A 275,579-nucleotide genomic window follows, 5' to 3' on the forward strand; every position below is an offset into this window, starting at 1 on the left:
AGGATTCCCCTCCTGACACCTGCCTCTAGAAGTCAGATGATCACTCTAGCCTGCCCATTTATACTTCCCTGTAGCTAATGAAGAGAGACATATCCAGAGGTAACTCACTTCAGGGGATGAGTTGAAGGCAAAAGGAACTGGGGTGTTGTTAAGCATTTCTGAAAAACCATATGGTCAAGTTGGAAGACAGTGAAGAAGTGATGCCCATGGCTGCTTTGGTTGCTCAGGTTGTACCAGGTGTTTAACGATGGATGTAATTTGTAGTATTTTGGTATATGTTAAGAAACAGCTCTTGAGCACTGAAAAAGGGCTCAGCACAGGTCCAAATTTTGGGCCTGTGTTACAAATGGTCAAAAGTGGATCATGTTCTGTCTGCTTCAGTGTAACAGTGCCATCCTGGTGTCACAGAGTTTGAGTGATTGAAAAGTTGTCATAGCTGAAAAAAATGATCTCTTTGTTGTGGATCAATTGGTATGATGTAGGTATGAATGGAGTTATGTTTGACAGAATTATTTCTGCAAATAGAATTTTCACATTATAACTTTTTTCCTTTTAAAGACAAGGTCTAGGTTCCTTTACTTTCTCTTTTCCTTGAAAACTTCTGGAAGCTTTTAGCATCTCACCTACCTTGATCTGTCTGACAGTTACATATGTCTGTACATCTAGACAAAAATACTTCTAGTGTAATTTAGTCCTTTGCTCTCCACCTGTGAGAGGAACATCCAAAGACCTTTTGAAGGACAGCACAGTGTGAAACCCAGCTGGAGGGATGATTATCAATTACAGGTAAGCATTTAAACTGGTTGTTTTCCAGGAAGTTTCAGAAAATATGATGCTTTGCTATCAAACACGTCCTCTTAGAAGCAAGTAGGTTATTAATCTGCAGGAGTAGCTGTCAGACACTCCCTGGGCTGGAGGCCAGGGAAAGGACAGAAAGTGAATGAACTCCTCCTCTTTGAAATTTTTCAGTAGCACACAGTCACACACCTTGGGCAACTCCTGATGTTGGGTACAGAGTTTTCTGAGGAAAGAAAAATTCATTTACTTCTAGGGTTAAACTGTACTTGAGCCTTCTGTTGAGCTCATCTGATGCAAACTCACCATGTGCAAACTTAGCACGACATAGAGTCATAGAATAGGGTGGGCTGAGAGGGACCTTAAGGATCAACTGGTTCCAATCCCCCTGCCATTGGAGAGGATGTCATCCTCTAGGTCAGGTCAGTCAGAGCCCCATCCAGCCTGTCTTGAACACTGCCAAGCATCCAGATGGGGCATCCAGGCCTCCCAGGGCAACCTGTTCCAGTGCTTCACGACCTTCTGAGTAAAGAATTTCTTCCTAATACCTAATTTAAGCCTGCTCAATTTTAGTTTAAAACCATTACTGCTTGACCTGTCACTATCTGCCTGTATGAAAAGTCCCACCATGCTTTTTATGAGTCCTACCAGCTTTTTAAGGTACTAAAAGGCTGCAGTGAGGTCTCCCCCAAGGTCTTTTCCATGCTGAACAACCCCAGGTCTCTCAGGTTTTTCTCCCCTCTTTTTAATTTTTTTTTTTAAATTATGATTTTTATTTTTGACTTTACTGACCTTTTTCCAATGAATGTAAACAAGGAGAGAAACATTAAATGTGAATGAAAGCAAAGGTTTGCCACCAGAATAATGTTATTTTACCTCTTTTTACAAATATTTGTAATACTTCTGGGTTTAATTGGTTTTTTAAGATGTCAGTTTTGATATGAAATAAACAGTTTTTCATTAACAGTTGCTGACCACCTGGCTGGAAATCTTTCCAAAGGCCTAGTCACAAGCCATATCTACTGACTGAGAGCTCGAGTGCCTCATCATGTGCCTCTATGGTACTGAGAGCTAACAAAGATCATTGGAACAATTACTTCCAGGGGCCTTCTGTGTCCGTGGCTTGTCCATGGACTTCACTTTCCTGGAAATCTCTTGTCTGAAATCATAACAGCCACATCCTCTTTTCACAGAGCTTTCCTCATGTACCTCTGTGCATGGTTTCAGATTCATTATCTGCTTCTGTTCTGTCAGTTTAATGTTCGCTGATGAGAGGCAATAAAACTGAACAAGACAAAGATGCTGCAGCTAATTAGTCTTGAGGTTAAAATCCTTCAGGGCTTTGAATCCTCTTCCAAACTCAGTCAAATTTACCTTTATCTGCTGAATTTCTGCTGGGCTTTTTGGAGGTACAGACTGAACAAAAGTACCTCAAACAGGTAGAACAAGAATTCAGCTTGAGATTCCCAAGTAACATAGAGTGTGGGAGCTGGGAAGCAGAGTCCCACTCCAAGCAAATGTTTGCCTTCTGGTTTGAAGATCTTATCTAGTGTTTCTAATTTACTGAGGTAATCAGGAGGCCCTTCTCTTCTCAGGATTCAGTCCAGGTGATGTCATGAAACCTAGGACTAGTACTAAGTCCACAAGTAAAGAGAAGTGTAGTTGAGTGACAATACCATTTTAAAAGTGTTCTGGAATATTAAGGAAGTATCTTTGAGAAATGGGAACTTTCCTGCCCTTCAACGAAAGCTTCTTACCCTTGCAAAATAAATACAAGTACCTAAAATTCACCAATGATAACCTTGGCCTTCTCAGGTGAATATTTTGGTCCCAAAAATAAATGTTACTTTCCACCTCCTTCCTGTGACCCTGAAATAGTGTGGCTGGCTTATGGTGCAGAAGGAACTGCTAGAAAGAAGATAGTTTGGAATAGGAAGGAGGGCACAGCCCTCATGATCAAAGAAGAACACCTGATGCTCTGGGAAACAGTGAAAGCTGTAACCTAAATACAGTTCATGAGCTGTGGCACAGAACAGAAGGACTCAGCTACAGATCTTTGTCTCCATGTAAAGTCACGTACGGAGCAGCCAGGCATCACCTCAAACACCCTGCGATCCCAAGTAATGGTAATTAATAAACCTTAACTCTTTCCATTCTGTTTTTATTTTCTGATGCTTATCTTGCTAGCGTTTCCCCAAATCGTCTCAGCCCACTCCTCATTTCTCTCCTTTTCCATATTTTCATGCTGCCAGCGGACAGTTTCCTGTCCCAGCCCTGTGGAGAGCGGGGCCCACAGCGGGGCCCCTCAGGCGCCTCACGGCCGGGCCCTGTGGGGAGCCCGGGCCCTCAGAATGGCGCCTGTCTCCCGTCAGGTGTCCTGGCACAGCCAGCCTGTCCTGTCGGGCACCTTTTGGCATTGACTGCGGGAGCCAGCCCTGCTCAGGGCCTCAGCAGCTGGAAGTGGTGCCAGCAGCAGCAGGAGCATTGAGGTGGAAGAGAAGCACAGGATGATGTGTCCTCCTGTCAGGTGGGTCCTTTCCCGGTACACGGGAGCCATGCTGCCCTCTCTCGGCACAGTGATTCTGTCACCCCTCTTCTGCCACCCCTTACCTCACTCTTTTGGGATCCCCATTGCAAAGCTGTCCAGGCTTTCTGTAGAGCCAGGAGGGGGTTTATTTTCACCAAAGTATAAAATGTAACCAAAGAATTATAAAATGTTGCCATGTTCTTAGTGGTGGGCCTTGCTATTACCTGCTTGTCTGCTTTTCTATCAGCATTCCTGATACTGGGTGCCTGTTCTCCTGAGCCATGGTATGGATTGATGTATGGATGCCATCTAGGCATCCACAAGTCACATTTTCATTAATAAACAACACAGAGCCATAGTCTGGTTTTCACTACTGTTAAATTGTTGGTATGGCCCTGTCAGACAAACCCCAAATCCTGGGTGGGACCGAGGGCCAGTGGGTGCTCAAAGGCAGAGACATGGGTGCTGTTTTAGGAGATTGTGTGGGGAAAGATGAGAGATTTCAGTGGTGTGAGTTGTAAGCTGTGCTGAGCAGGCAGCCCCAGGAGGCTCCAGGTGTGTTTCTGTGTCCACATGAGCACTGCCACCTCTGCCACACGGTGCCATTCCCTCCAGCAGCTGCGTTCAGGCTCTCCTGATGACCACAGCTGTCTGTGAGGGGAGCGCCAGGAGATCACAGGAACTGTGTCATTGTGACCAGGTATTGACCAAAATTAACTGATCTGCAGTGTGAGAGGTAGCTGCTCTGCTTTCTGAATGCAGCCCCAACAGCAACAGCTGGGCTACCTCAGCTTGGAGCCTCAGATGTCCAACATGGCGCTTCCAGGCGTTAGCTGTGCCAGCTGGGATGGCCGCCAGGCTGGGCAGGCCTCCTCCTTCCCCTGCCACTGCCTGCACTGGGTGTTCCTGGCAGCAAGAACTACTCACATGCTCCAGAAGGAAGCTGAGCTGCAGCAGTGGGCAGGTGAAAGAAACATCCAGAGGCTGAGCAATTCTGTTCAGCCCCTCAGCAAAAGACCAGCCCCTGGGGAGGTGCTGCCTGACAAACTTAAGGAGGGCAGCTTTCTCTTTGACATTAGTGGAGTTACTTATAGAGAGATCAAGAGGAGAATGTGCCCCTAATTAATCAGAAATCACTGTCAGTGAGTCACTATGTCAAAAGGATTTTGGCCGATTATCCTCCACTTTTCAGAAGTGTCCTACTTCTACATAGGGAAGAACTTTTCTGGAAGCTGCTTAAACAAATTAAAAGTAATCAACAGCTCTGAGAAAATTGCTTATATGTTTGTGTCAATTTAATAGAGAAATGTACACTCAGATTTAAATGCCTTACTGATTTTTGTATATATATATTATTTTTACAGAAGAGAAAAGGAGGAAGAGGACAAAACATTCAGAGAAAACCTCAGCTCAAGTTTGATTTTGAGTAGAGCAAGATGCTATGAGGAGCTGTATGGTCGAGAAGTGTACGAGGATGTGGAAGAACCAGATTGTACCCATGCCACTGCAGATATTTTAGGTAAATATAAATAGCATAATTACAGAATGCCCATGGAATTCACTTGCTCCATGGCTCTAGCAGACACACAAAAAGGTGTTAATATCTGTGCAGACATTTTGCCTGGGTGATTCTGCTTTCCATGGCGAGACTAGAGATAGTACACTTAACAGAAGTTCAGGCATTCACAATAAGCAGTGGGGAAAGAGTTTCTACTGACAGTAGCCAAGCTCAAGAGGATGGTTTCAACTGTCATTTGTTAATTACTGAATTGTATTCTAAATCCACTTTCTAGGCATTTACAGCCTAGTCTGCAGGGGACTTGAGTTGACTTTGGCATCAAGTTGGGAATAGCATCTCTCCTTGACCAAAACCAATTCCATGTAACTCTAGCCATAGGTGCAATACCCTTTGTTATAAGTACAGCAACTAATTTTTCAGTAAGGCCTAGAAAAATTAAATTTTTCTTTGTGTTGATTTGTCTGAAAGGGATTTGTAACTGGTTTCAGAAAAATCCAGTAAAAGGATGTGACCCTCAGACTGTGCCATAATTTTTATCCATCTCATTATGGTGCCAATTGTCTTACAGTGTGATGGGACTGAAAACAAGGAGAGTCTGATGCCAGAATCACTTTATGAAGTTTTTTCTTTTGCTTTGTTTGGTGAAGAATTATGGCTGGTGAAAGCACTTGATAGGTCAAGGATGTTTATGGTTCTTCCTTTCTGATGATTCTGCCTTATGCCCCACAGCTGACCCAGAAGAAGTATTTGAAGTGGGACTAAACCACTTTCTGTACCACTTAAATTTAAGGCTCATTGATTGTAGCTGCTCTTAGCTATGCCTTGCATCTCCAGCTGTGGTGCAAGGGGATACAAACCTATTAGGAACCAGACTGGCATGTATTTTGTGTGCTGGCAACTGTCAAAGTGGGCAGCTAGTCCCCATCAGCACCATCAGTGCTTTCTGTGTGACCCACAAACACATATATGTATTTATAGACATGTGCACACACAGGTACTTAGGAATATTAAAGTTTTTATGTTCCCTCCTTACCTTTCTGGTGGTACCACAATCCTTAAGAACATTCTCCTACCCTACCCCTGTAGTTAAGCAATGTCAGTGAGGAGAGGAACAAAGCCCTCCTGAGTGTAATACAAGTGTGGCGTTAAGAAACCTTGTGTGTCAAGCCAGATACTCCTGTGCCTCTGTAAACCTGTCACTTTGGTCCAAATTCACAGTAGTATTCAATACCTAAATATTTTTATTGGTATTTGGAGTCTTTAGCCTCCCATTAACTTCCTAAACCAGGGATGATAGCATTCCTCTACCAGACAGGGGTACCTGCATTAAAGAATTTATCAGATTCCAAAGACACAGAGGCTACAGACTGATTTCCCTGGTCTCACCTGTCTGCTAATCTGTTTACACTGCAATGTCATTCCTGGTTTGTATTGCCTTCCATCAAGGTACATCCTGTTAAACACCAAGTTCTCCCTAGCTGGCTGCCAAAGTGCCACACTGATTGCTTCAGTGGCAGCCGAGCCACAGCCCCAGTGGGCTACAGCTGTGCAAAGCGGGTGAGCAGCATTGAAAGCAATGAGAGCTGGAGTGCCCAGGGGCACTGACCAATCACCAAAGGGAACAGAGGGCACACAGGTTCAATGCATGAGCATGAGGGTACAAAAGGCTGGGCTAAAGAGCAAGGAGAGCAGATGTTTGTGGTCCTCTGAAGTGGCATGATGGTCTCCTGTATGGGCAGCTACCTGAAGCCTTCTGAAATGGTAAGGTGTTACTCTGTATGGGTTGGAGCTTTTGGAAATGGTATGGCAATACTCTGTGTATTGTGGCATATGCTGTGACAAACTGCTGATACTGTAGGTGAAAGTATGGCTTGCTATGGTTCTCCCTTCTCCCTGCCTTGTTCTTTCTGCTGTGTTTTTTGTTGGAATTGTGTAATGCATCACTCGGGTACCACCTGTAACCTGGGAAGGGCCAAGCATGTGATTGTGAGTTGATGAGCTCTCTGTCTCAGTCATGCTTACTTCTTGTCACACAAAGACACATGAATATCAGGGTGCATATGTATTCAGTCTTGGCTGAGGCCATGCTGATGTGATACTGATATGTATTTTGTGATGCTAGTGCACCTCAGCTCAATCATTCGGAAAGGAAGCTGTGCTAAGAATTCTCTGTCAAAGGTGGCTGTGCAGATCAAACATTTTGAGGACAGGGCAAGTAATACTAAGAGTTGGGGTTTGGGGGTGTTTTGTTTGTTGGGTTTTTTTTTTTGTTGTTTTTTTTTGGTTTTTTTTGTTTTTTTTTTTTTTGTTTGGTAGCAAGCAGATATTTTTTGCTGTATCTTTGAATTTCTGTTGCCATAAAAGACAAAAAAGTACCATGGCTATGTAGCTAACTGTGTTAATACACTATGACCCACTTAAGAAAAAAAAAGAGGGTATGTATGGAAGAGACTGTATGTGATACGTCTTTGGGAGTGCTTAAGGGCATCAGGGCAAACTCCAGTCTCTTCCTTTGAAGAACTGTAAGGGTGCAGGTGTTAAAGTTTGTGGTCCATATATATTTAAGGAAAGAAAAAGGACTTTATTTAGGTAGCAGTTATCCAATCTGATGTTTATGGAAAGAGAGATTGCTTTCAAAGAGATGAAGATGTTAAGTTCCAATGTGGCTGAGCAGATAGATTTTTATGGAGCACTCTTCAGGGCTGAATGCAGAAAGAAATTCCTTTTTCTGAAGAGTCATTTCTAGCCTGGTGTCTGAACTAAAGACCACTGAAGCTACTAGGTAGGTTTTCAACTTAAGTAGCACTTAAACTGCAACCTTAATTCTCAGTTGTGAGTGTGGACATCTTTTGATTCATACAGAACTCTTTGTGTTTTGCCATACTACAAAAAATATATAATATTTTTTTAAAGGGCACCAGCAAAAGTGCTAGAAGACAGCCAGTACAGTTTTAATACTTCTGTTGGCACCAATTCTTTTTGTCCCTTAAGTAGCAGGCTCCTGCTGTGGTTCTGCTCTTCCACATAGTTCTGATTTTAATAACAGGAGGAGGTATGTAGAGAACATAACATTTTCTGAAGGGGACCAGTCCATGCCTCAGCATTACAAATGTAGCAAATTAACAGCCTTCTCCAAGAACTGCTCCCTTGTCTGATGGCAGCCCAAAGTGCTTTATTTGCTACAAAACCATAGTTTATGAGCAATGTGCTGGTCAGATGTTACATGTACATTCATTTCAGTGATGGCAGTAGCAATGGAGACATTTTCCAAGCTTTACACAGACCTTTTCTTTCCATTTATTTTTTTTGAAAAATGAATTATCGGTTCATCTCAAGTACTTATTTGTTCCTCATCTAACTGTCCCCTGCCCCCTCCATGGCCGTTAAGCTGTATGAAGTCTCTCCAACAAGACTTAGAAGCATGTGATATCCTCTTGGATTCATGTTTCATGTGGAATCTCAAGCTGAGAGAGGCCTCAGAATAGAGCCCTTACTGACAGGGGGGTGGCAAGGCAGTCAGGATTGTGTAGGCGTGCAGAAGTGAGGGACCAGGCCTTTCCAATATGTTTTTAATGAAACTAATAAATACAGCCATTGAATGAATAGAGCTGATTGATATGGGGAGTTCCTGGTTCTCCCCTTCCATCTGCAGTCTTTTCAGTAGCAGAACAGAATAAAGACGTTTAAAAGGAAATTGGGACATGTATTTTCAAAGAAACATTATACAAAATTGAAGCAAAATCCTGGATAAAAGAAAAATTGTTCTTTTGCTATAAAAAGCCTAGTAAGGTTTTTTCCATGTTCTTTCCACAGAAAAGAGTCAAATCCTCTCTCGCAGTTTCCAGTGAGCCAATGGAAGGTTCAGTAATGGAATAGCTAAAAAAAATTCAAAGTAGAAATTGTTTTTCATTATCATTTTCCTGACACGGAAAAACTTGCTGGGATAAATCAGCTGTCCCATTGCCTTAAAAAAATTAAAAAGGGGAAAAAAGAGAAAATGAGCTTTTGAGCTTTGAAATGTCTTGATGATAAATAGGGGCATTTCCAAAGGAAAATGCAGCCCTTGTCTAATTATGGAAAGGGGTCTATGGCCACACAGCTCTGATCTCATTGCAGCATGCGGGATCAGGCAGTGAATTGTCTGCACTGGGTAGGATGTGGGTAGTCATGTCTTTGGGTAAAAGAATGCCTCCATCTCCACATATCTTCCCCCCATTAGCATCTTAACTCTGTATCCAGTTCTAAAAGGTGGGAACAGGGATGATGGATGACATTGAGGATAACTAAACTGAAATCACAGCAGTATATTCTGAAGCAGGGAGCTAAGCAGAGGAGTTGCTTAAAAATAGGTACATGGCTAAAAATAAGTAATATCAATGTCTGCATACCACAAGCTTAAAAATAATAACAGGTGAAGGCAGAGTGTATGACCATGGAAGGAGAACTTGATGTAATAGGTCCTCCTCAAGAATGAGGGAGTGTTAAAATACAAGGGAATATTGTAACACTATAATATCTGGAGTGAGGACATGTTAGGGCCTGGAGAGAAGGGTAGGAAGAGGACTCTGCAGCTGCTGGACCCTTCTACGTTGATAAGATTTTAGTAGATGAATAAAACCAGATAGTAACATATTTATCTATTAATGGCTGACCAGAAACAACTGAAGTTAGGAGTAAATAAAAGGGACCACAGCATTGCTGAGCAACCTCCTCTGTGTAAGCAGCATGCCAAAGAGTAGCTTTCAAGTATTCATAAAGGAAGAATTTTCTAATGAAAAGTAAAAAATCAAATGGAGAAGTTAGTGAATAAGCTATGGAACTGCAAATAAGGACAGTCAAAGCCTTAGGTTGCACAAGGAAGTTTTTTCTGAGTAACTCGTAGTGATCACAAATAGCATCCAGTAGGTTTTAAACTCCAGATGAAACTCTAATGAGGGCTTCTCTACTTTCCCATGACATACCCTCACTTTATGTGGAAATATTTTCTAAGATCTTCTTTCTCCTAGTGCTTTTTCTCTTCCTCAGACACAGCTATTATGAAAATAATCCAGCTGTTTTCTTGCTACCGTGGGTATCTGCAGAAGACTCCCACATCACTCTGTGGGTGATAGTCCAGAATGCCTCGATTGAGCATCCTTAAGCTGCTTAATCTTATACCTTGCACATCCTGAAATGAAGGAATTAAATCTGGGAGGTGTAGAAGGCTACTCCACAAAGTTTAAGGTCAAATATTGGACCAGTTCTTTGTAGGAACAGATGTCCAAATGTCATGGAAAAGTTAAAAAAAAAAAAAGGCAAACCCTGTTTATTCATAGTCACACCAGAGATGATTTGCATTTGAAAAATTGTGGCATGGACCTGATGGACAGTGGCTAATATTCTAGTTCCATAACTAAGTTAGTCTTGCTGGCTCTCCACTGAATCCCACCAATATCCACATTAAACTGCTGTAGTTCAGAACAGATATTCTGCAACTCTGACTTCTCATTCTGCATCCTAAATAAATAGGTGCATGGTGTGCATCACATGAAGTGGACAGCAAAGCTGATTTCCAACCAGTCAATGAGAAAAGTGTATTTCAGGGTTAAACTCAGTGATGTCAATGTAAGATTTCTCTTAACAGTGAGAGTGGATCAGAGTCCACTCTGTTGTGAATGCTTGTGCTATTGATAGACTATTCTAGGATGATGAAGTTTTTTTAAAGAGCAGGAAAAGGAGTCAGGAAGAAAAGAGTAGTAGTAGCTTGAAAGAACACTTGATTCATTAACCCCCCCTTCCCCCGTTCTTACTTCTTCTCTTTGTTCCAGTGAACCATCTATTTAATCAGGGAGTGTTCATCAGATGAGTGGTTTTTGCAAACATAGGCACTTAGTTCACTGCTTGTCAGAAATTTGGCTATCAAATCCTTGATAGTCTTCAAGATTTATTCCTCCTATGGACAAACAAGCTGGAAACCTTGTGATAAAAGGAATCTTTGTGAGTAACCCATATAAAAACATGAGATTATCTTTAAGGAAGTGACTAGATTCCTTTGAAGTATTGCAAGTGAAATACACCTGAAGTGAATCCTCCAGTTAATGAATTGCATTTCTAGAATTTTGTTCCGTGGAACTCAGATCCAAAAAGCACCACTACAGCCAATGCTAGGGCTATTTTTGTGCTGATCAGAATCATTGCATGGGCTTTACAGGCAACACACATGGGCTCTAAATGTCTGATTAAAATATGAGTGTTCTATTCAAATATTTTTAAAATATTGGCAATATTTTCCACATTTGCAACATGTTTGTGATCATGGCAAAAATGCTGCCACATTTAAAATTAGGTGGGTATTCAAAAGATGTCCCAGAGACTTGGGAAGGATAAAGTTTTTCATGGCAGTTTTATTTCTTCTTTTCTTTCAATTGCAGTTTTTGCAGCTTCTTGGTACTTATTTGTGGTTTTCAGAAAGTGATGTAATTCATTTATAGAAGATAAACAATTAATTTAAAAGCTGGGTTCAGTCTTATGTGTACTTAGTCCTCAGGCCTCCAGAGAACTTTTATGTTTCAGAAATAAAAATTCCTGTTAAAAAGTTGGGAATATGCTGCTATTTTTATGACTTATTCCCCCACCATATAATTCAAATAATTTTCTCCTTTGCCCACCCACCATGTTTTGGATAGAAAACTTTGCACAGTTGCATTACATATGACAGGGAAAAAAGAATAGAGGAAATGTTCATTAAAAAAAAATAAAAGAAAGAAAAAAGGGAAAAAAAATGTACAACCACACAAGTATGGAACTGGAGAAGAGAAGACGTAATCTCCAATTCCAGAAAAACTTCCTGTTGCTAAAGAGGTGATTAATTGTGCTTGAAGATAAGCACACGCTTGTGTGTCTTGCAAATTTGGGTTTTAGGAGGAAATTGTGTGCTGAGTAAAACATCCTGATCTTATTTCTTGAAAGGTCTTCTTGTTTTTGAGATCGACTGTTCTGTCTGATGGGAGAATTGATAATCACAGGGCAAAATCGATCAAGGCTCTGGAGCAACTGATTACCAGCAAGTCAGCTGAAGCATATCCTGCACTGAGGACTAATTGATGGAGTTTTCCAGTTGCTAAGGGAGCTGCTGGAGAAGACTGAAACCCAGCATGTGTATTTCAGACTCTATCAGTACTGGGGCAGAAATTGGGAACAGATCCTTGATCTTTATGGCCATCCATACCTGCAAATGTCGGGGTGCTAGAAAAAATATTTATGGACAGATTATTATTTACATTCTGGTACCTTTGTATAGCTGGGTAGTAGAGCTTTTATGTAAAATTAAGGGGGGGGAAAAAAAGGGCACTGAATTATAAAGTGGTATTAATAGCTTTTCTGTAAATGTGACTCTGACCTCAAGTATTAGGAGCTCCAGAGTGAAAGAATAGCATTGTTAAAAGATAACAGGGCAGAGAGGCTGAAATTCAGATACCGAATTGCTTTGCAGACATTAGGCATGCAAAAATACAAGGCAAAAACTTGTTAGGATGGGTAAGACAGTCTGATACATAAAGACATTTGCCTCCAGGTAAATCAGTAGTTCTCCTGTAATCAATACATTGGTGTAAATTGATCCTGGAGCAAGATAGGACTCTAAGATAACTTCTCAAATAACTTCCCCTAATAGTGGAAGGATTGTCAGCTCACCACTGCAGCACAAGAGGATTAAAGGAGAATGCTTGAGAACTAATTAACAAGTTACCAGCTGAGAGGGTCTCATTATTTTGAAATGTAAATACTTCTGTTGATTAAATCTGGATCATTAACTCTGGTCTTTGATAGAGGAAGTTCCATCAGAAGTGAAAAATGAGGATGCAAGGAACTTTGTGGTATTATTGAAATATCTGATCCTTTGGGAAGTGTCCCAAGAATGTCCAGAGAGCTGAACATATTGGCTTTAATATTTGAACTATCCTGTGTTACTGGAGCTGTGAGAGGCTCCTGCTCTCTTCAGACTATGCACAAAGAAAGACATGACTTATGCTGACCAGCAGCTACCAAGCAGTTTAATGACAAAACAAATTCCTGTTTGGCAGGATCTTGGTAATGTTTCATGTAAATGTAAGCTCTAGCATAAACACACAAATTTCTGGTCAGATCCTTACCATAGATTTTTGTCTACTTCAGATGCTTGAAGTTCCTGTTCATGAAATCAAATTTCTGCACATGTAAAAGGATATATTTTGGATTTAAACACCTTCCCAATTGACTTTCATAATTAATTTCAACACCTACTGAAAGGCACAGTTTTTTGTATTCTAACTGTATCCTGATTATAGAGCAGGGTAGAGGAAAAACATTGAAGTGAGCAAAACAACCATGAGTAACAAAGCTGTCTTTTCAAAACTTCTGGTGCTGTGCATTTCTAGATCTGAGATATGTGTTCAACTTCCAAACAGCCCTATGTCAGGGAGCCAAGACCATAGTATTTTGATTTTGCAATCCACTTTTCCTCGGTCTTCTTTCTGAGCACAGCAGGAGACTCCCCAGACCTATTATTACCAAAAATCACAGTGAACTTCCATCTGCCTTGGGGGGCTGTTATATGAAATACAGTTACCTATGTATATGGGATGAACTGAAGCATTGCACAGCTCTGCAGCTCAGTCACCCCATCAATTACTATACTCTGGGTACTGCAACTTAATGCAAATAGTGAGCAGTGTTTTTCTTGAAGTTTGTGGAGAAGGCTTTGGGTAAGCTGACCAAACTTGCAATTATGGATTTATCTCCAGCTCCACTATTACTAATTATTGCTCATGTTCTGGATTTATCATGTGACTAGCAGTTGTTTTCACTGCAAAGTAAAATACAATGAAAATAGCACAAAGTAGGCATACAAGATGATTTTTATCTGGGAGTTAGTTAATACCTCTCAAGTAGAGTATTATCCAAAATGTCTTATACCCTCTCAAACAACAATACTCTAGAAAAAAAGCAAATATTGGCACTCCCATAATGTTTGCCCAGCAATCAATGAGTGGTATATACATCATTCAGGACATCTTTGTTGCAAGTTGCTATTAGGAAAATGGAGAACTGAGGTTCTCCAGTTAGGATATATAATAAATGCCAACACAGAAGATGTCCACTCAGTGAATCCTTCTTAAGTTATGCATTTATCTTATTCTCAGTCAGTACTACTCCTATTCCAGTTGACTACCTCCTAGTATTCATACCTTCCATTTTAATGTTATCTCACACATGTGAAATAAATAGATGTGTGACACCCTAGGTCCACAAAGCATCTGCTGCTTCTGACTCCAAAAATGATCAGTACCAGTTTTATCACAGGATATAGTCCTGCATCTGGGGAGATATTGGAAATATGCTGCCATGGAATGTTTCCTCCTATTCCTTTTAATTGCATGGTGTTCTGATATAGACTTCATATTCTTTGATTACATTACATCCATCTTCCTGTAAAGACTTGTTTCCTTCTCGCTGCTTGACTGAGAGTAGGATTTGTCTTCCTATGTACCAAAATGTTGAGATTTGAAAATAAAGGGCTGGAGTCTTGAGTAAGTTCTCCTTTACCGCTTTATGCTGCTGGGTAGGCAAGGGAGTCAACAGCGCTCTTCAGACAGTGAGGGCTGGGTTTCCAGTTCTTTTATGTCTCTGGGGAACACAAAGCAGTCATGCTAGGGCTGCAAACCCCTCATGTTCAGTGAATGAAACCTGGTTCCAGTTGTTTGTGTTTGCAGTGCATGGGGTTTAGAACCTCCTACAGGAGAGATTCAGCAACCACTTTAAGCAGCTCCATCAAGGGCAAATTGTTTGTCTATTTCCTGTATGCTGTTTTCTGATTTTATTAGCATCCAGAAATGTCTCAATAGCCAGCATTTTTCCATTAAAACCTGTATAATTTTTCACTGCTTCTCTCAGGACAAATACTTGCTGTGGAAAGATTAATCTGACTGGCTTTTCTTTTTTTAAGGATTGTAGCCTTTTCCTTTCCTTCTTTTCTTATAGCTTTGTTATTGTTTTTAGTATCTGAGTCACAAAAAGATGTTACACAAAGGGTATTTACAGTATAATGAGGTTCAATGGTATTGAGGTTCATTAGCCTCACATTTAAGACTATTAGAGCAGAGAGGCTGTAGTGAAGCATTGTGTTTGTCATTTGCACAATGTTTCTGAAGAGCAAACAGCACACATTCTCTGGACACTTACTGCCTTCCTTGCTATCCTTGGAGCTCATCCTTGTTGGCAATAGTGTCCGGTGCTGCAGAATGGAGATTGATGGAACCACTCAGCACAGTGTCACAAGTGCACATCACCTCTGCTCTGACCATTGCCAAAGTCACCAGGGCATGAGTCAGAAAGGAATTAAGCAAAAGATGTTGTCGGTACCATAGTGACCACCCAGTTGCTAAGGATGTGATTAGCACTCCGATTGCAGGAATGGGAGAATTAATTGCTGTGTCCTCATTCCATTTCTCTAGGGGAATACCTGTTTGCCAGTTCTACAAGACAAAAACCCCTCTGCCTCTTGATTTTACGGCATCTGAAGCCAGCACCTGGTTGACCCTGAACATTGCCATTATGAAACTGGAATATATAACTGTTATCCTAAGTACAGTACATGCAATGCCAACAATTGTCCTTTTACTCCATTTTTATTTGCTGCATTTCTCCTTCTCATGCACAACATTCACTTACATTCATTCCCCTCTGGAAGTTTGATAGCTTTTTTTTTTTCCCTCTAAGTCTGAAATGCAGCTATTAAGCTGAAGAAGGCTCAGGGAAATGAACTAAAATGTCTAGTGGGAAGAAAAATGGCACTGTAAGGAAGGGATAAAAAAAAGCTCAGTGTAATAGAGATTGATCACTCAATCTGTCCATGCCCTCAAATAAAACTGAGTGAATTTAACATGTTAGGTTACAGTTAAGAAGCTGAGTTGTTTAGGTGGATAAAATATAGTTTCAGATTATCATGGGGATCCATTAATTTATTTTTGCATATGTGAGTTATTTAGGCAGTCCCTTTATGTGAGTGAAAATATGTTTATTTTCCTGCTCCCTGCTGGTGTGTGTTCTATTAATATCAGACTAGTTGCAATAGATGGATACACAAGAAACTATTTGGTGTTGAGTTTGTTTTTCATGTTGCTTTTTCTCTTATTTTTTTCCTTCAGGCAGCTACTTTTATAAACCAGTTCAAAAACCTCCAGGCACTTTTCATACAAGTTTTCCTCCATTTTTAAAACAGGGCTTAACCCCACAAAAACAATCCACAAGGAAGCAGTAGCCTGTGTAAAGTCTGAGATGTTTTCTATCCCTTTCAAACAAGGTGAAGGTGATGGTGCCCAAGCAAAGCATTGGGTACTCAGAAGTGCCTGCACTTCCAACTGCTTCTATTTGATTAAAATAAAGGGGGAAAAAGGTAGAAGCTATCAAAAGAGATGCTAAAATGAATGAAAAAAGGAATGGTGTTGTGAGATACACAACACATATCCTCACTAAGAAGATTCCTGATAGCTGCTGCCACAGTTGTTGCCCCTTTCTTCATGGCAGAAGGTAATGGGACATTGATAATTTATTTTCCTTTTTATGCTCCCCGTAGCCTCTTGGAGTTGCCTTTTTTTTCCTCTGCCCTTCCTATAGCTCTGTTTGGATTTTTAGTAAATTATGGACACTCCAAGAAGGGATCTGGTGCCATGTCATGCTTGGTGCTGTATGTACAGAATACAATGAGGACACCAAAGAACTTATTATCTAATGAACTGAGGCACAACAGGTTTACAAAGGAAATCAGTGAAGAAAATGGATGTGAAGTGTTCCCAGCTGAGGGAGGTCACTGACAGATGAGAGCTCAAAGTCCAGGAGCTAGAGCCAGAAACCTGACTTTCAGATCTGACTCAGCTGTTCTTGCTTATGTTAAAATGAGGGGGGAATTAAGGCAACCATACTTGAGGAAAATTCCCTCCCTGTGATGGGGGCAAGGGGGTTGTACTGTCACTTCCAGGCAGTTATCTGTGGGCTCCTGAAGTCACATTGTGCTATTCCTGCTGCCTGTAGCAAAGCAGGATGGCAATGAAAATGAAATCTGCTTCACATGCTCCACCAGCATGACCCAGTTAGCTTGCAGCAGACATCAATCAGGATGTTTGCCTCTGGCTGTGACTGAGCAATAAACCTGCTCTAGCGTCCCTGGCTTGGCTCTTGCTTTGCCCCCCATATGTCTCCCATTTGCAATGTGTCACTCTCCTTGTGCTGCACACTGTCTAGGTTGCAAGGTGTGTGCTATCTATAGGGAAGAGGAACTATCTTTGTTTTTAAATGTCACTATACCTTTTATAGCATGGCCCTGACCTCTTGGTATTGGTCTTAAGAGCTACAGAAATAGAAATTAATACATAAATTTTCCCACCTAACAATAAAGAAAGGGAGGGCTGCTCATGACCCTGCGGCTCCAAGGGTTGACCCTGAGGTTGTCACTCCACAATGGAACACCCATTTTTAATGTAACCTCATCTGCTTTCTTCTTTTGGGAGAGCGCTTTTGTCTCTTTGTTTTTTCTTGATCATATATTTTGGTTCACATACAACCCATCTATGTCCTTGCCCCTGCCAATGGGAGGACAGTAATTTTGAAAGGGCATTAACAGTCTTACAGTTTTGTCCATGCTTCAGATAGATCAATGAAAGTGCCAGCTCTTCCAAAGATACCACTGGATCATAAGCAAATGTTACATAAAGGAGAAGAGCTACACTGGCTTAGGCAAACAGATAGGAAGACATGAACAAACTTTCTGGAGAGGAAATCTAAAAAGACAAGTCACAGGGAGCTACAGATAGGAAGAATGCATAGACAAGAAAGCAGGAAATTAAGAACAACTATATTGGTGTCAGTCCTACTTTCCTGAAGTCCAAGGGAGATGTGTCAGCATCTACAAATAAGAGCAAGATCAAGACATAAGAACTTTTCCCCTCACTGCCTGCTGCTTGCATTGGATGTGCTGATATTATCTGCTTTCTCAGTCACTTCATTCAGCTAAGGAAATAATCATGGTAAAATGTGTCATATGCCTTCCCCAGGAACAAGTTCACAACATCTGAGTTTTTTTGATCTAGGACATAATTTTCCTCTGGTGTTACTAGTGAAATCGGTGGTATAACCTTATGAGTCATCTTGTAGAGCAGAAGTTTTTGAACGTGTTCTGCTTCCTAATGCTGCGTAACTTTTAATAAGTCTTTTTCAAAGTCCTCAGGCCCTAGGAAGCCAATTTATAATACATCCTTTTTTAAATGCATGTGCCAGAAACCCACACTTTCAGCATGTCAAGAACAGGAGCCTGACGTTGATTTCTTAAACCTAAAATTAGAACTGAAGTTTTCAAGAGATTTGAAATCTAAAGAGCTTCAACCCATTATCAAGATATTACATATTTGGTCTTTTTAAAAAAGAGAAAATAACAAAAGACAGGGCTTGTAATGCAGGATTCATATTCTACCATATGTGAAGTGTTATACAGCATTTTTCACTGATTTCTTTTTAGAGTGATAGTCATGATTCTAGTCATTAGAAGACTGGACCAGAATCCAGGAGTTTTCAGCATCTCTTATTGTTGACCAGAGCTCATGGCTGCAGTTTCACCTTCTATAAAGTGAGATGTGGGAAGGGAGGATAAAAAATGTAAGGGGAAGGAAGGAAATTATGATGACCAGTCTTAGAAAGCAGGTTGAGATCTCCTGATGAAAACATGGCAGAAAAGTTATTGTGGGGCTTCATAATCGTACTGAACTAGAATGTGTACTAAACAACCTCCCTGGGAAAAGAATTTGTTCTCATATTTATGTAGGGAAGTAAGAATAATCATTATAGGACTCCATAGTCCTAATGTATTGACAGGGAAATTGCTGCTCTGTTTTATGACTCTGTCTTCCAACCAACCCTCTGCCACAGAAGTCAGTGCCCAGTTACATGAGTTAGCTGGAGAAACTTCTGTTACTGCTCCAAAGATGCAAAAAATAAACCTGTACCTGACTTTTGGAGACCAAACTCTATCTGTGCTAGAAAAATTACTTCCTTGGCAACTATTTATACTAATACAGCAAGTTCCTTCTGTGCAGGCAGATCCCAGGAGGCAAAAGCATTCAGCATTCGATAAGTTGGATAGCAGTGTCATGAATGAGCCTTGCTGGTTTTTGGTTTGTTTGGGTTTTGTTATGTTTTGGCTTGTTTTTGGGTTTTTGTTTTGGTTTGTTTGTTTTGGGGTTTTTTTTTGTGTGATTTTGTTTTTAAATTTTGTTTTCTTGGTGGGGTTTTTTGTGACTAGGAATCTCCTAAGCAACAAAATGGATAGGAGGAAAAATAGTAACTAGGCTAATAACAAAAAGGGAAATCCTCGCATGAGTCATTGTAGGAAAGGGAATCAGCAGTCCCTTTGAGCCTTGTGACACAGAAAAAGTTGTTCAAATTATCATCCTGTCATCTGATGAAGATATGGGGTATGTGTTTAACGGTTCTTCCTTATTGTTTATTCCCGCCTTGCCTTCTGTTTGCTTTTTATGAAGCTGTAGTTTAACATTTGACGAGTGAGACAGTCTTTTCAGCAGGAGCTAAACTTGTAAAAACTGGGTTTTATTTCCAGATTGCCTTTACATTGCCCATCATTTCTACAAGTTTGCTCTTTCTTTTCAAACCACAAATGGGAGCAGAATCTGACTCTTCAGTCATTTCCATAAGGGCAGCTCTTGTGTAGCTTATAGCTTCCTCATTTCTCACAGGCCTCATGTCAGATCTGTCTGAAGGATGTGGTTCCTTAGGGCTGATGCTTGCTTCATCTCTAAGCATTTATCTTGATGCTCTAAGCATATTCCTACAAAACTGAAACTTGCTACAGTGTTTTTCTACAGCATGCAATGGTCAGCTCTGAGTTAACTCTTCCACAGGAAGCCACAGTGCAATGCATGAGTTCTTTCAGTTTGTCCAACTTCCCAAGGGATCAAAGACCTCTCAGAATAACCTTTGGCTGAACTCAGGTATGTCCAAAAACATACACCAATTTATGAAGGTGCCACCCTTACTCTAAATGCCCTGCAGGCTCGCTCCTGTTTTTGAGGACTTTCAGCACATACATTACTTTAGTCAACCTGCAGTGTAAGTCATATGTTGATCTTGGCTCCTCTTCTGTATGACATTTTGCACAGTTTCTCAGTATTGGAGCTTCTTTTCTCATCATCCCCTTGTGGCTTTGTTAAGGCCTTTTCATGTTGGTAATGCAATTACCAGCTATGTCTAATAATCCTCATCATTTTTACAGAAAACAATAATACAACCAAGCAGCAGAATTAATGAAGTCTAGTTTTCTCAGAAATTGTGTCCCTGCCCACACACAGTCTGTAACCCACTTCTCTTCAGTTTCCATCAGAAGTGTGCCAAAAGGCAACCCGCAATTTCCTCTGCTCTTCTCTTGAAGAGTGCCCCCCCCCCCCCCCCAGCTCTTTTCAAATGGGTCCTAATTACTGACCTCAGGGTGCACCCCTTTCCCTCTTAAAGGCACAAACATGGGGCTTGTGCTTCATGCAGCCACCTTTTCTTATGCAGCTTGCAAGAACTTCTTGCTTTTGTGACCTCTTTCACATTGCCAGTTTGGCTGAAAGCAGCCAGCTGGTTCACGAGTTATTAAGGAGAGGCTGAGAGTTAGACAGTATGATCTCTCAGGCCTTATTTCTTGAGGAAAAGAGGATAAAAACAGAAGGTGATTAGAGTCTAAGTGTTTATGTCTATGGCCCTGTGCTTTTAGAGGCATCTTTATAACCACAGACCTGGTGATTTTGTTGAGTAGTTATTATGTGAACTCCTGCATATTATCTAATCATTACATTTTATCATCATCCACTAAGGACAATATAAATGTTTTAGTATAATGGTTGATTTGTCTAGTTGGCTGTGAGAGACTGGGAATTGCACTAACCAAGACAACAATTCCCTTCTCTTTAAAATGGCTTGGAAGTTTCCAGGGACCTTGTCTGACTCCTGATTCCCCTCCCTTACTGTTCCCCGTCCTCTAAATTGGCACATGTTGCCAAAAGTGCTGCTGCCCAAGGAGTGGATGGCATGGCTTCCTGTAGGGCTGTCAACACAGTTCTTTTAATCAGTCAGGGATTTGTTGTTGAATGAAAGAAATCTCCCTCGGACATCTTTCAAGTGAATGGTTTTCACAGAATTCCCTACCCAATTTACCGTGGGAAAGTGGGTAAAAAAGGGTTTAGAAATCAAGCTGTGGACTCAAGTATGTTAGGATTTTTAGGGTCAGATCCAGCATTGCTAAGGCCAGGAGAAGTCTGACTACGGACTCAATGAGTGCAGGATTAAGCCCATTGCCACTCAGCTACCATGGTGACAGAAACCTTAGAAATTTCTTAGACACTGTTGGCGTGCTGGACAAATTTCAAGCTTAAATTTGGAATAGTACAGCAAGTTTAACATTGCCTTTTAAGTTATAGTCAGCTGTCTTGTGTTCTTGAACATATTAAACAATACTTATTTACAATATTTACATCTTGGAGGTACATTGTTGTTCTACAAATTATCTTCCTTTGCATGTAAAAAAAAAAATGACTACTCAACAAAGAGGATGATTTCTTCTTAAGTAGCTTCTGCTTCCACTCCTGGTATAGAAAACACTGTTCTTTAGTGAAGAGTCCTCTGAGACACTTTGGATTTCTATGAGGTCAAAACTCCTCACCAGCTCACTGCAGCCTCCTCCTGACACAGCATCATAGTAAATGCTCCTGCTGGGTTTCTCTCAAGTATTTGTGTGTTTTAAGCTGAGAAGGAGGTGGAGTCAGTAATTTCAAAGAATAATATGGCACCATGTCAATGTTTGGGTTTAGTCCTTTAAGTAAAACCTGCTGCACTGCATAGAAATCTAAGGTCTTTCAAAAAACAAGTGATCTTTAAGTAGGGTGTATTTCACCGGAATACCTGTTAAACATTCTATTAAATACTTTTCATGTGTTTTCTTTAGAAAAGCAGAATACAAAATTTGCACTACATTACTGAAAATACTTTGTGGAAGAACTGTGATAGGCAGAAAATGTTGATTTGCTCTAGGATGCTATGTATTTTCAGAGCAGATCCGAGCTTGGAAACAATTTCTTTTCCTTTGAAACCCTTTTCCATTTTAAAGTTTTGTGTCTCAGTTTAATCCATTGTCCATGTTGCCAGGTACCTTATGTAAGTGGGATCTCTTTCCCTTCTGTTCACATGTGCTTTGTTGAGTAGTTTCACTTTCTACTAAGAGTAACACTTCCAGTAGCCATGTGGGCTTCACTGTGTTGGCCTCACTGGAGGTACTGAAGTCCCATAAAAAGAATATTTTTGCTGTTTAAATAGAACCCAAAAATAGTTCTGCAGTTGGTGTTGTTATATTTGATGTACAGGATGGTAAAATAAATGGTGTCTATCCCCGAAACTTTAGACCATGGGAAAGTGCCATGTTAGCTGATTCAGAAAATAAATAACTTGTTCTTTTCTTGTGAGTTTTCCCTCAACATAGATCCTCTAAGAAAACCTTCACCTGGGCTGAAGAATAACATCAGTGGGACTGACAAGACTGCCCAATTTGAGTGATCTTGCACCACTAGGTGTGGGGTTAGAATAATCATTGTCTCAACGGCTAGCTTAGTTAGAGAACTCAAATGGAGTTCCTGATTTTTCTTTGGCAGATAGTTGAAGAACTCAATCTTATGATATTATAAAGCCTACAGTAGATAAATATCAGATTGCTAGTAGGCTGGACAAAACCTATGTATTACTACTGAAAAAAGCCTTCATGACCCATCTTATCCATGCAGTCTAATGGAAGTGATAATTCCTGTAACTTATTCATTTTTAATCCATGGGACACTGTGTCACAAGATAATCAACAGGTGAAGACAGTGGCTGTCCTGGATCTTTGGAAGTCCATGAAATCCACAGAAGTAACTAAGACAAGCAAACCTTGCTGAATGAACAAAACAAGTATAGAGATGAAAACTGTGTCTGCTGAACAGAGTCAGATGCATTGGAAAAGGTTGAAAACTGAAGAGCAAATGTACAACTCCACAGTTTGAAGGAGAACACAGAGGAGGAAAGCTTGAGACTTTGACTCAAGTAGACAACCACATCCAGGAATGTACCCCAAAGAGCAATCCTAGGAGATAGTCTTACATTTTCCATTTCTAACTTCTTTGATTCCACACATTTCCTTGTCCTTTAAATAGAACAGGACTCCTATCAATTTCTTGATCTGTTCTGCTGGCACGCACAATGACAGTCCTATGTGCAGATGAAGCCATAAGGGTTTTACTGACATTTTTTCCCTAAAAAAATGTGTCCAAACTGCTTTTGGATTCACTGCTCCTCCACCTTGTCATTCTGCTACTTCCCGTTTCTTTGCTGATTACCTTGTATGACTTCTCTCTCACTTGCAAGATATATGCTTTACTTTATAAAGTTTCTTGTGCTCTAAAAAAACCCTCAGTCAAGCAGTTATCAGAGTGGGAAGGTCTTGCCTTCCTCCAACTGGCATAGCCATCATGTTAACTTTCAGTATGGATTATTGTTATGGAACTTGTATTACCTTGGCTGTTTGCCCAGCATGTCCTTGATAACTCAAAAAGTCACAAAAAGTGAGTTATACTCTGGTCCTACTCAATAAGACACAGGATCATCATGATGGAGATGGCCTTAGTGTTCAAGAATCCTTTAAATTTGGCACTCTATATGACAAAATGGTTTAGATTGCTTTCCATGAATAACTGCTATTAAACTGTATTCTTCATCATGCTCTTCAAGACTGGTATTGATTGTCAGTTGCTTGGATGCTAAGAATATCCTTGGATAATATTTTGGGAGTTTAAGGCTCTAACAAGTTTCTGAAATGAATGGGATTTTCTGGATAGCAGACAAAATACATCATGATAGATTTTTCCATGCACAAGTGGCTTACTACCTGTCTTGAGATGGGAGCAATGCCAAGTAATGCGTTTTGGCTATGCAGTCTTATGCAATCATGTCCCCAGTAGAATTATATTCTTCTGGTGTGGGATGGTTTGTTATCCCTGTGTGTGACCCTTTAATGATATTTCCTAGTCAAGTGTTTGATACAGAGCTGGCTTTCCCAGATTTCCACATCTAGATAATGATGTGTTTTCACAATCATACTGTGATTGGTTCAGAGCAATGCCACAAGTAACTGGTGAAGCAAACACCAACAAATTCACAAGCAGTTCCAGTATCACAAGTGGTCAACAACAAGGGGATATTGTTAATCCAAGTGAAACTCATTTTTCAAGTGGAAGCTAAAGCATAAGCCCCCACAAAACCTGAGTAAAAAATCTCTTTCATTTGTTTTTAACTGGGTAGTTCAGGGGAAAAAAAACTCACAAGATGCAAATCTAAAGACTTTGCAGAAACAGTGACTGAAATGAGAAGATAAAATTTGGAGTAAAGTGGCCTTTTCATAGATTCATACATTTATCTTTTGTGTTTAGAAACTAGGAACACAGGCATAAACCACAAACATTTTTTTTTTGTGTGTTAGGTGCTGGCAGTGGATGGTGAATACTTGCTGCAGTCAGTTGATTGACCTGCCCTGGCACAAGCAGTAAATGACATAAAGGCAGTCTCAGGATGGGAACTTCTGTTATCTGTCTCTGGCAAATAGACTTTTACACCTAATTATCACAGAGTGTGTTACCTACTTGTGTGTTCCTTGCTGTCTGGTTATTGCTTGTGCTCAGTATCTCCTTCATTAATTTTACCCTTCTTCCGCCCTATGCCTCACTAATCAGAGATAAGTAACATTCATCAGTAATCCTTTTCCTCCTCAGAACTCTCCCAGGTAAAGCTGTATGGGCGTTTGAGAACAGGAAGAGTTTGCGCTTTAAGAACAAGGACTGTCTTTTCTAGACACTCATGTATAAGAAGCTGAAGCTAGGAAAATGGCATGATTAGTGTGTCTGTGAGCTATCCATTTCCTCATTCCCATAGCTAAAGCCATTGTACTTACATCTATGTCATCACAAGAAATATCCAACATTTCCACAAATGCTATCCCTCCTCTAGGGATTTTCCTTTGCAGTTGATTCTATGCAATCTTAACCACCTCTCCCTAAATTACGTTGCCTTCATTTGAGGCATTCCCACACAGCAGAGTGCAGCTGTGATGGAATGTGCCTTAGGTTAGAGTACTGAGGTGAATGAAAAGGTGTGATGATGACATTGCACTTACTCTTTCTTCTGGCCACTTCTGAATAGTGCACTCATATTATTTGCCAGCTTGCAGAAAGTAAATGAGTTTTATGAATGCCTACCATGCACATAAACAGACCCTGTGAGATTTGGCAGGCAGGAGCAAGTGATGACAGGTTGTTATCAAATTATTCCTTTATATTTTATACCAACAAGGATCATAAAGATTTGTTGGGAGACAGATACAAGAAATATAAAATGTGTTCTAGACAACATCATTAAGAGTACCCAAGTTTACTAATCCTGATGCCCAATCATAACCCCTGGTAACTTTATCTTATTATTTGTCCCCTCTCAGCTTAGTGGTAATGAAAACAAAGCAGCCTTGGCCAGCCATTTATGAGGAAGGAAATTGTTAAAACAGCATGTCTCAATAAAGCAACGGGCTCTGCTGTTGTTTTTGTGTATGATACAACTGGACATCCCGGACATTCCCAGTCAAGGAAACCCAGCCAGAAGAGGACACGGGCAATGAGATAAAGCTTATCAGAACCATGTGTACATACAGATTGTTGCCTAAACGGAGCCCCAAACCAGCTCAGTATACTTTGATTTTCAATCAGACCCTGACCTTTCTGTCTGAAGTACGCCCCCAGACTACGTTTGGAAAATTGTCTGGAACACACTGAGAACTTTTGTGTTTCTGAGCAGGTTTGTTCTGGTTAAGACTCCTCCCAATTTTCATACACAGTGTAAGATATTTAAGTCTGAGAGTTTTTAACTTGGAATAGAATCTGCATGAAAGGATGATATTTGGAACATAAGCAGCTTATCAGGAAGTAACAACTTGAATTGCAAATGCTTCCCCAGAAGGTGATTTGCCAGAGGTGTTTTCGACCATCTTCTCAAAACTGTAGGTTTTTGCTCTTCTATCATGTGATGCTCTAAGAAATGAGGCTACACACATTCATTTAATAATATAGCTCCCTTGTGATATGTTCACTTTCCTTAATGAGGGCAGTGTTGCTAACTTGTTAGAGCCTGAGGACTGTATCAAATTAACATAGCATGGAGGAAAAATTAGCAGAGAGAGGAGCTCCTTGTGTGAAATGGAATGAGATCACTGATGGTCCTTTTGTCAATCTTTATTTTTGTACTACAGACAAAATGTTAACAAGAATAATATAGAACACTATTACTCATAACTGGGATGCCCTTGTTTTTTTTCAATAACCTGAATGACCAAAAGTAATTAAACTTTCACAGTACTGATTATATAATAAAGCAGGCACAATACAGGTGCTTAACTGTGAGAAAGAAAGGGAAGGAGCATGGATCTTGGTAAAGTCATTGGGGAGAAATGACAGTGAATAGATGGATTTTCTAGTTTTTCATGACAACCTTTTGTTTTGCATGTGTTTTCATGAGTGAATCTACAGTCCCACTATAGTCTCAGTAGAATAATGCTGTGCTTCTGCTAATATACAAGAAACCAGAATGCAGCTCTTTCCATACTTCATCATAAAGCAAAACTCTCAAGGGCCAGAGAAGGCAACAAAGAAATGCAGGAGAGAGAAAGCTAGGATTCATGAAGTAAGGGGAGTTTCAGTAGAGACATCCACACTACATTTTTCTTTAAAATTTTCCTTTAAAAAACATGGTTGGTAAAATACACTGGCTCTGCAGTGATTTTTGTCAGCTATATGTGTTGCTCTTGTACAAGCTCAACAGATACACAGAGAAGTCAGCAAACTGGGAGGGTATGTGAAATATAGAGCCCGTGTAAGATTTTAAACATCAGTTTGCTGCATCTTTTGCCTTTCAGTGATTGTGCCTTGCTTGTGCAATGATAGTTCCTAAGAGGGGCTGTGAGCACTCCTGTGGAATGTCTGTTCTGCAGTGGCACTGGGAGCAAGGTGCTGCTTCCACACAATGTTCATTTGGGGTTTCCCTGTGCAAAGGGGGTGAGCCATTGCTAACAGATGTAAGGAGCTGTACACCCAGGCATAATCAGCAGACATTCTTTTAGGTAATGATCATTGCCAAATATATATTTTTTAATTTTTTTTTTTTCTGGCAAAGGCTTCCCCTCCACTTCTATAATTATTGAATGCTGGCAATGCTGGAGGTAAAATCCCCCTGTATTCTCTTGCCTCAGTGCGTGTTCAGGGATACCTTCCCATGCCTGATGGATGTTATTACAACAAGACCTAGTGAGGGACAGAGCCATTCCACAAAAGCCTGCTAGTTAACTTTAGGACACACCTGGTTGTATCTTTCAGTGATAAGCATTTCTATCAAAAGATACAATCAGCAAAACTAGCTCACTTCCTCTCTGGCTCTAGGCATAGAAGCTGTGCAATATCTCTGAATCCAGAAAAGAAGCCCTGACTGGCAGCATTTTTCTACCAGTGTAATCATGGGTTAGGTTTGGAAAGCGTTTGGTGGCAACCCAGGCCGGGGTTGGCTTTGGCAAGGTCAGCATGTGGGCATGGTTTCCCAGAGGGCACTGCCATCTGCTGCTGGTGGCACCAGGGAGCTTCACTGCAGCTCACCAGCAAATGGCTATGAACACTTGTGGTCAAGCCTCACTTGCTTAAAGATGGCTCACAGTCATGGGCCAGATGGACTTGTTTGGTTTCTTACAGTTCCAAAGACAGATTATACAAATATAAAGACTTACAAGTCACATCCTAAACTAAAAAGAAGTTTAGGGAATGCAGCTTCTGTGGGGAGAGGTGCTAATTAGTGACACCTGCTCCAGTGCCCAGCAACAGACAGGTCTTACTGTAAATGAGTGGTGGGTCTGGAAGGACAATGCTCTGGGGAACCCGCAGGAGTTAGGCAGATTTAGTTACACCAGTTGGTAATAATCTGTGGATGATGAACGCAGGAGTAAGACTTGTCAACTGTTAATACACACAAAATGACTAGAGGATGTGCTTTGGAAATATGACTGCAAGGTTGTATTTTTTAAAATTTTTTTTAAATGGTATAATGGTGAAGTGATACATATCCTTCTCTTGGCAACATTGGAAGAGAATTGGACAATATTCTCTTCCCTAAAGTTGGAAATTTTATTGAAAAATCTCTGGTTAGCACACTTTCCATTTTCAAGCACAATCTTGACATTTGCTAAGAAAATAATTTCTTTTTTTTTTTTCCTATTCCCTGGATTCTTCATTTTCTATCACAACAACCCCCCCCCCCCCCAATCTGTTATCTGTAGTAGCCAAGCCTGGTGGATTTCTGGAATGTAGGACTCCTGGATTCAAAAGCAGACTACAGGTTAAAATAGGCCTCCCCTATTTCAGTGAATGCCCTGCACCCTCTGGTGTTGGCTGTAACAACACAGAAGCTCTTACCTTGGCATTCCCTTTTGACTAGCTCAATTGGAGAGTCCCTACTCAATGGGCTGAAATATTTCCTTTCCTCTGCACTCCACTGAACTTCCAGTTTTGCATGAGGATCCCAGGAAAATCCCTGAAGGTTGCAGGCTCTCTCAAATGATGGAGAGCAGACAACAGAACCCACTTCTCTACAGTCAGCCCCAAAGGATTAAGGTGGTTGGTAAGAAAGAAACCTCTTTGTAAATAGACTTTTTTTATGTACAATCTTTAATGAAATCCCTTAGGAGTCAAAATCAAGGACGATAATTGTCACCATCAGTCAATTTTGGAAGTTGAAAATGCAATAAAAAATTCTCTGGTCTGCTCTGTAGGAATAGCACCCCATCCTTATCTTTCTTTTCCCTTTTGCTTTCAAATTTTTGGAGGATCTGGGCACCTTCTATCTTCAGTAATCTGACTGTGTCTAAGTGACAGGGCCACACCTCTTCTCTGTCCCTATGTGCTTGCACCAATTCAACTCTTCAGCTTGCTTCAGACTGTTGTAGATGGTTTCCTGATCATGGCCTTTCACCACCTTTTGAGGCCCTGTATTTTCTAGTGAATCCCAATGTGGCAGACTAGGGAAGGAAAGTGGAGGACAAGGAAGCCATCCAGTTTTCTGTAGTGGGATTTGTGGACTTCTAAGTCTCACAGCTATCCTGCTAAGACCAGCAACACACAGAGGAGTCAGCGGGTTCAGGCAGTACGGAATATTGTGACAGATCTGGACTGTGGCTGACAGAAGGGCTACACAAGCCCAGGTGAGCCTCTAAAAACATGCTCCAAAGAACCAGGGAGTAATAGTGCTCTGTCCCCATGGGTAGTTGTCATGAGTTGATTTTTTAAGGTTATTTAAAGACTAAGCAGAGCCAGCAAGTGAAGCTTGGGGAATTGCCACAGCTCTTTATCTTTTCCTTCTCCCGAAAAACATAGCTATCAAACCACAAGTCCTTTTATTTTATGGGATGAGCCTTTATTGAAATACTTGACATTTAATTCCTTTGCTGATGTAACTTTTTATTTTTGAGAGGACATTATATTTTTCATGTGAGTCTCTTGCTGGGTTCTCTAACCTGTTTTTAAGAAACAGACCATGTAAGTACAATACCCAGACAAAGGCTCAGGCCCAAGCTGCTGGAGGTCAGCACCACATCTCCATTTGTGAAGTACTTCTTATCAACATAGTCTATGATCATTGTCACAGCCAGCATAGTCTCCTCACACGTGGGCTGGATTTGGTCAGCGGGGAGAACGAATCCATGAGTGCCCGTGTCTCGCAGTTCAAATGTGTAGGAGAGTGGAATGCCAATCGTGTGCGCCCAGTCCCGAGAGGAGCCTGAGTTACTGTCTGTGAATTTAAAAATAGAGAGGAGATATTTGTATTAAGCATGGTTCTTTAAAATTACTTCTTGTTAGAGTTAATACAAGTTTATACCAGAATCCCTGAACTAAGCAGTAACCATATATCACTGTGACATGGAGAACAGTTTTTAGGTGCTGTAATTCTTAGCTATACTAAATGTATATGGAGTTTCCTAAGTGACACAGTTCTTCATAAGATGGCACTGTACAGTAACAAGAGATGAGTTTCAGGGATTCTGTGTTTTTAGCATTTTACTATGACTAGTGTGGGGTACGAGGTGGATTGGACATTTATCTTGTTTTGTACTTAATTTTCTACATGGATACTGACTAGAATTTATACATATATATATGTTTTAAAGCATAATTTTGGTCAAATCTGAAAAATTTCTGGCTTCTCCCTATATCTCTGTTCATCTTCCTTGTGGATTGTTTTTCTTACCTGTTCAGTGTAAGTACAAACCCTGGCAAAATGCAGCCCTAGGCACAGGCAAGTTGCATTACACTTACACTGCATTGCTCATGCAGTCTGTGCCTCTGGGACTGGCGCTTGGGGACTGGCAGAGACAGCCAATGGAATATGCAAACCACACGGGTTCTGGAGCCAGCTGCTTACTGTTCTCACTGACTAGCATGACTTATTGCTTACTGGGAAAATATTGGGTTTACCAGGCAGTCTCTAGGGCCCTCAATCCTCTTGTTAAGGCTGTCAACTTTTGTAAAGGCTGTCAACTCATATTAGCTATGATGTGTTTGTGATGTGGCCATCCAGTCTACTAGGAACAGGGCTGAAACAGATATACTTCACACAGAATTGTAAGCAGCTGCCATGTGATCATGTCTGATGAAGTAACTGTAGACCTGATTGGGATTTTAATTTTTGCTTGATTCCAGTGAAGACAAATAGGAGTTTTGCTGCTGACTTCAGCAAGGTGAGGATGATCTATCACCAATCTCCTTCTGTCCCCTGTGATGGATCTGTGAGGAATCCATGTAGGAATTAGCTTCTGATCAATGCTTCGTCCGTTCCTACAGTCAGCTTTATAATTTAGAGTTATCTTGTATTCAAATGACTGCTGCTGACATGTTGCACCGAACCAGCCCTTTAAATATTACTCAAAGTAGAAATTCAGCAAAACAGCACTTGCTGATGCATGTGACACAATTCTTTGAAACACAGAGCAGTCAAAGGGAAACATAAAAAAACTTACATAAAATTAAAGCAGTTGATCCTACTCTGTAGCTGGTCCCATACTTTCCTTTCAATGCAGCAGCTGCTTCCTTTGCAACTTGCATCTGGAAATTCAAAATAGGAACAGCCTTGGCATCAGTGGCACTACCTTTGGCAATTAGTTTGAGTGGACCAAAATTTTTGTCTATTTCATCTTTGCATTTACATATGATCAGCTTTAAGTTTTGATATTACTTCTATCTTTACTCTTGATATTCTTCAAGGAACCCATTAGAAACATTTGAACAAATTGTCCTTGATTCTTTTAATGCAAATTGTGTTAAAATTTTAAAGATGACTCTGCTACTAGATAGAGATCCTATTTGCTTTACTGTAAAGCTACAGCCTGTATTTTGGAGAATTTAGAGTCTATGCTATATAACACACTGGTACTGACTACAGCAGTGATTGAACTCTTACTTGTTTTATTACCATAGACTCTGTATCCAACCATCCTTAGAAACTGATCTATAGACAAAATAAACAACTTCTCCAATGACTCATAAGAAGTCCAAACCCAAATCCCTCATGCTCTTGGGCTAGTGCTGTACTGGAATCTTCATAAAGACACACATAAGAGGACTTAAATCAGAACACTCAGAAACTGAGAGAAGAAATAACCAAGAAATAGGTATTTGGATCCCATTTTTCTGAGCATGTTTGGAATACTCTTTCTGGACACAATCATGATAACCATATGTGTATAATGTGCTAGCATCCTAAAGTGCAAATTCATTCTTGTATCCAGTGAAAGTTGGTGCTCTTCTCCACTTACCTTGCTTTGCATTAACCCTATCTGTAGTAGTTCAGTTTTCCTGATTTAAGATGAAGAATTAGGATTTCTGAGGCAAATAAACCTTACTGATGCTAAACAGAGAAGCAGTAACTCTGTTCAAGCCAAGTCCCTGAACAAGCCCAGCTCCTCTGAAGGAAAGGCAAGGCAAGAGTGCAAGTACAGTTGCACCATGTGCTACTGCCCGTATTTACTCTCTACAAAGGTAGAAGATAAATGTTTTGCCCTACCAGTTCTTCATTGTTACTTGGAGGTTTAGTTGTGGAACCATATGGGGTGAGGATGAGCTGTCCATAGGAGTGAATTGTTAAATAGCACAAAATGTCACTCTTCTTGCTTTTGATAAACTGAGCCACAGCTCTTGTCTCAGGCTCTGATTCTGGTCCAGATCCACAGAAGACATCACTGCTGCAGTTAAAGGACACACCAACACCTGGGGAGGAATACAAACACTGAATCAATGGAGAAATATAGAACACCAGTTCAGAGGGAACTGGGAAATTTACCTTGGAGTGTTAAGGCATGTGTTTATGTGGGCAGGGGACTAGACAGCTCAGTGGGACTTTAGCATTACACTCAGTAGGTAGCAACTAAAATTTGATGCAAGACTAAAATATTTATTGCACATTTTCAGGATGGCTGCAACGAAAACACTCTGACACCACCACAGTGTACCACACTCCAGGGAAGCTTTGGAGGCTCCTTGAAATTCATGGCAAATGTAAATATTGGCTGTTAAGTGACTAACTCTTAACATTCCTGCCTAGAGCCGATGCTTGCTCCTGCAGTGAGTTAGAGGTATAGTTACATAAGAGAAATTTTCTGCTCACAAAAATAAGTGCTAGTGGAAAGTCAATGAGTTAGTACTTTGACAAACCAGGATTTTATTTTTACATATGTCTTGATGACAACAAGGTGAATATTCCTTTGTTATAGGACTAGATTTTACTTCAGAAACTAGTTATTACTCTTGCTTTACTCTTGTGTTCATGATCTGAAATACTTCAAACTTACTGCCCCAGGATGAATTGAAGTTTCGGTTCAGATCAGTGCCATAGCAGGTGCCATTCTCATATGGAGAACGGCTTTTCCTCCACAAACGATCCTGAAGAAAAGTAACTTCTGTTACATAGTAAAAACTCAATGATCCATATGGCCCAGCAATTATATGGTGTAAATATCCCCCTTTTTTTTTTTTGACCTCAGCATTCTAACTAACCCTGGTATTGTAAGAGTACAACTCCGTGTACAAGGCTGATAAAGCTCAGTGACAGAACAATTAATTGGCTACAGCCAGGCTGTCATCAGCCACAAACCTGTGTGCACCCTAAAATAAGCCTCTGACCTTTTTATTTTTATTTAAGTATGCTTTTTCTGTAGTGCTCAACTGCTTCTGTGCAGTGTGGCACTGCTAAGCAAGGCATTGTGAGGGATAAGAGAGTATGTTTCAGATTCAGGAAGATAAATTCTTTTTTGTCAGCTAATCTTGCTACTGCTCCCTGGTTCCCTGCTACACTCCCAGCTCTACAGGTTCTGTGCAGACCTCACTGCACCACCTGCATGAGCTTCCCAGCTGAATTACCTGTGCATCCAAGTGCAGTGTTTGCTATGCCCCACACCTGTCTGGGAGCAAGGTGGGAGAGAGCCCAATCCACATGGTGGTAGCCATGGGCCATCCAAAGGTCCTGCATTAAAAGGTGCTTCAACTGGGCACAGGGGCTTAAAAGCATGGTGAGTGTGGCTGAAGACCAACATTTTGCATTATTCTCCATATCAGAATATTATTTGGGAGGGCACACTTCTTTCATAACTGAATAGCCTGATATTTGACCAATTCTCCTCCTCTGCTGTGCAAAGGTTCTAGGACCCATCTGCTACTTGACATCTTTTATGAAAAATGAATAACTTCCAGACATTCTGAAGTCCACCAACCAAACCTTGAGCTGTTATCAAAGAAGTAATCCCATCCTTAGAAACCTAAAAACAATTGATCTTGTGGTTTTGTCTTCCCAAGTCTTGTGATGTTTGCTAACAATATTTAGTTCATTTCAAGTGATCACTGATTTGCCAAAAGAAACAAAATCTCTGCCATGAGAGGATTTATGTGAATATCACTGTTTTCTGTTTAAGTATAATTGCTATGACCCTATCTAAAAGTAACAAAACATGCTGGGCACATCTAACTTTCAGTCTAGTTCCTGGATTTTCATTACTTACTTCTTCCCAGGAATAGATGTAGCCATCAATATTGAGGACTGGCAAGACATAGAAGTCCAAATTCTGCAGAAATCTGCTTATCTTGGGGTCAGTTTTGTAATTTTGAAGAATCTGAAAAGAAAACATACAGAGCACTGAGCAGAGAATTTGGTGGTAATCACTGCAAAAAGTGAGTTTAGAACTATCATCAGGTGATTACTCACTCCTGGATATCACCATGGTACCCAACATCTACTTGATCCCTAGGTACTTTTTCTATACACATGGAACATTGCTATATCATAGATTAGGATTTCTTTATTTCAGGAGGACTGTGACTTTTTGATAGAGAGGCTTGATCTAACAGCCATTGTGAGAAAAGGAGAGGTTGATACCAAGTTTTGGGAAGCTTTGGAAACATTTAGGTGGAGGAATTGGCACACTAATTAATAATGTCCCATATATCAAAACGTGATTTGGACTTTGGTCTCTACAGATATCTGTACTATATACTAATTTTGCAAATCATATTTTAAGAGAAAAGCTTAATATTTGGTGCCACAATAGAAAAGATAACAGAAGCATCCAAAGTGATATGGTTTGGTTAGTATCTAAATGGAAGAGTAAGGACTCACTTCTTTCACAAACCACTGACAGAAGGCTGGAGAGATCCATTCTCTGGCATGAATCCCACAGTCCATCCAAATTATCTTTTTGGTTTTATTTGATGGTTGGCTGATCTAAGAGAATGTAAATGTGATCATTTAAAAATTGTTACATTACAATAAAATACCTTAATGTAATACAAGAAAGTAAAACATGTGCCATGATATGCCATTGACCCATCTGAGATTATTATTATTATTGTTATTATTATTACTGGCATTTTTATTACAAGCTCTTTTTCCTTATAACCCCATCTTTATAGTATTACAAGGCATAAGTTTTAAAGTGTCTGTTGAGCAGAAGTGTCAATAGAACAGTTAATAGAATAGTTTCTTTCTTTCCTTTTCCATTTGTATTCATTATTCACAGGAGTGGTTGCTCTTAGTTGAAGATTTTTAAATTTTTTGTTTTTAGAAGGGGAGTAACAAAAAGGCAGGGTGTCTAATACTACTCAGTGATAGGAACAGATTAGGCAATAACTAACCCAGATATTAAGACTGTGGTTTTTCCTAATGTGCCCAATAAAAAATCATGGAATACTGCTTGCAGAAAGGCTATCTGCTGTATAAAGTAATAAAAATAACAAACTAAAAGTCTTTATCCTCACACACAGCTGTTGCTAAGCTAGTTTCAGCTTGATTTGTATTTCTAAACAAGGCTTCAGTTAAATTTGTTGTTTTCAGTACATAATAGCAATAGCAAGCTCATAATGATAGTGTCTGTGAAAGCTGGCAAATCTTACCATAACATAGGGGAGTAAAACCATCTCCTGTTATTTCAGTGGATTGGGATGAACGCTATCTTAGGAAACATCTGAATCCTGTCTTCTCCTGAGTACTTTTCTTTTTTTGTTAAGATATGTTTTATTATTAAGGGAAATTTCCTCCCTTACCTGTAGGTAATACATTGTTCGATTCTCAAATGTCTTCCCCAGGATGTGCTGAGTCACCAGCTCACTGTTGTTCTTCTGGATCTGAGTCATCCATTGATAAATCTGAAATAGTTGCAAAGAATTCTTGTCCAAAGTGGGAGTTTCCTTCTCTTTCCCACTTCCATTTCCAGATTAAAGCATTTTCTTTTGTTTAGACAAGCAACATTTTCCTCAGAGTTTATTTCAGTCTGTGATGTCACTTACAGACATGGCAGGTGTTTCACATGCCTGTGTGCATGTCTGTATCTCACTGGGTGTTAAAAGGGGACATTGCTGCAATGCAACACAGATTCTCCATTCTGGATGTCATTCAACATGCCCATCCTATTGGGCATCCTCCTGGTGAGCTCACCAGACATGAAGCCACACCATCAACTCTTCAAAACAGTATTACAATCTCTTCTCTATCAGCACTGATTTTCCACATCTGGGTCAGCAGTAGTCATCCACAATGGGTAGCTCAAGCAAAACCTACATGAGGGTTGACTTTGTTCTCTCATTTTTATTATGCAGCTAGGAGAAAGAATTGCCACCACGCACTGCTTTTGTCCAGGTTTGCCAACTGGTGTGTGAAACATGGCACCAAGGAGTCATCACTGCCCACTCCTAAGACATTGTTTTCTCCTGAAGTGTCAAAACCCTGCCCTTAAATTACTTCCTTATACAGATATCCCACTGTTCACCTCTTCTTCCCCACTGGGATTCCAGACACCACAATAGTCATTGCGCTTCACAATTGCCTCAGCACCAAACAATCTGGGACTTATATGAATAAATGCTAAATAATAAAGAATAACAGGGCAGAAAGGTAGTAAACCAGCCAAATGAAACACAGAATGTTATCTGCAAAACACTGCAGCTGCTTCGCACAGAGCATTTATATTTTGTTCAGTTAAGAATTGCAGATTTAATACAAATTAATGGCAAATCCATATTCAATTAAACCAGGCTAGGATTCTAGTCAAAGAGTAAGGACCGATTCTTTAAAGAAGAAAGTTAGAAAGAGGTCCCCTGACTTTAGCTGAGCTTTCTGCAAACACAGAATTGCCTTCTGTGGCATTTACAGAACAGAAAACAACAAAGTACACAAGCAGAATTAGGCTTTTTCTTTACCTCTTCCATTGGATGGTATTCAGTGTAGACATAACCTCCTGAGACCTGTCTGTGGCTGCTCCTCTCCCTTGGCATGCTCTGATCCACAAGTTTCTGCACATCAGGTATTAGGACTCTGAAGGATGGAAAAAGGGAAGATAGAAGAGAAAACAATTCTGAACAGTTGCTGCAGAACTGTCATGGTGGGTTCATTGCTTACATCAGAAAATGAAAGGATTTAACTCTTCTGTTGTGATTTGCCTGGCAAGATCATCACCATCAGCATTATAGGTGCTTTCATGTAAAGCAAAGTTCCAAGTACTGAGATTTTCACAGGGTTTTAACAATAATTATTTTTACCAGATTGTTAAAGTTCCAATTTTCTACCAAGAAAAAAAGGTCAAGATTTATTTTCTTCACCACTTCTATTTTTGAGCAAAATTCCAAAAATACCACCTTTGGGAAAAGGAAGTGAAAGAGAAAAATTTAAGATTTTATGCTGTTTTATTGAGACATTTTGAATTTGCAAAGTTTCCACAGAAATATTCATTGCAATTTGCAAAAATCAGAACAAACTCCTTATTTCCTTCAAATAGCTTTTTTTTGCTTTTTTTTTGCTTTTTTAGCTACAAAAACAGCTCAGAAACTAGTATAAACAAAGCCATGATTCCATGATTCAGGGAGTCAATAAAACCTTTTCCTTGGCTTTAGTGGACTTTGGATGAGAGGCCATTCTCACTGCAATCTGCCCCTTGTAACTGCTGCAAATCTGTGCTCATTGTAAACCATTGTGATAAGACAATGGCAAAGGTAGCTCCAACCCTGTTCATCTCGAATGCTGGAAATGCTAACAGGCTTTTCTGCTGACAGTCGCACTTATAAGCATTTCTGGGAAGCGCATGTAAGAAACTTTTTAAACTTTCACTCTGAGCTTTGATGTTTATTCACATCTAAACTTCAAACTAAAATTCAGACAGTGAAAATTTCCATGAAGTGAAACCACACACACAAAATACCTTATCAGTGCTCTGGAGAATTCAAACCACAGAGTCTGGCACAGTTGGAATATTGATGTCCTTATTATAGTTTGTCATTTATGTCTCTATCATTATATACCTGACTGCCATCCTACCTTCCCTGCATGCCAGCTGCCTTCTAAAGGGTGGTTCCTGCTTTGAATTTGTTATAGGAACTTTGACTCTGTTATTGTTGTACTCATCTCAGCCTCTTTGCAATACACACCCAAAATTTTCATCATGACTAATAATTACTACTCTTTCTTTAAAACTCTATATAAGGTAGATACAGTTCTGGCCAAGGGAAAAAAAGTTGAGAGGCTAATTTCAGTTTAGTATTTAAATTTCCACTAGAATTGGTTGAAACCATTAAAAAATGAAGAGTCTTGACATAAAAAAAGTGGTTAAATATCTTCTGGAACGTTGTCTAAGTATCGAATAGCTAGATAATTTTTACTGGCTCCAACCTTGTATCTCTTCATCTCTGGTTGGCAGGGCATCACACTTACTAAAGGAACTTGTCAGGCAAGATGCAGGATGTCAAGATCAGCTTTAACTCAAAACAGCTTTGAAGTGACACCAATCCTTCTTAAACTCATCTTTGATTGGTAAATGTCAGTGTATGTCCATAGGCCATTTGTCATCAGCCCTGAATGACTACAGGGTTATTTATATTAAATACAGCTAAATTAAATTAGATACTGGTTACTTGAAAAAGTCAGTTCCAAAAGGGAACAGGACTGTGTGAGGAATAGCTCTTATTTAATCCCATTTTCCTTTATAAACACTGTTTGTATCTGGATTAGATCTTCTGGTTGTAAGTAAGGGAAGACGTGGCTGCATAGGTGTGATAAAACATTGTGGGACATTTGCAGGTTGTGGGTCCCAGTTGGGGGCATAGTGCCCACCTGCCACTGGGATCTTTGTCCCAAGCTGGGATGTGTCTCTTTGGGTGGATGGTGCCAGGAAATTTGCACCAGCCTGGTGAAGGGGATAGGGGTAGAAAAATGAAGCTTTTGAAGAAAGTGGCTGTATACTCACTTCAAAAGATCTCTTCTCCAAACTAGAGGAGTAACAAGAGACAGGAAAGGGAAAAGGGGAGCTAGACACTGTTTCCCTGCAGTGGCACCAATTAAACCTTTGGGCTCTCCGGAAGTGGAAGGAACTTCCATTCAGATATCCATGCTTTCCAAGAGCAAAGCATGCTCTTAAAAGTAGTGGTTACACTAAGTTTGGCCTCTTGAGTTCAGACTAAAAAATTGTCATATATCTGAGTGCCATCCTCTCAGAGGCCACTGAGAAGGCCACAGCAGGAGACAAGAGAGATTGGGCTGTCTCAGGTTCCAGCTCCAGATTCACAGTCCAGGCTAGGTGGAAGATAAATACATGGGGCAGAGGGGAATGGGCTTCTGAAGGTTCAATACAGCATCTCTGTGTTTGGCTGGTCAAGGTAAGTTGGAGGCATTTGGAACAAAGGTTGGGTCCTATTGCCAGTACTATCTGACTGTTTATCAGATGGGGCTTGGTCCTGTTCTGATAACAAGGAAGATTATTAAAGCCAGCCTTCCCCATCAAGGTATTAGAGATTGTACCTGTAAGAGATCATATGCTGAGCTAAGCTGTCTTTCATCTCCTGCACCAGAGGGGCTGGGACCCTTATGTGCAGGTCCTCCCCAGCCCTAATGTCTTCAGGCAGCAGGGGTTTCCACAAGTCCAGCTGTGCAGAGAAGAAAGAAATGCACAAATGAAGCTCTGTTTTCAGAATGAGAACTATATTAGAGTAGTTGCATATCAACAAATGAAAAAATATTTCCTTCAAATTGTCCTGGTAACTCTCCAGTCATCTGTTCATAGAGCACAGAGCACAGGCTTAGTGCCTTTATTGACTCAGGCACCACTGATAAAGAGCAGCATTTTCACACAGCCATGCAAAGAAACTAACGTTTTTCATATAAATTCCTTCAGGTAGTAGAAGGGCAATTCCACACTACATTAAAAAAAAAAGTTAAATAAAGCTTTTTCTAGTTTACTTTAACCTTCACTCCTATCAAAAGCTACATGCATATCTGTTTTACAGCCCAAGACTCCACTTTGCTTTTTGGGCACATGTAGTTATTTTTACCTACCATGAAAGTACTGCAAAGAAGTTGAAGATGCTGGACTTGCTGAATTGTTTCTGGTACAATATGCAAAACCTGATCCCTGGAAATTCAGTAGAGAAACAAGATTAATTTTAAGGTCTGTTCAAGTATCCATTATTTCAGAAGTCAAAAGAACATAATTTGTTATGTAGAAGGAAGACAGAGCATGTAACAGTGCTTTTAAGCATTTAACAAAACTCTAAATTATGAATTTGTGGAATGTTTCGGCTGCAAACAGGACTAAGTGATGTGACTTTTCTGTTGCTAGAGCATTAGCCACTCTGCTTCCTTGCCAGTGGCAGTGCTTTCTTCACCATACCAGCTTTGCAGAAGCCAACTGCTTGCAGGAGCCCTCATGTGTGTTTCTGCCTTTGCAGGACCAGGGCCAGAATAAAGGCATTGGTAATACATGATAAAATGTTTATTTGATAAGATGTCACTTTTTTCCCCTCACATTCGGGATTTATTCAATTATTCCAGATTAACTTTGTGCTTGGCCAGTCTATTTCAGCATGCAGAAACTTTTGATAGTCATGATAAATGAACATTGATAAGAACTTGAGATGTCTACAAACTGCTTTTCATGAGAATAGTCAATTTATTCCAGAATAGCAAATATTGTCTCCAGAACTGCATATTCTTGGTCAATTCACAAGAAGTAAAAAATTTCTAGTACAGAATCTATCATTTCATATTTCTAGAAAAGACTCACAGAATCCAGTGTCTATGTTTTCATAAGATCCCGTGAAATTTTCATCTACTACAGGCTATATCTGATGAAAATATTGAAAGTTTACAAAGAACAAGTTAAAATGGATGGAAAAATGCAGAAAAGGCAAATCAATATGTTCTGTTAAAAATGCCCTTGGAAGGTTTTTTTTTATAATATTTTTTCAGTGTTCCTTCAGATCAGCTTTCCAGGATTGACAGTAAGTGTAATGTTTCTAGTGAAAGGGCTTCAGAGTGAGGAGTGGATGTTGATACTACATTGCATTACTCAAAGGTGGAAGTCCAGGTATCCACTACTGATGAGAACAGAATAGAATGGGGAATATTAGAAACTTTCCTATTTGCTAGCAACCAGAAACTGCTTCACAGTCTCTTGTAGTGACTTCAATGGAGTCTTTACCAGACAAGAATAAAAAATGAACATTTTACATTTTAAAGCTTTTGTAGCAGAAATTCTTATTGCAAAAGTAAGCCGTGGTCATTATAGTCATCAACGTAATATGTTCTTATCATCTGAACTGCAACTGCCATCTTTTGTGCTTCCATGCAGGAATGTACAATTATCAGCTTAATATACATACAAATAGAATTCACTATTCATTCTCTTTATCCCCAGAGAAACAGAGGGATTTGTGGGTTTTTTTACATCTCTCTTGAACATATCACCTTTTCTGAGTAAGAACTTGATAGTTAAAACAGGCAGTTTACTACTGCTTTATGAGATGCCAATAGCCCCATATCTGTGGGGGAAAATGATTACACTAGTATTGCTCACAGGAATGGTGCAACAGTCATGTTGTACAGATTGGTACAACAGTCATGATGTCTTTAATAAACCTTGTAGATGCAGGATAAACATCTTTGCTAGCAGAATAAACATCTCAGCTGCAGTTCAGAGTTTATTCTCTCTAAATGCCTAGGCTTGCTATGTTCTTTGTCTATCAGGAAGGGAAACAATATTCTGTAATATCTTTCTATCCTCATTGACATTATGTCTTAATTACACCAAATCAGAGAAATTCCAGACAGTCAGATTGCTGCCAGATGGCCAGCTCTTATTTACTGATAAACCTTTCACAATAGCCAGTGTGGAGACAAACCATTTTTAATAGTAAATTAAGATTAGAAAGCATATATTTGTTTATGATTATCAACTGAGTTTCTTAGTGGAGAAGTGCAAAGTCAGCCTATGTGACCCCATGAGAACTACAGTTTTTAAAATTCTACAATTAAGCTTGCTTAACAAATTAAAGGACTGTTCTCAGCACAAGCTGTATGTCCTTGGATGCTCATAGATTGGATGTTTCATTTCATTGTTAAACAGAGCAGAGGACAATGAAAATGGGCTTTACTAATAATTTGGTGTTTGTGCAGGTGCTGCCCACCCAAAGTCACACTGACCATTCAGTACCTGTTTTTAAATTCCATGCAAGTACTAGACAGGTTCAATTCTGGACAATAATTAGAAACAGAAATGAAAAATACATTACCAGGGATCTGCTGAATTCTATTCACTGAAATCAGGCTCTAACTGCATCTCTGATACAAATCTAAAGACTAAATATTATCCAAGGGAATAATACATTTGAAGTAGTGACTCCATATGCTCTGCTAGGAGATTTTCCAGGAGAGCTGCTGAATGGATACACTATGAGGGAACTTACTTGCTGTAGGTATTGCTTGATTTTCTGTTCTTTTCATGACTATATTCTAGGAATATAATTCATCTAGAGACCTTCAGCACCAGACTACTTTCTCTGTTTGCTTTAGAAAATTCCATGTATAAATTTATATGGGAATAGGTGGCCTCCATGTTACGTTCATGCCCACCCTACAAATCCCAGCTGCCACCATGGCTGCTACCTAGCTCCTTGAAAGTTGAGGGGGAATAAAACCAAAACAGTTTAGATAGGCAAACAGAATAATTTTACATCACTCATTTTCTGAAGTGCAACTGAGAATGAAAAATAAAGCATAACTAAAGATTTCATACTTTTCAAAACATTAATCAATAATAAAAAAATGTGATAATCTCATTAGCTGAACACCTTGGAGTGAAGGTTATCTGGAATAACTCCCTTAGCTTTTTTTTTTGTACTTGTTACAGATTTCCAACAGGTCATCATTATCTTTTTCATATAACCTAATCTGTCTTTTATTAATAGATATAATTTTGCTCAGTCATACCCCTTGCTTTATACTCAGAAAAGGCATTTTACTCCTGCAGCATCTGGTTTCAAAGTTCATTATGAAAGAGGCTAAGCCAAATGCATTTCAACTAATGGAAACAGGGCATCCTGAGATGCATTTGAGGACCATTCTGTGGCTCCTACAGCTGTAGCTATGTCTCTTTCAGCTTGGATTAAATTCACTCATTCTTCATTTCCCGTCTTCATGTTTTCTTTCCCACTCTTACCAAGCTTACAGCTTAGTAACCCTGTGTCCAGTTTTCCAGCTCATAATTGTTATTATTATTCTTACAGAGTTTCTGGGACTTCCACTGCATTCACAATTCTTCATGAAACCTGTTCACACTCACCTGTCATATTGCAATTTCAAGCTGAATTTTCCAGGAATTAGTATCCCCAGAGAAAAGATGATCCCAAGAGAAAGCCACATCTTTGTGCAAAGAATTCAGCACTGACAGTGCAGCCTAAAAAGGAGGAAGATAGATCTGGACTGAACATGTGATTTATATAATTATAATATACAACTAGACTTATCCTGTAAGGCAACCTGCGTTTATGAATCATTAGCTTCACTTGTAAATAGTTCTAGATGAATCATTAACTTCATTTGTAAAGTGTTCTACTTTTTCTTAATTCTTAAAAATCTCTTCCACACCCCAAAACACAAACACAATTAGCAACATTCTTACTGAAACACTTTTTCTAAGAACTAAGAACATTTTTCTTCATGTCACCTTTCTATCTTTGAAAATGTTTTGTGACAGAATTGGTAGAATTTAGAGAAAGTGTTACCTGCAAGATCTACAGCAAATCATGATGGTTAGCTTATAACAATCATAGAGATAGGGAAGAACAGGTAGTAAAACAAGCTCTCTCCTTACTCCCTTTCTTTTTATGTTTGTGCCTTTAAGTGCAGTTCTAATCACTTACCTAACTTAAAGGAGGACCTGAAAGAACAACCAATGCTCCATAAAAGGAAATATTGGGACATCAGAGCCTCATCTAAACCACTCTCAGTTGGCCCAGATCAGTCTCTAGCCACAGACTTACAACTCTACACTGTCATAAAAAGTGGTTTTGTTATATACTTTTAAAAAGTGGGCTGGTTACTATCTGAAATATTTAATTTCTTATTTAGTTCACATGGCAAGTGTTAGCATTTGTAGAATGTAGTTAGACATATAGCACAGTTCTTCAGAAAGAAATTGTTTCCCTCATCCTCTCTCTTGGATTAAAACTATCTTGTGGTGATTTGATGAAGAAAACTTCACAGATTTGGGATGCAGAGATTCCAGTAAGTCAGTTTTTGTATACATATAATGGACAGGATACCATCCATTTATTGCTGTAACTGTGGGATATTTATAGATTCTTCTCATCAAAGTACACAGTCCTCTTACATTTTTACAAAGGCTGTTATCAAGGAAACAAGCAGCAGAACTGTCCCAGTATAAAAGAGGAACAGCTAAGCTAAAAAGTATTTTCTCACAAAACCAGGATGCAGGCAGGAGAAGAATATGCTCTTCTTCATAAATCACACCAGACCCTTTCTGTTTTATTGCAACCTTCTCAACAGCCTGGGCCTGAAAATGCTGAGTATTCTCTCCATGTAGATATCCAGCTCACAATGACTTCCAGAAGAGCTGAAAGAAGTCAAGTTTACAGGATTAGATGCAGCTTCATTTGTGAGGAGTCAGCAAAATAAATTAATGTTGGAAGTTCATGGTAACACTCAGGACAGATAACCTTTGCTTTGAGGCACTGCTATGAGGCAGTCTAATGATTTTAAGACTTCTGTAGTGTTGTCTGTGCCCTTTTAATAGACTTGGCTTTGAACTGGGGTTCAGTCCTTTGACAGGGACTCAGAATCTAGGGGGAAAAAAATGGAGGCATAAAGAGAAATGGAGAAAATTATGATAAGTGCTACAATTCAACTCCAGCCCAAAGTTTCCACCTTCACGTTGAAAGCAGAAGCTATTTATTCTGTGGTGAAAACATCACTCCTATGATGCCAAATAGTTATGAAGATAGATAGGCATATAGATAAGGCAGACAGAGAGACATAGATAGATAGGTAGAGTCATTTTGCTTAATGAATATAGAATTCAGAAGAAATGACAGTTGCTTGCTAGGTCTTTGATTTGGATTCTTTTGAAGTCTAGTTGATTTTAATGGCCTTTGGATGAAAGTCCTGTGCAAATAATTATGGACATTTCTCTGATTTAAGAAATGGACTTATTTTGGGGGATTTCAGCAGAAGATTTGTTTGTAAAAGACAATACTTCATTTTCTACTTGCGTTGAGCTGGCAAGCAGCACTTCTGGATTCGAAATAAAAGCCATTAGAGACATTATTCTGCCACCAATGCAAAAAAAATCTTGGGATGAACAGTAAACTTCAACAAGCCTATTGCCCTCTTGGGCATAAATAATGTGTCTCTCAGTAATAAAGTCTGTTCTTTGGTCAGGTTCTTACTGGCAGCTGCTTATCTTTATAGCAAATGTGGGAGGCAGCTTAATCCATTTATTCCCTCCTTGAAAATAGTGGGCAAAAAGGCATGGGACTTTCTGGGGAGAGGAAGGGTCATAAATATGTGGCACAAACATGCCACATGAAACCATGTGGTGTCCTTTTTTCTAAACAAGTTTACTTTGCACATCTTCCTTACATTCTTCTCAGAGCTTCAGAGCATATTTTTTCAGCGTCAGTTTAGCCTCTCAACCGCCCTGTTAGACAAGAAAATATTATTTCCACTACTTAAAAGATTAAGAAAAAAAGGGGGAAAAAAGTGACTCCCCAAGGTGACATAGGAACATTGCTGCAGAGCCAGGAATAGAATTCGGATCTCCTGACTCCCTGTCTGGTGCTTCCTTAAAAATATATGACCATCTGCTCTGCTGCTGGAAGTATAGATGCTATATGCTGACTCCAACAAGCTGGCTGCTAAGCCTGTTAGTTTATCCTCTTTTTATCCCATACTGATATCATCTCCAGCTAAGCTTTTGGCCTGGAGTCAAAGTGATTTCCAGTGTTTGAATGATTCGACCTGCTTGTTATTGTTTTAACCTTGCACCACACATATGCTCAGCTATTTGTGACTTATCTGCATACAGTCTGTGTAGCAACAGCCACAAGCTAGAACTGTTTTGTTTAAAGATTGCATACTGAAGCACACCACATGTTTTAAACAACTATCATATAGCAGGGAGTTTGATCCTGGTAGCTTCCTGCACCCAGATTTCCTACTGAGCTGCGTGTTACTTTCAAGGACAAAGAGCTTGCTAAAAAGATGACAAAATGTACGCACATGTGTCTCTGCAAACATCAGTTCTTCATGTTAAGGTTTCCCACTTCACAGCTAAATCCCACACTGAAACCAAAAACCTAACTAAACTAGATAGAATTCAACATGATCAACATTTTTTAAATCATCACTGGGATTCAGAGAAAATCGTGCTCCATTTAATTTTCTTCTCTCTCTCATTGCTGCAGAAAACTCACTGTATGTGTCCAAAACAGAATCATCACTCAGTGGGGTCAAAACAGTAGCAGACAAATGTGCTTTAAATCCTAGACTTGTGCTCCACTGAAGAGGGGGGTAGATAATTCATCTATTTTACTAAAATATCCTCTGCTTATCACTGTAATTTTACTTGGGGGAAGAACGCAATGAATTGACAGTTCTGTTTCCCATTGTCTTGTCAGAGGAGATAGGATGCTCTACAGGTACTGTCTTTTTCTGTAGCATTTATATAGTCAGCAATATGTTGTGTGGTCTGCAATGTGAATCATTGTTCCCCTCAGTATTCCAAGCCTTCAGCTTCCACAGCTCTGTTATAGAAAGGTTTTATTGAAAGTCTTTGGACTCCATTGTGATTTGACAGTGCTAAGTGTTCTCAAACCTCATTAGTTCCAGCAACAATCTTAGGATAAATGGGAATGAATATACTGTAAACTACGCTTACAACAATTTTGTTCTAGTCATCTTGCTGATATTCCCTTGCTCTCTCTATGTCTCAGCTATTATAGTGAAAACACCCCATTAACCTTACATTTGGGATTTAAAATAATCACAAACCAGGAAGAATTCCAGCCAACATACACTAGATTAGAATGACATTACTAGTAAATCTTAAAATTAGTTCTATCAAGCTAACTTAAATGTCCTGCAGATCATCAAGTGACACAGGATGCATAAGCTTTATCTTAGTGGAACTAATTTGACTATTGGCACATGATCTAGCAATTGCAAGAAATACACATTTACAGACGCTTTCAAGGATGTCTCAATAGATTGTACAGCATTTGTGTACATGCATACTCACATATTTGAGCACAACCATAAAAACCTGTGTGTTGTGTCAGTGTGGGAAATTACACCTGCCTTTTCTCCACAAGTCCTATGATGCAGCTTTTAGACAGCTCTCCTATCAGAGAGGAGCTTCAAGTACCCATTCAGCAAGCAGCTCCTTACTGAAATGGATGACACCAAAGTGACAAAACTTGTACTGGTCTAATTAGCCTGGCAGACCAACTTCCTCATTTTCCTTAACCAGGAAAGAAAAATGTTAGTACTGAATTGTCTTTCCTTAACAATAGGTGGTCTGAATGTTTTTTTTTACTTCATCCTTTAGACAACAGAATAACACTGCTTAAGGATCTTGAGCTCTAGCATGCAGTCTGAATTCAAAATGATTGCCATGTGTTACTCAAAAGTAAAAACTCTTTTAGTTCTGATCTAGGGGTTAAGGGTGATCATGTTTACAAGGAGTTGTGCACAAAACCCTGTAATCCTTATGTAAACAAAATTCCTACAGGAAATTATTCTGCACAAGGACCGTACAATTAAACTTTAAGAAGTATTAGCAGTGGTTTTCAGGTGCAATGGTAAATTGCTAAACCCCAAGTCCACACATACAAGGCTGGCTGCAGAATATTGTTCTTGCAGTTTGATCAAAGATTCAGTTTGCTCAAAGATTTTAGTGTGCTTGGATCAACTGTCAGGAAAAGAAGTTTGTTTTTTTTTTAACTCACCTTCTTCAGTCCTAAAAACTTTGCTTTATAAGAATACCTTCTGATGACATGATTAGATCTCATGATTTCAAAGGTATTGCTCTAGGAGGAAAGAATTTGCCAAAGTGTTTGATCCTGTGTTGTTGTTCTGAGTGGGCAAGAATTAGGCAAAAATCCTGTATTTTGTGAAGATACAAAACTTCTTGTAAAGCTTTAGGTGTCAAAGTTATGCACTGTTTGTTTTAATTAGGCCTTTTTACTGAAGATATCATGCAACATTAAAAACCTGGCTTGTATTTTTAAATAAAACAATTATCTTTGTAGGTAAATAAATTAGTATTATATTATTCCTACTAGCAGAACTGTAAAGGACAGCACATAAGTCTCCATTATTGCTTAATGGTTAAACAACAAGCTTACTGTGCTGTATCCTAGAATAGCCAGGATTTTTTTTAATGAGTTCTGTTACAAGCACTAAAATACGTTATGATTAGATGTGAATATGCTTGCATATGATTTCTTAAACACAAACAATACACACTGTATAGTAAGTAATTAGCTTTTGCAGCTATAAAACATGTTCATATTAACCTTTGTCCTTCATTCTATCAACAATGACAGACACACTGAGCTTTCTGTGCAATGCCAGCATCATGGAGTGTAAATGTATTTTTTGCGGCCATGTAGTTATGTATGTGTGCCCATGAAAGGGGAGTAATGCTCCAGACCCTTCCAACCACTGTGAGAAATTGTTAAAATGCTTATGATATCCTTGAAGAATCTCAGGGATCATTAATGAGGTCAATAGTACCTGACAGAAGACCTCAAAGTGGATCTTGCCTGAGTCAAACAAGTCCATTCTGCATAACTTACAGTAGAATTTCCAGCATAGTTTTGCAAATGAGCCTTAAAGAATTTGTAATCCACGTTTGAGGTGTGTATGTATGGGTGTGATATGCAGTAGAAACAGCTTGTATTTTGGTGAGTGATAGTGTTAAAAATAGTTGCTGCCAATATTATCTGAGTAAGGGACTGGGTAGTGTAGCTTTAAAGTGCTTGTGTGACATGACTGGGTAGGTTTGCAGTAAGGCTGTTGACGTGGTCGCAAGCTTTGGGATTCTTCAGCAAAGGCAGCCAAGACTTTCTCCACTCTCATGTCTGAACTGTTCCTACTCTTTGTACAAGGAGTAGATCTGAAATATCAGCCAACTGTGCCTGGGAGAGCTTATAAATCCAAACAACTAAACATGGGGGCATCCCCAATATACAGACATGGAACACAGACACCTGGAACTGTGTCTCTGCTGCCAAACAAGGCATTCCTTGGAGTCATGCACTAATGAGATGGGCGCAGAACAGCAGGAATCTGGGTGTGCCCCAAGGACCTTCTCAGGGCCTTTCCTGTGAGAAGACAGATAAGCAGTGGCAAGCAGGGAGCTGAAGTCAGATTCCCTAGGTCTCTGACTACTACCTTAAAGTCAGATCATTTTATCTCTGTTCAGAGAGAGTGGTTTTGTGATACCTTCACTGTTCTCTTTTTCCCCCTTCAAATATTGAGTTATTAGGTTTAGCAAATTAATATCAAGCCTACAGTAGAAATTTTGGAAAGTTCTTTCTTTTTTCTGCATCAGCAGAAACCGAAACCACCGTCCTCAGTATTATCTTTTGGGGGGATTACTGCCTTCTGAGAAGAAACTGTTCTTGCTGCCATCAGGGAGGCATTCACCATTTTGTACTGCTCCTTGAGCACAGACTGATACAGAGCAAATCTCCAAACGCACTTTTTTTTTTTTGTCTGCTTTATGTTTCATATCTCCATCACGTTCCTTACATTTATACAGAAGTGACCCAGACTGAAGATTCATTTAGAAGTTGGCATGTCCCTGGGACAAATCCCTCATTGGCAAAATGAAGCATATTCTAAGGCAAGAAGTACAAATGCATCATCTTTGACCTCTTCCTGCCCCATACAATGCAGTGTGTAAGGGGTGTAGTTTTCTTTTGTATTTTCTGGAGAGTTTTGTGTGTTGAGGAACTGCTGTTCTGATAAAGCTGATATCTAACTGCTGAGCAATCACAAAGGGACCATACAGTATTGGTTTTCAATATATGTCTTTTTAAAGACTAAATAGTCTTTTATCATGTGAATGACATTTCAAATGTGGGCTCCTCCACAACAGGCCATTGTATATTTCCTGAATCACATCTCATCTGTGTCAGCACAAATCAAGACTTTAGTGACAATTGTTGCTATTTACACCAGTGTCTGTGCAGTCAGAGGCCAATTCACCAGCTGCTCCCTACTGCAGAATGAGAAAACTGTGTTCACTTAACACTTGAAGTTTTTTGCTTTAAAGCAAAAGAGATAATGTAGAGCCACTCCCTCAGCTGGTGTATATTTGCTGTAGCGCACTGACTTTAATCAAACCAGCTGAGGAGCCACTCCCCCTTTCCCCACAGTCCCCACAAATTTCCCCACCTTTCTAAACTGTGATTGAATACAGGTGACATCTTATGTGCAGCAAAATCTGTACCATGAAAATCAAACGGGGAAATACAGATTTCAGAAGTGTCATTTCTGGATTGAACTGATAAGAATAAACTATGGCACCCCCTCAAGAATCAGAAATGTTCAGTAAAAAATGCCCCTGTCTGTAAGCATGGATAGAGTCCCTTACCTATAGCAGTGCAAAGTGAAAATAAATTCTCCTGTTTATAAAAAAAAAAAAAATCATCTTGCTTCATAAAGCAAGAGTTTATCTAGGTTTTAATAGGTGCCATGGCAACAATGTTATCAAGTACTCATAGGAGCATTTTTTGAGAGAGGAAATAGGATGAAACAAAAACCTCACTGGTTATCTGTGGACCCAAGGACCTGCTGCAGACAAATACAAATTCTCCTCCTTATTATTTCTGGGTGGCTATTTACAATTGCCACCACATTCATATATTTTCACTTTGTTGCCCAGAAATACTGAAAAAAGGGGAAAACCTGCTACAACGAGGACTGATTTTAAACATAGTTCAGAATTCCATAGTATTTACATCAGTTAAAAGAGATGAAGAACTACTAAAGCCACTGTAGTTACTATAGCAAAAAACCCAATACCACAAGATTTACATGTTCAGTAAAACCTACACTTAACTACCATAGTCCCTTTAAAATTATGCATGTCACAACCATCAGATAACTATGGCTCTGGTTTTGTTCTAAAATAACTAATTTCAGCACATTTCACCTAGGAGTGAATGTTCCACCTTTTTTGAGCTCTGCAAAACACCTGCAGTTCTATTTTAATTCCAATATTCTCATGTCAGTAATGGGATATTGAAACTGGAACCTCGTTCATGCAAGCTTTCATGCACTGATATTTGTGTGCAAAGAGAATAGCTCAATATTAACAAATGGCAATATACAATAATACTTACTGCAATGACCAGAAACGGAGGGAGGGGGAGGGAGGGAGGAGCCAATTAGAGGGAAGTCTTAGTACTTTCTTCACTTTTGCAATTAACCAGAGCCACATCTTTAGCTCTCTGCCTACAAAGCATTACTCAACCTCTTGTCTATGCAGAAACTGTTGCACTACCTGAGAAAGTCTTTAAATCAAGACCCAGTTTATTTAGATTCTGATTTCTTAACAAAAATCACACTCTTGCAATGAACTTTTAGTTCCTTTTCTCCAGTCACTTATTAATATGTTTATCATTTTGAGACCAAGGTGGAAATTTTAAAGAGAGTTCCTGTATGTTTGTTATGAAATACGTAGCCAGAATATTTAATACCCTGAGAAGGCTGGAGTTAGGGTTCAAAAGTAGTTTTAAACATGAAGAAATCCAAACTGGAGAGGACTACAGATCATCAGGGCCTGCAAATCCAGCTGTTTGTGGAGGAAATTTGTTTTTCCAAACACTCACTGTTCTTGTTTTACATTACTTCATAAAATTTGTTTCATTTTTGTTCAGATCATACTAGTTTATTTTTTGTTAATGCAAGAACCTTTGTGACCTTTGCAGCCCACATCTTCTGCCTGTTTCTTTCATTTTAGATCTGTTCACACATCCTGCAATGCTTAACATGGATCCTTGGGCCTGTGAAACTTGCTATATAACTTACATTCGTAAATCTTTCTCTCAATGTTTTCTTTTTAATTGTGTGATATATGAAAATGATGCAACCTTGTCACCCTTTTGCATGTATAGCCTTCTGATGATGTGGAGATTTCACAGGATGAACAGTATATGCATTATTCTCAAGGAAAAAAATACCAGATAATCCAGCTTTATCGTGGCATTTTACTGTTTTAGAATAAGACAAGATTTAGGAATGAAATAATGTCTAACAGCAAGCAGCATGTAAAAACCAGAAATCATAAAAGGCAGTATCTGTTTCTTTGAGATTGGCAGGACCAATAACGAAGTCCAATATTTCATAGCTCAGAATGAAGGAATGACATGCTTTTACTTTTCTGACTTCTTTGTGGCCCAGGAATAAAATATAGTGCCTTCCTATGAGAGTCTGGTTGAATAGATGGTTGCTTAGTGCAGCCGAGTCCCTTGTCCTTAAGTCATAGATATATAATTACTCTAAGCCCTATACTTTCTTTAACAAGCCTTCAATTCATTGAAAATCTTCTCCTGCTTCAGCAATCTAGTTTACTTAATGAATTACTTATTTTCATTTCCCATGGATTTGAGAACCTTGGCTTGCTACAGATGCAATACACCCTTGAAATACCTTCAGTCAGTCAAACATCACAGCAAATGTCTGGTTCCATCCATTCATAAGATACACCCATGGGCTGTATGAAATAAATCCATATGCAGCTTCCTTGTTTCTCACTCCTCATTGAGAAACAATTTCCAGCCACTGCACTTAAAAAGTGTTCCAAGTGTGAATAAAAGTTAGAAACACGTTCCTGAATCTGCAGGCAGACTGTAAAAATTGTTGGAAAAGACGCAGCTTACATCTCCAGTTAGCCTCACTGACAGGTCAGCTAAAATCATCCATTTTGTACCTGCTTGGCCTAAAAAGGGGATTTTGCACCTTTCACACCAAGCACTCCATGCAGTGACAAACCCCATAATTACAGATGCAAAATAATTATTGTTGATCTTCATTGTGAGTCTCCCACTAATTTTAATAATGATTCAGGAGAGGAGAATGGTATTCTAAATATAGATTGTAATGCACAAAACAGGGGATTAGATCTTCCTTACTACATGAATTGGACACCTGAAAAACCTGGATTTATTTTCAGCAGACTACCTTTTTAGCATATGTAAAGATCCAAGAAACCCACAGCTCTGAAGTCTCTGGCAGCAGCTTCATACAGCTTGGAACTCTGAATCAGTGTAGATAACATAAATTATTGAGAGAGCATAGAGCAAGAAACTTCAGTAAGCAAGGTGATCCATATGGAATAGTACTACACTTCCACCCTGCTTGTGTAAGTTTCTACCTACTCACAGGGAGTTTAAGAAAGAATATATAGTAATTAACTAATTTAATAACATGCTGTACCATTTTGTGCCCACTGCTGGTTAGCTCTGTCCAGGCTGCTGGCACCCCTGCCTGTGTTCTGTCCCTGAATTTTCACACCTATAACTGAGGACCTGACTGAAAAGGTCAGAGCAGCTGGAGGAAGCAGCTCCCCAGCCCACCCAAGAGCCATGGCTGACACCACAGCATTGGTTTGCAGGTTTCCAGCTTGAACAGCACCGAGTACCATCTCAAACACAGCTCCGGGTGCTACCTGGCCCCCCAGCACAGAATATTTTAGACACCCTTCAGTGCAGGCTGGGACCATGAGTCCAGCTCAGAACAACAGAATAGCACTGACCAGCCTGCTTCACTGTCAGTGCTTCCTTAAAGCAGAAGGTCCAAAAAAGGGAGCATAACAAACTCCTCATTGAGTCAAGCAAATGACCCCTGCTCTGGCTCTTAAGTTTTACAATTGCCTCAAATCTGTTTTTCTGCATGTGCTGCATTTCAGAGACTGAAATGCCGAACAGCTCTCTGCTTTTTATGCTGGAGAGAGGCAACCATGCTGCTTTGGTTACACTGCTTCCTTCATAAATATGCACTATATTCTATCTACATGTTCCACAAAAAAGTTGGGCAGTGAAGTTTTCTAAGCATATTGTTTCTTTCCACATTATCTCATTACCATAATGCCTTTTTAATATCATCATCGTAGTACCTTAACCATGTGTCCGCGCTACTTCAGAAAGACAAAGAACACAGTGCTTGTAGCTTAGCAAGTGAAGCAAGGGCTCCACGGTTAGGTAGCACACTGGCACTGTAGCAAGTATGGCTGTTTCCCTGCTTCCCTTCATCCCATGGGCCTGTGACTGTGCTACAGCAAAATAGTGAATGAAGATCTGATTACAGGGCAGAAACCAGCAAGCTGTTAGCAACCTGAGCAACTCCAGCAGAACAAAATGTGTTTTGTCAGTTCCATGTTATCAAGAACAGAAAAGGTGTATCAGTTCTCTCTGCTCCTTCCTATCAAAGGTCCAAAGCTGCTTTGCAGCTCTGGAACTGCCAACATCATCAATTGCACCAATACATAACAGGTCTGTGGAGATGCATGGCAGGGTATAATGAACAAATCTGAGTATTGCAACACCTCTATGAATAGTGGTGGAGCTGCTTATATCAGAAACAGACAGAAGGAGTCAGCTTATAAAGACACAGTAGATCTATGTTCTTGCACTGAGAAGCATCAAAATCTATTACAGTAGCAGTGAAGCAAAGGGCTCAAAAGAAAAAGCATAAAGGCAAACAGGACCATTACTGGCCTAAAGTTCTGAAAACTGAGCAAGATTGATTTTTTCAGAAGTTTCCACATGACTGGATCTTTTAATATACCACTTAGGCTTAGTTATTTACTGATTTACCATATCTAGTTCTGCACAAAGAACTACATAGTTGAGAGGAAATCCTCCTAGTGCCTAGCTGTGAGCTAGGTAGCAACAGCACTTGAAACAGTTAAACTTGTATCTTTTCCCAAGCCCAGCTCTAGAGAAGAGAGAAATTTAACTAGGGGCATGCAGGAGGGGAAGCAAAGTACAGATTAATCTAAGACATTGTAACAGCAATAGATGTCAGGGTGCTTTCTGGATCAATCATTTCCTTCCATTAAAGAAAATCAGCTGCCACCTCACAAAAGAGAGCCCCTACTATCAGCAGGCAGTATTCATTTCACAACCATTTCTTACTCAGTAATATGGGTGGAGCAGGTAGTTGTATATAAAACTATTTATCTCTTCTGTTAAAATCCTTACAGAAATTACACAAGAAAAAGAGAAATCAGGAGACCCGAAACTCTTAGTTTATTTTAATTATTATCCTGCACAGTTGCTTCAGGAAAAGAGGAAGGATCTTCTGAATAAATTTTTCTTTTCAAAAACTCAACTGCATCTTCATTTTTCATTTCCTGAAACTTCTTGTTCTGGATCTGCAAGAAAGTAAAAGGACAGGGTACATTATTTCTATTGTCCAAACTACCCTGTCCTACAAACCAAGTGCTCAGCAATGAGAAGGCCACAGGAAGTTGTATTCTGAAAACAAGTTCACTTGAATCATTGTGTCTATAAAAATCAGAGAAATATGCCGAAGACACATAGGTTTCTCAGGTACAAAGCAATTTGTGGCTTGAATTTTTTTTTTTCCTTAACTAATAATTTACTGATAATGGTGTAGTAGCTTGTCTTTTAGAGTTCCTCTCTCTTTTCTCCCTAGTGACAGCACCACTATCCTCTAACTAGAAATTATACACAATTACCATTGTGGAGATAGCCCACCATTCCTGGTGAACCTTCATGCTTTGTAGAACAAGGCCTGATCTACCAAACATACTCATCACTGTGCTGCTAACAGAAACAGAGATAGTGGCAGGGCTCTTCTTACCAGAATCACATGATAGCCCAGTTTATTTAGATGCCTCTTCTTCATTGCCAGCTTCCCCTGGGGGTGTGTTGTACCCAGACAGAAGGCAGACACAGGAGCAAACAGAAAAGCCAACCTGCAACCAAGGAAAGTAGGGAAGACTTCACTGTACAAATGCAAAATAATAATTTATGAGACAACGATTCCATGATGTCCATTAGCACTGCAGAATATACATGTGTCATTCCGGTAGGCAAAAGTATCAGGACTGCACAAATTTCATTATCTTCTTCTTTCTTCAGGTTTAAGTAATTTAGACTCTTTTCTTCCATGAGCTTCACACAAGCACCAGCATCTACCCAAATACCTACAGCAGAATTAGGCACTTAGATCTCCACTTCTCCCACAATGAGAAGGAAATAGATCATTCAACATTCTCCATTAATTTGACAGGTTCTGCATTTACTTTGATCCTTTGTTAATGACATTCATAATCAGTCACTTCCTGCCATAATAATTTGGAAGGCTGAGGAAAGCTGAATGCCTTGGAACACTGAGTTTCTGTTACACAATTCACTAGCTCTCCTTTAATCAAAAAGCAAACTGTACAAAATACATTGCTGTGCAGTGATCCAGCACATAAATGTTAAGCATTACCCAATTCTGCTTAAGCATTACTTAAATGATATATGTCCTGCTTCAGTTACTGAGAGGTCAGTCTGCTACACAAGATTAAATTGATCATCTAAAAGGTGGATATCATGATCCTTTTTATTCAAATTATATTTCAGTAGCTGAATTAACTGACATATCACTGAGATGCAAATTTTTGAGACTTGAGAGAATAACTGAATGTTTAATTGGACAAACACTTTAAAAAAATTGCTACCTGCATTCATTACAGGAGTATCAGATCACTGTGATGTTTCCTGCCTCTTTCTCTGAAATGTTAAGTGTTAGCCTCTGTTAGAAGAAGGTATCGAGCTGGATGAATTGTTGCTCTGCACTGGCATGGCAACTTTTGGATATTCTGGTGAGCACAAATAACAACTGAGCCACCTACTTTACTTCTGCAAATCAGTGAACCAAAGAAGTAATTGGACAGGATACATGCAAATAAAAAGCATGCTAGAAAAAATATGCAGTAAAAAAAATACCACCTCTGAACACGTGAGTCAGGATGATCATCTGTTGCAGTTATGGGGAGCACCTTCTTTCTGTCTGAATCCATTCTGATTTCAAAATCTGAAAACAAAACAACAAAACATTTAACTCTGCAAGAGGTTAAAATTAATGTTGTCATTTGAACCCATTAATTGTTCAAATTGTTCTCAAATGAACAGCTCATTTGAAAAAGTTAATAGACACCATCACTGGTCTACTGGTCTGTTTCTAATTGCTCATCTCTAATAATTGAATTATTACTGATAGCTTTCCCTCCCAACAATGAATATAAAGCTATGGCTTACCCATCTCAAGAAAAAAAAAATTTGTTTCTGGAAACTGCAGATTTGACCTTACAGAGTGAAATCATTATTTAAAGGAACTACTCTTGATTGCAGTCTGTCATGCCTACTCAGATTTTCCCGCAATCCAATTCCTCATTAGAAATATTTAGGAATACAAAACCAAAAGAAGTCATATCCCATTTTAGAAATGAAAGTAGAGCCTACATCTTAGCCAGAACTCCAGAGAAGAAACAAGAGAACAAAAGAGAAGAGCAAATAAGGCAGCTGCTGTTTGGCTTTCTTTCTAACATAATTTGGTACTAACATGTCAACTCTGTCAAAGCTGGCCACATTGGATTTATGTACAATTAACATCTGCTTGCTGATGCCTAAAAAAAAAGTCTAAAGCAGCTTTGTAAACAAGAGAAATCATAAAAGTTTTAGTAAATTGACTTAAAAACTTTAATAGAAGCATCCTTAGAAGTAGATTCATCAATCAATGACATAATTTGTTAAATTACTGTGTCTTCAAAGTGTTAAACTTTTAATCACTTGCACCCTATTCAAATTTATTTCCATCTCATCATTTTGAGGATTATTAATCTGTATTAAAATAATATGACATTAATATCACTTTATACCAATATGATATCTGTATGGCAGCCGAACATTCTGCAGAAACATGTTCTCATCTCCCAGAAGTTCTATCAGTGCCTCCTGAGCCTTTTTGAGATTAAGAGATACTAATGAGGACATATTCTCAGTCAGCACAAAGGCAGGCTTTGTGAAAGAAGGGCTGTCAAGTTCCATACACGTTTTCACACAGCGAAGCATCATTGTGTTTTGTTCCTTAAGATCATCTGAAAAAGGATACAAAAAATATTACATGCAATATATTATCCCACAGAATTTTTCATTTCATTATCATCTATAGTCTAGCATAGCAAAATCCACTTGGCTACTCTAATAGCTGTACAAAATTGTAATGTGGAAACTAAATTCTCCTACAAACCACTGTAGCTCAGAGCATTCCAAATCCCACTTTTACTCATGACTCGGGTACTAAAGTTAGTTTGCAATGGTTAAGACTGCCTTTGTTTAAGTGCACACCTACTGTTAAACTGTTGCCACCATGGGGCCAAGACAATAAGCCTGATTCCCTAGAGCAGATCCAGATCACTCAGATCACCATCACTACATTAGCTTGTCTTGAGGACTTCAAATTTAATATTAATCATGCTTGTGTTCTTTAATTTCTAATCTGCTGATACAATTACAACAAATTACATACACAGGCAGACATCCTGTTTAAAAGAAGAACATGACAAAGTAAGGTCTGACCTGGCAGTATAAGTTCATCCTTGCTGTCCTTTTGCAGCAGCTCATCAAGGGCATGCTGGGGAAGATATCCTAAGATGCCAAGTGAATACACTGCCTTCAGCAGCTCTGTGTTGGAAATCTGAGGCAGGCACTTGTTCAAGCAGCGATGAAGAATCTCAAAAAACCTTTTCCAAAAGAAGAAGAAAAGTATCTAAGTACACAAATAAGGCTACATAAAGTACATTTTTCTAACAAAAATACAACTTAGGAATCTTTATTATCTTGTATAATTGTATTTTGTGTTATCTAACATTAGTATTTGATTCTTATTTTGAGGATACAGCTACCTATCAACAGATTTAGTAACCTGGTCAATCTAGAACCTGTTTAGTCTTTTAGTTAAAGAAAAAAAATCATATTTAGAAAAAATACAAAAAGACACAGCAATTAACCTTACAGATGAATGAAACAGGATTATGAGCTCTTTCACAAATAAAATTAAATACTAGATGCCATGCATTACTCTGTAATGACTATCTAACATATTATCAGGCACTCTAAATGAAAACTTACAGATGCTTTTGGACTCTGGGAACATGGTTGAGTCGTGAATACACTCGAAGAACAGTCAAAAGGTTTTTCAAGTTAAGGAAATCAGGGTCTTCTGTCACCTTCTCAGCAAAAATATCCAGCAACTCAGTAGGCTGAAAGCCAAGTGCCTCACAGGCAGAGAGAAAAAGGATAATCTAAAATAAAAGATAGTTTTATAAGTCAAAAACCCAGTGAAGTTGATCCTACCTGTTGATTTCATAGAAGACATTTTTAATGAAATCAAATTTTTCAAAACTTTTGTTTCTTTACTTATCAATAAATAGAACAGCATTTAAAAAATGCAACAGCTTCATCAGATTGGTATTCATAAACATTTGTTCTCCAAAGATCAAGCACAAACATAAAAAAAGGTAAGATGGAAGCATCAAATACTCTATTAGTACTGCTATAAATTATTTGGTCTCAAAAAATTTACCTGTCTTTTGTCCCAAAGGTAGGCAGTAGAATTAACATAGTCTGCTAATGCTGAAAACAGTTTCACATTACGGTACTGGAGAGTGTGACAAACTTCCAGAATGAGAATTAACTGCCGAAATGGAACATCATGGATGTTTTCTGTAACAGAAGATCAAAGAAGGACAAATGATAAAAAGCAATGGGAGCTGTAGGTTGGAGAGACTGAGACATTGTAGGAACAGTTTGGTTAAGGGATGGAGGAAGGGAAATATATGATAAGACACTGTGGAAGACTGTGACTAGCTAGGCAAAACTCAAATGAGCTAAAACATATTAAGAAACTGAGAGACAGAAGAAACCAAACTAAGCCAGAATCAAGCTACAATACATCAATCAGCTAAGGGGACAAATTAACAAAATAAGTAAGAAGATTGTGTTCCCAGGATGTCTTCTATTCCGGGATTTTTGATTTTCAGCATGCATCAAAAAAATGCTGCAGAAAGTCATTGCTCCCTCTGTGTATGCCACCTGGCCTATGTGCTGAGTGCGGTGGAAGTCCTATGGGAGAAGGCAGGATGTGCAATTAAACATTGTGTCCTAACATATATGAATGACCAGGACAAATAAAGACTGTACAAGCAGCCTCAATGCTTCTGGGTCATTTCTATTAAGAATGCTGTTTTGCTACCTTTGTGCTTTTTGAGACACAAATTCTTATGTATTTTAAGCATGAATCAAAACATACTGAGCGCATATGCTTAAGCAATGTACTGGAAAGCTATAGAGAGAGGTGAAGGCATTAGCTTTCATTTAATATTTTTGTGGGATACAGCATGAGGCTATTAAGCAGTACTCAGTAATTAAATCCAGTAATCAAGGAAACACTATTTTTCCTTTAGTTTACCAACTAATTACACTAAGTCCCCAATCCATCCTGTAAGCTGCCAATTTCCAATTCAGATTTGTTATAAAATTTTATTTGAAATCTCTTTTCCTTGCTAAAATGAAATTCTTTTTCTTAAATCCTGTGTACAGAAAAAATTAAAGAAAAATGTGTAATCCAGATAAATGTTAAGAAGGGCAGAGATGACAAGAGCTATTTGCTTTCATTATTGATCAGTAATTTTCTGTTCTGCTGCTTGTCAAATGGCTCCACATAACTAAAATATCCTGTAAAACAAAGACGTTTCCTGAGTTTTAAAGGAAATCAGAAAAGGGAGATGAGACAATAATTAGGAAGAATTCGGTATAAGGAAGGGAAATTTAATTAACATATTTTTTTCTTACCCTGGATCTTTTTACTGCAGGGATTCAGGATTGGAAGGGAACAATAATTCATTGCAGCAAGAGCCAAAAACATACGCAGCGCATTCGGAAAAGTCAAACCATCTATTTCTCTCAGAACTGCCATCTAAAGTGAACCAGAGTTTATTAAATCCTTCATTCTTCAGGTATATTATCATTGCTTTCTGGTGAAGACATTATCACCAAAACTTTCCCAAAGTCCTTAGTTCAGATTTATAGGAAAGAAAAAGAAGCAAAAACCAGTAAAAACATATAATAACTACTGGCAATTTCTTAATACACAATTATAGCAGGTCAAGTGCTCCAGAAATGTGTCACTACACAAGTTCACAGCAATTTGCCTTTATAAGGTTATTTTAAAAGAAAAAAGCCTCATTAAAGGTAATTTCCAAATACGGTGAATACACATCTTCTACCAACTTTTAAGAAAGAAGCAGAAATAAATTAGACAGAGTTAACTTAAAAGTTCATAGCAGTCCAATTATGGTTTTGCATGTGCATGAAAACTGTAAGCCTCCAAAGTGATTTAATAGTATGTGAGTGGCCTGTATTTTACATAAACACCAAGCTACGAATGTGGACTGAGGCAGAGAGTCAGCTCTGATGCCAGAAAGGAGATTTCATTTATCAAAGCCATCATTAGCTTGATATAAATGACAGTAAAAATGAAACTACAAGTTATATTGACTGTTAAAATACAATATTTTCACTCACTGTATACATATCAGAGGTTAAATACAAAATGCATCTCTAAGAAATTGCCCTGTAAAAAAATAGCACCCTGTGGGCTCAGAATATTAAGTGCTCCCTGTAGTTAACAAGTGCAAATGTTATTCTCCTCTCAGTTTTATAATGTTTCATGAATGCTATTAAAACCTCTGACGTCAGAACCCTACAGTTATGTGATGAAAACACCAGTAGGCCCTGTTTGAAAGAAGGTTTCCAAAAGGGTTTTTAAATCAGGGGACAAAACCCAGTAACCCTGCCATAATACCTACAGCCTGCTCCCAGCCATTGTACTTCCCAGGGGACCTACCACATACACAGGAAAGCAAGACCATGAGCTTGGGGAGTTCTGGCATTTCACTGCCACCAGTCCTCCTGCCCTGTACAGTTACTGGACACAGCCCCATCACAGACCAGTTTTCTGTCACCTCATCTTCAGCCACAGGCTGGGCAAGGGAACCAGGAAAGAGCCTGTGAGCGCTTCCAATGAAACACCATGTGGCCAACCCAAAGAGGCGAGGGCATTGCTGTTTCACTGCCTCAATTTGTTTTATTACCAGCCTCCAAATATAAGTTCCTCCTACAGATATAGCTGGACTCTGATGCATATAGCAAATACAGTTGCCTTTCCATTACATTTTCAGTGTCTGCAAAGAACCATACACAATTTATCAACTACACAAGAGCAGAGGCTTTGTGGGAGTAAAAATGAGCCTCCAACTAACTTTACCTCTAATTTCTTTTTCAGAAAAACTGGAGCATCTTTTCCCAGGCATTTCATCAGGTTTTGCAGAATAAAGATGTCTCTGATGCTTGAAATGCGCTGCTCCACTAGTAACCTGATGGAGAAACACACACAAGAGCTCTCCTCATTTCAGCACAAACAGGTAAGTACCCCCATTCTTCTTCACTGATGTAGGCCCCAGGTGAAAGCTATAATTCCTTGCTCTTCTCCTACCTTCCTTTTTTCGAAATGCTGACAAGTCTACATGACACAGCTGCGACACAGATATTTTACACATGGAAACAATTATAAATGCTTTCTTAGTGTTAATCCTGATAGATGAATTGTTGTTGCTGATACACTTAACAGCAGGGACACCAGAGCAGACTGCACAAGCGACAGTGCAAATATGAGTGCTGTTAAGCCTCAAGGAATTAACAATCTTCTGCAGAAAATTGTGCATTTTTATCTTTAAATCATCGATGCGCAGGCAAGTTCTGAAACAGACAGGAAACTCAGGAATGGACACAGACAACAACTGGATGCAAGTGAGGAACAAAACCAAACAAACAGTGCTGTGGGCTGAACAGGAGATAACACAGAGACTGTCTGCACAAGATGAAGGTGCACCCCCCAGCACCTCCTCTTCTGGCTCAGTGGGTGGTACTGTAATTGTTAGGTCTGAACCACCCTTAAATATACCTGCACAGGTAAACATACCTACAAAAATATTAAGTGTCACTTTCTAAGGCAGTGCACTGCCCTGAAACTCATCCCTGCAAATGGGCCAGAGCTCCAGACATCAGGACAGAAAAGTGTAGATGGCACTCCTGCTTTCCACCAACTTTTAAGAACTGTGTACCTGTGCTTCCAGGAGAACTGGTTTTTGGGTATCACATCCACTTTCTCAAAGCAGAATGTAATACAGGGCCAAAAGTACTAATCCATGGCAAGTTTTGTGATAGCCTCAGTAAAATCAATCTCATGGGAAAAGAGCATTTTTGGTTGCACACATAAATCACACAGGCCCAGAAAAAAAGCCAAAGAAGTTATTCTGATAAATCACTACACAGAGGGCTTGCTGGACACAACTAGTCTTCATCTAAGTTTTCAACTACTAAACTGCAAGAAAATATTCCCAGGCTGCTAAACAATGCTTTTCATCATGAAAAATCAGACAGGTCCCTAAGTAAGATGGTCTCATTATCTCCCATCTGCATACAGATGAAAAAGGGATAGATATGTGAAGGGACTTGATCAACATCAGAAAAAAACTGCACTAGTGGAGCTGCAGTCAGAACACAATCCCCTGCGACCAGTCTAGCACCCTTTACCACTGGAAAGCCCTCCTCCTTGAAACTGCAAAGACAGTGCCAAAATTCACTGTCCAACACAGCTCTAATGTCATGGGATCATTTAAATCCTAAAACCACAGAACATATTTTATGTGCAGACATACCCTGGATGATTTCTAACAGACAAGCATTTCAACAACATTTAAATATGAAGGACACGTGAAAGATATATTTTTCTCACTGTAATCCAGCTTGAAGAGCGCTCACATTCTTGTCTTTATCCATTCCTGCTAAAGTAGTTGCCAAAACTGAGATACATCGATTATCAAGTTGATTGAGCTTCTCCTGTTAAAAGTTTAGACAATGTCGCATTACTTCAAACCAGCAAAAGTTTCAGAAAAGAAAAACTGACCACTTTTACTCTGTAACTGCCATTTTCTTTTTCCCCCTGAAAAGTCAGTTTACAATCTTTATTTCTGCAGAACCCACAAGGTCTCACATCAGTCAAACTTAGTTGATTTGGAAGAGGTAATGATTTTTGAGATTTCTGCTCTCTTTTAAATCCGAAATCAGGCAGCGGTTTCAAAAGTTAAGGAAATTAGCAGCACACACAAATGAATTATGGGAACTGTTTCCATGGAACATCAGACTAAACCAGGGATGTAACCCAACTCTCTTTGATGCTGCACAGCTTCCCAGAATTACCTGCTGGTCATTAATCCCAAACTGAGGAGCGGGGTTTTCACACGTACCTGGCACACCCTCACCAGGGTCTGGAGCAGGAGCGTGTTCTGCGGCACGCCGAGGTTTACCAGGGCGTGCAGGCTGAACACCAGGTCCCCGCGCGTCATCCTGCGCGCGTCGCGCAGCAGCTGCTGGCACAGCTTCACGAAAGCCGGGTGCTCAAAGATCAGCTGCTTCTCGTAGCGCTGCTGCTCTTCCGACAGGTTCTTGTAGAGCCTCCAGGCCATGGTCAGAGAGTTTGTGTAGTGCTTGATGGAAACAGCTGCCTCTGCAGCCAGGTCCAGCGCGTCGCAAGGACAGGAGCACTTCTGGAGGCTGGCAAAGAACGGGTCACTATGATCCACTGCATGCTTCGCTTTGAAGGTCCCAGAATCATCCAACTTTTCAACTTCCAAGGAGCTCTGGGAAGCCTTCTCGCTCACCAAAGCCTCTGCACCTGTGCTATAAACATCTGTCTTTTGAGATACAAATCGAAGAGATGATCCATGCAGAGAAGGCAAAATATTTAAAAGTAATTTCCTGAAGTTCACATTTCCTAAGGGATCCCTGTATCTGCCAATCCATAAAACGTGTTTCCTTGTTGTGGTTGAAGATTTGAGAGTGAGCATGGAACTGTACCTATGCACACATCTGACAGTATTTAACAAATAACTTATTTTATTATTCATTTCTGCTAATGCCTCATGGACAGATTTGAAACGCCAACTCAAAGTAAGGGATCCGAGGATCCGATGACATTCTACCAGTGGAAACAGTCTTGGAGAAACTGCACAAGATCACACATCTGTAGAAACAATTGAAAATTATGGATTAGTTACCAGACCTTCAACTCCCACAGTTTCAATTGCCAAATCTGCACACTTTTACAGGAAGGGAGAAGATTTGGTAAAAGACCCCCGGAAAATGATTTGCAGAGAGGCTTTTATTTGGTCTCCTACATTTCAGTCAAACATCTCAGCACAAGGACAACTCTTGCTTCCTCCTTGCTGCACTACCTGCCAGCTCTGCCAGGAAGCAGAGTCTTTTCCCAAAGGACCTTTCCCCAGGCACACGCGTCTCCCGACGGGGCTCTGGAGGGTCCCTGCAAGGCTTCAGCAGCGGGTAACGGGATCCCACCCGCCAGCCTGTCCCAGTCCGCCTGCCATCCCACGGGACAGCCGCCTTCCCGGCACAGCCGCGGGCGCTCGCTCTCCCGGTGCCGGGGAGAAGCCGCTGGCTTTCGGGATCACTTCCCGCTGGCCCTGGGAGCGCTGCCCAGCAGGGCGGGACAGTACACGAGTACAGAGGTCTTTCGGCGGCTCCGCAGCGGCTCGGAGCACGCCGGAGTAACGGCGGGGCTGGCGCCGGGCAGGGCCGGTCTCCCGCGGCCGCGGTTACCTCGCACACGCACCGCCGTGACACCGGGCCCGGCGCGCCGCCAACTCCCGGCAGGCCGCGCGGGACGGACGGCACGGGCCGAGGGACAAACTGCCACGGCGCGCGGCGCGTTGCTGAGCAACGCCAAAGCGACCGTTGGAGGGCGGCGCGCGCATGGCCAAGTTCGTGGTGGCGGGTGAGGGGAGAGCCGGGAGCCGGGCAGGGCCGCACCGGCGGCGGCGGCACCTTGTACCCGGACCCGGGCAGGGCAGCTCCGGCGGCAGCACTTTGTATCGGGAGCTGGGCGGGGAAGCAGCGGCATCAGTACTTTGTACCGGGAGCCGGGCGGGGACGCACCGGCAGCAGTACTTTGTACCGGGAGCCGGGCGGGGCAGCTCCGGCAGCGGCACCTTGTACCGGGAGCCGGGCAGGGCAGCTCTCCGTGCTTGCAGCAGTGGCCCCTGTCTGCGGGCTCACCCCCGTGCTCCTTTGCGGCTCTCCGGGAGCCGTGTCCGCACGGAGTGCAGCCTCAGGCGGTCCCGGGTCAGCGCTCCCCCTCATCCCGCCGGTCAGGCGTCAGCGTCTCTGCTGCTGTGCCCCCAGGAGTGGCCTCCTCGGCCCCTTGGACGCTGGCTCGGGAGTCTTTTTCAGCTGCAGAATTACTCTTCCTTAGCTGGCTCACAATAAACAATGTTTAGTCTTTTAAGCCCTTATCAGTGAATGGCAAAACCATCCAATTGTGCTGTTGTTGCTATGTTTACAGGTAAGGCAAACTGCCCTTACTATGCCAAAGCTGAACTCCTGGCTGACTATCTCCAGACTAACTTACCCAGCTTCAGGGTTCACAAGATTACTCAGCACCCTGACAAGTGGGAGGTAAGAGATTGTAAGTCAAGTCGCTGGTAGGTGCTCCAGTGCTCTACAAACCAAGAAATATACTTATCTGCAGTATGTTTCTTCTTCTCCTGTATTAGTGGTTTGCTGTGTAGATAGAGGTGCTGCAGAAGCATCTCTGGCTGTGAGAGCCAGCCAGAGGAAAGGTTACAATGTTTTCAGCAATTGACATCTCTGAGTTTTACTATAGAAAATGGGCACAAAGTGTGGACCAGCCTCAACTGTATTATGTCAATAAAAAGTTCAAGGTGTTTTTGCTTGCTTGCTTGGTTTTCTGGGGTATTTTTTAAAGTATAAATGGGTGTTCAGCCTGTAAATCTTTTGCTCACTGTGATTACATATACCTTCAGAGTTCTTACTTGTCAAGAGCCTTTGTGGCATTCAAGGGCTTTGAATTACAGTGGAAGTAAGAAGTTAAATATCACATATTTTTTTACAGTGTGGATGGGCCTGAGTACTTATGTCATAGACATGCTGCCTATAAGGCTCTGAAAAAAACTGCAGCCTTACTCCATGAAATAGCCAGTACTGTGGTGTTTATTACTTTGTGTATTTTGCTTTACACCTCCACCAAGTAATTCAAGCAGTTAAGTGAAAAGCAATTAACCTGTTCACCTTACTTACCTTCCGTGGCTGACTAAGAATCCTCAGATTACTCTCTGCTTCACAACATTGCTGTCTTCTGTACCACTAAGACAACTAAGTGAAATCCAGACCTTGAGGTGAGCTATCCCACTGTATCACCATACCTTGCTTTGTGTTATTCCTGCATTTTCTACCCACTGGTAATTAAATTCTGAAGCACTTTGTAATTATATATTGAGAGGAAATAGTAAGAAATGCTCGTAGTTTTAATGTTTAAATGTTACCAAATGTGACGTATTAAAACATCTGGTGGGGATGTCATCAGCAGTGGCTTCATGACGTTTGTGAAACAAATGGATGGGAACACAGACAGTCTCCTATCATTTGGAGAGAACTGTTGGACCGTGGAGGGAAGGGTCAGCTTCTGGGAGGACTTAATGATTTTCTGGAATATGCTCAGGTAATAAGCTGCCTTTAATACTGTAAGCCCATGTTTTACAAAATTGTTGTTCCTTTTACCTCCTTCAAATGTAAAATAAAGCAATTGTTAATGTTACCTTGATGGGTTTGGACTGCCATTTGCTTAGAGATCATCCTTTTTGTTCTTAGAAGTATTATGGCATCACTTCAATGATGCTGAGTGAGGAAATGTTAGCCATTGCTGAGGAGAACCTGCAGGCACATCTTGAAATTGTAAAAGAGGATGAAGAGATTAAAAGTCTTATCAAGCCTATGCAGATCTGGATTACCAGGTGAGAGTGAAGAGAGTATCTGTGAACTTTTACTCTGTTCAGGAGAATACACTTTTTCCTATCACATATAACAGGTGTAACCATCTGAAGTTAATCACAAATCCCTGTAATTTCATGAATTGACTTGGTTCTGCACCCTCACTATTAGTATTTAACTTAGCAATTAGTATATGGCTTAGAAATAATTTATGGTTTTGTTATGTTCTACACCAGTTCAAAATGAGGGGTATGAACAGGCATCATTTAGCCCTCAGATCAGTTTAGGGAAAAGCAAGTACTTACAAAATAAGCTAGAAATTTTATAGTGCAACTATCTTGCATTAAATGTTGTTGGAAATATTAGAGTAGGTAAAGAGTAGGTCTTTACTTATAGAAATTCCTGTATATTCCTGTAATTTCTAGTGGTCCTAATAGAGCACCTTAAAAATTGTGGTTCTATAAAGACATAAATTTTAAGTGGTGGCGTTGACTGAAATGCACAGGATGGAGAAGCCTTCAAATGAAAGGCTTCAGAAATGAAAGGAGGACCCAACTCTTAATTCTTAACCTGTTAAAATGACAAAAAGAGCAGTAAAGGATACAAGCTAATGGTATCTTTAAGTGTAATCTAGTACAAAATAAACACCTTTGTGTTTATGTAATACTTCCAAACAAGCAGTGGTTCATTGTTAACTGTAACTTTTCTACATCCTCTCTTACCAGTGCATCAGTTCCAATCTGTTATCATCTGATCCCGCTGTTGGCAAATGGAGAAGTGTTTGGGATGACCACAGAAATCAGTATCCATTTGCTTGACACTGAGCAGTTTAAGGAAATGCTTCGTAGTATTGTAATGGAAGCTGAAGACATGGCATTCCCACTTCTCCGCAGTATTTCAGAGCACACAAAAACAGATCAGGCTTTTATTGATGCTGATATTATCATTGTTCTTGATGATGTCCTCTTAAACCTTGAAGTCCAATCCCTTGAGAACTACATCAGAGAAGTGAGTGAGATCTGCCAAGTGTATGCTCCCTTGATTGAGAAGAATGCCAAGAGTGAGGTCAAAGTCATTTCATCAGGAAAAACCTTTGCAAACCTTAAGGCAACAATGTTAAGGATATATGGCCCATCCATTAGGCCTGAAAATATAATTGCCATTTCAACATCCTGGGAAAGTGCAGCTAAAGCCATGCTGGCCAGGAAGCTGAATATGAATACAGCAGGTGAATGTTTATGTAGCATTTGGGGAATTCAGTGCACCTTCAAGAGTAGATATTTAATTCCAGAACAGTTGATGTGCATGCAGAAATGCACAGTGGTGCACCCACTGAATTTCTTGGCTGTACAGAATGCTGGAGTCTTTGCTTGCTCTGAGATGCAGCCCTGCCACTCTGGTGTGTATTTCATACTGCAAATATGCTAAGGAAGACAATTGTTTTGCAGATTGGGAGCTAGGACTTCAGGATTGCATTTGCACTCTGTAGTGCATTGTTGTTTTGGAGCTGTGAATAAACATGACAACATACTGCTGTGCAGATAATGAGAGTAAAGTAGAAGTGTGTTCTAGTATTATTTTGAGGTTAATTAACTTTCATTTTCAGGTCAATTGTTATAGCTTCGTTTTATTTGCACAGTTCTGCACTGCATAGCAAAGGGGTGCTCTGACAGTCTGCTCAGCATCAAGATTCTGTAAGTGTTGCATAGCTAGAACTGGTCATTGATGACAAGTCTAGATATTTTGGAGCCTAATAAAATAAAAAAGCAAGTTAAGAGACTGAATAGTTTATCAGCAGGTTATTTGAGAAATCTTTTTGCACCAAAGCAGGTAGGTTTTTTAATGATAGTTTTTACTGATCTTATATTTATTTTTAGAGGATTTTAGAAGGAACATAACTGTATGTTTGCTATATGATTTGTTACTGTTTTAAGAGTTAAATATTTTCTAGATTTTGTCTATTATTTACAGTAACATGATATAAATTAAAGCTTCTTTTTCAGCTTGTGATGAGGTTTCATATGTTAGGGATAACTTGGTTGCATTTTTTAGATCAAATAATTTCTGCTAGCAAGGCAGGGCACAGATTTAAATAATTCATTTTGAAAAGGATTTATGAAGCCCATTTTTCTGAAAGTATTTGTCTTTTCACTTTCCTTTGTTACAGGAGTTAAAGATGTGATTGTTTGGGGCAATATTACTGGGTCTAACTACATTGATTTGTCACATGCAAAACTTTATGGATATGACTGTGCTATTCGGGGTCCTCCTAATTTTCAACGTCCTTTGTTGAGTATGATTTATGATAGGTACAGTACAGATTTATTTCTTTCAAGTAAAATTAAAGAACTGCTTTTAATCCATGCTTATCTGGATTGTCTAATAAAACATCAATACATGTTTTTGTTTTCAAGATTTGTCTTTACTGATTGGCACTGTACATAAAGGAAAACACAAATTGAGGTACTCCATCTGCAAAAGAAGTTGGGTAGCTCCTAGTGCTGTGCTGTTGCACTCTCCTGCTAACTCTGTCTATAATTATATTTTTCCTACATTTTAAATGGGTTTCTCTTATATCATGAGCAGTTTATAAGAAGTGATGGATGTCCAGGTAGTGATTTAGATGTCTAGTTTGCATGAAGGAACTTTGAAATAGTATTAAACAGATTTCTGAACCTGAATTACATGGAATAGGCTTGAGCATACTAATGTTGTCAGTTTCCCAAAACAGATGATTTGGTAATATATGTGAAAAGGATACCTAGCAGCTAGATAGCTCCCTGTGAGCAGCTAGATAGCTCCCTGTGGAAAGAACAGTAGCAGAGAAAGGGTGGGTGCAGTGAGAGGGCAGCAGATGTTACATACACCCAAGCCTGGCTATCTGGAGCTCCCACCCTAGTCTAGACTTAGCATTTACTGGAGAGCAGACATTTCTATGTTCTAGGCTTGTACTGAGCCTCACACAGGCAGACTGGTTAGTAGCTAGGTTTTTACAGAAGATAGTAATATATAAATTACATATAAAATATTAAATTACTTATAAAATATAAATTACAATAATAATAAGTTAAGACTTGAGTAAATAACCTAACTTTCACAGGACTTGTAACTTTTTAAGCTACTTTTTGTTAGACTTTTTTTCTCTGTCTGTAAAAATGCCTTGCTTTCAGCAGTGATGTTTGAGTAAGTTTTGACTATTTTCTTTAGTTTAGTTCTTTTTTCTCTAGGAAACTACTCTTCCTGCAGTCATCTTAGTTTGTCATGCTTTGTCTCTCCATGTTGTGTTGGTAGTGAATGGATCCATTCAGAGCTCGTGTCGGCACAGAGCACGCTGAGTTCCCGGGTGTCCCGTGGCACAGGAATGTTACCTGCGCATGCCGTAGCCACAGTGCTGCGGTACTGGTACCATGGCTCTCCTTCTGAGGAGATCATTTCTGTGGGAATACTTAGTGAAGGTAAAGCTAGCTGTGCTTCACATGTTCTCTTGTAGCTTTGCCCTGCATACAATAGCTTTTCCCCATCTATAATGTTATTTTTAATCAATATTTTTCATTTAATAAAATCTTGTAAAACAAATCATGTGAGGCTAAGAGTTTGTTTCATCATGAGAACTTCCAAATCTAACAGAGCTTGTGATAATGCTCACTTTTTAGAGGCATTTCTTGGGTTAATGTTGTCTTTTTGCAGATGATCTCTTAGTCTTTTCGTTTAAATGCTTTTCTGATGTGTTTTGTGCAAGAGCTCTTTATAATTCTTAGAGCCTAGCCTATGAAAGTGTGTTCTTCTTGTGTAGTTATGTAAACCAATTAATGGAATATTTCACAGCAGCCATTTAACCCTTATGAAATCAATAATTTTCCCCCTTTTTTAAGATGTAGAACTGATACACAATTGTGTTATTACAACACAGGAAAGACACCTGTTGGAGATGGTCCAGAGGAGGGCCTCACAAAATGATCAGGGGTGAATGCCTCTCTTATGAAAACAGGCTGAGAGAGTTGAGATTGTCCAGCCTAGAATAGAAAAGGCTCTGGAGAAGAAAAGGTTCTGGAGAGACCTTATAGCGCCTTCCAGTGCTTAAAAGTTCTTATAAGGAAGATGGAGACAAATGTTTTAGCAGGGCCTGTTGCAATAGGACAAGGGACAATGGATTTAAAGTGAAGGAGGGTCAATTTAGATTAGATATAATTAAGTTTTTTACCATGAATGTGATAAGACACTGTAACAAGCTAACCAGAGAGGTGGGAGACGCCTCAACCCTGGAAACATTCAAGGTCAAGCTGGATGGGGCTCAGATACATTTGAAGATGTCCCTGTCCATGGCAGAAGGGTTGATCTAGAGACCTTTAAAGGTCCCTTGCAGCCCAAACCCATCTGATGCTATGGTTCATGCACATCTAACTAAAGTACAAAGTTACAGTAAAAGGGACATTCTTTTTTGAACTGTAGATTGGAGAAGATAGTCTCTGTTTATAATGAGATCTTACAGTTGTAGACATTTGCAAGTCTGTGGATTTAGTGTTGACACTGGTGAGGATGTAATCAGAAATAACATGTTTTGTCCTTTTTTCCCCCTCTTCTTCAGGTCAGTTTTGCATTCCTGAAGGAATTATCTTCTCTATGCCAGTGAGGCTCCAGAATGGTACCTGGGAAGCCATGACAGAATTAGAAATTAATGAAACGACCCAAAAAGTTCTAGGGCGCTTAGCCCACGAGCTGGTTCAGGTGAGGGTTACTTGAGTCTCGTGTATGCACATTCTGCCACCTATGGGCACGTTGTGATACAACTTTGAGCACAGACCTTTAAGTGTTAGATGTACAAACTGCACACGTGCACTTAGGCATTGTAAAGAGCAGGTATTTATAAGTGTAAGGTAGTGTTTGTGTATTGAAATGAACAGACAACTGTTCTGCCCAAAAAGAGATGATAAAATGAGTTTACCTATGTACGTGTAGAATTTGCACTCCAAAGTTCTGTAGGCTTTGTGCAAAACAGAAATATTGCCTTTCATTTAATGTTTCTACATTCTATGTTGATTTTTTATATGGTATTCAGAGTATTTCTATGCTAGAAGACATATCTTTTGGCATTTTATGGCTGTGACTTTGCATGAATGAAGACCAGACCTTACTAGAATTAGTACTAGAATTAGGAATTTTTCAGAAAATACAAAATCATTGAGTACTATTTTCATAATGAACTTCTTGTCACTTAGTGAGACAGAAAGAATTTATTTGTACTATTGAAATATTTAAAAAGAATGGTCCCAAACTCTACATTCCAGCTTTAATCAGGTTTTGTGATCTTCAAACGACTAATGTGTAAGAATTATTTTGTTTTAACGTATTTTAAGTTTGTGCTAGAAATTGGAGCAGATTAAAAGAATGGGTGATATTAAAATATGCTTTTTCTTCCATTTAGGAAAAGCTCGTTGCACTAAAGGAAATAAACGAAATGCATCCATATGAAGCAGAGTAAAAACTCCACATCTTCTCCCAAGTGTTTCTCTGCTGCTTTTCCTATTATTTTGCTTTTCAAGTTCTGTCCTCATTCGTGAAAATAAGAACAAATGAACACTAAAGGATATTTTAATTTTGTTTTTTCACTTTTTCTCTATTTTCAGGTTGTGAAATTCCTGCACTTTTCCAGTGTTCTCACCATTTCTTTCTAATTTTCATTCCTACAGACCTTTTCCCTACTTTGTTTTCTTTCTCCCTTCCTTCAGATTCTTTCCAGTGCTTTTATATCAGCCTATTCCTTACTATGAGCTGTTCTTTGCCATTAAGGAAGGGCTGAAGAATGGGGAAACTATTCTGAGTTAGATACCCAGAGCCTCTACTGAGCACAAAGCCTTTTGGTTATCCATGTTTGGTTTTTGGGAAAGGACTAAAGACACAGTAAGATATTCTTGATGAATGCAGAATTTAATTATTTGGCTAACCATGGCCTTGTTTAGCCCAGACAGGGAATTCCCAATGAGATAAGAGTGTCGTTCCTTGTCTGCTCTCTAACTGTATGGCACTGCTGTTCTGTAGAGCTGTCCTGTTCCTCTTGTGTCAGCGTTCAGTGCTAAGCAGAGTCCTTCCCACTGCTAGCAGCAATGTGCTTAGTTGTGGCCTTCTCCTGTGACATCAGTATCAGGTGTTCAAGTATTCCCAAAGTGCCCTGCTTTATCTCCTTGCATGTGGAAGTATTTTAGGAGGCTAGCAAAAATAGCTCATGTTTTGCCTTTTTTTCAACAGAAATGGAAACCTTACCTACTGGGTCACTTTAGCTAGAGTTTTCTGGAGGAGAAAATGCTGGAAATTCTCACATTAAATAAGGTTTCCATTGCCCAAAAGAGCAAACTACAAAGAAAGTCTAAGCATTGCTGTAGCTTTTGCAGTATTTTCCTCATTAAAAAAAAATCCGTGAAATCTCTAGGTGGAAAAAAATTTCAAAACCAGCACGAATGTAACATTTTTAACCTGTAGACCAAAGTAAAATTTCTACTGATCTTAATGAATCTAAGATTTAATTTGCATCTAACCACGTGTTTCTTCAGACCAATAAACTATTGCAAAAACATAGTTTAATGCCTAAAATGTTCATATGAAAATTCTGACCACTGTCACATACAGAGTAGAAGTTTTGTAATTCCAAATATTTTTTTTTCAGAGGTACAGAAATACAGTATTTTTGTAATAAAATATCTTCTTAGGAAAAATTGATTTTTAAACAAAAAATATGTTTATACATCTCCTTAGTGACAAGTTCATCTTTGTTTCCATGTTTTTCTTATTTATTTAATGAGTTTCAAGAGAATACTCATGTGTTTTAAGTCAAACATAATTAAATTCTTGTTTAAACAGAATTGTTGAGGAACCACTTTTACTTGCATCTTTGGTGTCTTAAATGATGAAGATTGTGTTAATGACATTCCTGTACTTGATAATTTTTTATCAGATATGTTTAAAACAAAACAGAAAGCTTCCTGTTCTTTGAATCAGTTACATATATTTGCAATAAATTCATTACTTCTATTCAAATGGAGGTTCAAGCTCTGAATAGGGTCAGACTTCCTATCTGAGGAAACGAAGATAATTTACTGGCTGATTAGGACAGGACTGGGAGGGATGTCTCACTGGTCTTAGAAAGAAGAGCTCAGAAAGCTGGGGTATCACAAGGGGTCTGGAAAAATCTGGGGTTCTCTACAAAGTGTATATGGGAAAAGCAACATTTAGAGGAATTGAGATATTATTGTAAGTATCTTCATGGAAGAGTTCACATGGAAATTGTAGAGGTAGGTGTTGTAAAAAGTCTTGAAGAGAAGGGTTAGGAACCATTCATTTCATGGGAAGTAGTCGCCAGGGAATTAGTTTCCACTAGTGTATGCACAGAAGATTGGCTGAGTTTCTGAGGAGCATCTGGAGGCAGATGTCTCAGGAGAAAATAGCAGGGAGGGATGCTACCACTAGTCTCTACAAACTGCCTGGTTTTTCTGTAATTCAATTTCCAAGATAGAAAAGTTAGCTTCTCTAATGTGTATTTACATTTGGGCTTTTTCTATATGAATAGGCTTTAGTAATCTTGCTCTTTGAATTCCTTTATTCTGCCAGTGGAGATAGTTCAAACAACCTGCAGGTCAAGCACCAGCACTGCACAGCTGTTAATGAGAGGGAAAATAACTCTTCCTGCAATATATAAGTAGACCTATCTGACTTCTGAGTCACCAGCTGAAAACCTCTCTTCTCAGAAACTGGGAGCAGAAAGAAAAAGCTGCTTGGGATGTCTCCCGTATCCTAAATTATTCTGACTGGATTTGCCTAGTGGTGTGCAGGGAAATTCAGGTCTTTCCTCATGGAAGCATTAGTGAATGGAAAAGCTTTTTTTCCTAGCTTTTGTTTAGGAGAAAAAGAAAGAAAAAAATAATAGGAAAGCTAAAATATGGTAACATATTCAAAGTTGGTTACAGCTGTAAAACAGCAATTGACTTAGTCATCAGTAAGTTTGGGTTTTCTATAAGTAATAAGCAATTTCTGGGACACATTTTTTCCCAAGTCCCTAAGTCATGTTATGTATGCTGGATATTCATGGTATTGATGACTCCTACTACCTAGCTGTTATGGTAACCATTGAAAAATTTATGAAAAGGGCTTTAAGTTGTATGTGTCTTACAAATGTTATATATAGATTCCTCATAAACCCTAGCATTTGGGTGTACTGAAGAGCTTTGTGGTTAGTCTGAACAATTCTAGTTCTAGGACATTACCACTAGGGCTTACTATTTTTCTTCTTTGTGTAGCTGCCCCAACTCTTTGTTACAGCACACTGTGCTTTCTACCTTACTGTGTCAGCTTCTACCTCATTTTCAGTCTCTATAGCAACAGTTTCTCAGCAACTGAGAGATGCTTGGTAAAGGCCTCTCAATTTAGAAATATTGCACTCCAGCCATAAAAAAAAAAAAGCTTTGAAACAAAGATCAAAGAAGTTTTATCTTTAATAATTCAGGATATTTATTACTAATTAATTAGTGTTCTCTGTTTTGACTGCTTAGACAATTACCTGATACTTTGATCTGGGCCTTTGCTAGGCATTTGTTGTGAGCAGCTTTAATTTAAAAGCAAAACCTTTAGAACTGTGTCTTGAAGTCAACTTTTAAGTGCTGTAAAACTACTGGACTTCTCTGGCGGTGTCATCTGACTTCTGGACCTTCAGTAAGTAATGAGAAGAAGGTAAGTGCAGCTACTGTATTTAAGAGGAGAAAATAATTTTGGCCTTTGAATAAAACATAGAATGTCTTCACCCTTCACAGGGAACAAAAGTAACTGTAGGTTCTTTTATGCATATTTAAAATGCTGATCATATGTTGTCTGATTTCAAAAGAAAAGTCTCTGTGATAAAGTGGATTGATCTGCTGGGGGGTTTCTGCCTTACTTCATGTGGCTCGTCTTCCTCTGTACTTTAATTTAATTATGTAGCATGCTTCAAAATGCATTTTATTTGCTAAAGTGCATATTCTGAGAACCTGTATGTCAAACAAAGTACATATAAGTAATCAAGTGTAACTTTTCTTTCACATTCCACTAAGAGTCAAGAAAAAGGCTATCCTTGTTCTGCACATAAGAGTCTTCATGTTAATGGGACCAGGACTGTTAACTGTAACAATTTCCTTCCTGAGTATTTGTACATAATTTTTTTGTTGTTTGTTTGTTTTCTTAAGTGTTTTTCACTATTAAAGCACACAAGTAACTGAAATATAACACATTGGCTGAAATAGTGTATCAATGGGCAAAGTTACTTCAGGTTTCATGGGCAGCAGATACTGCTTCTGCTTTCACATTGTGTTCGTGTGCTAACACTGCAGTAGATTCTCTTTGTTTCACCCAGGCACTCTACTGCAGTCAAGATCTGGACTGTCCAAAGAGTTTTGTATATGAAAATGTAGACTGTACATACATTAATAATGTTTTCTGTAACTTTTTGGAAGGAGGGTTCATAGATATGATGTAATTTGGTAAAACACAGAAACACATGGTTGACTTTGAGACTATGAATACCCTAGTACAAGACTATAGAGTTTTTTTCCATATGGATAATTTAAATGTTAGACATTGTGTTGTACTGGACAGAGATCTGGTCATCTTACAGTAAGTATCAAGCGCTCATGTATTATGCATGCTGTATAACTCAGTAAGTCAGTGGATGTGTTCTTATTTGAGTGAGCAAATTCTAATGAGTTCTAATTTAAGTGAGTTTAACCTGAATATTTTTACATTCATCCGTACATTCATTGTCCACTTTCTTTATTTTATGTACCTCTGGTACAGAGAAAATAAAGGAGGTAAGCTATGCATTTGTAAGTCTACCTTCTAGATTGCTACATGTAGCTTTCACCAAACACTTATGTTTAATTCATTGCTCTGTGTCTTCTGATTTCACTGATTTCCGTACATGAACTTTTCTGTCAAGTTATGCAGAGACTCCTACTACTGCAGCTATTTTAGGAACAGTTGTATCATATTTTCATATATATTGCATATGAATATATATCTATAGGCAAACTTATGTGCCTGTGTGAATGCTGGGCAGTGCTGTTGTTTTGCAGAACCTGTAGTAAGAATGAAAAAAATGCCATTATGCTTATTTTCCACTATTATATTTTCTAAGAAGGACTACAGTAAAAACTGTGCCATTGTAGTCTTGAATGAAAAAGACTATTAAAACAAATCTGTATCTCAGTATTTTAAGCATCTAAATTCAGGTTATGGCTGAAATTTAGGGACTGAAACACAAAGTTGCAGGTTTCACCAATTAAAATGGTGAGGAGCATATTTATGGTAGACTAAATAATTTTAGATCATTGAATATTTATGCTTCATAAATGTCCAGTATTCTGTCATGTTTATGAAAAATGATCAACGATTCTAACTGAAAAAATGTAAGAAGTGAACATTTGTTTAAGTTCAGATTTAACACCAAATTTATTATTTAAGTTTTAAATAATTTCCAACTATTTAATTTTTATTTATTTTAGCAAACTTTCCCTTTGTTCTCCACAATAAACCATATAGATGGCCTTTGGAATCTTGTGTGACTTAGATCCATTATACCTAGTGTTTTGCAATTGCAGTGTTAGCTGAAAGATAGTTACTACTAGTTAATTCATACTTACATTTCTGTGATTGGAAATACAATGCAGTATAGAGCATTAGTGAAATAAATCCTGAGGGGAGACATTCAGTTTCCACTATTACAGGGACATAACTACTTTTGCTTTCACAGTTGTTAATGTAAGTAGGTACATGGTTAAGCTTTGTTTTCCCCTTCCATAGCAGCTCAATAAGAAACAATGGTAGCTCAGCCTAAAACTTTCGTTTTGCTTGAAAATTTTAGAAAATACTTTTAAGTAATTGCAATCAGTGAATCTGAGGAAGAGTCTGGTGTAGATATGCCCTCTGTGACCTGAAATTGTACACTGAACCATGTAGTAATCCTGCATGTAAACACTGAGCTCTTAATAGTGAAAGATCTCATTTCCTGTACTTAAAACTGTTTTGAGGATTGGTTTTGCCCTGCTACAGTTTTGCAGTTACTTGAATTACTCCTATTTTATGCTGAGCAGAGAGCTTGCCATTTGCTGGCATTTCTCTGCATGTGGCACCGGAACTATTTTGTTTAATGTAATTCTGTTTAATTTAATTTCTGAAATGCATCCAGTTAATTGTTCAGATTAAAAGGTTTAATTTGAATGGTTCAATATGTCTCTGTCTAGAATATGTGGTTTTACACTTTGGTTTGTTTTGTTATAGAATGCCTAATGCCATCTGTTAATTTCAAATGGATCCAGACTTGCAGGGTAAGGATTTTTCTTATTTTTCCCCAACTTTTCTCAAAAGGCATTTCTGTGTCTTTTTGAACAGAAACTACTGAATTTTAATGAAATCATGCCACCTTGAGAATCTCTGTGCTTTAGCCCGTAAATGACAAATTACAGAGCTGTGATGTCCTACCTTTATTGTTGGATGTGTCCGGGCACCTTCCTTGCCACTATCACATTGGCTTATGGAATGGTCAGGCACACAGGGCCATGATCCCTAATTTATAATAAATGCTAAGGTGCTTTGCATACTTTGAGATAGGCATGAAGATGGCCATACACTCCCTTTTTGAGTGCAAAATTTCAGCGGACACCTCATCTGCCACAGAGCACCTCAAAATGCAAAATAGCAGGTAATCAGCTGAAGATGTCAGGAATCAGCCCACTTCTTGATGTGCAGGAGCTCCTTTGTCAGCTTCTCTACAAAGGGCATTTATATTTCTTGAGGTGAAATTTGACCCACAGCAGAATGATTACATGCTGGTTTTCTGTCCAGAGGGGAAGCCCCTTTCCTACGAGAAATGAAAGATTTTAATGTCCCTAAATAGCCTCTCATCAGTAATAATTCTAAAATGATTTGCTATTTTACTTATGTGTCCCCACAATTAATTCTGGAACTGTGCTTGACAGGCACAGAATGCCCTGCTTTGAGGCCACATTTTGTTTGTAAGGGTGGACTAGAATTAAGTAGCAGATGGCTACTAAAACAGATTCTCTTCAATTTGAAAATCATCTTGTGCATGGAAGGTGTTTGAGTTGAATCATGTGTATATTTCCAACATTTGTATTTGAGAATAAGCATTTGGAACTTAATCCATAGCCTAATGAAAACTGTGGGAGTTCTTCTGTTTCTTTCAAATAGACTTTGGATCAGTTTATTGAGGAAAGAGATCTGATGATGCGTGGAAGTCAAAACTCATTTTTTACATTCTATGACATGCTACACTGCATCGCCAAATAATATCACAAAACATAGTATGACAAGAGCAGGACTAAACAGATGGTATAGCAGTTATTGGCATCTTTCTATAGCTTAGGCAGCATCTGGGAACCAGAAGAGCCCATAATTTGCTGACTATTAATATTAATCTGTGGTATTTCTTGGAAACCATTGCACACAGATTGGCACCTTTCCACACTGAACAGGTGAAGTATTTTGTGAGTTATTTCTACTCATTTATATATATTTATTGCTTATCTTTAGCCTTAATCAACTGTGTGTAACTCTCTCTGAAGTACAGGGAGAAAAGAGTCTCTGAGGACAGAAGGATAACTGATAAATCCCTTTCTAGTTTCTGAAGTTTAGTGAACAAGCCTTGTTTTTTGGTCTTGAAGTTCTAGGTATATCGGGTATAGGTCATGGTCAGCATCTCTGACTTTCCACTCAGAACAACATCCTTTCTTGATGTGAAATAAATAAGCTGAAATCATATAAGGGTATGGGATTTAGTCAAGCAGATTTAGTGGGTTTGCTAAACAGAGATGTCAAAAGTAATTTGCTCTGGTAAAGGGCTTGTCTTCTTCTGCAAGAGTCCCAAATGTTGATCTTGACAGAAGATTTGTTTGGTGCTTGAAACAATATGCATCCAAAACAATAACCCTGTTGTGCAAACTGTTCCTTGAAGAAGAGCATCTCTGATCAAAAAACCAATTTGTTTGAAGAAATATTATTTCATTATGATCTTGGCTAAAAGTTTGTGCAGTGCATAACCCTCATAGGCCTTGTTCTGATATATGAATAAAGTTGATTCCCAAAGAAACAGATGTGCTCTCTATGTTAAATTCTGATTTTACAAGAGATGGTGTTACTGTTTACAAGAAGACTGTTCACCCCACAAAATTATTTTTAAAAAAAGAAAATGTTTTCTATTTGTTTTCTTTTTCCCCCCCAAATATTCCTTCAGAGTGTTGATCAACTTGAAACTCTAAATTTTGTTGTTTTGATTTTTAGTTAGTTTTGAATGAACCACTCCATTGTAATGTGTGTTTGCTTTCTTTCACAGAGGCCTTCAATGATGTTGAGAGCTCCGTATACAGAACAGCCCTAAAACTACGCTCAGTACAAAGTCTTTGCCAGTGTTAGTAGCCAAAGAGAACCCTATGCTTTTACAGGGAGGAGAATCTGTATCAAATTTGCATTGCTGTCACCATGAGTTATTATGCTACTTTGCTCTCTCATTTTCCACCTTGGAGTTTCAGAATGGATTATGAACACTTAAGATCTAGATAGTGCTTCATATACAAATTGATTTTTTTTTCTTTTTGAATGTCAATGGACATACATTAATGAAATTCTAAAATTATGAGAGAATCAAAGTATTTTTACAATCTGCAGCAATACTATGTAGATACCACTGACAATTATTAATCTATCTGTGTATTATTATGGTCATGAAAAGTCAAATTCTAATGTGTTTCTTAGGAGCTGATTTATTGGAAATAATCATGGCTTATTGAAAACGCATTGACTGGACTATAAGAATTAATGAGAACAAAATAGAACACGATAGACCAGAAAACTCCTGGTTAGTATTCATTCTCCCTGTCTTTGAAATTAGGGAGAATTCAGTGCAAGCAACAGTGTTGCACGAAAGAGTTGTGCAACAAAGCCCTGGTCACCTAGCTCACTTTGAAATTACTGGATGTAAATTCCATATTGAGCTAAACTTCATGGAAATCTTGAATTTTTTATTTGTGCTGAAAATGCACAACATTGGAAATGAGGTCTTCAGGGTAACATATAGAAGGTGACTAGTTTGTTGGCCTTGGACATATTTTTCATTTGGGGATGATTTTCTATGAATACATTTAGTCTGGTCTCAGTCCTGATGGGGTTTATCTACCTGATGCTCTGTGTCAATGTGGAAGTACCGCAGGTACTGGTTTTCTTTTTATGTGGTTACTGTTTTAGGCTTCATTTTACAGACCTGTCTTAGCTAGGGATTTCTGATGAAAAATAGTCATGCTTCCATTCATGAAAAGGCAGGGGCCCTCATTAATTTCTTCCTTCATTTTCCCACAGTGGATTTGATTGACGTTTCTCTGATTCAGCACATCCTATCAAGTGAACAAAGCCAGAGGGAAGAGTGGATTTCTCTGAACATGCAGCAAATCTCTACAATGCTGATGAAGTTGTTCCAAAGGGCAAGGTTAGAAAAACCAGGCCAGGTAGATCCAAGAGGTGCTGAATTTACATTGGGCCTGCTGATTGCCATGTATGACAGGTGAGAAGAAGAAGAAGAAATGTAGCTCCATTGTGCAGTACCGTAGAATCAAATAATGTCCTTTTGACAGGACCCTAAAGATCATATAGCTCCCACCCAAAGTATTGCTAGACTGTCTGTTTCTACCACTCTCACACCATTTCTGTGTGAAATCTTCCCATTCTGATTGGTTTTGCTTTGTATAAAAACTAGGAGTAGTTCAGCAGTAGGAATATAAGACAGAAAACTGCGTCAGAAACATGGTGCTCAAATGCTCCCAAAACTATCTGGAAATCCAGACTTTTACCAGTCCATGCTGGCTTTTTCTCTGAACAGCTTTACAGAGTAGCTTTTCTTCTGACTTCCAAGATATTTTGGTACACTCCTAAAAATGAATCCGTATTTGCCTCTGGAGAACAGTACCCATGCACAGGTCAGGAATTTGCCAGTCACTTTTTGTTAATCATTTTCCTCAAGCTTAAAAAGTTAATCTACCAATTATGAAACAAAATTGATGCCTCATAACTAAGCTGGGCAGCTCAGTGAATAGCAAAGTTTCTGAAAATAATAAGGAAACACCTCACAGAGTGTATTTTTATGTATTGTTTGTAAATAATGAGTTAATTCACTAAAGGCAGGATTAGTTTGGGATTGTATCAGATTTAAAAGACAGACTAAGTTCATGTATAAGTTATTTACCACAGGTGAAATTTTTCCCTTCTACATCACAGCAAAGTTTTTACTGAAAGTAAATGAGATATAAGTGGTCTGCAGGACTTTTTCTTGAATCATTATTCATTACTCATATGATCACTACTTCTTACAATCCCACTTTATCAATTTTTTTTGTAAAAAATCAGTTAAGGCTAAGAATAAATGCTGTATTAAGAAACAAAGCTAGAAACATCAAGAGTATTTTGCAATTTTTGTGTGCTGTAGGGATATTATTTAGAAGAATCTTCTTAACAGTACTATCTTAGTCTTTTAGTCTGTTTTCTTAGAACTGTCTTGGAGTATCCTTTTATTTTTGCTGCTATTTATTTTTTTAAAAGGAATTCCACAAGTTTCTTGACATGTATATAAGACAGAAAAAGCTTCTTGTAATTTTCTAATCATGCTTTCTCTATAGAGCGCTTTTCTCCACTATTAGCACTGGAAGGTATTTAATAGGAGGAGCACATAGGAATTTTCCATGTTTTTGTGGTATTTACTTAATAAGCTTACATAAACATCTTAAGGGTGTTTGATTGTGTACTTCAGCTTTAGTCTTGGACTTTTTTCTTTGAAATTTCTGGAAAAACAACAATTTCCCATGCAGTTCATACTTTAGAGTCTGTATTGCACCTTTACACTGTGTGGGTTTATCTTGAAGACACTTATGTAATGATATTTTGAATCTTTGCAAAAGTAATATCTTAAATATAGATTTCCTGATTTGTGGTTTCTGATTAATGTCTGCATTGTCTACACAAAAAATTAGTGTTTTTCATTAGGTGCCCATGTCAAAAAATTTGGTTCTAAATCAATCTACATTATTATTATCTAACGGTCAAGACTAAATGTCCTGCTCCTGCATAGATCCTTTTGATTAAATTGATTTTCAGTGAAATTAAATGTAATCAGCCCAAGAGAAGCTTAGTGCAGATCTGAGGCCACAGTGGAGCTGCTTGATGATATATGCAAAATTTAGATTGTATCCTTTATTCAGTACTGTATTTGGGAAGGCTTCCCACAATAAAAAGAGCAGATTTTTTTTAGGACATACATTGTAAATGTAAAATTATATTTTACTTGGAATGTGAAGTCTCTGAAAGAGATGTTTTCTTTTTGTTTTATGATTGCATGTTATCTTGGAACAGTTAACTCTGCAGTTATTTTCAGTGACAAAGGTTCTAGACATAAAATATTACTGAAATGTTATTTTGGTTACATTTATACATATAAAAGGATACATGTTTTGAAGTTTTCTTCCTACATAGTAGTATTCCATTCTTTAGATTTTTCAGTCTTTATAGTCTCTGTGAATGAGAATAGTGTAACTTATTTCATTTTCCTAGATCTGGAACAGGGTATGTCAGAACTAGATCTGCTGCAGCTGCCCTAATTTCCCTTTCAGGAGATACTCTACTGGCTAAATACAGAGGTGGGAAATGTATGATTTTATACACTATCTGAAATACTGAATACTGAGGAAAACTTCCATTGTAATTTTTTAAATTTTAAAATAAAAGCTCTGCCATGAAAAAAGTAAATTATATTGACTGCTTAGTTGTAGAGAAAGCATTATTCTGATTCAGCCTTTCCAATCACTATCTGTAGCCATCTTTGCAATAGAGAGCCTCAGAAGAGGTTGTAGTGACATTTAAGTAGAGCTTCTATTTGCCTAGCAGAAAATAACAGAAACCCCATGGTTTTAAATTAGCAATTCACAATTTAAATAGAGCACTTCTTGTATAAACATATTTAAATATTTTTCCTAATGTTGTAAGAATGAGTTCATTGCTTTTTTCCTTGCTTTCCTTCTCTTTTCCTCACTGTAGGGAGAACTATGGTCACAGCAGTCACTGAGAGCCTGTTAGGTACAAAATATAGTGAAACTTTCTGGAAGGGTTTCTTTGTTAGACTGCAATTACCATAGCAGTTTGAAGATAGCTTGAAGACAGTTCAGGCTCTGCCAGGCTTCCAGGGTTTTTTTCCTTGTTTTCAGCTTTCTTCCAGTTTTATGCTGTCCCTGATGGGAAGGAGACCTTGATTACCCGAAGTGCCCTGAGAAGCCTTCTAACAGACTTAAATCAGGTAATGTCAGTGCAGTCTGTTACTCAACAGATTTTGTAGGAGTGTGCTGATCTAGCAGAAGAAAACCCCTCATGGTTGATACCTTTTATGTTTGATTACCTTATGGGACTGAAGTTAATAGGACACTGTGGACATAGGGAGCTATCTTGCAAAGTAGGTAAGAGAATCAAATTCTGTCCTTTTTTCCAAATAACCACTTTCATTAGTGAATGCCTCTGTGCATTCCTGTTGCCTGAGCTTACAGATCCTGGAAACAGCTGGATACAACTGTTCCTAAAGCAACTCCAAACTTCAGATGTCTGTACTCACTAGAATAGCTTGCAGTTGCAGCAAGTTGCCTTAGCATACAGGTATTTCCAGCTGAAATGGTGCTGAAAATGGGATCTGAAAATGACCTCTGGGATTTAAACTCAGTGTCCTTCAGGAGTATAGTGTGGAAATATAGTATGTTTATCCATTACAGTAAGTGAGTTGGAAACAAATCATTGTGACACACCCTGTTCTGTGAAACTGCATACTGATGGCATAAATATGAACGGGCTTTCCTCAGAATAGTGTGTAAAATGGCATTGCTATAGATACTTCACCATCTGTGTGCTGTCACCATCGCAGCAGAGCATGATGGGAACATCTGTTTTTTATTGAGGTGTTTCTGAGCCTTTCTTCTTGATGTAGATCCCAGCCATTGTAGGAGAAGGCTGCACTCTGTCTTGTGTGGAAATTGCGATTCATGACTGTTTCCATGGGGTGAGTGAAATTCTGATGTCCTGGGAAATTATTCTGAATGTTGCTGATTGATTAAAACTTCAAGTGTATCACCACATAACATCCCTAAGTATCTACTTTTAAGAAGCAGGGCTGATCATCAGTCTCACAGTATGGGAGGATTTGTATAGATAGAAAAGATGCTCAGTAAGATACTACTGAGGACTCTCGCATTTATTCCACAACCTTTAGAACCCAGTAACATTTTACATGAATGGAAAATTTATGCCAGCAAAATCCAATATCAGAGCTTTTATTAGAGATTGTAGATGCACCACCAGTTTTTTTCAAGTGAATGTATGAGCTTGAGACATGTATTTTTTCTAGGTTCTGAATGCAGCTATTGTGGAAGAAAAATTCCTGTCTTGGCTGAGATCAGAGCCTGCTGTTCTCCTGTGGCTCCCTACTTGTTACAGATTATCAGTCACGGAAATGGTTTCTCACCAAGCTAGGTGCAGAGTCTGCAAAGTTTTCCCCATTACAGGCATCAGGTGTGTCAGTGGTCTTTAGCATCCACACAATTAGTTCTTACCATTGTTTGCATACCTTACAGGCTGTAACTGATGTACTAAGTAACAAGCTTTGGATGTAATCTAATTTAACCAGGAAAAGAAGGATAGAGAGAACCACTGTAGTCTAATGCTCAAGCCTTCATCCTACTTCTCTTTAGCTCACTAGCACAAACATCAAAACTGGCCACAGGTAAACTGGCAGTCCAAAGGTAAAGTCAATTAAACCTGTGTATCTCATTTCTTAGTTACTTTTCCTGTAATCAATTGTATTAACTGGCTTGTTAAGTTTTCCATCTTAGCATCTTTGTCATCTAATTAATGTTATATAATGGCAGAGTGGTGTAAAAAGAACACTATCCATTACCATCTGACCAGAATGCTCAGAAAAGCATTTTACTATTACTGTATTCTCGCTAATTGTAAGCTTGCAGGTTTAGTTTCTTGCAATTTTAGTTTTTTGTTTATGCATCCTATGTCATTATTACAGTTCCATGGAAGCAACAAATAGAGCTAAGTTGGTATGTAAGAAGCATGTGAAGCTGTAACTGCATTATGAAAAATGGGAAATGGTGCTAGAACGACAGTTTCTTCCATGGACTGTATTTCAATGCAGCAAACAAATAAGATCAAAACCACTGGTGGGTTTGGAGAAAAGTCCCCAATCATTTGGGAAAAATAACTTGAATTCAGAAAATGCTGAGGAAAGTCATTATTCTAACAAAGATGTTTATTTGAATTTCAGAGCCTAGGGATCTGGGTTTCCAGTAATCAAGCTTACTTACACCAAGTTCTTATTTGTGAGGAGGTAAAGAAATCCTTTTATTTTCCCTCACAGGTATCGCTGTTTAAAGTGCCTCAATTTTGACCTTTGCCAAGCTTGCTTTTTCACTGGCCGTCTCTGCAAACCACATAAGAGATCACATCCTGTTGTGGAACACTGTGTGCAGGTAGAGTCCTATTGTACTGATTCATTTCCCTGTTGAGGTTCTTCATGGAGGCAAATAGGCAGTGGATTCTTGAACTACAAGCATTTCAAAGTTATGTGTGTATTAGCCATAATGGCCATGACATATTAGCATTATTAGTTTGGGAACAGGGAGATAGGGAAAGGACAAAAGAAGGCTTCTAACTTTAGAATGAGTACTCTGTTCTGAAGTAACTGAATAGAGCTATGAATATCCAAGTGCAAGTCTTCATCTTAAGAAGTTTTATGGCAAATTTTCTGTTAGCAGATAATCCTTAAACCTATGAAAATTCCCCTCAATGTCCCAATGTTCCTTCATCCCAATCCCAATGCAGACTCATCCAGAAATTCATTAATCCTAAAGTTATACAAACTCCTGCATGAAATGTCTTTCTTTGTCTCTCTTTTCTGAATGTCTTCATTTCCACTTTACTGTAAACATTTCTGACTCATTTGTCTCTGTCAGTTAGGGATACAGCACAAAGAGGCAACACGTGCCCAACTAAGATCACATGCCTGGACTCTGTTACAGGGGCAACTTGTGCTATCATCACACTAGTGGCAAAGTACACCACTGGGAATTTGTATTTGGAAGACCAGCTTCTCCTTTGAGGAGGAGATTCCAGATCTTGCACACAGCAGCAGATGGGCTTTTTGTGGATCTGTATAACTGTATCCTTCTGTTCCAGTAAATGAGCTGAAAAGTATTTAGGAAAGTTTCCCTAGAAACCTGTACTTCCTGTTCTTCCCAATCCTCTGCAGTTAATGTGAAAGATACCTGGGTAGCCAGTGTTTGCACTAAAACTAAAGACTGTTAGACTGCTCTTGTAATCACCCTTTGTCTGGGGTAGCATTAAACCCTTGCCACTTCATTGCTCTCTTTCTGAAAACAAAACCCTATTGCTAACATTGTGAGAAATTATATCTGGATGTTCAATATCTGCATTAAAAATAACAGTTCAATCCTTCAAATATTCTTCCTCATACTCCATCTGTGAGAAAGTAGGGAAATCAAAAGTTAACTAAACTCCTCATGAAGAGATTTCTAAGTAGAGACCTTAAAATTAGTGTGGATTGAGAGTTAATGGGAATGTGTGTTTGTAGAAGCACCTGAAGGAAGGACGGGAGATAAACCAAGGCAGGAGATGTTGCAGCCTGGATTGCAGCCACATTGTTGCTGCAGAATTGCAATTGAATCGCTGAATTTAGATTTCCTTTATGAAGCCCTACTCTAACACAAATTCTGTAAATATTACTTTATAGGCCAAATATTACAACACCGGCCAAAATTGATACCAAAGTTTAAAAGATAAGCTACTCACTATGACAGATACCATTTTTGTATCTGTTGTATGGGACATAAAATAATCAGCAGTAAGTTGCCATCCCCATACCTTCCACTCTTAGCGGACGCCGTCTTGTCTGGGTAAGTTTTCACACTGTCTTTATCAGAGATTGAGCTGCTGAGTGGGTGTTTCTATCGTAAGGAAATACGATCAGTTTTTCCTTACCGTGCTGACACCTTGTGGTAATGTTACTACCACGTTGAGAAGCACTAGGAGGCATGCAGTGTGTTTTCTTTGTTTTCCTGTTCAGCCTGTCAGGGCTCACCCCATGTTCTGCAGCAGTCACCTGGGGCAGAACTGGTTGGTGCCCTCCAATAATACAGCTACTGAGCTTAGTTGTTATACATGAGCCTGACACTCCTGTGATAAATGGATGTGTATTTTACTGTATTCTGTGTGAGGAGGATGTGAGCCATGGAAGACTATATCTACAAATGCTTTCTACAAGTATAAAAGTATTTCTTCCTTTGATACTAGTCAGCAGAATTATTGTTGTGACTGTGAGCTTAATCATTGTAAGTGTTTAGGCATTTCCAGGCTGCCTGACTTTGATCCAGTCAGTATTTTGCCTAAAAGAATTGGAGCTGCTCTTGCCTGTGGTCCTGCAAGCATTACCCACCTCAGCTCCCCTTCTAGGGCTCAGATAGCAGCTATGAGCCTCATCAGATGATGAACAGATGGACCTTTGCTTTGGAATTGTCTGTTTCTGGGCAGCATCTGTTTGAAAAGTCACTTTCTTCTTTATTATCCCTTGTTCCAATAGATGTCTGCAAAGGCAAATGCAAAGTACTTTCTGCGCACCATCAGGAACAACCTGTTCCAAGAGCGCTGCAGAAGAAAAGAGGCTCAGAGAAGGACAGCTCTGGAGTCAGTGGAGGAGAGGCCCTTCCCTGCTCCCAAAAAGACTTTGTGAGTTTTGATGTCAGATGAATTTATAATCTCTGAATGTCAGGCTGTGGGATATTGCTTGATTATGTCCTTTGAGTAAGGGATCTTGTTATGACAGATACCATGTCATGATTTTTCTATTAAAAAGGGAAAGAATAACTGAGAAGTTGCTGCACATTGTTCTGTAGCTTAACCTAATGATCAATTGTCTTATAAAATATAACAGGCTTGTATTGTGCTTCCCTCCTTCCTTATGTTGTATTTTTCACTCTGTTCCATTTCTTATACTCAGTCTAGGGCCAAGCATTGCAAATATTTACTACCTTTACAACTGCATGGGTTCTTAAGCACCTCCTCTGTGACAAATCCATTGGAAATTAACTGTGAATACTTCCCACACATGACCCACAGTGCATTTACTGGCAGGCATTCTACTCAAGTCCCTCTAAATTGCAGACCTATGGAATCGCTCACAATAGCGCATAGATGATCTCACCATTCCTCTTCTTTCAGACCAGTTGATTTGTGTGCTTTGGTTAATATTTAAAGTCATTACTGTATTTCCACTCATAACAGTGGTTAATAATGAGCATTGAAGGTTATGTTGTTTCCCAATAACTTCTCCTTCCTTGCTATGAGATTTTGATTGATACTTCAGTATAGAAACTGAAGGGAATTATTATAGAAACATACAAAGGGTGAGATTCCTTCCTATTTGTTTAAAGATCTAGCAACTGTCTTGCATCTCGTGTTCTCCCAGTGAGGCTACAGTGAGGCTGAAATAGGGAAAAAATGGTCAGTCCTCTCTAAAATAATTAATTTCATCTTTATGTGAAGGAGGAGAAAAATCTATTTATTAATCTGGATTGTGCTACTCTGGTAGGTTTTCTGTTAGAAAACAATTTTTTATATACTATAAGACCAATGGATGATAGTTACAGTGATCCTCAGGGAGAATATTATTTCAGTGTTTGTTTTAAGAATGTGGTGAAATGCAAAACATCTTTTGTTGCTAATACTTCCTCTCCTGTATTCAGCAACAAAACAATATTTAATCATTTTGAATGGAATTTAATCTTTCTGGAATCAATTGAGATTTCTCTTAAATTCTGTGGGGGTTTGCTTACCTACTGCTTGGGTAGCAATGAGACAAAGAAGAATTTGAGGCTTCTGGTTACAGGTGTCACTGGGGGGCTGATAAATATCTAGGCTTTTCCTAGCATATGATGGACTCAACAGCAGGATACTTTGTTATTTTTTTTTAGTTGAATTTCCTAATATATTTAACTCTTGGCTAAATGGAGCAAAAAACAAAGCAGCAAATTGCACTGAGAATAAATGGGTGGAAAGAACAACCTGTTGTTGAGATTCTGTTGGGAGAGTGGAATTTGTTTTCAGGAATTTCATTCTTTTAAACAAAATATGCCAGCGGGCATAGCTAAACTTTACTTCTTGCTTAGTCAATAGCACATCTGTCTGTCTATTTAGACTGCATTCATTTTCTGCATTTGGGTCTTCCTGGGTAGAAAAACAATGAGTCCTGATCCCTTCCTTACTCATTACTTCTCTGTTGGTATACAGTCCTCCTGTGGAATTCAGTGCTTCATCACTACCTGGTCCTGAAAATATGTCTTTCCCCATGGACAGTTGTGTCCCAGAGTCACCCAGGTTCATACTTGAAAACAGGACTGTAATGCAGAAGAGCGAGAATAACAAGATGACACCAGAGCAAGGCAAGACAATAGCTCAGGTGAGCAAAACACGAAGCAATAATAGTGCTAAAGCTGTGAAGGAGAGCTAGCAAGTTAATTATCTAATTGCCTTCTAATTTCAGTGAAAATGTAATGGGCGGCTTCACCTTTCTGTTAATTCCTCACTTACAGTGAAAAATGTGGAATTGGAAAGCTTAGTGAGGTTTGAATTTGTTGTCTTCCCAAGATTAGTGACTAACTCCTTGACTTTCATGACCTTCAGAAGCACCTGTAAGAATATTTGCTTTGGGGTTTTTTGAGATGTCGTAGAGTAGCATGCTAAAGTCTAGATGAGTCTGGAGTCCTCTCGCTATTCTGACAGTAAGAAAGGCCATCATGTCTTCTGACTGCAAGCAAATGTCAAAGAAGAATGCCTGAATTCTTATCAGACTCAGGCCATTTTTGTTACCATGGAAATAGCAAGAGGACAGAATGGGCCCTCTTAGGATAAACTCAGAGCAGTGTCCACTCCAACTAAAATAGCTAATGCACAAAAGGTCTCTATTAATCTATTCCCAGCTTTCCTCCAAAGAAACAATGTTAAAAGAGTGGGTAGGACAGTGTAGCTAAAAAAAAGTACATACCAATTTTTTGTTTCTATATTTTTTGAGAGGTTGGTAGCTGTGCACTTACTCAGAATACAGGCAAAACTGGGTTGTGTTCAAACCAGTTTGTGTCATCCACTCATCTTGTTCTTCCCAGGAGTCAATGGGTGCAGTAACACAATACTAGCCTGTGTGTATCAGGTCACTCCTTTGGCTGCTAATCCTGTGCTGCCCTTTGGAAGACCTGTCTTTTAGAATTCTGCTGCCCAGTTCAAGGTACAGTGCCAGCCAGCAGATATCTACACGAGATGTTGTGGGCAGACGTTTCTTAAACATAGAATTTTGACGGTTGGCATTTGTCATTTTAGAAAACAGCAGGACAGGACTTGCATCCCTGTGCTGGGATTCTGTCAGATGCTTTGCTCTCTTGTTTATTTTCTCTCTGGGCTGAGAATTCCTCCTGAGCAGTCTTATACTGATTTCTGAGATCTTATAGTGCAGATGATTTCCACTTTGATTGAAAAGATGTGGACAGTAAGTCCAATGATCGCTTTTAATAGAATCTGTGAGTGTGGAGGTCCTGGGTGATCCAGCTCTTAGTCTCGTAATTTCCTGGCAGCCCTGATTCCTGCCCAACTTATATCATGGCTCAAAAGTAACCTAGCTGGAAAGTGTTTGTCTCCCTGACTTCTGGGCTACTGTTCTCTGCATGGTCCAGAGAATGCTACTTCCATTTAAAGAGCAGGAGTTTCTCTTTTCTCTTCTACATACAGTCTCTTTCAACAACTTCTTGTCTCAAAGCAGCTGTGGAACTTGAGAGAGATTGTTCCCAAATCAGAATATTTGATTTTGCAGAAATCAGGAATATGGATTTTGTTCTATTTTCAAACAAATTCTCATACACTTAAATTTGTCATAGAACAAAGAATTTGTTCTATAGAATAAATTTTCCATCCATTTGAAATACTTTAATGCATCAGTTGATTACAATACAATAATTAAAAAGGTTAACTAGTAAATCTGTAGATCCACCAGATCCAAAATTTGCCATGCACTCCTATAATAAAACTTGCATATAAAAATGAAATGCTATTGCTGATAAAGTTATGAACAGAGATTCCTTTTTTTTTAGGCAATAGCCTCTTTTGAAGCAGATGTGTTAAAAATGCATGAATCCATTAAAAGCATTCACAGCGATAGCAGGTAGGTAAATGCTGTAGTAAATTCACTGAAGACTGGTGGGCATTGCTGCTCCAGCTGGAGGGCTAGAAGACAGATGACTTTTCCATACTCTGGAGATTTTTAGGCTTAAAAAATCCTATCAAATGAGGATGAATAATGAAACCTCAGCAACAAAAATTTTAGATGAAGATCACTGGAGAAACAATGGCAAAACAAAACATTTTTGTTTCATCAGTGTTTCTGCAATTGCTAGTTTACATTTCTAAAAGGAATTTTTAGACAAAAAGATTCATCCAGATAAAAATGTCAGAATAGCATACTTTTTCAAATTTTTCTCTGAATAAGGCTTAATCAAAACAAATTTCATAATTTGCATGAAGCTTTTAAATCAAAGTAGAATTTATTTCTAAAAAATATGCTGTACAACAAATAGAGATTAATAGGATGAATACAATACTATAGGTATGGAAGTTCCTTCTGATAATCAAATCTTTGACACTGTAAAATATTAATTCCTAAATTAAAAATCTCTTGGGAGCCTTGTTTGCTTGGGTGGCATGGCAGGGGGGAAGTTGGTGTGTGAGCTATGATGCTTACCTTTGACTTGCATTTTTGCCTTCCCCCTGTTCATTTTTGTAGTTGTATATAAATGTGCTCTATATAACCATGCCTGTGACCACTGAAAATGATGGAATTACAGTGAAGTGTAGAATTCAATCCTGAATCTATTCTCTTTATTTCCTTCAGTATGTTCAGTTCTCTCTGTTCCTGTTCTGTTTCATTCCAAGTACAATTCCTGCTCCAAGTTCACAAAAGAGCACTCCAAGATTAGAGCTAAACAATTTCAATTTCATTGTGGGTCTGTTCTCACTTGGGAAAATAAAGAGATATGGCAAAGATCTTCAGCTTTCCTTTAGATTAGGAATCGCTGAGAGGATATTTGGGATGCCTGCTCCTATAATGCTGCTCTGACCCAGAGCTTATCATAGAACTGGGTAAATGAATCACATTACTCATGGGAAACTCCTTATTCTTGTCTGTCTTCCAGCATTCACCTGCCTGTTTTCAGAACTAGACTCTGAGTTAGTCAAAGGATGACAGCATTTTACAGTGAGGACCCCTTAAATGTTGTTATAAGGGACCACTGTAGTATTAATTTTAATTTTAAATGGTCTGACTTGCTGTCCCATTCAGAAAAATCTTACATAATTCAAGTGATGGGGCTGTTGTCTCTAAGCCAAAGCATTACCACAGAAAGTGGATCAGGTGAACTTCTGAATGTAACTAAACATGCCAGATAACTATTTCAGATCTGTGTTGGTTCATTACTGTAGTGTTAACAAACTTTACTGTCTGCACCTCAGCTGTGAGGAAAGCAAAACTATTTCTACCCTGACTTCTTAGAGAAATCACAACTAGAACAGAATTATGGGTGGTTTTTCTGTCATAGTGTGCTCTGAGTAGGTAATTTCTAAATCTCTGTTGTACATAGGAGGGTGGCACTTCTGATTGCAAAAATTAGAGTGTTTTTTCAAAATGGCCTGTGCTTGAAAGCTACTGGAATCATTGAAGAAACTGCAGAGAATACCACCAGCAAGAAGAAATTCTATCAAAGGGGCAGAACCTGCTTTTACTTCATTGTTGCCCATGCATGTAATGGGAATCTTCTGCAGGTCAGGGAGTTGCTATAAGTAGTTTGCTTCTATGCAGAGAAACTGCTATTGTTTCTCCTGTTGCAGCCACCTTTGTGGGAAAGGTAAAACCCCAAGATGCAAGGTTCAGATGTGGCCACAGTTCTACTCAGCTCCCATATTTCCTCATTTGGAATACTCATGTTCTTGCTAATTCCATGGATACAGTCCAGCTTCTGAAATATTGGCCTCTAACACCAAAGCTGACAAAATTTTCCTGAACTAGTAAAGGGGATAAAGTTTGTGCTAAAGTGTTTGCTCATTTCCATGAATGTATATATTTGTGTATGTCTGGTCTAGCAAAAATCCCACCCTCCTGTATCTCTGGTAGGCATATGAAAAAGAAGTTCAACAAATGGAAGGACAAAATGCAATTTCTTCATAACTGCCAGGAAGAAAAAAGCTGCAAAATAGAGGCAAAACTGCAAAGCCTGATTGTAAGCCATGAAAACCTGCAAATGACGCTGCAGCACATGAAGGAAGAAGTAAAGGTATAGTGATATATATATCAAGAATTGTCACAGCTATGAGCCATTACTGGACACTAACAACTGCTTTTCCTGTAGACCAGCACTCTTAATACCATTTCATACACCTTCCAATTGTATTTTCAGTCATCTTAGGCTCTTCTCTTCAGAGAAAGCAGATAAGGTCTTGGCAGTATGTATGCTCTTGTCATTCTGTGCATATCTGGCAACTAGCACAGATTTTCATATTAGCACATTTAAATACTACTGCAATGAAAATAATGAATATTCCAGTAAGAGTTTCCAACAGAAGTGTTAGATACTTCATTGCAGTCTGTTCTTTAGAGAAGAGTCAAAGTGCTGGCATTGAATAAATATAATGTCATTCCTAATTGCTGTCTTTTACTGGGATGTAATACAGACATCTTATAGAAAATATTTTATTTGTTTTCAATTATAGTGATTCTTATCATTATAATTATTTCTGAGATTCTTAAAAGGCTCTTGTTTCACAGAAAATGTTTACATACTTTCCTCCTACAGCTTTTTTGTAGCATTTTCTGCAATACTATTTTAGTACTACTGGCAAACTGAAATACCAATTATTTTTACAATTTATTTTCTGTGTTTTGTCTATTGTAGACCATGTTGCAGTCATCAGAACATCCTTTTGCACAGTGTCATAATACAATGCCAAGAAATCCACATGTTCTGTTGGAAAGGAGAATGCAGAGTGAATTAAATCCTGTCCAAATAAGGCCTATTTTCAGAACATGTGCAGAATGGAAATCTTTGAATCCCCCAAACTCTGTGAATAGAAGGCAGCTTTTACAGACACCTGAGGTTCCTGCTGCAGTGGACTTCACATTCTCAGATGACCCACTGGAGTCAGTGTCCCTGCAGAGTGACAAACCCTTTATGGGACAGCATAAACAAGCAAAAGAGAAACAAACATATCTGCCTAAACTGACAGAAAACTCTCTTGGTGGAATGGGGAATACAGTTCTTATTCCCACTGCAATGCAGATACCACCTGATGAGAAGGAAGTGAGAAAGGAATTGGAACTACTAATGATGAAACTGAAGGACACGTTGTCTCTCCAAACTCAACCAGGTATAAGTTCTCCAGTCATCTTGTCACTGTGTTTTCTTACCTTCATCCCATTTATTCCATAATATTGTTCATAGTCATGTAACCCTCAGAGGAAACTCAGAATCTTCCTTTAGCCTATGTAGTATTATTCTATATAGTAAGGTAGAGCATATTCCAAATATAGCCCCTAATTTCAGACTGATTTGAAATTGGATGAGTCAAAGCTCCTAAGAGATAATGAGTCTTGGCAGTCAATTAAGGAGCAAACTTAAACTGGTGAGGGCATGAGAGGTTTTTGCTCTTGCCACTTCTGTGACCTGTAACTATAACTCTAGTCCTAGGAGACTTCCAGCAGTACAAAATCCCTTCGTAATCAAAGGTCTTACACAACAGAGCTTTGTTCAACATTCAGGATGCCTCACTTTTGATAATGAGGATGTAACATGGAATATGACAGAAAAAGCTGGTGCTTCTACAGAGTTATGTTAGATATTCATTAAGAGTTTTCTAGTGCTCTATCAGCATCCAAAAGCTTCAAAAGACTTAAAATTTATTCTGCTTTTCAGCCCAACAAACTGCTTTGCACCAGGAGTTCTTCTCTACAGCTGAGCATGTTTGCAGATCCTTTTCTGACCTCATCAACCAAGTAATTTCACCAGCTTTTAAGTGATGGAAACTACCATTCACCTTACAACTTCACTGAACTACTTAAAGGTAATTGATCCTGTGTCTCTTAAAAGAGACTCTTTAAAGTGTCTCAGATGTTGCCTGTAATAACACAGCATGACAGGTTTCTGCATTTAGAGCCTTCACCTGGAGGATTCTGGAGACTATATTCCTTTTCTGTTGGTGATTTCCAGCTGCTGTGCTGTGACTTCCTCAGCAGTGCAAATGATTGCCCATATCTCTCTCTTTAGCTGTTGATATCCCATGGTCGAGTTACTTCCTTGGAATGGTGCTCTATTTCTTGTTGATGCCAGCAACAAGGAAAATACTTTTTCCTGTAGTGTACAGAAAGATTTTAAAGACCTGAGAAATTGCAATTATTCAGTACCACTTCAGAGAGAAAAAAATGTAGTCAGTTATTTACTATGGTTCTTTGGCAGGAGGTGCATAAAAATAGTAAATAACTATGTTTGTTGTATATGCTCAAAAACAGTTATGGTTCAAGAAAATTTGCATACCTTTAAGGATTTTAATTATGTCACTGAAACGATACCAGCTTGCCAAGAAAGAAAATACCCCAAGTTTTTACAGGATTTTTTTCTGTGATGACAAAGAAAATAAATTTCATTTGGGTAAAAACAAAATATTTTTGGAAGCTCTGGGACAAAAATTGGAAAATTTTCTGAAGCTTTGTTTCATATATAATCAAAGAGTGTTTAGGCTGATGTGATTGAAAAGGCTAATGAAAAGCATAGGGCTTAAGAAAAGCTGCTTAGCAGAACTCTACACAGATTTTCCACATAGATTTTCCTTGTGTTGTATTTTTCAGAATGAGTTATAATCATCAAGATAAAGGGGCTGCCTGACTCATTAAAGAGGCTAGAAATCTTCTTTTCTGTTGGTAGCAGCTCAGCCATTTTCTTGAAAGACCTTACACTGTGGTAGTGAGATTAATGAACATTCCTCATTCTTTCTGCTAGTTTTGGTCAAAGGAGGCCTGAATTACATGTACTGCAAACACTTGAGAATTTACAGCAAGAAATAATGGTATGCTATTGGAAGCTAACAAGTGGTTTGTCTGTAGCAAAGGTAGTGTAAAGAGGGTGAAAATTAAAAAAAAAGAAACTTATTGAGGGAGGAGGGAGGACTCAGAGAACAAATAGTGATGAGGTAAATAGAAAGTGGATATACGCATATCATAACATAAATAATATACCGTGAGATAGAAGCTCATCGCTTTTGCAATACGCCAGTGCCCAGAGACACACACAACAATCCAAGGAACCTACTTGTTGATTATGGTCAGCTTCTGATGAGGCTTTAAATCTCCTTCTAGTGTGTGCATCTGAATTCAACTTGGTTGGAAACAGTAGCAACTGACAAATGCTGGTTTGGTGTGAAGCACCATTAAACAGACCTGGAGCACAAATTCTTACAAATAGATACTCCTGAACTACCGTGAATTGTTTTTTCATGTCATTATGTAAAGACTTAAAGAATTGTTTTCCATGCTAAGAAGCAGTTGTTTAGCTCACAGATCCCTGTAAGATGAAGGGGACAAAATCACAAGGTCTTTATTTTGCTGTTATTCAGTTCAGATGACAGTGAAGGAATTTCAGTCAGACATGTTCATCCCATCCTTCTTCTGACACACTCTCACTGAAAAACAGTAAGCCAGGAACAATATCTGTAAAAACAATCCTAGTTCACACAAAGATCTGCCATGAATTTGATAAGGAACAGTGGTAGGAGGTAATATCCTGTCTTTAAGCACAGTGACATTTTTAAATGTTCCTGTATAGCAGATCTACTTTCATCTCAAACTGAGAGCTCTTGGTTTTTTTTTTTTTTAATATAGACACTCTTTTATCGCTTGCACTCTATCACTTGCAGGTTTACATGTAGTCAGTTGCATCCCCTTTTTTATTTCAGCACAATTAATAACACAGATTGCCTCTTTACATCAGCAATTTCCAAATGTTCTCCATAGTGTGATTATCCTAGAGATTGATCTGTTTTGTCAGTCATGCCTCCACATCCTTTCCTGCCCATTGCCTCAAAGGCTGAATTTTGCTACAGCCTATTCATTAAGAAGCTTACTGAAGCAGAGAAGTATTGTGAATTCATTTAAGCTAAACATTGTCTTGGCCCATAGTGGTATTTCTGTCTGAAGAGAGGAAGAAAGCTGACATGAGCCATTTTCTAAAGGATCCTGTTGTTGCAGGTGGGACCTATCTAAAGTGGAATCACTAAGAGGTGCCCAAAGGGCCTGGAAATGCATCTCAGTTAAACAGGACCTGTTCAGATAATCTGTCTGCTTTCACATTTGCTAGAGCTTGGGAGTGTACGGCAAGAGGTAACATCTGCTCTACTCCAATACCAATCCTCCTGGGCTGAGCATCCAGCCCTTCACACTCTTTGTCAGGTGCTGGTCTTGGTAGCTGTAGGGACTGAGTGAAGACTCTCTTCTATTGATACAGATTTGCAACAATAAGGCTTTTAGAGACAATAATATAATTAATGAACACCATCAGTAGAGGGGAGAGCAGATCTGTTGTAATAATGCTGCTGCCCTCCCACATGGCAGCAAAGCACTCTCATAGGCTGTGGCTGCAACTGGGGGTCTGTTGTTGAGTACAATAAACTGTGTGTTCCTGTGTTTATCCTGCTTTAGTGTTCTCTCAAACATTGAAATGGTTTGCTGCATGCTTAACTTGAAGCACAAATTCAGTGCCATTGAAGCTGCTAGCCTTCATACAGTTTTTTATTTTCTTCCTTAAGTCAGGATTTCCTCAATGGGACTGTGATTAAGCCTTATTTGTTCATGCCAGTAACCATTTCAATATTTCTTTACGTTTTGTGACTCGAACTTATTTCTGCAAGTTGAAGAACAACCAGGAAGCCCATTTTTCTGTGGGCATTTTGGAAAAAAAAAGAAAAAACAAACAAACCACCAAATATTGCTACATGCTCAAGAAAAGAAACATTGAATGAACAACTAAATGTAATAGCTCTGGAAAGATGAAATTCATGGTTTCATCCAGCCAATCTGGCAATGGAAATAATTTATACCATAAAAGCAATCAAATGTTACCGGCCATAAATTGTTTTGCATTAGTTTAATCTCAAATTGCCTGCTAGGGTCATCAATAGGAGTCAGGAGAAGCTGGTTTTTCTACAAAGAACTTATAAACTAAAAAAGAAGCAAATGCAAGTTAAGTATGAGAATTTTTGTGATTAAACGTTTTAAGTGTGAAAGCAGAGGAGCTGATAAAATCTGTTAACCCTTTTACTGCAAAACTGAAAACATTCTTGGAAGGTATTTTTCATGTAGAAATATGTACCATTTTTCTTCAGTAAGATGGTGTCTCTTGTAGTCTCTGAGCAGGAGTTGCTCTGTACAAGTGTACAGCTCTGCATACAACCAAACATCACCATCGCTTCTCTAATCCTGTCTTGTAGTCAGTGGAGGTTTTTTGACAACTTCCTTCTCTGCTTGTCTATGTTTTATTGAAGAATCAGTTATTTCCTATTTTGGCACCCAAAAGACATTAGTTTGAACAGATCACATGTATTACAAGAAGCCCGATATACACACAGATTCAAGTAGGCAACTGCTTATAAATCATGCAGTTTAGTAAGGAGACTTAATTCATAGGTGATTAAGAAAACCCATAAGTCCAAATTAATCAGAGATGTCGTGCTTGAGGTTACATGCCTTTTTCCACCACATGAATTGACATCAATGGGGATTAAAATACAAAAAATAAATAGAAATAGTTTAAAATTATCCACAAATCAAAATCTTAGACTAAATGTGATATTTCCTCTTTTTTCCTAGCTTTCCAATGACTCTTCCAAGTAATATAGATCTACTCTTATGTATATGGATACTTATTAAATCTTCAAATGAGTCTTTCTTCTTCAGAACTGGTGACCTCTGAATATGAGAAAACATCCCTGAAAAGTGACATAAAAATGCATATAAGTAAATAATTTCCAAACAGCAAAGAGCAGCTGAATACTCAGTTTCCCACACCTTACATTTCCTCCGCATTTAGCTTCTGCTGGTCGTACTTTATCAGCATTGCCCCCAAGCCTCTTGCCCTGATGATAGCCATATCCCTCCCTTTGCATGTTGCCTTTCAGTGTCATGTCACTTTGATCTTTTCCCAGTATGGGCCTTTTCCTGTGGTCTTCCTATAAAACTCTTCTACTTGTAATTAGCAGAATCAAAGTGCTTAAGTCTGCTCAGAATCCTACTACCACACTGGCCTGTTATCAACCTCTCTGCGCAGTGGGTGAGATCCCTCACACTGCCTAGCAGCACATTTGATATTTCCTTGAGGAACTATGGGGTGTTTTCTTTGCAATGATCTCTAAAAGGCAGCTGGTTGCTTTTCTTTCTTTTAAACATATTTGTCTTCTGAAAAAGTAACTGATTAACACAATACCTGCTTATTTAGCAGACCTCAATTGTTCAATAGCATTTGCCCCACTACCCCACCCTGACACCCTGCAGAGTTGGGCCAGGTGCAAAGGGTGATCTGAGCCTAACCGTCTGCACCTGTGAGGGAGCTGGGCACAGCTGAGGTCACTGAGTGGTAAGGGGCAGTGGGACTGCTGGGTGAAAAGAGAAAGGAGAAAAAAAGGAAAGCAAGAAAGGAGAAAAGAAGCAGAGGGTTTGTATCTGTAGTCTTCAGATGTCTCTATGGAGGATGTCCAATGTGGCTTCTTGAGGAGGCTCTCCTTGTACAGCTGCTCTTCAGGAAGATTGCTGTGAGTACAAAAGCTATGTTTTCTTGGTGGTTTTAAAGTCTTATTTTGGTTAGAGTTGTTGTAACTGTGATGTAACTACAGCGTTGTCATAGATTGGAAATGCATTTATGAAACCTGCTTTTTCATGGTGTTTTTAGGGAAAAGGTATGAGTTACTAAAGATAGCTTGGTCAGGTATCTGAAAAACTTTGCCTACTTCTCTCTACTTACAGCTGATTAAGAATTCTCTGCAGAATATCTAGGGAAGTTGAAATGCTGCTGGGTAAAGTATGATTTTAGGTTGATTGAGACAGTTTGTCAGATTACTCATATTCAACTGTTCTGATTTTGTAGTCTTTTTCATGGGTTGTGTAGAGTTTAAGAGTATCTTCAGACTGTGAATACAGTCTGAAGATAAAAGCCTGGACGGACTAGACTGATCCAGAAAACAGTGTTTGAATCTGTAAGTCTGGAACTGGGCTACTTCTCCCACTTCTTGGTGCACACTAGAAGAGAATTGTTTCCCAGGAGGATCAAGTATGGGTAACTTGATGATGAAAGTGCCTCTAAGATGTGACAAAGTAGGGGTTTTTTCTCCTTAGAAAGTTTGTGATTCTCAATCTTCACAAGTAGGGATTTATCCATTAGTTCTGAAATGTAAGGCTCATAATAACATCTTAACATCAGTATTTCTGTGCCAAGTTCAGATATCTGTCTTGCTTTTCCAATTCATTGATATGTTTAAGGAAAAACAGAGAATGCAGGTTGCTCCTCATTACTGATTTATGATCCTGTTTGCAATTAAAACAACAAAACAAACCCCAAATGTATTGAAATTTTAACTATTTAGGAGGAGTAAGATAAAAAACTTGAGTATGAAGCAATAAAGTTACCAATTGTTGCAAAAGTAACAGAATAAAACAAGAAAATTTTGCTTTATTTTTGGAATTCTGGAACAAGCCTACTGAAAGCTATTTATACCTGCTCATGTAGATGTGAAGTACACGAGGTAATTTAAGTGCTGTTAGTGCTGCTCCTGGGGCTGAGGAAACAGGCTTGTACTTCTATGCATAAGTGCAAATTCTAGTCCTCATCATTTGCTATGGCATTTCTAGCTGCAATTATTACCAATTGATTTCTACTTGCACTGGTGAAATAAGGCAGTTGGACCACAGGTTACAAAGATTAAAACAGCTGGCTTTGTTAAGAAACTGTGAGACTTGGATGAGAAGTTAGATAGCTCCTCTAAAAAAAAAATAGGCTGTCACTGCTATAAGCTGCCTGCGACAAACTGATGTTGATCAGCTGTACAGAGAAACCAGATTAACTGATAACAATTCACAAAACAGAGGGTGTGAATACTTAGTAGTGCTTAAAATCCCTTTGTATAAGAGATAAATTCTGACTATTCTTATCATAAACCCCTTAATTTGATTCTTCAAAATACATCAGACTGTTACTCTTTAATCTTGACTAGAACAAAAGCTCTTTGTATAGGAAAATCACAGTGTGATATAGATATGTAGAACCAGATGTAAGCAAAAGGCTAAGTGGGAGTTTAGACAGTGATATTCAAAGCTGCAATCCCAAACAAAAAATAATCTAGTGCTTTAACCTGAAGGATTATCTCAGTTTTTGACAATACTACCACTGTGTGTGTCTAAAGCTGGATTCTATTTGCACCCAGAAGCACGTCAGTCTAGTAAGGACTGAGCAACTTGTTGCCTGTGTGATGTCCAAGACCACTTGGAAACCAGAAGTAGGCTCTGTGCTGCATGCCAACACAGTAAAGATCCAGTCAGAGCTCAGATTCTTTGCAGAGCAGGATAGGATCCAGTCCTTGCTTTTAAATTGCAGGTAGTGGTTGTTTGACTCATAGATTAGAAATTGACCCTGTGGGTGTGAGTTTTTCAGTCTGAGGGGATTGATTCAAGTTCAACTCCTATCTCAAAGTTCAGGATACTGCCTGTAGGTAATAGAGTAAGGACCTCTCAGTCCTTCCTATCCCAGATTCTAGCTTTCAATACTCAAAAATGTTTAAGGTTTGTGGGCAAGAGTGGGATGGTCCAGTGGTGTATTGTCCCTGAGGTGCAAGAACCCTGAGTTCAGGTCCAATTTTTAGAGACACTCTAATGGGTACTTGCTCAGAGAGGCTCTTCATTATTCCATGAACATTCCCCCTAAGCATCTTAATAACTAAGACACTGCCCTAGGAAGTGGAGACAAGGGTCTCAATCCATTGAAGTGTAAAGGCAGTTCTGCCTCTCACTGTGGGCTCGTGCACTACACTGTTGGTGATGGAAACAGCACTTCTACCTCTCCATCAAATTATAGCACCTACCTCTATCTGAAAGTGGTTATTCTCCAGGGAAGGATATATCTGTTGGTAGCAGGATCAGAACTGAAGCCTTGGAAGAGACTGAGATTTAGGAAAAGCTATACTGTGTCTCCCTTTTGGGAATGAGGATGGTAGTTGACAGGCATATGGAGAGGGGCCTGGGAACCTGGAGACAAGGAATTGCAGCACTTAGTGTCACAGGTAGTGATGTTCTTCCTGGAGCTGTAGTTGTGTCTGAAAGCCTGCATGAATCTAAACCTGAGATCTGTTTCCATTGTTTGTTGGGTGAAGTTACTGGTATGAAAATGAAAAATAGTGACTGGCTGCTAGATGGCAAGTAGACACACCTTTACCCTTCTGCTAAAAGGCTGCCACTCTCCCCAACAGCCCAGTGCAGTGCATTCCTCTCAGAATGGGGAATCCAGACCTAGCCTGTTCGTAGCACAACTGTGGTAAAAATGCTGCTATGGAAGAATATATTGGTATATTCAGTTGCTGAGCTGCCTTCTTTGTTTGAACCCTCCTGTATCACACTTTCTGCTGCTTTTCCTACCCTATCAAACTGAAACTTAAAAGCTGTTGTTAGAGGTCAGATTGTTTGGAGGTAAAATTTTTACTGAGATCACATTGAACATAAACACAGCTCTACACTTCACTGGGAGGAGTAGGGGGTTTTTGCACGCACTGTCCTCTGTTTCTGTGTTATTACCACATAGCACAATAGGCCTCAATCTCTTTTCTTTCCACTAGACTCTAATTATTGCCCATGAGATGCATATTAAAGGAGTAGTGACCTTGGTTTCTCCCTGTGAACTGAGAACGTAGAGTAGCCGTCTTGGGGCTTCTGACAGCTTCTGACAGCTGCCTTCTCCCCAGCCCATGGGTTCTGGAGAGCACACAGTCCACATAGATATCCCAGAAGAGCTGAGCCAAGTCCCAGAACAAAGCCCCATGTTTCAAGTTCTCTGAGGATTTCAGAAAGATCATGAAGTCCCAAAAGCCACTGACAGAGTCAGAAATGCGAGGCTTCCTCATCTCCAGTAAAACAGCTGAGGAGGATTCCCAGCACTGGGGGTCTGCCCGCCCAAGAGCCAGTGGATCAACTTGACTGTGGCAGAGGAAAGGTGTCACACAGAACACTGCCATGAGTAGGAGAGAGCAGGTGAATCTCATGGTGCAGTGGATTCTTCCTCTGCTTCCAAGATCCATTATGTCACTGAAATATAAGAAAACCAAGAAAAGCTGAAAAAGTCTCACTCTTAGTTGCAGGAATAAAATCCTGTTGCTTTACATGATACGCAAGGCACTTAAATACTGTTTCTCTGCTCTTTAAAGATTTGTGTATGCTTTTTGTATGTACATAAATACTAGAGGAGTGACAATGCTCTGTGCAGCAGAAGCATGTGTAAAAATTTTTAATCATCTTCAGATCTGAATGATGAACTGTCTTATCTGGAAGTACTTAATACTGAAAGTTTTTTTGCCATTTTTGCTTTACAGATCCCAAATATTTTTCAGTAAAAATCCATTCCTTTTTACATAATTTAAGCTTTTAGCCAGTCTTGCTTTTCTCAACATTTTATGAGCCCTTTAAAGTAGTCTTCAGAATCACAAGGATCAGTGGACAGCAGGTGGAAAAATGTTGTTGAAAATGTGTTTTAATGGTTCTAATTATTGCAGGTTTCAGATTCATCCACTGACCAGGAGTGGTTTAGGTGCCAAAGGACAGGACAGTTCTGAGAAGAGGGTATAGCAAAGCCATCACATAGCAGCTGTACTGTACAACATGTACCCATGCATATAGAATCATAGAACAGTTCAGGTTGCAAGGGACCTTTAAAGGTCTCTAGTCCAACCCTTCTGCCATTGGCAGGAACATCTTCAACCACATCAGATTGCCCAGAGTCCTGTCCAACATGACTTTGAACTGTTTTCAGGAATAGGGCATCTTCCACTTCTCTGAACAGCCTGTTCCAGTGTCTCACCACCCTCATTGTAGAAGATTTTTTTTTCTTTATATCTAATCTAAATTGGTCCTCCTTCAGTTTGAAGCCATCACTCTTTGTCCTCTTGCAGCAGGCCCTGCTAAAAAGCCTGTCCCCATCTTTCCTATAGGCCTTCTTTAAGTACTGGAAGGCTGCAACAAGGTCTCCCTGGAGCCTGCTCTTCTCCAGCCCCAGCTTTCTCAGGCTGTCTTTTCCGGAGAGCTGCTTCACCTTCCTCATCATTTTTGTGGCTCTTCTCTGGACTTGCTCTAACAAGTCCATGTCTTTCCTGTGCTGAGATGTCTTTGTATATATTTAAAAGTATAAATGTGTATTGCAGATCACTGAGAATTAACTGTTAAAACTCTGAAATTTGCTAAGTAGTATCAATAATGGATAGGTAGAAATTCTGAGAATGATTGTTTTGTGGACAGAAAGGCCCAGTTGTCTCCATCAGATTTCATTTCTACTACATACTTCTCTGTTACATTTTCTAACAATCTTCTAGCTTTTCTGATATTGAACAAGTTTGAGGGGTTGTTTTTTAGTGTAGCTCATGACATATGGAGAACTTCCCATTTGTGGAAATCAGCTATCTCTGAGATCAGCATTTAGGACAAAATTCTGCTTAATGCATGTGCTGATCTGCTGAGTATTCATGCTTGAATGTTTTCAGTTTGGTTGTTGGGGATGAGAAGCCACTTCTCTTAATGAGCTCGATAAGCAATTGGCTTTTTGTGTAGAAAGTCTCTTCTATGAGTGATCCTGAAGAAGTGTTCCTTTGCTATGTGAAGAAAAATGCCAAAGGCAGGATATTGATGTGCAGAGGAATTGTACGTGAAAAGTAGCCTGTGTGTGAGACTAGGGAAGAGTAGTCTGCTTTGTGGAGTATATTTCTTTATAGAGCTAAAGGACTCTTCAGAGACTTCAGTCCTAGAAATGTTATTCTTACCTAGCCCCCTGTCTGGCTACCTGGTCAGGTTCTGGGAACGTTTTTGAGGTATTCAGACCATTCAGACTTTGTTCCCCAGCTGCCTACAGCCACTTTTCATTCCAAGTTCGGGTGTTGTGAGAAGAGCTGGCAATGTTCAGCCCTGGAGCTGAACATTGCATTTAAGGAACAAAAGAGGGACAGCATGCTCTTCCCACACTGCACTGCCTAGTGGATGTCACTTATGACAGTGGTGGTAGTAATAGGGCTGTCCTCCTGCTGCTTCCAAGATCCCCAAGAAACATCATTCTTCTGTACCCTACTCCACAAGGCAGGCTTTGATTACTTTCTCAGAAGCAAGGCAAAAACATCCTGTGAGTCACTACTTTATTCTTATTTGTGCATCAGAGCCCTTCCATTGGGCACAGACACCTGTGTGCCATGCAGTATGCACGTATGTCTGTTTACCGAGACTTTTTCAAGGGACATAGTTAACTTTATCAAGTTTCTGGTTTTCAGAGCAGTTTAGCAGTCTCAAATATGACCATGAGGGTGAGGAGACAGACATGGGACAGTGGGTGGGGAGCCCCAAAAAATTGTTCAAGCAAAGGAATAATAGTAAAAGAAGCTAATAATACTAAAATCCTTTAAATGATGGTTCTGTGACTTTGACAGAGCCCATCTCACTTGCACAGGTTAAAAATGGAACTGGTTGCTTTGTATTTTCTGCTCTCCCGCACCTATTCTAAACTTTATATGTTACAAAACTGGCTAAGACAAGGGTTCTGGATTTGTCAAAACAAGGGGACAGTCCTGGGCAAGGAGTTCATAGGGCATTAATATGAGAATTGGTGCCCTTGAAAATGTGATGTGCATGGCATTAGTAAGGGTCACTAGCAAAGGCTTATGGTCCTTATGGTCAAATTGGTCCTTATGGTCAAATTGGTCAAACTCAGGCAGCACTGTGCTGTTAGTCTTCCACAAGGTTCAAGATTTTGGTTTTTTAGATAATTGAGAGCTGGAAGGGATGCCCAGGAAATTGGAGATTTCATTAATCTCTTACCTGTGCATGTGGTGAATGCTTCCATGCAATTCCTCCTTACACCCTCCAATCTCTTGTTATTTCTGTCCATTCATTGAAGTTTGTGTGTGTGTGAGTGCTATTTACACTTCCTAGTTCTGACTTTTCCCACCCTCCCCCCTATCCTTGCTTCCCCTTGCAGTGTAGTCTCCTGCTCCACTCCCCGTCATGGATAATGCCTTACAATAATAATTTAACAGTTAATCAATTAATGTGTTACTATCATCTGACTTGGAGCTCTCGTTACGGCAGTCCCTCGGCCGTGCAGCCGCCGCAGCCGATCCCGGGCCGGGTGCCCGCTCCGGTGCAGCATCCCCGGGCGGTCCCGCGCGGCTCCCGAGGCTCCGGGCAGCGCCCGACTCCGCCGCCGCTCCCGTCCCGCTCCGCGCCCGCCCGCCCCGCGCCGCCCCCGGCTCTCAGCGCTTACCTCGGGCAGGCTCCGGCCAGGGCAGGGCTCTCCGAGACCGCTGCCGCCGCCGCCGCGCTCCTTAAGAAGCCGGAGCGGGCAGCCCCGCTTAGTTTTTACGTCAGGGCTCGAGAGCAGCCCCCACCCCCGGGCCCGGCCGCTGCTCCCGGGCACCCGGAGCTCCCGCTTTCTCTGAGCGGAGCTGTCCTTGCTGCAAGTCCGCTCCGCTTCTCCGTCCCGCCTGTTCTCCTCTGTTTGCGGACCCCGGTTCTCCCGGGGCAGCCTGGTGGCCGTGCTGCCTCTGGCCGAGGGGAAGGGGTGCACAGCGGGGTGGAAGAGTAACAGACCTGGCAAAGCTGCGGCCCTCCCCTTGCTGCACCGGCGGAGGGCAGGAGGGGAAGAGTAGAAAGCAAATCTGCCCTTGGAGTTCATATTGCCCAGAGCTGGCTCAGACCTCAGGTATCTTGCTTTATGTACTTGGCTGTTTCAGATCCTTCCATCCCAGAGCAGGAATCTGTGCGGCACAACTAGAGCTATTTGCTGGCTAGGGCTCAGCTCACATGGTGCAGCTCATATAAGTTGAAGCAGAGAGCCAGAGAAGAGCCACAGAAGGGCTCCAATTAAAGGCATTAGTTGAAGTAGTTGGGTTGTGCTGCCCACTGCAGCTCAATTTACACAACTTTATCTTAAGAGCTAACTTGGAGGGCTGTACGTTCTCCAGCAGAAGGGGATGGTCTGGCTCCATTTTCCCTTCTAAGAACTATAATGTGGTCTGTTGTTGTTGCATTTTCCCTCTGTGAAGTTCTCAGCTGGATTTTGACTTCTGTGTAGCAACTGGAAAACCTCTATGTGTTAGAGAAATGGGTTAAGCTAGTAGGGAAGCAAAAGGAAAGCACTGATGAAAAGGCTGTCTCCTGTTATGTGCAGCATGGAGAAAAAAGCCTGAGCACAACTCTGCAACTGACAAGTCTGCCTGTGCTCACTGTGCCTGCTGTGATCCCCTCGCATACAGAAAACATACCACTCAAAGAGCTGGAGCTCTGTGACCGTGCTGACAACCAGTGGTGGGCAGAACTTGCTTAACACCAGCTATTTGAAGCGAGAGGCAGGTGAGAACATTCTTTTTTCTTTGTTCTGTAGTTTCTAGGCCAAATCGTGTAGCACCTTGCTGCATGTCTGAAGCCAGTGCAGCTCCACCAGTCCATACAGCTGGGCAGCAAATTATTTGTTTTTCCAAGGCTTCCACTGGCAGCTCACTTTTATCTCTGCATGTGGAATCACAATCCCTTCCCCAGAAGGGATTCAATAGCATAAGGCTTATCTTTGTTGAAGACAGTGGGGCTGCGCTGGTCACCTCAGCTGGAAAGTTGGCTTGAGACTCTGATTTCTCTGATGTTCATCAATACCTTTATAGTTTGCATTCTTTCTGTGCATCCAGTCCATGTAAATGGAGAAGGAACTTCGTTTACAAACCCTTGGTCTTGCAACATGCCTATGACAATAAACACTGCTTTTCTTTTGATGTTTTATCTCCTCAATAAGCAATCCCTGTCCAAGTGTATTTTGTGTAAGTAATGCTACTGTTTAACAAAAGTGGAAGGAACTTTTTGGGGATGAGAGAACATTGGCTAGAACCCTTGTAAATAGCTGTACTGTAGGACTTTGGCCAACTTGCAAGTGTTCCATTTATTTGGCTAGAAGTGTGAGTTTGGGAATGGTGGGAATCGTGGTCCTCAGCTGCTGAAACAGACTTCAGGATGAAATGAAGAGTGTAATACCTTGCAAGGGACCCTTGCAACATGGTGGAGGAAGCCTCTCTTATGTAGGATCTCCAATATTTCTTCTCTGTGCTATGGAATACAGGCTATTCCAGTAGACTTTCTTCTGGGTTCTAGAGCTGAAATGATCCTTAAAGATCAGGTTTTGGTTTTATTTGTTTCTTTTTAAAATCTGCTCTGTACCTGATTCTGGACCCATGTGTAATTTGGAGACCCCTTGGCAAGTGGGTAGCCAGTGTACTTCTCCTTGCCCCTCTGTATTTGGGGGTTGAACAAGGCAAAGGAGAGAAGGAAAGTGTGCAGGTAAGATCTGGGTGTTGCGATGGCAGTTCCTGAGTAGAAAAAGCTCTGGGGCTGCTTGTGTTCATGGTTGGCCTGGCTGCCCAGGCCAGAGCTGAGCAAGATTAAAACACCACAGAAGTGGTTTTTGCTGCTGTTTCTGTATCTGTGGTGTGTTGTTAAGGGTAGAGCCAAATGGAAAGGAAATGATAAAATGTTTCTTGTGAGTTGATAAATTTCTGTCAACCTGCAACCTTTGTGGAATCACTGTTAAGAAGTGAGTTTGAGTCCCCTTCTGGGGTGCACTTTATCTGGTTTTGGATCAAGAACAGCATTGGTTTCATTCCACTCAGAATCCTGGCAGACCCAAGGGTATTGAACCAGGGGCTCTCACAGAAATGAGAGTTGCTGCTCAAGGGAAATGCTGCTACAGATAAAATAGTTGCCTCCACAAATACTTCCTGAGCCTACTACATTCTGCTCCCTCTGAACCAGAGCACTTACATTCTATTTCTGGGAAAGAGGTTTTTGATAATTAGATTGATCACCTCAGCCTCCTAGTGGAGAAGAAATGTACCAGGATTGGCCATCTCATTCAGTTCCACACACTCCCTCAGTCAAGCTTTCTGTGTCCTTCTTAAGCTATGAATAATCTTTCTTTCATTGCAGCATATGATGTAGTTCCCTGGCAGCCAGTGTTCATATCTTCTGTGGGCCTCCATATCTTATGAATATAATTCACATGAGCTGTAGATCATATCCAGAGTCATTTACAGAAGGATATTTTTATCAAGAAAAGTTGATTATTTACTCACAGATGAGACCGAGATTATTTACTCATAGATGAGACAGAGGTTTCAGATCATGTAACACTACAAAAAGGATGCTATTTCTACCAGAAAAAAACGCATAAAAATATAAAAATAAAACAAAAATTATCAGGATAAAGGGATAAGTAAGAAAAGTAGGAGGCCATTTCACTGGTATTTGCATTTTGAATAGAGCAAAGGTATAACTAACTAAATACAGAGTTGCTTTCTTCCTGCATTTGCTCCTGGCAAAACTTCTGGTGGTTTAAAATTAATTTTTAAGTTAATAGGCAGTGGCTTATGGTTGCTTGAGCTAAGTAAGCATTTACACATAAAAAAAGAGATTCAGCACTGAGGTTGAGAGACAGTAACATGTGATGGGATGCACAGCTTGCCTGTTACTTTCAGGTGTGGCTGCTTATGGAAGTAGTATTAAGCTTTTTAAACTGTCCCACATGATGAAAGACACCTGTTTTAGGCTTACTAAAAAAAAACCTTTACAGACATATTCTTAGCTGAAAGTTTGGGTTTTGCTGAGTTGGGTTCCAAATTATTCCAGCTTTGTGTGAAACTTGGCTAAGTGATGGCAAAGGCAAAATTTGTGATTCTCAGAGTGGGGGATACCCAAAGGTCTGTTAGCTTTAAATTCATAGTACCTGGAAGAGGCTTGATTTTTCTTCTAAATCCACAAAGGAAGAGTGTGGAATCCTACTTCCATTTTTAACTTTTCCAGTTCTCCTCTTTTAAGCAGAAGATTAAACTGTCCTTAAAACTGGCTCCCTGACTTGCAAGAGCTTCTTGGAAATGAAATTAAATACTTGATCCAAAGTCTGCAGCTATATTTTGCTAATTTTTAAAATTATATGTAGAGAGCTTTGACTATTTAAACCTGTTGATTTTGTTTTTTTTTTTAACTTTTGATATCAAGTTGTCTTCTTTTTTTTCTTTTGGTGGATTGAATCTCTATTCCAAAGTGTTTGATGACCCCACACTGCTCTAAACAACCTTCTAGGTCTATTCTCTGTTGAAATGGCCAGCAGGAAAGTCACTGGGTGTGATGCAACACTTAAGCAGTTCTAACCAGTGGAAATATATAGTTACCTAAACATACAGGTCTTCAGTGCTGTACACTATTGCTGGTGACCTGAAACATTTCCATGGAGCTGAGAGACAAGACATGGGACAGGCGGGAGCCCAGGGTATTTCTGTGCCAGGAGCTGGAGCCCTGTGGACACCCTGGCATGTCTCTGGCCTATACTGAGAAGTGGCCTTCTGCTAGAAGGTTTGAGGAACTGCAGCTCCCCACTAGACTAGATTTGTCTTGCTGTAATCATGTCTGTGCCTACCAGCTGTTGGTGTGAGAGGCTCTGTCTCCAGTGCCATATTCATAGTGTTTCCCCAAGAGTAAATTTAGGCGACATGTCAGAAGTGTGAGCTGGTTTCATTGTTGAAGCCACTTATTTAAATGAATGTGTGGAAGAGGTAACACTTCTCCTGGCAAATGTATTTAACACAAGCTTTGAAAAGACGTGTGGAGCAGGTATTTTTACAAGTGTAAGCTAAGCAATGTTGGTTAAAAAATTAATATATATTTTTGAAAACATAATCTGATGATATGTGACACTATAAATGCAAATGACCTTTATAAAGGATGTGACCACATTTTTCTCTAGACTTAAGCATTCCAAGAAAATAAGAAAGAACCCCGAACTGATAGCATAGTACATTAAATATTAATCCGTGTCTTTTGGGCAAGTTGTCTCACATTAACCATTCAGTTAGAGAGCTTTTGATTAATTTTAATGGCATTCTGAGTATTTATAGCCAGACAACTATTAGTTTTTTAATTAAGGGATTCATTGCCATTTGGGTGCTGGACTGATATCAACATGTTCCAGAATAAAGTTGTTGGTTTTTCCTGACTCAGCCCTCTTGCTTCCTTATGTTCCCACAGACAATGGGGAAACCCTTCTCACCTTCAGCACTCCAGGCAGACAGGAGAGTCACCCTGGCTATGTCACAGCTAGAAGAGCAGTTCAGTGAAACATGTTTTCATAAAACTGCCACTAACATCCAAGAAAGCAAGGCTGTTACAGGATCAGTTTCTCCCAGGGAGAAAAGCACTTCCACTGTGCATTCTTTCCTGAGGCTGAGCAGGATTGCAATGTGGAAGCTCCTACGTTTTCTCTTTCTCCGAGAGTGTTTCTTTCCTTGGGAGAAAAGGGTGTTGGAGCATGCTTGCCTCAGGGCAGCTCCTGGGCTATGCCAGTGGGCCACCAAGGAGGGGTCCAGCCCTGCCACTGTCACACTCATCCCACAGCACAGACACTCCCCTGGCAGCCAGGACCCCTTGCAGGGAGCCTGCATGTTCCCACTCAAAGTTGTCTGGGGATAATAGTCTTCAAGAAGAAATTGGAGAAGGGGATAGCAAATTATTTAGGGCCAAGAAATAGGTCACAGGAGATTCTGGAGAGGAATGAGGATATTCTGTCTCATGTGAAAGGGAACTGGGGGCTCTTTGGTTCTCCTTGGTTGCCTGCTCATTCTCAGATTCTTTGCTGGACCATCTGCTTTGCTCTGTGTTTTGCTGGTAGCTCCTACTAGGGTTCTTTGGCACTTATGAGGAACTTCCAACTCTTCCAACCACAGATGTGAAGCCTTATAAGTACACTACTGCTGTTGTCAGAGGAGAAAGTTGGGGGTTTTTAATGTGCAAGATCTGTCACGAATAATTTATTGGCTGACAAATCTGCCTTCTTGATTTTCCTGAATGAAGTAGTACAAGTTCTGTCATTTAGAACAAATGAATAAAACCCATACATTATCAGTAAGGAACCATGTGATAGAGGCAGATAGAACACTGTTTTTTTTTTTTAAATTAAGTATATAGTTTATTTATTTTTTAACAGGTCAGGCCACTCAGCCTTTGAAACTCCCATTTTTATTTCACAAATGTACCCTTTGAAACCTATTCCCAAAGGAGATGTTACAAAGGTGATACTAGAGTGAATTTTTATGTAGTGAGTTTAATTTGGAACTTCTGTAAAAGATTATAGTTTAATTTAACAAGGTCCTTTATTTTATTTATTACTGCTGAGAGACAGCTGAAAAGTTGTATATTTCATGAAGATTTTAATTTTTTTGAATACCTGGGGAGGGGGTTTGTCTCAAACTTATCAGCTAACCAGCTCTGCCTAAAACCAGTGCTCCCTGGCCTGGGTGTAAATGTCACCTTTGTGCACAACAGTTCCTGCCATAGAGATCATGTGTTTGAAGTGAAAGTGCCCAGCCAAATCAGAGGAAGGAAAACTGAAACAAAAATGTAATGAGACCTGAATCTTTTACCTACCTGCCCAGCCCTCTGGTCCAACAGCACACAGAGAGGGTTCTGTAATGTAAGGCAATTGTTTCTTTCCTTCTGCAAATGAGGCAATTTTCAGTCTTACGTTCAGGACCTCCTCATTACACAAAGCAGGAGTTAAAATCTTTAATTTCCTGAAGCTTTTCAGTGAATGCTGGAGGGCACTAGAATAGTTCTGTTTCTTGGAACTGCTTTCTCATGGCACAGAAATCCTGGTCAAGCATTCATTGTCTGTCAACTATGTTATTGTTAACAATATCTGTAAGAGTAACTTCATAATGGAGCAGGCCTTGAAATAGCAATACAGAGTTCAGATGTACATGAAAGGAAATAGGGGAGAAGTGACTGACTCCAAAGGAGACAGGCTTGCTTGTGTACCTTGCCTCCATCTGATTTCATTGTTGTGCCGCTCTCAGAGTGGGGCATGTTGACAAGGGAAAAGGTATGGGGAGGAAATGGATGGTCAGAATACGTAAAATCTCAACAAAAATATATTAATGGAGTATGGAGGTTTAGACTGTGGTCCTTGTACTTACTTTTAGAAGTAACATGAGCCTTCTCTTTGAAAGAACAGATTGAGACTGCTTAACAAAACCACGAGCACTGCTACTGCAAGTTCTGTCCATTTATTCTCTAATTATACAGTTATTAGTGTGCTTTGGAGCAAACCAGAGGGCTAGAAATCATGTTTTGGGAGGAGGTCCTTGGTAGGGAGATGAACATCTCTGTTTACATAAGCTCAAGAGAGGAGTGGAAGCATCTTTGTGTGACTGCACTAAGGCTGAAAGTCAGGCTTTGCTATAGACAGGTGGAGCTTTAGGCGTCCCCAGTGCTGCAGCCACACAGCTGGGACCACTGCAAAACAGGGCTGTGCTGTGCTGGTAGGGTCTGGGCACTTCCTTCAGCTTGACAGCACAAGGTGTTGTTCAGTACAGCTCCCATCAAGGGTCCTTAGGACCTTGTCAAAGCTGCAGGCTCACAGGAACATCAGCTGGTGCTGCTGGTGCCATTTTCTTCTGTAACTCTCAGGTGGATTTGAGATATTTAGACATTTTCCTTCATGAGAATAAACTGATCACCATCTCAGCTGGAGATAGGAAACCAGTCAAAAGCAGTTTGCCTGTGCTGTTTTGTGGCTGGACAGTGTCCAGGTTAGAGTGCAGGGAAGCAGCACATGTTAATGGTGGGGACATTTTCTTTCTGCACAAGAGGCAAAGCGATGTTATAACCCACAGTATATTACTGGTGTGTAATGTAAGGGGTGTGTCGTGCTCGTGCCTCTGTCACCAGTTAAATACAGCTGCAAGAACCAGCCCTTCTCTCAGCTGCTCTGTGTAGTGCAGATGCAAACACTGCTTCACAGTCTCCAAAGGAAACTCAAAGCCTCCAGCAGCTGGACTGATGGCTGAGGAAATCTGTGAATGTATGATATACAGTGGAGCAGTGTTGTGCTCATGAAGTCTGACAACTGAACTTAGACCATGTAAAAAATACATTTAAGTTCCTCCATGCTCTGAGCTACCAGCTTTGATGGGGGGAATTCTTATACTGGCTCACAAAGTGCCACACTAAAGCATGGCCTGTTACAGTATTAGTGGTAAAGATGAGGGCTATCCCCATGACTTATTACAAAACCAAGCTTTTTTAGAAGAACATTTTAATAAGAAAAAATCAGCTGACACTTGATTATGGGTTTTCTACAAATTAGAGCATTCATAATTACACTGCCCTCAGCAGTTTGTGGTTGCTCAGAAATAACACATCAAGTGGCTGGGGATGCTGGTCTGATGTGGAGTCCTTGTACTTATCTAGGGGTTATGTCACCTCTTGTGTTACCTGTTCCCACTAAATAACTTATTTCACAAACCTACAAGAATGTGCTTGCTGAGTTGTGAACAATAAATCACTGAACTGAATTAGAGTGTGTGTAGCTTTAAGATAATGTTTTTGTGACCTTTTGCTTTCAATTGTACTGGTTTGAGCATCTCTGCTGTTAAAATTCTCATGTACTTATTTAATTTAAGCTTTCCATGGACACTTAGTCTCTGTGATATTACTGATGGATGATTTATGTTAACTTTTCAGCTCTTGTAGGTAGGAATCCATAGGAAGTATATTTGGAACAAAAGAGGCTTTTTTGGGTTTGTACAATGTGGCTTGGTGTTGTGTTGGTTTTGTTCATGATAGTAAGTGCCCCAGCAAGATCAATCTTCAGTGTTTGTGCTGGAACTGAGAATTTTTTCTTGTGAAATCAAAAGCAGGTATGCATCTGTCTCTATATTGCTTTTCTATTCATATGCTGCAAAAGACAACTCCTGTTTTAAGGAATGTCTATTCTAATTATAGCTAAAATGCATGTTTATATTGAGTTTATGGATAAATCCTATATTTAAATGACAGGAAATAGATGTGGACAATAGTGGATCCATTAGTGAGAGTGTTCCCTCACTCTATCATTCTAAATGAGAAAGATGTTTTCATACAGGGTCTTGGGAGATACTAACACAAACGTGTATTTTGTTTCCCTGTCTGGAGCTGGAGAAAGCAAAACAATATCAGTAGTTATCTGGTAACTGTGGCATGCATGCATTTAACTTTCCCAGGCTGGCTTCACTAGAGTTAGTCTAAAAAAAGAAAAGGGAGATGGAGTTTCATACAGTATTCCATTAAAGTGATGGCCATAGTTTCTGGTTGTTATGATCTAATTATTTAAAGAATACTTCAAGGGCCTTATTTTGGACTTCTTGTAATTATATAATTCAGATTTTTGAGCTGGAAAAGGCTTCCCTCCACTAACAAAAACCTCCAGGTGTCACTGAACTCAGTGTAGCCAGCAGCTGGGACTGAAGCAGGCTGGGCCCATCCTGGGTGCAGGGGCGCTGGTTCCATGCACGGCAGAGAGGCTGCGTGCAACGTCCTCCCACAGACACAGCCTCACTGTGAGATTTGACACAGTTTGAGATCTTTCATAAAAGAAAACTCCATTCAGTTTCCACTACTACAAAGGTGATGATTCTTTGAACACAGAAATTAAATTAAACTGAGAGAATAAATAAGAAAAAAAACAACTGAAAATTAAAAACTACTCCATTCCATGTTCATGACATTTTTAATACTCATCTTGCTAAGATGCAGAACAAGGACTATTGAATTTCCATTCATTAGCAGCCAACAGGATATGAATGAGTATTAACTTCAAACAAAAACTTGATTTATAACAACATCGAGTTGTGCACTTAAAAAAATAATTACAAAACATTTTTAAAAGGAAGAGTAACAGTGGAAGCAGTAATGAATATAAAACATGACTGATTAGGCTTAAAACATAACTTCAAGTATTCTATGGCATTTCCTCAGACATTTGTCTCATCTGTTTGTGCAATATCCATCTTTGCATAGTAAAGAAAAATTGGTTAGACTCCAGCCTTAAGTAATCTGTTTCTTGACCATGCACCTATACAGCTGTTAATTGGCCTGGCAGACTTCTCTTTTAGGAGTATCAGATCAAATCAGTGAGATCATGCAGCAGACTGGAATGAGCTATACAGTTACCACAGCTTCTTGTCCAGCTGAATAGGTAAATAATGGAGCAAATGTAGAGTGGATGAAATGGAGGCAGAGTCAACCTGGTCTTCGTTTGGTGATGCTTTGCGATGAACAAGTTACTGCTAAATGGATATGCACTTCCCAAAGCACAGCGAGGGCATGTACAAAATCAACACCTATCAAATCCAGCTTTTTAACTGTCTACCAGCACAGGAAGCACTTCAGCCTGTACCTACTCTGAGCTGTATTGTCACTTGTGTTGTGTGCACACAGGGCAGAAAGTGTGTTCTTCCCATACACACAATGGCTGAGGACTGGAGCATAAATTCAGTCAAGAAATCCTAATTGCTATGAAACTGCTGGTGTAAATAAAAAAGTTACTCCAGCACTGAACATATATACATAGTAGTTGGGGACCACTGTGGTCTGATTTAAAACATCACATCACACACTAACAATGTTGTTTGTGAAATGCTTCTCTAAGGTTTATTACACAGGTAGTTTATGTATATCCAGTTGACTTTACTTATTATAATTTTTGATAGCACTGGTGGTTCTGTTGTGGGTTATGCTTGCTTTGGAAACAGAACCTGAAAAAAGTTAGATGTTGTGTTCCCAATCACAGCATTTTTAGAGAAACATAATACAGTTGCAAGTATTTTTGGTTTGTCATCAGAGAAATGTCACTAATTTAACTCTGCTTAAAGCCAAGTAGGAAATTTTCAGAATAAGGTTTATAATTTCTATTAATGTCAACTACCTGTGTGTGCAGCACCTTTAACTTATAATGTAGTAAGTGTAAATGTGATTATGTTAAAGCTGATTGAAAATACTTAGTAACAACTGTGAATCAAAACCAATATATTGAGACTGTTGAATTGAACATTATCATAATAAGAAAAATAACTGAAATGAGGTTTTCTAACTCACAGGAAAATGTCTGCAGCATTTTTTTATGTTTTGGCTCTTAAAGCTAACTTGGGAAATGGATTTCCTCTGAACAAAGATGCAGGAAGTAGTGTAACTGGGCTTCTGTTCTTACTAAACTACAACTTTTAATATATTTTGGATCTAATTCTGATTATCAGACACAGCAATTAAATTTTCAGTTACTTCACTTACCAAATGATTTAAGTCAAGATTAAAAGGATGAGCCAGACTGTCCAGCTCTGTACTTTGAAGGAGCCCTAAACTAGACCTCTTCACAAACTTTTCTCAAGGCAGCTGCAGCCAGGTGGTTCCTAGGGACACAGGACTGCTGCCTGGGACTACTCTGTAAAAATCAGTGTTGGTGCAGAAGGTGTCTCTAAAAGTAATGACAGCACACCTGAAATTACCTGGGATTTTGCACATATTGTGGTGGTGACTGGCTATCAGTAGCCAAGGGTCAAAGTATTAATCTTGCATTAAACTTTGAAAAGTGACATGCATCAAAGAGATACAGGGAGTGAGTTAAAAAGGTCAGTCACTTTTGCAAGCTGCTTCGAGTGGATGGGCAGAAGGCAAGAGAATAATAGCTCATTCCAAGCTTTAACATCTTTTGAGTATTTTAAGGCTTAAATAAGTTTTTATTTTACAGGATCTAGGCAGGAAAAAAAGTAGCTTTTCTTAAAAGAAAAAAAAAGAGCTTGGCACTTCTGTGATTAGTTTGAGCATGTGTTACTTATATCATGGAAAAGTCTGTATAACAGCCAAAAGAAGTAATTCAGACTTATAGTCAATACATAGATATGCATTTATACATTTTAATTGTTTTTGGTTTCAAGCATACAAACTTTAGATCACATCTGTTTGGTGTCAGAACTCCCTGCATCTGCATGCTGTTATCTGCCTTTTTTGAGCAAGCCCAGAACATCTGCTGTACAACATGCTACAGAAAAAAAGGGGAAGAAAAAAAACCCAAAACCAAACCCAACATCAAAAATAGATTTACATAAAGAATAGAACCTTTTTATATGGAAATTCTTTTCTCTTGTATATATATATTTATATATAATCTGTGAAAATGATACATCAAAATCTTATTTCCATATTTACACTTTTTCCTTCTTGGAAGAATTCCATCCATCATTCTCTAGCTTCCATACCCAAGAGGCTCCTGTCCAAGGTGGACAGTGAGCTTGTGGAGCAGGGAACCCTCAAGTCCAGCAGCAGCATGCACTGCGTGGCTGGAAAAGCTGTTGAAGCCTGGCACTGGCTTCCCAGTGGTTTGTATTTATTGGGCTGCAGATTCTGCTTAGGGTCAGCTTGCTAACTTGGTTGTTTGTATGTGAGCCATGCAGGTTACCCTTTCAAAATTAGCTCCTCATGCCACTGGAGTTTGATAAGAAAAAGGAAGTCATGCGAACTCAAGTGAAGTTAGAGTGCCAGCAGGCTGGGAAAGAATCTTTTGCAACTCCGTTATTTTGGAACAGTTCTCTTATTGCACTTGGTCTGTGTGTCTCCTTCTTAATTTGAGAAAAGGAAAAATACACCTGATTTTTTGAAGCAGTTTGCTTGTACCACTTGTCAGTTAATGTTAACAAGAGAAAGGTGAATAGAGGAAGTATTTCCAACTTATCTCAACATCCCAACTTTGTGTTTATAGTTACTGTTCTCATGTTCTTCCGTACTGATTTAGTTCCTGTGTAGCTACAGCAAAGACATCATACCCAAAATCCAGTAGTGCAAGAAGCAGCTTTTTGAATGGCATTTCTTCAGATAGGGCCTTGCTGAGTTGGATCGAACCTTCGTTTTTTGACATTTCTTCCAGGTTGCATCAAAAGGAGATGGAAAGAGAAAAGTGCAAGACATTAGTTAGGTATAACAGGAACAAAGCCATTGCTAAGGTCATAGTAAAGTAAAAGGCTCACACTGACAGCTTAACCAGGAACTTTTTCAAGGGGTAATTATTTAAGGAATTTGGTTGCATGATTCCTACAGCACGATACCAAGTACAGGTTTCCTTGTGCAGTTTAAAGATCATGCTGGCACACAGAAATCAAGTATTTCTGTAGTATTTCAAGTGGTGCTCTAAATTTGTACAACTTTTCAGCTCCCAGTAACACATGTGTTCGCTAGGCCAAGAATGCACGTTTACCTAAAGAGAATGAGTCACAAGTGCCAGGAATGGCAACACTTCAGCCAGCAGAGGCTTGAGTTCTCAGAGCAAGTGCCCAGCTCTGGCTACACCAGAATTTAGTTTGTATAATCCAGTGTGACAAAAGTGTGTGTGCCTTTGTGAGCTCTTACCACACTATTGACCATAAGTGCTGTGAATCTTAGTAAGGAGCAAAAGACAGCTGAGACATTGCATTCGAAGGAGACTGGACAGCTTTGTCAGTTGTGTGATTAGAACTGAATGTTAACAGTGGTAGCAAGCTGGGGACATCCAATCTCCTGCGATGTTGATGTCCTATGTCACACAGCAAGACATTAGGAAGCAACAACAAAAGTTGGGTGCGACCTCCCCAGTATCTGGCTTTATGTGGGGCATCAAGCAAGGGGCTCATGCATTTCGTTTTACCATTGGGCATACACACCACTACCACCACCAAACCAACATGCAAAAAATACAGAACAGGAATTCATATATTCCCTAAAGCTACAGACCAACCCCTGGATTTTTAATCTTCTGCAGCCCTGCTAACTTCTACCACTGCTACAATATTTATTCTATACATAAGGTTTAACTGGTGGTTTGGGACTAATGCAAAGGCAACTTCTTTTTGAGAGGACTTCCAGAGGCTGGTAATTCTTGGGAATCCTTGACTTTGGTTTGTGATTGGATTTGTGCAAGATGAGTGCTTAAGAACTGCTAGTTTCTGAAAGAAGATTACTGTATTCATCTTTCAGTCTTTTCCCCTCCAGGATTACTGTACTAATGCTCCTTTGGAATAAGGCTGACATTATGTCAGTATCTCAATTCCTTGTCCTCTAAACTACAGGTAAATTTGAGATAAGGAAAATAATTTTAAGGCCAACTAGCAAAACTGCCAGATAGGAAGCATGAATATTACAGAACTTGGTTAAATGTGAGTTAAAGGCTGCTGTGTATCTGCTTGTCCTACCAGTTTCAATGGGAAAAGGACATGTCTGCTTCTTTTCCCCCATCTCCTTTTAAATACTGTCTAGCATACTTGAATTCAAGTACTACTGATAAACAACTAATTACTCAGTCCTTTTAAATCAACAATGCCGATGAAAAATCCAGGTGACATAACTTGTCCTTGAAGAGGACAAGTCCTTAAAACAGACACTGAATTACATTGTTACCTGAGCTTATTTTAATTAAAGAAGTAGACTTTATAAAGTCTTAGAACATGGTACAGAGGACAGATGCTATGCTAGCTTCCCAGTACAATCTAACAACACTTTTGACTTTTATCTTATCTGCTCTCTTCTAACCTGTTCTTCACTGGTGTAGTGTTCTAGTACAAACCTCATCATGCATTCTGTCCAAACCACATATTTACTTATTTCCTAGTTTTATTCATCAGAAATACAGCCTTTGAAGAACAAGATACTGACCAAACCACTGCCTTTCTTCACTTAGGATATTCTGCTAACAATGTTGTATGAGGGAGAGAAACATGTGAAGAACTAAAATAAGAGCCTGAAATAGGGAACATGAGGTACAGTGTCAATAAGGAAACAGTACACACATGCAAAGCTTTAACAAGAGCTGCCATTGTAGCACTTCAGAGGTGAGCAGGGAGGTGTTACCCTGCAGGAACTGAAATTCTGTTCTGATTACCTGACCTGCTTTAACAACTTCAGCCTGAATTACCAAGCATTATAATACTAAAATGAAGACAATTAGTCTAACTTAAATTGGCAAATAGAACAAGTTTCCCTCTTCCCCAAGAAAATTACAATAAAGTAAAGTAGGTGAGTAGCAGGTTCTGGATATTTCCTCCAGTTCTAGCTTTGAGTTATAGCAGTACAAGATTCCTTCTGCTATGCTTCAGTTAAATGGTAAGGGGGCAGAAGTGTCCTCTAGGGAAGGACACACCCTAAGAATGATGCTGCTTCCTAGTCCTTTGTTGGTTTATGTGGAAGATCTTAGAACATCAAAGTCTTTGCATTTCAAGTTTTAATGCCTCTTTACATAATGAGGGTCATTTCTGTCTGTAATCCAACCAGAAAAAGGGTCTCAAACAAAAAGAAAAGAAAGAAAAGTATAGGTTATTTTTAGTCAAAAAAGCACTCCATGCCATAGAACACCACTGCCTAACATGGTCATGTTTACATTTTAAAAAAACCAGAAAAGAAAAACTCCCTCATTATCAAGAAAAGCTCCTCCCATTATTAAAATGAGGGACTAAAAAAAGCAACTTAAAATAAGTTGACCTGACTGACCTCCCATTTCTTCCAGTAGTTTGGGGAAAATTTAGAAAATACCTCACATTTGATTCTAGCTGCTGTTTGTGCAGTGATGACTGGATTTTGGTCCACAATTCATGCTTGATGGAAATGCTGGTAAGGGACCCAAACCTCTTCCTCATGAAATTGCCACCAGCATTCCACTGCTTTAACTTGTGGAAACCTTTGGGGTCTAAATGCAACAGCCCAGACCAGTTCAACCTCAGCATCGGTTATAGCTGGGTAAGTCTTTGGTTCCTCCATGAATTTTCTGTTAAAGAAACAGAAAACCTTGCAGCTCTTTAGCTAAGAACAATTTCTGGAAATAGAATTGTGCCTACAATCAATTCTCTATCTGTAACTTTTGTATTCTGCTATAACAAGCAGCAGCTCTTCATGTACATTTCCACATCCCTCTTATTAGTATTACCTCTTAGCAGTGTTTTCTTACCAAAACTGCTGTTAAAGTCAGTAACAAAAGCATTCATTGACTTGTATTACTGCAGTAGCTTAGCAGATGTGAGTGAATACATGCTAGGAAAAAAATTGTAGGCCCCTGAGCTACTCTAATGGTAAAAATGTCCTTCCTATGTTAAACACTGCATGTTAAAAGCTTGCACAGACTTGCTGCACCAAAATCAAGTTCTTACTGCTGTACTTAGATTTAAAAGTATGATGCAAGGCTCAACTGAGTAAAATCTACTTCTTAACAAGGTTTCTACCCACAGCCTTTAAGCCACCTGAAATGTCTCATGAGATTCTATATTCTGTAAAATTGTCAGTTAATATTTTCTTTCCTATTCTGTCCACACATTAACTTGATTTAAAATTAACCTTGGATTCATTCTTGAAACTGGAATTTGTTTGTTGAGCTGTTTTTCCTTTTTTCTCTCTGAACTTGCATCAATGTTTCTTTAACACTTCCCCTCCAACCACCACCCCCCACCTCAGTTCATGAACAAAGTTTGCTTAGTTGCAGCTTACGTTTGATATGGACTTGACACCACAGTACCGTATGTTCATATGAACATCTGATAACCTGTGAAACAGAAATCACATCTCCCAGTTTGTAAAGCATAAGCTACCTTCTCTCATAGTTGCAGAGACTAAATATATCACTTGCTTAAAAAAAGGAAAAGTTAAAATCTCTTTATTATCCTCATCTGTCCCTCCAGATCTATCTGAATCCAAATATCGGGGGTCTACATGTGCTAGCCCTCTTTGTGTACAAGCTGAAAAGCCTCTTCTGTTCCCCTCTGGCCCCCAGAAGAAACATGCACTTCAAGCTGTGAGCTAGGCCAGGCCAGTGTCTTTGAGGTTCTGCTACAGAATAAACAGCTGTATCTTGCTCCTGTGACAGGAGGAGCTCAGGAGGCATTTCCAGTGCACATCCTCTATAGGCAGAACAAGCTTCTTCCTTTGGGCAAACAAATGACACCAGGGTGCAAAGCTGATCACTTGTGAGAGCAGTTTGAGAAGTGTGAAACACAAAGAATAAATAATCAGTTACATCCTGTATTGTTTTAGAGAGGGAGGGATTGTCCTACTCCTTTCTTTCATGTAAGTTCTCAAGCTCTGTGTCTGTTGGGAGGCAGGGGCTGCAGTGCTGATAGCAAAGGGCAAAGATGGCCAGGGCACAAGACAGCTTGAAAAGACTCAGAGGAAGAACTGACTAATTATTTTATATTTTCATGACATGTAGTTTGCTGAAAACAAAATATCTTATGCAATACAACCCTATCATCTAGGGATGCACACCCTGTTTCTGCAAAATCTGTGAATTGCTAAGTAATGGGCAAATGTCTCTTACTGTAGAAAACTCATCCAAAAGGGTAAGCAGACTTTTTTTCCCCCAACAGAATCTTGCTCGGTTAATTCCCATAGGCACCCTCCAAACAAGCACTGAGAGAAAAATGAATGTGGCCGAGTCTGAGAACACCAACAGTGACAGCCAAGGTAACAGGGACTAATTGCCTTGTCCAGGAGAAAGGGCAAAGCCTGATTTGCTGCTTTCAGCAGGCCTGAAAGAGATTTTGAAATATTTTCCTTCTATATGCATAGTTAATTAAGGCCAGCTGAAACTTCAAAAATACAAGAGTATAAACCAGAAGTAAAACATTTTCAGGTGACCTCTGAAAGTGAATTACAAGGTAAGACCTAATCACTAGCCTCTACTTTGATAACTGCCTTAATCAATTAGGGAATAATTTTTTCTTCTCAACTTTGACATGAAATATGAATAGAGGCCATAGAAAATTTTCTTTGAATTATTATTATTATTACTAATTATTCTTCTTGAAGAATTATGGCTTATTGTTGTATCATGGCTTAACCTTGATTCATATTATTGAAAAGAAACAGCAACTTTAAATGCCATGAGAAATCATTTCTACTTAATTACTTCCATGATCTGTTAGGTTATAAACACTGTGAGAGAGTTCTCCCTTCTAAAGGGAAAACTTTTTTACCAAATACAGGCCGTGCATCTGGGCAAAATGGACACTACAGAAAGGGTAGGAATTAAGTACCTTTGTACAAGACTCTCTGTTTGCTTTAACAGAGTAGTCAAGTGGAATGACTAATCTGTTTGTCCTTAGAGTTACAAAACACATCAAACTAGAATTGGGAGAGAAATGCTTTCATCTTTCACGAAATAGCTCAAGATTTCAAAATGGTCTCTCTAAACCTGAATTTGTTTTTAAAAAAAAAAAAAACCAAACTAAAAAAAAAGTCAGTAACCACAAACAAGTTAGGTCTACTATTCCAGAGTCAACTACGTCAACACAGTTGCTCCTGAAAACGACTCTGCTCCTTCCACCACTGACCATTTATATGACATCTCTTGTTGTCAAAAAGTTGAGTAGTTTGAAAGTACTACTACATTCAAAATATGACATGTATCTTTTGGGGGCTTTTAACCAATACAATCAGCTTTAATGCTAGGGACAGGAGGTGAAAAAAGACCTTGTTCCTTAAGTGTTAATTTAATTTTCATGAATTCACCTAATTCTTTTATTGTTATTCAACTTTGCACCCTGATAACATTTGCTATTTTCAGATCCATTTCCTTCGCTTGTTTACTGCATGTATAATTTCTTGTTCAAAGCAGTGTGTTAGAGTCTGGGGGTTAAATTGGAACTCTTGTAGCAGGAACTCAAAACTGAGTGATGTAAGCAAGAAATAGAAATGCCAGAGCCACCGAGGAGAAGACATGCGGCATTGCTTACTTAAAGCCCCATCCTGTCCCCCCAAGGACAATTGCTGCTACCAGGATGGCACCAGCGATGGAGCCTATTATAAGATTGGTGGCACTAGGACCTGTGATAAAGGATTAGGGTAAGACAACATAAGAACCAACGACTTCATTCACATTTTGTGAAGCATCTGAAGGGTAGTCAAACAATTCAGGGAATATGGACAGCACACAAGGTGATGCCTCTAGACAGTCTCAACAAGCCCAACTTAGCTTACTTTTCTTTAACAATAGGAACAAACAAAGCTGTTGGTCTCTGCATTGTGCTATGCTGACTTCTACCATAGATAAAAACCTAGTATTAGACAGTGAATTCCATTGTAGCTTACTCCATTATCTGCTTCATGAACAGTCAGCTGAGGACACTAAGATAGTTGTGAATAATTCCTTAACTTAGAGGGAAAAGGATAAATGCTGTATGTTTTAAGACTACAGAAAATGAGAAAGAAAGAAGAAATCAAAAAGCCCTCTCTTTTTTCATGGAGCTCCTGAAAGGTGCAGATATTTTAATTTGAGCTGAGAGCATCCAGGCACCACTTACTCATCAGAATCCAGATACCCTACAGTTACGTCAATGCTAAATATACAATTGTTTGACAAAAGCAAAGGATTATATAATAGGGAACGAAAGTTGAAATAAAAGTTTATTTCCACTAAGCTTTCCAAACATCAAAGCATCTCTTCATCATCCTCAAGAAGCTACTGAACAACAAAGTGGAGAGGGGTGGAGCAGAAAAAAGAGCAACAAAAAGAAGCAGCACAAAATATGTTCGCGCAATTTTCTGAAGAGGCCAAGAGAGCACCTAAAGAAGATATTAATAATTGACCCTTAAGTGCTCTGTTTACACAGGACAGAGATTTGAGTAACATTTGCTCTATACAAAAACTTCCCATTGCAGTCTTTGATGTAAAACATTGCAAAATGAAAACAACTCAACAGTTCTTCTGCAGCATATCACGCACTTTTTGTTCAACCATTTACATATTCAGGAATAGCCTTCAAAAATAGATCTTACCCCTGTCCCACTCTTCCCAAACCAACACTTCTACACAGCAATTGAAATTTTCCTAATTAATTGTTCTGAGCGGAGTTTGGAAAACTGTCACACAGCTAATATAAGGAAGAAAGAGGAGCAGCCAAAGAGCAGCAAAGAAAGAGCAAGGGCAGCTGCAACAACTGAAAGTTTTAAGCTGTTAGGTCGATATTACAAAACCTCCTGCCCAACCCCACACACTGCAATAAGCACTTGCCCTAAGTTTTAAAATTTACTGCAGCCACCTAACTTTATTACTTCCGCTACAACTTTCTCACCTCAGGGCTTCTGGACATTCTGATTAGCTAAAAGAAAACAAAGTTTTAAAAATTGCTTCCTGCAGTTCCTACACAAAGAGTACTCAGGAACATTAATAACATAGTTGGACTGAAGAAAAATTTAATGAGCTTTAGAGACAAACAGTGGACAAATTTGCAACAAAAATCAAAAGGTAATTCTGCACAATTTGGAAGAATGTATCTTATTTGGACTTAACTTTAAGTCACACCTGGCTCAAATTAACAGGCTTGAGCATGGTGGAGGGTGCATGCCATCCTACAGGCATTGTTGTTCCAATTAAGGCTTGCTTGTAACAGCAGCCTAATGAGCCACCATATCTGACTGAGATCTACTGTTTGCTCTGGATTTTATCAAATGATCTCACAGAACAAAGGACTGAAAAGACAGCAAATGATTTATCTGTAATAAAATTGCCTTGAAAATCTATAATAAATAAGCCTTGAGAAGTTCTAAAGCCAATTTCTTCCTAGCCATAGAATGCCATCTTCTCACAAAAGAGGTACAATGATTACTTTATAATAATGTAGTCATAACTTAGATAAAGATGTGCCAAATCAAAACTTTTACATCCCTCTTCTCACTACGTTCCCTGGTTGTTAATGCCCAGGGATGTGTATCCATTTCAAAGAGCACATCTAATCACCAAACATCAGTTTATTCTTTAAATAAAGAAAACCAGTATTGGTTTTATTTACTATAAATATTAAATAATTCAATCAATTTAAACAGAAGATGATAATATACTAAAAAATTAGGCTCAGGTAATAGAAAAGTACAAATATTTAAAAAATCAAGCCTGTAGAATAGGTAATATGACTGAAGAGCAACCACTTATTTATGAGACTGGAGAACTCTAACTGTTGAATCCCAGTTTCAAAATACAAAGATCTAAGAGGATCACTGATGGGTCATTTTAAAACAGACTGTGCACATAAAAGTACTTAAAATGAAAATGAGATTACTTTTATGTGTTATACCTTACTGTAAGGATCTATGCCTTATGTTTTATTAAGCATTACCAAATAAATTGTATTATTAGTACCCCAGAATTTTGCTACCAGTAAAGGGACGTTCATGAAGAAAAATAAAAATCCATATAAACCTCTCTAGTCACTGCACTCAGATGCTTGACAAACCAGAAGTAAGAGGCAGGTCTTAATAACCACCACACTGTGGGATCATTTCCCATCCAGACTATCACAAGAGGCAACACTTTGGTACGTTGTTCTTTCCACCACAGCATTGCCATAACCTGCAGACACAGATTTGTCAGGAGGAATCTCCTGCAGATTCCTGCCTGGCACACCTTCTTTTCCTGCAAGGACACTGCCCCAGCATGGCTCTTGTACCATCCCTGGCCATCTTTTAGGACCCTGATACAAATCCTACTCAAGGTGTTAAAGCAGAACACACCTGAAACTTCAGCAGACTTCAGACTATCCCCAAAATCTTCATCATCATCCAAGAGATTCTACAAGAACGAATACACACCATTTGAAACTCTGCCAGTATTAGAAAAGGCAAGCTTACTGCAGACTGTCCTGCAGGTAACAACAACTCTGGTGATCTGATGTCCTTTCTTGCCTGTTGTTTTGCCAGCCAAATCCTCTGGTTTCAGTTATCAAAGCTAAGTGTCCATTTTAGGTATGAAAATCCATTTTATGGTATGAAATCTGGAAAAGAAACTACTGCACCACTTTGTCCCCCATGATTTCTGAAATAAGTTCATAAATCATTAAGTAATTGAAGTTATTTCAGCACTTTGAACAAGGATTTACAATTTGCAAGTGAAGTGGTGAGGAAGGAGGAAGAAGGACAGGTCCTGGCATGAGGCTGTGATGCTCACACCCTCCCCTGCAGCCACACTGGTAATGGCCAGCAGGGCATTAGGAACACAGAGGGAATTTGCATTCCCTGTGTGCTTTCTATAAACCACCAAAACGTAGCAGTGGCTTGCCTTGAATGCACATTTGTATCTGAAGAAATCAGAGGACAGAAACATTGATGAGATGCAGGAAAAAAGAATGAATAGAAACAAAAACAATGAGTCAGGTAGTGAGTGATAAAAGCAGAGGAGAGATGAAGAAAAACTGGCATTGGTATAGAAGGATACAGGAGCAAGAACAAATGGTCAGGGACACTGGTCAGAGCTGAGTGGCTTGAGACAGCAGGTGAGGGAAGAGACAAACAGAAGAGAACAAGGCAGAATGTAAGCAAAAGGCAAGTGGTCCTCAACTTGCAGGTAAATTTTCTGCTCCAGATTCTGTCCCCCAAATCTCTATAACTTTCACAGTCTTCAGTTTTTGGCAAACAGTTGTAAAAGCTACCAGTGAAACACAGATCTGATCTTTCTCAAGGAAATAACCTCTTACCTTCTTCCTTCTATTTGTTTTCTAATAATTGTCCCCTGAGAATGCAAAGGTCTCTACTCTTCTGAGAATCTTGGATCAGTTTCACGCATGGACAGGTTCCTAGGGCTGCAGAGTCAGACACACACAAAGTGCTGCCTCACTGGACTAGAACTGTGTGTGAATGCCTTTGCACTCAGCCTGACTGAAAATCACAGACTGTCCTGCTAACAAGTCCCCCTTCAGAGAGGTGCCACTGTCACATGCCAGATGTCATATATAGAACTAGAAACATGGAGAAGTTGGAAATCTCAGAGCAGCAAAATGGCAGTCATGTCATCTGTAGTTTGCACAGTGAATGCAGAATGAAAATAGCTTTTACATGGGCCTTTTTATGTATATATATACATGAACACAAATATATATAAATCATAACCATTGTTAAAATTGAGGTACTGGGATAATACTTAGGATTACCATTTTCTAGAACTATGAAAAGACAATAAAAATTGCTCATACATATTCTTTATACATGGATACTACACTCAAGCACTGTGCTATCCTGAGGTAACAGAATCTTAGCAACAGAACCTTCAGAAGCTTTACTGTAAAACTACCTGTCTGTATGACTATCACCAGCTTTCATCTGCCTAGCTTGATCATTAGACTAAAAGCCCTGCATGTAATAAAACAGTTCACATTACTCAATCTATTTTGCAAAATAATCAAGAAATCCCTTTTTTCTTCTCCTTTTCCTTTTTTTCTTTTTTTGGTAATTTGGTGTAATGGAAACATTTAAACATTTAATTTTATGGTGACAATGTAAAAATTCACAAACATATTGTTTTATGCCCCACATTACCCCAGACAGGAGAAGGTTCAACACTGCATGAGCAAACCACATGACACAGACACAGTCAAACACACGACAAATACGTCACCACAGGACAAAGCTAGGGGAACACAGAGGGCTCAGGTGCACAGGGTTACCTCACACACCAAGGCACCAGACAGAGAACTCAAACTGAGAAAAGTGCTTACTCTATTCCCCACCCTGTGCCTCCAAAAATCACCCCCAAGGCCAGAATGGTCCCTGCCACTGCACCTATTAGCCTGTTAGCGGCCATGCTCACTGTGTGGAGGGAAAAGGGAACAATTTTTCAGGAAATCATCACGTATATGTCTGAAATGAAAACATGAAATAATTCCTCAAAGGAATACTTTAGAATATAATCCACTGTTGGATAAACAATTCAAGTCTCCTCACAAACCTTTGTTTACCAAATAGGGTAGCTTTAAAAGTTCTGAAATGAGCTCTATTTGGTTTTCTTTGAATGCTTGCAAATATTTCAATGAGAAGTTTTCCCGTAAATTCCTTTCAGCTTGTGATTGTATTATTGATTCTAAAAAGGAACATCCTCAAGCTACTGCTTATTTAAACCAGCCAAAAAGTAAATAAATTGCCAATAAAAAACTTTCTTTTTGATTACCAGAAACTTACTGTATCCATTATGTAATTAAGAATATGAAAACTGGAAACAATTCCACCTCAGGAAAAAATAAAACCCCTCAACTTTTAAAGTAATTCCTTTACTAATTAGTAATATTTTTCTTTGTTACTGTGTTTATCAATAGGACTCTGTTTATCTATATGACCTAAAACAGGTAACACCTTTTAAATGCAAAAACCTACCCTAGAAACATGCTTCAGGTAACACTCTAGAAATTTTGATATGTTCAGATAATCTCTCAAGACATCGAGGCCTTACTTTTAATCCTTAAGAAGTTCCTTAAGGGAACATTTTTCAGGAAAAAATTCTGTACATCTCCTAGGTTAGAGATTAAAAGTTTGATAGATTCATGGAGTCACAATAGACCACAAGCAAGGAGATTAATTCCCTGTCAAATGGGAACTTAAGGACAAAGATTTTATAGACTCCATGCTGAGTGAAGTGTGTTTTAAAGTATCTGGGGATTTTTTATCCTGTTTCATAAATACACACGCACAAACACACACACACACACACACTTGAGACATAAGTTCTGTATTAAAATAAACAAACAGTACTCTACTAGTCAAATAAAGGCCTAATTCTGCAAATTAAATTGCAAAGAAGAATCTCATGTGTATATGGAGTCCCACTGATTTCAAAACTGGTAACCCATGCTCTAAAAGTAATTCAAAGTCTCTGCAGTAACCAAAAAGTAACAGCAGAACTCTGTCTTCCCCAAACTGCTAAATGCTGTGTACATCTGCTAGTACAGGATACAGTAGGTTGCTGAGTATAGAGTAATTCAAGAATCATTAATTAATAGCAACATAATTAAGGACCACAAATTTTTTATCCTGAAATAGAGAATGGAGCCAAAAAGCAATTGATGGATGATGGAAAAGTCTGAGAAGTGCAGCAGAATAGCAGTCAATTGTCAATTATCACAACAATACATAAATAAATAGCAACACTCCCTAACTACATATATTCTAATTGCAGCAAGAAAAATGCTTGGAGTTTTGGTGTGAAAAAGATTAAACCTATTAGATGAACTTTCACATCATGAGTGTTTCACTTCATTCAATCTTATGGCTAAGGAAAACCAACTATTTTGGTTTCCTTGTCTTAGACTTGTAAACTGGCATATGACATAGGGAGTAATAAGGGATAAAAATTAATGGAAGCTACTCTTGTATATGTTGGGTCATTACAACAAAGGAAACTACTGCTCCACTCTTCTGAAATCTTCTCACAAAGGAATTCCTCTGTAAGCACACAGAGAGATCATAGTGTTCAGTCTCTTAAATTCATTTCTAGGTGATTCAACATCAGTAAATTACTGTAACACTGTAAGAAAAATAATCCATCTTTTGAGATCATTAAGCCACCTTGAACAAAAGCACAGTCTGCCATTTTGCAGAGGACTCCACTGAAAAATGCAGTCTAAACTTTGCCCGTACCTGCTGGCAGAAATCCATGCACATACTATCCACTTAAGGCTTTTTCCCAAAATATTTCAACATTGATGTAATAATTTTCACTAAGGTATCTCCATTCTGACCTAGATGAGGCAATCTGACTTACAGTAATTTATCAAAGATAAGTGTACCTTCTGTGTTACCCTTCCTACAGACCTTTTCACAGAGGAGGGAATCATTTCTTACCTACCAGATTTGGGAATGAACAACGTAAAATTTATATGCTCTCAGTGTCACAGCTGTAAATCCTGCTCTCCTCATCCACACACACAGAGAACTGAACAGCTCTGCAGTGTTGGTCTCCATAATTTTTTTTTAGACTCTCTAAGCAGCATTCCACTGTCAGGAAGGTTTTTAGAGGAAATGGAATGAAAAGTGGCTTGTAAGGCAGAGGACAAACCAGGCAGCTCTACAATGAGCAATGTTGGGACTGGGAGTCCAGGAAGCACCTGTAAAAATTCCTTATACAAATCTGGACTGGTCTACAGAGCCTCCTTCACACCAGTAACTTGTTTCAAGATGATCTCTTCAAACAGATCTTGGCAAAGGTCTACTGGAACCATTCTGCCAAGGGGTAACACAAAAAGGCACACAAGACAGATGTAGAGCCATTCCAGAGGGACATACCAAAATCCTGTCCTTCCTTGAAACCTTGGTACTTTCAGAGTAATTAATTAGAGTCTGAGTCCTCAGGACTACCCTTTGGAACAACTCTTATCTTTTCTCCATCTACCTTGCAAATGGAGCAGAAGAACCTGGAACTGGGGACTTTGTAAATGCATAAAACTGGATGAATATAGTCTGATGTTGAACAGTGCCCTGATGACAGGAAAGACATTTAAAAAAACTGGACAGCACAACTCCCAAGACATCCAAAGATATTCTTTGGCAGAGGAGTCGGAGAGAAACCCAAATACTTTCCTTCCTCTTTGAAAAAACTTTTGGATTATTTCCTCAATACCTCCCCTTTGTATTTGTACTTCATATGTAGTTGAAATACATACCAAGTACATAAGAACAAGCAACAATGATTGTAAGAATAATTAAAATTATCAAAAATCTTAATTTCTTTTTTCTTTCATTGCAATATGATTTCAAGGAATCTGATTTTACCAGGGACATTCCAGTTTTCCCTTTTTTATGCCACAGCTCTCTTAATTAGTTGACTAAGAAAACTGAAAATCACTAGTAAAATATAAATATTCTATTATCATATTAAAAAATAAGAGCTACACTAAGTCAGATTCCAATCACAATGAAAATGATCATTAAAAAACAGAGAATAAGGGACAAAGGAAAAAAACATTACCTGTTGAAATCTTCCCCAAATTTAAGTTAGAAAAGTAAAAGTTTTATCAATTCTCAAAGTAGAAAAATCTACTTCCTCTACATGAAGCAGAATTTACTGTCTGGGTCTAAACACAGCTGTACAATAGTATTTGCTTTTTATATGCAAATTCTGTTACCATCTATCAACAGAAAAACATGAAAAAACATAAAAACTGAAACAAAACACAAACCCTTGGGTCCTTCATCCTTCTTGCCACCAGTATCCCTGACAGGATCATCAATGCTGCAGTCTGTCCCAGCCCAGGAGAAATTACAAATGCAAGTGGCTTCATTACTACAAACCTAGGGGGGAAAGAAAGTGACAGCACTTAATTTCTAACTACATTTTATTAACATGTCACATTGTATTTATTAACATGTAATTAGACATTTAAATCAAGGTACAAAACGTACCTATTGATATATTGTATATATTGCACTGAGTGTTTGGAATGTCATAACACACCTGGAAGTTTGCCTCAACCCTCCTAATACTCTCACACGCTAGGAAAAGCAGAACTGGTTTTATCATCACGGGCACACACCTGCACAGGCTGTGAAAAATGACAGCCATTTAGCTAGACTAGATAGACCTTCAGCAGCCAACTATCTGGACTTTGAGCCTGGAGGCCCAGAAGGGGTACAAACATTTGCCTTTGAAAGGTTAAGGACATGGTCACACTTTCCCACCTCTCATTTACAGCCTGCTCCCATGTAGAACAAAGTCAATATATTCTCATTGGTTTTGTCAGCATTTTTCCTAAGCAGCAATGAGGAATGCTTGTATGGCTTCCAAAAGAGAGGGAATAGTTCTTCCTCAGTTTACATTTACCTGAATGACCTCTAAAAAAGAACTTTGCACTCTAAAATTGGCAGTATATTTATTAGATACAGAAAAATCTATCCAGTGGACAAAACCTAAACCATCAAATCGATAGTAAGAGTTAATAGCTGTAAGCTTCCCATATGAAAAAGAACATGGAATGGTGCTGCTAGAAGAGGTTACTGTGGAAAAGAGCATAACACAGGAAACAGACATAATGGATGAAGTTTTGATTATAGGACTAGAAATGAAGTCAATCCTTAGACAAATAGCTAATGTCTTTTGGACACTGGAACATAATCTGAAAGAAACCCAGGAAACAACCTACCCACACAAATGATTCTAAGTAACGCGTGATTTTTTAATTCAACTTTTATCATGCTCTGCTTTTAAGAAGCACTCACTGGAGAATCTTACCTAAGAACTTGAAGATAAACACATTTTATGGCAGGTTTGATCAACTGAAATACCCTTTTAAAATTAGGAATTGTAATAATCCAAAACAAACAGGTATGATAATTCACTCACCCTTCATGTCACTCTCAAGAAGTACCAAGATGATTTATAATCTCCTAGGTACTTTACTTCCAAATTTTAAAATTTTTATTCTTGATTTTGAACCTAACCCTCTACTTTGAAACAGAGCCAAGTAGAAACAACAAGAAGAAATAATCCATTCTTGTACAAAGTCTAGCCCTTTAGGCACGTATTTGTCTCACTAAATCCCACAGTGGAAAGGTTATATTGGTATTTAAAACAGTGATCTGTTCATCAAAACAGACCAAACACCTTAGACAAATGAACCTGTGGGTAGAATAACAGAACATAATGTGTCTGAATGTAAAATGATATACCTTGGATCTGTTCAAGAACTGTTTGGAACTGTTCAAGAACTCCCTCTCTACTGAGGGCCCACAGTTTGGAATTTTAATTATTTAAGCCATGGGCTATAAATCTATGAACACAAGACCAACTTCATAAAGGTGTTAGTGTGCAGGAAAAAGTGTAATTCAAGATGGCAAGTAGCTTGAAATAAGGGTAGTACATTACAGAAGTCCTTCCAATAACTAATGTCAAACGTCTTTCTGGCTACTTACAAACCCAATCCTTTGGATATAACTGCGGAACTGATTTGAGAACTTTCCTTTCTAAAATTTTTTTTTTATGCATCACAAAATGGCAGTCTTGCCCTGAATCCAACATTTGTAGTTTCAGATTAAAAGGTCTTAGGAAGACTTTCAGGTGTTAGGATCAGGCAGAGCAGAGAGAGCTGGGGAAGCTGAGCTGCCCATTCCCAGTACAGACTCACCCCATGACCAGAGCAGACTTTTCCATTGGAACCAATGGGACAGCTGCTTATGTTCAAGGACTGGATTGGCAGGCACTTTTTGTCCAGACACATCATCTGAGGTCCACATGGAGCTCCATCCTCCACATAACCTAAATCCGTATCATCATCTAAAAGAACATGAGCACCACTGGGAGAAAAGTTTTAAGACAGTATTAGTATTATGACTGGAATCTTTTGAAAATATTAAAAGCATGTTGGTGTAGACACTGAAAGCCCCACACCTTTCTTTTATTCAGACAGGCTGAACAAAACTCTAGAGTTTTTCTGTCTGTCCACAGCAATGACAGTGTTCCAGTTGTCAAAATAAAAATAAGTCTAGATTAGGACCTAAATACTCAAGAAGGGCACCTTAGGCTTTGGGGATTTTTTAAGTCTCTAACAGACCATTTCCTTCTTGTTTCTTTTTCTCCAAGTGCTGTGAAATATTATTGCTAGAAAAAACCCTAAAAAACTAACTTCTCATGTGATTTAAATAAAAACACTAGTGGAATAATGGAATAATGGAAGAATTAAGAACCACTGTTCACTCAGGACTCAACTATCTAAGAGAGTACTCTTAGGGTGACAAAAACTGCTATGTTGCCAATGACTTCAAAATACAAATCCAGTATTGTGGACAGACCCAGCAGTGCAGGAGACTGAAACTCATTTATCTGCTCTTTAACTGAAGATCTAACCCTGCCACAACTCTGCAGTTTCCTCCCTCTCAGCCTTCACTACAGCTGTTTCTTTGAGTATTTAACACTCAAAATCATTCTATTTAAAATATGGGTCTTTGGCAATCACAGACTTTCTCCACCCCCAGAAAAACGTAATGCTGAGTATTAAGTTCTGACTGAAGTTCTGCTATTGGAGGGATCAAGGGAGAGATTCAGGAGTATAATGCACATTTTACTCTCTTTAAATGTGGAATATTGGACTTTTTATGTTTTGGGGATTTTTTTAAAATAGAGAAATATCACTCAGAATAATGATTTTGCTGCAATTACCCTAAAATTCAGACTCTCATATTTATGTGTCTCTGAATTCAATTAGGTTTGACAGAGATAAATCATGTTGGAACACTGCATCATCTTTTACCTGCAGTCCACTATGCGTCCTTGATGATAAAAAGAATTTGGGATAATTTCTCCTTGAACTTGACCAACTCGTGGAACTCTAGTAAGATTAGTACAGAGCAAAAAGCCACAGAAAACATCACTGGAAAACGAAAACAAAAATCAAAATATTACTGACTTAATATGAGGTAAACTTACAAAAAAGAAAGTCTGGCAATGGTGCTGCTGATCACAGTAATATATTACCATAAGCCACATGACAGACTTTCAGAGTGCAAGCCTGGAAATAAAGTATTATTTTATTTAAATGACAGCAGAAACAAGTCATGGTTCACTCCAATGCACCAGGGAATGCTCACATGAGCACAGAATGTATCTGTGCTCTAAGAACAATCCAGTACAAGTAGGAGGAGCCAAACTGTACAAAGCTTTGTCAAGTTAGGCTGAAATGCTTTTCTCTCTCTCTGGCAGCTTACACACCACACATTAATGTCAAGTTTGAAATCTTCATTGCATTTTATTTCCTTTGCAGGACAACAGAACCATAACAATTTTTAGTGTGAAGTTGTGTGTGCCCAAGTTTTGGTAAAGAATCTGCTTTTTTAATGTTATTTTATATCTGCATGTAGTTAAATATATTTTATATAGCATATACAACGTATCTTTTAAATCTTCAATAGAAGGATATTAACTAATACTGATTGTCCTAAGTCACAGAAGCAGCTGAATGAATGCTGGAAATTGACTTTGTTAAAACTGAAAAAAACATAAATAGCCCGTCAGCCAGATCATTGTCCTGCATTTCTCTACCAACAAAGAAATGCTTTTATAGAATTGAGGGGTTTAACATATACATTAGAACACACTAACCTCATCTAAATTAAACAACTCCTTTCCTTATGATCCTATCTGAAAACTAATAATATTAAAAAATCCACTATACAAGCATCAAATAGTAAAAGAAGGAAAATGCTATTCCAAAACTGAAATTTGTATGTACATAACTAAAAATTACAAAACAGAAGTAAATCAGGAGAAATTTAAGTCTATCTACTAATGATCATTTACTTGAAAAATACATTTAATCAAATATTCAGCTAGTAATGATCACATGGAAATTAATCAGGCCTTTCTCTATAGCATCCAAATGTCTAATGGTCCTCTCTGGTCAAAATAAATGTTGGAACAAACTTGACACAGCATAATCTGGTGTCAGTCCCAGAGCAAGTCAACAGAGTGTGTGTATATGTAGCCTAATTTATCCCTGCCACCTGCTGAGGTGTTTTTATGTTATGAACTTGTGACTTTTTGCTGTCTTGTCCCTCAGCTACTCTGAAATAACTGAAGTCACAGTATATTCTTCTGAAAATCTAGAATGCTTTACAAATCTATTGCTGAGTCACTTATAGAATTGTCAGAGTGCAATTTTTTCAAGATGCAAACCTCATGAGGGAAAAGAGATGCAAAATCAGGCAAAACAAGCTGCTGAAACATGCATGAAAAAGTAGAAAAAGTAGATAATATTAAACCATTACCAATCTATTTAAATTACAAATAATCTCTACCAAACTGAACTTACTGTTTGCTGCACTGAATCCATCGGTCTCCATCCTTTCCACAGTTTCCTTTTGTTGTGCCTTCTGTATTTAGCTTTTCATAACAAAATTTGTCAGATCCTGAAGACTCTGTTGATGAAGAAAAAAGAAACGTGCTTTTCACTAGCAACATGACAGCTTTGAAACTTGCATAATTTATTGCAGTCGTTCTCTGTAATTTTTTTAATACAAACCATCAATTTAAATACACATGTATATGCACAGATGGTATTTTCCAGTGACTAAAAGGGAGAGCAGGCTAAACTGAAATACCTATAGATATGTTCAAAATTTGCTCTGAACTTCTAAAAGTAGCCTCCATGGTGTCTGCATTGTATTCTGCATATGAAATTTACCTGTGGTCTAATTTTGTTCACTTCATAACAGTTGCACATAGATTTAATCTCATTGTTTTTCACTGTAATTTTACCTGATCTGCATTTCAGAAGATTTTATATAGGACATTTATGATAAGCATATGTTCTGACATCAAGTCAATGTTGATTTTATTCTATTTTTCAGATGTTCACAGAAAACCAAACTTGAACACAGTGTAATTTTTACTTATTTTTAGGAGTAAAATTCTGAACTAATAGGTTTTAAACCCATAATTATTTACTGATGAGCTTATTTGTTTTTTCTAAAAATGAATCTAAAAAAAAGAAAATAGAAAAGTACAACAATTATATAGAGGAAGATAAAATAATAAGACAGAGTGGTCTCAGTGGCAGTTATGATTAGACAAAATGCACAAGAGCACACTAAATGCCAGAGCACAGGACATCCTGGGAGTCCTACTCTGCTCAATTGTCTCCAAGTCCTTACACAGAACATTCAGCCCCTCTCTGCTACAAGCAAAGCCCATTGCAATTGCAATTCTGTTTAACTCAACACCTCTGGACTTAAATCACACTATGCATATTTCAGTTCACACCAATGTACTAACTTTCCTGACTTGGAGGATAGTATAGGAAGGAGAGGCAAGGTGGAGCAGCTTTGGCATGAACCACTGATGGGATAATGAAACTGGAGACTGTCTTTAAAGAAAAGCCCAAAACATCTGGTTTTGAACTATACCCAAAAAATCCTCAACCCCCTCCCCGCACCAGCAGCATTTGCTGCCCTACCCAGAACTGCAGCCACATCATCACTCCCACTGACAACACTCCCAGATGCAGAATTCCACTTGGCAATCAAGTCATTTTCCCACTGCAGTCTACTCACTCTACTGATCAGAAAACTTTAACTTGTAGTGACAAGAACAAAAAATAAAAACATGAAAAATCCAAAGCAAAGGCAGGAATGAACTAGAAATAAAATACATTTAAGGTAGTTAAAGTCAACCTACTAGATCCCCAGATATATTTGCACTGATTATCTCTTGTCTTGCATTCACCATTATAGCAACGACCCTAAACAAAATACAACATGTTAGGAATGAGAAATGAAAACAACTTCATCTCCTTCCCCTCCCACAACAAATGTCTCATTGCCACCCTTCACATGCATGTTGGGATGTAGATTCCATGAATTTGGGTAGATGAAGTACACATTTTAGCCCAGATTCCCAAAGCCAGTTTGTGTCCAATACCCACTGACATTTAAGCAGTTGCTTTATACGTTTACAGAGCTGGAAAGAACTTATTAACATGCAGTGTAATAAAATATCTATGTATAAAATGTAGAGATACCAAGTGGATTTCACTCAAAGTAGAAATTATTACAATTCATAGAGTGCATAAAACACAAGCAACATTGATGTTTAAAGGATAAAATTTATGAAGAAATATGGAACACGGGATTTTAAAAAATCAATGTCAAAACAAAACAAGAATGTGTTGATTTCTATTTGCTGATGTGCAGAGATTTTAAAACACTCCATACCTGATTAGAATCACAGGCATACCCATCTTGTTTATGAAGATTTGGTGGACACTGAAAAAAATTAAGAATCTTTATTGTCCTGAGTACTGTAATAATACATCAGATTATCACATATGGAATTTTCCTGTTTTTAAGAAAATCGGACAACATATATAAAGGGAGTTGAAAACATAATTAGTGCAATAATCTTCATAGCTACAAATAGAAACGAAAAATTAACATCTTGAGCCACGAAATACAATGTTCAAGTTTAACTTCCTGCATATTCCAAGAAGAAATTAAGGAGGTGAGGCAAAATGAAAGCCAATGTGTTCAGTAAGAGGACATTTGGTAGCTAATACTGGGGCCATGTTTGCAACACTGCCACCCCATGCATTTCAGTTCCACTACAACAGTGAGGGAGCACCTGGTCACAGCCTACCAGTCTATTGCTTACAGAGCTTCAGGGGCTTAATGATCTTAATTGTTATGTTCTCTTGGCATTGGAAATTCTTTTGTACAAACAAATGACTGGGTCCAGAAACCTCAGACTATTAAAGTAAGGACTCACTTTAAACCATTCTTAAGGTTTTTTCCTCATCTAAAAGGGACCCGTGAAAATTTGGAAAGAGAATGCTGCTGCACTGGACTGTGTTAGCCAACACTCTGAGGGCAGCTTGAGAAAGCCCTCCTCTCTCTCATTAAGAATGCTCCATCTACAGAGCAAAAGATTTATGATAAAATATTGGCAATAGCTACCTGTCTATGTGTTGATGTCTCAGATGATAAAATAAAAGGAAGTTATTGTTAATTTATTGGCATTTATAACTACAGCCCATGTCCAAAGAGATTGTGATTTGTCCTGAATCTCATTTCTTCAAGGCTAAGAACTTGATGCAGTAGATGACTGCATCAGTTATGAAGTTCTTATACAAATAGAATAAATATATAAACATTCAATATTGAAAAGGAGTGTATGTCACCTAAAACATCAAAGTTGCTGTGAAAATGGAAAATGTACAGGATGTTGACTATTTAAAAGAAATAAAATTGAAACAACATCTGGTTGCTGTTTACTCCTGTATTTTACATTAGCCAAATGTTTTCAGGACAAATGCGTAAGATCTGCAATTTTAAAATTTTCATACATGTGCACTCTCTTAGAAAACATAACACACTTTATACAAGTCTTACAAGGAGCAGTTTGAGGGATCTGGGGTTGTTTAGCCTGGACAAGAGGAGGTTCAGAGGGGACCTTCTCACCCTCTACCTTCTAATTCCCTGAAAGTAGGTTGTAGAGATATAGAAGTCAGCCTCTTCTGCTCAGGTAACAAATGACAGGATGAGAGGAAATGGCCTTCAGTTGTGCTGGGGAGGTTTAGGCTGGATATTAGGAAAAACTCCTTCACTAAAAGGCTTGTCAAGCATTGGAACAGGCTGCCCAGAAAATCACAGGAAAATCACCATCCCTAGAGGCATGTAAAAGACATGTAGATGTGGCATTTAGGGACGTGGTTTAGTGGTGGAGTTGGCAGTGCTGGGTTCATGGTAGCACTCAATCTAAAAGGTCTTTTCCAATCTAAATTATTCTGTGTTTCTATACTCCTTTAGTTGTAATTTTCTACAATTCTATTTTAAGCCATTTTATTTCATAAAATCTTAGTGTTATTACCTTTGAATACATTCACATTGGCAGTGTATTCTTATTTTTTAAGTTATAGACCAGGCAAAGAATAAAGAAGGATGCCTGACACAAATATTATACACAAAACCCCAATATTTATAAAAACCAAATAAACATAGAGAAGCCATCTTTTGAGTCCACTTAGATTATTGTTTTCCTGAGTTTACAATAGTTCACACACCATTATTACATCATCATTTTGGGCACATGACTGTGCAGTTTGTTAATACAATTTTCCTGTTAAATGCATACCAAAAAAAGATTGCAAACAAACATCAGCAGTGCAAGCAGAGAACATTTCTGTACACATACCTGTCCAGAATCCCCAGTGCAGAACTCTGCAATGTCACACTCATTCACTGCGTATCGACAGTCATAACCTCGTGGGAAAAACTAGAAAATTAAAAACATAGTTCAGCACTAAGAATACACCTACATATGCTGCACCTTTTCCTTCTACCTAAAACACACTCTGAATATAACTCTATAACAGGCTGCACATGACTGCCACAGACAACTGAAAAGAACAACTGATACATGGCAGCAACACTCACAAGACACGATGTATTACAGCACGGTCCATCACTACAATGAGCTCCATTAGAAAGAGAGCACTTCTTACAACAGTCTGCATAGCATTCCTGAAGAAAAAAATAAGCAAAAAGTTTAGTTTTCCATTTTAAACAAATTTTTTTCTTCACAATCTTTCCAACATCAAATTATTACATACCAGCAGACAAAAGATTCAGTTTAGCACTGATGATTTGAAATTATCAGCTGGAAGAAGCCTTTGCAATACTCAAATACTACGGGGAAAACAGTGACATACAATGCTATAGCAATACAGGGATTCACACCTTCTGAGGCCTGTGCCAAACTTATGCTGCTTAGCTCAATAGTATTCAATGCAGGAAAAACCTCCAACCTAAATACAAGTGCAATTAAAATTATTTAAATACTAGAACGAGAACTCAAATCTAGAGGGCAGATTTTTGCAAAAACATAATTGGAGTATTTCTGCAATAGAGAAGAAAACAACAGTTTACTTGTTCTGTCTAAAAACAGGCACCAGTCTCCAAAGTATCAGTAAGGAGTTTCCCACTCCAGATATGCTATCCAGGAAAGCCAAGAGGTAAGCACTTCTCCAGTGCAACTCAAAAACTGCTGGGAAACAGCTGTACCTTGTCATTGGTGTAACAGGAGCTGTTCAGAGGACACTGTCTTTGCACTCATTGTCATATTTTTTAACACAGGCTTTTAACAAAATTGTTCCCAAACAACAGGCAAAACAAATTCATTTCCACAACCTTTCCCCCCTCTCTTACCAATCACTTAATTTACCTTAATAAGTTTTGTAAGAAAGACTTGTGGAGCAATCTGTAACTCTACTCACCATTCGGAAACCACAATCACATTCTTCTCCTGCTTCTACATATCCATTTCCACACTCGGTGGCTTCAAAGAGCTGAAAGAAAAAAGCCCCCACCCCAAAGTAAGAATAAAACTAGTGTTAAGTGACTTCTGTGTCACATTTCTGCAATGCTACACAAAAATGTGCTGTCCCAGACAATGCAGGTGCCATGCCTCAGTGAAGAAAAGGCAGCATAGTTTTCAAATGCTGCTCATCAGAATTTTTCACACATGAAAGGCATAGAGCCAAATCACAGGAATGCTGGTCCTCTTTAGGAGATACTGATCTCAGAAAAGCATGATAAATAGAGAGATACTACAATAATATTTTAGGGGTTGACATTTGGATTTCATTCCTGTTCCATGGACTCCCAGTTTTCTGACAATTCCTTTAGGAAACCAGTCCACAATATCATTCTTGGGATTTGCTCAGGTACTCACACTTGCTCATGCAATGAGCTACTGTCTGTTCCTCTGCAATGTTTGTGCATGAGAAGAATAAGTAGAAATAAATACTGCTAAAAGGAAGTCCTATGTGCCTTATTAGTAAGTTATACACAAGCACATACAAAGACTACTAAACAGCTAATCCTAGAACCAGATACATACAATGCAGATAAATTCTGCAGCTCAGGATGATGCAGATTCTACAGTGGTTTCACACATTGTAATTTTGATTAAAGGTACTTTTCAGTCTTGTCACAGAAATAATTCTTCAAGAGGCTTGTCTGTTTTCAATATAATTCTGCTTTAAAATCATAAGAATATCAGGAATCACCAATTTAATTAGAATATTAGCAGCAGAAACACATCCACTAGAACATGGTTGAAATTAAATTAGAAGTTAACAAGCTAAAATGTGAACAGATTAATCTAAGGGTGAAAGATGTGAGTAAACCTTTCTGCATGGGCTTAGTGGAAGTAAAGCTGTGGAGAGCTAGCAAGATATGAAACACAACATAAAATACAATACAAATTATATATGAACTTGTATGGAATTCTTCTTTGGTAGTTTTGGTTGGGACAGGGAGGGGGAATCATAATGCCAAGTAAAAAAGAAATATAACATTTCACTTTTGTTGTATAAACCATATAGGTAATCAATAGCACCTATAATTTTGGGTGCCAGAAGCAAATCAATAGTGAAGAAATATCCATATGCACTCTTCTTCACCAGTAATGTTGACAGGATTATAAAAAGCATTTAATTTTTTTCCCCCCTGTAAGCTCCTGTCTCTACTACACTTTGGTGCAAACAGCAAGATCTCTTACTCTGAAACTGAAATTCATTTCTCTATCAAACAAGAAAATTACAGAACACAAGCAGGCACACACAAATTTCCTATGGCAATCACGAACCATTTAATGTTCATCTACATGTCAGAGTATAACTCAGGATATAATATTTTAAATGGCATCATGGTGACTGCTTAACAACTCTGTTTTACTTACCAAAGGATTAAACACACAGTTTTCTACCTTACCTCCTGACCTCCAAATAAAAGCATTCTAAACATAGTATGATTATTTTTCCCTCCCAAAGTACTTTAAAGCTGTAAAGCACTGGCACAGATAATATATAAAGATAATTCAACCATTTCCCCATAAGCCTTTTCCTGAAAATAAATCAGATTTTTATCCTGTCAAATTGAGTCAAATTGACAACTTCTTCACATTACTTTGCCTGATAACTGTCACTAAAAACTGAAGCTGTGTTTTTCCATTTCCCTATTTATTCCTTTGTGTAAGAATTCTTGCATTCTTATTCTATAAGCAAAGATTGCTACCCTGGGAAAAGATTCAAAACCACTTGAACAAGCAAAATTTTTTTTAGTTAATTGTGCAAGGTGATGGTCCACCAAAGGGTATAGCATAGTAAACAGAACAGCCTAATAGCCTCATGTGGTATTAAATTCTACAAGGACAGCAGTTTGACACTATGATTCAATAGAATATTAATGCTTTGGATTGCTCTTACTTGGCAAAAAGAGCCACATGGAATATTTTTATACTGCTCAGCTTTACAGGGATGTCAGGCTAACATTGTCTTAGAAAAAATTATGACCTTGGTAAGTTTTTAGGCAAAAAAGCAATGGCAGAAGGAAACAGCTATGAATGATAGCTTGCTAGATGTGTATTTGAAATGAAATGAAGCTAACATGACTGAAGTTGAGAACAACCAAAAGTTACTACTGTCTATATGAAATCAGCTATGGATTTCTATTTCCTAATGTGGTAACTGGCACTCTTTTGAACAACCTCAGACATATAGTCCAAGAATTGAGTATAGGTGCAGCATACACTTCTGGATTTATTTTGCACTACTTCCAGCTTAATAAGTGGTGCATTTATACTGAATTTATCATTATTTGAGTATGAAGAATTATGGAAATCAAGTTGCATTCCTCTCAATATTATTTTCAAATGCTAAAGGGGTTGAACAGCTAATTACAACCTCAAGAAAATACCCACAGAGACATCTGAATAAATTTGAGAAGAGATGATGTCAGTGAAATGATTACATTTTCATTACAATGTGTAGCAGATGTCCTGAGTACCAAGTTATTTATTACCTTTGTTGGCCTGTTAAAAAGACAGGCACCGCCCCCACGAAGTAAAAATTCTTTGTATTCTGCAATGCTGCATTTGGAGAATTTCCTGGAATGGTATACCCTAAAATGGTAAAGAATCAGGTGAGTAAATGCCTTGAAACATCACCAGCTACTGGAAAGGGGCAAAGGGGTCACAACCTTTTTCAAATACTGTAAATCCCAGTTTCTTGCAACCACTGTGTGCAACAGTATAACAGCTCAGTCTTATTCTCAAATAATAAAATCAGAACAAAAGAAAAACTTTAAAACATTTTGCCTTTTTTATATTTCTACTTTATGTACAGTATATAAAACTGTAGGTTTTAAACTTCTTAATAAGGTAAACCCACATTATCATAGTAGCTGCTATTCACCTTTCTATTGCATGCATAATCCAGTATCCTCTCAGGTTTTTTTTAACACCTACAAGATGCTACAGCAAGAAGTTTCACAGCTTAATACAAACTGGTAGAAGAACGATTTCATCCCATTTTCTTCTGTCATATTTGCTAATCTTGTTTCATGTCTCCTTAGTTCTTATACTAGAAGAAAGAGTAATTATTTTTGCATAATGTTACAGACTTCTCTCGTATTTCCTCAACTCAATCTTTTTCCCAGACTATTGAAAATGTAGTTAATTAGTAATTTCTCACTCAGAAATTGTCTGATATGTTTATTAGTCATGTTTTGAGATCTGGGAATGAGATCTATTCACACTATGAAAGATTGGGGTAACCATGCCATAAGGAGGTTTGCCATTCCTCTCCTAACAGCTCACTGCCACTGAGCTATTTCCCCACTGAATTATTCCATACAGAAAACATGTCTCCTGACACTGATGGAGTTAAGTGAAAAGGCTTTAAAGTGCAGCTAATTATTCCCTCATTTCATTAGTCAGTCCTTTATCAGCTTCTACATGACCATCCTGGCTCATGTTTTTGGCTCCTGGTTTTTGTTTACTGTTAACCTTTTTTACAGAGGAGGCTTATTCCACAGCCTCTTCTTCTGATATTTCCATGCAAGACCAATACTTTGATGAGTTCACCACATGAACTATCTATTCTGATCAATGCTTTACCTTGGATTCCAGGAGCAAATTTATGGAATGGTTTTCTGCTGCACTCCCACAGTGGCTGAGAATTACAAGTCTACAGGGAAGCCACAAAGTAACTCTACTGAGGAATCAATTTCCTAATACCACACAAAGAAACTAAGTTCCTTCTGTCTCATTTGTAACTAATTTTCTCCATGATTTTTGCAATCAAGCTTCCACAGTGAGCAAGATTCTGACAGGAAGTGATTTCTAAGACTCAAACCCCTGTATTTCAGAAGTTTTCCTTTTCTACTCAATTGCTTACAGTATAGAGAAAAGAATCATTGGCAGTGTGTGAGGGTGGAGGGCAATGAAATTCCTCCCATATAGATGTGCTTCCCCTTCAGACTTCACTGACCATTTATTTACCTAAGGATTGAGTTCCAACTGTTTCTGGTTTTTGGTTTATTAGCACTAAAACACATGGATAAAACTGAATGCATAAATATTTCTGCCATCGTGTAAACTATGAACTCATTCCAGAGCCCTCAATTACTGATATTTATGACATACCCTGTTTCCTCCATGATGCAACCACCCCAGGATTCAGTGCAGTCACACTCTTCTCAGACAAGACCAAAATACAACAGAAAAGGAGAGAAGTTACAAATATGCTTACAAGAAATATAAAGTACTATAAAAATGGAGCTTGACTAATTATACAAAGATTTGATGGTTGCTTGGCTGTACAAACTCTACCCCTAAAAGGAAACCAGCCCACTTGAAGACATACTAACACCTTAATACAATACTTTCAGATTACCATATCTGCAGGTTCTTAAGACTCAATACAAAATTTCAGACACTACATGAAGCTAAAAATAGTTGGCAAGGTTCTTCCCTCCATGCTCTCAAAACAGGCAGCACAAGGCTGTCTGCAGTACACATAATATTGATGATTTTAAATGTTCACATTTTCTCCTCCCTAAAAATACAGAATACCCTGAAAGAGGATTGTTACTGGACAGGCCAGGCTTTTTCCCTTTAGCACAAAATTATTAACAGTAATATGTCAATCAGCCAATCAAACATTCATCCGAAAAAGTAGTTGAATGAAAATGGATTTACAGTTTACTTACAGCTATAGCATGTAAGTTAACAGTGACCAAATTCATAACATAAAAACAAAAGATCAGCACCTTAAGGTTGGTTAAACAGAAACTGCAAACTGCCCATAAAAATGATCTACCAAAGATAGATGTACTGTAGTTACTACTGGAAGTCCAGAGTTTCTCCATGGAAAATATTTAGAAACCATTTATGTGGTTATTTCTACTCTCCCCAGGTCTTTCATTAATCTTTCTCTATAAAGGGCATCCAAATGAGGACACTAAGCTATCATATCAAAAACCTCTATTTTTCAGTTTAAAAATATTCTGATTTCCAAATTGTATGAACTCTGTTTTACCTGTAAAACAATTATATAGAAAATAGTTTAGCAATTTGCTAGTTTACACAATTTAAAAGCACTGCTTTACAAAACAATATTCCTAGGCATGGTTTCCTAATTCACAGATTTTTGAAGTGATTCACAATAAAGTCAACATTATCATTCACATTTTTAAAGAGGAAACAAAGAGAGCAGGTAGCCAAACTCATTACAAGATGCAAGTGAAAAACCAAACAATTTTCTTTAGCCCTGAAAAGGGGTTTGCAGCAGTTTTTGTACCAACACTCTACACATGTTAAGGTAACACAAATCTGGTCTGACTGTGAAGCAGCAAGGTAACAAGTTGAGCAAATGTCACACTAGACTGGGTTTCAATTCCTTACCATTTCCTCAATTGTAAATCAGGTATTTTTGCATTTCAAGAAGTCAGAGATTGTTCTATTGGACTGACAGATTTCATGATGATAGACAATAAGTTCTAAATTAAATTAATGGTGTTTTTACCAATATACCTTTGAATGTTGATTATGAATCTAACCTTGACACAGGACATCACTGAGGTCATGCAAAATGCCACTAAACTGGCAGCTCTTATTTTGGTGAGGCTGAAATTTCACTACATATATTTCCAAAAGCAGCAATTCTTGTTCTATAGTTACAGCAATTTTAGCATTTCTCTCAAACACAATAAAGGAAGTGTTTGCATTTAGCTAAGGAAGACAAAAGACTCCATGTACATACTCGGTTTCCTGGCAGCTGGCTCCCATTGTATTCCAAGATTCTGAGCAAGACTCTGGGCTAGTTCCTGTGCCATGGGCAAAGGGAGGCCATACTGCATTCCAAGAGAAGCACAATTATAAAAAAACAAAAACCCATTAGTTATTGTAATGAACACTACAGTGGCTCATTCTGCCTTACCACATATCTACTACTTCAATAATTCAGTGCAGTCAATCACAATTCTGTGTGCATATAAAGAAAACAAACTCAAAGTACATAACAGATAAAATATTCCTCTCCTAATCTCAGGCAACCTCTCCCCACTGGTTAATCTAAAGAAAGAAGTTTATTTGATATATATGCAGTACAGTTTTGTAATAGCAGGATTTAACCCACATAAAACCAGGAGAATTTCATTATCAATTTAACACTGCACTGAGGAAAAAAAATAGCAATAATAGAAAAAAAATCAATACACAGGGACAATTTGTTTTCTAATTTCAATGTTAAAAATTTCAGGAAGAATCACAAGACATTGGTACTTCAGAAGATCAAATATCTTACAGTGGTAAGACAAAGAGTATTCAGTGCTGTGTTTCAAATACTCCTTCTGAGATTTTTGGGTCTGAATTTCTGTTAAATATAATAAAAGGCAATTTAAGTTCTCTTTAAGAGAATAATGCAGACAGGAGAAATACTTTCTAAAAAGAAAGGTATTCTGAGCAGTAGTTTGATGATGATCAAGAAGGCTCGCTGTGAGAATCCTAACTTTTTAATATGTAAATTATATTTAAAGCCCTGGATACTGAAACATATGAACTCTTAAGATTATAATGTAGAGATTCTACTTTATTTCACTTTAGTCATGGAAAAAAAAAAATTACCTCATTCACTCCTACTCCTCTGGCCACAGAGCAAACACCTCCAAAGTAACTTAAGCTGCTCCTTTTGTAATGAAATGTCACATTCCTTACAAACAAATAAAAATGAAGAAATTATAACACGTTGACATTGGGCACCAAGAGCTTATTGAAAGAGCATACTCTCACACATACTATGATAGATTGCATGTACATTCATCTATTTCTAGCATAACAAGCAACTGCAAGTTTACAAACAGAATACCAACACTGAAAGAGGTGGTTTTATGTAAGCTTTGACACAAATACTATTTTTCTCTTCTAGAGTCAGAATCAGTCTTAACCCACAAACAAACCAAGCACAGAAAGCTTGAGTGCCAGACTCCTAAGATAATACAGTAATAACATTTCTTTAAAAAGTTCACAATATATTCTAATTTATGATTTGTCGTGAAGGAATTCTCTTCTGAAATGTACCAGTACTGAGGACTTTAAAAATTATTATCTCAATCCAAAGCAATTTAAGTTTTAAGTCCCAATGAAAAGACTGAGAAGTACACCTAAAGGGAAAGTAATTTAATACTGCTCTTTATTTATTTATTGTTAATAAGCTCCAAATAATTTAGTTAAGTAATGTAATCTGGAAGATCTAAATTATTCAATAAAATGCCTATAAATTACTATGAATTACACCTATTTTAACTTCATAGTCATAACAATAAATCTACACAGCCTACAAACAACCTACAGCGATCCTGCATGATGTATAAATGACCTAACCTCTGAAAATTGATGGGTTTTTTTAAAATGACAGGTTACCCCATACAGGTATGTCTTTATTTTTCAGAACATTCTAACAGCCATCAGAACTTTCAGATTGCAGCTTAACTAAATGCTTACAGCCAGGGGCTTTACAACAGACAGGATTGCAGGCACTTTTGGAAATGTTCTATTCACCTCTCCCCAAGCCCCAAGGAGGCTCAGCTGGAGCATGCCATGTTCCACTAGCTTTGGAACATCTCCAAGCATGGGCACTCCATAGTGTCTCTCTGTGCAGCCCGTTCCAGCATCTGACCAACTTCACAGTGAAAGGGGTTTTTTGCCCTATGTTTAAATGGAACTTCTTGTATTTCAGGTTGGATTTGATACCTTTCACCATGAGAAGAGCCTGTTTGCTGGCAAACTCTTCAACAGGTGACACAAAACATGCATGGAAGTCACTAAAAGTGCATGTCAGCAGCACTGAGCCTGTATTATGAAGAACAAAATCAGCATTGTACTGTGATGCCAGTATTAAGAAAATCTGGAGGAAATTATTCATCCCCTATTTTTATCTTCTTCTGCAGAAGATGAACTACAGGCAAAAATACATTCACCATGGAAGACGTTAGTTACTCCATCCTTACAGTATGTCATGCTGCTGGGAGACAGCTTAAGATCTTTCCCTGTGCTGCACAGGGGAGCACACATTTCCTCCTCTTTGCTTACAATGCCATGAAGGAAAATAATCCTTGCTCAAGGCTGAAGTCATGCCTAGTGATGCAAGTGGAATTTCCTCTCAAAATCCTTTGTGTCTCAGAACAATTCATTACAGCTCTAAAGGAGACCTTCCATTAACAAATCATCACTGCAGCCACATGTGTGAATAAATTTACTAACTGGAACACTCTTGTGGCAACGCGTAATGCTGTCAGCTCTGCCCTCTCCTGATCGTAACTGGAAAAGCAGCACATGACACACCTGATTAGCAAAGCTAAGTGTCCTTAAGGGCTCATCTAAAGACACTTCACACATGACACTGTCTCCAGGTTGCAAAGACATTCAAATATCATTATAGATATCTGTCCACATGACCATGGTATATTCTACACCTATTAAAAACAGGTGTTCGATTAAGCTTCCTAAGAAAGGCAGATATTGATTGATACAGAGAATACCAACCAAAAAAAAAAAAAGAAGAGACAAGTAGAGAAAAGCAGCAGACAGGAGCTAACACTGTAAGCCACTGCCAAGGGTACATACGAGAGCAGGTGCACAGCATCAGCGTGCTGCTTGATGTAGTGCTGCCGGTACTTGGAGAAGTCGTGCAGCATCTGCAGAGGATCGGGGTGAATGTTAATGCGGTCTCTGTCCGTCCAGGTCTCCACAGCCACCAGCACCACCCTGGTGTTCAGCTGCTCCTTGTATATCTGAGGGCAGAGACAGGACAGGCACAGGAGTAGAACACTGGGTCAAACATGCACACTTAGCCAGTAAGAGTAAAGCGGAAGGACAAGAGGGATAAAGCAGGAGGAAAACATGGGGAAACCGTTAGCTGGCAATGCCATCATTTCCTAAAACTGATATTCTGATCCACTTAAATTTTATATTTTAGAAGGAAACCCTTGTTGCTCTTTTTTTTTTTTTTTGAGCCACTCCATTTGCTTTAAGATTCTCATGGTAAATAATTTTGCCACTGAGTTTTGCAGAAAACCTGTGCAAAAAATCAGCAAGGAAGAAATATAAAGGTACACTGGGTGATCTCAAAGAAAAAAAACTATCTCCAAGAGTAGCCAAAAACAATTAAAAGTTTTAATTGCAACTTTTAAAGTTGCAATTAAATAATGTCTCAGTTTTTCAATAAATCCAAATTTTAATTAATGCTTGATTTCCATTTATACAGTATGATCACTTAATTCTCACATTGCATGAGTGGAATTAAGGAAAAATATTAATTTTTCTATAAATGTTAATGTTACTGTAGCAATAGACAAGGAAACAACAATCGGGCATTAATAATAACAAAACGGTTGTAAAATATGCATTTTAACATTGTGCATACTTGATTCTGACATAAAACTACTGCTGTCTTTGGCTTCAGTTCAAAAAATGCCAAATTTTAATAACTAAGGTTATGCAGAACTTGTAGGTCTACAAAAGATGTATTCTTTATCTGGCCTGACCAGAAACCCAGTTTTGTATCAGGGCAGAGTTATCCTTATGAAAAAGTCAATGTATAATATTCAGCTTAGAAAAGAAAAAGAGAAATATAAAACCAAGAGATAGGAACCAGCTAAGCCCAGTTCTGTCCAAGACCTTGGAAGGAAAAGAGTATTAGCCTGAATCTCAGGGAGACAGGCTGAGAACATACACAGAAAATGGTTTACAACATGAGCAAACCCAATGAAATTAAACTGCCTGGAATGACATAGGGGTGAATCAATAAAGACTTTATTTCTGTTTGCCTGGAGGAAAACTCTATTTCCTGAAGCAAACAGCAACAAAAAAAAATGGAAGAGGGGCCAGAGAACCTGAAAACCTCTGAAAGCCATTATCCTATTCCCAGCAATAAATCAGTAAGAAATACAGCCCACACCCTATGGACACAAGGGAATAACAAGGCAGAAAATCCTGCTCTTTTTCATGCTTTATTTAAAGAAAAAAACCAGTAAGATGTCATTTTGTAAGATCTCTATGAAGGGACTGAATTCTACACAAGAATGAAGCCTGTGTTTCTGCATACACACAGATAAAAATGGAAAAACCAGACATAATAGAGAAAGAAAAGGTGGATTAAATAACTTTTGTTAAAATGCAGAAGAAAGAGAAAGAAATAATTATCAGATGAGGAAAAAATAAAGATGCCACCTTTTCTTTGGGTATGTCCAATATAAATTGCAGAAATATTACAATTATTTACATTTTATATGCTCTAGTAATTTTTCAGATCATTACAGAAAAATATTCCAAAACACTTCTGGTATTTCATGTATTATAAATATATTCACCTAAATTTTGAATATACATCCAGTACACTTAATATGTAAGAACAAATACTGCACTGTTTTTTCCAAGTCAAACTGTTGACAATGTTTTGGACTGAATCATATCACACAGTTCCACTGGTATCAATAATGTCACATGGAAAAGGGACTCGGAGTCAGCATTTGGTACCCTCTGTATTCATCCCTACAAGAAAATCTACCTGTTTTCACTACATATAGAGCTCTTTAACATGTGTGATCATTATATATGTAGCAAAAAGAGGAAAAAAAAACCTCCCAAATTAATTTTACCACAAATATTACTTTTAATTTATATGCTGTATGCAAACTTGTTTTAAATTTAGCACAGATGCAAGTATGGTATCTGTGTCAGTTCCACCCATGTATAACGTAGTACAGTGGCATTTTGTTTCTTTTTAAGATATACATAGAGACTTATAAAGCAGATTATTTTACTCACACTGGCTTTTTCTTCCAATAGATACATGTATCTCTTCTGAGCTATACTTGCAGTTTCAATCACTTGTAGTTAGATACAAATATAAATTTGATTAAATCTCATTCGTAATTGGTGACAGATAATGAAATCACCCCTGCCAAAGACAAACTCTGAGAGTGGCAAGCTTTAAGAAAAATGCCATAGTTTCTTATACATTCACCCCAGGCTATTCTTCTGCAGAGAAACTAGAAGTGCACTTTAAAGTGTAATTGAAATTTGGTATCTGAAAATGACAACATTTTTAACACAGTGCTAAAGTAGAAGGCAGTAAATCAGTTTTCAGAAGAAATATTGATACTTACAGCATCTACAAGGTTTACCACAGACTTTGCAAAATTGTTTGTGTATGCAGTTGAAGAACGGTGCCTTTTGAACTAAAAGAAGAGAAAGTAGAACACAGTGAGAATTTAAATATTTATTACTAATTCTTTATTTTTACACCATGAAAGTAAAATTAATATTTTAAGAAAGAGTAAGAGGAAAACTCAAAAAACCTTTCAGATCACAGCTTATATCTCACATTCAAGAATCCCTGGAAGATAGAGGAAGCCATACATGTTAAGCAGCCCTTCCCAATTGTAAAAGGAGCATTTAGCCAGAAGAAATACTGTGTTTAGAATCAGAGTTCAAATCTTTGAGAGAAAATTACAGGTAAACATGAACACAAACATGAGCTCAAAATTGAGAGGATGCTTTACCCATTCAAATTGCTTAACCTGATGAGTTACATATCAGACTGCAGTAGCCACATTCTATCACTTTAATTATAAAACATGAAGATGAAGCATTTACCACTTATCCTGTGCACAGCTCTTTGCAAAGGCCTCCTTTTCTACAATAGCACAATACTTTTGTGACATGTAGCAGTAGTTATAGGAAAAGGCAAAATGGAAGGAGGAGCACATGGTAAATGTAAATATGTGTTTGGACATTAAAACAGTTAAGCTGAATATCTTAAATCCTAACCACTTTCTTTTTAATAGACCTAGATGAGCTGTATTACAAGTTCTGCTTCACAATGTGTGTGCATGTCATTACAATGGTTTCATGCCTTTCCTCATCCTGCCTCAAAAGCCCCTTTCTCTTCCAAGTCAAATTTTTTAAAGATGCAGCTATGGTATCTGAACACGAATCCATATGACTTTCAAGAAACTGTAAAATTATAAACCAAGATTACATTACAGAGGATGATTTGCAGATAGAAAAAATAGGTCTTCAAAATTTCACAGAAAATGAACATGAAATTGCTTAGAACAGGGGGAAAAAGCCTTTATCAAAAAACTTACTAATTTCAGCTACTGGTTAAAAGCAACAAGTCTCATTGCCTCACAGTGTTCCATAAAAGTGTCAGTTATTCTCCCTATGAAACACAGTACCTAAAAAGAGGCCTAGGAAGAAGAAACTCTTCTGTGAGCAATTGAGTAGCTACTCTCAGGTATGGTGCTAGTAGGTGCCTAGGATGCACACTGAGAGGAGCACTATACCATGGACTGCTCCCCAGAGAACAATGACAGAGGGGAAGGGGAAAGGGTACCTTTGGCTTTTTGTTTTGAGCCAATCCCAAACCTTTCCAGAAGTGGAAAGATAAAGTAATATGCTTTGAAAAATGTTCTTGGTTTTCATGAAAGAATTAAAATGCTAAAATCAACAGTAATATACCACATAATGTGGTTAAACACAGATTCTAAAAGAAATTAACCTAAACCAGTAAAAAACACAACAACCTAATTTAATGTGTTGAGATATCTTTATTGCTAGAGGAAAGGAAATGCTGTGAAAATACACAGTATTAACCATTAACACAATGATCAAGGAGGTTTAAGATACTTCTTCCAAGGATGACCTTTGCTGCAGGGGAAACATGCCCTCTCCTGGTAAGCAGAAAACCTTGAAAGTCTATTTAGCGAGTTCCTGGACTGGCAAGCTGTGACTCCTAACTGTGAACACTTTCCTAAGTATGTCCATTTTATTCTTTGAAAAGAATCACTATCTGTTTCTAAGTCACTGATGAGTATGAAGCTAAAAATCTTGTGCTACAAGTTCTAACAAATAAAGCTTTCGAGGAGACAACAGTGTCTGCAGTAAGTGTAGTGAGCACCTGCAAGCACATCTGCAGTACAAGAGGCCAGGGGAAAGAGACAGACATAGCAATATTTTCTCTTCATAAGGAACACCAAGCATAGACAAAATAGCCATAATTTCAGTTACGGTGCCCAATTGCTAAATAACCAACAACTGAACACTCTTAAGAGCAGTTTCCTACCAGGTGGCTTTACAAATGAAAACAGCTTAAGAAATTTCTGTCCTGCTTTTTCCACCCATGCAAATTCCCTCCACAGTGCTAAATTAACACAGATAAAATATAGGCTATGTTTGCCCAGACTACTTGTATGATTTATTAGACAGGTGAGGGGAGGGTACATTATCTGTTTATTCAGCATTGGAACAAGTATGAATTACTGCATCCTGTTCTGATATCTTCAATTTCTTGTTCTTAAACATAAACCTTTAGTGTTGACAACAGAGCCCACAACTCCATAAAGCACTGGGAAACTTGCAGCAGGGTGAGAGACATGAAAAGCTCTTTACTTGCAAATAAAATAAGTGAAAACTATTGTATCAGCAAAATTTGATTAAAAAAAAAAAAAAAAAAGTTGTGCTTACAACAAATATCACTTAGTCTGACTTTTTCCAGTCATCCCTCAAGACAAAGGTGAAAAAATTGGGCTTTCCTCCCCGCATGCATGTTGGTTTCTTTAATGACAAACAATTTCTGAATCAAACAAACAACTTACCTTGCACTCCATTATCACTCCTGTTTATAAGTATGGAGTAGCCACAAAGAACAATCAGAGTTTTGTCTACATGTTTTGCTGCATTAAAATTCAGATTAGTAAAACTAAACTCAAAGTAACAAATTCTGACCTCTTTCTATATAACTTCAAAGATGGGATGTAATTTTAGAACATGTAGTATGTTTCTTCTGGACAAAAATGTTTCGTTGTTTTACTTTGTTAGTGATGGGCATATTGATTTATCCATATGATACCAAAGTGCTGCAGATTCATTTTGAATATATAATTGTCCCAGAAATTCTTAGGTAACATTAAGTTTCATTAGGTATTATGGCCTACAGTGTGTCTTATAGTACAAATGTTAATAGCTGTTGATAAATAAAATCCTGGGCCTAAAAATGGTAACAATTTATAGGCTGTACATCAGCCTACAAACTGTCACCAAAAGGAAGATTATCACTGAATTGATATACTTACCATTTTATGGTCATTTACTATCATGAGCTCCAGATACTTCATTTCTTCAAAGACACCACGAGATAACTGATGAATTAAAGAAATTCTTTGAGAAATCATGAAGATGTAGTTCTTTTCAAAAATAACTGCAGCTGATCTTCATTATATATACAAATAAAATATCTATTGTTTAGGGCATGTAAATCACTAAACAACTGGGTGAGAAATGCAAGTAGGGTAAAGGATCGTAGTTGCAGTAACTTAAACGCTGCCTGAGAATCTGAGCCACATCACTAGGAAAGTTCAGGGTGTATCTTTTTGCTCCAGTGCAGACACCACCACTGCTTTCCTCCTCCTTACATTATGAACTATTCACCACAGATTTAATGAGGAAGGAAGTTACTAAAAACATAAGCACCCTCAAAAATATGGCGTGGATTGTACAACTCAGTGAAGAAATTCAGAATAATCTCCTTTAACTCATTTATTCCCCTAACTGATACATACGCATATGAAGATGATGAGGACTGCCCACTTAGGTTCTCCCAGTAACCCAGTTCTGGGTGTCCTCATCTGGATTTTTGATTTAATCATGCTACTTAGTGAGACAAGTGACAATAAAGTCAGATATCTATAAAGTAGCAAGAGTTCATTCAAAATTATTCTTTATTCTCAAGCAGACAAAAAAAGTAAAATTCTAAATTAATTTCCACAACTAAATTTCAATTTAATTGATGCATAACATTGCTGTAACTTTAGAAAGTTTATCACCTTTCTTCCAAATTTTCTATTTTTGAAGAAAAGCCTTGTTATCTCATTTGATAACTGTATTATGGGACAATATTAGGCTTCTGAAAATACTTGTTTCCTAAATCCTATATCCTCTTGACATTAAAAAATACAGAAATTAGTGAGTTTGGTATTATAAATGGTCTTAAGTCAGGGTCACACTTCTACTTACTGCTCTCTTTCTTCTCCTTCTCCTCAGCCACTGCAGCTCAGATAGAAAAGGCCATTCAGAACTAGAGTCGGTATCTGTAAAAATTACAATTTAAGAATTTTTTTAAACTACTTATGTACACTGTCCAAACCAAAAGTAGATTAAGATAACAAAAATTAGAAACACCCTTGCTATTCAAAAGCTCATTTTTAAAAAGATATAAGACATACCAAAACCCAAGTAATTCAGAAATTTTAAAACATGCAAGGAGAGGTGAAGAAATGATAACCTGGGCTTAGAATATACAATTTCTTCTATCTCATTGCCTCAGTAACATTAATATCACTGATTAAATTCAGTGATTTTCAGAGAAAAGCTAAATACAGGTCTGGAGATGAAAGTCTTACAGCTGCCTTTTGAAAAATCTATATCCTGTGGCAATAATTGTGAAAAAAGGCAGGTAAATATCTATTTTTCAAGATTTTCTAAATAATCAGCAATTTCATAAACACTGCTAGCCTAATACTCAAATTTTCCAAGTTATATATACAATTATTTCCAATATTTAAAAACTCATCAGCAAAAACATACCAAGGTCCTGCAACTGCTTGGAGGTTCGTGTTCCATAAGTTCTTTGGATGATATGTGGCCTACTCTTACTTTCCTATAAAGGAAAATATGTGAAATTTTCTTCTACTTAATAACATCAAGTGAAAAATGTGGCACTTCTTTCAGTATTTATAATTGTCCAGTCACTACAACGTGTTGGTTCAGCAGCATTAGTTATTTTTCACATACTATACATATACTGTATAGTATGTGACAAATACAAACTAGAGCGAGACAAGCTTGAGAACTGTGGCACAACATCTGCAATATATCCCACAGACCAAGCAGGATACAAACCTTGAGAACTCTCTGTCCCAATGTTGCAAAATCATTTCACAAAAAATCACTCAGAAGTTAGAAATATACCTAGTTTTACTACTGTCTGTGAAACTCTGTCAGCTGTAATTACAGCTGAAGTTTTAGAAATGGTTGTACACATAAAACATGAAATACAAAAAAAAAAAAAAAGCAAAATAATTGCATAAATGCAGTCCTATATGCTGATCCAGCATAATCTTATATTTGAATATGCTGGATCACAATCATTTAAGCTATACAATGATCACTGACTTAAGACATACAAAGTTTAAGATACCCAGATGTAATTATCTATTTAAATATGCTTTTTGTGGAATCATGGCAGACCAAGAGCAATCTGATGCAGCTATTTAGAGAGGAATGTACAAATGAGTTTTAGAGATCCTTTTAATGAATTTATAAACACTTTACTTCAAGTACTAGAGCAAATTGATAAACGCTTTTTGACAGTCCATAACCATGTGCTATGGGAAACAAAGGATTTGTTTTACTTGTCTGTTCCCAGCATCTAAATGATCGACAGCAAGTAGGAAACAAAGGATTAAAGAAAAGCAGAAAAAATTGTAGGTAAATAATAATTACATAATTGCCACCTTAAACAAATTCAAATCAAGTGTTTTAAAATATTTTTCATTTTCATATGAATGCATGAAACACATCACTTATTGTTTTATTTTAATACTTTTATTTGGTATTCCTTGAACACTCTCCCAAAACAAATAAATTAGACAAAAATAAACTTACTGCAGTGTGGGTCAGATCCATTGGTTCTATCAAGTACAAATAAGTACTGTCTTCAAACATGCCACTAGAACATGGAGAAAAAGAAGTGATATTTAGGATTACAAGGCAATCGGTTTGACTCCAGTATATGAATTTTGATAAGACAAAACCTAACTTGGCTGAAAAACTGACTGAAATATTAAATATATGTTCATTACTACCACCTGTAGCTAAAGCCAAGACTGGAGGATTATTAAGATATCTGGCACTTTTTAATGGATTAACAGTAAATGTAGTGGCAATGCAATGATAAAATACCAAAAGGGGTAAAGACTTGACCTTGGAAAAAGGAAGTCCTACAACACACCCTGAGCATGCAAAATATAATCAACAGCTGAGCTGCCCTTAGCAGGAACTAATGCTAATATCTTGCATTTTTTCCTTGTACAATCTAACAAAAAGATCCATTTTTCTATGACAGAATCATATATGAATACTGAGCATACAAACTGCCAAAATATAATTCTTTTATATGGGAAAATATTTACCAGCACTTACTGTATTCAAAGGTTTCATGAGAAAGCATCAAAACACTAAGTCCAATGATAATAAGAAAAATCTCAAAACATAAAAAATATTTGAGCCTGTAGTGTTTCAGTTCCTTCTTGTAGGAGCGTCAACACTTCTATATTAAGAGACAATATTCAAGAATAATAATTAGTTATAGCCTTGTTTAAAAAATGAGAACATGCACTTACTGAAGTCCATTACAAGTTGAAAGAGCAACTTTGGAATCCTTCACACCTCTGATATTTCCATGGTAGTAACAATGCTCTCCCCCCTAATAATTTTTAAAAACAGACACACACACAAAATTATCCTGATTTAATGTCTGTTGCATAAAACCAATGCCAAAAAAATCAAACAGTAACAATACACATGAACCTCATTTACGTACTTGTCTTTACTGTCTATCAGCAATACGCTCAAGTAAACTAAAAATAAAAAGTTTGACTAAAAACCCTGAAGTATGGTTGTCTCTCAGCCATTGTTTGAAAAATCTACTATTCATCATAAAAATACTTTTAATTCTTGTGTCATGTCATCTGAACTCCAACATACATATTAAACCCATTCTTTATGTAATGATTATAACTCGAGACAGTACAAAAAATGCAAACGCTCTTTGTCTATGACAGCATTATTTCCATTTTGCATTTTATTTAATGAGTTATTCAGATTCTGATTTAAATTCCTTACAGGTTATTGTATATAATTAAATCAAAGTACTTCACAGAAAGTAATCATTCCATGTTTACCCTTCCATCATTGAGAATACATAAAACATGCTTTTTAACAGCTAAATTTGATTTTTTTTTTCTTTAAAGATGATCACCTGAGTAAAGAAATTGCTCTTTGTTCTTCAGTCATTTTTGTAATTAACTACCTCTTTCTAGAAAATACAGTACTTTTCATTGAGATCTCACTTCTCTAGATCCACATCAGGAAACAAAACAACCTTTTACTTGGGCATAAAAAGACACTGCAAAGGACCAGAACACAGTCCTTATTTGACCTCCTACACAAATTGTGCGGGGTTCTGGAGTCTTTTTATTATCTCTAACGAAGGCTTGCACACATTAACGTGTCCTCAGGAGCTCTATTATCGTTTCTAAATGCAGCAGTTCAGAAAACATCCCCTAGGAAGTTTGGATCAAGTTACTGCAGCATGCAAAGGTAGCCCATTTGCTGAGTCTGAAGTTCTAACATAATTTTCCAGTGAGATTCATGATTCAGCAACCGCAGTGCTCAATGCTAGTGCTGCAGCTGACAATTGCATGAGCTAGTCTAAATGCCAGAGGGAATTGTTTTCTTGCATCATTTAGTATTTTGGCCTATTCTGCGGAATATTGAGTCTTAATGGAACATCTTCCTTTGTATGTAACATGAAACTGTTTTTCTTCCTCATGGAAGAAAACAAAACAGCATATCTCAGTAATTACATTGCAATGGAGTTGTTTAATTCTGCCCTAATCAGCCATTTATAATTTTGAGATTCTCTACAGAAAGGGCAAAATAATGAACCAGACACCTAATACTTGGACAAACACAGTCTGGACTTTCTGAAGACATGAACACAACCAGAATGCTTGCTTCCCTCTACTCTAAATACAGATATCATTCATACATAATAAGTTTGCAAGAAATATTCTGGCATTTCTACCAAATACAAAGAAAGTAATTTCCTACAAATGTAGTTTATAACCCTCCTAGGAACCTTCCAGTCCTCATTTTGTTACTACAAACAAACAAAAAGACTGGTCTGGTTCCCTTAGGCCTGAACTACCTTGCAGAACTTCAATCTGGCTTTGGATCAATAGCCTATGGCACTGAATTCAATTTGGGAGCTAGTATGACAAACAAAATTAATTGGATGTCCAGCAATATGCTGATTTTGTAATAACTCCAGAGGTTAGGGTTTCAGTTAAATCTTTCATTTTCTGTTTCATGACTGTATAATCCTTGCAAACAAAAATCACTGAAGACTTTTGGGTTTGTTTAAATGTCTAACGTTACCATTATTTTTTCTCCTCGCACTTTGTCCTAAGGACACAAATAGTTAATAAGACTAATCTGGTGGTGACTCCAACCCCTCCACCTCCTATATTTTACATGATGTAATTGTCCTGGCAGTAATGGATCATCTTCACTACTACCACCTACAAATGCCTACTCCTCACCCCAAAACACAGCTTTTCTTTTTTGCACAATTCCTCTTGTATCTCTGAGATATCCATACACTATGAGATCACAGTTACCTTCTATGTGTGGAAAAACAATTCTGAAGTTTATAAGTCTTGCAAAACATTTTTTCTCCCTCTTTTTTTTAACATTTTATTGGCATTGTTCCCTCAGAATGACAATTTAAGAACACAATACCTTAGAAAATTTTGGTTTTCCATCTTCATAGTGGATCTCCACATAATTGGAAGATAACAAATCACTGTCAAAGAAAGGATAAATAAAGATGAGAAAAATCTGAGTACTCTTTCTATTGCTATGGGTAGGTTTGAGGGTTTTTGTTACCATTTTCAAAGCATTTTTATTTTGCTTGTACTTTAGTTAAGTAAAAAATAAATCAAGCAGTTTATATCTGGTAAATGGTTTGAAGGTACACTGGAAGTGAGAGTGCAGTATAGAAGGGAGAATTTCATTCTGCAATCTAATCCCCTGTATTTTAGCTTTACAATTAGATTAGCACCCTTCTAAATATGCAAAAAAATACCCCTTGGCTTCAGAACTTTCCTTGCTGACAGTATATGTATTTTAGTTCATCACCATTTTCAAAGAGCTTTTCCATTCTATCTTAAAGTGTAAATAGAATGTATGTAAGGCTGAACAAATAAATACACCATTGTTATGAAGACAGGAGTGTATAATCACTTTCACAAGCTGCAAATACTCGGGTTTTTTTCAAAAGCAATAATGTTCCTTGAAAGAAAACACACAATGCAGAACCCAAAAAACACTCCATACTACCCTTTTTCTTACTTTCACTTTTTATTTTCAGACATCTTTCTCATTCTTATTTCCTTTCTAACTCTGGCAAGAAAATTTCAGAAGCATAATAATTTCCCATAATATGTAATTTACAGTTTTGTTGGTTTATTTAAACTAAGCTTAGCCAGCTTGCACACGTCCTGTAATAACCTCAGTGCCCCATTCACATCTCACCCTGTTACAATCAGGGTTGCAGCATAATGCCCAGGGAGAGCAAAGCAATTCAAGACATTAACTGGCCCCACCAAATATGCAAGATAAGCATTTCACTTAATGTGATCCAGAATTCTTAGCATTTTTGAAGCCTCTAATGTACACTTGCAACTAAAAAAAAGAATTTAAAAAGTCATTAAAAGGTCTGATACTGGTACATATATCAAAACAAAAATATCATTGCTACAAATAAAAAACACCATTATGGAAGTCTGGTGTGGCAAAATAGCTCTGATGGGAATTAATGACTAAAAACAACCTATGATAATGGGTATCTCAAACTCAGATTAGGCTATTAGCAATCCTGATAACACTTTAACTCTGGGACTCCTGGCTCCTCAAATCAATTCTTCATGCCATATTTATCAGGCATTACACTCATTAGAGAGCATCCTGCAGAAGTCAGTTACCATGGTTCTCTTAGAAGTTCTTTCTCATGAAACTGGCACAGCACACTCTGGGCCTGCAAAACTAAGGCTAATAGCCGTCAATAATTACTGAAGTCTAATAATTTGCATTAAACATCACTGTGAAGGCATTATTAAATGATTTTTTTTGATTCAGTTGCATAAAATAATTTTAACTTTGTGTCATAGAAAGGTATAAGCTTTCTGCAGAAAATACAAATGCTGTATAAATAGTGTAAGTACTTGACTACAATGCAAATATTTATTTCTTCAACATGGCAAGATTGAAGCTTGTAAAAGGCATACACATACAAAACAATTAGAGTGTTGATAATGTCCTTTCACTCTTTGCATTTTTCATACTTGTTATGAAGCATGAAGCCTACTGTTCCCAGTAGGGGATGGTACAGACAAGGCTACAGGTAACTGACATAAGTAAGAAAACTGAAAACCGTAATTAGAATACAAGTATTTAAAAAATTACTGAGAATGATTAAACACAAGAACTGTGCTAACATGATAGGGCCCTGACCAGATTCCAATTTTTACAGACACTTCTGCTTTAATTCATTTGACCATTTGGTTTCCTCAAACTAATTCCTGGATCAGCACTTATGTACCTGTTGCAAAATCAAGCTCACAGTTTCACACCTTCTTTTTGCCCTCCTTTAGTAACCTTACATGACTGATCTCTGAACTTCTTTCTATGCTATCTAGTGCTATTTGCATCTCGTAAGACTTGCATTAAGTGGTATCCCACTATGTGTACTGACTCACAACTAACTATAGTTTAATTACAGCATTTCTCTCAGATTTATCTTATTTTGTGTGACATAAGAGCTGCTCAAAACTTTAGTCTACCCTTTGCAGCACACTTCCAGAGTTTAGTATTCTTTTCTTGGATTTTGGTTGAGCTTCTATTGTAACCTAGTTGGTTCCTCATCTGCCAACCTTTTCCGTTCTTTAGCGTCTCATTAGTTCCAACTGCCAAAGAATTCTCAGTTGGGTTTTGTCCAAATACCGTGTCCCACATGATAGGATATCTAACATGGAGTACTTATGATGGAAAACTCCAATATGTATATACACAAACACTACAAGTACAAAGCAGGGATGCAGACAGTTTCTCAGTAGACTCCACACTTTTCTCATCTCTGACTTTCCCACATGTATGGGGTCTGTGTGGCAAGGTTTTGGTAGTGGGGGAGCTATGGGAGTGGCTCTCTGAGAAGCTGCTGGGAGCTTCCCCCATGTCCAACAGAGCTGGTGCCAGCCAGCTCCAAGATGGACCTTTGGCATCTGCAGGACACAAGGCACATCAGTGAAATTCTCCATGCTGAACAAATTCCCTCCACAGAAAATTAAGGCCTGCTGTTTGTGATATACTTCCCAAATGCTATGCTATAAACAAAATGCAACTTTGATTTGTGAAGCACCCTTTTGGCAAATGTAACACAGTATCCACCACCTAGAAGGTGGAGTGGAAATTATAAGACTTCTAGATTCCACAAAATTGTTTCTCATGCAAGGCTGGACTAGAGTGTTTATCTCTAGTTTCTGGTCATTATTATGCTTTTAAGCTCGCCACACATAACCACCAAGGTCATGCAAGGGCGTTTTTCTCTTAACATTTCCCTCAGGACAGCAAGAATTTTGAACATTCCATTATAAAAAAAACAGTCAGCTGTTCCTTAAACTGTATGCCTCCCCCTTGGCAAGTACCTGATTTTTGTCAGGTACCTTGTATCACTTTGCTGCATTTCAAGTACCTGCCTACACTAGCAAAACATCCAAAAGAACACCTTGCTTGCAAACATTGAGAAAGACAGGAAGGGTAAGAAAATTTGTTCTACATTTTGCTAAAACTCTGGGAATAACAACAGATGTAAAAATATACATAGAACTGCTACTGCAAATTTCCCCTACGAAACTTCTACCTGTTATTAATGCTGACAAATCTGACAAAAGACAAAGTATTAAAGGGGAAAAAAAAAAAAGAATTCTTAACCAAAATAACTTTCAAACATTTTTTCCTACACAGAAGAGCATTGTAATTTCACCAGGAGGTGTGATGGGGCCCTTTATGTAAGTGGCATCAAAAAGAAAGGCCTAGAATACATTGATTAAGAGCTCATGTAGAAGAGCAATTGACTGAGGAATGAGGCACAAAACTCAGGCATAAAGTAGGGGTCTCCACAGTACAAAATAATTCTTCTTCCTTCATTATCACTTACAGAAGACCTAAATTTACCTCTGAAAGGCAAACCTGAGTCTTATGAAATACATTTTCATCTCATCTACACTGGACTGTTTTGCCACCTTTGATCCATTTTGAGCCATTCACATCTTGCTTAGGGCAGAAATGCATTCAGCACAGCAAATTTGATTTTCAGTATGACAAGCACCAGAAACAATGCAAGCTTTAACTGAAATGAGTGTCAGTCATGATCACATCAGACAAAAGTCTGTTTAGGCACATTAATATGATCCTTTGCAATGCACACACATAGTTGCAACATACTGAATGAACTCATGACAAAATAATTTGTCTGCTGTGTCCTTTTCTACAGTTCCTTCCACTCTGCCTTGTTTATCTCAGATAATTGTTCTTATTGAGCTGTCTTGCTCCCTGACTCTTCTACCTGAGTTACACTGAGAAATGCAAAATAAGCAGCAAAGGGATATGCCATTCCCTGTAGCTGCTGCCTTTGAAGGCACAGACCAGCTGTTAAAGCAAGCAGCAGATGCTTTCTGAAGAACTCACATCCACTTCCCTGGCATGTACTTCGCTGCTGATATTTTCATTAGCAGGAGAGCTGCAGAGTAAAAGTGGCTTACCTCAGCTGGCATCTAACTATCCTGATGAAGAGAATTAATTTGGGTAGGAAAAGGCTATGAAATTACCAAAAGATATCATATACAAGTGAGCAAATTACCTTCCAGCAACCTAGCAGACAGCCTGCAGAAAATCAGAGTTCAGCAAGAATTACCTTTCTTGCATACTTCTTAAATTATCTTTATACTAACCTATTACCAGGCAATACTTTATTAACTATTCTGAAATGTTTCAAGCTCAGTACCAGTGTCTGAGCAACCTAGTTTAGTTGAATTATTTAGCAGAACACCCATCAGATGTTTTTGTCCATTTGACAGATATAGTTTAGTAGCACATAAAGATGGGAAAAACAAAGAGACCTTGCTGCAGTATTGTTTTAAGACAATCAAAGCACGATCATCTAATGCAATGCCCATCTACAGCCTTGTTTATATTAACAGTTTCAATTATATTCACAAACTTTGTTGAACTCACGGTTTTTAGGTGAATTTATTAAATTTCTGTTGTTTATTTAAGGAATGTCATAAATACTCAAAGTTTCCTTCTGAAAAACTGTGACTTTCCCATTTGCTGGGCTGTAGCTTTCCCATTTGCATTTTTAAAAGAATTATGGAAAAATCCCAATAATCAAGTAGTTTCTCAAATAATTCAGTTATTGCCCTACTGTTTTTTAAATTAGGTTAACATTGTAACCTCCTCTGGGACCATTCTCCAGTTTATTCAGTCCTACAGAAACATACACCACAAAGAATAAACACCAATTACACGGTTTAAACAATTAGATAAACTTTTCTCTTATGTTGGCTGCACTTCACAAAAGAAACTAACTTTCCACCACAGTCATCATATTTTAATATCTCAAATTGTTAAGTCATGCGGTCAAATGCAGTGGGGATGTTTTTTTCAGTTCATGTCAAAGATGCCAAATATTTTTTCTATGATATCTTCATGGAAAAGAAATCCATTTTCCTGGAAACAGAGTCTCCTGGAAAGATGGAGCTCTACAGAGAAAAGAAGGAAAAGCTAAAAAATACAGACTGATTTTGGTGATTTCTTTTTCCTCCCCTTCCCCAAGAATCCTAAATCCTTGAGGCAAGTTATCCATAGGAAGGGAGAGAAATTTTTGTCTTTGGGTTTCCCCTCTGTTTCTGTCCATATTAATTAACTAATTTCCTATTCTTAGGTGTGTCTCAGCCCACAGTCCCACTGGGTGAAGGTTCCAGTACAGCCTCAGCCCCCTGTGCTGGAACTACACCATGGCTGTAAACTGCCAGAAAACACAGCCAACTTCCCTCCTCACTAAAAGAGCAGCAAGTAGACATTTTTAATTCACTGTTTTTGGTAGTACTGCTCTTTCATGTGTTTTAGTACTACACCAGAACATAAAGCCTGCTACCTTAAAATAGGACTTAAGGAGTTAGCTGCACAAACTCTTCTCTTTCAGCAGAAAAACAGCAAGTTAAAAGCCTTTTTACATGTTGCTGGAAATGAGATCATTAAAACTAATTTTCTAGCACCTTGCAAACATTTGTTTGCGTAAATAATGCAGCAATATAAGAAACTGGTCAGATATACTAGGATCATTGATTACCCAAATACAACATTACAACACTGCCATTTGAGGACAAAAGTGAACTTACTGAAATAAGTGAACAAAGGTTCTTTATATAAATTGTGTTTTATGACACTGCTGCATGCTACTCATTGCATAGGAAGTTTATTGGGTTTGGGCAGACAATCTTAGTTGAATTGTAAGTCTAACTTTTCCAATGGGAGTGTTACCCCACTACCACATTACAATCATCACATTACAAATACCTTACAATCCTCCATTTTCATACTAAGAGTATTAACTAAAAACATTATTTAATCCATTACAAATTAATGAATTTGAATATCCCATTTTCTTCACTTAATTGTCAAGTTAGAGTATTTGCTGTGAAAAAAGAGCATCTGCAACAAAGAAGGTAGGCAATCACAAAGTTTCCAACAGTGGTAAAGAAAACCAAAAACTAGAACCTGTTTGCATGTAACAACCATCCTTGATTTTAGCTTTAATTACTTATAGAACATTCAAAAAAACCACAGGAACAAAACCAAAATGCACAGAATACATCCAGTGTCGGTGGCACTAACTCACCTTAGACAACTGATGCAAATATATATTCATCATATACAAGGGTATTCCCAATTGTTCTGCCTTTGCTTCTGACTAGACACTAGCACTACCAATATGCCAACTACAACCCAACATAGTAGCAAAATGCTGCTTTTTGCTGAACACATAAAAATAACTGAAACACAAGAATGGGTCTTTTTCAAATCATTGTCTACAGGTATTTACAATTTATGTTACAAATTTTATGACATACAGTTTTAAAGTATTATGTCCAGTCAGAAGCTAGCACAGTTTTTCAAGTCATTTTCTGGAGCAGAACCAGCTAAAGAGTCAAATGTTTATGAGACAAAAACCATTAAAGAAGCTAGGAGAAAACCTAATGTATAAAGAGGTAAGCAGTAGGGATATCAGCAAGGCATCCAAACACCCTGTGCCTTATATATAGGCAGTAAGAACATTCCTGATATCACAAGAGCAGAACTTCTTCAGTTAAGGTGCACAGCAAATTCATTCCCTCTCTCTTTTTGAAGTGATAGGCACTGCATTTTTTGATTGCTGAGAAAGCAGCCACAATTAGAAAAAAAATCTGTCATTTACTTATTTTTAACAACAAATGGTTCATAAGCAAGGACAAACAGCAGGACTGGAGAAGGGGTAACATTGCCAGGATATGGGGAATGTCAATGGGCTTGTGATTTTACTTGGATAATAGCCATCCACCATGCGACTCAGACAGGAAATGCAACGAAACCCAAATCCTAATGAACAGGAGATAAGAGTTCTGGTCTTCGTTATTGTCTCTGTTAGGCCCCTGACCAACAGGCCATGGAAGAAGCCACTCAGGCATGGTCTTGAAGAGGTTCAGCCAGAAATTTAGAACAGATAAGAAGTGGTAAACAACATAATTTGTCTCCTGGGAAGGAACAAACTTATCTCAGGATGTCTGCCCAGACTTGTGGCTATGTGCAAACAAATGTGGATATCATTTTTATGGAACATTCAGGGAATGTGCCAAGAGTAGGAAAGGTGAATCAGGACATAGCCTGTTGGAAAATGGAGAAGATGTGGCCTAAAAAGGAGTCGCTAGTGTAAGCTGCAAGACAGTCAGCTTGTTTGGCATAGCCTGGCACCTGATCACTGCTGTCTGTCCTATGTTAACTCCTACTTGTAGTACTCTCTTTGTGACCTTGCTCTCTATTCTGCATAGGTGTGATCTGCAAGGAAACTTGAGAGTCAGACAACAGCTATAGGGTGATCTGTATCCGGAAACACTAAGGCCTAAGACAGTGACCACAGCAGAGACCTCAAGCCTAGGCATCAGTATTGAATGAACCTAAAGCCTGTGTTAACATTTGTGTCAACAGATGTTAACGCAGGCTTCCCCTGGATCACAAGAGGGCTGGAGTACCTTTCACCAGCAAACTTTCAATTCTCATCAGCTGTGGAAGAACTTTATGAGTCTGTTTTCTTCTTCTCAGTGCTATCAGCATGTTTGCATGGTGCCAGTAAAGGCAATGTTTTTTCTTTGTCACTGTCTGTGTGACCAGCCATACCCTATGTACGCTGCCAGCTTGGGAATACGTGCACACACTCACTACTCGCTGGATGTGCAGACAGGAGCAGTGGAAAGCAGACCAAGAGGAGGAATTCCCTGTAGCTTAGAGGGCACTAAATATTGGTTCCCTTCACAAACATGTCATGATTATCCATTGGAATTACTATGAACAGTCCAACCCTCATAAAACAACACAGCCTTGCAATACACTCTAATTTTTCCAGAGCCTAGAGAACATCCAGTTATATTAAAGCTTTCTTTGTCCTTCAATTGTGACGTTCCCATAAATCATCTTTTGCCAGACACTCAAGACTTCACAGTTTAAGACCAAAAAAAGACCTCATATGAACCTCAAGACCAGAGGACTACTTTTTAAAATTGTTTCTGTAAATTTGTTTCTCCTTTTTTAAGTATGCCTAGTCTCAAGAGAAGGGGCAAATGCACTTTTGAGCATTACATTTTACCTGTCCAGTATTTAGTATGAATTTTATAATTCTACCTTATTCTTAAACTTTCAGCGGCCAAAAACATGTCATTACAATTTTTAGAAAATCATAGTTCCACACCTTCAGCAGTGATATAAAAGCATGTGGGATATACACAACTAAACCACCACTGCCCTGTATTACAAGTCAGTTCTTCTAGACCAAAGAATTATGTAAAATTGTCTGTCTTACAGCAAACAGACTTGAGCTGCACCTTTCAGCACAGCCACACCATTAAGAGTCCCATCTCATTAGGAACTTCATCACTGTAGTGACAAAAACATGATTTCCAGATCACTAAAGATGAGCTATTCATACAAGTATTTACAGTATTTCTGCACACTGACTTGAGCAACTAAAACATCTCATGATAATTCATCAATTAGTTTTTAAAAAAAGCACAAGAAAATCCACACTTTGCAAACACTACCAGTACTAGAATTTCTCCATCTATCACAATTTATTTTACCATGAACAATAAAATTTTAAGGGTATCTACTTTATGGGTGTCAGCAAGCATTACTGATATCTTACATAAAAAATGTTAAATGTTGTTTTGTATTAATAAACTTGGATAACAGCATCTTTTTTCAACAGATCTTGGAATGTTACATGCCCTGACCTTGTACCACAAGATGATAATAAGAGCAGGAGTGAAAGCAACCTCAAATCATGCACTTACTTATTCAGTGTGAGGTCAAGGATGAATTTAGAGCCAAAGGCCTCAATCTGGAAACTTGCCTGGGCCAGATGTACAGCCTGTAAACAGAAACACACAGTTGTCAAAATATTCACTGAGATTTAGATAATATACAACAAATGTGACTGTGAAAAACAAAGTTATGGAAAATATGCTTATTTTGATGAATCTCATGGGCATATGAAAACTTTTGCCCTTGTACCAAATTCTCATTCGAAAGGATTTTCCTTTTTAGAGGGAAGCAAACGGTACCTGAAAAGTGTACTTTGAAATACATACTCATCCCTCACAAAAAGTAAAGAAAAAAAAGTTTCACAGAAATGTCTATATTTTGCCATAAGCAGATGGCTGTGTAACATAAGCAATGTAGTATACTGTTCTTTGAATTTAGTTATTGCAATCATTCCCTTTAAAAGGCTGAAATAATTAAAGCATTTGTAATACACACTTTCAAATATGAAAATCATGGCAAGGCTCCTATTACATATTATGAAAAACTCCTTCAATGTAATCCCTTCACAATTAATGGCTTTGTACTTGGCACTGTAGCTAAATCAGTACAAAGAATACTGATGCTGGTCAACATCAGCTTGTCTTGCATAGGGAGTTAAGTTTAACTTCAGGATATTCAGTTCTTGTCAGATAAATTGTATTCTTTATTTTTCTCTATACTGTAATAACTGTAGCCAAAGACATTTAAAACATGCTTATCCGTTTTCTAGAAAAATGGGGAAATGATAAGAGATGATCCAAGAATTTCTTTTTGTGAAGAGCTGTTCTGGCAGGGTTGAAGAGATTAGATCTGAATTTCACAGTATCTTTCCTGATAATATTCTAATAAAATCATGCTTACTTATACACTAATTTGATACAGTATAAATAATTACACAAAGCTGGAATATTATGTCTAAGCCCATTAGTCAAAAGACAAAAAAAACCCTATTTTTTATTAAACACCACAATTAACCCTCAGGTATGTCACAGAAAATATATCAAGTTCTAGCTAGTTTACAGCATAACTTAAATAGTATGAAGGTTAGCTTTTATGGTTACTTCTGTTCTCTTTTGGAAATTTCTCCACAAAGGATAAGTTTTTTATGTTTCTCTTTCATTCTTGCACTACACAAAGTAGCACTGATTTTAATCTTCCTTCTCAGCAAAGTTATTAATCATCTTTCAGAAAATTCTTCAATATAATTTTTTTAAATTGCTATTGTGACTAAAATCAGCTGTGACATTTCCTGTAATACTTTATCATTCTTTGCTGCCAGAATTATAATTTCCCTTTCAATAGAGTCACAGAGCTTTATTGTTAAGCTTCTTTTTTAAAAACAAAAGTCGTGTACAAAAACTTTAAATACCTTTTAATGCCATTAAACAATCTTAGCTAAAGGCTGTTTTTCTTCATTAAAAAATACAATTACTCTAGATGTGAATTAAAGAAATAATATTCCTAGCTGATATCTAAAATCATAGAAGCAAACCACTACTAAGCTTTCTCTCTGTTCTATTTTTTGGTCAATGTGTATTGCTGTCTCACCAGTTCACCAATTTTCTAACACTGGCCTGGCAGATCTGAGTTTACAGCTGCTCTGAATCAGCAGAGCAAAACAGTTTAAGTATAAACACAAACAGGTGGCATGCTCAGAAAGACTGTGCTGGCATATTCATAAAAATAAAAAAAAAGAGGAAATGTCGGGTTAAATACACGCCTAGTAGGAAAGGCTTTTCAACCCCAAATCCACTTTTTTTTTACAAATGAAATAAAGGAATAAGTATCACAAGGAGCTTTCCAAGCACCTGTTCATGACAAAAACCTTATTATGTTTTCAAAACAAACACATGTATTTTTTTTTTTAAAGTGTGAGAATTTGTTACAGGAAAAGGGCTGCAATTACTTTTGTGCCATAAGGATTCCACTTAAGAGATACAAAAGCTACTGCTTTGAATCTCCTCCACATGTAACATTTACCCAAAAAGATGTGTCCTCATATATATGCCACAAACAACATTTCAACATTAAATATCTGCAAAATTTACAAGAGCATGAACTATTCCATTAAGATAATTCTGAAACATGAGAAGTCTCTCCCTAGGCATCAGCTACTGATTTCAGTGACAGCTAGATGGATGACTAGTCTGACCTGCTACAGCTTTCCTGTTGTCCAGCCAAGACTGTTCAATGCTATCTGTGTATCACCCTTCAAGCTTCTAAGCCATGAACCATCTATTCTTTATCTTTCTGTAATTTCAAAGTATTAAAAGTAGTTTTTATTCCTGGTCTGCAATATCATAAAACCCCTTCATCTTGCAGAATTACATATAGCAGCATTGCTATTTCTGAAAATATTTCTGTGTATAACACTACTTGCTATCTATTAGTGTGACTCACTAGCAGATGCAGCCTGTACACAAAAGCAATTGCTGCAAAGCAGCTGACACTAATTTGATGACCTGCAGCAGGGCATGTTCTCCACCAAACTCAGCTGAAACCATGGCTTACAAAAAGATTTTAAATCCCTGCAGTTTAGCAAAAGCACTGTTTTGAAGTCAGGTGAATGCAATACACTGCTGCTACAGCAAATACAGATTCTCTTAATTCAGTTTAACTATAAATAACCACTCCCAAAAGCCATAAACCAGCTGAAGGTAATGAGACTAAATATCCTATCCTGAAACATTATTTTCCTGCAATAAGTTAGCATAGAAAGCAAATTATAATCAGGTGTTTTAAGCATTACAAGCATCATGTACCACAATGATAGGAGGAAGTATTTCAGAAAAGTATCTGCAATTCTGTTATCCACCTTATAATTTCACTGTATTCTGTCATCAACTACGGTGTAATACAAATACCCGAAGAATAATCTGAAATAGTGTTCTTCTCATTGGCATAGAAATATAAATTCAAACAAGAATATAATGTTAATCAGCACATATTTTGAATATAGATATTTTTGCAGGAAAAATATTAAACATCATCCTCTCGTATGGCTTGCGCACATGCAAATGCTCACACATGCATAAGTATTCTTCATTTACACAAAGAGGAGACCAAGTTCCTTTGTCTGTGTTTGCTTATCATCTAAAAACCTCTACAGAGGTTCCTGCTTTGACAGCTAGAGCCTATTCCAATGGCAAAGCTCCAAAATTATATAAAGTTTTTCTTCAGCAAAGACTTACTGATGATGTATAGCAATGCGGGTTGGAGAAAGGTCTGAGTCTCTCAAATTCTTCCTGTCCTCATACCCAAAAGACCTTTTTTTTCCCCTATTCTGGGAGTTCAAATTACTGGTATAGTCATTGTAATAAGAGATTCTTCATACTAGGGACATTCTAAGAGTGTTATAGATGCTTACGCAAAGTAGTAGCTCTCAGGGTTTTTTCCAAGCTAAAAATTCATATGTGTAAAGAACTCCAGTTTCTTTCAAATCAGTCATTAGGTTACAGTATTTTTCAATATAAAAATGGCTGTAACAGGACTCTCAGTTCTACTGATCTACGTCACAACTTGAATCCTTTCATTGTTTTCATTATCATATGTGAGCATCCTTTGTTGATAATTCACTTTTTTCAGACTTTTGGGAAATTTACAATCATCATCACCAAAAATAAACTACTATATTAATTTTATTTTCTTCACAGTAAAACTATGCCCAATGCAATAATGTGTTATCCCTTCAAAAATACTTTCTGTCACAAGCCTTTGAACAAAAGTAACAGCCTTATTTAACTGACTAATGGTAGCTATGAGTCTTTTGCTATATTCATGCAGATACCATCTCCAAAGGACAAGCTCACTGCTTTTAGCAATCTATTTTTTCATACAATTCTGCTGACTAAAATAATGGCCAAAAGCTACCTCTCTGAGTTTAGAAGCTGAGCAAGAGGTTTCATCACTCTCATTATGGAAATAGAAATGTAAGTCAGATTTAGATGGAATTTACACCATCAAAACAGTTTTTTGCTCTAGACCTCCATTCTAATAATAGCCTTAGTTTTGTCACAAGTCAACATGACTTACTACACATTAGCTCCTAATCCTGCTCTCAGCTTGTTGGCCTATCCTCAGACCCCATACAGAAACCATTCCCTCTTCTAGCATTTGGTTACATTCCACTGTGTGGCACATCCACCGAAACAACCTTCCACTACTCCCTGGAAATAAAGCATTTCATATTGAAACAGAATACATAAATGTCCCAGCAGCACGTGAAAACTGATGTTTAAAACATACAGCATTTCAGAAAATCTCTTGTTGATGATTTGTCTCTGGACTTTAACAATAGAGGAGTTACTTTGATGCACTTGAACCCCAAGCCTCAAAGACTGTTCTTTGAAAGAACAGTCATGGGCATGTGAAAAAAGACCCCTGGAAGCAATGCTACTGTTGTGTATCTAAACCCCAGAGGACAGAACTCACCCTTCTCTCCCACCATGGCAATACTTAGATACCCTTCCGTAGTAACACCGGCCTCCAAAGCCATATCCCCCTTGAGGATTTTTTGGTAAGACTCTACAAAGTAGTGCATCCCTCTCCTGGGCCACTTTCCTGCAGTACTCAGCGTCCTGCAAATGCTAGAAAACCTATAAACTTCATGTATTTCTATTTCAGAACAAGGCATAGCAAGTACAAGTGTTGTGCTACCTAAAACTTAGGAATTAAACCTTTCATAGGTTATTGTGTGAAGCTCATGAAAGAATCCAGAAATACATTTAAAAAAAAGAACTTAAGAAGTTGTAGAAATAACATGACCTGCATTTCAGCTAAGAAACAAAGATCTAAATCTAGCTGAAGTTGGCATAAGGAAAATCTACTTGGAGAAACAAAAGACTGGAAGACCAATTTCAATACTCCTGTTAGTAACTACTGAAGACACAGAGTCAAGATAAGCCTTTTGCATTACTATAAATTCAATATAGAATAGAAAAAAAAAAGTACACACAATCTTCCATTTACAAGTAGTGCAAACTGAAGCTGCACCACAGAGAAAAAGAAAGAAAAGACAAAGCCAGCTGAAATACCACAAAGATTCTTCAACAACAACAAAAAAAAAACCAAACCTGCTCTTCTTTCAATACTGCTTCCTTTTAAATAGAAAAGAGTTGTTTTCCTTCATCTTAAGGATGTTTTCCTCTCAACTTTCACATGCTGCATACAAAAATTACATAGAGGACTGAGACAGCACTGTATCTCAACCTTTAAAGCAAGGCAACATAGCAAAAATTATTGCATCCACCTGGCAGGAGTATGTTCTTTATGTAAATGACAAACACCTGACCTGATCAGAAACACCTGGAGTTCCACCCCATGAAAAATAGCTCAAAATAAATCAAACTTTTTTAGGGAAGGGGGAACATCGTCATACTCAAAAGTACTCTTCCTTATTTTTTCCTCTTTAGGATCTGCAAAACAGCTTTCCTAACACCTCTCTCCTTCCCAAAAATCACATTAACAGCTTATAATTATGCATGAAGACATGGCTCCTTTACAGCTCCTGAAAACTTCTGATTCAGAAACTCTCCAGCAGATACAGTCAGCCTCCATATGAATCCAGTTTGAGTTATTTTCCACTCAAAATTTGCTAAGGTTGCCCTGGGCTCTGTTTCTCCAGCAATCCTATTATCTTCAAACACCTTGCATTGCAGGATTTTTCCTTCTGCTGGCCACTGTAAGGACTTGCTCCTAGCTTTTTGTAACAAGCTGTGCCCCATGCAGTCTTCCTGCTAGCTTCTAAAATCTCGAGCATGTAGCCTGTGAAAATGAACCAAAGCAGTCATCCAGTTCAATAAAGAGATTAACAGTTCCTTCAAAATACTACATCCACCTGCAGAAGCTTAAAAAGACCACAGGTGACTCAGACCTCTTCATCAATTTTATGGATTCCTGTGAGTTTCTTCAGTGTGTTTTTATAAATAGATGTTCATTTTTGAGCATTTTGCACTAAAAATAACTTCAGAACTCAAAACCAGCTACTCTTAATTTGACTATGAGGAAACAGGTACACAGAATTCAGAGTTTTCAAGCATCAAGTATTTAAAATCTGCCTTTTTAAGAGCACAAAGATAAAATAAAGTATATACTCAAACTCTGCCCCCTTGGAGATAGATCACTTTGTCAAAACTGTGGTGAACATTTCTTTCTTTTAGCAGTGATAAAAAGCTTTTTCCAAGAAGGAGGAATGCGAGAGGGTCTTGATGACAAACGCCTTCTCAATATGATGACATTTCACCAAAAGGGGAGAGAGAAAATCAGTACTAAGAAAGTAACTTATTATTTATGGGGGTTTTATTCTCTGCTACACTGTTCCCAGTGTTTAATTTCTACCAACATTTCATGAAGAACATTGCAGACCCTTACTTTTGGGACATGATTTTTAAAAAATATTTTAAACAATTTTACATAATTATATTTCTCCAACTTCTCCAATCTCTTTCTTCCCATATGCACATCATTTCTTCTAGTCTCATCCTCTCCTTATAGTGACTCAGCATTTCTGAGGCATTCAGGCCTAATCCCACAAACTTGCCATATTACATTATTCTGACCACTGTAGAGAAGTTCCACAGAAAGGAGTCTATGGAATATTATCAATAGTTAGGGACTGTTTCCACATCATATGCCTATAAATGGCGTATTAAGGTTGACAAGAAAATAGAGGTTAAAATGTATAGTCCCAAGAACAGTGAAAGAACAACAAAAATATTTTTTCCTCAAAATTTTCCATTCTACACATATAGAATAGAAGGCTGTCTTAACTTTTTTCACGTTATTAAAAAAAATCCTAACTACAGATGTCTTTCTTTACCTAACTATATTTTGTTATTTAATTGTTATTTACCTAACTACTTCTCTTAATTACCAGTAAGAGACATCAAAATCTCACAGGTAGGATTTATTACCATATCTTATATACCTTTATATTACCACATATACCTTTATATTACCATATATACGTCTTTATTACCATATATATCTTTTAATTTTGGGAAGGATAAAAGCCAGTATTGAAAAGAATCCCCCCACTAAGTCAAAGCCAACCCCTGGGGATCTTTCATAATCAATTGCATTGTTTTGTTTATGGGTTGTTGTTTGGGTTTTCTTTTTACAACATCCAGACTTCCCCCTGCCCCGATTAGTGCTCTACAGAGAAGATCATATAATATAATGTGATACCAAGACAATATAATATTAAGGAAATGCACAAGATGCAAGCTGGGGGTGAAGGCGTCAGGTACAATGACCAGAAGCAAGACATACAAAACTCCATCTAGACAATGAACATAATCAACTCTTTCCTTCAATTAAACATAAACAATAAATACAAAACAATCGAAATTTCATGCCAGAAGAATGAAGTCAATATAATGTCACTCTCCATGAAGGCCCAGGACTGAGGAACCCTTCTGTGGGAAAAACTGCAGTATTAGCATTCCCTGTGCTTAAAAGGGACACAGTGAGTAGAAAGAAGATCCACTTTACACAATAGTCAGCAGCAAGCATGCCCAAGGAAATCAATACCAATTCTGTCAGCACTGATTTCTGCAGAGCTTTACTCCAACACGAAGATACAAGGTAGGGCATAGGAAGGAACAGCAACGTTCTCGTGGGCAGTGCTGGGTAAGCACAGAGATTGGTAGACATTGTCCCCAGTGGATTTCAAACCAACATACAGCAACATGGAAGAAGCATTATTCCCAAAAGCAAGTCTGCAAGCACTTTTAAATCCCTTTCTTCCCAAGAGGGGAACAGCAAGACCTTGGTGTTCTAAGTGTATTTAAAAGAGTGGAGTCACTTGAAAGAATATTAGTTGTGAATGTAGTGTTCTCTTAAGTAGCTCCAGTTTCCAACAGAAAGCTTTTCTGTGCCAACCATAACATATTCATGTATTGAGATGCATCCAAAGGCACACACCAGTATCCATGTTCAATAAGCTAGGAAGCAACCTTTCTTCCTATTAAAAAATAAAAATTATACAGGTACCTCAACCGTTTTTTTTAAAGATTATTCAGTGCCTTCTTATTAACTCCACATCTGAAATGGCACATAATCAATATCAGTATAAGGACATACAACACGTATTAAATTCACAGTCTAAAATTTCAATGGGTGGGAACTCCATTATAGCTAAGTCCTTCAGTAATATCATACACACTGACTTGCTCTGTTGTCTCTTCCCTACCTCTTTATATTCAAACCATCTTTACCTTCACTTTACCTTTTACCCTGTAGGAAGAAATTAATTTTTTTAATTAAGATTTATAAAAATGGGACGAAATTAATTTAAAGGGTACTAAGTGATATTGTTTAGACAGGTTTATTTCTTTACAAAGTTATTCCCAAAACCAAAGTTTGTTCAATTCCATATAATTTCAGGAGGAAAAAAACCCCAAACAACTTACTAGGTGCATCCATACAAAATGTAATACTAGATCTTGCCATAAAATATGAAGAACGCAGATACTGTTTGACAAAAAATAGTAACATTTACAGTGGTCTTCACTGGCCATGCAGTGGCAGGAAATGAATGTTGCATTTATTAGGTAGTGCATGGCACACTCAAAGCTAAGTAATTTATGCTGCAAGTTTAGGATTCCAAAGAAGCTCCCTATGCAGGTACTTCTGCAGTCTAGAGCTATTTTGGAAGAAACATTTTGTTGATGGCTGTGTATCAAAAGTGAAGACACCAGAATCTATGCTGATTAGTCAAGTCAACCTCACATAATTCTCATTTGTTTTATCTACAGTTCAGTTTCTGAACCGTTCTGGAATTCAAAATAATTATCTTTAAGTTAACACAAGGGAAATTACATTCTTGTTTAATTACATGTACTCCCTTAATTCCTAAAAATTGTGGTAGGGACCACCATTAAGGCTTGAATATCTACAGACCAAAACAAACACAGTTTCACGTCACATATCACAGTTTTGAAAATTCTGCAGATGAGCCTCTTTTTACCCTACCTTGTCATGTTTCTGCTGGTGCCTTGCCCTGGTATCCAGGATATGGTAAGGGGTCTCAGAGTCTCTGTTGATGTAATAGATTAGTCTTGAAGGCAGTGTGATTTCTTTCTGGATTGCATTGCTGTAGCTGTTATTTTTACTGTTACTGCTGTTACTCTGTTGAAATGTACTCTCTTCATCTGCCAGTACTTCCTCTATACCACTTGCTGTTTCATTCCAGTGCAGGCCTGGGGAAGAAAGATATGCCAGCCATAAATTCCATGGCAGAATGTGTTTATTTCCATGAAAAAGCTACATATTTCCTTGCAGTTTTCTAACATTTTACTAATTACTCAAGCAAACAAAAAGATAGCTTACTCACTGAGCTAGATTTGATTCATTTTTTGCATATAAAATGGTTTCAGAAAGAACATTATTTATTTAATTGCATTAATCTACATTTTCATATGCATAGATTATAAATATTTTAATACTTCTCAACCTTCAGGAGGAAAAAATCCTCAACTTAATGGATATGTAGTTACCCCCTACCTCCTCTTGCATAGCTAAATTCTTTCACCAAAAAAAAAAAAATCTACAAAAAGCTAAGAATACTCCCAGTGTTGCTAACATACACTGAATTCAGAGTCCATGTGCACTGAATGCTAAACTTCCTATTATGTAAAGGTAATTGATTTCTACTTCTTTTAACTTTGACAAGAGCCCTTTACTTCAGTAGCAGCCTTTGAAAAGAAATCCGGTATCTTTCTTCATTAAAATTTCAAGACAGTCAATCAACGCGATGTAACAACACAACAATATTACAAGGTAACGGCAATGTACCAACAATAATAACATGATGCACAAACAGACTGCATTCAGAGCATTCCACATGTCACCTATAGACAACCAAGCGCAAATAAACAACAAAGCACACCCGAAAACCCGACCCCAAGCAGACAAATTAGCGGATCGCCGTCCACATGCACCGTGACACATCCAAAGCCCACCGGAGCTTTTTGTGTCGCATCCCTCACGGGCAGCATCCCTAACACACTGCAGCACCGGCACCGCACGTCCCTCTCCTTTGTGAAAGCAAGCAAGCCAGCGAAACCTTAACTGAGCCCCGGCTTACACACGCCGACACAGACACGTACACAAAGCTGGGAGCGGGAAGGGAGGAAGGAATGGTTGAAGGGAAATGGATGTTGCCGGGGTTTATCGCGGGGGACGACGGCCGAGGGGCCGCAGACACCTCAAGCACCCGCACCCCCGCCATACCCACCGGCGGCCGCTGCAGCCGCGCGGGCCCGGGGGACAGAGGAGCCATGGAGGAGCAGGAGCAGCGAGACGAGGCGGCCGAGGAGCGGCAGGAGCGCGGGGCGGCGGCGGCCGCCGCAGCCAGGCTGCCGCAGGGAGTTGCTGCCGGGCGGCTTCATGGCTCATAGCGCCCCGGGGCGGGGGGGCAGCGCGGCACAGCCCTCACGGCCGGCGGGCTCTGCCCGGGAGGCGCGGGCGGAGCGGCGCGGGCGGGTCCCCGCAGCGGCACCGCCCGTGCGGCTCCTGCCGCCGCCGCCGCCGCCGCGAGGGACACAGCGGCACCTCAGCGCGGGGGCGGGCGGGTCCCTGCAGCGGCACCGCCCGTGCGGCTCCTGCCGCCGCCGTGAGGGACACACCGGCACCGCCTCGACACCTCAGCGCCAGCGCGGGCGGGCGGCGGCGCGCGCGCACCTTCCGCGCCCGCCCCCGGCCGCGCGGCCCCGCGCACGCGCGCTCGCGGCGGGCCGGGCCGGGCGGGGCAGCGGCCGCTGTCCGATGTGCTGCCCGCGGGCACCGGCCGGACGCGGCTACCGCCGCTTCCCCGGCACGCCCGCGCCCCGCCGGTCGCGGGTGCCGCCGCCCGCTGGGCAGCCGAGAGTGAGGTGCTGCCTGCCGGCGGGGTGACCGCCGCCAGCTGCGCGCAGAGCTGCTCCGGGCCGGAGCGGAGGGGCGCGGCCGAACGGGCTGAAGCGGCAGCTGGGAGCGGGTGCGAGGCTGCCCGAGGCGTAGCGCTCAGACCAGTCCCCTGACGTGGGCACAGCTGCAAACAGCTGGGTTTGGGAACTGTTTTAAAGAACTTTCACGCAGGGTGAAATTGCTTTGAAATGCATCAGCCCTGAGCAAAGTTCGGAGGAGTCTCCGGAGCCATTGACCAGCAGCTGAGGCAGCTTTGCTCTCCTGAGAGCAGGGGCAGCGCTGCAAGTGGAGGCATTTCAGAGCAGGCAGTCCCCAGCCACTGCAGAGGGATGCACGAGCAGCCCCTGCTCCACGTGTTGTGCGGAGCTTCGGGCTCCCCCCTCTCCTCCCTCCCAACGCCTCCATCTCACAGCTCTGCTCCTTGCACCCCCCCGGCGTTCTCTTTGGTCCCTGGGCCCCGCTCATCCTCACTGACTGCAGCTAACTAACCCCTGCAATGAAGGGGGGTGGAGGTGAGAACCAAATGCTACCAAAAAAGTGCACAGATATTACAAAGAAAATGAATATATGCACAATAAACTAAGAGGAGGACTGCAGGGAGGTGCATGGTCAGATTCTGACCTGGTGTAAATCCACTCTGCGGTGCTGTGTTCAGCAGCAGGCAGGCTGGACCACAAGCACAAGGACTGGTGCATTTCTGTGCAGTGAATAGCATCTCTCATAGCTCCAGTCCAGCATGCCTGGGGTGAACCACCAAGATGAAGAATAGTTGCAAAGATAAAAATAACTTCAAAGAGATATAAGAAGATGAATCTGCTGTTTTGTATTCATACTGTGACTTCAGGAGTCAGAAAACCTGAGTTCAGAGACAGGTTTAGATATGGATTTCTTAGCAAACATTTTGCCCAGCAGACTTCTAATACCCAAGAACAGATATGCTTTATTTTGGTGCAAGTCTTGCTGCTGAGGAAATAAAGATGTTTCCTTTTTTTTTTTTGGTCTGGATATAGTTTTTTATTTGTCAGTTTATACCTTCTAAGCTGAGTCTGCATACCACATGGATTTCCAGAAAGATAGGTAGTGTTCTGTTTCACATAATTTCTCTACATTCCAGCCTGACTTCATTATCATTGTTAATTTAAAAGTATAAGCAGTTTTACAGATCATTACCATGCAGACTACTTCATAACAGTAGTGTTATTAGTTTTTAAAACAATTAAATCTGAATTATCATGCCAGTTAAATAGATGCTGCTTGTGGAAACTCAAAATCTAGGTGTGTAGCAGCAGACAAACACTTTGAAAAGACAGATCCATGTATTGCCAGGGGTAAAAAAAAAAATATAAAACTGTGGTCTAGGTCTAATGAGAAAGCTATACCCATTTTCTACATAAAATGGTCTTCCTTAAATCTCACATTTCCAGGCATTTTCCATGCAGCCCACCCAGCCCAGCTGTTCCTCATCATTAGATAACACTAGAATATTTCAAACAACAGCAGCTCATGTTTCTCCCCATAAACATATAAACAGAACAAAGGATCAGTTATGTCAATGCATTCAAATCTAAAATAAATACAATTTTAGAAAATAATTTACTAGCAAAGAGAAAAAGAGTAGAATGACCATGCAATTTAAAAAAATCCAGAAACTTTCATTACACACAAGAAACAGTCCAGCAACAATGAACACTGGAAACACCTGCTCTCTGAAACTATTTGGTCCTGAATTTGCCAGCCAGATTTTGAGGGTAGAAAATTATTTCCTTTTTGTACAAAGGTGGTCTAGGGAAAAAAATTTTCTCAAGTTTTTTTAACTCATGTACAAGCCTCCAGCAGAAACAATCACCTGAAGAACCATCTAAAGCATGCATGCTTACTCTCCAAAGCCCTGATGGACATCTAACTCAAGCTGTGCCTCATAAACCTGCTAGAAACCTTCAGATGGTCATATGCAGTTCACAGAGCATAATCAGCTCAAGATGAAGTGTCCTACTACAAATGACAGCTGTTTTTTGTTTGGGTTTTTTGTTTGGTTTTGTTTTTTTAACGTGCTTTCAACTTTGAAAGACGCTATGAAATAATCCCAGATATATTGCACTGCAGATGTCTGAAAACAAAATACCAGAAGCATGTATCATTGCAGCATCTGTATCCAGTGAAAGAAATTGAAACATCTAAGTCAGAAGCACACAGGAAACAGCTGACAGCTGGAGCCTCAAGACTGGCTGGGGAGCAAATGTGTACCATACCAAGGTACACACATACTTTCCATCAGGGGGTTAAATAGACTTTACATCACAACTTCAGATGATTGCCCAGAGGTTTCCAATTCCTTCCTCCTTTTTCAGGGTGGGGGGCAGTGAGCACACAGGATGAAATTTCGTAGTGTCACAATTCAAATAAAAAAGGCTTCAGATGCAAAACTGCTGATTATAATCTTGGCTGTTTATATTGATACTCAGGTGGAAGATGTTGGTCCAGACTCTGCTAACCCAGCCATAAAGATAACAAACTTCTAACACAATCAAATGCCTTTTCTAATGTCACCTGAAAAAAGCCACCATATCACTTGTCCTGGGAAAATCTTTATGTAAAATATGGGTTTAAAGCCTAAATAATACTTACAAAGCCTAAGTAATACTGATCTTTCTGAGTGAGCACAAGACAGTATCTTACTAGGAAACAAAGATAATTTCTAGATTTCAACAGTAGTTTTTTATCTAATATTTTTTTTCGAGGATCAAATAAGCAAGTAGAATATTCCTAGATATTCCCACATAGAAAAACTGGTTTTTGTTTTAACAGGAAGAGGACTATTTCTGTTGCAGATGGAATATGAAGAAGACAAATTCAGCAGATGAAAACATGGGTGACTGATTTATCAAAAAGTCTTTGCAAGGATGCCATAAACACAACTCAAATTTACAACAGTGATGTTCATTAAGAGAGGAGTAAAGCACAAGCATAGTCTGTCACTTTGGCAATAACAGGTGATTCCAGCTGGGCAGCTCCAGACTGAGCCTGGCAATGAAAGGTATAAAAGCCATGGAGTGCAGGCAGCACAAACAGCATGGCAGAAGCAGATATTGCTGAACTCTGTCCCCAGAGAAGAGCAGAAGTCAGGTCTGATTCTGATTTACTCACATTACTGCCACACTAGCAGGCTCAGCTAGGGTCCTGCTTTGCTCTGTGCTGTACACACAGGACAAAATGACAGACCCCTGTAAAGAGAAATTTCCTTTTTATTTGCAATAGCAAATAGCCCAGCCAATGCTGTAAATAACAGAAGAAATCTAACAGCTCTAGGAGGGGTACCAACCATGCTGCAAGTCTAAAAAGTGGTAATTACACGGGGGACTTTGAACAATAGAACCTCATTAGCTGGCAGGTAAGTAATGCACACAACCTGTAATCTGCATGCAAAGAGGGTGATAGCCATTCTCTATTTCTCAACAGGGGGTTAACAGCGAAGACAAAGCTGTACTGAAACTTCATGCCACCCATATTTCCTTACTTTGTATCATATGCAGTGTAAGTATGGGTAATTTATACTGAGAAGAAACCTGGTAATTGCAATGAACAATGCACTGCATTAGCATAACTGGTTTTAATCATTCATATTTGAATACTCACCAATTCTCCACGTTCAGCTATTCTTAAAGAGCTCCACAGTAAGTAGAGTGAAAGGGAATATTGTTGTTAGAATTTTTTGTAATGATATGACCATTTCTTGCTACACATCCCACCACCTAACAATGCAGCAGCAACACAGCATTTAGTCAGAAAAATCAGTACTTTTCATTTATTCTATTTATTTTAGCCTCTTTAAATACTTTTCAGTAACTGAGGGAGCAGGGAAGCATTAAGTGATACAGTAATGTGAGAAACACATAAGACATTTTCAAGAAACAGAGCACTGACTCTAGATTGTTCAGAAGCAGACATCACTTTCCAAACTGTAGATCTAACAGAAATGGGTTTCCATTACCCTTCACTTTTCCATTTTTGTTTCAACCTCATACACTTTAGAGGAAGAGCTTTCTCCTGCTACTTCCTGGTTCCACAGAGCCCAAAAAACAGTTTTCCCATCTATGTACAGTAGTGGAACTATGTACAATATTTGGCACAAAACTATTTTAAACACAGCAATACTATAGAATAAAATACAGTAACAAATGTCACTTTTTCCTCAGAACTGTCACTCATTTATTGAGATCTGTGTGCACATCTTCGTTAATAACTCTGCTCACCAGTGGTACTGCACAAATGAACTCTTTTGTTGAGCACTGTATGTCCCAGCACTCCAGGGTAGAATATACACAGTAATTAGGATATACTTGCCAGCCCTCTCCCCAAAACACTGTGAAATATTAATGTTAGGTCAAGTGAAGAAAGTAAAATGATAAAAGAATATATCTTACCAGTGTTCAGCAGGGAAGGAAAGGGAACACAGATGTGCTGCTAATAGCAAAGGGGTCAGAGAGTTTATTAATTGCAATTCAAATTGCATCCAGGTGAAATTTGAAATAAATTGTTTAATTCTGGATGCAGGAAAAATTATTTTGAATAAATGTGCTAGACTAATTTCAGAATTAATTCACTGTGTCCTCCTGTACAATTAACTAAGCCTTCACAACCGAAGTATTTCACAAGCTGTTTAGTAGGATTCCTCAGCAGCATTTAAGCAAGTGCATGTAAGAAATTGTACACAAGACACTGCAGTGAGAGTTTATATTCTCATACTAAAAACGCCGATTATTCACCATATTGTCCAAATTATTTATGAGAGAGAGAACAGCAGCAGAAACATGTTGGTCAATGAGGCTACCTAGAACACATTTGTCAACTCCTCTGATACACATATACTTAGCAAGTAAAACATATGCCACCAGCAGGCAAAAAAAAGGCTGCTCTTCTAATAAGCAAGCACTTCTAACTCTGGCTGTGACAGCAGCCTGCTTCTTGCTAGCTTGTTTCACTCTTGTGTGGTAAAATGTAAAAATAGTGTCAAGAAAGTAAGATGGGGTGGCAGGGGAAATCTTACTTAGATATGTACTTTGATTTATATATCCTTCAAAAAAAAAATACACGGAGTCTACATCCCAAGCACTTGCCATAGCTGATCAAACATTTCCAAGGGGTAGGTTCTAAAAAAGCTAGATTGCAGCTATTCCAGTGCAGCTTTGGAAAGGGGAGGGATGATGTCATCACTCATTCCCTGACACACTTGTGCAGGGGAGAAGGGGACTGCAAGAGATTTCTGGAATCATCAAGTCCAGCCCCCGGCTATTCCACTGCACAGTTCCTTCCATACACTGCCTTCAAGATTAACTGGGGAGTTTGTCCTTCTGCTACCTCTGGAAGGCTGTTTCAGAAGCTCATGGTTAGAATCACTAAGCAAATCCTCTTCCTTCCCCGACTAAATTCATTCATGCCCAACAGAAACCCATTTTTCCTTGTGCCCCCCTTTTGTTCCTGAGGCAACACTAGCAGTAATAGCTCATTCCCTCTACTGGTAGAAAGGACCAGGCCCTCAATGCTTACTGCATGTAAGCCCAAGTGGTAGGTGAAAATTTCATGAGACTGAAGTTGGAAATACCTTTTAGCACAGAGAGGCCCTGAATAGTAAAGGCTGCATTAGCCTAAGAAGCAGAAGGAATATGGCCATGCCAGTACAACACACACTTGAGCTACTAAACCTCACTGGGAAAAGGAACTTACTATCTATAGCTGCTGCTGCTTGGAAGATGGTTCACTGGGTGTGGACAGCATTTAAAGGCGTTACAGTTGCTTTTCCAATGTTCACCCCAAAATAGAAATATTCTTCCTTCAATAATTGGCAGGTGCTGAGGTGCTGCTCAGGTACACAGTCTTGTGTTCAAGAGAGACACCTGTGCTGCAGCTGCTGCTGTCATCACTGCTGTCGTACTGTGCTGTAAAAGGTGGGTAAAAATGCTGAGAAGTGGCAATGTTCATCACATGAGGAAAATCCTGGTGTTTCCAAAAAATGCAGCTCTACGAAACAGGTGGAAAAAGCCCCAGAAACTGTTATATCCAATTAGGCATCCTGACTTTTCTTTATAGACAAATTTGGATCAGTTTCCCTGCTCTTTCCCTAATTAGGCATAGGGATGAATCAGACATGAAACATGTTACCCTAAAAGATTCCTATTTGATGCTGTATCTAGGTATTGGCACTGATTCCCCTAAAGAGCCTAAAACATTTAACCATCATTTCTCTAGAGAGATGGTCTGAATTTTTAAGAAAAATCAGTGCAAAGTATTATCAAATTGTTGCACTAAATCCTTAGGGTGTCCCCAACACATATGAGTTACTAAAATATATTTTTTATCACAAAAATAACTTGGAATATTGGACATGGATCACAGATTGGTGTGTTATGATCCCCACACCAAAGATCTTCTAAACTAAATTCCTTATAAGTTTTATACACAACCAAAGAAAGTCCTCTTTCAGCTTGTCCCTGCCAGTCATTCTGGACCTATGGATTCCCAAATCTCAGAGATTAGTCAGAGATTTGGTCATTCTCATGACCCATCTCCCTAAGAGAGTATCAACGTAGTTGTTTTGTAACATTGCATTGAAATTATGCACAGATCTCAGTGAATGTTTTGCATAATTTCTGCTATTAATTTCTTGCTTCCTAAGGAAGCTTGAGTAAATTTTCAATCTCTTAAAGCACAGAAAGGATCATGACCCAACAATATTTTACTGCTTCACCAGACTCGAGCTGCTGGTGCCATAATGCAGCAGATAGTTCAGGGGCTTGCTTCTTCTGCTTTGTCATCTTGGTACAAATGCAAATAAGATCCAAAAAGCCTTTCCCCAATGAGTATGAACCCCCTCAGGCTTCATGTTCATTTTCTGGACAAAAATCTCAGCCACGAATCTTTAGAGCACAAAAAAACTGAAGTCCTCACAACCATGAAAGAGGATACTCCTCTTTCACACCCACAGGAGCCACACAGAGCCCTCCCATGTGGATTGTCATGTCAAGAACCCACACCTGGGGGATGTGAAATTATGTCCTTTACCCCGCTGCTTTCATTTTTCCTTTCACCCACATGAACCCATGCTTAGTCACCCTTCAAAGATCTTATTATTTCTCCATAAGCATATGTTCCCCATGGTTTTCTGGAATTGCTTATCCCACTAGTTAACCACAAGTTTAAACACACATTATTATTTGTTGTTACTATGGAAATGTAGCATGTTTTTTAAGACATCCTTGGAAATTAAAGCATCACTATTTTATCCTGCATGGAGTATCTTTGTAGCATACATGACTGGAAAAAGTGCTACTTTTCCTATACCCCCCACTACCAAGAACAGGTTTATTATTCAAAACCTATAGCTCAAAACCAACTTTTTCTATTATTACTTATAATACTGCTTCTTATGAGGAATTAATTAATTTGCTTTTCTCTCTTAAATTCCACCCGTATCTTATGACTAAGAAATGCTCCAACATTAACTACCTTTCACTTTCTCTTCTCTTCATCATATTTTTACCTGTGGACACCAGAAGCCCCCTAAATAAAGAAGAAGGTTGCTTCTTTTCTCAAGGTTGTTTCCTTAAGAAACCAAAGGCTTCAATGTACAATGATGCCAGAACAATTTCTTGGTGCAGATGAGCAAAGGGACGTGGCACAGCTGTCTGTGCACACAGGTGCCAGCTACTGCTTGGAGACAGGCATCACCAAAAGCAGTCCATACCCATAGTTCAGGTTTTGTTGCACCATCTACAGTATCACAGCTAAAGAATTTCACATAAATACTAAGAAAACCATAGGAATGCATTAACTTGCAGCAGAAAATGTTTGCTTACTACAAGCAGCTCCAGAAAATTAGCTGTTCCTACTTGTAGCTGAAAAGGACCAGTTTGCTGATAATCAAAACATTGCAAGCATCAAGTACCTAAACAAAAACCAAAATTAAAAAAAAACTCACTGCTGATGAAATTGGATTTCAGACCAAATAGTATTCCCATATCAAATGCATACACAAAACTTGGATCATAGGGCTGCAAAATAAAGTATTGACTCAGAGAAACTTGAGTTCCTTAATTTTTATTACAGTTCTCATGTGCTGATACTGCATGTGGAGCTTGGATTGCAAAAGAATTTCTTAAATAAATAAACTAATATGCTTCAGCTGGCAGAGCTTGGTGGATTGGAGCATTAAACAGCAGGGGAACACATGCCCAAAGGTACAAAGCAGATTAACTACACAGTCTAAAGGACAGTCTGACCTCTGCTGGCCAAAGGCATTTCAAGGCCCTTCTCACTGGACGGTGTTTTCCTGCTGTTTTTGGGTTTTTAAAAAACATTATTTCAGTCCCATCTCAAAATTTATGGTGCTCTCCAATATAGTTGCATAATCCATGAAACCTCCATTTACCAAAGAGATCCTGCTGAGCACAAAATATCTCTTTTTGCTCATTCTGCTTACAGAGAAATTGACTTTTCTTGTAGAAGAGAAAACTGCTTTTAAACAGCCTTTACCATCCATTGATTCAGGCTCTGTTTAGGCAATACAATAGTATATCACAACATTATACCACCTACAAACTCTAAGAGGGAAATAACAGTAGATGAATGGATGCAGACAAGGAGTATCACTGCAATAAAATAATAAAACAATTCCTAGATCAAAACCAACGTGATCCAATGTATTTCTTTTGCATTATTTTGCTAAGTAACAGTCACAAGAAACTCATGCAATTATTTTTCTGCTTCAGGAAGTCTGGCCTCTCAATAATTCCATTCAAAATGTCAGCCTGTTTAATGCTAGCTAAAGAATAACTTTATTTTCTTCAGCCTAATTGTTTTAAACATGACTTTAGCTATCTACACTGCAGCCCAGCAGCCAGACCAGTGTAAAAGAGCACAGGTTACCTCCTAGGAGATACCATGCCTGAAACCTCTCTCTCTCTGGTTTTCAAGTGAATTTAGTTATTTCTATTTTGAGAACAGCCCTTACAGATATGGGCATATGGTAACAGCCCTCAGTCTGGGCTTAGATAAGATACAAATAGTCTTCCAGTAACATTTAAATGCAGGTTTCTGGAACCCTTTTTGGTCACAGACAAATGTGTTAAGGCAATCAGTTGTAGAGCCAAAACTAGAATCTGTTCTGGAAGCACTAATGTGCTTATCCAGTCAGGGTAGAAAATGTTATTTGGCTGATATGAGCTGTCATGCAGCTGAACTGAGAGCTCAAATTTAAAATATTCATAATCATAATCCTAGCAATTTTATCATCCCTTCCATTCTCCAAGAGAGCAATGAAGAAACAGCCTTACATTTCCAGAGGTAACTGTTTAACAGAGGGAACATCTTTTGTTGCCAAGCCTGAGTCATCCCTACAGACTCATTTCTTGAAGAAGCGTGCACATAGAACTGACAGCTGATCACAAGCCATCCTCCAACTTCCATAAAATCTTATCGGTTTTAAAGCAACCTAGTAAAATTAAGACACAGTAACCTTTTCTTTATAGTGGCAAACATTAATAAAACTCTCTGTTACTGTAGTTATGAAGAGGGAAGACTTTTTTATTCATAAAACTAGGTCACTGAGGAAATAATGTGCTCACATAGCAGGGGTGTGCGGATAGCATATTTGCCAGCTTGTTACCACAGCTTGGCCTGCCCCATTTGCCTCTCAGCTGCTCCCAGTGCAGTTCTGGCACTGGGCCCTGCAGGGCTCCCAGCAGCAGTGGCACAGGCCAGGAGCAATGACCCCGAGCCCAAGAGCTTACCCAGGCACTGCTGTGAGCAGAAATGAGGTCTTGAGGGGCAAGTGAAAAGAGTCAGTGCAGAAGCTTTAGCAGCTGGTATGTTAGAGTATTAAGATGGTAAATAGCAGGTGGTAACAACTTAAATTTCTAAAAAGCACAGATATTGGATAAATAATAATCTTCCTTTGGGGTTTCTTTTGGCTGATGCTGCCATACCAGCCAGACCAGTCAGTATTGCCCATGTAAACTGTGAGCAGGGTGATTCTCCCAGCAGGCCTATTGCCACAGAGGAGCTCCAGACTGACAAGTGCCATCAACCTTCTGGGGACAGGCTTTGGCAGTAAGTTCCTTTTACCCAGGAACTTACTCTGCTAAACTGATTCTTACCAAAAAAAGAATGCCCTGCCAAAGGGCAAGAGTAAATTCCTGGGTAAAAGACTCTGAGGATGCACGGGAAAAAGTGCTAAACACCACACCCAAGACCTGCATGGTTTGGATCTGAAGGCCTTTGCTGGAAATACAAAAAGACAAAGCACACCTTGGGTGATTGGCTCCCTCCCACCAGCCCAGAGGGCTCCCCACCACAACTCACAGGTGGGACATGGGTCAGGCACTGAGCTCCTTCTCTGGCCCATGGCTATGTTCAGGCTCTTCTTTGGAGGAAATCTCACTGCCAGTGAAGATGTCAGTCAGCACCTCTCTGAATTTCCCTGATCCTGGCCAGATCAGGCAGGAGCAGCCCCACAGCAGAATCGCTGTTGTGGCCAGGTCACCTTTCACACTCACTGCCATGCTGAGTGCTGGGGCAGGAGCAGATAGGGCTCAGTAAAAGCAGGAGTTGGGCAAGGACAGCCAGGTCTCAGCAGGTGCTAGGGCAAGTGCTGTTCCTTTTGTCTTTCTCATCCCTTGGCTTCCTGTCATGTCGCTGCTGGAAATGAGGCAGCTGCAAACAAGGACCTTGGATCAGCACTAGGGGTGCTTTCCCTATTTGTACAGCTCTGGAAGGACCTGAGGTCTCTCAGTTACTTTCATGGTGGAATGTCTCAGGTTTCATTGAGCGATTTTCCCATGCTGGGCAAGCAGTTTTTTCTGACCTCTTTCTGGCTCCTTTGCTGCAATGCTTCACTGTCAATTCAATGAAACTGCAAATAATGAGACAAGAAGTGCCAAATGCTCATCTGGTAACCCTCCTACCACATCTTTCACAGGTCTCAGATGGCTGTGTCAGGAGGAGACAGAGATATCCTTTGCTGCCTCTCCTGAAAACTGATTCTGTTTTGATGAAAGCAGTTGTAATGTCTTCCCACTTATCCTGCCAAACCCAAGCTCCACCCAGCATGAATCCTTGGTATGATCTGCATTAGGCTGCCAGCAAGGCCTATTTATTTTCCAACTGACATTTGGAGATAGTAGAGATTTCTTAATTTTATTTCTTTTGATTTTCACAGTAAAGATGTCCTCAAAGAATTTTCATGGAGATCTTTCCATTACGTTCTCCAGCAGACATTCCTGCCCCAATAGGAAAGGCAGCTGACTATCTAGAAGGCTCTTTGCTCAAGGCACATAGTAATTAGCATTTCTTGTGCCAGGAGGGAGAGGATTAGACTCTCTCCAGCCATCTGCTGAATATGCCTTGCCAATGTCAGAAGAGCATTTTGCTATATAAACAGCACAAAGCATATATCCACACACTAATTTTTGAAATTTAGTAATTTTCCATGGAAAATAAAATCTGTTTTTGCACAGTGCAAAGAGGAAAAGTGGAAATACAACACAGCCTAATGAGACACTGAAAGTGATGTTATTGAATTTTAAATTTTAATTTTGGGCACACTGACACTAGTTAAAAATGGCCATGTAATGCAAGTTCTCAGAGATTTCACAAACCACCTTCATGACATCTATACTTGTTCAGTATACTTTCATGATTAACCTTTTGAATAGAATTGGAACAGGCATGTGAAATGTAAAACAGGGACTTCTAAATTTATCTGGAAAAAGTAATGTGGTAGGGCCTTGGAGGAAGAGACACCCACGTTCTCTCAACTCTAAATTGTTACATCGTCCTTCACCAAAATATTTTCAGTTACAGACAAGTTGCACTCTGCAGAAAGGTAATTCCATTTTCTGGTGGATTTTGATATATTCTTGCATTTTATTTCATTACAGTTTGGAGCAAAACAGACCTGTTTTGTTTTCAGTTGCCTGCCAAAGAGGATGGAGCTACATCTCTGGAAGAGCCTATGTCTTTCCTGTCCAGAAGCTGAGCTGCTCAGGATCTGGCAGACATCATTACAGAGACTTCTTCATGCCTGACCACACTCCACTAGCCCAGGATTTGGAATTTATGGATAACAGATACATTGCTATCCTCCAGGTAAATCATGGAGAACTTGGGAGTAAGGACTTCCAAATACTTAGTTGACAGTAATCCACTTAGCTATGCCCCTACAGCTGGACTTTTCTCCTGCCAGGCCTTCAAGCAAAACAAGATCTCAGTGCTTCTCTACCTGCAGCCTCTATTTCAAGGGATAGAAAAAGCAGAAGAGAAAGAAGATTACATGCAGCCTACTGCCAACCCATGTCTTGTGTCAGGGCAGAAAATACTTATCAGTAAATTAAGATTTAAATACCAGTTTCCCGCTTGCTTCAATATACACAGCCTACTAGCCTTATCCTGAAATATGATAAAAACTTACCAAGAGCTGCTAAACAGCCTCAACATCCACTGGTTTTAGAAGCAAAATATCAAATGCACTGCAAAAACTAAACCTGGATGGAGCTTTATGCCTAAAAAGAATGTTTTCTATCTCTAATCTTTGTAATTCCTTTAAAATCAGTACAACAGCTCTGTTAGGCTTCATGAGCCTTGTCACAAGTACAAGCCTTCACATTGGCACATTTTAAAAATAACTAGTGAGTAAGATCCTGCTCTCATTTCTATAAAAACTCCCCTACCGATGATAAAAACTGGTTAATAATTTAACAAAGTAATCCAAGTGTTCTAAAAGTGGCACAGAGCTGTTTATATTTAAAAGAAAATGCTCATTATAGGAGATTAATCTGTGAGAGATGTCTATTATTTAATGCAGAAAACCCTCCCAGAGCAATTTGCATAGACTCCTAACATCACCTACCCATGTGGGTAACCACAGTCTACTGGCTCCCCATGCTCCTACCCTCATGTTCAGAGAATGGCTCTGCAGAGAAAAAGGCTGGCTGCTTTCAGACTGGAATATTATCCACAAGCCTTAGTGTAGTTCAGCCTATGTAATCCAGATCTAAATTCCACAACTTGACCAGGCCCCTACAAAGTAGTAAGAAAAGTTGAGTCCTTCCAATACTGATATATTGATCTATAAATCAGAAAGAATTGGAGGGTTTGTGTTTCTTTTGTGGATTTGGGAAGGTTGCTTAACACCACGTAATGAAGGATCTCCATTTATGTTAAAGTCCATTTTTATTGATACTCATTGCAGGTTCCCTAGGGCCTGATCCTCATAAAAATCAAGCAAATACTTGGACCAGCATCCAGACCATTACAAACTTCTAGCATTAGTCAGCATGCATTTTGATTTGAAACTGAAAGAGGTCAAAACTAGTGAGCACATTTAAAATGTTTCTCTCAAGCATTTTACCTTACATAAACATGCATAATACCAGTTTCTTAGTAAGAAATACTTTCAAAATAAACAGCTAATTGGAAATTATGGAAAATGGAAAAAAAATATTAATAATTGTATTAGTGCCTCTGCACATTCTTCCTGATTCATCTTACAGGTAAAGTATAAAAACATTTAAAATGGTTTTTGACTGATATCTATATCCCAAAATTTAATAATTTAACAGGGTTTTTTGTTTTGGCTTTTCCAATATATTATTTTTTATTTTTCAGACAAGTTCAAATTTTATAGCCAAATCTATGTATATGGAATACTGAACTTCTGGATAGCTGGCAGTGAAGCCTGAAAGAAAAATTACAGTTCCAAGGCATTTTCTAATTTGGCTTATAAATAGATGGTTTTGACATGCCACTCACAAAAACTAAGCTATAGTTAGCTTGTCTGGAGCAGCTGCACAGCTGGGAGGAGAACATGCACTGGCAGCCCGGCTGTGCAGTCCCCTGTGTTGTGATACATACTATCAAAGCACCAGTTAAGAGCACAGGAAGAATTAGCATTTTGGCTCGAGGCAGAGAGATAGGAAGTGGTCTTTCATTCTACACCATCCAACATGTAAGCCACTGAAGAATCACAGGCTAAATAGATCCTTAATTGGAAGCAGCAGGTAAGAAACTACACAAGTCAACTTCTTGGGCTAGGCAGGTAAACTCATGGTGAAATTACTGTGTGCTATAGTTGTAAAGCTTTTCCTCTACTGATAACTGTGCATCAAAATAATTCATATATTGAAGTAACTTGAACAAATATTCTTGGAGTAGGAATAGTGAGCTGGATACCTCAGGGAATGGCACATCATGCTTGGGACCTGACCCAGGCTCCTGGCTGGCGCTGAAGGTCCTTGCGTTGACACCAGGTGATTTCAGCCCCACCACATGAGGAATATTCTGCTATACCTGCAGTGCTCTGGCTCTGAATCAGCACAAAATATTACAGATTTCAGATAAGCTCAGAAGTAGGTCCCCTTGAACTGACGGGAGCTTGCTGAACACAGAAGTTAGCTCCTAGATGATCTGGGCTGTGACTTACTGGATTAATGTCCTATTGCCCTCCCTCAACTGGAACAGATACAGCAACACTAAAGTTTCTTTTGTATTTATTAAATTCACATATTCAAACTGCAAAATTAAGATCCACATCCAAACTTTCCAAAATCTCAGTTGCTTCAATATAATTTGTTTCAAATCCATCCTTCAATTAGATTCTTCCTAGCTGACAAATAAGCCCAGTGCATGCACAAATATGAATGCATAAAACCTTGACATCACATAGTGAATGCCATCATAAAGGCCTTTCATACTACATGCAACATTTTTTTTTAATCAAGAAGAGTGTTTCCAGCCTATTAATACTTCTTCCAACACTAATTTTCAATGTTGTAGACATGTATTTTGCAATTGCAAGAGAAATTCTATGTGCCTTAAGTGACATAATACCAAGAGGCTGAAAAAGAGCACGTATCCTCCTACGGGCTGCTAACAAAAATGACATCTGAGATGCTCCATGATCTTTGCTTGCATCAAGTCCATTAAGTTTTAAGTTTTACTTTAAATAAAAATAAAAACTACCATAACCTTTCCTCAACCTAGCAGCCACACTTAGCATACAAATACCTTCATAATTCATCATTTAGAAAGAAAATTTTTCTTCCTCAAAAGTACAAAGCTGAGACTGTGATACAAATGGTAGTCCTCTTCACTTCTAAGTGTTAAAAACATGAAAAGGAAAGTTAAAATCAAATCAACTTGTGCTTGAATTTTACTACTCAGTCCTTTCAAATCCAGTTAGAGGGTGAGAATTTTGACTGCCAAGACATTGCTAAAAGCACAAAGTAGCCCTTTAAAACTGTGCTGAAGAAAGAGAAATGAGAAAAAGAACTCAAACCCAACACAACTTAAGTATTTCACATAAAATTTAAGAGCGAGTTGCAGACTCATGCTTTCCCCACCTCTTCAGATGTAATTAAAGAATTTACTAAGTTTCACACAAACTGATCATGAGGAGCTCAGATTTACAAGTTACTTTTTGACAAATGTTAATTATTTCCTCCTAAAAAGAGAAATAAGTATTTTAACAAAGAAAAGATACGGCACTCTCATTCTATCTAAGATGGACTAAAAGAACTTAGACTGATGACAGAGACATGCCACAGTATTCACACAAAAAGAAAATGAAAACAAAATTAAAGAGAAATCTAAGCATAAAAGGAGGGACAAATATCACAAGTTCTCACATTGGGAATGTTTGCAACATCATCTGATATCTGACACAAATTTATCAAGGTTTTGTTCACAGCAAATTTAGGAGAGAGCGCAGTGGCAAAATGTGCTAATCTAATGTTACTATTCTAGCTGTTCTACAAGATTTTTAATCTACATACCTATATTTTTACAGAGTTGACATCCCTTATTCTTAATAAAGGAGATAAAGTGACAAAGTGATAAAAACCTGGGTTTTTGCACAATGCCACTAGCTTGCTTTGGAGAAGGCAATGGCAGCACAAGTCAGCTCTTTTAACTCCTGTTCCTCCAGCCCGCCTCATTAAAAGCTATTTAATTATCAGCAGTGGGAAACCAAACAGAAGCTCTTTATGAACACAGGCAAGAAAGTCCATAAAAAAAGAAAGAAGCAAAACAAACAATAAAAAACTTATAGTGTAAAAAAGCTGTAACAAAATAAGCCACAGCAAGTTACCCTGAATGCCATGTTTGTAAAATCTTTATCAAACCAAGTTAATACTGACCCAGTTAGAGCAAAATCTTGGACACAGTGTAAACCAATACAGAAGTCTCAATCAAGAGCAAATGGAGCTAAAAGCAAACAGGAAAAAAAAAGGCATTGAAAGAGCATACATAAGTGTAGAGACTTGTAACAAAATTATAATTGCAGCACATAAGTATGAAGTTTTGGATTTTCAGTCAGCAAACCCATATAACTTCAAATATTCAAGAGAATAAAGGAAACATCTAGTGGGGGGGAACCAAAAACGCAAACACCCCAACTCCTGTAGGATAAAAAGAAGGATCAAGCTTTAGAAAGTTGGCTTAGAGGACTCAATTTGCTACAGAAGCCAGGTAAACCAAGGAAAACCAAACCTCACATGGGCCCTCACTGGCACCTTCACCTTCACCAGTGGGGAGCTGGGCTGCCTGCTTGAAGAAAATCTCCCCTGGAACAGCTGGGCAAGGGTGTCAGTGCCAGCTGTTCCCCATGGCCCCTGTGGACAGTGCCAGCACACCAAGGGACACAGGGCACGAGCACTGGGCCAGCTGCCACCCAGGGAACAAACGTGCAGAGCTTGGGTGGGGAAAGGACAAGACTGAGTGAGCACAAACTGGAACACATCTGTTCAAACACAGAGATAAAACCTTTTTAACAACGAGGGTGTGGGTAGCCAGGTGCTGGAACTGGTTGCCCAGAAAGGCTGTGGAATGTCCTTGCTTGGAAATGCTCAGAATCCGTGGGATGTGGCTGGTCCTGAGCAGCCTGCTCCAGCTGAGCCTGCTGGGAGCAGGGGATTGGAGCAGATGGTCACCAGAGGTGCCTGCAAACCTCAGCCCTTCCTGCACTTCTGGGAGCTATGGGGAGATGGTGGGAACACAAGGCTTGCCAAAATAAGAAGTCAGAATTTTGTTGTTTCACCACACATGCACTAGAATGTGAGTATTACAGGAAAAACTGGTTGAAAATAGTTTAAATTCATTTTTTTCCTGTGAATTAAAAATGGTTGTTTTCCAACATACTGTAGAGCTCAATGAAATAAAGGTAAAGAGGGGAGCTGACCCACTGGCTGCATAAGGAGCTTGAGAAGGATGGGGTGGGCAATAAAACAAGACAGAAGGACAAGTGCCAGACAGAGATCCTTGGCTCCCCTTTACAGCTTCCATGAAAAGGCAAAGGTAGTTATGAAGGCATATGCAATAACTACATAATTACATAAAACCATCTTCGTGATACAGCCAAATGACACTCATCACACCCTACTCTGAGAAAATAAAGATGGAGAACTCTGCATTGCAGATGAATTCTTATTTTAAAATGGTGGAGTGTGAGGGAGGAAAACAGAAATTTGCTAAGCACAGAAAAAGTTAATAGTCGCTGTATAATTGGAAATAAAAATACGTAAAATACTGTTTCATTAGTGCTCTCCTTTGAGCTCTAAAAATAAAAAATATTGTGCTTATCCATGACAAACACACATTTCTATTCACAAAAATATAAATGTATCCATGCATTTTTAAAAATAAACTTAACACTAATGTCTAAAATAATAATACAAAAGATAATTCTTGATAATATTAAACACTTAAGAGTTCTTTACATCCACAGAAAGTGCTGCATGAACAATAACTAATTGTGGTAGGTAAAAATATGCTGACTTTGACTCCATTATTACCCTGACTCCAGATTCAATCAGAACTAGAGTGTGTTGGCAATAACTCAGGAAATGACATTTTGCTAGAACAGATCGAAAAATTAAAGCACTAGATACATTTAGAAATCTATAAAATAACTGTCACCAAAAAGTCAGTATGTTTACTTTTAATTTTATGCAGATTGCAACTAATGCCAATAAAATGAAAAATGTTTCTATCACTATTTGGACAACTGATTTATTACTCATCATTAGGCCTGAATTTTAACAAAGCTCCTTTTGGCATGTGGAGAAAGCTGCTGGTAGCCATGTATTGCCTTACAACTTTTCTCTTTAGCCTTCAAAAGGATGTACATGCACAACCTTTGTTATAAACATTTCCCCCCTCTTACCAGTGGCTGAAAGTACGAAACAAGCAGCAGTAAAGAGAAATATTATCCATACATTAAGCAAATAAAAGTAACATACCAGAAGAGTGAGTGACAGATTCTGAGCTGCACCACTATAGGAGTAGATGGATTTTGACAACTGTTTGCCAAGGTTCAGATAAAATAAACATTAAAAAACCAAAACAAAACAACCCCCCCAAAGCTAAATAGTCATTGATCTAGTTCCAATCTAAAATACATATTTAAGTCTTATGCATCACTTCTACCTCTCTCTTCATCTTAAAATTTCAGTGTAATAAAAAGCAAGACATACACATGCCTTGCATCCACAGCTTCAGCTTCTCTGCTCATTCTTATAGCACAATGTCCAGGCCAGCACAGAATTTAAGCTCTCTGCATGAGCTAGCAAGGATGGATTTTGATTCTGCAACTTTTTTGTGCAATATTAATCATAATTCAGTAAGCTACAACCAACATTTTCAGATGCACCAGTGCCAACATTAATGCAGTATGACACATCAAATATGAGAAGCTGACCAGCTTTAAAACATTAAAGTACAATTATATTTGAGGATGCGTGATACTGAAAAACCTGTTTATGATTCCCAGTATTTGGGAAAAGCTGTATTTCAGTTTTCCTTAAGGGTAGAACACTGACAAAAAAAGAACCTAAGTTTAGAAAGGCTGAAACTGTTAAATCACAAACTTCAATAATGATGTGTTTGTATGTTTCATGAAAAATGCTTCTGCACTTCAATAAATAATTATGACTTCCAGAACCATCAAAGACAATAATTATAATACTAATTACTCCAGTGAATCCCAATCCAACCAAAACTGTGCTATTAATTCCATCATAACTCTCAAACACACCGATTTGGACTGGATCTCCCTTCTACACTCTATAAGCCTTTTATTTTTATGAAAAATATTTCCCATGAAAGAGCAAGCACCTGACTTAAACTTTGGTTATAATATCATGCTTGTAACTCCATGTTTAGATGGCTGAACAATTATTTCTTCAGTTAAATCACTATTTGATAGCACAGTATTAACTTCATTCAGCCAACTACATAATACATGGATATTTTCAAGTATGGACTGAAAACTGCAAATCATGTCCTGAAATTTTATGACTTACTAAAGCCTCAGGAAACCACATGCCTCTGCTTCTCAGCCATTTACTGATCTGACACATCTCTGTGTGTTGCTCCTGTAAAAAAATCACACTGGTTTAAACAGGCACTGCTACAAACAGCAAATGACTAACAAATTTATAGAACAAGGTATTATACTGTGCAAGGCATTCCAGTAATCTGTTTACCATACTCCTAAAAGCATTGTTGCACACAGTTTTGAAGAGAGTTCTGCCTGCCTTTATTTGGTCTATGATTACAGATGCCAAACTGTTTTGCATAAAGTAGAAAGCTGCTTAAGACTATATTATTTCTAGCCCCTGCTGTCATATAGTAAGTGCACATTCTCAAAAAACTCTTAATGAGTAAGTGCTGCAGGCATCTGGCTTGCCATGTGGTTGGGGCTTCTTGGTTTCACGCTGCCAAAATGAAGTTAGACATTTTAAATGTATCTGTCATCTTTTCAATGCCATCCTAGGGTGTCATTGCTTCAGCTGGCAGAGAATAGGATGAATCTTGGCTTCACTGAGTCAAGATATCACACCATTGTGAACAGTTGTTTAAATTATGACTGTCTGCCTTCATAGTAGTAGCTTATTCCATAGCATTCTGTTTGTGTTCTTTCCACAACAAATTATAGCAAATAGCTTCAAGGTAAACTCCAAGAATAAATAAACTCCAAAAGCACATATTCAGTCTTTATTTTATTAAAACAAGATTTGTTCTGCTGAAGGAATGAATGAATTTATAACTGCAAAACAAACAAGGAACAAAACCTTTGCTTCTGGGCATGCTCAGAACTATGCTATTACAAATTTTTCTGAAAAATATTATCAGGAATGCTGTAATTCAGTAGATAAAACATTAAAGGCAAAAATTCAGTGATTTTAGTTACATTAGTGAAAGTGATACATTTTGCTTTTCCTATCTGTCCCCAAAACAGCAAAAGCTGAAAACCCCTTATTTCCAGTATGAGTTCAGATTACTTTGTTCTCAGGCAGAGTGACCCCAAGGGAAGAAGAAAGGAAGACTGGCAAAAGAATCAAGAATCATCATCCCACTCCTGTTTCACACTATTCAGTGAGGTAAAGCAGACTCCCAAGCACAGGAGCACCTGTGCCACCCTGCCCTCTGCACTTCAGACTGGGACAACATCCTCTTGTCACCTGTCACTGATTTATTCCAAACAGAACGTACTGCCCTGAAATTTAGCTCTTTACAACATAAAAAAAGAAATCCAAATACATGACTCAGAAAAACAATGGAAACAACAAATCTGAAATAAAATGAGCAGAAGATACAGAGAAAGAACATCCAGCAACACCACTGAACCAGCCTGTAGTATTGCTGTATCCTTACAAACCCACATTGTGTCAAATGACCACAGACAAAAGAGATAGAGAAGCAGATAAAAAATTACAACATCAAGCAAAATTATTGCAAAATACATAATCAATAACAACATGAAAACCACAAAACACATTCTCATTTGGGCACAAATTCAGCATGAAACTTAAAACACAATTTCAGATGAAGCCATAGGCTCATTATAAACAGAAATAACCTCATTTATCTGAGTCCCAGAGAGGGGTACTTTCATAACACAATTACCAGAACATTGGATACAAACCTGTCAGAAATAAGAAGAGAGCAAAAAAATCCTATCAGAAAATTAACTGAAGAACTGCAAGGTGCAAGTGTCAGATATCTGAAGTTTTGGGGGATTACTATTTTATGTTTGGTTAGCACCTGGCACAGTATGAGAGAGTCACACTCATGATTCACAATCCTAATGAATAATAAAAATCTATCTGCTTACAATAAGACTGTTTTGAAAGGTTTAATGAGTACTTTATGTGGGGAGAGACTTTTTAAAAATTATGAAATGTATAATAAAAACTACAAACAGGTCAAAATTGCAAATATACTGAAGAAGAAAAGGTAACATTTTTCTCAACTATTAAAAAAGGTACTGGTTCTAACTGCTGCCAATTTAATTCAAAAGCATGACTTTATTCCTCTCTACTCCAGCTCTTTTCTTGCTTCTCTATGTTAAGACATGCAAAAATACTGACAAAACCTCTTTGCCTCTTTGTCCACTGATATTAAAAGAAACCAGTCTCCCCCCACAACCAAAAAAAAAACCATAAAAGGGAAAAAGAAACACATACAAAACCAGAAACAATATCACCCAAAAACAACCAACCCACCCATCAATTTTGGAGACAAAGTATTTCAGTTCTCAAGTTTGCCATTGCTGTAGACTTCACAACCGTGTTTTGAAGTATTGGTCACGCTGCTAATGAAACAATGTTCTATTCCATAAGGGCAGAAACTCCATTACTTATCTAACAGGAAAGTGCTTGCCTATTTCTCAAGACCCCAGAATTTTCTCCTTCTTGCACATGATATTAAGTATCTTTGCAATATTTTGTTTTGCAAATATGTTCATAATTCTCATTCCAAAGCAGTTTCTGCTTTTGCTTCTCATATCACAGCATTTCCTCTTTTTCCTAGTGGTCATCGAACATGCACAGAAGAGGCACAGATTAACATCCAAGCCTACAGTAAACCTTATTTTGACAATGTCAACCACATAAATGTTTCCAGACTTGTACCTCAAGTCATAATTCTTCTAATAAATTTTTATGTACTTTTTTTCATTTTTCTTTTTTTTTAAGGAAAATATATAGCTACTTACACTCTTATTTGAATATAACTTTTTCTTCTAAAAATCTCACCCTGATAAGAGGGTCTATTACCAAAAACAAAAGACATTACAGTCTAAAAATATTAGTAATTTTATAGTCCTCAACACATCTTTATTACTCAAGATTTCAAGGAAAAGTTGTGCACCGGAATAAGACAAATGTACAATGAATGAGTATGGAGAACAGTATTTTGACTCTAAACAATTACACGTTAGTGTTCTTAAAGTACAATGTGCATTAAAACTTATTCACACACAGAATAATTCATGCTCTTCACATGTGAAATACTGTGAAAAATAAGATGGAAGAAGTTAGATAGGAAAACATTCTTGTATCATAAAAATATGTTAGAGTGGGACTTATCTATAGTTAAAGCTTTGCTTTAAAACAAACTTTATTTAAAAATCTTCTTTTGCTTTATCTAAAAATTAGCTTTCTATAAAAACCATTCCTTTAAAACTTTGCTTTAAAAACTTCAGTTTTATGTTAGACAAAATATTAAATTATACAGGCACAATTAGTTGAGGGCTATAAAAATTTATATTACAGCCCTTCATTTTCCAGTGACTTGCAATACAGTCATAAGATTCTGTGTCTACTGACAACCATAGGAAAATTCGTCCAAAGAAATCAACTTTTATATAAAAAATAAAATAAATTAAAACAAAACAAATAAAAAAAAATCTGTCCGACCATATTTGACTTGTAAAGGAACTTACTTTCCAGTTGACACATGCACATCTTTTATTTATCTTAGGAAATATGTATATACATTAAAAACATCCTCAAAACATCCTCAAAATATTCTCTGAACATGTGGCTCATGATGACAGCTTTTATATTTCCTTCAGATACTGTATATTAAAACAAACCATTTCCAGGTCCACCTTTATCTCAGCCCAAATCTGTGACCCTTGACACTTCAGAAAGAAGTGAATGAAGAATCAAGAAGGGTTTTATTTTCTGGGGGGGAACATGCACAGATCTTTTCTATGCCAGAGACGGCAAGGCCTGCTCTTTTCCACGTTTTTCTTGTGTTCTGAAAAATGTACTGTACCACTAGAGAATTTATGAAGACCTTCAATGTAAAATAGATTATATAATATATCAAATTGAAGATTTGAAAACCAAAGCCTGGATTATGATGATGTTTAACTGCGTGCTTAATTTACTGGAAATTAACCATTAATCTTAGGTTTTAAAGCACAGAAACATCCGTGAGACTCGCTTTATGTATCCTAACCACATCAAATAAACTGTCATCATAACAACTATCAAAAAAAGAAAAAAAACCAAGCAACTAAGCTAAAACACCATGGGTTTGGGGGTTTTTTGCCATAAAACCATAGTAGATGGAACATCAGGGGCCTAACTTGAATCTCTGTGGAATATAATTTTTATTCAACCAGGTTTTTTAACCAAATATTTGAACTCTAATACATTTAGATGGATGCTGTGTTAGGTTTATTTAAATATTTTACTGAAAATTTAGAAAGAAAGTTTGCACTCTAGTCCATAAAAATTTAACCAACACTACACCAAATAAAGCCAGAAAAGCACAGAACCCCAAACTCAAGGCTGACGTTCTGAAACAACTTGCTGCTATTTGGTTTTTTTTGCATTATAACTTTTCCATCCCCCCTCACTAAGGAATGTGAAATTCACCTACAAACTTAATCAACAAGTTATTAAAAACAAACAAAGAAGCCCCCAAACATAACCCTGTATTTCTTTTAAAATTCAAGATTTCACCTCAGCTACCACCACTTAAACAGTTCCCTAAGGAGACATATTTCCTTACCAGCATGGTCCATTATTGCTTGATGAGAGCCCACAGTGACTTTCAGTTAAAAAAAAGAAAAAAAAGCTTTGGACACGATTTCAGGAACAAAGAAGTCAATACAAAAATGTGTAAAATTATATTTCATTTCAAGAAAGCATTGAATTGATCTGAATTGTATCATACTGTATTAATTTTAATGCCATTCCACAGGCAAGTATATATTATGTGTTGAATTAGGTGCACGTATACACAAACACAAAATACATACACAGAATTCAGCCCTGATTGATGTGTCTTCATTAAATTTCTAGCATAGCAAGTGAGTCATCTTCTGCACTTTAGAATTACGTGAAAAATTTTAAATAGGCACAATTAATTAACACAGCTTCTAGATTACCTTATTATAGTGCACTGTTACGCACTGATAATACCATAATAACAATATGATACCATTCAAGGTCATTTTGCTGATGTACAGGTGAAGACTAGTAAATATAAGTGCTTTTAAATCAAATCCACAACTTCTGCAGCTTTACACAGTAGAACAGTGCAATACATTGTCCCCATATTCCAGGAACAAGAGCTGAGTTTACAGTTGTATTTATTTCACATTAGACTGGCTCTGCAATTTCTGGAGCTCTAGCATTTCAACTGCATTGTCTATGGCCTTCTTTTTTCCTCCTTCCTTCTTCCAGGTGCTGGCTATAAAAAAAAAAAAAGAAAAAAAAAGTTCTTTTGGTAGCTAGCTCTCACCTGGTAGTACAAGACAGTTTCGAAGTAATGGTACAGCAGAGGTTCTTCTAGAGGGCCGGTTCACAGTGCCAGGATGACCCCGATCTCCACTTACTTCCCAGCTCCTGACTTTGGAGGAAGCTTGCTCTGGTTTCTTGGGAAAAGATTCTGATGTGACTTTCTGCCTTTTTTCAGGAATCCCTGTTACAACTGTTGAGTTCAGAAAGGCCCTTTTTGGTTTCCTCCTCACCTTTAATTTTTTAGCATCAGGCTTTTCCTTCTTAGGGTGCTTTCCCACTGTAGTTTTCCTTGTCTGGTACCTATGGATGGAGAAAGCAGATTTCTGGGCACAAGGCTGAAGTTGTCTTCTCATCCCCTCTTTCTGCTGTTTTTTAGTTCTGGACGTTTGTTTGCCTGTGGTTACTCTGTTTCCTCTCCTCTCAAGAGTACATCTGACAGACTTAGATCCTGCAGCCTTTCTGGAAAAAACTGGTTCTTTGTTAGTGCCTTCTTTTCTCTTCCATATTGCTTTTGGAGTCTCCCTCTCTGACCACTCACTCCTGATGGAGGTCAGAGGAGTTTTGGTAATTCTATTAAATGGGATTAATCTATAATCTCCTTCTATCACAGAGTTCAAAGGTGAAATGATTAGGTGTTTAAAAGAGTTCTCAGATACAAGACAATCTGTTTTTTCTGTGGCAACAGATGGTCCATCTGCCTTTTGACTTGAGGCTGTCTCATTCCTTTTATCTCGATCTGGTAGGAAAGATGCTGAAGAAGAACTACAGAAGTCTGACCAATTGAGTGACTTTGATGGTGTGCTTTCTCTCTGTGTATCAGCTAGTTTCTTCATGTTTGTATCAAAGCTGAGACTTCTGAAAAGCTGTCGAACATGAGAGGGCTTTTTGGCCTTTTCTCCAACTGTACTCTTAGGAGGCGTTTTCAGAATTCGATTTGTCAGTGGGTCATAATATTTGAGAGAACACTGTTTGTATTTATATCTTACAGAGTCCTTGCTATCTGTGGAGTGATGATTCTTCCTCATTTTGGGAATATCTATAGGTTTACCTTTGCACTGTTTTACTTCTGGGCACGAGAGTACATACACCACTGTCTTGGGCTGTACAGGACTCATGATCTTGCTATAGGACTCTGGAAGTTTAAGGGCACATAGTCTAGTTTTCATGTTTGGAGTTTTTTCATTCTCCAGACATGCAATGCTTGCTTTCTGATCAGCTGGATCAGATTCCCTTCTAGACATTTTCCTTTTTGCCACAGGGTAGTTCAGCAGACTTGTTTGGGTGCCATGGCTGACTTTAACCACCTGACACCTTGAAGCCAGGCGCCATGTCCTTTTCCTAGGCATTTTTACAATTTGTGGGTTGCATAGTGTATCTGAGGCCAAAGACGGGTTATCAAAATCAGAGCCACCACTTAAAGCATCATTAAATTCTGGCAGTGCCTTAACTGGTGCATTTTCTGTTCTATTACCCTCAATAATATTGATCTTTTTTTCATCCTTCTGCTTTTTTTTCTTCATTCTCTTCCCTGTACAATTGGCTGAGGATTCACTGTTAAAGTAGCAGCGAAAACGACCTTCCCTGAAATCACGCACAAGTTCTTCAATTTTTATATCATCTTCATACATTATTTGAGACCAAGTTTTTCCCACAAAAGAAGGAGGCACGTGAGGCAGGGCTGGAAGAACTGGTTCTTCGGTATGAACTACGACATCCTTTTTCACTGCTTCTATTTTCTCTAACGACTCAGTTTTTAAAACAGATGAGAGCTGTGTTCCATAGTCCTTATCTTGCAAACATACTTGGACCTCTTTCAGGAATTCTATATCTTTTATAGCTGCCTTGGGTAAATCTGTTCCTACCTGGATTGGTGCATCACAGTCAAAACTCATTTCAGAGCCCTCTAAATTAGTATGGTCCAGAAGTGATGAAAAAGGTACGCTGGGATTATTCTCTTTTTTGAAATAAATTTCTTCAGATGTAGTTTCATGGCAGTATTTCACAATTACATCTTCAATAGTCTCATCCACTGAACTTTCATCACCTCTGTTTGTCTTTATGTTTTTGCATCTTGCTAGTTGTGGGGATGTCCCAAGATCTAAGGAGCTGCTGATACCCACAGTATCCCTGAGATGGAGATCAGACACCAAAGTTTCATCCTGAGTTCGTAAACTATCTCGCTTTGAGAGAGATTGACCTGAGGTAATAAAGGAAGAATTGCTGTGGCTATGTGTAGGATTCTGATGAGAAACTGAAGGGCATTTTGGGTGAACCAGTGCTGGAGCAGGATTCAAGCGTGGGTTCAATAACACATCCCTACTGCAGACCTCCACTGCTCTTTCATCACATCCTCTTCGCAGAAACAGATTTGATGCTGCCAAATCCCTAACATTTCTTCCTGTTTTAGGATTAACAGAGGAACTGTGGCTTGTAGGACTGAGAGAAAACTGCTGAGGTACAGGGCTCACAGCTGTAGACTGACCTTCATGGCTATGACCTGCGATTCGAGCACGTTTCAGATTTACCCATTTCTTATCACTACAAATGCCAGCAGACTGCTGGGATTTCCCTGGAACACATTCCTGGCCTCTTTGAAGTTTTTGAAAACCTGCTTCTGCAACAAAAGTTTTCTTTGTGCCCTCCCGAGACAGGCATGGAACAGAAGAGCCTATTTCACGAATGGACTCCTGGTCTTTGCTGGAAATCTCCTGTTTCTCACTATTCCTCTTTTTCTGCATCTCTTCTGAGGACGGGCAAGAAATCCTAGGGGCCTCCAGCGTGACGGGGGATGGCATGTCATCATAGGTTGGTCTAAAGGGGAGGGAAGAGAAAAGCAGCTAAGATAAATACTGTAAATATGCTAAAAATGTTTCAAACAACAGCAGTGTGGGGGTTTTTTAAGAGTCATTACCTACACTGTATCACTTCTAATGAATAAACTGAAATTACTATTTCTGTTGTTCTATCTATCTCAGAGATATTCAATTTTTTAAAATTATGGAGGGGGAAATGCTCCACAACGCTAAAGATAACAATTTGGGCATTAGTCTAGCACCCTCTTTATGCAATCATCAATTAAGAATGGCCAAACATAGATTACAATGATTTCATAAATACAGCACAGCAGAAAAAGTAAAGATATTTCCTTTGTTTGAAGTGATAAGCCTATAAAGAGGTGATTTCACTGATCATACAATCATTACTTAAAATTGAGCTTGTAAAGAAATGGAACATAATAATAGGACACAGTATAAAACCATTGTTGAGTATAAATGCCCTTTAACCTACAAAACACGGCTGCCTGATAGGAACTCTGCACATGTGGCCAAGGAATTCCATGTTTACTGTTTCTCACAGACATACCACAGCTTCTGACTCACTCCTGCAAGAAGCCAAGTTAGGATAGTTCAGTCTTGCAGTGACAACAGATTTTTATATATTCTGTAACTGGCAGTTCTGTCTTTAAGACTGCCTCAAACACAAGGGTTTGTGTCTTCCAGAATTAACACAGGTGACAGATATGGACTATTTTTCCTATGCAACACAGAAACCCACAAGGCTTTATGTGGAGCAGCCAGGCAAATTTAATGGAAACAATTTTTAAAATACGTAAATATAACTGAAGAAGAGAATATTGTGTTTCACTCAAAAATTATAACCATCTTGTGAGACCCAAACGGATGCTTACTTTAATACATGGCAGACATCAGCTAACAGAAGTATTGTGAACAAATTTTATAGTACAGTAATTTCCTTGGTTATATAACTAAGACTACATACAGTTAAGGGATATAGGACTGAGTAAGCAAGAGAAATCTCATATAATGAAACATTTAAAAAGAACTATTACTATATGAATGCAAAGTAATCAAATACATCAGATGATCAAACAATGCTTATCATCTGAAATGCTGCTTTGCCCTTGCATGGTCACCTAAGCTCTGAAATAGGACCTAAAGGGAATGCCAGATGCAACAGAATTAATCTTTTAACTTCCTAACTTCAGGGCTCTTCCATCTTTGTGTGAAACATCTTTGCATCCTGGCACCTGGACCTTGCTGAAAGACTGAGTATAAAATTAGATAGATTTTCATATGGAGAAACTATAGCAAACTCCTAGGTCTCTAGCTCAGTTAACAGCCTACAAGCACTTCTCAAAAATTACTCTTAAGCAAATGTCCCTGGGGGACGAGAACCTAACAACAGTTTTATATAGTTAATAACTTTTGACAGTTTTGCTACAAATTATCCCCTTAAGTAGAATGAAGATTTACTTTCTAAAATGCTCAATACTATTTCCTTAGGTAAAAAAATTACATACCAAGTGTTTGGAGGAAGGAATGATTTGGTGGTTTGTGGGTGTTTGGTTTTGTTTTGTTTTTTTACTGGGGGAGAACAACAATATCCTTTGAAATTCAGTATAAGGCAAAGATCTGATGAATTTTTCCTTTTTCCACATAACTACTAGGTATACTGGTTCTGTAAAACAAATCAAGTCTTACAAATATTTCCATAGTCTTTTTAAATTACACATAAAGATCCCTTGTATGAATTCAGCTAAACAGTAAAAACAGGTATTTAAAGGACTGTGTGAAACTGCATATAAACCCAAGTGTTTTAACATGAGAAAGAAGAGAATCAAAATCTTACCTCAAGTGTCAGTTAAGATCATAACTTTCTTTTCAGAGCACGACCACAGCATAAATCTATTAATGCTTTCTTTTCCATCTTTGCTTTACTTCCTCCAAACTCTGTCTAGATTTGGGATTACTTACCACTCCTTCCTCCAACTTAATCTAGATTTTATATATTATTTTTCTCATTCTATTCCTTCTACCAACAAATTAGAGGAATCTGGGTAGATTGTTTTTCCTTGTTAGTAGGTTTCATTCAGCAAAGCAACAACCTTGTATTAGTGACACCTCCAGAGAAGCCTGTCTTAAAGTGAATCCTATATTTTCTCCACAGCAAAAAATGCTGAATGTTCTTGACAGTGCGATAAAATCTATTTATTTAAGATGGGAGGACAATTTATTTACTTGTGGTGACATGTACATCATGTCCTGGGCTAGTCTGGCATAGACATGCATATTAGCTAGTTCTGGCATATCCCTGATAATACCAATGAGTGCTTTCAGACAAAACACCCTTCTGCTTGTTTGTCAAGACATATAGCAGAGTTGCATATTGAGAAACACTGTACAGTGCTGGGATCAAACTGGGATTTTTGTCTGCCTTTCAAAACATTACAAATGAGGCTTAATGGGTTTTCCTTCATCTACAGAGAAAAATTTAACACACTGATCCTCTTATCACTCTTGAAACATGCAAATGATAAATAAAGAGAACACTTTCCAAAATTTGAGCATTAATGAATTGGCCAATTAATGTAATTCAAGTATTAATTGAACAGGCAAACTGGAAGGATAATGAAAAAATAAACATGTAAATACTTACCTGACATAATCAACAAACCAAAATTATAAGCTCTTTCAAAACACGCATAAAATATACTGCTAAACATAAATATATAAATATATAAATATATACACATATGGCCCAGAATTAAAATATTTAGAATAAAACATATAATGGTCAAATTTTAAGAATTTGTAAATGCATGTGAGATTGTACAGTCTGCCATTGTAAGTGCTGACCTATATATTCCTTCTTTTTCAGGTCTTCATATTTAAAAGCTACTAGTGGTGTTGTTTCAAATCCATAAGTAGTGAAGTTTTGTCTTCATATAAACAGCATTTGTCTCCATTGAGCAAGTTTCACCTCAAATGAGCCAAATTTACTGCTCAGCAGTAGAACAAATACAGGAATTCATAACACATGCATTCCACTAATACATATTAAAATAAAAAGCCTTCTGTATACCTGCTGTCATGGTATCTGTGGGGATGATGCTGCAAAACATCTTGAAGGAAACGTTCCATCAAGCTACTGGTACCTGTACGATTCCTACAGTATGTTGTAAAATGTCTGTGCTGGGAGCTGAAAATGTGCTGGGGAAAGATGCAACAGATGATTAGTCTAATACTACTGCTAACACACAGGCCTAGTCCTAAAAATTCCTTCCCAGGTTAAACGTTACACCATTGCTATGAAAATATTTAAATAAAATCTTCTTTTACTATTTGAAAATCTTAATTGAGATTTTTAAGTATGTTTAGGCAGTTTCAAATAATACTAAAATGTATTGAAACATCTTTCTGAGTTGGAACTTAAATTAGTGGTTCTGGTAGCTGCTGACAAATCTCTTCTAACTAGTACAAATACTCTCACAAATCCAACAGCTGCTCACAAGTCTCTTAACCAGAACAAATACTATAAATGTATGTATAAATTACTTATAATATTCTTGAACTTAACATGAGCAAACATCCTGCAATTCACTCAAATTAACAAGAATTTTCTTAGGTGCAAAAGATTAAATAGGCTTCTACTTTCTCATTTTTCTCATCAAAAAAGTCTGTAAGACAGGAGACTGACAAAAGAACTGAAAACGGTTGATCAAATATCTCTAGCCTTGATATCGAAGATACTACTATAACCCTAGTACTTTAAAATATACAGAGATCTCAAGATTAAAGACACAGAGAAAACCATCATGGATGCAATGTGTGGCACTTCAGAAAAGCAGCTGTGTGCTACTCCATCGGCATCTTCTACAAGAGGTAACAAATAAGCAAGGGATCTTCCTGAGGTCACATATCGTGCAATTCACAAACAGCTCATTTTTCACTCAGTATTGCTTGTTTGGTGTAGAAACTGATATTTATGAGTTGATAAAGCCTTAGGTACTCCTTGCTATCTGCTGCTAAATTATGCAGAAGCTGTCTCACCTGCTCCAGATTACTGTAGTGTACATGGCAACAGTTGCAGTATCCTTGTCTATTTTGCACAGTGGATGCTGCAGGCCGAGGATGTTCTTGTCCTCTTCTGTGTAAACTGAAAGAAGCAGGTAATTTTGTCAAGACATGTTGTGTTGTTTAATCCATGTCCTTAGCATGGAAATTCTAAATATCTATCTTCCTACACAGATGGGAAAAACTTGCAAGATAACTGTTTCCATTTTAGAACTGTAATGGTGAGACTACGTATTTTAAAGTATTCTCAAGCAAATTTCACTAAAAATTTTTTTTCTTAAATGCAGAACAAAGGATAACAGCTTGAAGGCACAGTTAGCTGAAATCTGAAAATGACTGCTTCTAAAGAAAAAGGTAATTTTTCTTTTCATTCATCTGTTTGTTAGTATTTTGAAATAAAAGAAGAAAAGACAAAAAACACTTGACACCTACAGAGTAGTTTGGGGCACTACAACATGCCTTCCCCACAGTTTTTACCAGTACATGGGTGTAAGATAGAAAGGATCTCCAATCATACACTTAATCCCTTTTGTGTCACTGTCATCCATTACACAAGGTAACAGACAGGCTGAAAAGCAGATTCTTCCCATTTTACTTTGGTAAGCAGTAAGCTGGATGCCAGTTATATCATCACCTAACTTACTTGCTACTGCTGTCCTGTCGTGGAGAGCCCTCAACACCATGTCTTTGGATTCCTACAGAAAAACAAAAACAGAAAAACAAAAACAACCAAGAAATAAACCAACCAAACACATAGGTACAAAACACAAAAACCAACAGAGTAACATGAAGATGGAGCATTTTACCTGCACCTAGCTACTTCTCTTACATTGCATTTGTCAAAACTACTATTTTAAAGGAAGATAAAAGGTTTAGTAAGTTCAAAAAGGCATGAAGAGATCCTTTTGTTCGTAAAGTTCATCCAACAACTTCACAAAATAAGCTTTACTCTTTCATAGCTGAGGTGAGTGAGTTTTTCTACTGATTTGTCTGGGTTCAAGACTAGGCAATCCACATTGGTACTGCAACATCCATGATTACTGAGATAAAATGTAAAGTGTCTCAAACAGCTTACAACAGGACAAGAGAATTACACCTACATGGAAACTTGGTGGATGATTCAGAAGTCACTCCTTCCATCTAAGTTCCATAACGAAAAGTAAGCAACTGAACTACAAGATAAACTAATAGTTCTATTGATAGTTATTATGTTTTTAAATGTAACTGCAACAAAAACTACTTTGAACTTTTTCAACTTCTTACCTTGTGCTGAAGAAGCAGAAGCTTCATCAGATCGTTTGATTCTCTCAAACATCTGTAAGTAAAAGAATTTTTAAAGTCAGTCCATCCTCGTACTCACTGTATCCTGAAGCTCCTCCTCAGTCCAAGCTACAAGCTCTTTAAAAGCTCTAAACTGTTTCAGCTACAGACCAATACCTGATTTAAATGAAGCTGCATTCTAAAAAGAAACTTCTGCTTTACTAGGTTACCCTAATATTACATTTAGCAGTACGTTTTAGCTTTGATAGAAGGGGCTAACTTTTAATTAATGAAATCAAATACTATACTTATGAGTAGAGCACACACTCTGTTAGGTTATTAAGCAGTAACCTTGTCAAATTAATTTAATTACTTAATTTCCTAAGTTGCCTTAACAATTAAGACAAGAGATATATGTAAGAAAACCCATATGAGACCTATACCACACAAAGTAATTATCTAGGCTGGAAAAGTAAGCCTTATTTCTCAAAAGATCTGCCCATCAATTTTGAATCTCACAATTTTAAATAAAAATATGACTGCAGCAACAAGCAGTTACATGCTCTAGGGTGTCCAAACACAAAGGACTTCCAGGTGTCACACAGGCCTTTTATGCTATGGAACGTAAACATTAAATCAGCTTTCTAGTACCTACCTTAGAGTCACCAACCTTCCTCATCCACCAAAGCTGACTCCAGACTAGCAAGCAATAAATGTCAAACAGGAGGCCATTTGCAGTGCAGGACACTTCTCTCATCCCATCTGCCAACATGGAAGTTAAAGAGCCTTTTAAAATAACATTAATAATGCATGTTTTCCATGCCCTAAGGCATGTAAATTTTTCTGTACCATTTTGCAAACAGTTGAACAAATGGGTAAATCTTTTTGAAGTCTACAGCACATCTTTTTTTAATATGGAAGTAATTTTGACAGTCTTTCCTATATAAATGTTAACCATTCCTTCTGGAATAACTTTGTTTCTTCTTTCTTCCTCATAGGCCTTGTGTACTAAACATTGTTGTCCTTTCTGAGACTATGCACTGCTCATGATAAAATACTTGAGCAGTTATAGCAGTTATGGTCAGAAGGAATATCTTAACAGCTCAACTTTAAACAGCCTCTAACCCCCCAAAACAAAACAATCTGCCAAAACACCAAACTCCTTCTACTTCCGATTGTGTTACAATATATGTAATAATAATAAAAAACAAAATAAACAAGAAACCTCAGCTGTTCCAATAAACCTTTTCATTTGGCAGCTGAGAAAAGGTTTTTGGCCAGATCAACTGATCTCAATAGTCCTGTTCTACTTCCTATACACTGCCAGGATCTGAAAGAAAGTGAAGGAAAACCACAGAAAACTATCCCTCATGAGTGATGCCTTATGTAAAATCACTTGTTCTACCTGCTTGAAGTCAACTTCCTGCTATTTTAAGTCTTACTGTACACATACAATGTTATGATAAAGCTGCAAGTGTAGCAACCACAGAGGAGACAACCCCACGGGTGAGGCAGCCAGGCAGCCCCACAGCCAGCAGGGGACACCACAACCATTCATCCCCACCCACTGCGCCAAAAGGAGATTAAAGACCCTCGACACACCAGCGTTTAGTTCCATCACAAAGATGCTGAGGAGTGGTAACTGCAGTATGTTGGAGAATGGAGGAAAATCTGTTGTCTTAGAGGAATTTCTTAGAGGAAAGCCTATTCTCTTTATATCAGTGTTTTGAAAAACCACTAGTGTACAGGATATACAGCTTGCTTATCATCTGAAGTCAAGCTTAATCCCACAAGCTAATAAAATTAAGGAAATCTGCTATGTAGATGCCTTATTTATGTTGCCAAAATCTGGATTGCCCGAGATTCTTACTTTTTTAAAACAGGGACTACAGCTATAAATCCACAAAGGATTTTTCAGATGTTCAAGGAAAGACTGCATAATTCTGCCTTAGTTAAGATATTTACAGTGGGAACTATCTTAAACTGTTGGATTAAGAGTAAATAAATACTATCTATTCAAGATAAAGCTTAAATATTTTACAACCAAAAAAATCCTTTAAATTGTAACAAATGTACAAACAACAAGTTACATACAGAAATATTTGATTTCGTAAAATTCGAATAAATCTATTTTAGCAGCTGTCTCTAAAACCAATGCTTCGTTTTGGCATTCTGATAGTATCTGGGTGTCAAAGGCATCCGATAAAGTCTCCAGAGCGTCAAGAGGTACCCTCCAGGCACTGTCACTCTTGCACCGCAACAAGTAAAATAAAAAGGGTGCAAAAGCAATAAAAACTGCTCCTCGAAATACACCCCATAAACACCTCAGCCACCCCTTCACCTGCGCTGGGCAGGCAGGGGGAGAACAAGTCCCTCCCCTAAGCAGAGGCACAGGCAAGTGCCTTCCCACAGCGCAACCACATCAGGGAGGCGGCAGCTCCGCTCAGGAGCGGCCTCTGCCCCGTGGCCTCACCACAAGGCGCGGGTCCGGTCCCATCCCGGCTGCACCGAGCCCGCGGTGCCCGCCTGGCCTCGCCCCGTCTCCCGCCGGGCCCCCCGCCCGGGGCGGAGCCGCCCGGCAGCCGAGGGACCGGGGCCGGCTGTGCCCGCAGCAGCTCCGCCCGCCCCGCCCCGCCCCGCCGGGAGCCGCCACCCGCGGCCGGGCGCTGAAGGGACGCTGAGGCGGCCGCGCGCTCCTCCGCCCGCTCCCGTTCCCCGCTGCCGGCGCCGGCTCACCTCCATCATTCCCCGCTCGCTCTCCAGTGCCGCCCTGGGGTCAAGGGACGCCATCCTCTGCTTCCTGCTCCGGGTCGGCGGGCCGCGCCCCGCGAAGGGAATGGCGGGAGCTGCGGTTCCCGGGCCGCTGCTCCCGGCCCGGCGCGGGCGCCTCCTTCCCTCAGCGCCGCGCTCCTCCCGCCCGGGATCCCGGCCCGCAGCCGCCATGCGGCCGAGCTGTTGGAGCTGGCTCGGCGCGCCTCGCACGGAGCCCCGGAGCCTCGGAGCCCCGGAGCCTCGCTTCCTGCAGCGCAGCCGCTGCAAAACTGCCCCAGAACACCTCGGGGTGGCGTCTTTTGTCAGCCCCGGCAGGGTGGTTTTGGTTACGGAAAAGTAACCTCTTAGCTAAGTTTCATTTCAACAACTGTACTAGTCATTTTCTCCTTCAAAACACACTATTTCATGTACTTGGAAGTAAGCTAAAGCGTTACCTTATTTAATTTTATTTTCGGCCATTAAAAGTAGCTTGCTTTACACGGTGTGGATTGTTCAAGTAGGTTTTATCAGAACGTTAAAGTCTGACTTTACCAGCGTTAATGCTAAAGCTGCTTTGCTTATAAGTGGGCTTAAGAATGTGACCTTACCTCAGGTTCTCTTATTTTCATTTATAGGGTTTTCAACGTTTATCTCATCTCCTGTGGGAAACCAGCCATTGCATATTTCTCTCATTATGCTGAAGCAGCAGGGTGTTTTCAGTAATCCAGGCAGACACAAAGTCAACACAACACCCTTATGTGTGAAGACAGGTGCAGATACAGACTTGGATTGTGCAATGGAGGGAAAACAATCCTGAATGCACTGCAATACAGAAAATTTAAAGAAGTTGCTGTAAAAAGGCGCTGCTGTGTGGCTATGTGATTATGAAACCATGGCTTAGAAATGTCCACCCACGCTGAGCAAGTAATTCAATACAAATTTCACATGACAGAAGAGTAGGAGAAGGCCTCTCTTTAGGAAGGCTGGATTTAGTTGCTGTTGGATTCTTTTGATACATGCACGCCTATGAATATATCTTTCTTGCTGAAAAATAAATATTTATTATAAAACAAAAGTTGCCTGATGATATTTTGTTGCCTAGTATGATACACAACTTGGGAAAACTGGAACTTTCGGCTGAGAGCATTTGCACGCATGGAAGGCTCAGGCACGTGCCCAAATAATTGCACGTCACCAGAGCTTCATTATTTAAACATGTGGCAAACACATATATAGACATGTTATCTTAGGCTAAAATCGTTTACTTTTATGGTGGTTTATGGCAGGATTAGTGAGTTACTGTGCCTGTTCTAACTCCATAGCTTATTGAAACAAAGGAAGCTTGGTTACATAGCTGAGGCACTGAAGTTTTTTTTCCAGAATGGCTCCTATGAAACAGAAGCCCTTTTTAGCTATGAGAAATTGATGCAGTCTGTCTTATAATGCCATACAACATGTCCTCAGAATATTCCTGAATATTTTTGCAAGATAGAATGTAATATTCTATCTCTTGGACTGTCACTGAAAGATATCAGAATTTAGGCTTGTGTTGCCAAGTGTTTCTTAGCTTTCAACTCTTTCTGTATTTATGAGGTAGAGATTGCACCTTGATTCAAATTCATGTAAGGCATTGAGAGAGATTACTGTCCTTCAGTCTCCTCTTCCCAGCTAGGGAACTACTCCTCACATATGACCATTGAGTAGGGCTGACAAACTTCCCTTCCTCTTAAAGAATTATACTTTCTCTTGATGTAAGCATCAGACTTTTTTTTTCTCTTTGCTGGTGTCTTTTCTCATGTATTCAGATTTTAAAAACTGCCCCATACCTTTCACTGCACTGCTTTCTACTTTTACTTTGATTTGTTGTCGTTTTCACTTCTGTTATCCAAATGTAAGTCAAAGTTGTACCTATGAAATCATATAGACAAATTAACAGACTCTTTCCTAAAGAGTGTCAAATTGCTTCCAACAGCTGTGTTCAGATTGGAAAAGAGAGAATGTGATGAAAGGAAATCAAGCTTGGTAAAACTAGCTGGCAGGAAATTCTTGGCTAGGTTTTTAGTTTGTTGCATATGTACTTTATGCATTCTGATGTTATAAGCCTAATTTATCTTAAATTGTTGTTTTGGTAAAGTTCTTCAAAGGATCTGAGCTAAGTGTTGACTGACTGGCAGTTGAAGTTCTGAGGCTTGAGCCATGCAGAGGTTACTTTTGCCAAATGTTCCCAAGGATGGGTGGCTGGTTTTAGCCTGGACTGTAACAAGGCAGTGTGACTATGTGTTTAGATTTTAGAGAACTTCACATTCTGAGTAACCTTGGGGAAGAAGTATCTTTCCAACTTTACAGTTGAGTGGCAGTTCTATACTGCCTGGCACTGTATTAAAGCCTTTAATTCCTAAGAAGTAATTGTAGTCTTTCTCTGAAAAATCTGATGTTGGCCACTGGCCAATATCAGGTATGCGACTTACGGAATAATTATCTGGTCCTCTGTGATATTCTAGTTTTCCACTTTATTATGAATTCTGTGATATTTAGTAAGGTTTTTCAAAGTAAAAGAAAATAATTCCTCACAAGTGTAAAAGGTAAGGATAATCTCTTCACAAAACAGAGCTTCTTGTTTTCTTTGCTTTTCTCAAACAGTTTGCTGGGATTGACAGATTACTATTACACATTGATTCTTCTCTATTATAAGTATTTTTCTCATTTTTGAATGAAAAACGTATGTTTTTAAAAAAATAATAATGGTCTTTTATTTAGTTGGATATGGCACTGAAAAGAAATGAAAACCAAAGCAATTTTTTTCTCTTTTTCTTAATTGTTTAATCAACCACAAAGCTTGACAGTTGTGTAATAATTGAAACATAATTGGATAGTGACCAAGAAAAAAATCTGATATATCATTTAGAAGCTTTAAAAGACAGCTTTAAAAAATCATTTTTGAAATGCATGGGCTGATCATTTTCTCCTAAAAATATTATTTTAATTTCTTGTAATCAGGTCTTAAATTTTTAGAAGGTGACTTGAAATACAAAACAGTTTGACTCTTTTTCCAATATCTTGTTAGAAGAAAATCCTTCTCTAGTCAATTTTTAATTGATATTTAGAAGCCATGCTGCTGCTTTCACAGGCCTGCCTTGTCAGTTTTTGGGTTCTATGCACTTTTTTCCACTAAAATAGCTCTCTATTTTTTTTTTTTGTATACATGTACAGAATATAGAGATTTTTATTATAATATTGCTGAGAAAAATTCTGGGATGCACTGATCCCAGAGGGTTTTATTACTGCTGTTAGGGCTGCTGTTGCTGTTCATTTGCTGGCACAAGGAACAGCCGAGAAGACAACTCTGAAAGGATTGCTTTAAAAAGTATAGCTACAAAATGTGTCCAAATCCAGTGCTTTCAGAAAGTTTCTGTATGATGGGCTTCTAATTATCTTACATTAGATTTCAAATCCATACCTTACCTCTGCTGCAGTTGTTTTGAATCTCTCCATCAGCTTAAATTAACTTGTTTTTAGGGTGTTCTGTTCTAAAAGAAAATGCAAAGAAAATAAATCAGTAGTTGAGAAGTTTGTATGCTAAAGAGAATTCTGTTTCCAGAGAACACATTTTCATCATAAAATGCTGAATAGTTTACTGTTACAGTAATTTCTGTTTTCAGTTAATGATCAGTCAGTCTATCTCTCCAAAATAACTCTGCCTGATTTTTTAGGGTAGTGACATAAAAGAAGGGTCGGAGTCAGTAACTAGGCTGTAGGTGCCTGCTCATGAATTGCTGGATATTCTTTGGCCTTCATGTTGTACATGGAGTTTTTTTATAACTTAAAACTATTCGTTAGAATGTCTCTATTCTGTTTTCCATTGCTTCATATTTTCTTCCAAATATAACACCAATTTTAAAATTATCTGATTGATGTAGTCAGATTGACCCTTGAGAATTGCAAGATTTTCTCAAGTATTATTGTTGATCACCAAAGTACTTGGAAAAATATGATAATTTCTGACATGTATGTGCTGGAAGATGCAATGGAAAGTCATAACATGACTCCATTTCCTCCATGCTGAAAGGGACTCTGCAGCCTGAGAGCCTTCAGCTCTGAAGGGAACACAAACACCAGAGGTTTTTGTGTAACCACAGTCGGATAACATGATGGAAATACACTCAGCACTGAATTAATCTGGTCTGCATAGCACAATGTTTGCTTTAGCCTGTTTTAAACCACCCATTTTATTAGCAGATAAGGTAACAAATGAATGTGGCTTTTTAAATCAGTTGCCAATGTGAGTGTCTTGAAATATTTTGAATAAGTATAGTAGATGACTAATACTCCCTTATAGCCTACCTCACATTTTGCCATAGTAGGAACTCAAGGCATTTTTGCATAAGTAAATATTAATTCCCATTACTCCAGAAGTCAATAATGTCTTTCCGATACAAAGAGATAATTTTCTCAAAGTTTCTTGGAAGGTTATTAATTCTGTTTATCAAGAATTTTCAAGCTCCTAGAAGTTTCAAACCCGCTTTTACCCCTTGTAATATTCTGAATTAAATGTTTATATACATCCATTTTAATTGAACTTTTCTGATTTTAAATAGATGGATATGAATTTAAGGTAATCTGGAATATAAAATGCTTCTGCAGCTTCCTTGTCTGTAGTGTAATTTATACAATTTTAGGAGTTCCAAATATATACTATTATGTTGAGTCAGTGGATGTTCTGCAGTTTAAGGTGGGGTCAAAATGTATTCCCAAGGAAGTTAAGTAAGTGCTATTTTTCTCTGCTCCGGCTGTTCTAAATAATGTTAAACTTTTTTAATGTTCCTGCAACAAACCACATAAGATATTCTCTTACATCTGAGAAAAAGTGGAGTCTCTACTTTGCTTTACCATGGGAATAATTTAAAGAAAGTGTTCTTTATCCTATTCAGGAAGCAAGCAGAAAGTTAAACAAGAGAAGTCCTGGGTTTTTTTCTCAAGGACAAAACTTAATTTTAGGCTAAGAATGCTGGTATGCAAAAACATTAGCCTTTGAAAAAAGTCTCTTTCTCTTATAGTTTGAAAACACAGAGGTTTTCATAGAAAAATTTTAAAAGGGAGAAAAAGAACTTTTAAACAAAAAGCCTTTCATTTGATTTGTGTTTCTTCAGCATTTCACATAGTATTACTTTGGATCAGAGTTTAGCCTCTCTCTTTTTCTGATCTATATTGTAAGATTGTCTGTTTTAACAATACTGAATTAATTGGAGTTCAGTTTCTGGTTTGCACCCAAGGTTTATACAATTAGTGTAATTTCCCTTTGCCTAGTCTTTCAACCTGAAATGTAGAAATGGCTGCTCCCTTCTCCACAAGTTTCTCTTCTCTTCTCTTCTCTTCTCTTCTCTTCTCTTCTCTTCTCTTCTCTTCTCTTCTCTTCTCTTCTCTTCTCTTCTCTTCTCAGAAGGGAGTCTATTTGTCTTTAAAATACAAGTAGCAATTTAAATATCATTTACATAAAATGCTAAATCCAATCTCATGGATTTAGCATTTTATGTAAAGGATATGGACTTCCAATTAATTTAAATTCCATATTGAAGTTCCTGCTAAGTGCTGAATTTGGGTCATATAGTTTTCTTTAAAAATAGATTGCAAAGTGAGGAGGATTTCAAATTAACCTTTATGTGTCTTGATAGAGCCTAAGAATCAGAACTAGAATGGACAGATATTGGGGAGTGTTAGCTGTGTCTTTGCTTAGATTGATATCCTATGCCTCATCCCCAGAGCCCACTAAAGATTTATTAGAGATGGTGTTATGTTTGCTTTTATTGAAGGCCAAGAAAGAGGGAAGGTTATACACTGAGCCCTTAACTAGCAAAATGTTTTTCAGAGCATCTAATAATTTGCTTTGCCTCTATCACAAGTAGCAGGTTTATAGGGATTTATCAGCTCCCAAATCATTAGAGGCTGAGAACTGGGTAGGATTTAGAAGCAAAACTGTTATCAGAGAGGACAAATGCAGAGCACTAGACAGAAACTTGCATTGGCTCTCCCTATCTCACATTCTTTTCTATGGATAAATAACTTAAGTCCTTGTGGAGTAAAGGTCATGTTTCACAAAATGTGTTTGCATCCACTAAACAGAAAAATAGTCTGACAAATGTAGCTGATGATAAAAACCAACTTTAAAAATAAAAATTAATGTGCATTGCAACCCCCAAACCAGGAGCATCTCAGAACATCTATAGATGATTGAGTTTGGTTTAGATTTGATTTGCATCAGCTTTGTACTTGGTATTCAGGAACCATTCCTCATTGCAAGGAACTACTGTCCAATCAAAAACCTTAGCATGTTCATAATTCCTAAGGAATGTCAATGGCTGATCAAGTACTGTAAAGAGTAACCAGCAGCCTCTACAATTTCACATGTGCCCAGGTGTTTCTCTTAGTTTAGATTTTGAGCATTAATGGTGCAAAGCCACAACCTTGCTTGATCACATGTGAGTCCTGTATAGGCACCCTGACTATTAGCATATATTTTCAGGGAACTGCCCAAATTTTGTATCAACACTCCATTTTGCTCTGTGTCTTTTTCAGGGAAATGGAATCCTTTTCAGTTTCCCTGTCCCCATTTTGTTTGTGTTTAAGATCAGCTGTGTCTCAGTGATCACAGTAGCCAAGAGCAATAATCTAGTTGTAGAATAGTGAGGGACAGGAACTGGTGATTGTTTCCTTCATGCAAATCTGCTTGCTTTTTGCAAGCATTGTTTTTCATCATAATAGTCTTCAGCAAATTGGCTGTGAGCTGTTAATAGCTGACTGCAAAACGTGAAACAGAAGCACCTCTTGGGTCAGGAGTTTTGCCCATTGTACCATCATAGTGTAATCCTATTTGAACCGTGAATTTGGGGATTTGTGCATTTTAATGCAAAGACACATTATATAAAAGGTGGAAACTGAGTCTTTGCACTTTAAATGGAAAATAAGATCTCTGTTGTAAGCATAGTTGTAAACAATTATGCTGGGACTTGCATGCCGAGTGGGTAGAGCAGCCCCAATCCCTAAGAGGTGTGGTTAAAGTTCATCGCGGTGCTTTGGGTTTCTTTGAACCCAGACTGGCTAGGCTTTGGGCAGATTTTGAGACATATGACTCAATCCAAGGTGCAGTAAATTCTGGTTTCCCTCCTCAGACCGGTTTGAAGAGTAACTCTGTAGTTCCAGGTAATTTATGTGAGGTGAAAAAGAGCTAGTTGGTTAATTCATACAACCAGTCCTGAAGATATGAAAATATTTTGTGAAATATGTAGTGAAACAACTGTAGTTTGCATAGCCTTATTTTTGTGTCTCTAATCTCTGTAGATCTCTCTGAAATAATTTTTCCAAACACTGACATTCCTTTCCATGGGAGGAGACAGCACTTTTGCTAAAATGGAAAAATACTGTTGTTGAGTTGGCTGGTTAGCTATCCAATTAATATAGTCTTTAGCATTCAATGACATATATCAGAAGTTTGGTTGTCAAGACACACTCTGAAAATTCCATGGATTTCAAGTGTTATCTGAGTGGCACATATAATCTCTTATATTATTGTCATATGAATTTAGAACTTGAATAGCTGTGGTCTGAAAGTTATGTAGAAATAATTCCTACTTACTTGTGGAAAATGAGAAAAAATGCACATATAAAAGCAAAATCTATGGAGTAAAAAGGCTATTTCTAATGGTATTTTTCCCAGGTATCATATAAAAATACATTCTATAATAATACTTTACATACATTATATAATAATATATAATACATACATCACATAAATATATACTATAATAAATTATTCTCTAATATTTATTATTTCATAGAATGTAACCCCCCTGCTTTCTGTGTTTGCAGGAGTTATATGAAGTGCTGCACCTTGAACTGGTATGTACATACATTCATATATAGATGTATAGCAATATATGCTTGTGTGTTTTGACCTGACTGAAGTAACGAGGAAAGATTTTTTCCTTCTGCAGAATTATTGAATTTCTTCAATGTGTTATACATGAGAATCTTTCAGATCGTTAATGTCAGCATAGACAGAGCTGCAGACCTGCCTAAATGAGCCAAAGCCAAAACTTCCTTCATCGTGTGGTTTGTTCAAATGTGTCGCTGGAGAATTTTGTCACACTTGCTGACTCTGGTATATAGTGGCTAGTTAAGCCACAAGTAAACATTACAGCTTTACCTAAAGGATAGGCATGAATAGCCATTAGTTTCACAGGAAGGAAGGAAATTACCCCTTTCCTGATTGTCAGGTAGTTAAACGTGGTCTTTCCAGAGTGGATTTTAGTCGATGAGGTATTCAAACAGTGAGGACAAAGGAACAGTGAAGAATTACTTTTCTAAAAAAAGAAAAAAGACCTAGCTGTAAACAACAGTAAGTAGTTGCTTTCTTGTGTTGTTCAGCTTAAATTAACCCTGAGAAAAACTAAATATCTTTTGTTTGAATTAATTTCCAAATTAATGGTTTGTGTAATTTAACTGAATTAAGGAACATTGATGGGATGTTGATTAGTGCTGAGATTATCTGCACACACTAATAGGTAACTTGATAAGATCAGGTGGTCCCAGGAGTGGGGATAATTGTCAGAACTATCAGGCAGTTGTTGGCAATCCAGATAAAAGTTACTTTTGGGTTTTTTTTAATGCCTTGTAATTTGTGCTTTGGTTAATACCAGTAAAGCATTTCTGGAAGTTTGTCCTCTGTATATTTTTTTTTCATACATCCTGTGCTTTTGTTTAGTTTTATAGGGTTAAAAAAGCCTCCAAAGAATCAGAAGTGCTTTTAAAATTAACTTGCTTTTCACTAGACCCAGTTTATTCACGGCTGGAAGACCCAATGTCTACTATCTGTATGTAAATCCTCTACTTTGTTCTTTTTCCATCAAATATAAAGTAGTATTTCCCTGCTCTGCAAGATCCAGGTGCACTGTATGCTCATGAATGCACATCCCTCTTCAGAGCTCTCTGGCATATTGGCTTTGATAACTTACCCAGTTGAAAAAGCACAAATAACACTGCAAAATACAAATATAACTTCCAAATAGAAAAGAAGATATGAAAGTAAACAAGTTATTCTTTTTTATTCACTAATTTTTTTCCAAGCATGTAACTTTCACAAAATTATCTGCAAAGATCACACTCAAATGATGTCAGTGGTTAATGGGTTGCAAAAAAAGTGTATCTTAAAAAGCCATGTAATTTGTGACTTGCCATTCCAGTTTCACTGTGTCTGAGCATAGAAAGAACGAAAACAATGAAAGATTTAGAGCCTAAGCGTACTTTCTTTAGGGGTTTAAGATTTCCGCTGTGGTTAATCAAAACTATGTATGACTAAAATGCTGCAGTTAGATCTAAACAGAAAACAGCAGAACTAAACCCTTTCAGATTGAATGCAATTATATCTGTAAAAAACTGTTTTCTTTTTTTTTTTTTTTTTTTCTCCCAGGTATGTTACTATGCTGGTTATAGTGTGCCAGTTGGGTAATTTCTCATCAAAGCAAAAGTCCTTTTCCATGGAAAAGGGAAAAACGTCAGTAGGACAGAGAGGTAGAAAATTATTTTAAATGCAGTAATCTGCTATTCTTGGAAAAACCCCCTAATTTCCTGTGAAATTAGGAATTCATTCATCCATTCATTCTAACTTCCTCTGCAAAGTGACCTCTGGGCCCTTAGTGTTTGGTATTTCATATTTGGTGCAGTGGTAAGGAAGGGTGAGGAAAATTGCTATGTGGGGTTTAATCCTCCCTTGATTCTGAAGGATGGAAGAGCTGAGGTATCAACACCAGAATATGTTTCAGTAGTCACAAACCTGTTTTTAATTTATGGTAAAGGGAACAATGCCTTAGGGACAATCCTTCACTACCCCAAACTGCAAGAATCTTTTTCACTCTCCAGAATGCTCCCTTCACTGAGAAGGCGAAGAGCATTTGGCAAATTGTGACTGTTTACTGGGGGTTTTATCTTTTTTGTGGATCATGTCTGGGGGTTATCTACCGCATAATCTTCTCTTTTGTCCTGCTGAAATAGTACTGAGCACACCTTTGAATTGACTGCCTTACAATAATTAGATTTGGCAGAATACCTAGAGAGACACAGACTCATGTGCCATTACAGGTGAAAAAACCCTCAGCAGATCTGCTGTTAAACGGTGCCTGTATTTACCCTATCCCAGCATTTACAAAAGAAGATAATTACTATTAAAAGAGATTTTATTAGTGAAGGTTCACCAATCAGTAACTAGAGAGAACAGGAAATCTTTAAAATACAAGAAATAAACAAGTGAAGTGCTTTCCTTGGGCAACCCCCTCCATTTGTCCCCATATATTCCCAGGAATTCTGCTCCCCTGTGCTTTCCTTATGGCCCAGGGGCTCTGTGCATAATCCCCGTTCTCCTTTCATGGAATCAGAGGCTTTCCCACTCATGTACAATGTACATGTAAAACTTTAGTATACATGTATCACTTTCAGTGTTTAAAGTTATAATGGCAGAACAAGAAAAACTGTCATGGAGGAAAGACAAAGAAGACTAGTTTTGCTAGTTTTGGAGTTTTTGGTTCCTGTTAAGACAATCTGTGGTCTGTGATCCTATAGAGAGTTGCTTAAGTGCTGATAGCCTTGTTAACCAGATGCTGAAATCCCAGTTTGGCTGATCTCACTAAGCACTTGACTCTTCTGTGGTTTTTGTTTTGTTTTTTTTTAATGCTTGGTTGGTTTGTTGGATATTTTTCTTTCTATTTTTTTTTTCACTGGAATCAATAGATTTGCTATCTGGAAAATTTGGCCTTGACTAGATTCAGTTGGTGTTGAACGTCTTACATGTTTTGCATTAGTGGCAGCAGAGTACCACTATTAAATTATTGTTTCCACTGGTAGGGTAGACTGGCAGATGCTTAGTTGATATAAAATGGTATGACTAGTGTGATACCATTAGAGTCAGGTAAGCTGTGGTAGGTAGATAGTAGGGAAATAATATTTCCATTTTACTGACTGAGAAATTGAGCAACATGGAGATCATGAGGCCTGGTCATAAAACCTCATCAGGCTCTTTACAGAACTTGGAGTCAGGCCCAGTCACCTAAAATCCAGTTCAAATTCCTGGCCAGTGTTACACTATCTGACAGAGAGAGTCACTAATTAGTGTTTTGAAGATCTTTCTTCTCTCTTACATACAAAAGGAGATTAATCTACGAATCCTAAATACCAAATGAATGTATAACACTGTACAGCTACAAAATGATGCTTTCATTGTGACTTTTTAAACATCTTTCAGCTCATTCAACATTATTTTCTATAAACCAGAGTGCTTACAAAGAAATACTGTTCAACCTCTCCTCTGCAGAACAAAAAGCAGCCCACAACTGTAAGGTCTCTTTCCATTCATCAGCCACCACATCTGTTGCTTGCTTGGACACTGACCAAAATGATTCATTCAAATGTCTAACATTTATTTTTGGTGAAATACTGGGATTATACAGCATGGCAATATTTCAAAAATGGGTCTAGAAAACCAAGGGAAGTTGGAAACAACTTCCTCAGCTGAAAACAAACACGGCGTTATATCATTCTGCAGCTTTATTAGAGGGAAGGCAGTGGCCAAGTGAAGCAGCTGGAATCACACTGAAGTGACTCTGAACTCTGCAGATCATTTCATTCTTCCCTCTGCTACAGAGCTCAGATCCCCGATTTACAGTGCCTTTTGTTTCAAAGAACTGAGCAAGGTAGGTCAAACTGTCTAATATTTAATATCTTTCTCTCCCTTCCCTTCTAAATAGTGAGCCTCTACAGCTGCAGCAACACTTGCAGGCAAATGTTGTAAGGTGGGATAGCATATACTGACTAAAAGAGCTTCTTGGAAGAAATAATGTGATACTCATTTACTTCAAAGGTTACTTTGAACCACCCAGCCAAGAAAAGGTATGAAAATATGCCTGAATTTAATTTTTAATTACTTTTGAATATGTTAATACACACTCCAAGGAGTGTTACCCTGTCAGCGAATGGTAAGTGACCCTGACTTAAATCTCTCTCTCCTCTCTGTGTTCCCTAGTGTGTTTGATTTAAATTTTATTTGCTCAGGGATAATGTGTCTTCTATAGCTACAGCAATTTCCAGTATAATTAGTTAAAAATACATCAGTTCTGATCTTAACAGATTCTAGAACAGAAACTGGAAATCATTTCAACTTATATAGCAGATTAACAGAATACTTCTGAAGAATTACAGTTCTGCAGAATTGAGTAAGATTTCTGTGATCTCAGCTGGAAAGTGTGTGTGTTTTCCCTAACCATTGTGGAATAAGGTAGGATATGTATCTAGCTTTCAGTAAGTGTATTGGAAGTGACAATAAGATTTGAAGCCTTGTATGCTACCACACAATGGCATGCATTCCAGGTAGTTCCACCTGCTCTTCACACTTAGTGATAACAGTGTCATTGTCACCTGTCACCTTTCCAGATGTGATCTTGCAAGCCCAACAACATCCCAGACCTGTTTTCATGGACTTAGAAAACATGTATACATTGAACATTGTCTGTGAATTAAAACACATTTGATTTCTAGCTGAATGAAGTCATATCACTGAATAATATAAAATGCTTATTAATTCACAGCTAAGGAGAAGAGAGTGACTAGGGTATGTCAAGGTAAAGTAGTCTGTCAGAGCAGATTTGTAGAAACTGATTTCAGGATTAACTTACTTATGATAGGTTAGCTTACTTTCACAATCATGTTTTTGTTCTGCCTCAGAACTCAGAATATGCAAATATTTTGATAACCCAATTTAATTTTGTTTGATGTTACTGTAACTTCTGGCCAAATTAAAAGCATTATCAGCAATTTATGCCAGGCAGACAGCATAGAGGTCCTATCAACTTTAATTCAATCCTAGGGATTTTTTATGTGCCATAAGTGAGTCCACTTCTCTTGAACTGAGAATCTCTTTGATTGTGGCACAGTGGAAGTTATTTGACTCTGGAGAATGAATTATGGTTTGGATTCTCTAATTGCCTTTGTGGAAAAGTCAGGGAAGCTCTGTCTAAGGATTCCTAGGCAGGATATGATTACAGATTTTTACTGCATAGGGGAGGGCAGAGGAAAAGTGCAATTTCCATGTCCTGTGCATTATACATTCTTTCTTTTAATTTTAAGAATTTCTTTTTCTGCTGACAACCAAATGAGCAACTTCTGAAATGCTTCGATTTTTGTTCATTTCTGATAGATTGATTCAAGAGGAAAACTTGAATCTGTTTCCTAATAAAGCCAGGTGCCTTAAAGAATTTTCTTCTCGTGTTTTTTAACAGACACTTGAAGTTTGTGATCTGTTATTCGATATAAATTTTGTATTAATAACTCTGCTATTCCAAGCACTAAGCAGCAGCTAGGTTTCCAGGGGATGGTAATCTATTGAATGGTCTTATTATTTGCTTATTTATTTATTTTGTCTTATGGAATGTGCCAGCAGTTCAGCTGTCTCTCTTACTGTGGTGGCTGCTTGTCTGGCTAATTTGCAGTCATTATTTCTGATAGTGGTTTAATTTGTGTTCATTCAGTTTGAAGCTAGCAGTTTCCCCACAGTGCTGGGCTCTGTTGTGGCTGGCTTTGCACAAGAGAGCTGACTGTGATGGGCAGTTCCTTGTGGTCTCAGCAGAAGAAGGGGATTGCTGTGACTGGGGCAGGCAGTGTCCAAGAGACATTGCTTCTACAGGGGAGATGTCATTATGTGGACATGAACTCTCTCACAATTGCTTTTACTTTTACAGTGTGCCCGGGGCTCCTGAGACACAAAGAAAAAGTTATGTGTCCTTCCTCAAAGGTAGCATATAGCACTTCCAGGGGAACTCAGCTACTTCTGTACTCTTTGTGTCTTCAGTATGTTCCAGGGGTTGAGGGCCTTAAAGCAGGAGCAAAAATCCATAAATTAGCCCATGGTTGCTTTTTTCCAAAAGAAATTTCTGCTGGCTTGTTGCTCCTACTTCTATTCCCCTACCCAGGCTCTCTTCTCTCTTTTTGATACTTCTTGAAGGATGTATTTCAAGAATCAAAAGGCACAAGTATGAAGAACTAGCATATTTTCCCTCTATCCACTGAAGATAGTTATCTAGATAGCCTCTTTATTCTTTTGGCAAGTTATTCTGCTCCCAACTTTACCTTCAAATTTACTGTTTGGCTTTGGGCAAGATATGCCTCTTCCTTTCCCTACTCTTGTATGTGTTTATTCTGTTTAATTATAAACAAAGCAGGAATTGTCTTTCATTACGTGCTGTAGTGCCTCGATCCTGTGAGGCTTTGATCTCAAGGACTAGGGCCTTTGGGTACTTTCCCAACATAAAATACCTGCTTCTTTCAGCAAGTGTGAGCCTGGCACACAAGTTTTATTCCCTTCTGAAGCCTTCTAGAGGAGACAGAGAAAGTGATGTGTAGTAAGTCCTGTACAGTCAATGTATTGCCACTTTCTACGCTCCCATCTCTTCTTTCTAGTGGTGCCCTTTTAATGAGTTTCAGCCCCACATCACTTTAATGAGATATTTTGGGTATGTTAAGAACCATTGCCCATTTAAGAAACCTGAGTAATGTTAACTGAGGGTGTTGTACCATATCTGGCAGAGTCAAGTGAGAAGTGATTTGTAAAGGTAATATGGGAAGCCTGTAAAACCAGTATTTCCAAGCTCCTAATTTAACACCTTAATCATAGGTGCTATCTATTCCTATCAATGCTGGGGAGTGTTCCCAATACCCTGTTAGGTAAATGAATAAATATCAAGTCCTCCTGAAACTGTGTTTAACAATTTGAATTTTTCAGTTTTGCAGGAATAAAGCCAGTACTTACTATAGACTTGATCTTAAAGTAAAAAAATACTTGGCTTTGTATGGGTAGGAAAATTAGACTAACACTGATACAGGAGTAGACACCCTTAATCTACTGTACACAGTGATCGCAGAATATTAACTGTAAGGACATAATAAAGTATGTTATCCAAAACATTCCAGCTGATATGTACTAGCAGTATTTTGGAATTGGATGTTCTGGTATGCCCATGCAAGTGTAACATAAGCATAGCAATATTACACTTATACTAGAAGAAACTGCTGAGTTATATAAATGAGGGGTAGCATAAACCTAGGAAAACAGAGATCAATTTAGAGGGCAGTACAGAACGAAGCACACTGTAATAAGGGACTAAGAAATTAATCTGTGAAATTAAATAGGATATAAGAAGGCATATTAGAAGAATGAGTTGTGGTTCTCTGGGGTTATTTTTTGACTCTTCTTTTTAAAAGGACTGTAAATATAGCAGATTGTAACCTATTTTTTATCTGTAATTCAATAGGTATTTTGTATCTTGCTGGAGAGAGTGTTACTTTGGATGTTTTCTGTAGTGACCTGTTGTTACCCTGCAGTGCCTTTTGAATGGCTGTTGTCTAACATATGTTTAATTGGCCTTAATTAGTCTGCCGAGTCAACTGCAGAAAAAAAATCTCTTCATTTACTCTGTATCCTCTACTCTCACTTTATTATTTTTTGGTTGGAGGGAGTTGTGGTTAAAGCATGTGTTTGTTGAAACAGTACAACCATTTAAAAACATGCTCAGAGCTGCATGATCATGTAATGATCACATGAATGCTAGTAAAAATATTCTTTCATCACAAATATGTGAAACAGTTGCAAAGTAAAAATTCCAAGTAATTTTTGCACGAAAACCTTAAAAAGCCATAATTAATTAGAAATGCAAGCATTCATTATCCCATCAGTCCAGGCACTGCGGAGCTGAAGCACTTAAATTTTTAAAATCAGATACCTGTGTTGCTCAAGGTATGTAGTTATTATGGTGGCTTTTAGCCAAAGAAAATCCTGCTGGCACTTGAGGAGGACTAGAAAACATGTGAAGCTTCCATGGAACAACACTTGATCAGTGTGTTAGCTCACAGCCAGTAGGATTCATGCTGTGCCTGCTGGCTCTGAGGTGTGTCCTGGCACTGCTGAGACACAGCAGTCTGTGGGATGGCAAGCAAAGGGTGCAAATCCAGGCTGCTTTTCTCTTCCCTGCAGAGAAAACGGACCAGGAGCAGTAGGGGCTGCCCAGGTAAGTGCTGCCTTCCTCCACCACGCTGAGTGAGCATGATGGCACAGAAGGGAGCCTCCCTTCAGGAAGGGAAAGGTCTCCCAGAGGTGAAGCTGTGGTTTCTGCCCTTCACCATGAGAGAAGGGACAGTGCTAAGTTTGAGAAGGTCGGACAGGGCTGTGGTTGAGCCACTAGGCAGGGACTCTGGATTTAGCACTTGGTTTGATCAGAGACTTCCTGTAGGTCATTCTCAGCATTCTACAGCCAACCAGACTGATTATACTTCTCACCTGAACCTCATTTCAGTAAGGGTTATGAATACTGAAGCATTATGACTGGTTATGTAAATACTTTGGCAGGGGTGACATATACAATACATCAGGCAATTTTTAAATCTCAAGTGTCACTGTTTAGCTAAATGTCTATATTTTTTTGTAAGAATATTAGATTTTTTTTTTCTCTAAAAATGGTGCTACTTTTAAGTGTTTCACAGATGTGACCGGTCATTTTCCTGACTCTGATGTACAAATTTTGTGGTTATGTGATTTGCAGTTGCTACAGCCACTCCTTACATTCCAAAGAAATATTAAAAATTATATAATTACTTTTAGCTTATATTCTTACTTATAGCTTACTTTTAGAAGGGAATAAGAGCAGAAACAGGTGCTATCGATGGAGAGCACAAGTGTCCTCCCCTTCACCAGTGCATATCCTGGGGACTTCTGAGTTTCTTTGTCATTTTTGGGAATGGAAGACTTGGTGCTTGGGATCAGCTTGAAAATAAATCAGTTTCAATGAGATGCAGTTGCTGGTTGCAGAAATTTATCAGGTCTCTGATTGTGGAAATGGGACACTGCTCAATTGCAGCCATTGTCAGGAAGATATTTTATATTCAGGCCAGAACTACTGTGATACTTTTCCTATTATAGCAGCCTTATTTAGATATAAAGTTGGATTTTCCATTTTTTTGTTTAACATTTCTGTGTTGGCAAAACTGCTGGTCTGAAATTGTAGATTTACCAGTATTAACTGAGTCTGTGCTATACGAGTTTGTTAATCCTGTAGCACTCACTTTGTGGGAAGTGTTTTCAGGCTATTATCTGGTCAAAGGACTTCAATCCCACAGATGAGGTGGCGTGTTATGACTAACAGGGTCATGTTTGGCCTTGCTTGAACAAAGTTGGTTTTGGCCTAAGTTCTAGGACATGTCTTGCTAGTACATTGCAAATACATTTCTAACACTGCTTTTCTGAGACATAATGGAGAATGATTGTTATTTGCATTCCTTTCTTATCTGCTAGAACAAATACATCTATATTGTGGCTCAAAAACAACATTTCCAGTCACATGTCGTATCTGTTTGACCCATTATTGAATTCAGGATGACATATGAAGTAATTAGGGTACCATATATCTAATCACCATTAAAAGGATGGTCAAAAACAATTGTTTGTTTACATCTCTGTGAAAGAGAACATAGGCACAAGCCTTGATTCTACTTTTGTGTATACCAGCTTAAAATGCTCCTTACCTGGTAGCTTTGTCTGCGGGGACAACTCTAGGCTTAATCTGTAGCATAGCTCTGATTTAATTTTGTAGTATGAGTATATCAGGCATCTCCTGTTATAGGAATGTTTCTGCATAAAGGTAAGTGGTTATCTTGGCTTTGTCCTTTTGAGGGAGAAATGTGAATCTATGACAGTCTGAATTTCATCAATATTCCTTGTTTTCAAATGTATCCTATGTCTTGGCAAAGTGCTTACCATAAATACATGTGTACCTCTAATGAATTTGCTCAGCCTTCTGAGTTTTGAACTTTACAGATAAACTACCAGGTGGATTTCATGTTTATGTTTTTTGAAGCTAGATAAATTCAAAATTTGTCACCTCAAAAGTTCCAAGAAAAAATTATGAGGGCTTGCAACTGAATTCAATACCTGGATAAACTTGCTGCCACAATATGACAGGCAGGCTCTAAGTGACCTTTTGTGAAACTAGTTGTTCTCCAGCTTTTGACTCTTGCAAATGAGAGAAGTGATGCAATCAACTAAGCTTTCCTTTAGCCACAGATAATACACATGGAATGTGATGTCCTCACAATTGTTCAAAAAGACATTGATAGGAGGGTTTGTGTAATATCTTTCCTCTATGAACTGAACTGTTGAGACAGCCAACCCTCCAAACCATAATTTTCCTAGTAAGTCAGGACCCATTACTGTGACCTCTGAAACCAATTTAGCTGGCCAAAGGCTTTAACACTGTTTGTCACCCTGAAAAAATAGATTTGGGGACTACCACTCAATTATTTGTGTTAACTTTTAACTAACAGAGACAATGAATAAACTCTTCCCTTTGACCTTTCTGTAAAATTCAAAAGTGATGAGGACCAAATGTGAGAGAGAGAGAGGTTGTGTGGGCCGAGCTTGAATTTGTGGTAAAGCCTGCCAGTGTAATTCAGTTAGGTCCTAACTTGTGTGGTGCCCAGGGAACTTTGAACCCCCAGGAGGATTTTGCTTCAAGTGAAGTGGATGGAAATTGCAACTTTTTTGTTTGTTTTCTTCTATTTTAAACTGAAAGCCCAATGTAATTTAATTCCAAAGTCGTTGCAGTGACCTCAGGACTGAGGTGTGGAGGGGTCAAACGACTTCCCCTGGCCAAACAGGATGCTTGTGGCATTGCCATGAATAGGTTCCAAAGTACTGTCCCATGTCATAACTCTAAGGCCATTCTTAGTGTGACAAGAGCTGTTCTATTTTAGGCAGATCTAACCATTTGTTCAAGTTGTCATTATGGCTTAGGTATAATAGTGGCAGAGGACATGAACTCTAAGTACTTTTAGTAGAAAGCTGTGAATATGCCAACTGAGATCCAAGTCTGTAATTCCCTGCTGAAATTCAGAGAAAGACTGTTCATGCAACATGTGATGAAGTCTCTTCTCAGCAGTTCTGTGGCTTTGTATTTTAGAAATATTTCTGATGATCTGTATTTCTTGGTAATTCTGCTTTCTGTCCTAAGATCTAAAAGTCCCAAGAGCCATCCTGTTATATTCCTATAAAGTCATTTAGAAATTAACTTCTGTTTTACAGAAGAGGACAGGAAATGAAACCTCCTGGTCAACTATTTTTATAATTAAGCGACTGAATCAAGGAAGCTCAGTTTTCAGAGCTGCTTGTGGCTCAGCAAACAGGAATGGACTCGTCAAACAACTGCTAAGCGTACACTTTACACAGGGTGTTTACTATTTAAAATAAAATTAAAAAAAAAAGGACAGGATGAAATCTAAACTTGGATATATTAATCCATATGCAATAGAACACTGTTCTGTAACCTGTGGCTGCTCCCAAGGCTTATTGGCAGGCCCCTAACCACACTTTCCTGTTTATTAAAAAATGTTTTCCATGCACTGGCTCCCCAGACCGGCAGACACTGAGCCAGTGAACTGCACCAAACGTCCCTTACCCTCACTAGCACTTGCCTTAAAGCCAAGCAGAAACTGCTCTCTGAAAGTATTGTTTTCTCTACTGAGCCTCAATTTGCAAACACATTCATGAGAATTTTCCAGCTTGGAAAGTAAGCCATTTGTCAAAGATCATACAGGAAATTAGTGACAGAATAAGGAATATAACTAGATTTCTTCACAAGACCTAGACTTGAACTGCAAGACAGTTTTGACTCTGGAAATTTATTAATTTCAGAGTCATGTATTAAGAGATAATGTGTTTCAGGACCACAGAGAAACATCCCTGCTGAATTATGGTTAATGAAAAAAATCTGTGTCCTCACTGATGTAATCCAGTATAACTCCACTGACAATCACCTACTGCTTATCTTTTTTAGGAAAGGGCTTAACACCACGAGTCTGGCTATAGAAGTGCTTCATATATGTCAATGTCAGAAGTAAAAGTTTCTGGGCTTTGCAAATGTAATTGGCAGTCTTTGCTGAGCCTTAGCCATAGAGTCTAATTTCAGCATCTGTGCACTGGGAGCAGTGGTAAACAATGTTCCTTCTGCTTTTTTACTCCCACTGTTAAAGAAGACTCCCTGCATTGAAGACTAGAGTTAGACAGAAGGACAAATATAAGCCTGGAAAAATAATTGCATTCTAAAGGTGTGCTCTTTCATTGGAGTTTTAAACTACAGGAGGCCTGGGAAATATTTGGTATTTATTTGGGTATGTGTTTTTTGTCCTGCGATACATCATCTTTAAAATGCTAAATAAAAAATTAACATAGTTGGGCAGTAGGCAAATGTTTGTCATTGTCATTATAGTTGGAAATTTTTTTTTGTTTAGTTGTATAAATTTGATTTGAAGGTACAGTATTTTGTATGGGCAAACCCACTTAAAAATCCAGTTGTTAATCTGACTGTCCTCTGAAACTGTCCAAATATGATGTTCCAGATGTTAATGGTACTGCTCCATGTTTATGCTCTTCTCTCAGCAGCTGTTAAGCTGTTTGAAAAAATTACTCAGATGGGTGGTAGTGGTATTTGATGCAGAATCCACCCCCAAGGGGCATGTAATTACATAAATGCAGCCCAATAAGTATCATTTATCAGGACAGCAAACCAAATAACATTCTTTCAGCCTGATGTAAATCACAAATGCTATTATAGCCTCTTGACAGAACAGGCTGTGCTCGCTCTTACTACATATTTTTTTAATCAAGAGATATAAAATTACACAACCTTTTTTTCCTTTCCCTGTCTATCCATCTACAAATGAGAAGTCTAATCCTGCTAATGGGTGTGCACATGCGTAGCTTCACTGGTGTGAGTAATCCTTTCAAACCGAGTGAGCTACTTTTTGGAGCAAAGGTAAGTACAGGAATACGAGTTTGCAGATGTGGTTGTGCAGGCAGTGTGCTCTGGAGACCCCTCTCCTGTTGTCCCTAGCATGCTGTAATTAATGGCATTGCAGGAATGCAGGGCTGAGTTCCAGAAGCACGGGCTGAATTTTGGTGTAGGAATGGAGATAGCGCTCCGAAATTCAGCAGTAAGATAAATCATAGTAGAACTAATTGACTGCTCTCAGGCACAGGTGTTAAGTGCTGCTGAGCCCAGCAGCAAAACTATTCAGCTTTAAATGATAACAGAGTTTTGAAGAATAGTTTTTTGTTCTTTGCAGAGAGTTTTGTCTGACTGTGGCTACCTGTGATGTGCTGCAGCTTTGTCTATACTGCAAACTAAACACAGTGAAATAATACTGTGAAATAACTTCTGACTGCTTTTCTTTCTGTTGTATAAACTCTGTTTCCTGTCTGTTTTCCCATTAATTTCTTTTTTCCCCCTCTGTTTTGGTTTAAATTGCACTTTTCCTCCCCCTCACCTTCCCTTCCACCCACAGAAAGAATTTCTATGTGAAAAAATCATGCTGTACTTGCAAGTTCCAGAAGCTTTTGGAAGAGAAGAAAACTGAGAAAATCCTATAATTGTCTTTAAAAAAAGACACACAAATATTTCCATTTATAGCTGTTACAGTGTGTTTTTTGTTCATGGGAAGCTTTACTTTCTTTCATCTATTACCTGTTTCTCAGCTCACTAGTGGAAGGTATAACACACCATGATGTGTATTATACCTGCAATATGTTCTATGTATTTCTTTCTCCACATTCTTTGATGTATTAGGGAAATCTAAGATGTTAAATGGGCCTGAAAGTCATCATTTCTTGATACAAAGACATATATGAAAGAGATGAATAAACCCATGAACTTTTAGTTTTCGGAGAAATTGCTGTCTGTCATTTTGTTAACTATAATTTGAGGCAGGGTGGTGGGTGAAATTTTATAGAAGATGGCTTTCTGACATTTTAAGTGATTTTTTTTTCCTACATAGATGTCTAATGCTCCTCTGATTTTAGACAGATATAATGCATAAAACTTGCTTCAGATAGGAACAGAGCACTAAAGTACGAAACCTGACCAGAAAAGAACAGCACAATCCTACTTCAATAAAACTTTGCATCTGGTCTCCCAGAAATTTATCAGTGATACTGTGCTCAGTGCTGTCTGTTAAGAAATTAATGTAAGGAAAGCAGTTGTTGAATATCTCAAGTTCTTTTTTGATTTGAACATTTCTTGAAATGCCTGTGACCAAATTTCTTCAGGAGTTTTGTGCTAGCAACTGACAGATAAAAGTGACAGATAAAAGTGACAGATTTGCCAGACTAAGGCAATGTTTTTGGTTCATGATCAAAAACTTGAAAGAATTGCTGTTTACTATTTACAGTGCAGTAAAACATTTCTCCTTTGACCATTTAATTTCTTTTCTTCCCCAGAAAGCCACTCTGCAACATGACATTTGAAGATTTTGAGAACTACTCTTATTTCTACGATCTGTCTGAGGAAGATGAATCACCCCAGTCCTCCCTCAGCATTGCCCATATTATTTCCCTTTTCTTTTACAGTGTGGCATTTCTGCTGGGAGTGCCAGGTAATGCCATTGTCATCTGGTTTATGGGCTTTAAGTGGGATAAATCTGTTTCCACACTCTGGTTCCTGAATCTGGCCATTGCAGATTTCATTTTTGTTCTCTTCCTGCCCCTCTATATTACATATGTGGCAATGGGCTTCCACTGGCCCTTTGGGAAGTGGCTCTGCAAAATGAACTCATTCATTGCACTACTTAATATGTTTGCCAGTGTTTTCTTCCTGACATTCATCAGCCTTGACCGCTACATCCGCCTCGTCCACCCCGTCTTTTCCTACAAGTACAGGACTGTAAAGAACACCCTCCTTCTCAGTGGGGTCATTTGGATGTCAGCAGCAATTATTGGTGGCCCTGCCTTATACTTTAGAGACACAGCCACAGTCCTCAACAATGTCACCATTTGCTACAACAACTTCCATGTGCATGACAGAGAACTTATTTTGCTGACACATCACATCCTCATTTGGGTGAGGCTTGCATTTGGTTACCTCTTTCCTTTAGTGACCATGGTGATTTGCTACTCGCTGCTGATTATCAAAGTGAAGAGGAGAACTGTACTGACTTCTAGCAGGCTTTTCTGGACCATCACTGCGGTAGTTGTAGCTTTTTTTGTCTGCTGGACACCATATCATATATTCAGCATTGTGGAGCTGTCTGCTCACCATGATGAAAACCTGCATGATTTACTGCAGGATGGCATTCCCCTCTCCACTGGCCTTGGTTTCATCAACAGTTGCCTCAACCCAATCCTCTATGTACTGATTAGCAAGAAGTTCCAGGCTCAGGTGAAGAGCACGGTGTCTGAGGTGCTGAAGCTGGCCCTGTGGGAGGTGAGCCGCTCGGGCACGGTCAGCGAGCAGCTCTGGAGCTCGGACAACGCGCCCGCGCGCTGCTGTGAGACTGCCCAGTGACTGCTCGTGCCAGCAGCTCTCCCCAGAGGAGCTGACAGGAGATTTGGAGGTGTTCTTGACTTCACATCTGCCAGTCAGATGTGCATCTTTGCATAGACAGTTTTCTGTAAACAGCTGGCTTCATTGCATTTGCTGCTTTAATGGAAAGGTTTTTAAGGCACGCATGATTTGGATGTGTGCCCTTGCAATGCACGTACGGCCTGAACTGAAAGTTATCAGCATAGGTGGAATTACTCTAAACGGGCTTTTGCTGAGGAATGTTGTTGTGATCCTGTTGGTTTGCTGTGGTTCCATACCTCATTGATATCAAAAGAACACATAATAAAAATATTCCTCCTTGCCATTGCTGATACAACTCTTGGTTGAGGCATTCTCATCCAAGAGGCTGTGGCCATACATCACTGGGTCATGAGTCTCCTCATTGCCTACTACTGCCCCAAGGAGGAATCCCCTGGCTACATCCCACCTAAATGAAGCTGTCAGTGGCTCCGCTCTGCAGCTGGAGAAGAATCCCAAGATGGAGAACACTGAATTGCTGCCTTCTATTGTCAAAAAAAGAAAAATATGGAAATAAAACCTGTCTTCTCCCACTGCTCTTTATCTTATACTCAAAACTAGGAGACCCTGTGTTTTGGGGTCACTTACCGTATTTTTAGCACTAGCTGGGTACAAAATACTAAGCAGATGTTTCATATACATATTAGGCTCATTCAAAATGTACAAAGAATTAGTGAAAATATTTCTTACAGTTTCTGTGCCACGTTTCTTTTGCTATGTTTAAAATTTTAGTCCTACAGAGGTTTACAACTATTGATGGCTCTTTATTCCTCTTTCAAGCAAAGGTAAAGAAATAATATAACATTTTGTTTGCTTTAATGTCAAGCCTAAAAAATGGGTGGAGTGAATTCATTAGTATTCTGTTCCAAGTCTGTAGCCAAATTCGGGCTTTTTTTCCAAATTAGAGGCAAGATAGTTCATCCAGGAAATGGAGTCCACTCCCATAAGAAAGATGAAGTAGTCCCAGTTATGCTGTATTCTGTTACAACTTGTTGCTTGCTGCAGAATCACACATGCACCAATGCAAATGTATATATGCTATGTGGAGTGAACCAATTTCTGATGCAATACCACTTAATTAAAAAGTTGAATGTGGGACAAAACTCTACTGCAAGTAAAAGCATAGAGCTTTGGGTAAATTTGAACTGTTTTTTCCTAGTTATTGGCCTAGGCATATAGAATAAAACTGCCTTTCAGATAATTTACTTAGTTTATATGGCCTGCCAACACAGTAGCATTTATGCTATGATTGAGGCCTTATATGTAAATAGATTTGCTTTTGTATAAAATATATATATATATTCATGAGCACATCCAATATTGGTAGCTGCACAAATAGAAACAGCCTGACTGTTGTCTGTAACTATTTCTTTGGTCTCTGGTTTCAGAGTGTGAGAGTCAGGCAGGATCAGTGGAATTTCAGTGTACTTCCCTTTGGGCTGAAAAGCTGGTAAGCAGCATTCTTCCTTTGAGTCATTTGCTGCCCGGTACATAGTTGCTCATCATAATATTTTGGCATTGTGCTGCTGTATGGGCCTAAATCAAACATATTGCAGTTTTTCTTCACATGTTCCCTGACATCTTTCTAAGAATGATGTACTCTCCTGGCTGTAGTACAAGTGAAATAATAAAATTTCCTTGTTTCCAAAGAGCATAATCATTTGCTTTTCTTAGCAGCAATGTGCGGTGACTGGCTTTTCTTATAACAGCTCCTTCCCAAAGATTTTGGAAGGTAAAATCAAGTCCTGGCCCTTTCTAGTATGGGATTTAAGGTTCATGTCAGGTTTCTTCAGCTGTGTGCACACACATGTTCCTATGTACAGCACAGAGACTGGATTTTCAAATGGGGGAGCATATATGTCCCATCTTGCATAAAGGATCAAAAAGTGTGGCCTGAAGCAGACGGGAGGAAGACAGAGGGTAGAATTGAAAAAAGCCAAAATCAGCCTTGATCTATGGCATTAGGTGGATTAATAATTGTGCAGTGTAACTGCTACCGTTCACACCAAGATCAGTTACAGAACTATCTCAATAATTTCTTCAAGAGTAATTCAAGATATCTAAACAAAACAGATAATGCTCTAAGTTTCAGTTTCCAAAAAGTCTCCAAAACAATACCAACAATTCTATGCTGCTTGGACTGAGGAATGCTCATTTGACTCACCACAATGGGAAAAAAGGGCCCAAGAAAAGGGAAAGGAACCTGTGACATCATGCAAAGAAATACTACAGAAATAGCTATTGACACATTTCATAATGGACAGGTTCTAGTTACTTTTATCTTCTTCCTGGACAGTTTGTGTTTCTGAAGGTTTTTATGTAGATTAGTTTTGTTCAAACTGTTTTCCCAGTATTCCTGTATAGAGCATATTGAAGTAATGGAATTTTCTACTGATCCCTCTGTTATGGGGTGCACTTGGGATACTTGCCTTATTTATTCCAGGGTGCTGATTTTTCACAGGCACAATAACACAGTAATATACCAGCTCATACCCAAACACCACCCAAAAACACCTAACACAAATATATGTGCATTGAGCAGAATACTCTTGCCCACACACCTACCTATATTTTCACTGGGAACACTGTGCTCTCTAGGGTTTTTTGATTTTTTTGTTTCTTTTGTTTCTGTGCAACTTTCTTTTTAATATCAGGATAAAAAAAAATTCTGCCAAAACCCAACACACACAAGAAATTTTAAGAACCAAAGAGTTTGTGTGCGCATGTTTAGCATAAACGTAAGATACATAAATCCAGTCTGGTAGGTCACATGGATGACTCAGTGCTGCATTTTAACAAAGTTATCATCTATAAATCAAACAATTTTAACCACTTAGGGCTTTAATTTGAAAGTCAAGAAAAGAGTATCAAGGTAAGCAGCACATTGAAGGGGAGGTTAGAAAAAGTGATGGCCAAGATAATAAAACCTATATTTTTGAGGCAGAATTTTTAATAATTTGCTTGTCTGATATGGTGCTTGCCAATTTCTTGCTTTTAACAGCACCATGACATGAATTGGTGAAACTAAGCTCCATGATTTAGCAGAAACAACAGCTAGAGAATTGCCACAGAAAGGGTACTGTTTAGGAATTAGGCTTATGGAAGGTGGCAAGTGAGCCTGTAACAATACTCACTTTCAGATCTTTAACCATGCTTTAAGCCTCTAGCAAGCAGATTTTTTTCTGAGACAAATTATAAACAAAGCTCTTACATAATCTGAAGTTGGCAGACCTTTAAACAGGGAGAAAGAGGACCTGCTGTGCCAGATAACCACACAGATGCTCTGTGAAAAAAACAACAAAAAGAATTACTTAAGATGCAGCTGTCAGACTCTGACACTGGGCATCTTCATCTCAGAGTGACCAATGTGGCACATAAAAGGATTCCATTTCATGGTCACAATAAATCCTGTCAGTCCAATGCAAGGCATAGAATTATGAATTTGTTTAGGAGCTTCACAACTTTGATAGCTTCTACATTTGTATCATTTCTATAGACAGTTTTTGGGATTCATTCCTGCTGGTTCTTCAATCACTAAATGCAATGTCCAAATCAATCTAGACACCAATCTGGAGCTGAGTAAACAACTCAAACTGCTGTTAATTTCACTACTTTTTATATCCTTTAATGTGTTGCATTTTCAGCTGCTTTTTCCTTGTTTAAGCCACGAGCAGGAGTTTCTCGTGTGGGTGAAGCAGAGCCTGCAGTGGCTGCAGCCCGCGCACCACTCCCGGTTGCGCACCCGCGGCACCGCTGGGCTCGCAGCGCCCCCCGGAGGCACCGCCCGCGCCCGCACGGCAGCGGCTCCTCGGCAGCATTCCTTGCTGTTAACTAACACACAAAACTGCATACAATTTCATTGCTAATGTTTCCAAGCCTCAGAAAGGGAAAAAAAAAAGTTCCAAGTCACAGAACAGGTGAGAAAGCAGCAGGGTAGCCTCAGGCCTTATCTCTAGGGCACTGCAAGTCACTTTGAACTTAGCTTCAGCTTCGTTTCTCTCTCTCACTGGGGTTTTAGCTGTCAACAAAGGCTGTGGTATATTTGGTTACTCACCATCCTTACTAAACAAAAGGAATTTATACTGTTTACCCACTAAAACATCCACTTTGACTGAGCCCTGCTCCTTTCCCTTAAAACCATCCCTCCCCTCCAGAGGAATCCCAGACATTTCCAAAGCAGCAATTTCCTCTGCAGATGGAAGAGGAGCATTTCAGTATTTTAAAATCATGGTCATGTTAACTCTGAAGTGAGCTCTGCTTGTGCTCCTGGATACTACAGTGAGGTGTCAGAGCAACCTTGAAATTCAGTTTTGGCTTTTACTTTATCCACTAAGAAAACCTTACATTTGTGAGCTGGATTACTCTAAGATTCTGAAACAAGCGCAGACACTGCACGTTTTTTGCAACAACATTTATTCTAGGTATATCAAGACTTAAATCTTATTGAAAGCAGCTACATCCATTGATTGTACATAATCTTCAAAAGCTGTTATTCTCTCTTCCAGCATATCTGTTCCAACTTTATCATCTTCAACAACACACTGGATCTGAAGCTTTTTGATACCATAGCCAACAGGTACTAGCTTGGCTGCAAAACAAAACAAAAAACAAACCACATTTAGTACTCCTTTATTGGTGGAATCTCTTAAAGCAATTTGCAGGAATATATAAAAACAGCCTTTGGTCCACATTATGGACCATCTAATTAGCAACCCAGCATTCATTTTAACTGACTGAAAAAGCTTCTTTCTGTGGACCTCCACCCCTTTCCAACCCAGTGATGTGGGCGGGTAAAGGTGTTTGCTGCATCAGGAATTGTACAGGGAGATGCAGGAGAGCAGAGCTTAAGTCCTATAGCTTTTAAAACCTGTATTTGAATCTGTACCAGCCACTGCACTAACACACCTTTTCTGACCATGTAAAGACACTGAAGTACTGCAGTTCCCCCATTACAGCTGCCTACATTTCACAGATCAGCAGCGACTCCAAGTCCCACTAGTCATACTCTATCCCAAGGGCCTGCACTCTCCCTCTCCCTGCTTTGAAATCTCCCCACACTTACAAGACCCCCAGACCAAGCCATCCGCTTGAATGCTTCGGACACACTCCTCTAGTTTGGCCATGTCTGTCTCATCATCCCAAGGTTTCACATCAAGCAGGATTGATGACTTGGCAACAACAGCTGGTTCTGGGGGAAGAAAATCACCATGAAAAGATAGGCATCTTCCAAAAACTCATGAATATACTTGCAAACTGGTTTTACTAGAGCAGCTTATTTAATTTCATGAACAAGAACCTGCTCACATTGCTGTGACAGGCCTCTGGTACCCACACAGATTTCTAAGTACTGCAGCTGTATACACCTCAAGGTTCAATATGCAGATACATAATGTATACACAGATTTAAGTAGATGGTAGTGTTTGTTACAGAGGAAGTCCTTCTCAGATCATCTGAGAAGGAGCCTAATGCTGTGTAACAGTTTATTTTCCACAGAGGGAATACTGCAACTGCTACAGTTCTGAACAGTTCCAGACCAGTAGCTGTGGAGTAACTTGTGTACTGCAGCAGTTTCTAAACTTTTATCTCCATGTATGTAGAAAGCCCAGTCTCTGGAAAGAACAAGCAGGAGTGTATGAACCAGAACAAAAAGCATGTTAACATTCCTATTTGCTATGGGAAGGCTGAGCTCACTGGCAATCCAAGTGAAGCTAATTACTCCTGTCTCATTCCAGTCAAGCTGATCTATTATTATAGTTAAATAGTCTTTCTAGCCATCCTGCCCCAATGCATTAAAATTAACTCAGGCATAAAGATTAGAAAGCTCTTAGCACACATACTTTTGGATTTCTTTGATTCATACTGGGCCAGACGTTCTTCCCTCAGTTTCTTTGCTTCTTCACTTTCCTGAAAGAGAAATTTGCAGTTACAGAAAAGCACCAAACCTCCACATCTCCAAAGCACTACTAAACTGACTGGCATCTACTCAGATAAAAACAAATCATCACACCTGTCAGCCGAAAGATGGTGATTTTTTGTTTTACTCATCATGTAACCAGTCAAAGTCAGACAGTTCACCCCACTCCAGCCCATTGCTTTCTAACTTTTGAGTTTTTACCTTCCAAGCTTTCCAATTCTGCAAAGATAGCTACACTTGAGAATTGCAAGGTCAGAAACGTAAGTAATTTCAACTAGGTCAAGGTGAACATCTGCCTATGTGGTTATTTCTGAAAAGCAATAAGCAATAATAATACAAAAAGGTCACAAGTACCTCCTCATCATCAGATCCAAAAAGGTCAATGTCATCATCATCTTTGCTATCTGTGGCCGCACCTGTGGTATCCTCAACATCAGCAGGACCATATTTTCCCAAAGCCTTCTTTACTCCTGGCAAGCTGAAAGAAAAATGCAGGTAATTAGGAACCTCATCAAATCTCAATATAATCACTGCCAGTTTATCAATGCACCTACAAATGCATTTATAATGAAAAACTTGTGCTATAAAGAGCAAAAATCTAATTCTGCTACTTGGAATCAGAACTTAGTGAAAGACAGCCCCCAATGCTCCTGACATGCCAGCCATGTAATCTGTGAATATGGGATTTGCTGTAGTTTATCAAAGCTGGTATGATCCTGCCTAGCTAAGTACATGGATAGGAAAAAGCTTTCTTGTTGGAATCCTTTATCTGCACGATATTCTGCCTAGGAGGAATTACCAACTACTTGTTCCTGGGTCCCTAGAACTACTTTCATTTGTTTAAAACCTAGTAAGTTACTGAAAACACATTACTACAAGGTAACTGCTATTTTCCTATGTTTTAATCAACACTTTACCCTAAAGCCTTACTCTCAATAAGACAAAGGACCAGAACTCCCTGAATTTACCTGCTCTAGCAGCTCACATGGACCTACTATCTTGCAATAACCTGATAATTGTACTACTAATGTAAATGGCTGTTACTGAAGCCATAAAACTAGCTTTGGATTTCAGGACCCCTAAACAGTTTCCAAAAAAAACCACTCTGTGAAACCACTTGAGAATCTCAGTCTTCTTTAGCATTATAAAAACTTCAGAAGCGTACTGAGCCACCCACGTTTGGAAGTGTCTCCTTCGAAGAGGACTGAGGTTCAGATGAAGCAGGGTAGCAATACTGACCCTCCCTATGCTGTACTTTTTCAGAGAAGCCTGCAGTCTTCACGGATGTCAATACAGCACCTTTCATGAACACGTAAAACCACTAAACGAGAAAAGAGATACTATTTCCTTTCATATCTCTTCCTTTTGTTTCCATGTCCTTCGGTACTGCAAATCATTAATCTTGTCCTCCGTACTGACAAAGAGATCTGGCCTGCTTCTGGAGCTGCGTGTGCTCCACAGCACAAAATGCCACGTGGTGCCACTGGAAACCAGTTTTGCTTAAACTCGAAGAAACAATTCCAACAACTTGTAGGCTAGTTCGGGGAGATATTGCAGCTTCGGAGTTTTACCATACCTTGCCTTTTGCTTTTCATAGGACTTAATGTGATTGTACCACCGGAGAGCATGGAACAATTCTGCAGGCGGCGGGCCAGCGATCGCTTCGAAGACTGCTATATCAGCCTGGGAAGGAACGTACCTGCGGAGAACGAGCCAAATTACCTCCCTTGCTCAAGGAACACGTGGAGCAGCGGCGGCCGCCAAGCAGCGCCACCCGTGCAGCTGCCGGGGTGACTCGGGGCCCTCCCGCGTCCCCACCGCTTGGCTCCGCCAGGCCTGACTCACGTTCCCGGCACCCCGGCACCCCCTCCGCCGCCTCTCACCCCTCGATGTAGCTCTTGTCGGCCAGGAAGTCATTGAGGACGCGGAGACCCGCGGCGGACTTCAGGTCCCCGAAGCCCATGGCAGCGGCGCGCGGCCCACACGGCGCGGCCGCCCCGACCGCCACCGCCGCGGGAAAAGGCCTCGGCGCGCCTGCGCCGGCCTTATATAGGACCGGTATTCCTGCGCGGCACTGCACGCCGATGTATTCCTCCGCGAGAGCGAGCCGCGAGGTAGCTCCTCACGGATCGACTGCTACAGCGCAAGGCGGGGAGCGGACGGAACACCAGGGGTGCGGGAAAGGGTCGAAGTAATAAAAGTGAGGCTGACTATAAACCCAAGGAAGGTTTGCGGCATTATACGGGCTTTGTAACATTGTACTGTCGCCACACCCCGCCCTGCTGGCCAAGCGGAAGTTGCCGGAGTTGAGCGAAGAAAGAGGCGGAAAGGGACGGAAACTGCCGAGGGAGGGCAGTGCGTGTGACGGTGGCCGAAAAGGCTTTGGGCTAGCGGCGGAAATTACGCGCGTCATCGTTCGCCTATAGCTTGCCGGAAATACCCGAAGCAGTTCGCTCCGGAGGTTGCCGAGCGCGGACTGCCCTTTACGGAGATTGCCGAAGAAGGCTCCGGAGATAGCCGAAGGAGGCTGAGGTCAGTGGCGGAAAGGCCCGAGGCCGCCGCCGCAGAGGCCTTGGCGGAGCGCAGCCGTCCCGCGGCGCCGCCGCCCGTCCCGCGCCAGGTAACGGCGGTGCCGCCGCGGGCGGCTCGGTGCGCGCGGGTGACGCTGCCCCGGGCGCCTCCGCCGCCGCCGCTCCCGGTGTCCTTGACGGGCCGGGCGGCGGGCTGGGGGCTGCCCGGCGGGCGGCGGCGCCTCCAAGGTGACCCCCGCGCCGGGTAGCGCGGTCGCCCGCCGTGCCCTCGGCTCCGGGGACGGTGGCACTGGGCCCGCCGCCGCCGAGCTGCGCTGTCAGGCCCGTGGGGGCCGGGCCGGCGGAGCGGAGAGGCCGCTCAGTGACACCCTATGTGTGATGTATAGATTGGTAGAGAATCGTATCTTGCGTTTGGAGGAGGTAACTCACCGTCCCATAACTGTACATATAGGTGTGCATACGTGCTCCTTTGCAACTGGGGTAGAAGTTTTTATTCTGCCGGTTTAAAACTCGCCAGCAAACATCTGAACTGATAACAACAGTGCTGTTTTCTCTCTTCCAAAGCATCATGTTCCGACTGCTTGCTGTCCCCAGGACCTTAGCTGGGGTCACCCAGTCCTCCAGAGTATGTGGTAAGTGTCTGTAATTTATATCTGGGTCTCTGGTGATAAATTTATGTGCATTTGGTTATTGAAGGGCACATATGCGAACGTACTTTGCAGGCTAAGGGCTTCTGTGTTGCACTCTTGGTAGAATTGGGATTTTATCAGCACTCTATATAGAGAAAATCAGGAGTGGGGGTCTGATGGTTTCCATCTAGCAGTAAGTGAAAGTTGTTTTTGTTTTCTTTTTCCGTGTCCTTCAGGGCGTACAACTGCAACAGCAGCCAGCAACCAAATAGAGGTGTTTGTGGATGGCCATCCTGTATTGGTGAACCCTGGAACCACTGTCCTGCAGGTGTGGGGAGTGGCATTCTCAATGTTCTGCAACTTCCCATCTCGCTTCTTGGCAGCATTTTCTGTTCCATACAGCAAAAAGCCACTTGTCTTTACATTGTTTCTTGCAATTCTTTAGGGGTATTTTGATTGACTGTGATGCAATTTCAAGTGACAGAAATCCTTGGAGGAATTCAGTGTTTGAAAAAGAAAAATATGCCATGGTTGCTTGAAAGAAGATGCATGCAGCATCAATCCCAGCTGCAAAACTTTATTTAATGCAATAACAGACTTCACTAAATTCTGGTTGAACTTCTGTCTCTAAACACTATGTGACCTTGTAGTCCTTCAGAACCTGTACATTTTGTATCTTATTACAGTGTGTCTTTGGTAAATGAGGGATTGTCTACTTTTAGTTATTAGTTGTTGTGATTCAGAATGCTCGTCCTTAGCTGCTTTTATTATTCTTGGTGTGGGAAGAAAGGGAATCTGGATCTCCCAGCCTATACCTCAGTACATTGTTACTTTTCAGGTTAAAATTTCAAGTAAAGCTTTTTTTAAGAAGCCATTAAATGAAGATATGGTATAATGGGTTAGAACATTAAAATACACAGTACAGTGGTATTTCTTCTGGCAGGCATAGCTATAATGCTGTAGCCTGGATCCCATTAGATGTGGGGGTTTTATGCAGGAAAGGCTGTTTTCATCTGGTCTCTGGAAATCTGTTGGCTCTGTCCCTCTGTCTCTTCTTATGTCATGTTGTCTTTGAGTTTGGGGTCTATTGAAGATTGACTGTGCTGGAGTACCTTTATACAGAGGATCTGTTTTGTTGCATTATTAGAAATCATTATGCTTATGGTGCTCTTCTTAGGTTTTTCAATTTTTATTTTGATGCACTTTTCTGTAAAGAGCGTATGTGTTCTTAAAAAAGTAATTTGTATTGCTAGTGCCCTCTTGCAGAGAATTCTCTCTATTATTGGAGGAAAGAATGAAACAGAGGTCAGTTAGTTTTTCTAACCTTTCTAAAGGTTAGAAAAATTATATTTGTAATTGATATCCTGACATTTTTTTGCCTTGTCACAATTTTTTATTTATGGTCACTTCTTAAGATGAAAGGTCAAAGTGCACTCTGTTCTTGAGCACTGACAGTGGTACTCTTTGAGAAGCTGTATAGTGTTTTCTGAGGTGGAACTGAAAAGTCTGACTAAGATTTAATTTTCTTTTGTTTCTTATTTTTTGATAGGCCTGTGAAAAGGCTGGAGTTCAGATACCTCGTTTTTGTTACCATGATCGTCTGTCTGTCGCTGGAAACTGTAGGATGTGTCTTGTGGAAATAGAGAAAGCTCCAAAGGTATTGTTTGTGTTTCATAGGAATTGCAATATGGAATATGCAATACAGAATTCAGTAGGAGTTTTTTGCTGTGCTTGGGCCTAGTTTAAATCTTGTAAGTAATTGTTTTCATTATCTTGGACATGAGCATTTGATAGCTGTGTGTTTGCTGTTAGATGCATTTTATGCTTTGTAGTTCAAGCTTCAGCACATTTTCATCTGGAGCTACATAAATAATAAACTTCAGATGCTGCATGAATTTAGTTGTAGGATTAGTACGTGCAGGTTCATTCTAAGGAAAGATTGCATTTAGTAGTTTATATTTTAATGCATTGATATCTGTTGTGAAATAGTTGATTTCAGGAGTGAGCACTGTCTTCAGCAGTACTAAGAAATCTATGCACATTCTTTTGGAGTTCAGTCTTGGATTACACATTTATACTCACACATAAAATTTTTTAAGTCACCCCAACTTCAATTCCATAGTTTGAGCTTTGTGTCCCTGGATATGTTGGGTTATCGCTAAAGGTGGAAGTCATGATGTGATTGAAAAGTAAGAGGGATTTGTTTACAGAGTGGGAGTTTTTGTTACTCTTGCAGTAATCTTGAGAAGAATTTTATTCCAAGACTTTATACAAGCTTTGTGCAAATAAATGTCTTGTAAATGATTCATACTCTGAATTTCAGTTCTAGAGGTTTTTTAGATGTCTGCTGAAGCTCTTTCATTTGCATTGTATCTATTGCAGCTGACATTCTTAATGCTGTAACTGCTCAAATTGGGACTGGAAATTGTAGAATTTTATATTTTGAATAAATCATAACTCATTTTACCTTTTTATATAGCAGATTATTAACAAATATGGCTTCTAGTGACTTTATCTGTTAGACTCTTTTTTTTTGTCCTTGCAGACCTCTTTATTTGTATTTAACAGATACCTGTGTTAGAATTGTGGGGGAGGAGGTGGGGATTTGTGCCCATGCTGAGAAGAAATACATTGTGTTCATGCTTGCTTTTTATGGTGATTGCAGCCAGTTGCTGCTTGTGCCATGCCAGTTATGAAGGGCTGGAATATACTGACAAACTCTGAGAAGTCCAGGAAAGCAAGGTACCTTTCTTTTAGCCTCCTTTGACTGATTGGTTGTTGACAATGAGAATGATGTTGACATTAACTTCACTCTCTGAACCTAACAGAGAGGGTGTAATGGAGTTTCTGCTGGCAAATCACCCACTGGACTGTCCTATCTGTGATCAGGGTGGAGAATGTGATCTACAGGTACAACATCCAATTAAATTATGTAGACTTCTGTGTAATGCTCTTGTCTTGGGTGAGGTTGTGCTTTCCAGCAGCCTGGATATGTGTGTGTTCTATTGTCCATTGTAGGACCAGTCAATGATGTTTGGCAGTGATAGGAGCAGATTTAGAGAAAGCAAACGTGCTGTGGAGGACAAGAACATTGGCCCCTTAGTGAAAACCATCATGACTCGGTGTATACAGTGCACTCGATGCATCAGGTAAAGTCCTTCACTTTCACTCAGGAGAGTACTAAGCAGGCATACTTGTGTCAGTTTCTTACTAGTGAAAAAGAAACCCCATGAGGGGTAGTCAGTTTTTTTAAAATTTATTTTCTGATTGTACTTAAAAATTTTATTTCTGTTAGTGACTGATAGCTGGTTTTCCTGGAGCTACCAGACAGGAAATAGAGAAAGATGGCCAGTGCATGAAAGTGAAATCAGTGTTCTGCAAGGCAGAACTGGTCCCATGGTGTTGGTGCCAGAATGGATATGTGACTTCCTCAGCCACAGTTGTAAGATTTATTTATTTTTGATAGCCTCTGGTAGCTATATTTATATTGTTCTGTAGCCCTGAGATGCCGTACTGGCCAACTTGAGCCAGATGGGAAACAGTACTATGTACCCAACTAGTTCTAGAAAGAACTTGTTACTTAGGACTAATCTTGGACTCAGGTAGTGTAATACAGTGAGTATTGAACTGCTGTGTTTTTGATATACCTCCCCCTAGTTTTTGTAGCCCTTTCTGAATGAAATTCTTCAGATAGTCCTGTATGTGATGGTGCTGACAATGCACCTAAACAACTGTTTTCTTCTTTCAGGTGTATGAACTAATGTTTTATCTTAAGAAAATGAGATGAGGGCTGAAAAATGTTGTGTTGCTCCTTCTTTGTGCACCCACCAGGTTTGCTAGTGAGGTTGCAGGGGTAGATGACTTGGGAACAACCGGAAGAGGAAATGATATGCAAGTTGGTACTTACGTTGAGAAAATGTTTATGTCTGAGTTATCAGGAAATATTATTGACATCTGCCCAGTTGGTGCTCTTACCTCCAAGCCATATGCCTTTACTGCACGCCCATGGGAGACAAGGTAGGTGTCTTAACTCCTGCTGAAGACACAGCTTTCTCTGTTTGTTGTACGCTTTATCTTAGAATATGTCCATCTGTGATACCAAGGGTTTTCTCTGGTTTTTATTTTCTGCATTTTTCTTGTAGACTTTTCCATAGACTGAATCTAACACAAATTTTGTTACTTACAGCTTATTTAAGAAAAGGAAGAACATTATAGTTTGCATTATAGTTTGTTCTTCCCTTAATTTTACCCTAAAATGTTTTGGACTTGTAGGTTGTGCTGATTGCTTAGTAAGAGATGCATATAAAGGAAAATACAAATTCATTTACTCACTAATTGTTGAGGATATTATTTAAAATATCTTGTGCAACTAAGCTTTTCAACCTCAGAGCAGATCTCTGTGTGATTTTCTTAAGTAGTTGTTTAACCCTAAACAAGACCTGAAACACATTCAGGAGACAGAATCACAGAACATTAAGGATTGGAGTGGACCTTGAAGATCATCTAATCACAACCACTCCTGCCATGGGCAGGGACACCTCTCACTGGATCAGGTTGGTCAAGACTTTATCCAGCCTGGCCTCGAACATAGGAACATGCTGGTTTGACCATCCCAGTGATATTCAAAATCCCCAGAGCTGTTGTAAGTCTGGAGGAGCAGGGGAAGGCGCAGGAAGGTGTCTCCCCACAGATGGCTCTCCGGGAAGGCGGAGGGTGTAGTTACCAACCGTGTCCGCTGGACGGCGCCCGAAGCACGGAGCGGCAGCGGTGCTGAGTGCGAGCACCGGCTCGGTCTCTCCAGCAGCGATTCCGTCCTATCAGAGACGAGTGGCACTCCGTGACAGAATGACATCCTTAACCCACCTTCAAGAGATGATAAACAGCAAACAAGGAACACATGCAGACAGCAAGGTGTTACATAACACAGCTCTGAGAACGTGTGCAGCAACTCCCGAGAGCAGCACCTATTAAACTAGTACAATGGGCACTTATAACAAATTTGTTTTCACACTCTCTGGTCAGATCTGTTGTTCCCTCAACTCTTTGTGCCCCACACTGGATGCTTTAAAAGACTGTTGTGATTTAACTCAGCAGGCAGCTAAATACCACCTTGCCAGTTGTTCATTTCAGCCCCCCATGTGGCATAAGAAGGTGAAAATGGGGGGGAGAAATGTAAAATTTGTGGGCTGAAATAAGACCGTTTAATAGGACAGAAGAAGAAAATTACAATAATGATAAAAGAATTAGAATGTTCAAAGCAAGTGAGGCACACTGCAATTGCCCAGCAGCAGGCCCCAGCCAGCTTTCCCCCTCATTCACATGCTGAGCTTGTTGCTGTGTGGTGCAGAACATTCCTTTGGCCTGTTGGGGTCAGCTGTCCTGCCTGTGTCCCCACAGCTTCTTGTGCCCCGCAGCCTCCTTACTGGTGGGAGAAGCTGAAAAGTCCTTGATGTGGTGTAAATGTTGCTTAGCAACAACTAGAACATCCCTGTGTTATCACACTGCTCTCACCCTAAATCCAAAATACATCTCTATATCAGTTACTAGGAAGAAAATTGTCTATATTCAGGCCAAAAATAAGACACTGGCTGCTTATATATGAAAGACTGAAAATGGTTTATTTGTTCTTCTAAACAGGAAGGTAGAGTCAATTGATGTTCTTGATGCAGTTGGAAGCAACATTGTAGTGAGCACGAGAACTGGAGAAGTGATGAGGATTTTGCCAAGGCTGCATGAAGATATCAATGAGGAATGGATATCTGACAAAACCAGGTGTGTGGATGTGCTTGTGCCCACGTGTGCCCATGTGCATGCAATAAAGGCACAGTGTGGAGAACCAGAAATGTGCACAGTAGCACTGACTTTGGTATTCAGCTGGTAATATTGTAAAGCTACAGTGAAGAAGAATAATTGTAAAATATGTTTTTTAATTCTATAATTGAAGTTGCCAAGTTTTCTAATGTTCTGATTTTTGTAACATTTTTTCACGGTAACTTCTATTTCTATTACTGATCGTTTTCCAAGTTTTTGAGAAGGAAAAGTTAAACTTTCAGGGGAAATATTTCTTGGTTTTCTCTTTTCTAAAAGCCTGCAATTAGAAAACTCACTCACAGAATTATACACAATTATCATTGTCTTTGCTCTTTAATGATATTTTTGGTGTTCACTTAGGTTTGCTTATGATGGTCTGAAGCGTCAGAGACTTACTCAGCCAATGGTCAAAAATGAGAAAGGAGTATTTGTTTATGCCTCATGGGAGGATGTATTACCTCGTGTTGCTGGCGTGGTAAGAGCAGTTTTCAATATAAGTAGTCTAAAATTAATTTCTAAAACTGGATGTAGTGCAAATATTAATATCAAATTAATTCTATTTAAAAAGATTTTTTCTTTAATGTTAGAGGGGAACCATTGTGTTTCCCCTTAAATGTCTTATTTTGACTAATATTTCCTCTTTCATGGATTGGACCTTTTAAAGAACTTTTTCTTATCATGATTTCATTTGGAGCATTGGGAGAGAAATTACTTTTATTTAAATAGGAAAGTAAACTCTTTCTCCAGAAATTTAGGAGGAAGCAATTTCCCCAAATACTCTGACCTATCTGAAGACATCTTTAAATTTATTTAAACTGTGATGTCACCACTTTTGCCATCAAAGACATTGAGTCTATATTACTTATATCTGAATTGTGCTTTCCTCAGTGCTTTTTCTGTGTGGTGATTGATTCTGCAGCTCAAATGAAGTGCTGCATGACTGCTCTGGATTTTGATTAAAAATTTTATGTGGGTGAAATAGAATTGAATAACTGTAATTGAACTTTCCTCAAGGATGTTTTTGTCCATTGTACAGTAGCAGGGTTCGTTACAAAAGTTATTTCTTCTCAGATAATACCTTTAAGTTTATTATGTGTTATGGAAGTTTGTATTCTGTCTGCACTGTGGCTTCGTTAAAATAAAAACATACACCAACCTTCCTCTCTCACCACACCAAATGAGAATTAGCTACATCTGAGTGATAACTCAAGTGGGAGAGACCTGCATAGAATACAGCGACCTCTTCTTTGCTTATCATGAGTTCTGAAGGAGCTGGAGCTGCTGCCTGGCAGGAATCAGACATCACTGATCAGTTTGTGCTACTCCAGGCGAGCAGTAGCAATTTTGGCTTTGGCATGCCCTAATATAACAAATATTTACCTGGGCTAAATAAGAATTTGTTTCAGCGGTTTCTTTTGTTTATGTTTATGCTTCCTTTCTCTGCAGCTCCAGTCAGTGGAAGGTAAGGATATAGCAGCAGTTGTAGGAGGGCTGGTGGATGCAGAAGCACTAATAGCTCTGAAAGACCTACTGAATAGACTGAATTGTGATACACTCTGCACTGAAGAGATCTTTCCTACTGCTGGAGCTGGGTAAGAGGCAATGTCTGTCTATAATTAGTATGTTAAGATCCAGTCTGCAGATCATCTCATGGCAATATTCTGAAATAGCAGGAATAACAATTGGTAATGCATTAGCAGGATTTATTTGAATTTACAGTCCTCACATACAGAGAGTATTTATGGATTGTGAGTTGATTTGTAGTCTCTACTCCAGCAGGGGTTGCACACTTACCCCCTGTGGTACTGAATGTACGGCTGCTGCAGTTTGAGTCAGTCACTGAAAGCCGGTTACACTCTGTTGTGAGCTGGATAAGTTAGTCTGTTTCTATTTGTGGTGTGAAAACTTTAGTACATTTATGATTAATAATTTGGATTGAGAAATCTCTTCTTTGTCTTTTCCTGAGATGAAAAAGCATTTTGAGCATTTACAATCTTTACTATTGCTTCTTTCCTTCCCTCTACTGAATCCTTATTCTCTTTCTTACATCTTTTTGTTGTAGCACAGATTTACGCTCCAACTACCTGCTGAATACCAAGATTGCTGGGGTGGAGGAGGCAGATGTCCTCCTTCTGGTTGGCACCAATCCACGCTTTGAGGCACCGCTCTTTAATGCTAGAATTCGAAAGAGGTTCGTGTTCCTTGGTGGTGAATAAGCACGTGAATCCATCTGGATTTGATACGGTGCTCGGCTGGAGCTGCAGGCAGTAACTTGAGAGCATTCATTCAGATGGGATCATTGGATTTAGTTCACCTTTTAGTAAAGGGAATGGTGATTTATGTGTGGAAAAAGGGTAGTACCCTGTAGTGTAGAGCTAGTTCATTCTCACTTTGACATTTTACATTAAGTTCACCTACTCAGACATTTATTCATTTGTTACATTACACAGATACCTCAGATTTTCTGTTTTATAGAAGTCTGTTAAAGCATATTCCTTAAAGATTTATTTTCAGCATCAGTTTATTGCTTTTTGCACTGTAACAAATCAGATGTGCTGAGTTTAGAAGCCATCATTCCAGTTTAACATTTTCTTTGCCAAGTAGTGTGGCTTTACCAAACTTTTGAACATAGCTAGTTCAATTTTAATAAGATATATCAGTACAAGGTAAATGAGGTCTGTAAAAGCTCTGTCCTTCTTAATGCTGGGATCTTTGAAAGTACATGATTTTAAACAGTAATGGCATTGAAATTTTGAAAGGAGAAAATGCAGTGAGACTTTTGAATGTGTATTTTCATTTACTTTTATAAGTCTGTGCCATGAGAAGCTGCAAAAAAATTCTAACCAGCTAAATTTTTCTGTGTTTATCCAAGAAATAAGTGGATTTCTAAAACTGAATTGGCAGAAGCTTGGGGGGAGGAGCGAATTGAGTTCGAATTGAGCACATAAGGTGTGTTGCTGTACTGTTTCTGGAATATATCTAGAGAAATAATCTTTCTAAAAAACCTAGAGGCTTGCTTGACAGCCAGAATAAAGCTAAACTGCATCTTACCAAAACAACGAATGCCATTTAAATTCCTTTGCAATCCTATTTTATGTCACTGCTGAAGTTCTAATTAGTGGCTTTGGTTGGGTAAAACTCTGTATTTCTTTAATTTTTATAAAATGTCTGTTGTATTTTCAGCTGGCTTCACAATGACTTGCAAGTGGCCCTTGTTGGCTCTCCTGTGGATCTGACCTACAGATATGAACATCTGGGAGAGTCCCCACAGATACTTCTGGAGATTGCTTCTGGCAAGCATGCCTTCTCCAAGGTACACAGAACTTAAGAGTGTGACTGTTAAATTCCACGGGTATTGAGTAATAATCTGAATTCCTCAGAGACAGATTTGAAGAAAAGTACCATCTTGTAGATGGGGTTATTTGCTTTTAATCAAATGCAGAGATGAAGTAATGATTAGTGTGCACCAAGTATGTATAAACTGTGTAATATATTCAGGTGTGTAAAACTTTGCAGTGCAGGAAACTCCTGGGATATTTCTTGACATAAAACAGGCTGTTCAGGTGCTGCTGTTTCCACTTAAATGTGTGGTTATTGAGTGTACAGTTGTGTACTGACAAGGTAGTTTCTTGCTTACAGCAGTTTCTCTTGGTTTTATCTCTAAGTGAAACAATGGCCATTTTGGAACCGTAGGTTTACATGGAAGACTTATGGAGAAATCAGGAATTTATTACATTATCTGTCCCAAGAATTGTCTTTGTAGCTGTGGAATGAATTTCTGGTTGTTGGCTTGCACAGGTCCTCGACAATGCCAAAAAGCCAATGGTGGTGGTGGGCAGCACAGCCCTGCAGCGCAGTGACGGAGCTGCCATCCTCGCTGCTGTTTCCACCATTGCACAGAACAGCAGGGCCACGAGTGGTGCTGGTGCTGATTGGAAGGTCATGAACATCCTACACAGGTTTGCTTAAAAACTTTTTGGGAGAGCTTGCTTGCACATTGGGCTACACAGGTTACCACAATGTATGTGTACAGATTGCTTCGTGTACACATAAGCAGCCTTTTGGGTTAAAACCTGAAGGAATGTAAAAACTAGAAATACAAGGTAGCAAAAACTTCTTAATAAAAATGGGTTCCTTGACCCATGTTTAAATTCTTTGACATGTTTAAATTCTACATTTGAATATCATAAATTAATAGAATTTCAATTTCTAGATTTAGACATGGAACATAAGAGGGCTTAATAAATGTGTGGTTATTGAGTGTACAGTTGTGTACTGACGAGGTAGTTTCAGTACCACAGTAGGATGCACAGCAGACCAGTGTCGCTTGCTAAATGACTGCATTTTATCTAGAGGAAGAAAAACAAAATGGCAAGAGTATTTAAATAATATGGTTTCTTTGTTTGGGTTTTTCTAATACTCCTTTTACTGTGCTGCTTCTCAACTGAATAGTTAACAGAAATGCTTCAAAGATTTCCATTTGAGAGCTTTTTATCTTAGCTATTCAGTTGGTCAGGATATTACTCCTTTTAATAGACAACTTCTCTTTCTAAAATTCTGTGAAATTGACCATCTCTGTAAAGGAAAAATTATTTCACCAAATGTAATGGCTCTCAATTCTGGAGACTCAAAAATTTCTTCTGCCAAAAGCAGCCTCACTGATGTAAAAATAGTATAGTTAGAGCAGGGCTTGGGCCTCTGAAGGAAACTCGAATATAACATTCTGCTGCTGAAACTGAAATATTTAGTACCAAAATAATGATGAGTTAAAGAACACTCATGATACAAGTGTGGTTTGGCAGTCTTTCATGTTGACTTCCATACTTCTGGTGCACCATCCGTTCAACCTTAAGTGTAAAAAGCAACTTAACTTACTGAAACCTCTATGTCTGACTGTGTCAGACAAAATGAGTTACATTGGAAGGTCTGTACTCTAGAGAGGATCTTTTTTCTTTTAAATAAGACTGGCACCTGATTATGGAGGATTATGCAAAACTGTTGCTTTGGAAAAGGAAGACTGCAAGAAAATGGAATTATTAATTCATTCTTTTAAAAGTATTTTTATGTGTGAATAAATGAATAGTGATGAAATTGTGGCCTTAAGTCTTTGATGTTTTTGAGTAGCTGATGGCCCCAGTCTTTCATGTTCCATATGAGTGCCCTAAATTAAAGGCCTGATGAGTTCCATTCATAGCTGAAATGTCATCTGGAACATCAAGCTTCACCAGTGAGCTGCCTGCTGCCTGCCACTAGGTCCTGACTTTGAATATCTGACTTTATTTTTGCTATCCCATCTTAAATAGGTGAGATTCCTTGTGAAAACTTTAAATGGTGTCAGCTTGTCAAAATGCAAAACTAACTCGATACTCTGTCAAAAATTTCAGCTGCTTTTGAGCTTCATGTTTGTCTTGTTACTATTAGGAACCTCTTGTATAGTTTCAAAATATTCAGTCAGAAAAATAAGTTAGGTCTGTTCTGATGGGAGAGGGAGAATTCTGAAATTACTTAAAGTCATGATGTATTTGTTCCTACAGGGTTGCAAGCCAAGTCGCTGCTTTGGACCTGGGTTTCAAACCAGGAGTGGAGGCAATTAGGAAAAGTGCTCCCAAAGTGTTGTATCTCTTGGGAGCAGATGCCGGTGCTATAACACGTCAAGACTTGCCAGAGTACTGTTTTATCATCTATCAAGGTAATTAGTAGATGTAAATTAAGAAATGTTGCTATCTTAATAGTTGGAGAAAAAGCATAAACAGTGGCATTAATCCCTTTGAGGAATTTTTGTTTTCTGTCAGGAACGGGAACTTCTAACATAACTGAGATACTGGTTACCTATTTCTTAGGGACAGATGGGAAACTATTGATGAGTAATGAGGGAATATAAACCAGTATAGGGCTTCTGAAATATAGCTTCAGACCTGGCAGACAAAACAGCATTAGTTTCCAGCTGTTCTGTCATACCAAAACATGATCTTACGTTAATCTAAGAATCCTTGCTCCAAGAACCTCCCAAATCTGAGTGACTACAGAGACTGAAGTACCATTTACTCCTGCTCGTTCCATTCATTCTCCCCAGAGTATTAGCCAAGTAAGACCTCAGAACAGCCAGCCTCCTGGGCTTCAGATTACTGGCTAAGCAAAACTTAGAAAATCCTTTTTTTTCTGGGAACACAGAAATTCTGTCTTAGTAAAGCATTTCTTTTTATTTTGACTTACTTCTGTCTCATGGTTGTGTACTGTTTCCTCTTTCTGTGTATTTAGGGCATCATGGGGATGTGGGAGCTCCCATGGCTGATATTATTCTCCCAGGAGCAGCATATACAGAGAAAGCAGCCACATATGTGAATACTGAAGGTCGGGCCCAGCAGACAAGAGTAGCAGTAACACCTCCTGGGATGGCAAGGGAAGACTGGAAAATTATTAGAGCTGTCTCTGAGGTACTGTTGCTGTTATAAGTTGCTTCTAATAAAAGTATACTGAGAGGTTAAGTTCCTTTTTGTAAACATTTTCCAATGTGAAAAAAGGTAGATTTTCAGGAAAACACATAGTTTTAAGAAGTAATGTTCTGTATTGAAACCTAGGTTAATTCTGTGAGTTTAATCATACCGTTTCCCTTTTGAAGATAGTTCTAATGTTGCAGTTGCTGTATACTGTTGGAATGCGTAATGGGTGAAGGTTTTCAAATTTTAAAGGTATTTGTGAAGTGCTTTAGAGGAAGCTGGTGGGAGCATGCAGTTTCTTGCTTTTTAGAAAGAAAACAGCATAGACCAGGATCTGGTATCATTAGATGAGGTCAAATATACGCTCACTACTTAGAGGGAACAAGATGCATTGATAATTGCATTAACTTTTATCTCATTTGGTGGTAAGCTAAGGAAAATGCAAGTATGGAAGGAGACAAGTGCTTCCTTTTGTTTTTATCCTTTGTATAGCAAACAGGACAGCCTGGTTTTTAACAGGGGGAAGTGTTGGCTATGTAGGCATCAGAGGCCCAACAGAACACTGACTTCACTTCAGTTTGTGCATTCTAACTGCCTGTGTTTTCAGGAGTGTAGACTTTTCCTTATTTTACTTTAGAGATGTTAATGGATTGGTAATCTAAACCACTGTGAGTTAAATCCCTAGAGTTGATGGCATTTCTTTCTGTGAATCTCTCAGTTGGCTGGTCTGACCTTGCCTTACGAGAACCTCGATGAGATACGGAAGCGTTTAGAAGAAGTATCGCCCAATCTGGTTCGATATGATGATGTGGAAGAAGCAAACTACTTCATCCAGGCAAATGAGTTGGCAAAGGTAAGCAAAACTGAAGCGCCTTGGCATGATTTAGTGCTGTTATATAGCATAATGCCTTTTTGAAAAATCTTCATATGTGATACAAGGAGCATTTTTTGACCTACACTGAATGCACTTAATGCAGAATTCACTAAATAAATGCTTTGGTAACAAGCTCCTATCACAGAGGTGACTTTCTTTTCCTTTCTTATCACAGTTAGCAAAGCAACAGCTTCTTGCTGATCCTCTTGTTCCACCTCAGCTCACAATAAAAGACTTCTATATGACAGGTATGTATAGTATGGTCTTTCCATTCTGAAATCAGAACATTTTACTTAGCTTTACAGTAAGGTTCTTATGATTCGTTTAAAGCTTTCCACTAAGATACATAGGATTTGAGTCTTTTGAAGAAACAAAATTTTTTTGTAAAATTATTTGGAATTTACATAAAGCACAGACTGTATTTTCAACTAAGTGATTTTATTTATCCTCTTTGTATCCAGTCTTGTAATAAATTTATTTTGTCTTGTGTCTGTGCACTGACATGTTTGGATATTTATTTTTTTTACAGATTCTATCAGTAGAGCATCACAGACAATGGCCAAGTGTGTGAAAGCTGTTGTTGAAGGTGCCCATGCAGTAGAAGAGCCATCCATCTGCTAGAGACAAATTAGACTTCCACCACCTTCTCCTAGGTTTTTCTTGCAGTTAACTGCTGTGACTGATACATTTTCTCCAAAATCTATTTGACAGGCTGTTATATTTTTTTTCCTTCCTTCATTCACATTTTCATCGCTTCAAATAGCCCCATCATACTGTAGGACTGTTGTGTCTGAGGGAACATGCAGCACTCAACTTACTGTACCCAAAGGCAGGGTACATGATGATTGTATACAAATAAATTATAAATACCAAGCCACCCCATTACCTGTGTAATTCATGTAGCTCATGCTTCTTCCATGAAAAGAATTCAGTAAGCAACTCAGTAAATCTTGATTTTCTAGGAAGGGGTTTACATAGCAAAAATACTAGATTGGCACTTCCTTCCAGAGTATCCAGGTATGTTAATATTAAACCCTGGTCAGAATGTGAGCATGCTATTTTTGTAATGTACTTTTAAAGCAAGTTGTCCCTCATACCTGGTTTATGCCAATGTTCAGACCTATCTCTGCTCTGGATACTTGTGTGGTTCTTCATTTAGTTTCAGTTGAGACTACTCTTGGAGGAAATACAAATCATTTTGATGTTGTGGAAAAAAAAGCAGTCTTCACACAGCTTCCTCATACTGAACTGCTTTAAAATTAGCAGAAAGACTAAAGGCCTTTATACCAGTTCAAATACAGAAAAAAATTCTCAGAATAGTTTCTCTGTGCATTGATCTTTATATAGCAAAGTGGGGGAAGGGGTTGTGTGTGGTATTTTTTGGTTGGGTGGTCGGGAGTTTTTTATGCTCTAGAATAACTTCAGAACAGTGACTCTCTCCTCTGTATTATGCTGGTTAATGTAAATTTGGAAGAAGGATAACTTCCTTTTCAGCTGGCTACTAAAGTTCAGTGTAGTTCTTCCAGGAATTGTGAAAATGGGAACAGTACCATAAAGCCATCACTTCCAACTGTATTATTTGAAAAAAAAAAGTGTTAATTTTGCATGAGGAAAAGCTACACTATTCAGTGTAGAATAATACTGAGTGTATGGGGGTGCTGCTGTAGAAGTCTTAGTTTTATAAAATTCCTTTTTTCTTCCATGCTTAAAATTTTTCAGTAACAAACACATAACTTTTTAAAACATTGTTTTCCTTTTGCCCAGGAAGAAGACTCTTCCTGGTTATCCTGGTATATCACAGTGTCCTCACAGGAGTTAAGTGTTCAGTGTTGGACTTGGTTTCACTCAGCCTGCCATCTCCAGTTACCAACAGGGACAGGGTCAGTTCTCGTGGTGGTACAGAAAAGGGTAACTGTTCATTTTACTGAGGTACTGCTATGCATGTTAGTGAGGCAGCGAGGGAGACTGCAGTCTGGTTTTAATGTGGCAGTTCACAGGCCCAAGTACAGCATGAAACCTTCCTGCTGTCCTTGTGGAATGTTACTTCTTTAGCAGGAGCAGGGGTTTATTAGCACATAGCAAAAGAAAAATGTGTGTGACGTATGCCAAAAGTAGGAAGAAAGGGTGTAGCTGAATCCTGTATTCAGAAAAACATTTGGTTCTCTGGCTCCTAAGATGAAAATCCTTTTTTCACCCCCCTGCCCCCATGTTGTACAAACACAGAGGAGTAATTTCAGCTGTGCAACAGGTCAGTTATCACTTCAGAATTTATAAAGGTTCAAAAGCTTTAGATTATTTTCCCCTTAAATGTTGTAGCATTACTTTGGGAGCTCTGGCATGCTTTTTGGTTTTTTGACAGTTCTATGTCCTTTAATTAGTATTTATAGTAGATTCTTGTTTCTGTTCAAAAACTGTCCAGCCTTTATCAAGAAAGGCAAGAAGGGGAAGAAGTACATGTGGTGCTCTCTGTCCTGTTTCTACTCTCCCATCTAACTAGTCAAGTACAGAATTTTTCAGCCAAACTTGGTAGCAGCAACAAGGCTCTCTCTATAAATTTGACTGTTGGAAACTAGATAGGAAAGAGAAATCTAAATTAGCATTCTTAACCACTGAGTTTAGAGCGTAGCCCACCCCTTATTCCTTCTGTTTGCTCTGGTGGCTGGACAGTTGGTGCACATAAGGACTTTTACCCAGTGACAAAAGCATAATAGGGATCTGCAAAGGCAGGGAAGTGACATAGGCTGGGCAAAATATTTGAAAAAAAATTACAGAAACAGGGCTATTCACACAACTTACCTCTGTTTATTTAAGAGAAAAAGTTTAGTCAGTGCTGCTTCTTGCTGTTCCTGAAGCTGCAACCCCTCAGGTTAGAGAATTATGAAAAGGTGGTGATGAAGAGCTGGGATGGTGGGAGATAACCACGCTCTGAGTATTGTTCCTGGTGTATGGTAAGGGCTGAGCAGGCAGGTGCTAACACTGCCTGAGCTGTCAGTGTGCTGATGCAGCTCACTCGACATGGGAGGCTGGTGGGTGCCTTTATCCCGACTCTGCTGGGGTGGGCAGGGGCTTTGTTAGGCTTTGTTTTGGAGCTGAGTGCAGCCCCGGAGAGCCGCAATTCCTGCAATTCCCCGAGTGCAGCCCTGCTTCCACCTGGTGGCCAACTGGCAGAACTTCTCAGCGGGTGCATCGCCAGTTACCTTCAGGCGCAGTAACCTTCATCTCGCCAGCTCCTGTGCGCTCCTGCCTGTACAGCCTGCCAAGGAACAGCAGTGTGTCTGGGGAGAGATGGATGGGGTTGGTCATTAAGTATCCTCCTCTCTGAGCACAGCCCGGTGTAAACAAGGCTCTTGTGAGCAAACTATTAACCCCAAACATGACTTTGATTAAACCTTGCCTTTTTGTAGTCTTGTCTTCAGCAGGTGCATGTGGGGAGTAGAGAAGGCAAAGGGTGTGTTAATTCAAGGTAAGACCAGACTATGCAGTTACACTTTCAAGCAAGTTTAGGCCAGGTGCATTCAGATTAAAGAGAAACTATAACTGCAGACAGATTAAAGCATCTAAGCCTAAAGCTGTGACTTCAAACCAAACAAAAACAACAAAAACCAAACAAACAAAAAACCCAGAAAACAAAATCCAAATCTTGTTCAATAGCCACCTTACTGAAAGCACCAGAATCCCATGGGTGCATCCCTGTAGTTCCAAAGGGAGAGTGCTTAAAACCCTGGGCAGTGTAGTGAGCTGTTCAATAAAAAGAAACATAACAGAATTCAACTCAAACAGGCACGTCCTCAGCAAGACTCTGAAATGTCCAGCAAAGTTAGGCCAGTCATAAAAATAGCTGACTTATTTTTTAGTGTATTTTGAAGCATAGCTCAAGGGAGAAAAGAAGGTGTCTGTAGCATTTCCCCAAGAAGTACAAGATTTTGGACCACTACCTCTTCTGAAGCTGATGAGATTCTTGCAAGACAGTTTGCTACATGCTTGATTGGAGGATATGCTGTATTTTCACAGCATGTATTTTAACTGTTGAAACCAACAGAAAAATAGCTCAGGGTCATAGCTCTAAAGGAAAAGCAGTATGGCAGACTGGCATCAGCCTTAATCCAAAGGGGAAAGGTAATATAACTTCATCTCTGTCCCCAGAACACCGCTCCTCATAATACTCCAAACAGTGGCTAAGCCAAAACATCCTCTCCCAAAACAAGACAGTCTCCTAATAATTCGTTGTGTTGTCCTTCGAATATGCAGTAAGATGAAATCACCTTTAGTGCTGAAGGGCTGGAAGATGACAGGCACTGACAGGACAAACAGAGAAAGCAAGAGAAGCAAATAGAAGAGGACTTCATGGTGACTACCAGAATGGAAAAAAAGTAATAAGTAATTGGGGAACTCTGGAGAGTGGCTAAAAGCTAAGGACTTCCCTGACAACAGCAGTAAGTTTTTTATAAGGAATACAAGAACCGCACCAAATGTCAAAATGTGTAAGTTCTCCTAGAATTACGTGAGAAGTCTGAAAATTCCGATTTAAAAACAACAAAAAATACCAGAGCCAAACACAACACACAATTTTCAATTTATTAATAGATGTTAACAGATTATTATTACTTTTCATAAAATGCCAAATGGGAACAAGTACTTCTGTGAACAGAATACTTACTTCTGTGAACAGAAAGCTTACAGACAGACACAAGGAAAACTTAGTTCAGAAATGAACACCAAATCCTTCACTGTGTGTGTGGGCTTATACAAGTCATGGTCCTTTCTGTTGTGTAAGGTTTTATCCAAAAGACACTTTACAGTAACACATATTAGTTGATGGAATGATGTCAGTGAAGTGTCCCAAAGTACCCAGGTTGCTCCAACTCTCCATAGCTCAGGACCACAGAAAAATGGCCCAGAGAGACATAAATAACATATATAAAGCCTTGTAATTCAAACAAAATGAGTGATTCCATAATCAGCAAAGCCTGCTATGCTAAACACTGTTAATAATTATGTTTTCCTCCAGCTACGTGTACACATTTATTCACAGTGCCTAATGCTGAGAAGCCTACTGAGATTTAGAGGCATAAGAGGTAGTAGAGACATCTTCTCACTCAGCCAATGCTGAATTTTGAATATAATTAACTAATATTTCAAAGAAATAGTTTTATTTCTTCTTGTCATCATCTGTACGCCTGTGTTTATGTTTGAAATGGATCAGAGATGAGAATTATGTATCAAAAAGAAACATACTAAGAGCAAATACTAAGTGTTTGTAACAAAACACTTTCAAAATCCACTGGAATCTCATGATCCTAGATGCTAATTAAGTCTTTGCTTTGATATTAGCTCAGCTCCAACTATTTTAGAAAAATCTTGTCCTGCATGCCCTTTACTTCTCAATTACCCATCACAGGATATTTCACACCTTTGTTGGAAGCTACTCTCAGAAGACTTAAGAGACCGTTTATTTGGTCCAGAGCGGGAATTCTCATCTTTCCATCCTGCAGTGGTGACCAAGACCCTCTGCAACCTGAATGTAAATAAATAAGGTTGGACTAATAGCAGAGAGGACTGGTGATAAAGTGTGGAGCTTCTTAACCACTCCAATTACAGTTAATGAAATATCAATAGACAGAAGCAGATAGTAAAAATACAATAATATACTTTGAATTAACAAAGGGCTTCCCAGTAAAATGAGATGGTATTACAGCATTCTGCTGGGACAGCTTATTCCATTAATTTGTCCTCTATTTAAAGAGGTCTCCACAGATGCCCAACATACTCTGGACAACCTTCCCACAATTAACAGTCTTACTGTTTTGTCTTTGCTGAGCTTTAGGAAGACAATACCATTTATTTAATGCAGATTAAAATACACATTGATAATGAAGAACAGATTAGTGAAGTCTTAGTTAATTACTATTTTCAGTACAGTTCACTATCAATTAATTATATTATCATGTAATAGCTAGCATACATCTGTTCCCAATTGGTTAAATACTTCAGCTATACTCCTACTGAAACCCACAGGAAAATTCCCATTGCTGAAAAAAGCTTTAATGAAGCTCCTAATACAAAACAAGGAAAACAAGGTTAGTCATATGTACATCCATGTTGCTTTGCTAGCATTTGGGGCTTTAAACTAGGTAAAGCAAAGTTACTCTGTTGTATATAGGGCTTGTCCTATAGTTTCAGCTGTGTTATCTGCCACACAGGAGTGCACTAAAGCACAGGTTTGAAGGAGTTTAGCAGCTGGTGTAAGCAGCTCAATTTATGCCATAACTTGGGAATATTTCCTAGAGAAAAATCCTCAGATCATGGGCAGTGTTCTTAACATAAGGACTCTGTGGTTTGGAAAAGTGGCAAAGAGCATGTGGATTATCAAATACATACAACTGCAGCAGAGTAACTGAAACCCAGATACGCAAGAGACAACCATTGCTATAAAATTTTCATGTTAAAGAATTGGTGAAAAATTACAATAAACATTTTTCAAAAATGTTAATATGCTGGGATTTAATGGTTAGCTTGACTCCAGAACTTGCCACTATTTCACAAACTAATACCACATCACAGCTGCTCAAGACATTGCTTAGAAGAATGTATCATAACTTTGGGTTTTATTTAATTTCTCACCCTTTTCAGTCTTTAAATGCCTAAAGACAAGATCTTCTATACAAATGTGGCTCTTCAGATAAGAAAATCTTGAATTAACAGCTATACACTTAGAGTTGTTCTTCCCCTTCACAACATTCACTTGCATTTTAAATAAATTGCTAATCCCTTTAGCAAGCATTTGAAGACCTTGGAACTGTTTCCTCAGTATGTGTCTTTCAAGAAATAATACCAAGACGCCGACATTGTAACACTATTTGGGGAGAACCCGAGAGTCTTCATCACATGCACAGAGTCTAAGGCATGCTCCAGAAATTCTTGAGGTCTGCACTCGGGGTGCGCACGACCTTGGGAGAAAGTCAAGGTTCATTTCTTGATGCACTCTCCTCCAGTAAGTGGTGTACAACCTAAAGCACCTATTTCATTGCTTTATCAAACTCACAAAGCTTATTCACTGCATCACTGCCCTGTCTCACTACTAACACAAGTGAGACACATCAGCACAGAATGCCTCATTAGCCAGAAAGTATGATTTACAGAACATTAATGTTCTCTGACCACTCTGTGCTCAAGTGTACAGTAAGTTTACTGGATGGAGCAGTTGGTCCAGGGATGAGGCTGACTTAAATCAAGGCAGACAGACCTGTTCTGAAGAATGGAAGTTTCAGAATACAATTCTGAATGCTGTACGGGGGACCTTTTGTGCTTGGGGTTTACACATTGTCCTTGTACAGAAGTTTCAGAGTCCAATTTGTCCTCCAGTGTAATTTCAGAGCACTGCTCTACCCATCAAAATAATGTATGTCCCAGCCTAAGAGTCTTGTCCATAAAGATAAGCAAATATTTTTTAAAAAATAATTTCATTCTACATTACTAAAACTAGCAGACTGCTCCTTTAGCTTGTTACCGTGTAACATTTTATTTTCAGCAAATTAAAATAATATTTGTATCTCTTAGTAAGTTAGTGAAAAGCAAATTACTCTCAGATAAATAAAGTTTTGTTAAATAAATTTATCCATCCATGAAGTACAAATTTTTAATTTCTCTGTTGAATGATTACATAATAGTCCACACAATCAAGATCTGGCAAATTTTTCCTCTTTACTTTCTCCTCCTTAAAAAGATTGAATTAATTTTTTTTTGTACAAGACACCAGAAGTATTCCATTTCAAGTTTTCCTATTCCAAACTTCCAGATTAAAAATGTTTCTCATTTTCTTGGCATTAAGCTTCTGGCTTCACAATTAAAACACATTAGATAGATCTTAGGATGTCACCAAAATGTGTAATGCTGTCGTGACGCATGTTTAAATTTAGGCAGGCAAGTAATCTGATTAAAGTCAGTATCTGCAAAGTCAAACACATAAGCCCAAGAAAAGGTTTAATATTGTTTCTGCGCTCAGCTTCTCAAGTGCATTCATAGCTATTTCTCTAAAATGTTGAATTACCTGCATCCCATTTAAAAAATACAGTTCCAAGATACTAAGTGTGCCGTACAGATATTCTTAAGGGTTCCACAGAGAGATGTGGCAGAGATTAGTTGTTCATGGTATGCCTCTCTTCCTAAAACACAAAAACCATCTAAATAGCCCAATTAAGAGAACTTGAACTGTAGTTGAATTATACTGAACTACTGAATTAAGTTGAAAGTAGCAATTCTATTGTTTAACACAATGGTTAATACAAGAAATCACTTTGAACAGAAACTTAAATTTGGTACTCGAGCAAAATCCTACCGATTTGGGAAGAGTTTTATGCCAGGAACTACAGTGATCCTTCAAGCACTTCTGAATTAGCAAGTGTTAGTAAGGCCTGCAAGCATCTGCAAAAGTGGGGTCTGAGAATTTGACCCTTTATCTATCTATTTAGAATAAAAGAAAAGGAAATACTAGTTTATGCTGCATTTGTTGAATTCCTAAATTATTTAAGATAATTTATTTGCAATATTTCAAAGGGTTTGCGGTTTTTCAATCATCCTATACCTGACCAATGTTTCTAATCCCTGTCATTCCTATAATGAATTCTAGGTATAGAATATAAAAGTAGTTTTTGCTGAAACAGCTTACAAAGAGAATAATCATACTTCATGCTCCAAAGCATACAATAATGACTGGTAAAATTATGAAGGACCCTAATTATTGCACTACTTCTATACAAAATACAAACTCTTTTGGAATACAATATAGGAGCAACATATTTGGGTTTTTTTGTTGTTGTTTTCTAACATCAGCAGAACTATCCATTTGACAGATTAATAACTGAAAAACAGAAAAAAAATCAAATAACAGAAAAACACCTCCCATGCAATAATTCCATTGAATGCAACACTCCAGATTATTAAAAATGAGCTAGGTAGACTAAGAATAATCTAAAAAACTCTGCTAAACAAAAACAGTGTGACACAAAGATCAGCTGACTTTTAATTATACTTTAATTGAAACCTATTTATCTAAATGAAAAACCCACTATGAACACACGAGCTACCCTCACCATGCAGGCTGGGCAAACTCAAAGTATGTTTTGAAATGTGGATGTACCTAAAATACGGGATTATTTTTTTTTTTTTTAAGATAACAAGAACTGAACTAAACCAATATATTTCAGATTTGGCAGGGGAGAGGAGGAGGGTGATAATATACTAAGTAATTCAGTACTTCATCCGTATGACCTTAGTCTGACTGCAGTTCAATTAGTCTATACCACCTGAATAATTTTTACAATGGAAAAAACATAATGTATAGCTCATTAGTTTCCTAATTATTTCCTCTTCCTTCGGGACAAATAAAAAGGCATCTTTGCAGCTCATCTCTGAATAGGGCTGTGCATAATACTACTTCAAGAAACATTATCACAGATCTGCTGAATACAGTGATCAGTGTCTTCACCTACAGATACACCACAGCATCTGACACTGTTTTGACAGCACTTAATATATTTTTTACAATCTAATAAAATAATCTGCAACAAAGAAAAGTAATATTAATTTATATTACAAGATACTGCAGTATAAATTTATAGCATTTCTCAACTATAAGTTAGGAATAATATTCATAAATATAAAGAACAAAGCCCCTAAATCAAAACAGTAAGTTAAAAAGAACCGAAACGGATTTTTAGAAGGCTGCAAAATGCTTTGAAAATATTAAGAACAAAACTCAACTGTTGCCCCCAATCTCTTGCTATGAGTTCTGTTTTTTCACATCCCATCCTGAAGGGCAGACAATGCTAAATTTATGACAGCACAATTTCTCAGATATCTATCATAGGTTCCTCTCACTCACATTAAATCCTTCATTGTTTCTCTACATAGCCTACTCTAGAAAGAAATAAAAAAGTAAAAATTAAAAAAAATGGGTTTTTTTCCTACCTGTATATCCAATTTTATTTACAATGCCTTGAGAGAGAGAAAGACGTTATGGTACAATTGCACCAAACTATCCGACATCAATCTCAGCTGTTTACTAAGACTAAGAATACCAAAAAAAAAGTTACACAAACTTTCACAATTACACACTAATTTTTAGAACCATCACAAAATGACAAAAAAGTTATCAACTTTAAAATACAGAAAAAATTACACAGCTTTAAGAACAACGAAGTTACTAAAAATATTTTTTT

General features: G+C 38.7%; 10 protein-coding genes and 2 non-coding genes across 28 annotated transcripts; 4 read left to right on the forward strand and 8 right to left on the reverse strand.

The window, feature by feature from the left end:
* Positions 1 to 29,154: 29,154 nt before the first annotated feature.
* CPO (carboxypeptidase O) lies at positions 29,155 to 43,249 on the reverse strand. The gene is made up of 11 exons (XM_071434230.1): positions 43,138 to 43,249; positions 39,855 to 39,930; positions 39,321 to 39,445; positions 36,734 to 36,848; positions 35,582 to 35,683; positions 34,659 to 34,763; positions 34,045 to 34,155; positions 32,842 to 32,932; positions 32,058 to 32,260; positions 31,015 to 31,099; positions 29,155 to 29,789 (listed from the first exon to the last, which is right to left on the reverse strand). The coding sequence occupies exons 1-11, from the start codon at positions 43,215 to 43,217 to the stop codon at positions 29,521 to 29,523; spliced, it is 1,362 nt and encodes a 453-aa protein (XP_071290331.1). The 5' UTR covers positions 43,218 to 43,249; the 3' UTR covers positions 29,155 to 29,520.
* Positions 43,250 to 55,115: 11,866 nt separating this feature from the next.
* Positions 55,116 to 65,724, reverse strand: FASTKD2 (FAST kinase domains 2). Of its 3 annotated transcripts, none has more exons than XM_071434716.1 (12): positions 65,642 to 65,724; positions 64,273 to 65,048; positions 63,762 to 63,865; positions 62,232 to 62,340; positions 60,758 to 60,881; positions 59,490 to 59,629; positions 59,036 to 59,208; positions 58,484 to 58,647; positions 57,784 to 58,002; positions 56,855 to 56,939; positions 55,716 to 55,830; positions 55,116 to 55,263 (listed from the first exon to the last, which is right to left on the reverse strand). In XM_071434716.1, the coding sequence occupies exons 2-12, from the start codon at positions 64,930 to 64,932 to the stop codon at positions 55,144 to 55,146; spliced, it is 2,013 nt and encodes a 670-aa protein (XP_071290817.1). In that variant the 5' UTR covers positions 64,933 to 65,048; positions 65,642 to 65,724; the 3' UTR covers positions 55,116 to 55,143. The 3 variants fall into 3 exon arrangements, with proteins under 3 accessions (XP_071290817.1, XP_071290818.1, XP_071290816.1); XM_071434717.1 differs by having other exon boundaries at positions 65,655 to 65,711; XM_071434715.1 differs by having other exon boundaries at positions 65,260 to 65,699.
* MDH1B (malate dehydrogenase 1B) lies at positions 65,715 to 74,857 on the forward strand. 2 transcript variants are annotated; one of them, XM_071434720.1, is made up of 9 exons: positions 65,715 to 65,816; positions 66,384 to 66,496; positions 67,425 to 67,559; positions 67,709 to 67,851; positions 68,554 to 69,056; positions 69,996 to 70,137; positions 71,120 to 71,283; positions 72,414 to 72,553; positions 73,251 to 74,857. In XM_071434720.1, exons 1-9 carry the CDS (start codon positions 65,795 to 65,797, stop codon positions 73,305 to 73,307), a joined length of 1,419 nt encoding a protein of 472 aa, XP_071290821.1. In that variant the 5' UTR covers positions 65,715 to 65,794; the 3' UTR covers positions 73,308 to 74,857. The 2 variants fall into 2 exon arrangements, with proteins under 2 accessions (XP_071290821.1, XP_071290820.1); XM_071434719.1 differs by having other exon boundaries at positions 65,779 to 66,496.
* A 142-nt stretch (positions 74,858 to 74,999) lies between these two features.
* DYTN (dystrotelin) lies at positions 75,000 to 153,367 on the forward strand. The gene is made up of 16 exons (XM_071434718.1): positions 75,000 to 76,543; positions 79,121 to 79,167; positions 81,192 to 81,266; positions 82,211 to 82,412; positions 84,449 to 84,534; positions 85,099 to 85,187; positions 85,863 to 85,934; positions 86,280 to 86,443; positions 87,300 to 87,411; positions 89,538 to 89,683; positions 91,244 to 91,412; positions 93,091 to 93,161; positions 95,163 to 95,322; positions 95,941 to 96,412; positions 96,958 to 97,105; positions 152,480 to 153,367. The coding sequence occupies exons 2-15, from the start codon at positions 79,149 to 79,151 to the stop codon at positions 97,059 to 97,061; spliced, it is 1,941 nt and encodes a 646-aa protein (XP_071290819.1). The 5' UTR covers positions 75,000 to 76,543; positions 79,121 to 79,148; the 3' UTR covers positions 97,062 to 97,105; positions 152,480 to 153,367.
* On the reverse strand, positions 100,869 to 105,361 carry FAM237A (family with sequence similarity 237 member A). The gene is made up of 2 exons (XM_071434232.1): positions 104,947 to 105,361; positions 100,869 to 101,017 (listed from the first exon to the last, which is right to left on the reverse strand). Exons 1-2 carry the CDS (start codon positions 105,359 to 105,361, stop codon positions 100,869 to 100,871), a joined length of 564 nt encoding a protein of 187 aa, XP_071290333.1.
* ADAM23 (ADAM metallopeptidase domain 23) lies at positions 117,873 to 183,976 on the reverse strand. Of its 10 annotated transcripts, XM_071434706.1 has the most exons (28): positions 183,554 to 183,976; positions 182,290 to 182,516; positions 173,307 to 173,383; positions 164,389 to 164,452; positions 162,207 to 162,289; positions 161,470 to 161,533; positions 160,390 to 160,462; positions 159,820 to 159,893; positions 158,880 to 158,945; positions 155,910 to 155,981; positions 153,367 to 153,533; positions 151,369 to 151,453; positions 150,506 to 150,596; positions 148,888 to 148,936; positions 147,264 to 147,363; positions 144,674 to 144,745; positions 143,835 to 143,921; positions 143,593 to 143,673; positions 141,618 to 141,668; positions 141,082 to 141,145; positions 139,718 to 139,823; positions 138,161 to 138,280; positions 137,039 to 137,207; positions 135,098 to 135,209; positions 126,899 to 126,989; positions 124,656 to 124,710; positions 122,838 to 122,922; positions 120,936 to 121,073 (listed from the first exon to the last, which is right to left on the reverse strand). In XM_071434706.1, the coding sequence occupies exons 1-27, from the start codon at positions 183,705 to 183,707 to the stop codon at positions 122,872 to 122,874; spliced, it is 2,505 nt and encodes an 834-aa protein (XP_071290807.1). In that variant the 5' UTR covers positions 183,708 to 183,976; the 3' UTR covers positions 120,936 to 121,073; positions 122,838 to 122,871. The 10 variants fall into 10 exon arrangements, 9 of the variants coding, with proteins under 9 accessions (XP_071290806.1, XP_071290811.1, XP_071290810.1 ...); XM_071434705.1 differs by lacking the exon at positions 122,838 to 122,922 and having other exon boundaries at positions 117,873 to 121,073; XR_011680354.1 differs by lacking the exon at positions 126,899 to 126,989 and having other exon boundaries at positions 121,040 to 121,073; positions 183,554 to 183,975.
* A 20,280-nt stretch (positions 183,977 to 204,256) lies between these two features.
* Positions 204,257 to 219,799, reverse strand: ZDBF2 (zinc finger DBF-type containing 2). Of its 2 annotated transcripts, XM_071434723.1 has the most exons (8): positions 219,683 to 219,795; positions 217,602 to 217,708; positions 216,950 to 217,001; positions 216,330 to 216,381; positions 215,663 to 215,768; positions 214,695 to 214,822; positions 209,042 to 211,622; positions 204,257 to 208,761 (listed from the first exon to the last, which is right to left on the reverse strand). In XM_071434723.1, exons 2-8 carry the CDS (start codon positions 217,701 to 217,703, stop codon positions 208,720 to 208,722), a joined length of 3,063 nt encoding a protein of 1,020 aa, XP_071290824.1. In that variant the 5' UTR covers positions 217,704 to 217,708; positions 219,683 to 219,795; the 3' UTR covers positions 204,257 to 208,719. The 2 variants fall into 2 exon arrangements, with proteins under 2 accessions (XP_071290824.1, XP_071290823.1); XM_071434722.1 differs by having other exon boundaries at positions 204,257 to 211,622; positions 219,683 to 219,799.
* An 11,439-nt stretch (positions 219,800 to 231,238) lies between these two features.
* CMKLR2 (chemerin chemokine-like receptor 2) lies at positions 231,239 to 244,816 on the forward strand. 2 transcript variants are annotated; one of them, XM_071434724.1, is made up of 2 exons: positions 231,239 to 231,429; positions 242,046 to 244,816. In XM_071434724.1, the coding sequence occupies exon 2, from the start codon at positions 242,062 to 242,064 to the stop codon at positions 243,106 to 243,108; it is 1,047 nt and encodes a 348-aa protein (XP_071290825.1). In that variant the 5' UTR covers positions 231,239 to 231,429; positions 242,046 to 242,061; the 3' UTR covers positions 243,109 to 244,816. The 2 variants fall into 2 exon arrangements, with proteins under 2 accessions (XP_071290825.1, XP_071290826.1); XM_071434725.1 differs by lacking the exon at positions 231,239 to 231,429 and adding an exon at positions 240,494 to 240,585.
* Positions 244,817 to 247,380: 2,564 nt separating this feature from the next.
* Positions 247,381 to 251,122, reverse strand: EEF1B2 (eukaryotic translation elongation factor 1 beta 2). Its single transcript, XM_071434734.1, has 6 exons — positions 250,964 to 251,122; positions 250,657 to 250,779; positions 249,435 to 249,558; positions 249,004 to 249,070; positions 248,228 to 248,353; positions 247,381 to 247,753 (listed from the first exon to the last, which is right to left on the reverse strand). Exons 1-6 carry the CDS (start codon positions 251,041 to 251,043, stop codon positions 247,599 to 247,601), a joined length of 675 nt encoding a protein of 224 aa, XP_071290835.1. The 5' UTR covers positions 251,044 to 251,122; the 3' UTR covers positions 247,381 to 247,598.
* On the reverse strand, positions 248,581 to 248,714 carry LOC139593990 (small nucleolar RNA SNORA41). Its single transcript, XR_011680482.1, has one exon. It is a non-coding gene; the product is annotated as a small nucleolar RNA SNORA41 (small nucleolar RNA).
* On the reverse strand, positions 249,143 to 249,222 carry LOC139593987 (small nucleolar RNA SNORD51). Its single transcript, XR_011680479.1, has one exon. It is a non-coding gene; the product is annotated as a small nucleolar RNA SNORD51 (small nucleolar RNA).
* Positions 251,123 to 251,265: 143 nt separating the features above from the next.
* Positions 251,266 to 266,244, forward strand: NDUFS1 (NADH:ubiquinone oxidoreductase core subunit S1). 3 transcript variants are annotated; one of them, XM_071434731.1, is made up of 19 exons: positions 251,266 to 251,700; positions 252,176 to 252,243; positions 252,477 to 252,568; positions 253,790 to 253,897; positions 254,906 to 254,982; positions 255,069 to 255,150; positions 255,259 to 255,389; positions 256,072 to 256,257; positions 257,878 to 258,012; positions 258,412 to 258,526; positions 259,498 to 259,643; positions 260,114 to 260,242; positions 261,235 to 261,364; positions 261,850 to 262,010; positions 263,586 to 263,740; positions 264,310 to 264,485; positions 265,207 to 265,341; positions 265,538 to 265,610; positions 265,892 to 266,244. In XM_071434731.1, the coding sequence occupies exons 2-19, from the start codon at positions 252,180 to 252,182 to the stop codon at positions 265,981 to 265,983; spliced, it is 2,187 nt and encodes a 728-aa protein (XP_071290832.1). In that variant the 5' UTR covers positions 251,266 to 251,700; positions 252,176 to 252,179; the 3' UTR covers positions 265,984 to 266,244. The 3 variants fall into 3 exon arrangements, with proteins under 3 accessions (XP_071290832.1, XP_071290833.1, XP_071290834.1); XM_071434732.1 differs by having other exon boundaries at positions 251,266 to 251,612; XM_071434733.1 differs by lacking the exon at positions 251,266 to 251,700 and adding an exon at positions 251,796 to 252,031.
* Positions 266,245 to 275,579: the final 9,335 nt, after the last annotated feature.

This window comes from Agelaius tricolor, unplaced genomic scaffold (assembly GCF_023055355.1).
Source record: "Agelaius tricolor isolate 1412-34295 unplaced genomic scaffold, bAgeTri1.0.p SCAF_10, whole genome shotgun sequence".
Classification (NCBI taxonomy): domain Eukaryota; kingdom Metazoa; phylum Chordata; class Aves; order Passeriformes; family Icteridae; genus Agelaius; species Agelaius tricolor.

Bases quoted from the DNA above. Each gene is read 5' to 3' on its own strand.
- MDH1B (XM_071434719.1), top strand. From the start codon at position 66,341: ATGGCAAAACCATCCAATTGTGCTGTTGTTGCTATGTTTACAGGTAAG. The intron at 67,852-68,553 runs GTGAGAGTGAAG...CTCTCTTACCAG, and splicing joins ATGCAGATCTGGATTACCAG to TGCATCAGTTCCAATCTGTT. The intron at 69,057-69,995 runs GTGAATGTTTAT...CCTTTGTTACAG, and splicing joins GCTGAATATGAATACAGCAG to GAGTTAAAGATGTGATTGTT.
- FASTKD2 (XM_071434716.1), bottom strand. From the start codon at position 64,932: ATGAATAATAAAATAAGTTATTTGTTAAATACTGTCAGATGTGTGCAT. The intron at 62,341-63,761 runs GTGAGAAAAATA...TTTCTCCATCAG, and splicing joins GCTCTTCAAGCTGGATTACA to GTTACTAGTGGAGCAGCGCA. The intron at 59,630-60,757 runs GTAAGAAAAAAA...CTTCTGTTACAG, and splicing joins CTGCAGTAAAAAGATCCAGG to AAAACATCCATGATGTTCCA.
- NDUFS1 (XM_071434731.1), top strand. From the start codon at position 252,180: ATGTTCCGACTGCTTGCTGTCCCCAGGACCTTAGCTGGGGTCACCCAG. The intron at 252,569-253,789 runs GTGTGGGGAGTG...ATTTTTTGATAG, and splicing joins CTGGAACCACTGTCCTGCAG to GCCTGTGAAAAGGCTGGAGT. The intron at 260,243-261,234 runs GTTCGTGTTCCT...TTGTATTTTCAG, and splicing joins AATGCTAGAATTCGAAAGAG to CTGGCTTCACAATGACTTGC.
- ADAM23 (XM_071434705.1), bottom strand. From the start codon at position 183,707: ATGAAGCCGCCCGGCAGCAACTCCCTGCGGCAGCCTGGCTGCGGCGGC. The intron at 162,290-164,388 runs GTATTGTGTTCT...AAAAATTATTAG, and splicing joins GAAAACCAAAATTTTCTAAG to GGGGGAGAGCATTGTTACTA. The intron at 137,208-138,160 runs GTAAAAGATGAT...CTTTTCTCCCAG, and splicing joins GGACGCATAGTGGACTGCAG to TGGTGCTCATGTTCTTTTAG.
- FAM237A (XM_071434232.1), bottom strand. From the start codon at position 105,361: ATGGATCTTGGAAGCAGAGGAAGAATCCACTGCACCATGAGATTCACC. The intron at 101,018-104,946 runs GTCACTACTCCT...GTCACTTTTCAG, and splicing joins GTTCACAGGGAGAAACCAAG to GGATGTTTTCTCATATTCAG.
- ZDBF2 (XM_071434722.1), bottom strand. From the start codon at position 217,703: ATGAGAGAAGTGTCCTGCACTGCAAATGGCCTCCTGTTTGACATTTAT. The intron at 217,002-217,601 runs GTAGGTACTAGA...TTTTACTTACAG, and splicing joins GGAAGGTTGGTGACTCTAAG to ATGTTTGAGAGAATCAAACG. The intron at 211,623-214,694 runs GTATACAGAAGG...CCTCCCCTTTAG, and splicing joins CACAGATACCATGACAGCAG to ACCAACCTATGATGACATGC.
- EEF1B2 (XM_071434734.1), bottom strand. From the start codon at position 251,043: ATGGGCTTCGGGGACCTGAAGTCCGCCGCGGGTCTCCGCGTCCTCAAT. The intron at 249,559-250,656 runs GTATGGTAAAAC...TTTTTCTTTCAG, and splicing joins TATGAAAAGCAAAAGGCAAG to CTTGCCAGGAGTAAAGAAGG. The intron at 247,754-248,227 runs GTAAGTGTGGGG...TTTGTTTTGCAG, and splicing joins TGGCTTGGTCTGGGGGTCTT to CCAAGCTAGTACCTGTTGGC.
- DYTN (XM_071434718.1), top strand. The intron at 84,535-85,098 runs GTGGGAAATGTA...CCTTGTTTTCAG, and splicing joins TCTACTGGCTAAATACAGAG to CTTTCTTCCAGTTTTATGCT. The intron at 89,684-91,243 runs GTGAGTTTTGAT...GTTGGTATACAG, and splicing joins CCTGCTCCCAAAAAGACTTT to TCCTCCTGTGGAATTCAGTG.
- CMKLR2 (XM_071434724.1), top strand. From the start codon at position 242,062: ATGACATTTGAAGATTTTGAGAACTACTCTTATTTCTACGATCTGTCT.
- CPO (XM_071434230.1), bottom strand. From the start codon at position 43,217: ATGTGGCTTTCTCTTGGGATCATCTTTTCTCTGGGGATACTAATTCCT. The intron at 39,446-39,854 runs GTAGGTAAAAAT...TTCTCTGCACAG, and splicing joins TTCTTTGCAGTACTTTCATG to CTGGACTTGTGGAAACCCCT. The intron at 36,849-39,320 runs GTACAATCTCTA...TCCATCCTTCAG, and splicing joins CAGCATATGATCTCTTACAG to AGTCCTAATACCTGATGTGC.